The sequence below is a fragment of the Centruroides sculpturatus genome, unplaced genomic scaffold, assembly GCF_000671375.1.
Source record: "Centruroides sculpturatus isolate CEXI.00-Female unplaced genomic scaffold, Cexi_2.0 scaffold45, whole genome shotgun sequence".
Classification (NCBI taxonomy): domain Eukaryota; kingdom Metazoa; phylum Arthropoda; class Arachnida; order Scorpiones; family Buthidae; genus Centruroides; species Centruroides sculpturatus.
Window position 1 is genome coordinate 864779 of NW_019384310.1, and position 288358 is coordinate 1153136.

The 288358-nt window shown below is 33.1% G+C and overlaps 9 protein-coding genes across 13 annotated transcripts in view; 5 read left to right on the forward strand and 4 right to left on the reverse strand.

Annotated features, from left to right (window-relative positions):
• Positions 1-34074, forward strand: part of LOC111621429 (NADH dehydrogenase [ubiquinone] 1 alpha subcomplex subunit 10, mitochondrial-like) — a 63257-nt gene extending 29183 nt beyond the window's left edge. Inside the window, exons 5-8 of one of the 2 annotated variants that reach the window (XM_023363583.1) lie at positions 1300-1354; positions 10234-10340; positions 10419-10533; positions 33855-34074. In XM_023363583.1, the coding sequence (XP_023219351.1) occupies positions 1300-1354; positions 10234-10340; positions 10419-10533; positions 33855-33968 (391 nt within the window). In that variant the 3' untranslated portion in view covers positions 33969-34074. The remainder of the gene's footprint in view (positions 1-1299; positions 1355-10233; positions 10341-10418; positions 10534-33854) is intronic. The other variant, XM_023363576.1, reaches the window with a different exon arrangement.
• A 9801-nt stretch (positions 34075-43875) lies between these two features.
• LOC111621444 (ecdysone receptor-like) lies at positions 43876-146528 on the reverse strand. Of its 3 annotated transcripts, none has more exons than XM_023363605.1 (8): positions 146354-146528; positions 86697-87192; positions 73841-74017; positions 51713-51853; positions 50142-50371; positions 48988-49143; positions 48674-48896; positions 43876-48120 (listed from the first exon to the last, which is right to left on the reverse strand). In XM_023363605.1, the coding sequence occupies exons 2-8, from the start codon at positions 87145-87147 to the stop codon at positions 47879-47881; spliced, it is 1620 nt and encodes a 539-aa protein (XP_023219373.1). In that variant the 5' UTR covers positions 87148-87192; positions 146354-146528; the 3' UTR covers positions 43876-47878. The 3 variants fall into 3 exon arrangements, with proteins under 3 accessions (XP_023219373.1, XP_023219364.1, XP_023219379.1); XM_023363596.1 differs by lacking the exon at positions 146354-146528 and adding an exon at positions 102279-102496; XM_023363611.1 differs by lacking the exons at positions 86697-87192; positions 146354-146528 and adding an exon at positions 74094-74959.
• A 3540-nt stretch (positions 146529-150068) lies between these two features.
• LOC111621465 (prostatic acid phosphatase-like) lies at positions 150069-188594 on the forward strand. Its single transcript, XM_023363618.1, has 10 exons — positions 150069-150186; positions 158983-159078; positions 159186-159266; positions 168726-168878; positions 168970-169065; positions 178880-178969; positions 185593-185713; positions 186143-186231; positions 186335-186641; positions 186716-188594. Exons 1-10 carry the CDS (start codon positions 150079-150081, stop codon positions 186841-186843), a joined length of 1269 nt encoding a protein of 422 aa, XP_023219386.1. The 5' UTR covers positions 150069-150078; the 3' UTR covers positions 186844-188594.
• A 7566-nt stretch (positions 188595-196160) lies between these two features.
• On the forward strand, positions 196161-213121 carry LOC111621575 (lysosomal acid phosphatase-like). The gene is made up of 20 exons (XM_023363759.1): positions 196161-196325; positions 197196-197291; positions 197365-197445; positions 197536-197688; positions 198219-198314; positions 198387-198476; positions 199606-199729; positions 199807-199895; positions 199975-200269; positions 201555-201565; positions 206542-206637; positions 206705-206785; positions 206859-207011; positions 208818-208913; positions 208993-209082; positions 210658-210781; positions 210857-210945; positions 211014-211308; positions 212738-212912; positions 213008-213121. The coding sequence occupies exons 1-19, from the start codon at positions 196224-196226 to the stop codon at positions 212812-212814; spliced, it is 2238 nt and encodes a 745-aa protein (XP_023219527.1). The 5' UTR covers positions 196161-196223; the 3' UTR covers positions 212815-212912; positions 213008-213121.
• A 9758-nt stretch (positions 213122-222879) lies between these two features.
• Positions 222880-227366, reverse strand: LOC111621040 (testicular acid phosphatase homolog). Of its 2 annotated transcripts, XM_023363090.1 has the most exons (10): positions 227093-227363; positions 225828-225923; positions 225680-225760; positions 225454-225606; positions 225239-225334; positions 225072-225161; positions 223813-223933; positions 223653-223741; positions 223284-223581; positions 222883-223102 (listed from the first exon to the last, which is right to left on the reverse strand). In XM_023363090.1, exons 1-10 carry the CDS (start codon positions 227168-227170, stop codon positions 223020-223022), a joined length of 1185 nt encoding a protein of 394 aa, XP_023218858.1. In that variant the 5' UTR covers positions 227171-227363; the 3' UTR covers positions 222883-223019. The 2 variants fall into 2 exon arrangements, with proteins under 2 accessions (XP_023218865.1, XP_023218858.1); XM_023363097.1 differs by lacking the exons at positions 225239-225334; positions 225454-225606 and having other exon boundaries at positions 222880-223102; positions 227093-227366.
• Positions 227367-254006: 26640 nt separating this feature from the next.
• On the forward strand, positions 254007-257431 carry LOC111621052 (pancreas transcription factor 1 subunit alpha-like). Its single transcript, XM_023363109.1, has 2 exons — positions 254007-254658; positions 257130-257431. The coding sequence occupies exons 1-2, from the start codon at positions 254238-254240 to the stop codon at positions 257282-257284; spliced, it is 576 nt and encodes a 191-aa protein (XP_023218877.1). The 5' UTR covers positions 254007-254237; the 3' UTR covers positions 257285-257431.
• Positions 257432-265644: 8213 nt separating this feature from the next.
• Positions 265645-267388, forward strand: LOC111621471. Its single transcript, XM_023363629.1, has 4 exons — positions 265645-266829; positions 266896-266964; positions 267044-267133; positions 267232-267388. Exons 1-4 carry the CDS (start codon positions 265795-265797, stop codon positions 267301-267303), a joined length of 1266 nt encoding a protein of 421 aa, XP_023219397.1. The 5' UTR covers positions 265645-265794; the 3' UTR covers positions 267304-267388.
• A 1800-nt stretch (positions 267389-269188) lies between these two features.
• On the reverse strand, positions 269189-278939 carry LOC111621586 (MATH and LRR domain-containing protein PFE0570w-like). Its single transcript, XM_023363769.1, has 4 exons — positions 278934-278939; positions 277135-277254; positions 274459-274591; positions 269189-274372 (listed from the first exon to the last, which is right to left on the reverse strand). Exons 1-4 carry the CDS (start codon positions 278937-278939, stop codon positions 269787-269789), a joined length of 4845 nt encoding a protein of 1614 aa, XP_023219537.1. The 3' UTR covers positions 269189-269786.
• A 3345-nt stretch (positions 278940-282284) lies between these two features.
• LOC111621480 (serine/threonine-protein kinase GIN4-like) overlaps positions 282285-288358 on the reverse strand; it is a 74024-nt gene continuing 67950 nt past the window's right edge. The window contains exons 6-7 of the mRNA XM_023363640.1: positions 287552-287684; positions 282285-287465 (exon numbers count right to left, since the gene is read on the reverse strand). Of these exons, the coding sequence (XP_023219408.1) occupies positions 282883-287465; positions 287552-287684 (4716 nt within the window). The 3' untranslated portion in view covers positions 282285-282882. The remainder of the gene's footprint in view (positions 287466-287551; positions 287685-288358) is intronic.

Below are 288358 nucleotides of genomic sequence, written 5' to 3' on the forward strand. Positions count from 1 at the left end.
CATTAAATTTCAAATCTGAATCTATCTTACCAAGTTTGTGAAAACAGAATGAAAATGTAAAATGATTTTGGGACTCTAGGACAATAATGGTTAACATTTCAGGAAAGTTTTACTATGAGTTGAAAATCAAGATATTTAATATTCAACTATCAAAGTTACTTTGCCCAAGTCAGCTGTTTTACATCATGGGTATGGAAGTATAAGTGGCAGTGGCATGCCATCCTTGGAAGCAGTGGAAGTGCCACTTCCTTGTATTTTCTAAAATATAAAAACATATTGTGCAATTATTTTCATATTTTAACATACTTTGAATTAATTAAAATTAATACAGTAGTCTCGAAAACTCGGCCTAATGTGGACCGAAGGGTGACCGAGTTTGTGAAAATGCTGGGTTATCGGGAATGGGGTTAAAAAAAATAAGTATGAGTGTTTNACTTAGCCTCAAAATCAGCTTTTTCCTTTCCTAGTATGCCAGTATGGCCAGGAACATATATAAAAGTTACCTTATAAATAATAGTACATATTAATTAACTAATTAATAATTATATATTTTGAACCTAAGGTTTTTAGGGTTTCATAAAAAAAATTTTTTTTGTTAAAATTTTTCTATGAAATCATGCCAAAATATTACATAAGATAGGGAAGGGGGATCAAAGAAAGTATTACGGTTTCTTACACGGTGGTGGGTGAGGGTCTAGAATGGCTGAAATCGCCCTTACTTAATTTAAGGATGGCCCCTAATGAATTTATTAAGAGGACTTACATATTATTTAAAATTTGTTTATGACAAGATTGAGATATTTGTCTAATATGTAACATAAATGAATTTTGAAAACTGTTAAATAATTTTACCATTAATTTGGCAAATCTTAATGTATTTAAATGAATAGGATTTTATCAACCTGAGAATTAATCTTCTTGAGTTATTGCTTGTTATATACTTGATCGTAAGTTTAATTTTTGTTTCAATTATAAATGTTTCTATTTGTTAATTTTGGTTAGGGTTGCTGTATGGGGAATATATTTAAGAGATTTGTTAAACAGTTTTTAATTTTTCCTTCCCTGTGGGCACTAAGAGGGACTTTTGAATTTGACCAGGCTTGCAATGGTGATGCAAATAATATTTTGTTTTTAAATATTGTATCAACAAATGATTAGAATTATAATAATTGAAAACTTTTCTGAATTTCAAAGATAGACTAATTAATTATTATATTAAATAATGGATTTATTATTATTTAAATTTAACTATGAATTATGATTTCCTTCATGATTAAGAATCTAAATTTTATTTTTCAGTATTCATTCAGAATTATTAATATATGATTGGAGTAATTTTGGAGATGTGGAAGTAGTAAGCAATTTTGATTATGTTAATTAAATTAATAAACTATATTTTAATGTTAATATTTTTAAGCAATGCAAACACATTTTGTTTTATGTCAATGAAAAATTAATCTTGAAACGTTCACATTTTAAAAATAAATTTTAGTATAATTTTCATCTATTTTTTATTAATAAAAAGATGTTGCATAAAAGATTGTTGATAAAAATAGTAAATATATAATAGAATTTGTAGTAATGAAATCTGATGTATTATATTTATTACATATGATTACAGCCATTATTGCCAAAATTCCTGCATTATTATACATATGTTTTCACAAAGATTCTTTGAGTTGTTTTGTCATTATCATTAAAAAATAGTAAAAAATTTAATTTAATATTACATTTAATATTATTTATCAAAATTATTATAAGTAACAAATTAATGTTAACTATAACTTAAAATCATAAATAGTTTTATTTCCCGGAAAACAGAGAATACTATGTATATATTATTCAGCTTACTAATACTTAGAATGAAAAATTCTAAGATAGGAAAATAGTAATTAAGTATTATCTTTTCCAAAAAATATAAAAATGAATAATTTGACATTGAATGTCAAACATGCTTAACAGATATTTTTTAAATATCTTTATGGCTTATCATCAGACATACAGAATAGCCCAAAAGTCGGTTAACCAAAATATATCTTAGTTAATAATTAAAATTGATTTCAAACTACTGCATGTTGTTATTTGTGGCTCAGTTATTTCATTGGAAGTAATAACATGCAGCTATTCAAACCAGTTTTCACATCCATAAAATAATCTTAAAAGTATGTCTTTGTTAACTGGCTTTTGGACCACTCTGTATTTGATATCAGTTTTCTAAAAAAAACAAACAAGTAAAAACAGAAAGAAAAGAAAGTATATATAGTCATTGTATAGGATTAAATGAAAATTAAACTTTGAATACGTTAAATTTGTCATAAATTTAATAAAATCTGTGAAAACTGATATAGTAAATATTTATATAATTTTAAAATTAGATTATTTGACATATTTACAAATTTAGAAATTTTACATATTTACAAATTTATCAACAGGTATATAAAAATTTATTAGTGTTATAATGAATCATTTAAAATAAAACAATTTTAATGCTTACAATTGCTTAAACATAAATGACTGAAATAGTAGCATATTATTAGAAAGCAAATTCACTGAAACTCTTATTAATTTGAATTCCAAGAGACTCGGGAAAAAAATTTAAGTTATCAGAAATGTTTAATAAAGTAATAAAAATAACAATATAATTTTTACAAAGGGAAAACTATCATATTTATTGAATCATAAAAATTAAGCTTAAAAAAAATCATTAAATTTCAAATCTGAATCTATCTTACCAAGTTTGTGAAAACAGAATGAAAATGTAAAATGATTTTGGGACTCTAGGACAATAATGGTTAACATTTCAGGAAAGTTTTACTATGAGTTGAAAATCAAGATATTTAATATTCAACTATCAAAGTTACTTTGCCCAAGTCAGCTGTTTTACATCATGGGTATGGAAGTATAAGTGGCAGTGGCATGCCATCCTTGGAAGCAGTGGAAGTGCCACTTCCTTGTATTTTCTAAAATATAAAAACATATTGTGCAATTATTTTCATATTTTAACATACTTTGAATTAATTAAAATTAATACAGTAGTCTCGAAAACTCGGCCTAATGTGGACCGAAGGGTGACCGAGTTTGTGAAAATGCTGGGTTATCGGGAATGGGGTTAAAAAAAATAAGTATGAGTGTTTCCTCAGAAAATACTGTACTGTACTTGTATGTATTGTTTACTTGAGAATACAACAGAGAATAAACTGCCCAAATACCCTTAAACAAAGGAAAAGTACGTCCTTTATGAAGGCATAGAGCCTTTACTACATGAAAATGAAAATTAATGAATACACTGTGTACAGTAATTTACCTGATAAGACAGACCTCAGAAAAATACTTTATGAGGCATAAAGCTGTCTATAATGAAAATTAATTAACTAAGGATTTTTTTGCCCTGCCAGGGTGTGGCCGAGTTATCTGGACTACCGGGTTATCGAGTGCCGAGTTTTCGAGACTCTACTGTATTTAATTATAACTCTATTAACTTATAACTTATGTATCTTATTACAAATTTATGTATCTTATTACAAATTTCTATACTACATGTGAAAAAAATGATAAGATTGCTATTGTATATTCGAATATCAGTAGTCGAATGAAAGTGCTGTATTGTCAAATACGGGACAGCTTCCACAGTGAAAATATCTGAATGGTGTAAAGCAGCCAAATTATATGCATTTGCTCATGCACTTTACAGAGCACCAACATCACATGGTTTAGCTGGTGGAAGGTACAGTACACACCAAAATATCATATAATGCTTCCAATGATTATATCCAGGACCGGCTCTGGGCTGTTAGCTGCCTATCTGCTAGATATCTGGTCACCTTCGCCCATTATGTGAATCGCGAATAGATTTATAACTTAACCCAACCAATAGGAGTTTACTGGTACCAATAGTTCTGTATAGTTGACAGGAGTTTTAAAAAATCCATTAAAATATTTGATATTTTTATTCTGCTCTCCCATCTTGCATTACTTACAGATTTCAATGTTAAACTAGTGATATTACGATTTAGTACTGTATGTCCCATCTGTAAGGGGATGCAGAAAAAACGTGCACAATTCTTGTACAATGCTAAAAAAATGAACTGTTACTTTGGCGGCATCATTTACAACTAAATTTAATGAATGAGATGCACAAGGTCTGTACAGAAAAAGCTCTAGAATTTATTTTCCTTAAATTTATGATTTATGTATCATTCAACTATTTATTAAAAAGTGAATTATTTTTAATCAAGTAAACTTCAATCAAATTTTTTATTTTGAATTAATACATTGGAGAAATTTTACATTTGTGAAATTTTGCCAGTGGGTATTGGATCTTATTTCTGCATAAGCTCTTTCTATTATTTGCCTTTTTTTTTAGTTTTTATTTTGGCTGTCTCTGTCCACTACAAAGACCTTTTACTATGGATTTGGTCAGACCATCTTCCCAATGAATGGTGATGGTGGAGCCAAATATATTCAGAATAGACTACTACCATAAAATTCCTGAAATTTTTCAGTTCTCTGAATTTGATGCTGCATCCCAAAGCAATAGGTTGATGCATTAACTTCCTTGGGCATCCTTCCATCTCATTATGCCATTAATAATTATGTCAGAAGACAAAATGTTTTTTACATTTATATTATTAAATAAAATCATTACTCTTATAATAGTTTATAGATTGATTTTTAATTATACCTCATCCAGCGGTGAGAAGTGGGTTTGACACATCCTTTACAGTTGCTGCTGATTATATAATCTTCACAGATGGATCAAAGAATGCAGAGGGCACGGGCTCGGCCTTCGTCGTTTTTGCCAATGAGGAGGAAATATATCAAAATTCTGGCACTCTTCATCCTAACTGCTCTATATTCCAGGCAGAACTCTGTGCCATTTACATGGCTGTTCAATGGTGTGAAGCCAATCTTACTGGAAGTAGAGTTACAATTTGCTCTGATAGTGCTTCAGCAATCAACGCACTTAGGAATCTCAACAACCTACACCCTCTGGTTAGGAAGATTCTAAACTATATACCTTGTGCTCAGAACTCCTATTCCCTCGAATGGGTGAGAGGTCATCAGGGTGTCCTAGGTAATGAACGTGCAGATCTACTTGCCAGGGAGGCTGCAACGATCGGTACCTCTGGCCCTTTCAATTATTCAGTGCTACCTGCTTCTTTTCTTAAGCTCCAGCATTGGAACTACAGCTTGGATCTCTGGCAGCAGAGATGGGATAGTTACAATGGCCTTGCCAGGAACTTTTTTCCATCTATTCATGACCACCTTTCTAACCACTGGGTTAGTCCGGACTATGAAACCACGCAATTCTTCACTGGGCATGGGAGATTCCGGGCCTACTTACAGAGGTTCGGCAAATCTACAACGGACATCTGTACCATCTGTAATTGCCGTGATGGGGTTGAGCACTATGTATACATGTGTCCAATGACCGAGGATGCTAGGCATGAGCTTGCCCTTGCTCTTAGCCACAGGGGAATTAACTGGCCATGTGAACTTCATGTCCTTCTTAAGGATAGTGACACCTACAAAGCATTCAAAAAATTGATTCATATGTATCACATACGCTCTGTCATTCACTAAGTTAGTCAAGTCAGTCATCAGGCATTATTTTCATTTGCTTCTTGCACATTATTGTATATACATATCATTATTGTTCTGCTGCAGCATATATCTGTATAATATTTATTATTACTATTAGTATTGTCTATTTTAATTTACCGTACATGTTATTCTACTCTCACGTTTTGTATAATATCGGTTGATTTATATTGGTCATCTTACCATCTGTTCATACTTTTCAATTGTCATACTGTTTGTACGTTATCTGTCTGTTATTATGTATGTATTTACCTGTGCTTTGACATATCTCTGTATTTAACCCGATTATGCTCTTTCGGTATCGGGAATAAATAAAGATAAAGATAAAGATTTATGTATCTGTTGTCATAAAAATTTGTCTTTCCACTTCTTCCCTAGACTACAAATATTCAGGTACAAAGTAACCAATTTCAACTTATTTCTACTTAAGAAGTAGTTAAATAATTAAGAGATTAGGGAATTTGGGACATAAATAAAATCCTGCTGAAAGAGCCAGAATTTTACTTAAACAAAAGCTTAGACAAGTACAGTGTGAACTGATTTCTTTGTAATATTAGATGTTATAAAGACAAATTTTTCCAGTTCAATGAAAGTGACTAAAAGTTGTAAATTTTGGAAATTTCTGTGGCCACCTGGTCTTAAGACGAATTAGTTAGAAAACAAATGACTATTAAATTTAACAAATTTAGATTGTTACAGCTATGGTGAGAAATGTTTAAAATGTACAACCCTGTCACATCCTTTGAGATATACTAGTGATGCGACAAAAGAGGTATTTGACATTAACCAGTATTGACACCCTCGGGATTTGGCATGCGTGCACGCACTGCACACCTACCAAGATCATCTCTGATTCCATCCATGAGCCACTGGTAGGGAGCCATTTTAACTAGGTGGATTGTTTTAATATTTAAAAAGTAAAGAATATTTTGTCATTTTTATGTATGTTTCTATACAAAACTATATTTAATTATAATTTTCTTTAAAAGTATATTCATACAATTGAATATTTTGTACCTGGTATGTATAATTGTACATCCACCACACATATTATTTCACCAATTAAGTTTTTATTATTTTATTTTTAATTGTAGCCCTTATATCATGGCTAGCGATTTAGAATGTAATTGTGATATTAAAAATACATTTAGAGAAGTCTACGGTTTTTACTTGCTTATTGAACAAACGAATACGAATGGACCCTAGACCATCATTGATGCGCAATTAACTGATTGCCCCTGGAAGTCAGCTTCTTACAGAAACACAGCTTCCCTATCATTAAATGTCACGGCACGCCACTGGTGGCTAACTCTAAATTTTGCAGTTTTTCATTAATAGAGTATTCTTATTATGTTTATATTATGGGACTATGAGTAGATGTGTAAAATTCAAAAGGATTACATAAAATACCAAATTTTTGGTTGGTCCAATTTTTAAATTCTGTTTTCTGAAAATGATGGTTTCATAGTTAGTCATGCTTCTATAGTCACAATATTTATATAATAAACATCATAGGTGGTTTATTCTTGTTTAAATTATTTGAAGGTCTTAAAATTTGGAATCTTGAATTTTCAATTCAGGCATACTGAAAAACTGTATAATTGAAAACATAGACAGTTTATAATCTGATGTATATTATGATGTAAATAAAACTATCTTAGATTAAAAATAAAAATCTGTTAGCTTCTCAGTACTTCCTTAGATTATTGGATTAGTTTTCTAAAGATTGGTAACTTGAATCTATAACGTTTGTGAATTTTTTGTCTCTTTAATCCTTTTGAATCTATAATAAGACTATTGCTATTTTTTATTTGTGTCAGTTTAACTCTGATTTGTAATATATATTTCAAAATAAAGTTTGCTGAGATAGTGAATATGGAATCACTGTATGCTGAGAGAATCTTTGAGACCAGAATTTGTTTTATCAATAACAGGATTCAAAATAGATGATGTTATTGTGTAAAGCTGTTTTTCTTTATTGTTGCACTGAATATCTTAAGTACCTATATATAATTCAAACATTTTAGATGGATAGAAAGCATTATCCAAATGCTATCTGTTATGATGTATATATTATATTATATTATAACAGATCCTAAATAGAATATACAAATATTTGAAAGAAATAATAAGGAATCTTCTTCCTTGAATTCAAATATTTGTGGAGTAGATTTGAATATCTATGAATTTAAAATAATGAATAAATTTTGCTATTTTGTAGAAGAATAAAATGCTATTCTAGCTCCAATCTATCAGTCACTTGTGAAAAAGCCATCTAGGAGAACAGTGTGTCCATAAATAGCAAAGAATGGAAACTTTCCATTAATTTAGAGATAATGCTGTCAATTTGAAGTTAAAACACTTTATAGAATAGAACACAGTTAAGAAAAATAAACAAAAATGAAAAAGCTTACATGTTATTTTAATGAATTAAATAGTTATTTAAATAAATAAGTGAATATTTCTCGATTACTTTAGTTAAAAATTGATATTGTAAAGTATTTAGTAGTTTAATCTTTTAAATCCACATTAAAATTTTAATGTGGATTTAAAAGATTAAACTACTAAAAATTGAATTAGAGTATTTAACTGATAGGCATAACATTTTTTCATAAACAAAGTGAAAATACATAATTTGAAGAGAAAAACTAAATCAATCTTAAAACTTTCAGAAAGGTTATTTATACTTTTACAACAGTTTAATAATTAAATTTACTATTTTTTCCTATTTCAAAAATTTATTATTCTCATAATTACCTATTCACTTTGTCAATGTAATGCATTTGTATATCAAGATAGTATATGCCAGACATAATTTTGCCCATTACATGTGTACCCAAACCTCAATAGTATCAGTCAGTTTAGATGAGATGACACCTCAACTCATTTTCCTTGATAAATTTTTGGAATCTGGATTAGATCCAAACCCAGATCCCCACTGCAGTAGGTTGTGATCTTATCATTTCATAATTTTTAATTTTATTAAACAAATTGTCAAATGATCATATCAAATTCTTATGACAAAAAAATTGAGACTATATAAAATAGTTATTGTTATTGTAAAATTGGAAGCCAACAAATCCAAACACATCTTAATCTAAAAGGTCCATTGTGTACTCTATAAGAAATTACTTTATAACTAATCTTTTTAAAAAAGACAGGAGACTTCTGAAGGAAAGCTGAGGATGATGTAATGGCTTAAAGAAAGGAGAACCCAGATTATCAAGTTTGCTCAAGAAAAGATCAGTACACTCACAAATTACATGCAGAGGAGTTTCTTCAGCAGATTCACAAAAGCAGCAAAAGGTTAAGGAAGAAAGTTTTGATTGGTACAAATGTTCACAAAAGTGACCAAAACCAGACAGAATACTGACCAAAAAGTGAACAATATAATATAGTGAACATGTTAATATCAAACTTATCAATTGAATATTAAAATACCTAAAATAACAAATTATAAAATATAACAACTAATTAATGAATTAATGTATTAAACAAATGTCATAAACTTATAATACAGTAGCCCATTGTTATATTGTGCTTGTCAGGAGATAAAGAAAAAGTACGATATGTCTGGTTATGCAATATTATATAGCTGAATACTAAAAATTCTGGTCTTTTAGTAAACATATTATACTTGCCATGGGATCTCTATCCTCTATTCTTTCATTGGCAAGTGTTTCTGGTATAAAGTAAGCTTACTTTTTCACTACTAAATTTTATTCTTGGTTATCTGGTATTAGTTGATGTTTATGTAAACATGGATACCAGGATCATTCATTTAGCATTATTATTTCATTAACAATGACATTTAAAGACAAATACTGCCGATATAAAAACAAAATATGAGTTATGATTTTATTATACAGTATTATATTTCATAATAAATCGCTCTTTGAAAATTTGTGTCATTTGTATTTTCCAATAAAAATTATAAATACAGTAATTGAAAATTTAAAAAAATAAATATTGAACATATAATAGAACATCAAAACTGTATAAAAATTTTAGAACTTTCTCTTCAAAAATAAATCTTTTCCTTACACATTCCACAGTGAAGTAGAAATTTCACAGAAACTTGTAAATGAGAGACAGTAGGCCTACTTAAAACCAATAAATAATAAATAAACAACTTTTATTATCAAAAGGAAACAAATAATAAGTGATCTGTTCACCTGTTTTGCTTATTTAGATCTTGACAAATTTATTGTTTTACCTGCAGTGGTAGTTTCAAGAACAATGATAGGAATAAAATACCATATTTCTTTGAAAAAAGAAATTCAATGGCAATTGATAATTTAAAATTTATTGACTTGAGTACTTTTAAAATTTGGGGACCAAAAAAAGGTGCAATATATCCAAATCAGCATATGACAAGGGGCTACTGTAATAATAATTCAACAGATAATAAATATTTAATATTAGTTTTAACGCATAGTTTCAGGTTATGAATTCATGCACTCTTCCACATTGTTTTATTGTTTTTGTGTTTACATATTCAAGCTTGGACTTTATTTGAATTTGGATACAACAAACTCTTTAGTTCATGAACAAAAAAAACAATTGAAAATAGACAGAGAAAATGCAAAATATTAATGTAATAACTTTATATTATTATTTTTTTTATTGTAGATTGTAGAAGACATTGAACGAATTGATTTTGATTCACTCCGTGAGGATAAAAAGTTTAAAGATTGGAGAGTATCAGAGAAATGGGAATGGAATAACTTACGTAGAAGGTAATCCTAAAGAACTTTGTTTTAATTAAAATATTTACTCTTTGTTATAAAAATTAAAAATTGCTTTCATATATTCAGAGTGACGAATCAAAAACGAAAGCTGTTCTTTCTTTTAAATAATCCTAAATTGGATTGTCCAGAATTATTTTTAACTGCGGAAGAAACAAGTGCAATGAAAGATGTGATGAGAACTGTAAGTCTGTTAAAGAAAATTTCTAAACTTTTAGATTTTGTTACATAACTACACACAATAAATATACAGGTAACCCCCGTATAACACGGTAGTTACGTTCCAAAAAATTGTCGTGTTATGCGAATCCGTGTTATACGAAACAAAGAACTAATACGAAAAGGAGGGTTAGGTTCCAAAAATTAAAAAACATGCTAGTATATTTTCATAATTAAGATAAATATCTTCATTAAAATTTTTTTAAGTGATACATATTAATATAAATTAAACAATGTTTTCTTCGTCATCACTAAAAACACTATTAATTAACCGAGAGCGTTTTCTTTTTGGCAAGTTATCCTTATCCTCTGAGCATTTTTCTGCATTATCTTCAGATCCATGCTTTACCTTTTGCAAAATGTATGTAATTTTAGATTGCTTGCTTCTAGTTAAAAGGTCTTTATAAATTTCCTTATATGGTGCTAAGCACTTATGAAGAATAAAGCAAGTATGGAATAAGGGAAAAACATTCGGCAACATCAGAAGCAGAAGCGTTGCGATCTGGCAACATTGAAACAAGTTTCGAGAAGGACCACGTGTATCAACAGAAGGCGAGAAGAGAAAATTTACATACTTAATAGTTCACGAAAATAATAATTTTCGTGAACTATTATTACTTAAGTATGTAAAAATTTATTACATTTCCTGTTGTACGAGGGTTTTACCCAATTCTTGAACGGTGTCTGAGTGAATCCGTGCTATAAAAGTACCGTGTTATATGGGGGATGGTACCAATTCTCGAACCATGTTAGAGCGAATCCGTGCTATAGAAGTGCCGTGTTATACGGGGGTTACCTGTACACATATACTCACACTCTATGTATACACATATGATTTGAAATATGCTTTATATCACAGATGAAAACATTTCAAATCTTCTATAGGCAATTTCCAAATTTCAGATGTAATACATTCCTAAAAATATGTACAAAAGTCAAATGTCTGAAAGTTTGACAGTAGAGTTGCATGTTATAAAGGGAGTTCAGTTTCTATACAGTTAATAAGAAATTATATGTTTTTCTTCTTAAGACAGGAAACTGTTTTTTATGATAATACATTATAATGCATAAAACGTTATTGACAAGACTATGTCTTGTTTATAAAATCATACTGCCTGTGGTGTTACCAGCTTAGAGGTATGAAGGAGTACATGTCAGGTGTTGCAATTTGGCACAGTATTAGGTGCCCAAATCATGCATGCATAAAAAGAAATCAGACTTGTAGGTTGTCAGGGGACCGAGAACTGAGTCAAAATAAAATACAAAATGGTGACACTCTCTACAAATAGGCAGTAGTGTGAGATTTGCGCATGCATTGCTCGTTGGGAAGTTGGAAATACGAATATTGTGAAATCAAATTTTGACAAACACGTGTGTTGGGAAGTTCGAAAAGCGAATGTTGCTAAATCGAATTTTGACAAACGAATCTTTGAAAAAACTCATTTGCCTGTCTCATGTTATTCCTCACATATTTCTGGTCGCCACGTGCTAACCTGGACCAATTGACTGGAGATACCTCGTTTCATCATCAGAACATTTTTGAAACTAGATAGCGCATCATTATAATTTTATATTAAAACTAACTTCTGAAATATAATTTGTTTTCTTTTTACATTTATCAATATATATTATTGTTTGTACAAAAGAATAAAATAATTTTGGATGATACAATAGCCATGATTATTTTTTTCAAAAATGGGAAATTTTCGTTAGGCATCGGCAAAAATTCAACCCGGAGCGACACACAACAGAGAGAAATTTGAAATTGGATAGGTTAATTTCACTGAAAATGGCTTATGGATAACCTTGTGATCATTGTTGTGGCCTAGGCCAGCAAAGTTTCAAAGATTGCACTCAAAACCAGCAATATCAAAGAAGATTGGAGAATGAGACTCACTGTGAGTGTTGGACTGATCCCACTTAGCAGTGAGTCTTTGAGACATAGTCTTGTCTCAAATATGGCTTTGCCATTTTATTTGTTTTAAACTTTAAATTAATAGATTATACAGAAAATAAAGAAGAAAAATCAGTTTTTACAAAGGATTTTGATGTTTCCAAACACAACACTGGCAGAAAGAATGATGGTTTTGGAAATATCAAAATCATTGTAGTAAGAGAGACACTAATTATTGCAATCAGAACAGGCATTGTACATTAGAATAAATAAATAAAGATGCTTGCATTGTTTAATTTTTGTGTTTAGTGTGAATTTTACAATTATTAAACTATCAATAGTAATAATTCAAAGATGCATGACATACAGCCCAGTATATGTTTCAATATAGCCTACTGTCTGATTTGTAAAAATGTTTTTATGATAGTAAGTATATGTTAATTAGTGCATTAGTACTATTTTAAATTCATATAATGCATTTGAGTTTGATATAGTTTTGTATTATTGAATTTGCACAAATATTGCACAAAAAGACAACAATGTAGGAACTATCATTGACAATTATTCTTGAGGGATGAATTCTTGCAAAAAAAAAAAAATTCATGGTTGTCAACAAAAGGGATCAACATTGACTTCATATTGCTCCTGACTTGCCGTATTTCTTAGGATAAAGCAACATTTAGATTTTTTACTGGAAAGACTTGTTTCATTTTTGGGTTATATGCATAAACCCATGTTTTGTCCTCAATAATCTCATGATTTAAAAAGTAATTATTAGCATACACAGTTTCTCTGACTTTTTTGACAGATCTGCAAGAAATGTTTCCTTCAATCAGCTGTCAGGATATGTGGTACATTAGGTGCAGTTTTTCAGTCAGAATTGTCTGAATGGAATAAAAAATAATTCCCACTCATTTCTGCTATGTTCCATATTGTCATTTTTCAATTTTTGTGGATTAATGTGGCATTCTTTGCATATCTTTTAGGTGTGTGCTGGTTAAAAGGCATCTGGAGTGTTCATTGCCTTCCAATGATTCTTTACTATGTTTGAAATGTTCATGTCAATCACAAGTTTGGGTTTTTCCAAGCTTTACACAAGTACAATGTTCTAGTTTTTAATTTATTGTACATTGTAAGAAAGAAACTTGATACATTTGATACAAAAGGATACAGAAAAAGTCAAGTGAACACAGAACAATAATGGCATGTCATTGACTGACTTACTTACTACAGTGGAACCTCGGTATACGACCTTAATCCGTTCTTGGTGTTTGGACTTATACCGAATAGGACGTATACCGAACCAAGCTTTTCCATAAGAAGTAATGTAAAAATGATTAATCCGTTCTCATGTAAAAAAATGGCTGGCTTTAAGCACTTCGCTTTCCTGGCTAGTTTCTGCTTGATTTTTCACGAGATCAGCATGTTTCTTTTTAGCTTTCTCGCAAATAATTTTTTCCGATACACTGTCGCCAGCACACGGTTTTTCAGTTATCCAAAGCAAAAGCAATTTCTCGACACGATCTAATGTCTTTGATCTCTGTTTAGAAATTGATTTAACCCCTTTCGCAACGTTAGGAGATTTAATAATGTCTTTATTTTTCGCGATTGTCGATATCGTCGTTCTCGGAATACGGTACGCAACAGTTAAATCTCGAACACACGTGCCACCTTTATATTTCTCAACAATCTCTTTTTTCAGTTCCATTGTGATTCTAGTCATTTTTTTTTATTTTTCTTTTGCCTTTTTGCAATTCGTGATTAATAAAAATAATAAAATTTTACTTACAAATTAAAATCAGAAGAAATTTAACAAAGTTATAAACCGTGGCATCGCAAACGTCTAGTCTGGTCTAATACATCGATAGTGCTACTTGCTCATAGATGGCGCGTATAATTGAATTAAGTCGTATACCGAACAAAATTTGTTTTGTCCAAACAGGACGTATTCCGAATTGGACGTATTCTAAAGCAGACGTATACTGAGGTACCACTGTACTACTAGTAGCATTTTGCTATAGATTGTACTGTTCACTAACAGTGGGAGTAGTTTGGAAACTTTTTATTGCACTTTGTGTCTATTAATATTGTGTTATATGTTTGATTGTTTATATAATGATCTTTATTAAAACCCTATTATAAGATTTTTCCTATTTGATGCAGCAATACTTTGATTTAACTATTTTACTTTCAATCTATATGATGGGTGGGCAAGCAAGAGTTCAGTGGGAGCCAAAATGTAGGATTTGCAAAATGAATGGGAGCCGCTGTTCTGTNAGATTTTCTTGGTATTCGCTGATACGTTTCCTATACTCTTTCTTCTTTCGTGGAGCTTGTCGATGTCCTTTTTATCCGAAACGCTTCTCGTTAACATTCTAAAGAGTTTCATCGACTTCAAAGTTATCTCTAATTCGAGTGATGGTAAGTCGCATTGATGTTTTGAAACTGTTTAAAACTCCCTCCTAAACTGTCTTTGCACTTTAACTGTGTTTCCACACTTCCAGTAGCATTTTAGAATGCATTTCCTTTGTTGAAAGCTTAATCTAACTTCTATTATTAATTATAATGGCTGCAAACTGGAAATTAAAAAACATAAATTGATCTATAACCTGTTAAGGTGTGTATATGTCAGTTGTGGGAAAGCAAAATTTCAGTGAGAGACGAAACGTAGGTTTTGCAAAATTCATGGGAGCCGCAGTTCTGTAATTTTTTATCCTGTACCGCAGTTCTGTACCGAGATTTTATTATAGAATAGAAAACAAATATTGAATTTATTTAATAAACATATTTTCGCAAAATTGTGGAAATAAAATTGTAAAAATAATAATAAAAAGCAGAAATTAACACTTTCAGCAAGAGCCGCATGTAACTCAAAAAGGGCCGCATTTGCCGATGTCTGCTATATGATATGTTTTTGCTTCAGAGTATTCTGTGAGAATAAAATACTGAAAGTAAAACAAATTCATTATAAATAAATTATATAGCAAAATGTTCATCAAATTTATAAAATGTTTGAAGCAATCTTTTTGTGCAAATTATTGATTTGAATACAAAATATTCATTCATTCTGTGCTTTAAGTATGTCCATCATATTTAATAAACATTTTTATAAATATGACAAACCATTCAAGTATACAGTTGTATCAATATAATAATTTATTAATTAATAAATAACTAAATTATAGTGATATATAAAGTCTATTATTCAATAAATTTCTCATTAATTCATTGTTGAAACAGCCTTACAAATATATACCAAATAAGTAATTATTTGGTATATAGTTGTATAGTTATATTATAAAACATCATTTTCTACTTTAAATGTAGTAACTTTTTGCAAACAACTAACAAATATCTGTAATCAAAATAGCTTCATTAACAATAAATAAGATGTAGAGGTTGTAATTATTTTGTAATATAACTCTCAATTAACTCTAGTCTTAGTACTTCAACAAGGAATTTGATAAAACCTTTGTAGAGGATTTTAGGCTTATTTTTGCCTCTAGAATCTATCCTTAAATAATTGACACCAAGTTCTGTATAAATTTATACATTGTAATCTAATGTCTGTTACTCATAAATTCATATAATTATTCTATGAATAACAACAAATTAGTATCAATAACTTACACCTGAATTACCTATATTCTATATAGCTGTGATTATAATTGGGCTGCAATTGAAAAAGTTGTAGACCTATAAATTCCCACTGTTGTCCATCTGTCATTCCTTAATCTCGAGAACGGAGTTAAATAGATGAAAGCTGAGGCCATATATGGAAAGATTAGGGGCAGGAGGCCCCAATTAACAATATATGAACTTCCAGTTCAAACTGGAAGTCACATTATTTTAATTCAAAAATATCCCCTGGAAAGAGATGTCTGGCGTGACTCTGTTGCTAATGGAAAAGTATGATGTACAGGGGCAAGACACTACTAATTTGAGTGCATATATTTTAAATTAAATAAATTAAAAATATGATTAAAAATTGCAGCCCAGTGTTGTGATGGTATCACAATAAATAATTGCTCATTTTTTCATAGATACTAGTTTCATGTTACTGTGCACTATTATAAAATTTTCCTATGCCATAACACTAACAGACATTCTACAAAAAATATATATCAACTTTATTAACTCCTGTTATTTAAGAAATAAACACATATTCATATTTACTTTTTGCTTATTTATCTACTAAGATATATTTAACAGATTTGGTTTGTTCTTACAATCTAATTTGAACCAAATATTATCAAAAAACAACAAAATACCATTATAATTCCAGCAAATATTTAATTATGTAAAAGAAATGTTTTCAGTTCACTTAATAAATCATTCTCACATTGACATTCAAAAGAATATTAAACATATAATCAAAAGTAATTGAATTTGAATTAAAAAAGAATAAACAGAAAAAGATAGTGTTTAATAATTAAAATTTTAAAAATTAAATTTATATGTATTTTATATTATATTGTATTAATAAAGAAAATTATTTGCTTATTTTTCACTTATGTAGAACCTAACCCTATACCTCACTACAAATATGGGTTCATTTTATGCCGATTCGATTTATGCCGGCTTTTGTAGGAACGGAACTGCGGTGTAAACCAAGGGCTACCTTTATTTTAAAATGAAACTTCTGTGTCAGCACATACATAAAATTCTTACATGACTAAAACTAAAGCTTAATGATGATAAAACTTCAACCTATTTCCATATACATTACAGTATTTCATAACATGATCTCCAAATGAAATGGTTCCTGCATCTTTTTAATTTATGGATTTACCCTTGAGAAACAACTTATAAATCTCTAATTCCTCTAATGGTTTAAGAAGTCTAACATTGCATATTGATCTGATGAGCTTTGCCTTCTTCATATTTACTTCCACCAACTGTTCTAGTTCTAACGCACAAGCAGCTAGTATGGTTATTCCATAATTTTGCCTACTGACAAAAATATGGCTCTTCAAGAACAAGTAGTGATGTAATGTTATGTAAATTACTGTTGAAAATTATTGTGACATCATCACAATGCTGGGTTGCAATTTTTAATCATATTTTTAAATTTATTTAATTTAAAATATATTCTTCCCATTAATAATTTGAGCTCTACATCATACTTTTCCTTTAAAAATAGAGTTGTGCCAGTCATCTATTAATTGCTTTCAGGGGAAAAGTTTTGAATTGAAATAACACGACTTCCAGTTTTCATTGGAAGTTCACATATAGTTAATCAGGATCTTCTATCCCTAAGGTTTCCATATCAAGTCTTGGATTTCATCTATATAACTCAGTTCTCAAGATTAAGGAAAGACAGATGGATGACAGTGGGAATTTATAGATCTACAATTTTTTCAAATTGGAGTCCAACAATGTGCCTGGACTATAACAGTCTCTGCCTAAGTTGAAAGCATCATATTGCCAAATTTCCAGTGAAATATTTCATGTAACAAGTGATTATACTTCTAACATGTAATTGATGAAGATGAATCACATAATAAACATGTAGTATAAAAATAACCTTTTGCTTTACAGTGTTATGGTTTTTGTTCTTGAAGAAACATATTTTCACCTAGTAGCAATAATTTGAAGAAATTTTTATTTTCCAGAAATCTATTCCCATTGATATGAATAGTATTTACAGTATACCAAGTTTCATCATCCATTAGAAGTGTACTCAATGAGTTCTGAGTAGAATTAGTTTAATTATAACTAGACTATATATGATACAGATTGCATTGAGAAGAGTGAATACAATGAATAATGCAATCCAGCTATAAACTATTTGCCAACTAATATTTTTGAGCTTAGAAATGAAAAAAACCTTACAGTGGGCAGAATAAATTTATTTTCATATTTTGGACTTTCAGTTTACACACACTTAATACAAGATGGCTACATTTAGTCCAAATTACATGGTATCTCTATTAGCCAAATTCTAGCCCACTAGTTAATTAAATTGTATTATTTGTTTATTACTTAAATAAGAGATTTAATAATTTCTTTTTTTAACTCTCTGGAAATAGAATTTCTGTTTATAACATATAATTCTAGTGTTTAACTTTGGACATTCAACTTTCATGTACATTTTTAGGAATGCATTATGTCTGAAAATTAGATTGTTCAATGTAAGTTTCATACAAATAATCATAAAGTTTAATTTAATTAAAATCTCAAAAGTATTTTTACCTACTTATTTAGGGTTCATCAATTAATTTTAATTGAATATTAGAAGGAAGAATTTCAAAGAACTGCTTTTTAAATTTGGAAATCAAATCTAAACAATCTAAAGATTACAACAATTCTATGAGAGCAGTTGTAATAAAATAAATATAAAAACTGCTTAGATTTTTATATTTATTTTGTCCTAGAGTTTTTGTAATCTTTAAAATCTTTTGAATTCATTATTATGTATATTCTTGTTTGAAGTGTTTTTACTTACTTAATGCCATAATCAAATTAGAGCCAATTTCAGGAGTGAATAAATGTTGGAGCTTAATTGAAGTTTGACTATATATAAGAAATGTCCTGCACATTGCATGGGTGTATGTATGTGTGTAACTTATGTGTATGGTACGTATATACATACACACAGTAAAAACAACCTCTCTGAAATGGAAACCACCTAAATATAGATAGATAAATATTTGAAACAGCGGGTTTTTTTTTTAATGTTAAATTTTACTATAAGCCAGAAACTGTCCAATGCAGAAATGGAAGAGGTTTTCAGATACAAAGAATGTAATTTAATCTGAATAAAATGGAAAATATTCCACTTATGGATGAATAAGTAAAATTGTCTCTAGATATAATAGTCATCACGTGACAAACTATATTCCAAGAACAATTTTTAACTTTTTCAGAGAAACAAAGATCATGTGATGAGGAGACATACTGACAAGGTTTTTGATAATATGGAATTAACCAGGGGTAGAATTGAGAACTTTCAAGAATTCAACAAGTTACTGAGAACAAAGTCCTCAAGAGCAAACAATGGAAGAAATTTATTTAAAAAAATGAGAAAAAAGTAACACTATTGCCAATTTACTTTATATGGAGTAATTAGTACACTCCACTACTACTCACTAATATAAATTATTTGAGAAAAAGTTGATTAACACTGTTGGTAATTACAGAGATTGAAGTTAACAAGAAATTTATGCTCAAGAACTCTTAATATTTGGATGTCTAGCACAAGTTCTCATGAGCAACAAAAACTTTTTAGAAGTGAATGGTTCTCAATTCTTGCATTTCAATTTTCCATGTTTAGTTGGAATCACTTTGGATTAAACATAGTAATAAAATTTTTTTTATGTATAAAAGCAATTTTACTATAAAAAAGAATGTAACTTTGTGACATTTATTCAGTATAGTGTAAAGATAAAGAAAAAAATACTAAAACCTATTCAAAATGGAAATTTTCCAATGAATTGGTCCACTTCAATTAAAGATGTTATAAAATTTTAATTTTCCGCATTATTATGAACAATAAAAAATGGATTATAACATAGAACTGAACAGCAAGTGATCAAAAGTAACAAATTAACCTATATATTTAGCAAGCAGGTTTGTAATTGTATGACAGTTAGAAATTTAAAATTGAATTTAGCTCATAAGGACAAAAATGAATTTTATTTTTGCTAAGATATTGTTATAAAACTTTCTTCAGTCAAAGAAGCTTTTCAAAGAAAATTCAAAGTAGAAAGTGAATATTTAAGGATCAAAGGAATGTGATTTATATAACCAAGAAACAAAATGTAATGTTTAAATACATATATGAAAATGTAATCATAATCCAGCAGAAGGAAGACATGCAGGGTAATGAAGGAGCAAATGACTGTCTAACTGAATATCTGTTTCAAAGATATGATGTTGTAAACACAAAACACCAACTTCAATAATAATTGACTGGATAGTCAAGGCAGCTAAAGTGAAATTTCTACTACTATAAAGAACCTGGATTTGAGTCCAACTTGAAATCAAGAGTTTCCTGGCTTAGATATGTTAGTCTCATCACTTTATTTCCTCACTGTAGATTTGATAAATATGTGTTGACTATGGTAAATTGCTTTGTTTGTGCTCTCAAAGCAGCAAAGGTTTAAAAAATAATAATTTTTAATAAGAATAAAGAAATGTTGGTATGGTTTGTTAATACAATCAACTTCTCTGATAAAGAAGAATTTATGTAAATTTTGAGATTGTAGATTTTTTTACAATTTCTTCTTTGTAGAATTGTAAATATAATGTAATATTCTTTGTAAATATAAAAAAACTACTTTATAGTTTTTTTATACTATAAAAAAACTTCTGTAAAATAGTACTTGCATTACTGTACCTATACAGAATGCAGGTCCTCATTCATTTTTTAAGTTTGATATTCGAATGTTTCGTTGTTGTTGATGTTTTGTTTGATTTTTGAAGTCTAGTTATTTAAGAGAAATTATTCACTGTTAAAGATAACTCAGAAATTTTGAAAAGATGACGAAAGTGATGCTTCCAGCTTAACCTAGAAATCAAGAGACAAAACATGAAATAGTGTGTGCCATAAATATCCATGCATAAGAAAATTTGTCTCAGGCCAAGACAATACTGATAATATTTTTCAGAAGCTTATTCACCCCAAATTTATGCCTCAAGGGATATCAGTTATCAGCACATATCATGTTGAGGTCATGATACATCCCTGTGAACAAATGTGTCATGTGAGAAGGGATTTGGTGGATAAAAATAACTAGATGCTGTAGCATAGCAATGTGCCATTGTAATCTGCTTTCATTATAAAGGAATTTCTCATCAAAAAAAGAGTAACCAATATTAAACATTCTCTATATTCTCCCAATTTAGTGTTGGCAGAGTATTTTCTATTTCCTGCTATTAAAAGTGTTAAAGGGAGAATGTTTCAATAACATTACCATTATCCAGAAAGAAATGACACATCAGTTGAATGGTACAGTCAAACCTTGTTTATCTGGATCCCATTTATCTGGATTTCTGAAATATTCAAATTGGTTTGAATAGTCATTTCTATTTAAATTTCTATACATTTTGTGGAATAATTATTATTTTTTTGCAATGTTTGTGAGATCATTGAAACATTATTTATGATCTTAATATATGTAATTATGTAGTGATCTCATGTTTGCAAGGATAAAAGTATACTCTTTGTACTTACTGAGCAACTTTTATGTTTTTGTGTGTGTAATTTTAATGATCTTATTGTTTTCAATCATTAAATAAGTTTGTTGCTTAAACACTTTGTAGTATAATAAATTCAAACACTTGGCATTCTTTAGTCAACTAAGTTAAAGTAAAGATGAAAGAATGCCAAATGTTCAAATTTATTACACTACATAGTGTTTAAGCAACAAAGAAGACTTACGACACAGTTTCAATTTATCAAACCATTAAAAAAAGTATTTTCAGTATGGAATTTTAGATATTAATTGTGGTTTATCCAGATCGTATCCCATTTGTTCTGGATAAACAGGGTTTAATTGTATTACTTCATTACAATATTAATGATTATTCAATGATTTAATTACACAATGTGAGCAGTGCATACAGTTTCAAGATTACTTCAAAAATAAATATGCATTTCAAGACTGTAGATGTGTTCCTTTACTGTTTTAAAAATTTTGTGTATACAGATGGTCCATTTTAATCAATCCACTGGAATAATTTGAAAAATATGCATCCCATAATAAAAAAAAAAGTCATGAAAAATGTTACACTTCAATGGGGTCACAAAATTGGGGTTATCATTTTCATAACAGATGGCACTACAATTGATAAAAATGGGATCAACTTTGTTTTCTTAAATAGGAACCCTCACTTTTTTATTGCATACTAGCAGATAGGCCCGGCGTTGCTCGGGCAAAAAGTAATGGTGAATATTAAGATTATTACATTATAGTCAATCTTACCCGTTTTCAAAAGATACAAGAATTAGGTCCCCCTGTTTCCAGACTAATTAGAGAATTTTTAGATGGGTTAAAAAATGTTCAATTTTCCACAAAAACGAAAAAACTATATCTGCACCTGTAAATCTTGCATGTTGCTTTCTCTTAACACTTCCATTGTTGACACTTCCCTGCGGGGGAATTGTTAACAACTTCACCCACACTGGTGGAATTTCAAAAAATTCCTTCTTAGTGTATATTCTTGTGACATACCCTATTAAAACGCAATCAAAAACGCAAACAACCACATCTGCGCCCAGGGCCAGATCATCACATAGACAAATGAGACAAATGTCTAGGGCCCGATCAAACTGTCTATTTTGAAAAGATTTGTAAATAAGATAGTTTACTTTTCTGTTGGACAACAGCATATAATAAACAAAAATATATTGCTTTTTATATAGTTATTGTGAATTCTAAAATCTAAAGAAAATGTATGTGGGTTGTTCAAAAAGTTCCTGAACCTTTTGAATAGCGCGTTTCCAGTTTATTATTTTTTAATCCACTTGGAGGCATTGTGTCCGCGGAAACCCCCGAGTAACCTCCTTCAACCCGTTTGTTGATATCTTGTTTTGGTGATTAGCTACGGCCGTTTATGTGAAGTGGTGTTTGTGGGGTTCGGCGAAAATCAGCTCTTTGAAAGAACAGCGTTGTTCTGTGAAATTCTGTGTGAAACTTGGAAAATTCTTTACGAAAACTTTCCATGGATGGGTGAAACAGCTTGACAAGTTCGCTCAAATATTAAGGTGATGTTGACTGTTTTTTTGATGAAAAGGGGGTTGTGCATCATGAATACCTACCTACAGGCCAGACAGTCAACATGGAGTACTACTTGGTGTTATGAAACGCCTAAGAGACAAAATCAGGTGAAAACAGTCCGAACTTTGGAGGAGCGGCGAGTGGTTTTTTTCACCACGACAATGTGCCGACTCATTTGTCCCTCAGAGCACAAGTTTTTGGACAAAAACAAGACTGCCGTGCTTCCCCACCCACCCACCCTACTCGCCTGGCCTGGCCTGGCCTGGCCTGGCCTGGCCTGGCCTGGCCTGGCCCGGCCCCATGTGGCTTTTTCCTGTTCTCCAACAAACTAAAAAACACGCTCAAAGAAAAAAGATTTGCCACCATTCCAGAGATAGAAAAAAACAACGGAGGAGCTTATGAGCATTCCGGAAAAAGCGTTCCAAGATGTTTCAAAAAGTGGAAACACCGTTGAAATAAGTGTATATGTTCGGAGGAGGCTACTTTGAAGGGGACCCTGACAAATAAATTGTATGTGAAGTATTTTTTTTTTGTAATAAATAAAGTTCGGGAACTTTTTGAACAACCCTCATATTCTTATGTTTTTTTTTATTGAAAGTAAAACTCTCAATAATTTAGAATATTCTTTATAGCGATAAGAATAATATTAACTATATGTATTTTTAAATCCTGTGAAATATTGTTAAATAATTTTGCTTTTATTTTTTATAAAGCAGCTGCAATGTCTGTATGAAATTTAATAAAAATAATAGTAATAAGATTTATTAATTGAAGAGAAGAAAATGTCTAGGGCCCTAAAGTGGGTTAATCTGGCCCTGTCTGCACCTGTAAATCTTGCACGTCTCTTTCTCTTAACACTTCCATTGTCAGTCTTAATCCTGTCTCTCCCCGGGGGGAATTTCGAAAAATGCCTTCTTAATGTGCGTTCTTGTGACGTACCCTAACTGTGTACCAAATTTCAACTTTCAACTCTTAACCGTTTGGGCTCTGTGCTTATTATTATTATTATTATTATTATCAACCCGGTCTTGATTATATATATAGATTATGATTCTACATCAAAAATGAACAAACTTATCTATGGGTCTTACTATGCACAAATTGCAGTAAATTATTTAAACAGGCACTTTAACAAAAGGTAATAAACACACTCAAATAACTTTGAATAAACAACAAAAATTTAATAACTAAAATGTTTTTGGACATTTTTAACAACCTTCCAGTAGAATATATAATTTTTTTTTTAAATATTTTTGAACTTATACATATATTCATTTTATATATTAACATTCAAATGATAAAAATTTGAATTTATATTTTGGAATATTTTTATCCAAATTGTAATCGACATTGTGGCATTCCATTATATATTCTACTGGAAGAAGGTCATTAAAAATGTCCAAAAACGTTTTAGTTATTAAATTTTTGCTCTTTATTCAAGATTATTTTAGTGTGTTTATTATCTTTGCAAGGCAGCTCTCATTTAGTTAATGAATCAAGATAATCCACCTTTCATTAAAGTGGATAACATGGCTCAGTACAGTGGTTGAAAATCATTGGACTTGATTTTGTCTGACTTTTATTTGTGGAAATATTTAAAGAATATTGTATACGAGAAGGAATCAATGACTAGAGACAATATGGTTGGGAGAATTTGTACAGCTTGTGCAAACATACCACAAAACATTTTGTTAAAATCAAGACATTTCCAACGGAGCATGCAGTCAGCAAAATAGAGATGTCTTTGAACATTATTTGCCATGAGAGAAACTGTAAAAACACTCATGTTAATTAAACATTCCATTAAAATTTTTAATTAAAATGAAAAATGTATTAAGTAAATTTAAAATGATCACGAGCTATGACATAAGTTTTTGTATCAGTTCATTATTTGAGGAAAAAGAATTATTCCATCAAATAATAATAATAGTTTCATAATGACTTTTTTTTAGTGTTTTTCTTCTTTTTTTTCAATTGAACTACATATGCATGGACACACTATGTAGTGGCCACATAAAAGTTTAAACACTGATAACCTCTTTTCAAATCAAACACTACTTTTACCTAAAGATGTGGTTAAATATCTGGTCAGACTCAAATGAATTGTGTTGATAGAAGTGTTTAAGATATATAAGTATTGATAGTGTTACTATAATTGGCTAACCTTGTTTCCTGTTTGTTATTTATAGATTTAAAAAATTGTCAGTATAATTTTCTGTTAACCTGTTGTTCTATATTTTAATCTCTAAATTATTTTTTTCGTTTTATAATTGTATAGTATTTTTATTTTTTTAAAGTATTATTTTTTTTACTAAAAGTTTATTTTTTAATATTGTTCTTGAATTCTTTGAACATTTACATCTTATAAAGATTTAATTAATTAATATTGTATGATTTCAACAGATAAAAATTTTGTTTATCTGAAGATTTTGTAGTTGCGATATAGTAAGAAAAGTACTTTTAATATTTTATAGTGTATTATGTAATGTTTATTAAATAATTATTTAAATAGCACTAAGATTAGCACTAAGATTTTAAATTGTATAAATGATGTTAAAAATCATATTGATTTAATAATTGTGTGTGTATGTATATTGGTGGTGTCATATTTGAATTATCCCTAAGGTGGGTAATCGACTCTCCAATCCATACCATTGGATATTGTGGACATTAAAATTATTTTTTGTTTAATTTTTTTGAATTTATTTGAACGTTTATTATTATACATTATATTATTGTTTTACTTTTCTGAAAGTTATAACAGAGGGAAAGTATGGCAATCCTTTGATCACCTGGAAAAAAATGACCCCCTCCAGATTTTTACATTTTTGGACTTAGCACACCTTGTGAAATATCGAGAAACAGAAAAATTTGGGTGTTATTTCTGTATGTGTGGATGTTAGTGTGTGTGTGGGGGGGGCACAATTTTGTTTACCCTGTTTGAAGCTTAATAACTCCTGTGTTTTTGTCAAAAATTTCTGAAATTTTGCAGGTAGGTTTGTTTATTAGGGGATTGGTGCTATTAAATTTTGGTGAATAAAGGTTGAGGAGGTGGGGAAATAACGTGGGTCACTGAATAATATATATATATGATGAACTGAAAGATTAAATCAGTGCATTCTAAACTGAAATTATTTATTGAGTTATTTACAGATATCTTAACTTTCTCAAATGAAAAAATTATATAAAGAAAAATCATAATGACTAAACTCTCAAAGTCCTTCCACATTAATTTTAAAATTTTCATTTAACTGGGTTGAATATGTTAGCATTTCTCCATCTCAATGTTAAAGTTGTATCACTTCCTTCACTAAATTAACTGTAGTGGTTAGTATAACTTTTTCATTTAACACTAAATCTTCTAATTTTCTTATCAATAAAATTGATATCATCTACTTTGTATATTCCTTCTGCATAACTCATCTCTATTATTAACTAAAAGATAAGTACTCTCCAATATTGGAATATATTACTACTGTTTAGTTCTGTGTTATGTATACCTAAAGATATCTGTTATAAACAGATGAAAAAGATGAAAACATCCATAAAGGTGCTAATTTGAGGTAATATATGCTGGTTTAGGTATTGTGTTTGTGTTAAACTAAAAGATATCTTGATGCATCTATACTTTTACACAAGTGCAAAATTTTACACAGTACTATCTAATATTATGTAATAACAGTACTTGTAAGATATGTAACAAAACATTTTTCAAGCAATGAAACTACCAAAGAAAAGAACATACTCTTTTAAAAATAAAATTTGAATTGTGTGTGTGTGATTGTTTTAGCATAGTCACTACATAAGCTTATGTTAAATTCAAATTCCAGCAATTTTATTGGACTTCAATTTTCAAATTGTAGACCTATAAAAATTCCCATTTCCCATCTGTCCTTCCCTAATCTTGAGAACAATGTTAGATAGATGAAAGTCAAGACTAGATATGGAAAGCTTAGGAGCAGGAGGCCCCAATTAACTATATATGAACTTCCAACACAAACCAGAAGTCATGTTATTTCAATTAAAAAATTCTCCTCTGAATAGAGTTATATAAAAGATCGGCATGACTGTTGTTATTAGGAAAAGTATGATATACAGAGGCAAGACACTACTAATTTGAGATGGAAAACATATTTTAAATTAAATAAATTAAGAATATGATTAAAAATTAAAGCTTGGCCTTATGACACTGTCACACTAAATAATTGTTCATTGTATTATTAATTTTTTTACAATTAACACAAGATTTATTAGAATAATCAAACAATCTGCCAGATTTTCATTTGGCTATTTTGTTTTTAATTATTAATTAGATTTAAAAATAGCCCAATAAATATCTGGCAGATTGTTTGCTTATTCTACAATTTATCCATTTTTAATCAGGTAATTCTAATATTTTTAATAACTTTATTTTCACTAATTCTGTCTTATTTTATTTTTTTTATCAACAAAAATAAAATTTCAATTCTATATTTATTTCTGAGAAAGTTATTTTTGTAATAACACAAATCCTTGAACATCCAAATTGTTTATACTGCAGATTTATTACTTAACGTTGGAAAAACAGTCTATACTAATAATAAACTTTGACTATTTATCTTAAAATGCTTTTTGTTTGTACAGAACAAACATTTTTGGTAGATTTTTGTAATCTTCAGCTTTCAGATGTTTAATTAGAAATGCTCTAAAATAGTTCAAAAATCAGTTCTAGAATGAACTGTCCACTAGATTATGAATTTTCTACAATTGATGTTTTTAAAGCATTTGTAATTTAAAATTTATGCACTAATGAAGAGATAAAGTTGAGAAAAACTTTGTTATGTATAAAAATATCTTAAGATAAATTACCAGTTTATTTTATTATTATACATAATTAATAAATTACAGTCTAATATTTAATATCCAAACAAATCTAAAATCCATATTATTTTTAATCTAGAATTTGAATGATTGGTTAAATTTCATTAATTAATAATTAGATTCTGGCTCCTATTAGAATAATTCTGGCTCCTATTTAAACACTTGGCGTTTTTTCATCTTTATTCAGTTGATACAAGTATTACTACACGTTTCGGGCATTGCCCCTCATCAGCCAACCAAATAGTTTAGTTTAGTTGGCTGATGAGGGGCAGTATCAACTCGTATCAACTGAATAAAGATGAAAAAATGCCAAGTGTTTAAATAGTAGCACGGTCTTTTGTTTGAGAATCAAACAATAAATAAAATATTCTTTAGGAAACCTTATAAACTGGAAGTGATGATTTAAACCAATGTGTCTCACAAGTCAAAGTTTCAATGTTTGTATGCTCCTTATTAAATTTTTCTAAGTATCAGCACACTTTGTCAAAAAACAAAACTTTTGCAAACTGTGCAAAAGCAATGTTTATCACAACTCGAGTTAAAGAATTTGTACTACAAAATATATACATTTAAAATAATTCGTTACTATGGTATTTTTTCTTAATGATTCTATACATCAGTGGTAACTTACATAGCCAAAAATGACTGTATAACTCTTAAGACCTTTTGAATACTTTGAGGGTACATGAAAGGTCTTTGGGACCACATTTTGGCAAACATTGATGTAAACCATAACTGAACAATCATATTTAGTTGGCTACAGGAAAAAATTCTTTACTTTGAACCATATTACTGCTAATTTTAGCTAATTAAGATTGAAATTTGGCCTAAAGATAGTGGTGCCATAATTTTGTTTAAACAATAATAAATTTTAGTTTAATTTAATTCAAAACTTTAATTAAATTATTCAGAAGCCAAGGTCTGAATCAAACTTAAACTCACAACTCATCTAGATGATCATGCACATTACCCATACCTGAAACTTTTTTGTCAGAATTTTACTATAAAATTCAAAAGAAAATGACTTTTTGATCTTTTTAAATATTCAAGTTAAAATTTGAAATTCTGAAATATAAAAGGAACAAAAATTCTCTGATTGTAATTTGTGTACATTTTTATTTAAACTGTTTCTGAGTAATTGAATTTGATTTTATAATGAGTTTTATAACAAAAGAAAATGAAATGATAACTCTTACAAAAAAAAAAATTTGTATATTTTAAAATAATTTATGAATATTTTATATTTATAATAATTTTTAACCCAATAATTCAATGAAAAATAAAACTTTTACTGTTATAATCCATTCAAGTAACTTTCCTAGACAGAAAATTATATATAATTTTTTGTTTATTGTTGTTATTAATGCATATATACATTAGAAATCAACAAAGGAATAAACAAACAGAAAGCAGTGATAAAATTATACATTGTAACAATTATACAGTCACTTTAGCTATCTAGGAACATGCATCCAGATGGACAACTGATTCATGTTTGGTTGATTGGAAGTACATATTCTGTACCTTCATTTTTTTCAGAAGTGTTGTAAATCAGAGATAGGTGCACCCCCATAATCCAAAACTTCTATAACCATGTTGCTCCATGCTATTGGCTATATATATTTGGAAGCACATGCAGTCAGTTATATTTTGGATAAAATGAATGGATCTAATATATCTAATTACACCCAAGTTGAATGCACATTTTCCTGTATCATTTGTTTAATTACATGAATTGGGCTAGGTGTATTGGATCATTAGTGTTGAGTTTCACAGAAGTGCAGAATATGTTTTTCCAGCCAGCCAACTCCTTTCAGTTGCTCATTCAGATGCAAGTTCCTACATAGTTAAGATTCCTGACTATGAGCTAGACCTGAACTTTAAAGAAGGTAAGCCACTGGACACTTCCTGAGAACTTCTAGTCTCAGACTTTTACATCTTTAGATCTTTTTCACAAAAACATATTCTCCTTTTTTCATTTACACAAATTTGATTGGCCCACTGTGGTCTGCAAACTTTTTCTGAATGTTTTAAATTTACAAAATTTAAGAAAATTCTTAAGTAAGCAATACATGCAAATGTGTCTTTTCACTTAGTCCTTTCACATGCACATGAGGAAAATAACAATTCTATGGCAGAGTCAACCTTTTATTTGATGCTACTCATCTGCTTGATATGTAAAAATTTCTGAATGTTTTGCTTTAATCAGATAAAATAACTTTAATAAAGTTAATGATTCTAGCAAAGAATTTTGTGTTTCTAAATGAGTTATATTGTAGCTTAAGATAATTTATATTTGCTCAACAGTGATTCAATCATGTATTTTTCCAAATATGACTGTTTTCATATTAAAGCCTGCAACTAAATGAACCAAGATTAATATCAAAAAGCAAAAAAAATCTCCTAGGAAAGCATTATTCTACAAAATTTTATCACTATTGCATCAATACTTTACCCTAGGGTCTAAAGTAAATTTTCTGATTTTTGACTAAACAAATGCTTATAACTTGCAACCACTAAACCAGAAGGCTTCAGTAAATATACATGAAGGATGTTTCAAGATAGTTAGAATGACATATATCCTGTTATTGCCCAATTATCAGTTACCAAGCTATAAGCCCCAAGTTGTGTCAAAAAGGACATATCTGACATTTTGGGGTCTAGCTCAACAGTTGTTAAAGATATGACCACCAAAATCAGGTAGTCTCATAAAATTTGCGTAAAGATTTGATTGATTCAGTATATGTGCAAATACAGTGGGTGATCGGGTAACGAACATTTTCACAAAAGATTTTTATGATCGGACAACGAACACGTGATCGGATAACGAACACTTCACTGAACAAACATAAAAAGAAGTGACGAAAATAGCAAATACCGACTGATTTTCCTTTGTTTTCAGGTAACTTTTTGGAGCGCGGAAGACCTCAACATCGATGCTTAACCTGATATATACTGATTAGATAGTATCCCTCAAACTTTGAAATACTCCCTTGTAATTCCAACCTTTTATTTTTGACAAACAATTCTTTTATAGTATTCGCGAGACTGTCGGGCGGGCACTCATTAAGTTTTGTGTCGGTTCTTATTTTCAAAAGGTGAGAGTATAATAGCAAAGGTAGAGAGTGGGCAGAAGATGTCTAATGTTGCTGGGCAGTATAGCTTAAACAAATCTACAGTAGGGCACAGTTCAATCTTATCTAAGAAAGATACAGTATAATCAAGAAGATTCAAGCAGCTAAAGGAGTAACAAAAATTACATCTGAGAAATAAAGAACATTGAAGAGCTCATAATGGAACATGAAATGGATCTTATGACAGAAGAACTCCAAGAATTCTTGAATGAAGAACACCAAGAAACTCGGCGAGATATGTTTTATTATGAAAAAGAGGATTAATGCCAATATCTGCTATTAATTAAAGATCTTTTGAAGAAGTGGGGGATGTCAGATCGATGGTCTTAGAATGGCATACAAACCAGGTTGAGGTTAATAGGCTTGGGGATCTCTATAATTACAATGCTATTAATTACTTCTGAAAATCCTGGAGAAGAGAGAAAAGCAATTGACATTAGACAGATTATTTAACCCCNCTTAAAGTTTTTTTAGCACTTTATATATAAATTATACGTGCTACCATTCGAGTATCCTCTGGCTGAGTGGAAACGATCCTGACTTGTATGCTTCAGTTTCTGGTTCGATTTTCGTGTGTATATATATATTTTTATTATTACATATAAATAAACGTAAATAAAAAGTATATATTTTTTATTTTGAGGTGTCTCCAGAACGAATTAATCAAATTCCCATACAAACCTATGGTAAATTCGTAATCAGATAACAACAATTCGGATAGCGAACAAAGTCAAGGAACGGATTATGTTCGTTAACCAATCACCCACTGTATCTCAAGAACTGTTGAAGACATTCAAAATATGAGGAATGACATTATTTGATTTAATTTTTTGTGCATCTTTTGAAACTAGTCCCATTAACATTGAACCAGTGGTTTGAACTGTACCCCCTAATGGCATTTTCTATTTTTTTTTTTAAATGAAAATTTTGTGAAAATTAAAAAGCTACAGTATGTCCAAGTACATTTTTTTAATCCTGGAGTTGTGTAGATCTTGGAATAGTGATTTCAACAAAAAATTAATCAAAATTAGATTACTGGGACCTCAATAATTTAGATTTGAAGTATTTGTTAGTGTGCTATGTGAAGTTCTACATCACTGCCATTTATAATAGTAATTTATACTAGTAAAATGTAATGTGTTTCTTTATGATGATGATATATTTAAAAATATAGTTTATTGATAAATAATCATTGCTTTGCAATGGTAACTACAATGGAGCCAAGTAATCAAGATTACAATGAAAAGAGACTTATTGGTGGAATGCATTTCGACCCTCAATGGAATGCATTTCGGCCCTCAGCCACAACAATATAAATATAAATACCTACAATAGTTGTAAAATTCCATATATAACATTCTGCTTAATTATTACATAAAAATTTTTTACAGATGGAAAAAACAAACCTGCAATATTTAACACAAGTAAAATGTTACTATTGTATTAAATATTGCATGTTTGTTTTTTCCATCTGTAAAAATTTTTAATGTAATAATTAAGCAGAATGTTATATATGGAATTTTACAACTATTGTAGGTATTTATATTTATATTGTTGTGGCTGAGGAGGGTCCATTGATGACCAAAATGCATTCCATCAATAAAAGTCTATTTTTGTTGTAATCTTGATTATGTGGCTCCAATGCAGTTTGATAATCTTACATCTCTACCAACTGGCTATTTGAGATAATTATTAAATTAATGTTTTAGAAGAAGCTTACAATTATGATAAAACTAGTTTGAAACTTTTGCATGTTGCTTTCCATAATTCAGTTATTTCCAACAAGATGAATGAATCACATGTAACTACAAATAGCCATTCTCTATTATTCTGAAAATAATCTTAAAACTTTGAGGGCTGTTTCTTTTTCAACTTCCGATGGTCCATGAAACAAAGACAAGTATAAGTAACAAAATGAATTTATTACCAAAAGTTGGGTACAAACATGGTTACTTTTTGACATAATCACCGTGAAGATTGAGGCATTTATCATATCTGTGGACGAACTTTTCCATCCCCTTTTTATAGAATGTTGCCGCCAGTGAATTGAGATGGCCTTAATGACATTATTTTGAAGATCGTCATTAGTCTCAAACCTCTGCCCTCATAGCCACGTTTTCAATTCAGGAAACAGATAGTTTATATTAAAAAGTTCCAAGCTGGGTGGAAGTCTTCACTACCTTTAAACACCCAGCGTATAGCCCCGATTTAGTGCCGAGCAATTTCCACCTCTTTCCTGAACTGAAAATATGTGTAGGAGAGCAGAGGTTTGAGACTAATGATGAACTTCAAAACAGCGTTAGGGCCCATCTCAAGTCATTGGTGGCAACATTCTACGAAGAGAGGATTTAAAAGCTCGTCTACAGATAGACAAATGCCTCAATTGTCACAGTGATTATATCAAAAAGTAACCGTGTTTGTACCTAACTTTTTGTAATAAATTCATTTTGTTATTTACGTTTGTCTTTGTTTTTACGGACCATCAGAGGTTGAAAAAGAAACAGCCTAAGTATGTGTTAGTTAACTGAGTTAATTATATTTTATATATTTATACAGCATTAACATAAGAAATAAATTTTATTTGAATATTCTTAATATTATTTGTAACAATATTCAAGAAAATAAATAAAATGAAAACAATCAATTTTACAAATGATTTTTATTGTCTTTCTAGGCACCTGGAGAAAAGTATGAGCCAGGATTCAATGCCAGTCAAGGAGACAAAGGAATCTGGTTTAAGAGTTCGAAAAATTACAGAGATGTGAAACTAACATATTGGCATGATTAATTTCATTTCTCTTTACAAATTATAAAAGTATAAATGTCAGAGAGGAAAAATAGAACTGTATTAGTTAATTTATATGGAAAAAAAATAAAAAAAAGTGTTACATATACATTTTACAGTGCTTATTTAAAAGAGGGAGGATACTATTTAAATATCTTTTATCGGAACAAGAGAGAGATTTAAAAATACAGATTTTGTAAGAAAATAAAAAGATACTTTTGTTATAAAGTTACTTTGTACTTTAATCTACAGATTAATTTATCAAAGCTGATATTAATATTTTTTAAAAGAAGAAAAATATATTTTTTAGATTTGACATATTATAATTATTATGCAATGTCTGCTTATACTTTGGTGTAAACAAATCCGATGATATCACCCGAATGACAAATGTATACATTTATGTTATGAAACATTGAACAACTTAATTTGATCTCTTTTTTTATTTAAGGTCACGCAGGAAATTTATTATGTCTGTAAATTAACAACTCATTCAAAATCTAATTCTTAAATTTATCAGAAAAGGGAGTGATATATTAGTAATTTTATATTAAACAATTATTTATTTGATTTCTAAGTAGCCTCATATAATGTAAACAAAATATATTCTGATTTATTAAGCTATAGATATGTTTGACATCTACAAAAATAAATTGTTTATAGACTAGTTTTTAATTAGTTTAACAAGTTTTCTTTTATTTTTCAGATAGAAAATTGTTTCAAAATATTTTTATGTGAGTAAATAAGTTGTTTAATTTTGAAAGTTTTTAGCTGTTAATCAAGATTCGTAATGAAGTTTGGAATAATTTTACAAGTAAAAAAGTAATAAATGTAAATATTTTAATTATTTTAATTTTGTTTCATTGTCATTCTGTTTATTGTACTGCAATTTTCACATTGCAGACTTCTGTACATTCCCACTAGTCCATCTGTCTTTCCTTCTGTTTGTCTGTCCGTCCTTTGTTAATCTTGAAAACAGAATTAGGTAGATGAATATTGAGATCAGATATGGAAAACTAAGGGCCGAAGGCCCCAATTAACTATATGCAAACTTATGGTTGGGACCAAAAGTCATAATTTTAAAAAATTTTTAACTACAAAAATTTAACTGTTGCTGCAGGTTTAGCAAAAATATTATTTTTCAAATAAAAATATCTTGGCGTTATGTGTGGTAAGGACTTGTAGTGGAAGGAGTGCTGAGTAGATCATAAAAAGTAAAATTAAAGTAGGCAAATTCGAATCTAGCACTGTTAGCATAGTTACTACAAATGCATCATTGCAGCACACCTAAATTAGATAATGTTACACAGTTGGAAGAAGGTTTGTCTCTGTATGCCTGTTTGCTCCAAACAGATATATTCATGTAACTATGAAGACCACTTGCAGAAGTGATCTAAAGACCTATAATTTTTATTCTCTGGATAGTTACATATATATATATATACATTTTTGAAAAATAAAAATAATTTAAAATAACATTTTATTAAACTGTATTCTTAAACTATTCAATTTATTATCATTTACAGTCATGTTAATTTGTGTACATTTTTACTACATGTTAATTTTTTTATATAACTCATTTTAAGTGTTGAAAGTGTTCTATGTTAAAAGCATTGATATTGCAATTAATAACTAATGAGATAATTCAAAAACCATTTCAAAATAAATAATAAAGCCTTTATTCTTGTTTGATTTTAATTCTATGTTAAAAAGTCACTACTTTATAGTAGAGAAGTGAAGTATTTTAAGATTCATTCTTGTTTTCTTAAATTATCTTTAAGTTGTATTTACTTTTTTCTTTTTAAATTTTAATTAATTCTAAAATAAGTTATAACCTAATTTAAGTTATAAAACTCTTTTTATAAGTTAAAAATTATAAACCATATAATTTATATTATAAGAAAATTAATTTTCAATTTATATAAATTATAAAATTTTTATATTTATATTTAATGTTAATTTTAATTACTTAATTTTGTGTTGTTTAATGTTAATTTTAAAACTTCAGCAAATTTTATTTTGTATATTTAATTATTCTGCATCTTTAATTTACTTTTCCAGTCTTTTTTATCTTTTTTTTTTAATTAAAAAGATTTTATGTTTAGATTACAAAGGTCATTCAGATGAGTGTTCTGAAAGTTCATTATTTTATCAGTATAAATATTATGTTTTACTAACATTAATTATTGTACTATTAATAAATTCCATTAGACAAAAACTCTCATTAAAACTATGCATTAATTTACTCTTTATAAATATAATATAACACTTTAAATAAATATAACACTGGTTTATTCTTTAAAAACATCATTTAAACTCATTTTTATCATATTTATCCAATGATTTATTAAACAGCAGTATGTTGAAAAGAAATCTGAAAAAGTAATCAATATTACTTAGCATTCTTTATAATACACAAGACTCCACAATTTAAGAAAACATAAAAAATATTTGCTTTAATGGATTGTATAACAAAATAGAACATAAAAAGAACATCAAGCTTTAGTGCTTTTGGACTAATTCTGTAATCCTCTAAATGTTCCTGAAAATGGATGCAAATTAAAAGTGTTAGAACTTGTTTTTTATACTTGGGACTGTTAAATGCTTGGTCTGGGGCTTGGTGGTAGAGCGGACTCTTGTTTTGAAGAAATGAAATACATAGATTGTTTCTTTAATAGTAAATGATAATCTTAATGATTTTATTTTGTTTGTTAACATGACATGATTTATACGGGTAGAAACTACTATGGGCTCTTAAGTTTTCTCCAGGTCCAAAATCCACAGCTCCCTCTCTTTTCAGAAAAAAATCTCTTTGAACAACAAAATCTCATTTGTACTCCATTAAGCCACATATTTTTTTTTTATTTAATATTATTTATCTTGTTTATGTTTAAATATTATTATAAAGTTACTTTATAATTTTATTTTTTACTTATTTAAAATTAAAACAGCTCTGACAATAAAGAAATCAAGGTTTATCTGTTGTGTAAATATTCTTGAATCTCTCCATTTTCAAGTGTGCTCAATGTAATTTTTAATAATCTGTTGCATTAATTTTTGATAAATTTCTATAATAAATTATTAAAATGTTTATTGAACACATTTGAAAATGGAGATCGAAGAATGTTTGTGCAGCAAGTAATGCACAAAAAATACAGAATCTTCCAAATAGCACCACTCTTGCATATAGTAAGGAGAACTAGAGCATTTAGTTAACTACTAAGCAAGAGGAGTTAACTACTCTCCTCATATGTAGAATTGTAGTTATTTCAGTGTACATAAATTTTCTTACAAAATACCATTGATTATTATTTTAAAAGAAAATATATAGGAACAGGAAGGCATTAGGTGGGACACCTAACTCTCTTGGTGTCTTTCTATGGATGCTGTTGTTTAGAATATAAATTCTGACAATATTTCTTGGGCACACTACAGAAATATGAATGTGATGAGAAATTAAACAGCATTATTTTAAAGAGGGTGAAGTTATGTAGAATGAAATTACATATTTAATAAGAAGATTTTCCAAAAAGTTAAAATTATTTTCTATTTCCATTTTGCACTATTGCAATTAACAAATTGCAGTAGTGCAGATATATACTGATATATGATTTGCTTTTGTGTATATCATAACAATACATTGCACAATTCTCAAAAATACAGTAATGTTTCAATATCCTTTTCAGAAAAAAATCTATTTGAACGACAAAAATATCTTTTGGTTTGTTTATAAACATTCATTATAAATTACTTTAACTTACCATACTTGATGTTATTAAACACTGTTGCATTCACACAATAGTGATGAATAAGGGATTATGATAGATGTTGAGATATAAAAATTTCAGTTACAAGAAAGAAATTGGACAAATGTTTAAGCAATCCAAATAGATTGAAATCTGGTAAAAATAAATTTAAATTTTTTATTTAAGCTGAGAAAGGACTCCACACACACACACACTTTATGGGAAATGGAACCTGATAGATTGGGCTGAATCTTTGACATTTTATAGTTCTAATGTTACTAGAATCACAAAATCAATTACCCTAAGCCCAAAGTCAAAAATGCAGTTTTTGAGTTAAGTATCCAATATACAAAAACAGCATAATTCATGCACATATTGTGAAGCTCTGAATCTTTTTCATTTTCAAAATATAAAGTGATATGCCCCAACAAAGTTCCTTTTGATCATTATCAAGTCTTGATGGAGTGAGTCTATCACACAATGGAGAATACTGTATCTACTAGTTGGTATAAACCCAAACAGTGCAAAAATCAAACTTGCATATATCACAATGAATGAATTCCCCACAATGAAATTCAATGTGCCAATTATCAATAATGTTTGAAAATACATAATTTTATATTTTGAAAAAAAAAAAAAAAGATTTAAAACTTCACTATCCACTCATGAATTATACTATTCTTGCATCTTGGATGCTTGATAACTCAAAAACTGCATTTTTGGATGCCTATGGAGACTTTTGATTGGGATCATTAGAACTATAAAATAAAGATTTGGCTACATCCACCAGGAGCCATTTCCCACAAAGGTTTGTGTGAGTCCTTTTAAAGCATAAAATCTACATAAATACAGGGAATTATATAAAGTTACATTGTGATATAACAGAGTAATTCTACTCAAGAGTTGTGACATAATTTTTATCTACAATATAACTTGATAAGAAAAGTACACAGTGAAATTTGTTAATCTTTTCATTGAATTATTTAAAAGTGAATAACAGAATGCACTTCCACTTGGCATTATACATTCATAGTTTTATTGATGAAACAATTTAATTGAATAGATTGCGGATGCAAACCTTTGTGAGTTCACATGCCATATAGTGAGCATAATTATCTTTAAAAATATTTATGCATCCAAAGTTTTGGACTTCGAATAACGATATTTAAAGGTATGAAATGAACATACCTTACTTGGAGTAAATGTAAAGAAGCTGATTGAAAAAAGGATGATCAGATGATAAACCAAAAGGATTATTGAAAAAGATGGGTGATAAACCATAATTGTATGACATGCTACGTGCCAGTTGATTCTCCCAATGTGCAACTTTGAGCATGCATACCATAGGTTTGTCACACCTGGTATAAATAATGAGTAAGATTTGCTTATATTTACACTTGTACTCAAGTGCATGCCTTTATACAATTACTCTTCGAAAAGTGAAAAGTAAATGAAGACTAACACCTGAAACCAGCACAAATTCACTCAAAATAGAATTTCTTGTCTGAACTGAATTTGTTTAATAAATTTTGATAAAACTTACTTAAAATTATTAAAAATTAATAAATGTTTAAAAAAATTTTTAAATAATCTTCTAAATCTAAATTGCACTTAAACAAGCCATAAGCATTTCTTTAATGAATAATCTCTAGCTTTACAAGATGACATTTATTACTTTTGGATTCATTAATTTATCATCAGCCAAAAATGGAAATTTAAAAAAATCTTTAAAAATACATAGGCTGGTTTTTTCAAGCTCCGATGGTCCATAAATAAAAAAAAGTAAATAATAAAATGAATTTATTACCAAAAGTTAGGTACAAACATGGTTACTTTTTGACATAATCACTGTGAAGATTGAGGCATTTATCATATCTGTGGATGAGCTTTTCCATAGAATGTTGCCACCAATAACTTGAGATGGCCCTAATGTTTTTTTGAAGATCATCATTAGTCTCAAACCTCTGCCCTCCTAGCCACTTTTCCTGTTCAGGAAAGAGGTGGAAGTCGCTCGGGGCTATATGCTGGGTGTTTAAAGGTGTAAAGGTGGTAAAGGCTTCCACCTTTCAGACTTCCACTTAGCTTAAAACTTTTTAATGTGTGAAGACTTCCACCTCTTTCCTGAACTGAAAATGTGGCTAGCAGGGCAGAGATTTGAGACTAATGAACTAATGATGATCTTCAAAACAACTTTGTTAAAGCCATCTCAATTCACTGGCGAAATTCTATGACAAAGGGGATGGAAAAGCTCATCCACAGATATGACAAATTCCTCAATCTTCACAGTAATAATGTTGAAAAGTAACCATGTTTGTACCTAACTTTTGGTAATAAATTCATTTTGTTACTTACACTTGTCTTTGTTTCATGGACCATCAGAAGTTGAAAAAGAAACAGTTCTCGTATCTGTATAATAAATCATTAAAACATCTAGTTTGAGAATTATATTATTATTATTTTAATTATTTTATAGTAAGTAATTTTTCTTCTATTTATGTAATGTTTAATAATCAATAAAATATATAATTACAGTCAAACCTCAATATAATGATAAATTGATATTATACTGACCCTTTTGCATGTTTCTAGCAGTGTCGATATATATGTAAAGCAGACGTCTTCAGCCTTTTTCAGTGGTCGGCATCAGGCTTTTTATCGAAGTGTTTCCAATTAAAAGTTTGGCTAATAAATCTTCGATAAAAAGCCCTATGCTGGCCTCTGAAAGAGGTTAAAAACATTTGCTTTACATGTATATTGACATTGCTGGAAACATGGTAAATGGTCAAATAGTACCAATTTATACAGCAGTTCCATCTAGAAGGAAAAAATTTTTTATGTCTCAATATAGTGTACTAATAATTAGTATCAACCCTTTAAAGTGCCAAAAAATGCTTGCAAATGGATCTTTCTCATAAATATTAGAGAATCTTCAGTATCTGAATTACTACATGTATGATTTTACATTGCAAACCTTACATTCATATGTAGATTTCATTATTATGTATAATTCTTATTGCTCAGAGTTCTTCAGTCTAGTACCAATTTCAGAGATGAACAAATGGCAACAATAAATTGAGGTTTGACTATATGAAGCGTGCAATGCCATAATGTTGTAAATGCCAAATAACCAACAAACTTTTCAGCAGGAGAGGTGTAAAACATTTTTTCTAGTGAATGAATAATTTCAATTTTACAATAAAATAGTAAAAAACTCACTAGGTTACAAATTCTCTGGAATATCAAAATGATGTAAATATAAGCTGTAACATTTTAAGTGCCAAAAGTCTCACAACTTGCACTTTGGCACTTTAAACGTTATGGCGTCACATAAATTCAACTTCATAATATAACCACTTACAGTGCCACTGTTGCCACAATATTTTTGTGCACCAGAAAACATTGCATTTAGTATTCAATTCTTCAATAAAACATATTTAGAGAAAAATGACATTTAAAACATTATGGCATTGCACACGTCATATATAGTTATGAATTAGTTATAAATAGAACACAAGTTTTTCTTTAAAGAATGCATTTAGAAACATTTTCAAATAAAATTATAAATCGTGAATGTATATTTTCTGGAAACAGAATGGGTCCAAATTGCAAATATGGATATGAAAATATTGAAAAAATTCAGACCTAAAACTGTTAATAAAAAAAATCCAAAGACAAGATTGAAGGACTTTGAAAGTTAATTGAGTAAGTAAGTTCTATTTAACTTCTTAAAAACTAAAAATAGTTTGTAATTATAAATTAATTATACGTTGAGTTGAAAATATGATGAAATATCTATGAAAAAGAATCAAAGAGTAATTCTCCATATTTCATTTTGATATAAAATTGTACTCTTTGGTTTCTGCCACTACTAAAATATTAGAAAACTTTATATAATAATATTGCATTTTAAATGTATTTTTGGTTTCACAATTTATTGTTAAGCAGTAGTACATAATGTTGCAAGATAATTAAACCAAGTATTTTCTTATACAGATGATTATCATTTTAAAATTTGTAAATTTAGAATAAGACAATTAAAGAATTAATATAACATGCAAACTTTTATGATTTCCAACATTTAAATTAGCTTAGTCAAATTGCTAATTTCTAATTAGACAGTTACTTACAATCATTTGTTTAGTGCAAAAACAGATTCATTAAATGTAATAGTTACTGATGCAAAAAATGTAACACTTTTAACCCTTCCTGATATTTATCAGGCAGATCATTTAGTGTCTACTTGGGAAGTTGCCATGCAGTGTGATTTATTGTTGTTTGCTTACGTCAGTAATGTTAACGTGCCGTCGAACGTGAACATCAGATGCATCTAGCTAAGAAATGAAGCCAACTATATAATCTGTTTAATGTGAAACTGACTTTTGTTTGAAATTTCTCAGTTCTGTTTGAATCAATGGAAGAAACCTATCAATCTAGAGTACAATGTTTTGGTCTAATGGTAGAAGCTCAACCACCTGCAATGCTTAGCAATGCCAAATTCCACAATTTATTCATAATTAGCTTAATTCTTGCCCAAGATAATCCAGATTTTAAATGTTTGTACCTTGTTTTTTTATTAAATTTATCCTTTTTAATACTGTATTTAGTTATTATTTTACATACAGGGTGGCTATAAAGTCTGGAAATGTAGGCAAATATACACAATTAGTGGTTATCATTATTACATTAAGATACATAAAACATTCAGTTGCTGTCCCTTAGTAAAGCGTAGCAGCCATGTAAAATCACAAGTACATTTATGATATAAGTAATAATTTTTTCCCAGATTTCATAACCCTTCTGTATTACTGTATTATTTTAAACGTTTCTCTTAGCAATGAATATAATCATTTTTGTTAGAACTACAGTAAAGCAAATAGCACAACCCATAAGATGAATGTAATTATTATTCTGCAATGCAATACTTAATATATAAACAGTAATACATTATCTCTGCTTGTTTTGAATCTATAAATCTATTATTGCATAACTTTAATGTGAAATTAAAGTTATTTATTAAAACACATAAATTAGAAAGTTATTCAATGTTGTTTTATGTTTTTAAGTAGTAACTGCAAAGCTATACAAGGTTAGTATGACGTATCTGTAACTTTCTAATTGAAAAAACAACTAAACAAATTAAAATTTCTAAATTTTTAAAAATTAAATTGTTATTATTACATTTTGCACATTTTTGTTGTAATCCAAGTCTCTAGATCAAGAAATATAAATAATGTCTTTTGTAGATCTAAAAATTACACAAAGAAATGCTCAGTTATATTATCTTGCAATATTTTACTGTTCATTAAAAAATTTAATTTATATATAAAGCTGAGAATCCAACTGCTGTATTGGAATTATCAATAAAAAAAAGTTGGATTGATCTTTTGAGCAGAATTCTTATTTGAAAGCTACTCAATGAGACAAAGCTACCTTACAAAATGATTAGTTTATGCTTTAATGAAACATGAACTAATTAAAATTTTATGAGTTTAGTTCAGTGTTTCTCAACGGGGGTGATATCGCCTCCATGTGGGTGTTTTTCCATATTGAGGGGACGATTAGTAACAATTTATATTTTGGGGGCAAAAAAACAATTTTCTGGGCAATGTAGTAAAACATTATATTAACAATAATTAGATATTTTAGTTGTTTTATCGTACAATAATTAAACAAATAACATTATACTAGTCACTAGGCTATTCAATGCAGTACGAATTTGGCGTTAGCCTTGTCCCTCGAAATCAGAATTTTGTAGTGAATGGGGTGATGATTTGTTATAGGTTGAGAAATACTGGTTTAGTTCAAATGTTTTCATGTTACTGAAGATTAAGGCAAATCTGAAAGTGTTTGAACTGAATTCTTCTGTAAGATTTTTAGTTTATACTTCATTAAAATACCTATATTGTTTTATATAGATTAAATTTATGGAGTTATCTTTACAAAAATAAAGGATGCCTAACACTTTAAAAAAGCTACACACTCTTAAAAGGAAAAATGAACAAAATACTTAGTTTTTGTTTTCAAAAACATTAAGATGTATCCATTTTTTATATAGATAACTCCAATAAATGAATTGAATTATTGGTTTTTTCCTATGATGTCACTATTTTTTGTTTAATTTTGTTTTTTTAAACGTATGTTTAATTTAAAAAAAGACAGCTGACTCCAGTTAGTAAATCTGGCCAGTTTTAATTTGAAAAATATAGAACATCGCAAAAAGATACAGTCAATATCTGTACAACAGTACACCTGTCCAAAGATCTTTCTCCATAGGTGGGTGCCTCTATCCCAGGCTATTTATTTTTAAAGATCTTTACCGCCGATTGCGGTAAGTTTAATTAGAACCCATATCTGTTTATGTGCACGTACATTTGGGTTCGTATAATCTCATACTTGATGTGTTTTATTTCTATTTAATTGAAAAACAAAAAAAAAATGGGAGGAAACATATGTAGCAACAAGTGTGAACTGTGAACAAAACTCATTTCCAAAAATGGACATATTCTTGAAATGAATAGTTTCTCACCAGAGTCAAAATGTTTTCTCGATAAAATGAATGATTATTTTTACAGTAATAACGATGAGAAACTGATCACACAGAACTATGTTCACTTCTGGATTACAGATAAGGATTATCAATGGTGGCTTCCCTCCTCCAATTCTAATTAAAGATTATCTTTTTATTATTATTATTATTATTTACAAGTGTGGAAAATGTGCAAAGTGATAAAATCTCTAGCTTAACGCACAGACTCGAGCAGATGCGCCAGTCGTTGGAAACTGAGCGAGCGCCACTCGAGCTGCACACGTAATAAAACAATTATACAAAGGCACTCGCCAGTTGCCAAAACCACAACTGTACATTTAGTAACTATAATTTTAATATTGCCCATTGTCCACTGTTTCACTCGTACTAGTTATGCCACTGTTTGCAAATCTTATCACCTTAACCGACAGCAAGCACGGCGACAATTTTAAGTACAGTTAAACCCATACAAAGAAGCATGTGGGAAGTGTGCCAGACTAATTTCTAAAAAAGTCAGTCCCAATTCTCCCTCTTTCACCGTAATAAATTTTGAGCAATCGACTCGTACTTTGTGTTTTGGATCTAAATTATTCATTTTAACCGGTTATATACAAAAATGTTTGTTTAGATTTTACGAATCAGAAATGCGTACATATATATCATGGATAGTGTGGCTAACTTCCCACAATTTCTAACAAATTGACTGCAATTTCTGCAATAACTTTGATTGAGACAAATCATTTAGCAATCTTTGCTACATCATCAAACATAACTTTTATTACACACGTTTAAATATTTAATTGCACTCTTTAATTCACAATATGCACTTCAACTCTCTTCTAGCACAGCTGAGAAGAGAAAAATAATAACAATAGGTAATTATTTCAGTAAACAAACAGTAATTACAAAAGTTCTACCTTATTAAACAGTAAACAGCAATTAAAATAATAATATATTTATATATATTTATATATATATATATAATATTTATCCTTCACCTATAATTCAATAATTCCTCTATTTGCGGAGGAGGGAAGCCTCGTAAACATACATTTTTATATACCTTTCACTCACACTTTTCCATTGTACACTATATTGTTAGTACTAACTCTAAAAGGTACACATATATTACAACGACAACCTGTTACCCGAAACATTCTCGAATTTTAAGGCATTTGTCTTTTTTTTTTTTTTTTTTTAATTATAGTCGTTTTTCTTTTTGTACCCAAAGATTATCTTTTATCACAATTTATTATCCGTCATCAGAATAAATACACAACTTATACACTCACTTTGCCTGAGACAGCTAAACCCTGCCATTTATTATTTTTTACAACGAAAGATCAGTTATAGCAAAGCTCACCGTGAAAATTTCTAGCGGCTGGTCTGAGAAATGAAACAAAAAAATAATAATAAAACAAAAATAAAACAAAAAATAAGTCCATGTGATGATAATGGTTGGCATATATATATATCTCGATATACACACACAGAACATGATGGTATCTACAGAAGATGAATTTGTAGCAGGTACTTTGCAAGTGATATTCTATCATAGATACCCGGTCATGCCGTAGGAAGGAGAGAGAACCCCAATATTGTCGCTGCAGAGGAAATAAAAGACCAGAAGTAATATAATGCTTTATATAACGGTAATATTCAACAATATTTTTTGTAACAAGTACGAGTAATTGGAACAATAGTATATGGTTGATCTTCAGCACAGATAACATATGAGTACTGTGATTAATATTCTCTCTATAATTCTATTACATAAATTTCTATGAAAGAACCACAAAAATGAGTACTTTACAATTTGATTTCTCCATTTGGAAAATAAGCTTTTTTTTTTAATCTTCTTTTTATCACATCATAAAATTAAAAAATTTTTAATAACTGGATTTGTGCTCGATTGTGATAATGTATCCCTCTTATATATATAATACATACTTTTTTTAATTCTTGAGAAGAGAAAATTATACGATACCTCAGCTATAGAATAAGATATAAAATACGATCTTGAAGTTTAAATGCGGCATGATCTTGAAGATAGATATATAGAGATAGAATAGATTAATTGATGTGTCGAGGGAGGATTTTCTAACGTGTGGTTTCCGAACGAGACTTTGGCCAGTGGAATTTTAATCTATTTTGTATCTTTTGAATTTTTTTTTTTTGTTGGTAATTGCAGAGCCCATCCATATTTTGCAATAAACTTTAGTACAACAGAAGGAAGAAACAACAGTGACCACATGACACTAAAGACATTGTGTTTACAATTTTATGGGATATAGGCTAGTGGGTTTTTCCTTTAAATCAAATACTCCAGACTACTAAACTACTGCTACATCTAAATCTGAGGTTTATGTATAAATCTCTAGAAATTTCATCCCCAGTAATATATATTTATATATAATATATATATATATATATATATATGTCGTATTGTATGTGTATGTGTGTTATGTGTATGTATGTGTTTAAATGTTCCATGTTTGTGTGTTTCATTTCAAATATAATGATCAACCCAACAGGGGCATACCACATTTTTCTCCCAATTTCATGTTCAACAAATTAAAACATACACAGATCAACAACTTTTTAACGAAACAATGCTTCCTGGGAAGTTGGCTGGATGAATACACGAGACTGCTCACAGAGCTAAAATATACTTTCTCTTTCCCTATAAGACAAAAAATGAAGGACCCATTTGTGTATAAACTTCAGAAGCATGTAACAAAAGAAAAAAAAAAACACATGTGATACTGAGGTACCATATACAAACATATCACATGACTTTAAAGAAAGACACGCACACCTTTATAATAAATCAGAAATAACATTGTTTCCCATCCCAAGACCCTTGGGTTCAATTAGCAATAGTTATAGAGCAATTTTTTAAGCTGCACATTTTCTGCACATGCAGATCCATTTTTCTTTCCGGTGTTTGGACACAGTCTAAATATGTACTATCCACAGCGTTCCGATTACTCTCGTAATAATCGCATTCGTATGATAAGTGGGCAAATTGCCAAAGTCTTTTTTGATTGGTGATTCCGTAACACAGACCAATATTATTTTCACTTTGTGGGATGACAAGCACCATTCGTTTTCAAATGTTCTTCCTCCTCTTCCTCGAAAGGGCGGGAGAATATTTCTTTCAGATCGTTGGCGGTAATCCATTAAATGGTGATATCGCCGCCATTGGCCGATCGCTGTCAGGTGCCATCACAGGTACAGTTTATAATAATCTTGTGCGTTGCCTACCACATGCAACCTGTCTAAACTTGATGGAAAGGTTAATATTAAGTGACACTCCCAGAACAATATGTGAGAATGAAGACATCACAACCATTGGAGCAAGAGACACCTGAAGGATCGGCCATGAGCCAAATGTGCAAAGACTGTGATGGCACCCTTTTGCATATTTTGACAGTTGTACTGTCAACCATCTTATAACACAAATACTGCAGCACCAAAATGTAAAACTTGGAGAATTTGACATTAACACTGTTATGCAGATGTCGTGTACACTTTGGTTACAGCAATTGCGGTGGCGCTGATGACTGACGACGGAATGAGGATGAGAGCTGGAGACAAGAAAGTCGATGGAATGATACTATTTGTTACATAGCTTTTTCTTATCCTTGAATGTCCCAAATTTCTGCCAAGAAAGGTGGTAATTTCTTGTTTTGAACTTTTAACGAAAAGCATAGTTCAGAGTTCATATTACCAAGGGTACGTAGTTCTGTCAAGATGGAAAGGAGACGTGCAAAATAATTTTTTCCGGGGAGCCTATGATTGTCAACATAAGCCCTAAGAGTATCAATATAGAATTCTTGTATACCTTCCACTTTAGACGGTTCCATGAGACATGGTCTCTCTGTAATAAAAGACATTTCAATTTATCAATAACAATCAAATTAAAATACTGATAAATAATTATTTACAATTTTCTAAAAAGACAAGGAAAAAAAGGAATCCCAAAGTGTGCTACAAATGCACATGGGGAAAGAGGCTTATAGCTCTCCCTATTCATGGTACAGCCAGAGAAGTTAGTGTTATTTTATCCCAAGATCACCCTCCAAGTATCCATTTGAAAGGAGACCAAGACAGACCTTGGACCCATATAGATTGTAATGGACAGAAGCCAATCACTACTGAGATTTGATCCTAACTTGTCTTTTCAGTAGTCCAGTGCTGTATCACTAGACCACAACAGGGCCAATTCTTGTATAGAAAAAAGAATAGTTTCAATATTGAATATTCATGTGTCTCTGAAGAAATTGGTATCATTTAACTAGTCAAGAAATATTAACAGCTCAACAGGTATTTTTAGTAAAAATGCTTTAAACTCACTTTCATAATTAATTGTCTTCTTAATCATAAGAGAATTAACATTATATAAATACTTAAATAACAAAATAATTTCTTACCGGAAAAAATAACAATAGCCGTCAACAGTGCATATTCCGCATTGTCAACTTTCATGAGACACATTTTCCTACAGAAATGGAAGATGGCATCTGCAGATTCTCCCATACTGGCACTTCGATAATTCTCTCTGGTATATGGCTGGTTATTGGCAAAAACAATGGAATCTGTTTTAATGTCATATTTTCTTGCTGTTCTTAACATCATGACTTCACTGGAACATGCCTAAAATATCAAAACAATTCTCACAATTGTCAAAAAGCAAACAATTTGTAAACATTTGTTTATGTTTACAAATTGCAAAGGGTCAACAAACCTTTAACAACGTGATTTGATCTTCCCTTAAAAGGGTATCAAATCCTGGCACTCGTTTTGAAAATTCGACAATAAGTTGGACTGTGAGAATGGTTATTTCTGTTATGTGCTGAAACCTTTTTAGGCTGTCTTCTTCCGTATCTCCCAGAGGAAATGCCTAGAAGATAGAAAATTTATAACTATATTTATAACAAACAAGAATATTATTCACTGTTTTTCTGTTAAAGTGTGATTATAACATAATTAAAAAATAAATAATACATGTTAATTGTTATAACAGTGCAATATACCAGTAATGGTTTTTGTTCACTCTTTATAATCTAATACATTTTCAATTCTTAGAATAAAGTCTCAAACACTAAATAAGAATACATTTGATTAACTAAAGAAATTTCAATTTAACACTACATGAAATTTAAAGTTTTGAAAACATTTGTCCTTACACATAATTGAACTCTGTTCAAATGAAACTTCATGCTCAGCTGTGACATTTGAGTATAGTTAATCAAAAATGTCTCTAAAGCTCCAAGAAAAACAGAAACTATAAAAATGCTTTCAAACAGACATTATATTGCTTCTGGCCAAGAGTTTCTCATCATTACTTGCACTGAATCACTCTAAGGAAGTTAAAACAAATTTCCTAATTCTTGATACTGCATTGTCAGAATTGACATTTGCTGCTCTAATAAAAATCATCTTTTTAAATAAATTTATCAAACAAGTTTGATAACTTTATTTAAAAAGATGATTTTTAGTATAATACATCTATCCATAGATTTGCTAGAAAATTTTCCAATGTTATATCACAATTAAGTGTAATCAANCCAAACAGTGCAAAAATCAAACTTGCATATATCACAATGAATGAATTCCCCACAATGAAATTCAATGTGCCAATTATCAATAATGTTTGAAAGTTTATCATATAACTGGTAATAAAAAAGTATGTAAATTTCTAAAATTCTTATAATAGAATATTAATTTCCTCCAAACAATGACTGAACTTAATACGTAAATAATTTTCCTATTTATCACATTTATACAAATACCAAACTAGATTTTATGTTGATTTAATGAGAGTCAGAGTATTACTTTCAATTTCAAATCATATTCTTTTAGCATTTTTTAAATTCCCTTAGAAAGTTACAAACTAACTGTGATTTTTCTGAAGTCATCTTCAGATGGTGATTCAAATTCCTCTTGAAAGAAGACTAGTTTTTGGATAACTTCTTCTTGATCTGATCTCAGAGGATTTAAATCTGATGGTTTCTCCTCCTTGATTTCAATACAAGGACTGTCCTTAGTTGTACTGTTGGGTCTGTCCTTTTCCTTTTGAACCCTTTTTGATTCTCTTTTGATGGCACATTGATATTCTGGTACAACACCTATTAATAAAATTATATATTTTAGAAATTAAGCATAATTTAAGCAAGACATTAATATATAATTATAAATACTTTGAGTAAATCACAAAATATGAGAAAAATTATATAATTGTGTCATGCAAAAACTAACTCATTTTCTACTTAAATAGGGCAAATATTTCTTGCAAAATTTTCTAAAGACAATTATTTCATATTTGGCAAATTCTTTTGGAAGTGAGTGTAGTAATTTCAAAATAGATACAAAATTCTAATTAATAAACTGTTAAACCACAATCAGTTTATAACTCCCAAAGTACAACCTTGTTATATAGGTATATTCTATTGTTATACTATAGCAGTTTTAGGTTTAAGCAACTTGGGTTTCACTGAAGTTATTCAAACACATTAACTGATGTTTGGGCCACCTTATATTTGCATGTCGATATTTGGTCTTAGTACTTTCCTTAGATCCTAGACTTTGTGCTGTAATGAGTATCGTGCAATAAATAGAACTACCTCGTACATATTTGATTCCTCTGAACCAATTTCCTTAGAGGAATGGAGTTCTGTGGTTTGTAATGCACGGGATCCATAGAAATTATGTGCAAATATAGACTCAGAATAAAAATATTAGTAATGAGCAAAGATGCATTCTCAAAGGAGTTCAAGGCCCCCATGATACATAAGTTATATAAAAGGACCTTGCAAATTGTACTTGCCTAGCCAATAAAACCATTACTAGTTATAACATGTGAGATTCATGCTTAAGTTCATTTTTCAATTAAAAATTTTGAAAAAGTTAAAATATAGACTTTACCAAATGATAGTGATAATGTTCTGCTCCAGTCAAAATGAATATAGATATAATTTAAAAGATTGTTCCAATGTTCCAAACAAACACTGCATAACTTGTAGATTTTTTCATATATTAAATAGGATTTGTAGTTCTGCTGACATTAAAGAAAAAATCACATCTCTGGTATTGAATCTTTAATAATATCTTGTCATATAAATCATTCTCTATGATGATTGTAAACAAGCATGATTTAGAAACTAAAATAATTGCTGTTTATATCAATGGTCTATTAAGATAATTACTTTTGAGATTTTTAATGGATTTAATGTGTTATGTATCACTTTCCTCATATATCTGTTTAGTAAATGGGCCTTGAGATTGGCAAGTCATTCTATTTGCAAGCAGAATTGTAAATAGCTTAAAATACTTCTAATACTTATTAAGTTTATCAAAATAATTTTTTAAACATTAATTTTTACAGTTAGTTTCCAAAATGTAGAAGGTCCTATACCGATTAGTGACAATAACTAAGATTGCTAAAAGTAAATAGGTGTACTAATACTTACATTCTGGCCGCATTCCGACACTGAGACACTTTTTGAGCCTACATTCTTGGCACTTTCTACGCATGTACATATCGATCTCGCAATTATTCCCATATTTGCATTGATATACGGCATTTTTGGTTATACTCCTTCGGAAGAAACCTAAATCACAGAAAAAAATAAAATACAAATGAGTGCGACTTCTTTTAAATTGGTCAACGTAAATTATCCGAAAGCATTTTGTTGCAAAACTATATATTTAATATGCCTCGTAAGTGAGAATTTTTTAAAAATTAATTTTAAGTAAAAGAAGAATAAGGTTTTAGAAGAATTCTTAAATATGATATTTATAATCATAAATTCATATGTATATATATAAATATTTTTAATGGGAGTTTGCCAAAATCATCCAAGTGCCAAAATTTTTAACTTATTTCTCATCAGCTTTACTATTTCTAAATTTAAACAAATATTTGAATAGTTTTATAAAAATCCTTTCCTATTGTTCTGAACAATATTTTTAAAACTTTCTAACATAGAAATATTTTTATATAAATAATGCAAAATTCAACATTTTGAAAAAGTTTCCCATTAATCAGAAATGAACTTACAATTAAAAAACCAAAATTATTTAAACATTTAATTAATTTAATTATGATAAGCTAATAAAAATGTATTTTTTTTTTAATTGCTTATTTTGAAATTTTAACGTTTACAGGTAACCCCCCGTATAACACGGCACGTCTAATAGCACGGATTCGCTTTAACACGGTTCGAGAATTGGATAAAACCCTTGTACAACATGAAATGTACAGTAATAAAAACTATTAAAACCAAAATTAGGGAAATTCTCGTACAACAGTTCAATAAACGTGATAAAGCTTTTAAGTGCAAAAGATACCTCATTTGGTATTTTTCATTCGAGCGCGTACATACTATCAGTTTACGAAAATTATGCAGAAAAATCGATTAGTACTTAAGTATGTAAATTTTCTTTTCCTGCCTTCTGTTGATATGTGTGGTCCTTCTCGAAACTTGTTTCAGTATTGCCAGAACTCGACGCTTCTACTTTTGGTGTTGCTAGATGTTTTCCCTTGTTCCATACTTGCTTAGCACCATATAAGGAAATTTATAAAGATCTTTTAACTAAAAGTAAGCAATCTAAAATAACATATTTTTTGCAAAAGGTAGAGCATGGATCTGAAAATAATGCAGAAAATGCTCAGAGGATAAGGATATCTTGCCAAAAGAAAACGCCCTCGGTTAATAGTGCTTAGTGATGACGAAGAAAACATTGTTTAATTTATATTAATATGTATTGCTTAAGAAAATTTTAATAAAGATATTTATCTTAATTATGAAAATATAATAGCATGTTTTTTAATTTTTGGAACCTAACCCCCCTTTTCGTACTAGTTCTTTGTTTCGTATAACATGGATTTGCATAACACGGCAATTTTTTGGAACGTAACTCCCGTGTTATACGGGGGTTACCTGTATTTAAAAACATTAAATAATATTCTTATGTCAGTTAATATAACTGAAGTAGTGTTCTGCAGAGCAGTTACTAATCAGTAAAAGATAGATTCTATACTTTCATACTTCAGAGGAAAATAACACCATTTTTATAATATGCAGTTTCATATATAATTATCACTTTCAAAATTTATAAATTGGCCATTTATGCTCGTAACAACAGCATGTGACATTTACATATTTATAATAATAATAATAATACAGACAAAAATTGAAAATAATTACACAAAAGCAAATCAAATTCAGTTTTAGTTATTAAGAAATAGGGATATAACAATTTTATATCATCATTTCATTGAATTAAATCATCATATATGCACATAATACTGAAAGCAAAATGTTTTATTTTGTGTGCTTGGGGAACAAAAGAATGAATCTAAGAAAAATTAGACTTAATTTAAATGTAGAATTCTTTCCAATTTTAGCAGAAGAACAAGTGAAAGCCAATTTTAAAAAACTTTAATAAATTATTGGTACTTCTCACTATATAGCATTAGTTAATAATAATTGCCAGTGTTTTCATTTGCACAAAAGCATCATCAAAGTGTAAATCAAACATGTAATTCTGTAGGAAAAAAAATTTGTTTTCTTACAAGATTTTTTTTATTGAACAAATAGTGAAGATATAATTAGTTTTATCATTTCTATTTGACTTCATCAAATCTGTAGCACAAATCAGAATAATTCATCTGATATGCAACTTGTCATATAATTAATAAAACTTAAATCCATTGATAAGTAATATAATAAAATACTACAACAATTGAAATATTCTAACACTTTGATATGAAATATTCCAAAATCATTCTGGCAAAGTAAATATCACATAAATGACATTAAAATTAAAAACTTTGCTTTTTTCATAACACTATTCAAGTCCTAATTTTTTAAAATTAAATGTGTGTACTGTGGCACAAAAACTCAAAAAGTTTTGCCAGATCTACTATAGATCATAAGGAACTATACTATTTTCACTTTAATTTATCATTATTATGTCAAGTAGTAATAAAATTTATTTATAAGAATATTTAAATGTAATTGTTAGCATGTTAAATTTTTATTTAAATTAACCATTACTGTTTAAAATGTTTCTTTCTACAGCATCGTGTATATAGCCTTTGCCCAATGATGCTTCCACCAAATAGCAATTTAAACATATTAATTTAAAAATTTTTAAAATTTCTGCATAAATACATGCATTTCCATGTTTACTAACAATTATTTGAATAATTTGTGACAATTTCTGATGCTGTTTTAACTGAATAGTATATTTGATCTGCATGTTTTTTCAATAAACTCATTAATCATATTTATTTAATTCTATTCATGTATGAATAGAAATTCATAATTTAAATTTAAATATAACATATGTTTGTACAAAAAACAATAATATTACGTTGCAAATGATAAATGGCCTATAAATCTTACCTAAAGGGAACAATACAGCTTTTATAACTCAAAACCATCTCATATATCTTTATTACTAGAATTCTGTATCTTATGATAGAAAATATATAGTTTCTAAAATAGAATATATATTATAATTTATGGATTTTCAAACTTCTGAGCCCAAACTTTGGTTTATAAGATCATCATTGCATATCTTCCATCTTTAATTATATTGTTCCATAATATTTGTCATTCAATACAAATAAATAAGATCTAAAATTACCGGTTGAAAGAAGAAAAAACAGAAATTTGCTAATTTCAAAGCTATTTCCAGAAAATTCAAAGAAAATCTGATTAGCCAGCAACCAATTACAAAATTTAAACCTTTTTAAGAATATTTATTTTTTGAGCTAACCAGTACTTACAATAAATGTAAAATTTTGAAAATTAAAAACTGAAAGAATCATTACAGAAATAAAGAAGTGGCATTTGATGAGATATCTCTGATTTCTTTGTCATATGACAGAAATTTGCTAATGGATAGCATCTACTATGACTTGATGTCTATAAATGACAATGATATTAAAAGATGTCATTTGATCATTATTTTATTTTCAAAAAAGACAGTGTGGCCAGATAGGCGTTTTTCAAGCATCTTAGAACAAGAACAAACAAAACAAAAAAAAAGAGAGTTAGTTAAACAATAAACAAGATGCAAGCTGAAAAAAAAATTATATATATATATGTCGTATTGTATGTGTATGTGTGTTATGTGTATGTATGTGTTTAAATGTTCCATGTTTGTGTGTTTCATTTCAAATATAATGATCAACCCAACAGGNTATCGCTTAAGAAAATTTTAATAAAGATATTTATCTTAATTATGAAAATATAATAGCATGTTTTTTAATTTTTGGAACCTAACCCCCCTTTTCGTACTAGTTCTTTGTTTCGTATAACATGGATTTGCATAACACGGCAATTTTTTGGAACGTAACTCCCGTGTTATACGGGGGTTACCTGTATTTAAAAACATTAAATAATATTCTTATGTCAGTTAATATAACTGAAGTAGTGTTCTGCAGAGCAGTTACTAATCAGTAAAAGATAGATTCTATACTTTCATACTTCAGAGGAAAATAACACCATTTTTATAATATGCAGTTTCATATATAATTATCACTTTCAAAATTTATAAATTGGCCATTTATGCTCGTAACAACAGCATGTGACATTTACATATTTATAATAATAATAATAATACAGACAAAAATTGAAAATAATTACACAAAAGCAAATCAAATTCAGTTTTAGTTATTAAGAAATAGGGATATAACAATTTTATATCATCATTTCATTGAATTAAATCATCATATATGCACATAATACTGAAAGCAAAATGTTTTATTTTGTGTGCTTGGGGAACAAAAGAATGAATCTAAGAAAAATTAGACTTAATTTAAATGTAGAATTCTTTCCAATTTTAGCAGAAGAACAAGTGAAAGCCAATTTTAAAAAACTTTAATAAATTATTGGTACTTCTCACTATATAGCATTAGTTAATAATAATTGCCAGTGTTTTCATTTGCACAAAAGCATCATCAAAGTGTAAATCAAACATGTAATTCTGTAGGAAAAAAAATTTGTTTTCTTACAAGATTTTTTTTATTGAACAAATAGTGAAGATATAATTAGTTTTATCATTTCTATTTGACTTCATCAAATCTGTAGCACAAATCAGAATAATTCATCTGATATGCAACTTGTCATATAATTAATAAAACTTAAATCCATTAATAAGTAATATAATAAAATACTACAACAATTGAAATATTCTAACACTTTGATATGAAATATTCCAAAATCATTCTGGCAAAGTAAATATCACATAAATGACATTAAAATTAAAAACTTTGCTTTTTTCATAACACTATTCAAGTCCTAATTTTTTAAAATTAAATGTGTGTACTGTGGCACAAAGACTCAAAAAGTTTTGCCAGATCTACTATAGATCATAAGGAACTATACTATTTTTACTTTAATTTATCATTATTATGTCAAGTAGTAATAAAATTTATTTATAAGAATATTTAAATGTAATTGTTAGCATGTTAAATTTTTATTTAAATTAACCATTACTGTTTAAAATGTTTCTTTCTACAGCATCGTGTATATAGCCTTTGCCCAATGATGCTTCCACCAAATAGCAATTTAAACATATTAATTTAAAAATTTTTAAAATTTCTGCATAAATACATGCATTTCCATGTTTACTAACAATTATTTGAATAATTTGTGACAATTTCTGATGCTGTTTTAACTGAATAGTATATTTGATCTGCATGTTTTTTCAATAAACTCATTAATCATATTTATTTAATTCTATTCATGTATGAATAGAAATTCATAATTTAAATTTAAATATAACATATGTTTGTACAAAAAACAATAATATTACGTTGCAAATGATAAATGGCCTATAAATCTTACCTAAAGGGAACAATACAGCTTTTATAACTCAAAACCATCTCATATATCTTTATTACTAGAATTCTGTATCTTATGATAGAAAATATATAGTTTCTAAAATAGAATATATATTATAATTTATGGATTTTCAAACTTCTGAGCCCAAACTTTGGTTTATAAGATCATCATTGCATATCTTCCATCTTTAATTATATTGTTCCATAATATTTGTCATTCAATACAAATAAATAAGATCTAAAATTACCGGTTGAAAGAAGAAAAAACAGAAATTTGCTAATTTCAAAGCTATTTCCAGAAAATTCAAAGAAAATCTGATTAGCCAGCAACCAATTACAAAATTTAAACCTTTTTAAGAATATTTATTTTTTGAGCTAACCAGTACTTACAATAAATGTAAAATTTTGAAAATTAAAAACTGAAAGAATCATTACAGAAATAAAGAAGTGGCATTTGATGAGATATCTCTGATTTCTTTGTCATATGACAGAAATTTGCTAATGGATAGCATCTACTATGACTTGATGTCTATAAATGACAATGATATTAAAAGATGTCATTTGATCATTATTTTATTTTCAAAAAAGACGATTTTAAAAAGCTCCATCAATTTTATTAAATTTAATAAAACCTAAATTTGAAATGTATATATAGTCTTCAAAACTTTTTGTATTATACTATACATTATTATTAAAGTTTTACATAAGTATAGTATCAAAAATGTAAATATAAAACTTGCTGTTTATTCTAGTAAATTAGTAATTTTTTCTTTAATAAAATATATATATTTACTAGAATAAAGTAATAAAAAATACATAAATTAGTGATATATATACGGATACCAGTAATAACATATATGATGATATAATTGAATAAATATATGTAATTTTTTAACCTACTGCAATATTGAATTCTTTGGATATAAGTATTATAATTCACTAGAGTTTATGGTATTATGGAATTTGAAGAGAATAATTTACAGATTCCATGTAAACTGAAAACATGCTTTAAAAACCTGTCTCTAGGTTCTAACCTCCAATTAAATATAACTATGAATTTTATAAGAAAATATAAAATCTTACTTTTAATATTTAATTAAATCTTACTTTTAATATTTCACGCTATTTTGTTTCTTCTTTACAAGAAAAGAAAACATTTTAAAATTAAAATCTTTTCAACTTAAAAAACTGAATTTATGATGATGATCATCATCATAAATTCGGTTTTTTTGAAAACAACCAAAAATTCAGATAAAAATATTTTTTTACACCAAAATATGTCTAAAGTGTTTTTATTTGATTGCCAAAAGACCCAAAACTACCATAAAGTAGGTCTTTCAGCAACTATTTCGCTTCTGTAAGAATGAATTTCACTTTGCGTTTTTAGCATCAGTTTGTATACTTTTTTTGTAATTGTAACAATATGTTTGCAACATTTACAAACTTATAAAAGACAATATCAAGAATATATAAATTTAATCCAGTATTTAGGTATTAAGTTCATTTATCAAAAGCCACTTTCTTTAGACCTTGAAAATCCATTCCTTTCTACTCATTAGTCAGTCTCAGACAAAGAAACAACTTAGACAAGATGAGATAATGCATTTTTTAAGGCCTTAGAAGATTAATTGACTATCAGCATATCTTTCTCTTTATTTTAAAGATTAATTTACAAATTAATGTGTATTTGTCTACTTAAATTTCATTCCATCATGTATTCTAGTTAACTAGTGTTTAAATATAAACAAATCAAAATTATTTTTATATTTACATTTTATGTATACATGCAAACTAAATGCTGATTCAAGGGACAATATTGTGGCACCCAGGGCCAATTCAGTTGTCAGCATTCCCATACTTTTGATAAACCAAACTCATTTTAAAAATTATTCATTTGTACTTTCCCAGCTGTTATAAGAACAGAGGGTAAGTATTGCAATCAATCAAAAAATGATTCCCCAAGATTTTTACATTTTTGGACTCAGAACCTTGAAACATCAAGAAATATAAAAAAGTCATGGGGTTTTTTCTGTATGTACGGGATGTTTTTTTTTGTGTGTGTGTGTGTGTGTGTGTGTGTGTCTCTCATTTATTGAATGGGATTGGATTTAATGAAGATTTTACTCATTATTAGCATTTAAAATTTTTTATAAAACTCATCTCTACCCTCTACCCTCAAATAGTACAAAATTTATATAAAGATTTTATAATAATAATACAAAGGTTTTTTAATAAAATGTACTAACAAATGGCACACCACACAATTTTAAATTTTTTTGCCAGAAAACTTACACAACTCATTGCTAGATTTTTAAATTTACAAACGTAATTTGTTAATTTAAAAAAGTTAAAATTATAGTTTTGTTAAAAATAAATTTTTTTTATAGCAAGTTTTTTACTTCTACATCCTGAACCAATGCCTACTTGGCTCATACTTAAAGCAGCACCTGGATATATGTATATACACAGGTACATTTACATGTAGAATCTTGCCAAAATTATTTCCAAGTTATATTCAAATCTTTCAGGAAAAATTCTGTCATTTCCAGCCAACCAAATTTTAACATAGTGTTTAACTTTCTCACAAAAGTTGTAACATCTTATGCATAATGATGCACCTTTTGTAGTGCTAAAAGAATGGAAATCAGAAAGAGTAGGTTGGGACTATATGATGTGAGTGAGCACCTCCCATCCATAATATTAAAACCACTACCGGGTGTGCCTAAATGTGTGGGTGGTTGCATATTCACATAACAGAATTATCTCTTATCTTGAGGAAGCATCCAGGACTTCTTTGATGACCATTTTTAGTTTTCATATTGTGATATTAGAGCATATCCAAATATAAGAATAAATTTTGTAAATCAATTGATGATGATGATACCAAATTTTATTTCTGACATAAATTATATTTGTATCAGGATAATTACCTGTCAAATTTATGTCTTATTTCAAAAATTAAAGAACTCGTTTACCTTCCACTTTGATATGTTTTCATTTTACTCTAACTGTCATTCAAATAAAATATGGTATCTTGTATGAATATACAAGATTTTTGAGAAGTGGAAAAAAAATGTACAATGAAGTGATAAACACAGCACACTGGAAAATGAAATATAATTTGCACATAGTTTAATGAACTACTTGAAACAAATGGCATAAACTATTTGTCATGTTGGGGTGTGGTAACAAATGTACAATCTATAAAACCTATCAATTCAGTTGAGTAAAGATTTAATCTGCATGCATACATGTTTATTATATATGACTGAGTGTATAAGTTTAATACAGTTATAGCCAAATGATAACAAATATTTTTACACTATAAAGATAACTGCACAACTATTCTGCCCAATTTGTTTATCTTGCAATAATAAAAATAAAGCTATTATGGAATGGTAAACAAATTAATATCTTAAGAATGACATTCTCAATCTTTAACAGTCTAAAAAATAATTTATATGATAGCAGATAAAAGATTATGTAGGAAAAAAGGTATTTTCTATTGTATATTCTTATTAAGATGATATTTTAAATCAATACAGAAATGAATATATATTCATATTTACAGTGGAACTGTTCTATAAGACAATGTCACACACAAAGAAGCATTGCTCATTAAGCAGTTTCAAATAGTGCCTTTGACAAAAGTTCTCATTAGTTAAATATAATATTCATTCATAAACAACATTATTTTCATTTTATTAAATTCTTTTGATATTAGAAATGAATAATTAAAAATCATAACTTAATATATATTTACAATATTTATAGCAACAGTTACTTTTTGCTTTACAATAACATATAGCTATTATAAACACCTTTCTTATTTTGTATTATTTGCCCAAAGCTATTTTGTAAAATGATAGCAACTTATGACAGTTATCATATGAAATGGAACTTCAACCTACTAAGTTATTTATAGATTTTATGCATATGTAATTTAAATTTAAAATAAGTTTTTAAATCTAAATTACATGATATATTTTAAATTTAAATGACAGCATATACTTATTTGGGAATGGAGAAGGAACAAAAACCTTGAAATTGTTTTTCATTTTAATAAAACTCAGACATTAATGTAATCAGCCATTTTATTTTGCTGGTGGCTAATTAATATATAAATTCTATAAAATTTAACTAAATTTTTAAGTGAGAATAAAACAGACAAGATTGGGTCCTTTCACATCCATAGCTGTGAGAAATGGGGGGTCCCACCTTTCTTTGAAAGTCATTGAAATATATGAATAAAATTCAATAAAGAATTTTATTCATATATTTCAATGACTTTCATACAATCTATACAACAAATAACATTTTTTACCATTTTATATTACTTTTGTATCACAAAATTTAGAGGTTCTTCTATGTTCAGAACCTGGCCAAATGGTTCTTTTGGATCCCTTCTATCTCAGCCTGTACATGAATATGTATATGTATTCAACCTAATTTGTTACATAAAATTAGAAGTTTTAATTTTGTTATCTCCAGTTTCCTATTGAAGAAACAGACTGAATTGACAGAATAATATCTTAGAAGAAAAGTTCTCATATAGCAAGATATACCAAATATCAATATAAAAGACAAGAAAACAACTAAAATTTGATAAAACCATTGCCATTATGTGATTCAAACCTAATCCCATCAGAAGTCTGCATTTTTACAAACCGAAAGGAAAAATTCATTGTTGTATCATTGTAAGTATCAACAAAAATCAAAAAAATTATGTTATAAGCATAATATTACATAAATCTTGATAAAAATGTAAAATATTATCCAGTAGTCAAGAATTATAGTTTAAAGAAAATGTTTTAAAAAATTAAAGATTTATGCTAAATTAAAAGACTTCCAGAAATGAATGTAATAATTTTTTCAACCAAAAATAAATAACAGCATTTAAAAAAATAGTAATTTTAACTATTTATTAATGGTTATCAAGCGATTGTAAAAATGCCAAGAAAAGTAGGACAACTTTACAATTTGTTGAATTAAAAATAGGACAAATATAAAGAGCTCAAAAAGAAAAAGCTATTTATTAGAGAGTCAAAATTGCAGATTTTGAGACTGAAGTCTGCAGATGGAACAAAATCTACTGCCAAAACTCAAAATAACTACAATGAATGACAGCTAAAAGTCTGATGAATGAAGGATGATTTTTTTATATCAAAAGTCTTTTTAAATGGTGCCATTTAGTATCAAAGATAAAAACCCAATGGATAGGATAAAATATTTCCATAAATCAGATAGTTCATACAAACATTAAAATTCATAATGAACATCTGAGATCATTTTAAAAAGGAATTTTTAACAAACATCAGACATTCAGTAATCTTAACTTATGCTAATGCACTGTAACAGTTTTCTATTCTGTTTAATAAATCAATATAGTAAATTGATATATTTATTATAATGAAACACTATGCATAAAACCAATATCCAGCAGGAACTACAAAAATCTACAAAAGCAAATGTTTTCACCCACTTTGAATTGTCATTGTCAGGCTAAAAGACTTTTGCAGTTCAAATGCAATTCGAACCGCAAACATCTTTTAGCTCTGTACCTAGTTTGAATTGTTGAATTTAATTATTATGTTTACTAATTAAATACTTAATTATTGTAAAATTTAAAATATAGAAGCATCAAAACTTTGTATTGAAACAAGCATTGAATTAAAAACAAAAATTAATTACATTTATTAATAAAATTATTTAGATAAACAGTAAAAAATTTAATATAAAAAATTTGGTTTTAATTTATAAATAACATAATTCAAACTATTAAAAGCATTAATTGAACAGCAAAATCCTAATTAAAAAAAAAATGAAAAACTTGAAGTATCAAAATGTTACTTAAAATATTTTAATTTTAAAAAAATATAATTAATTTTGTTTTTAATTAATGTCCATTAAACTCTTAGAATTTAAATATTTCTAACATTGAGGTCCTAAAAATTCTAATTCAAATATGAAAAATATTCCAAAAATATTTTAACAAATATGTGAATTTCAAAATTTCTTTTGTTTTTTAAAAATCTATAAAGTCTCATTTAATCAAATATAAATCAGATTAACCATCATATATAGAAAGAAAAGGCAAATAAGACTTTTTTCAGATGTTTCCCTTCTTTTTTTTCCTATGTTCTTTAGGCATTTAAGCAAGGATGATCAATGGATACTGATACTATCTATTGTTCACTTTGCATTAATAATAATTAATAAAGTTAATTGCAATTCCACAATTCTTTCTTTATCCTCTTTGTCTATTATGCAAGTTTTATCTATATTTTTCTTTGAGAGAATTAAAAAATCTCAGAATATATCATCCCAAAAATAATTTTTAATAATAATAATAGTGTGTGCATGTAGGTGTATGAGTATTCATATGTACAGTACATACACATTGGGTATTTGAAAATTAAAAATCCTTACAGACTTTGTAATAATGCAAATAATTTAAGTCATTTGCAAAAGTTATGCTAGATTCTTTGACTTTTATATTGATATAATGTCTAATAGATTCTTGCATTATATAAATAATTTAGAAATACCTCAATTCTTAATCTAATTCAAAAACAAATATGAAACTCTGCTCACAAATTATCAATGGCAAATTATATCAAATTTGTCAAAGATACAGGAAAAAAAGAAAATATATTGATACAAAATGATTACTTTAAATGTTACATTTACTTATATAATTTTTAGCAGCCATTATGTTTTAATATGAAACAAAAAAAAAAAAAAACAGAGTTAATAAAATGAGTAATCCTTCTAATTAATTAAAAATTTCATAAAACTTATATATTTTGTGATAATTTAGAAGATAAAATCAATTTCTAATCTGAGATTTCTAGTTTTTTTTACCAGTGAAGACAAATTTATCAATTATAAGCTAGGCTCAATTTGCAATGGAGTTGTGTCAATATAGATGAAAGGACAATAAACAATGCCCTTTCCAAAACTATCCACAAAATATAATTTTTCATGGATTATTATGCCAATTTAAAACTAGATTCTTTAAGGCAGCAAAAGATTCTTTTAAGCAATCATTCAAATCAACTCCCAGTTCAGAATTATATACTTTTGGCTAATAAGTGTTTTACCATTATATAATCAAATATGTCTGTAAAATTACAATTATGAAATCACTCATATGTATATCTCATTTACTATCATCTATGTAACTATATAAAAAAATTGGAATAATTTTAATGCACAGGCTCTTCTATTAATCTAATAATTATTTGATTCAAAACTGCTTTTTTGAAAAGATAAAATAATGATTTAGATATAATGTAATGAAAATGCTTGATTTATTGTTACATAGTACTTAATTAAATGTTAAAAAATACATACTAATTTCAGAGTAATTATGATCATCAAATATATTAATTATCAAATTATTAATTATAATTTACCAATATGCATATTTATGTTACCACCAAAATATTACATCAATATTTAATTTATTTTTAAACTTTTGTTAATATATTCTTCTGTAATTGAGATGTAACTTTATATTAATTTTCTTCTAAATCATAAAAATCATATATTTGTTGTTTATTAGAGTACTGGAAGGCCTTGGGTACAAATAAATTTTGAGACCTTTATTTAAAGCATTAGTAGAAATTTTAAAAATTGAAAAATTATGTCATAATGATGAAAATGTAGCACTGAATGTTGGGGTTATGACTTTTTGAGTTTTAAGGCCTATGCAAGACTATACCAAATGGATACTTTATACACCTGTGCAATAATCTATCACTACTAACAATGCAATATTTGTCAATTTAGAAAAATCTAATAAAAATCTATATCATCTTATCTAATAAATCTATATCATCTTAAATCTTTCTCTTCCTGTCAGAAGTATCTGCACACTTTGTTAAATTGATTCCTAATGAGTTTTTCTTCACAGATCCAAATCAATGTCTACTTAATCTTCTTAAATGAGATTCAATAAGATATTATTTACCTAAAACTACAATTATAGATGCAATATTCATTAATAAACTTATTTATGACAAGAATATCTGAATGCCAAGATCAGTATAATAAATATTGGGATAACAATTTGTGCATTCAATAATTTTACTCTATGTTTAACACCTCTCCACATTACTTCACTTTTCTTTTCTAGACAACAGACTTCATCAATATTAAAATAATTTTTATTTATTGATTTATTAAATCTAACCTTTTTAAGAGATTCAAACCTATCAATTTTGCTTCTAGAAAAGTTCAATTTTTCTTTTTTAATCAAGGGATAAATAGCTGCTCTATCATGTATCAGTTTTATGACTCCAAACTTAGTGACAAAAAACAAAAGGAAAATTTTAACAACATTTAGATTACTATGATTATTTGCAATTCTGACATCTCATATCTCCAGGAATTATTTTCCACATTGTTAGACACTAAAAATATGCCAAAATTAACTAGTTATTTGTCCCTCAGTAGAACAAGTTTTACAGTTACTCTCAAAAAGAATTTAAAGAAATAATTCATCTTTGGAAAAGTAAAAGTTCTAAAAATCCAAGACAGAGCTGACTGTCTTCCAACAGTTGGAATGGACATGTAGAAGACATCAAAATATTTCTATATTAGTCTTAATAGGAAATGAAAAAACCAGTTGTTATTTTTGAATTAAAATTCAAATAATAATTTATTTGTTTTTATACATAATGAAGTTGTTTAATTATGATTATGCAGTAAGTGACAATGATGTAAAATATATAATAAAAATTCTGTATTTATCATAATTAATACATATTAAATTCTAGTTTATAGTAATGAATTCAAAATTTTCAGTACCCAGACACCTTAGCAAACACATTAATAAACTAAAAATAACTCTAGAGAGTTATATTTGTTTAGAATAATTCTCCTGACTTTATTTTACATTAAGTTCATGTAATGCATAAAAATATGAGACACTGTATATATGTGTATAGCATTCTTTTTCAAAATTTGCAATCATGGCACTGAGCAAAAGTAAATGCATTTTAATTAGTAAATGACTTATTACAGTGTAGAAAAAAATTGCCAAAGTAATTTTTGAGAACATACATGAGTTACTTGATCTGTTTAACAAATTTTTAATTGTCGTACCATCAAAATGTAAAAGACAATTCTTCAAGAAGCATTCTATTTTTGGAGTGGTCCAAGTCAATTAACCATGCTTTTTATTATATATTCCAAATACACTTGTGGATATGAATCATTAATTAACTAAATTTGTTAAAGCATACATAATCTGTATATTGAACAGAAAGAATCTAATTTTGAATAAAATTTGTTAAGTGATAAAGTATTTGAGTAAGACAACATTTTAGTCTTTACAATGGCTAACTTTTATCCCATCTCATAGGAAGAAAAAGTGGCAAATTCTATTTCTGAATTCACTAGTATTTCTGAAAATAATTGCTTTTAACAAAGAAATATTTAAAAATTTTATTTAAATGTTAGAATAAATAATATTTAAGATTTCTATTCAACTCAAGCTGTAATAAATTCTGTAAATTGTTTATTGATTTTATGTTTGTCTCCTGTCTTGTTCCATTGTGTTTTTTTGATGTATGAGTGCATAAAATTTTTAAAATGACAAGAATTCTTTTGGACAGTTTAACTAATCACTAAATTCTCTTTAGAAGAGTTTTATCTTATATAATAACTGAAATATGTAGTACTGATCTGCTAGATTTTTATCAAGCTAAAATGTGTAGTAATTTTATATATGAAATCAATAAATAAAGTATTGGATGGTCAATACAACTATATGTTTTTATTTATAACCCTTAAAACATCTCATTAATTAATTATTGAAAGCTATCTTGCATTTCTTAATGACCTTAATCTTATGCTTGTAATATATTACAATTTACCAGTTAAATTATGTAGCCATGTCAATGATCTTATTTCACCAAGTAACAATTAGATCTTGTAAAATTAATTTAAATGGTTAATTTATAAACCTAATTTATATATTTATTTAAAAATGTTAAAAATTAATGAATAAATAAATAAGGAAAAATTAAGATTATAAAACTTTTATAATTTTTAATGTTTTATTCAAGGTTTATGGCTCTTAGAGTACTGTCATATTTTAAAGTTCTAAATATTGAAGTGAAATTGTAGTGTTTCACTTCATGCCTTAAAATAAAATAAAGTCTGCTATTTTTTAAATATTAATCTTTTGTATTTATTTCAAATTTAATTCAAAATTTCCAGTAACAAAATATAGATCTGATCTTTATGATTATTCTGTTTCACTTTCCAAAGATCCATCAGAGATTAATTATTCTTGTCTGTCAGATATTTGACCAACAGTTTTTTTATGAAGAATTTACAATATAGCAAAGATATAAGCTTATTGAATTCAAATGAAACAATTTCTATATGCTGATATTCAATAATAAATTTCAGAATGCAACTCTTGATTGAAATTAATAAATTATAAATTTTTGATATATATTATTATTATTTTGTAATGGACATTCCATTACAAAAATAAATATATATCACAATAAAGGATGGTTTAAACTTGTTATGACCCTAAGCTATAACAGATAAGAGACACTTCTCTATCAAATAATAAATTTATAAGTGTAAAATCTTAAGTTGTAACTCATTTAGCTTACATATAAATTCAACCTTGATTATAATACTCAGAAGGTTTCAACCATTCCTGAGCAATATCAATGTTTGCATTAAAAATTGTAAAGTAAGGCTAATACATTCAATATTTACAACATTCTCAAGTATTTCAAGATTCAATTAATGTTAACTTCTCAATCACTTTTAATTGTCAGCCATTTTCTTTTTAATTTTTATAAAGCAATTCAAACAAATATGAAAGATCAACACAATTACTAATATGTATAAATGAATAGATAATATAAAAATATTTAATTAAAAAGTTCAATTTTTTCACAGTTTTATAAAGTAAGAAAAATAACTTTATACAAAAACACTGATTTGTGGATAAATAAGAATGTTCAACTATTAAATGAAGGCAAAAGAATTTAACATAATTTGCATTATCATTATTTTATATGTTAAAATTTACTTATATTCTGGATTCTGTAACAAACTAAATATACAATTTTATTTTATCAACTTATATAGAGAATTTTCAATTAATTTTAATTAAATGCCAAATTTAGTTATGCCAATGGCTTAAAAGCACTAATATTGATACAATGAGCCATTGTTAACTTGTTCCTATCCTCCAGAATGTTTTAGTCCTCCAAAATTTATCTAATTTGGTCCACTGCCTAAAAATGTAGGCTACCCTGAGGTAAAGAAAGCAAGACATTCCATTACAAAATAACAATGAGCATTGTCACTGCCTGTTACATTAATCATAATTTTCTGAAGAGAAAATTATCAAATGCAAAAAAGAAAAAAACTTTTGTATGCATTTTAATTTCCAAAATTTAAATTTTGTTTTGCTACAAGAAAATAAACATAAATACAAAATAATTCAAATATTAAAAGTATTTAACTATTTGATAACCTCAATTATTATTATTTTTTGTCCTCTTTCAACTCAGTTTTATCTGATTTTAAATTCAAAATGTTCTGCATAAATAATGAGAAAAACAATAAAATTGTACATTCTAAATTATTTAGACCTATACTAATTTTTTCTGTTTCAAATTTTTTTTTACAAATTTTTTATGAATTATGTACTAAATTGCATGTATGAAAAGACCGTTATTAAAATTTTCTCACATATATCTCACTAAGATAATTAAAAAATACATTTATATAATTAAGGTTTTCATCCTTTCAATACATGGTAAAAAGTTTCCATAGATGAATAATTAATATATGGAATGATTATGGTCTGAAAAATGATAAAAACTAGTGATACTTTAAAATTCTTGCTAATTACAGAAAATAGAGAGTATGGCTGTAGTTGTAGGACTTACTAAACAACAGAATATAAAATGATGAGATAATTGAGAATTTTTCTTTTTTTCTATTTAGTTTACAGAAATGATTACTATATTTGATAATACAATATTGATTACTAGCATTAATACAAATTAAGTTAATTAACTTATTTAGAACATGAGATAAATCAGCACTTCTATCTGTGTCAGCAATTGAATTCAAACAATATTAAAAATCATATTGAATGGCATTTTATAGCAATATGGGTAGTATTAGTGGCAGATATAACAACTTTTAGTAACAGTCAAGGCAATAGTATGTGAATTATTTTATGTGAATTAGTAACAGGTATTAATAGTAATCATGGTAATATATTAGATAACAGCAACAGTTAGTAATAATCAATATAATATCAGGCTAATATTAGAAGCAGTTATAACAACAATTATTATTCAGCAACACAATTTTTGACTAAGAGAAAACTTTTCAGTCAACAAACAACAAATTCTTGTTAATGAATATCCTCAAATGATAATTTATTCTGAATTTTAACTTTCTTAACTTCATTTTATTAAAAAATTTATGTTAACAACAAAGTAAAATGATTATCATTTAAAAATACTGGGAACTGTCAATTATCTTGAAGACATATCCTGTTCTTAATATTAATTGTTTTTATACTGTTCTTAATTGACACTAGAGGAAATTGGATAACAGAAATTTATATACTTTTTTCCCCACTTTGTAATCTCAAAATTATGAGTTAGAAAAAAAAATCTAAAAGCATTAATTATTTATTTTTTAATTTAAAATATTGATAATTTATTCAATGGGACAACTCAAATGTCATTAATTTTATTAAGGTTGTTCTGTTGTAAGTTGTTAGTAGAAGGCAAGACTGTCATATTTTAAAGTTCTAAATATTGAAGTGAAATTGTAGTGTTTCACTTCATGCCTTAAAATAAAATAAAGTCTGCTATTTTTTAAATATTAATCTTTTGTATTTATTTCAAATTTAATTCAAAATTTCCAGTAACAAAATATAGATCTGATCTTTATGATTATTCTGTTNCTAAATAAACTGTGCATGAACTTATTTACTTAGTGAAATTAATAAAGGTTTTGCCTTCTTATCAGAAATAAAAATATTTAAATAAATTATTAATTAAAATATAAATTAAACATATAAACTGGATATGTATGTCTCAATTAGTGTATGTTACAAAATAATATAAAGTTATATTTCATATAATAAATTCTTGGCATATATTCCATTTAACAAAAGCAAACTTTTCAATTCTTTTGATCCTAATTAATTTACTTAAAAAAATAGCTTCAATATTAAATTTACAATTCTAAATGTGAATTAACAGAAATGCATTTGTCGTTAAAAATAACTAAAGTAAAATTTTGAGATATTTTTATATATGTGAGAAATTCTGCAAAATTAATTTGCTGAATTATCAGAATTTAGAATTGTTAACTTAATAAATAAGCAATTTTATTAAGTAAATTAATTAGGATAGAAAGAATTGAAAAGTTTGCTTTTGTTAAGTGGGATATTTATCAAGACTTTACTTTGTTTGTCAACAAGTAGCCTCTTTGAAAGGAAGCTCTGATATAAAGGGATAGGACTATTAAATTATTTACGAAGTTTACAATATTCAATTTGGCAGAATTAAATGCTTCTAAACAATTTCAATATTTGACAAGACTTTTGTTTTAATGCAAAGAATTCAATAACTAAATCATTACATTAATTTTAATTATTTAAAATTTGCACATATAAAAAATAAACTCTAACTTTCCTAATAAAATCCAAAGTTTCTTTACTGGGTTTTAATTAAAAATTGGACAGATATACATATGTCAATATGTTAAATATATAAGTATAAATTCATCAATGTAAACTTTAACGAAACAAACTAAAATTAAAAAGTTTTAATTCGTCTCATTAAAGTTTACATTTTTTGGATTCATTAAACTAGAGAAAATTTTCTTTCAAGTCTTGTCATATCTATCAGTATTCACTAACTATTTGTCAAATATGTATTCTGAATTCAAGTGTATTCAAGCTTTTAGTCTAATCTAATCTAGTCTAAACAAATTTAGTTTGAATAAATATAATAGAAATTTCAAAATCACTCCCTTTACAGAGCAACTAATGGACACAAATTAAGTTCTGGCAATATGTGATACAAGAGTCAAATCTCCCTCCAACATTTCAATTTTGCTTAAGATAGACAGGCAAGAAATCGAGTCCCGTGTATAGTAACCCTTTGTTTGTATCATTTCCCTATTCACAAATGCAATAAATAAAATATATCATAAATCATAAAAATTTCAATATTTGAGATANCAAGAGTCAAATCTCCCTCCAACATTTCAATTTTGCTTAAGATAGACAGGCAAGAAATCGAGTCCCGTGTATAGTAACCCTTTGTTTGTATCATTTCCCTATTCACAAATGCAATAAATAAAATATATCATAAATCATAAAAATTTCAATATTTGAGATATCAAATATAAATGTACAAAGTTGTTTTTAACGATTAAAAACTGTTACGTGGCAAACTTTTTCACACACAAAAAGTTTATCGTATTCCTCTACAGAACCATCTTTGACTTAAACAATACTACAGAGATCAGACGAACTAGTAGCAAGATACCTCTATTATCACGAGAAATTCAAATTTGAATCCAATGAAAGTTTTTGAACTTTGACGAATAGTTTATATTACAGCTCTCTGTGCCATTTAACAATATAGAAGATTAGGCCAACCAATTACAGGTGAAAACTAAGGATAACATGAATCCAACCAACTTCTTATTAAAGCCATATACAAATTGATATGAAAATCATAAGAAAAATCTTCAATTTTGATATTAATATATTTGTAATTAATTCCTAAGTTTAATTATTTTTAAAATATAGATAAAGATTTAGAAAAGCATTCCCTAAAGAATTATTATTTTATATATTTAAAAAACTTATCTGATTAAAATAAATAAAAATTTTCTGTCAAACTTCAGCAGTTTTCTTCTATGATTCATTATTTAAATCATAGAAGGAAAATATTAATTAAAAACCAAATTCACAAAGAACATATTACAGAATCTTCCATCCCAGACCTCCAAAACTGTCAATTTTGAAAGAAAGGAAGGAAAAAAAAACAATTTTTGTTCCTAACGCCAAAGAACCCAAAAACAAATTCGTCACGCGATTCTACAGTTCATATTAATACCTAAAGCGATTTATTTTTCTATATAAAACCGAATTTAAATAATCAATATGCAAATTATAAATCATAGATTCATCAATGTAAGCTTTAATGAGACGAATTGAAACTTTTTAAATATTTATTGCATTTATTAAACTAAAGGAAATTTTCGTTCAGTCTTCTTGTATCTATCATACTATTTATTAATTATTTATTCATCCGGGATCAAACATATTTCAAGATAGAGAAATGTGAGCTATGACTCAAAATATACGGTTTTGGATCAAAAAAATTCTAAGCTGGAATATAATAATTTGGCATTTTTGGTATCGACTTTGTAAAAAGTTGCATCTTTACAATTCGCTAACTCGTAGAACCATTAATAGAGTTTTTGTATTTTTATCATTTTTTTAAATAATATTAAATTCAAAAGTGTGTAATTTTAATAAATTGGAAAATTCGAGTCAAATTCTAAGTTTTCTATAAAAAAATCCACTTAAAAAACTGTTTATTAAACCGATTAAAACATCAATCAACCCGAAGCCAACGATATAAAATATGGCATCGACGATTGATTCGAAAACGTCTGAGAAGCGAAATAAGTCTAGTCACATAGGCGAACCAGACATTTTGATCACCAAAAAACTTTACTTTTATATATTTTATTTTTTCGTCTCCAAGGAATCTTACAGTCATTTCACACGCGCCTCTCACCTCCAATCTATTTTGCGGCAAGAAACCCTAATTTTTCATCATTTAAATCTTTATTTTTGTTAACTCTAACTTAATAAATGTTTTATTCATTTTATTAACGAATTCTACGTTTTATTTACTCCTTATTTAATCGTGTAATAATCTGTTCGCATTTGATTTATTCGTGTATCAATCGTTAAATGGCGTTAAAAGTCGACACTTTATCATTGAGTAAATAGCCTACATCCGACAAATAGGTTGGAGGTTCGCTATGGTGTTCCTCCTATATACATTTATATTGATAAACTTTTCAATTATTTAAATATTCTTTCAATAAACTTATCGTTTGTTTGTTCAGTTTTCTTTCATCGGAGTGATTATTTGTTCAAATAAAAAAATCAAGCAGACCTCTAAACGCCTAAAAATATATAACACATAATTGAATACTTAAGGCCAGCAATCCTAAGCAAATAAACGCGAATTTCTATGATTAAAAAACTAGTAAAAAATGTTTTTAAGTAAATTAAGTTAAAATTTTCGATTTTCACTAAAAAAAAGTGATTTTGAAATAAAAAATCGTATTAAAATCTATGTACAGTATAAGACGCTTTCTAGACCGAAAACTCTTAAAGTTTAACAATAAAATGACTAAATCACAGAAAATGTGGATTTAAGTTTCTTAAATGTAGGACTAAAGTCCTTACGATTTCGCAAAAACCTTCGCGAGTCAATTTTTTGGCAAAAAATTCCTGAATGTAGAACAGAAAAATCGGTATTAAATTACAAAGATGTCTAAAAACATGAAGGAAGAAACATTCGTAACAGTAAAGAGGAGAATTTGATCCGTTAAGCGAAGCCCTAACTTGGCTATTTACAGAATAGACTTATTACAAAGAAAAAATGACGATAAAGATTCCACTTACCTTTACATCCTTCGCACGTCAAAGCATTGTAATGATACCCCGATGCTCTGTCCCCACAAACTAAACATAATTCTTCTTGCTGCCTCGGTGTTGGACCTTTTTTCTTCTTTGCTTCAAAACTATCCACTCCATAACATCCATTTATACCGCTACTGGGAGGACTCATATCTTCCTTACCTAAAATCAATGAGACAAACACATAAAACTCCCACACAAATATACGAAAAAATTATATAAAAAATATATAATTTACCCCAGATAGTCATGTTTTTAGGTTTTTATAGTTCGTTTTTTAGCTTTAGAAGCGAGAGAAGTTTGAATAGGTTTTGAAATACTCCTAAGCCATCTGGTTATGTCTGGACTAATGGCTGCTGCTTGGTCAGATACTTTTACCTGCTTAATTATGTCACATGTGGGTACAACAGTATTTCAAACGTAACCGACATAGGATTAAGATCTGGCTTTCTAGGACACTGTCCTAGAAACCAGTAGAACACCAACAAAGGAAATTATTACGGGACTTTTGTTTGCTGTAAGAGGTTTCGGTTAGTGCTACTAGAAAAACTGTGAGAACTCGACTAAAAATAATCTTAATAATTCCCCCTTTATGACTCATCTAGAGTTGTAGTTTTTTTTTTCTAAAAGCATCCATTTGTAATTTTAGCTTTAAAATTACGTAAGAATTTTCAAGCGTAAGATATAATTATACTTTAAAAATATACATTAAAAAAGGCGCGGTTTTCACGTGTTCAGTGCATTGTATTTATTGTTAATTCTTGAAAATACATGGGAAAAGTTGGAAGATTTGTCTAACCACTGGCAACAGTAGTCAATAACCTTATTGCGAAAAAGATTCTACGAAAGTTAACTGAGACAAGTACAAAACTTCAACCATGCAAACAGAATTACTTGGCCCGAGGGTGAAATGCCTTTCAAACAGCGAGTCCTGCAATTTGCACAACTGGTCATGCAACAGGTTTGTGTGTAGGGTATATTAGGGTGGGGTGATGATTGGATAGGCTATGCCCATGTTACGAAATAGGGGTGAGGGCTACTCGGATACATTCGGATATAAACAATCCGAAAAGCTATTAATTAACAAATAAAATAAAATAAATTAGTAAACAAGTGCCCAACGCTCACTAAATATTTACTTTTGTCGGTTTACGAGTCGTTATATATATATATATATATAAATGATTAATTAATTCAGATGAGGATTATATATAAATTACGCCCCGCACTTATAAGTGAAAACGTAGCAATGGGGAGATGTTTTGTTTAATAGAGAAGGGAGGGGAATGAATTATGTGACGCAGACAAGTCAAGGGCAAAACACGATAGACACATACACACACCACACAACTGTCAACGAATTGATGGGTGGTATTTTCGAATTTGTAATTCTGTACGCAAACTATACGAAGAAAGTGTTTTTATTTCGCTCCGATAATGTAGATTTTTATCGCGCATTAATTAAATTGCACGTAGCGAAGCGAACGTTCTTGAAAAATAAATTGTTTTTACATCCGCTTTCATTTTATTTTTTAAAAGGCCAAAATTATTTCTGTTTTAAATAAATAAAACCAATGTTAATGCAATTTAAAATATTACATCTTTTCTTCGAAGATGGAAGCTACGTTAAATAAATTATTAATTACATTAATTGTTATTTAACAATTTAATCGATATATTTTATGTTTTATGTAAAAAATAATTGTTAAAATGATACATTCCAAGTTAATTAAAGATCGTTTAAATTAATCGTTTATGTGTTGAATGTGATTTAATCGATTAAGGACATTTTCTAACGCAACGAGCGCCACTTCACTTTTATTACACATACACACATACACTCAAAATGAACCTAACACGGCGTGAAATATAGGTCACAAGGCCAAACATACGAAAAAATACATTTTTGAATGAATCGATTTATTCTCTCTTTCTTCGCTCTCTTCGCTTCGATCGTAACAAAATTTAGTTATTTTTTAATAATTTTGTGACCAAATCAATCCTTTTTATTATATGTAACGTTAGTAAAATTTTTGGTTAAATTACATCCACCGGATTTTAACTTTAAAATAATAAAATAATTCGGTCACTGACGCGTGCGTGTTATGTTATACGTTACATCCTGTTTCGTAAATATCCCCGATATTGTGTAAATTAGAATACATAATCGATTATTTAAAATTAATTTTTTAAGCATTTCGCCATTATAACGCTGCCATAAATTACCATTAATATAGAATCTATCACAGTTATGGAGAGAAATAAAATCAAGTCTTTTCTTAGAACTATAAATATATACTGTGTATATATATAATAGGTACTTCAATCATAAACGATTTGTTTCATAGAAATGAAAAAAGAATGTATTCGTTATCCTATAAATCAATATAACTGGAAAAATACTCTGCCATTATAATACAGCTATCCATTCATTTCTTTCATCCATTCTTTGCTCTATTTGATGATGCAACAGTCTTGAATTATGTTTAAAAACTCATAGATATACGGTATAGTATTCAATAATTTCAAACTTAGCATAAATTAAAATTACAACTATACAAACATCGGATCGTAAAAAATCTATCAGAAAGAACCTCTCATTTTCCTAAAAAACCATGGGTGATAAGATGATAAATTAGAAATATTTGGGTAGAACGACCATATCGTGCATCCATGCATTTCTTTTATCCATTCTTTACTCCATTTGATGATGCAACAATCTTCAATTATATTTTTAAAAATCACATCTACATCGCATAATATTCAATGAAAATATTCATTAAAATTACGCATCGCATAATTTTAATCTATAATAATTGGATCTAAGAATAAGAAGATATTAGAAAGGAGGATCTTCATCGTCTTACTTTTCCAAAGAAACATGGAAGATCGGAATAATAAATCAACAACATTTGGGGAAGTACTCATTGATAAAATAATAAATTTAATATTTTTATGTTGCTGTGGATCATACAAATAGTTAAATATGATGGATGATACTATTGAATCAACACTCACCTATCCGTTTCAAAGGATATTTAAGCTCTGCAACACTCAATTAGTTAACGAAATAACGAAACAAAATTTATCATCATTCGTTAACTTTAATTGAAAACCATAGTTTCGAGTATATTCAAACGTAGCATCATGATAGAACCTTTTTTAGAAAGAACAAGAACTTAATAACTAGTTTGAATTATAAATACTTAATCCGAATCCTTTTTCGTTTTTTATATTTCACTTCGCCAGTAGGCATTGTCTGGCATAAATGATACGCTCTACGTATCTTCTTTACAGGTGACATCAAAACAAACAATATGGCATTATAAACCAGGCTACTGTACTGCGAAGTAGGCGAGGGTCGTTACAAATACAGGTTCATCCCTGTTTCTTTTTTTGCTTAAATTTAGGCTCATCGATTCGCGTGATAAAAACCACTCTTTCGAACGTGTAATCTCACTTTGTCCGTGGCAAATAAAAAAATCGAATACAATCTTCAAAAAATAACAATAAATCGGAAACTCGGTTCATATGGATCCTATAAAATTTATTGGAAGAAAGCAAAACAAAGAAATAGAAGTATGTTTTAAATCTACGCCCCGAATCGATTGTTTCTTAAGCCCATCTTTTTTTGATTTAGTTAAAAGATTTAGAAATTCCAATTTTCTTCCAAATATATATATATATATATATATAAGTAACAATTTAGTCGAAAGACTTCATAAAGGATTCGTGTTTTTAGATATCCGTGCCAAGAAATAAAAATTAATGCAAGAAACTCACGAGGGAGGAAGAAAGTGAACGAGTTTTGTAGTTCAAGTCACGTGCCGTGAGAATATGCAAATTAATTTTTTAAAAGAAACGAATAATTATTCCGACTTTCTACCTTTAGACATTTATATATAACGCATCGCAACAACCGGAGTATGGTTTGAAAAAACGTTCACGTTTCGTAAGCCAACGTACTGTACATTTTACACAATTAAACCCGATTTCGGACATAGAAAATTAGTTAATGCAGAACTTTAGGAGTTACGTATCAATAAAGCGATAATTAATGATATTAACTTAGCATAACTTGTAGTTAATTTAAGCGTATAGACCGTGTGCAGCGGAGCAGGATCTCGGCAAAAGGTAAGAATCGGTGCCATTCCGTACCATCGCGATGTCTGGCTCGGAGCTACAGGTGACCTTCACAGGTGCGTAGAGGGCACGAAGGCTAGCAAAGCGGGAAAAGTTACTGGGCGATAAAAAAAAGATCCTGTCATTACGTGTACAGGGTGAAAGACACTGGCTTGTTATGCATCGTCGGCCGGATATAACAAAAGATAACTTCTCCCCCGCTCTTCGTTCCATACTTTCGCTAATTGTAAATAATTCCAATTTTCTCATAAATACGCTACAATATTGATTAAAAAAGACGCGAAATTTTTCTAAAAGAAAATAAAAATGACGTAAAAGATTTCGAAACATTTCTTTTTATATTTTGTTTTTTCTAATACGTAATATTTATCAATGGACTTTGACCTTATTTATATATAAAAGTTTAATTCTTTATTTATCGGTTGATATATTTTTGTCGTGTTTACATAAGAATATTTTATTTTTATTAATAATAATAAAATTATATAAATATTATATACGACAGTTACATTATTATTATTATTTTAATTATTGTTTCGGGCGACGATAATCTCATTTCGATTTATAGCACATAATTCGCCCAACTGGTTAAAAGAAACGTTCGCCCTTACGGCACAAGAATCAGGTCAGTTTAGCGGTTGTCTTGGTAACGAGGATAATCGTTTGGTCTTCGCCGCGCAAAACGAGGTCAAATTCGCCAAAAGTTGGTCTTGGAAAAAAACAAGAAAAATAATAATGCTTTAATATTTTGCACATTTCCATTCCATTCTAACCTTCGATATTCAGGATGTTTAAGATTAAGGTAATGCGGATGAAGTATTATTATTTCTTTTTAATCTATAGATATGCTGCGTCAATCCAGTCGCCATATTGATTTTAATTCTCTCGATGCGCTTCTTTCCTTTTAAGGCATTCACACATATCAACTTGTACGGTATATGGCATCATATAACATAATAATTAATATATGAAACGGAATTGAGGTTTAGTTCTTTTGTTTCTTTTAAAAGATTGACTAATATAATAAGTATTGATATATTCAAGTTTTTAATATGGAGGAAATTTGAAATTCTTTCCTCTATAAATATTTTGATGTTTAGATGAAAGAGGAATGGTAATATTAAATCATAGAAGCCGTATACAGTGACATTTTCAGGGTTTCTGATTAAAAACAACTATCGCCGATATTTTAAAAAATCTTGTATGTAGGCCCGTATAAAATGTGTGCGTACAGGTATATATACATTTTCCATATACTGATACATAAACAAAGGTATATATATATATACGTACACGTTCTGTACATGGCGTAATTATATTCATTTATACACACGCATATATACATTATAAATATAATACGAATGTCTAAAGATTTCGATTTAGCTTTAAATAGATTCATTTATTCAGTTTTTTGATTAAAAAGCGATTACTTTTAATGGGAATTTAGAAAGAGGTCGAGGTCTATTGCGAATTCTTAAAAGCAAAAAAGCGGGTTTAAAGTATTTTTCTATCATAACTTACAGAGGGCGTTGTAAAATGTACTGCATCCTCTTGTGTAGCACGTAAATGATCGGACAGCGACCTTGAAATGTCCTGGATGGATGGTTGGAAGAGAGCCAAAAGAGACAATTCTGCATTATCCTTGAAAGCGGGCGGCCCGATAACAGATGCTGCCGCAACCAACAACTACGAAGTTTATCCCCAGTTAAATTCTGACATCATAATGACATATTATATCGAATATCAAAATAACTCGCTTAAAACCGAGATAGCTTAAATAGCTGCTGGATGACAATCGAATTTAACTTGGTTTTTTTATACAAAGTATGCTGAAAAAATATACGAAAGAGATCTATTTCAATTTCGACTCGAGTGTTGGTTTTTTTCCTTTTTTCTTTTTGCCTCCAGTCAAGAGTTTCGGATGGGTTGATCTCTTCCAAGATCTCGGGCATACCGATCGATTCATTAAGAGTTAACTACTGCATTGACATTGTTAGGGGACGAGAAATAAAATACCTCATTAAAAAAGGATTTTTATGCACCTGAGCATGCGTGAAACATATCATCCTAGTGGAACACTGACATACAGTGCGACTGTGCAGTGGGAAATTTGCCACGCGATCAGCCAACGACCCTGGCCATCAAGTGAGCGTGACCCGTTCTGCAGGAACCAGTTAGAGATGGACAAAAATGGACGCTTGTGTTATGTTAGTGCGTGGGTCGTTCACACACCGTCACACAATGACCGGATGTGTAAACACTGGAACAGGTGACAGTGACCTCGTGCTGGCTCGATTACTATCATCCCATGATCGGTTGCATGGTAACGAGGGGAATGTATCCCCTCCCCTGTCAAGGTTAGTGGGTTGGCGTGCCGCCGAGTCATTTACCGCACTCTCGCACGAGTTATAAAAAAAATCTAGAGGGGAAATTTTTTGCCTATCCCCATAGTTATTGTCACGCTGTTACTGTATTGATAATTGTAAACACGGGCATCGCTCACAGCCCCTAGTACGTCCCGATCGTCACCTAAACAAAGCGAGTAATGTCACGAAAGTAAAAAAGTACTAGTAAGGAACTAAATGCATAAGTATACACAAAACAGGTTTTTGAGGCAATTGTACATAATGTCCAGGTCATAGAACCGCAGGTGTTCTATTTATGTTGACGTCATTGGTGGCGCAAATATATGTTGTGGTTTCGTCAATTTTTATTTCCGAACAAAATTTTGCAATAAAACTTCCTCGAAATCACTCTTAAGGTCATTAAATCAGCTCAATAGGTCATGTACTAGGTAGGTTAAAACGGCAGGGGAAATTTGAATATGCTGTTCGAAAAAACTCTCGGTTTTAAACAAGAAAAAATTAACGATCCTACCTGGTACGACAGACAATTATCAATGGCAACACAAATCCCGATATTAATAAAGCATGTCAGCGATAATTATAAAAAAAAAAGAAACTATCGAGTATTTAAAAAAGCAAGAAAGCATATAATGATAAAAGTTGACATGGTGCAATAGACTTCATTCGAAAGTAAGTAGTTCATTACTAGAGTAACCTATTACATCTATTAACCATAAAACTAATTCAAAAATCTCAGGCGATTCTCTAATTAAATAATAAGCACGCAAAAGTTAGGAAAAAGATTTAGAGTTCATTCCATTGGAGTAACAAAAACAAGAAAAAAATTAACAAGGGTTTGTCTGTCATGCAATCTCCTCGCAATTATGGATTCTGAGATCGTTTATCAGATTATCTAAACTTTTCTTTAGATAATTATATAATACGAAACGATATTTTCACTTGGATTGCTAAAGATTGTGCCAAACCGAATATTAAGTTCAAACGAAAAATAAATTTAACGCAGTATCGAGTAATTAAGGTCATCGTTGGAAGTTCACAGCTTACAAGGGAATTTCAAAATTTATATTTTGCTTTCCGCCGGTTGAGTAATAATTTCACGTCACTAACTATAACGTCAGCCAGTAGGTCGCTGGGCTTTCATGTTTGCTCACCTGCAAAAGAGGTCTATAACCTTACTATACTTAAGAGAATAATATTTTTGCTTTTTTTAGCATCATCTCAGGATAGATGATTCATTAGGGTGGGGCACAACTACGCACAAATGAGTTCTTTTCGTCTATGGTTCCTTTTTCGGATCGCAACTATTGATGAATATCCTGTTTATTACAAATAATAATGAGCCTTAGAGGAAGAATCATGCTTCAGTTGCGGTGCTTTTCGAGCAAAATCGAATTTGGATTCAACTAACTGATTATGGACATCCACGTAAAAACAATCGTAAATGCAAATTATAACTAAGCATCCGAATTTTTCCGAATAAAGTGGTGCCACTAATTTATACATTCTTGACGAATTAATTTACAAGGAAAACGGGATACCTGAGGAAGAGCTATGAGCAACGGATGATTCGTTATTGATGTCCAGTTCCCAAAAATCCAAATCCACTTCTCCTATATCTGAAGGTGTTAGACTAGGCACGGGACTTATTCCACTCACAGTTTGATGAGTACGTTCGGGACTTATGTTACTGGAAGACACTTCCGAAGAGCTGCCATCACCCAAAGATCTTTTCCTGGTAAGAGATGATGATGTTGACATGGATGGTGTGGTCGAAGTTGCAACTACTTTGGTGGCTTTCTTCTTGTTTTTATCGGGCGTATTGTCGACCCTATCGGCACGGGTCTGACTCAGCCACAACAATACCAAGGGATCCAGGTTGAATGTCAACAGTTTTCCAATATCATTCGAATATAATCAAAAATCCCAGACATGGTCAACGAAGAAATTCCCATCAAAATCTCCAGACATCGTAAGCACATGGTAAAACACGAAGCATCGTCGGTAGTTATCCGTGTATTCGCATGCTAGTGCGGAACTCGTCGCAGCCATCCAAAAAGTGAAAGTGTAGGTTTGGCCCACGGGTTCCGTTCACCCCGACTTCTACCCGAGTCACGTGACACCGCGCACGAGTTGTCTGCGGGGGGGAAGAACCGGTCCGCAAAAGCAAGCAATGTCAGGTGTACAACGTACAAGTGTTCTAGTGGCCGATTGGCATTTGAAGAGGCAATTTTAAAAGCGGGACCGACGGGCGAGTGCTAATTCCGACTTTCCCCCACTTCATAATGTTTTCCTGTAAATATTGTTATCATTTTTTCAGCGTTTCAATTTTGCGCAGCTGTGGCGAAAGCTGCCATTCGCGGAAAGCGATGGTACCGAATGAAAGAGGGAAATTATAAATTGCAAAAATCCATCTGCGAAGTCGAGTTGTAGCATTTTGGTGGATCACCCCGTTGAGCCAATGCGAAATTTTAAAATTTGGCATGTTCTAGTCAGAAAAAAAACTATAAAAGATTGTTACGGTTCCGCGTGTTGGTAGTGCCCTATCTAACGACCTAAACGGTTCAGTGTTCACTAAGTGATAAGTGTAAATCGTTTATCTGTAAACATTTTAAATACAGAATGTGCTCAGATTAATCGACTTAGCAAAGCATTTCTTCGGGACAAATATTTCTGCTGCGCAACCGATAAAAAGGCCATCGACGTCCTCTAAAAGAATCGCGATTACATCACACCGTCCGACAATGGGAAGTGCTGGAAAAGGGCTCCCCTACCAATGACCTTTTGTACAAGTTCAAGGTTGCTCGGATCGTTCGAGGAGGAAGAAGCTGGGGAGCGCAGAAGAGAATTTCTCCAGACTGTTAGGAAAAGTGGACATGGAAAAACCTGTTCTTGATTACTTGATCACTTTGCTGTTTTTCCCTTCGTGCAGCGTCTTCTTATTGGCCTTTCGCACGTTGCGCATTCGCCATTGGTCGAAATTCGTTGGTGAGATCAACGGGGTCGCTGAACCTTTTTACCTTGGCATAGATTTTTTTAATGTTAATCAATCGTAAATGTCGATACAATTTTTGACCAAGATAATTGTGCATGGCTTATGTTTTCTTCCAACAACTTCAAACGCGTACCCGCGTTTTGAGGAAAGTTTCAAAGGATCCGGGTTGAAGGGCGTGCCGTCAAAGTGCGACAGTAATTCCTAGAATGCGTCGGTGGTACGAGAAACAATCTCGCGCCATCCACCGCAATCGTCCGTTTATCCTTTCCCCCTCCAGCGCGTGTAGTGCCACCTGTCTGCCCCAAACCTTCGGCTATGAAGACCTCACAAGGTGATTATGAATGAAAACCAATTGAGATACTGTTGTGAAAGATGAGATCGTATACCCCCGTCGGCGCCCCAAAACTGGGAATGGGGTTCGTTAGGGGACGAAAACATCCCCTTAACGGGCACGGGGATCACATGGTAGCCTCTAGCGCTACCGACGGCATACGGTGCGGTAGTGTATAGGGAATAATTACTTTACAAAGTATCATACAGTAACGGATTTATTCGATAAATCTTCAATCCTTTCCACCAAGTAACATTTGAAAAAAAAATATCCTAAAATATATATTTCTGTAATGTCTGTCTAATGGAATTTTTATTCCAGTTTTCCAATCATGAATGCCGAGTTCAAAGGTCAGTTGCGGAGGGGGGAGAAAAAATTAAAAAAAAACAAACGTAACCGGTTTTTGGATAATTTTTACTTTCAGCTTTAAGTCCTAGCCGACTTGCCGGATCTCCCTAAGGCTGATCGAATTAACCGGTCGCAACTTCAGACTTAAAACTAAACTCCATAGGGCGACCGGTTTTTCTTTTTTTTTTAACTCTTAACCAAAACTCGCCATCAAGTTTTTCTCTTTAAGCTCCAGCTGTGCCTCGATACCGTCAAAGTAGCAACAGTAGTAGTAGTAGTAGAAGTTGTGCCAGCATTAAGGGTTAGGTGTTTTTTAAATCCTCCTTTCCTCCTTCCTATTAGCGAACGAGTGCGACGTTACGACAATTGCCTTAATTATTCGAGACGATCGGCATCCGACCTTACGGTAGTGCTTCCGTCTGATTGGCCAACAGGTTATCCTACGCCGCGACCGCCCCCTGGTGTCAGAAATAGGGCGTTTGTCGAAAGGACGTCGACTAGTTTTTCGCTTAGGGGTATTGTTTTTTTATTCTCGAAAAGGACAGAGGAAAGCCACACATACCTTGGCTGCTGTCAGAGTCCTCCCCCACAGGGGACGGCTTATTAGTTATGGTGTCGCACAGCCTGTACTCGGTAGCCTGTAACGCGGGACAGATATTACGGAGCGCCCTGTAGGTGCTCGGATGGAGAGAAAACAGCAGAATGTAATCGGAATGGACATCCAAACCGCCGAGTGGCTCCCTCTGTCGATAAAAGACAGACTTATTCGATTTTCAGCCCGAAAAGGTCAGCAGACGGTTAGGTTGCTATAGCAACACGTGCACACCGTATCGTTGCTATAGCAGTGGCACCGTCAACAAATGAGAAGCCGATGGGCGTGACCTGGTAGCACGTGTGATCGACTACCGAACCGAACCGATCGTTTGCTGAAAAATCCTCCCGGTTTAAAGTGCTCTCCAGACCGTTTAGCGCGATGAAAGACTTCATCTATTTTTAGTGTTTTCTTATATATACTCTCGATGAAGGAAGAGCAAAAAATAAAAATTACGAAAAAAATCTGCAGATGTGACGGAAACCCGTACAAGCGCGCCTTCGCCAAGCTCCAACACGAAACCATTCCTCCGACTCGTGCCACGCTATCGACAAGACGCGTACGGTCTCCTATTTTAAAAAATAATGCAAATAACTGCCAATTCGTCAACTAAGAATTTCTTATTCGAGAAATTTACAAGTAGAAACAAAGAAAGTCGCGGGTTACAATCGGTTGGCAATCGTCCAGTTCGCCATCTTTCGTATGTATGTATGTGTGTGTTGTGACATCATAGGTACACACGTTTAATTTCTGAGAACGCATGCTCGGGAACAACTCACCAGAAGCCGATAATATTAACAGTAGAAATGGGGGAGGCGAAAGAGTGCATTGGCCGTCTATGATTGGCTGTTAATAAATTAGAAAGCATCGCCACGATCTTTTCGTCTTGTGCAATACGCTCGAGTTCCATCAGGTTTCTAAAACAGTGAAAGTATAGAAAGCGACACTCTTAACTTTCACCATTTCTTTTACTTGTTTCCCATGTAAATAGCGGACAAAATATATATAATTTTTTTGCTTTTATTTTTTTACATTCTGGTTTTTGCCAAAACCAGTTTTGGTATATATATATCCGCTTTTATTATTATTCTTTTTTTAAATGAAAGAAGGCTTTTACAATAGGATGCACAAAGGACGGAGCCGTCGAGATAATAATATGAAGGTGCAATTATGCAATCCGCTATTCTTCCAACGTTAAAATTGTGATCCAAAGATTCGGATGTGGAAAATAATAATAATAATAATAATAAACAAATAACAACACCAGACTAATATGGGAAAAATTTGTTGCGATTTTCGCGTGATAGGAATGCATCGTATGGCACGTTATTTTCTTGGAAGAATCTCGTCATTTTTCTATATTTACCTTTTATTATTATTATTATTATTAAATGTCAGTAAAGAAACGTTCGTCTCGACTCTATTTTGTCTAGGCTTAATTAATTACGCTCCTTCCATCCCTCCCTCGTTTACAGTAGCCCTTCCGATACATATTTAGCGATTTGTTTAAGAAACGTGTCAAACAAAAGGGAAACGCTGACGTCACTCTCACGTGACTCGGACGGTGACCTCGGAGTTGGCCTTGACACGATGAGGAGGACAACGGACGACACCGGAACGCACAGTCGACCATGTGTAAAAAATGACCGACCACGAGACCCATAGCGAGTCCGGGAACGTCGTGGGAACCCCTCTAACGATATTTACATCATTAATTTACTTGCCCCCACCTCGTTTTCGGGTAGTAATGAAAGGTGTGTGTGTGTGTGTGTGTGTGTGTGTACTGCTAACCTGAAAAAATATGGATCGCTCCGATAAATCGGGGAGTATTAAAACACGATTTCCTTTTTTTTTTCATTTTGAACTTCGAAAAATTTTTTAAGTTGTGGCCCACGTGACTAGGGATGCCGTCTGAAAATTAGCGTAAACACGGCAGCGTCAGACGACTTTTAAAAATAGAATTCTGCGATGGCATTTAAGAAAGATAATTATCGCAAATAAACGAGGAAGGCTTTCGGCGGTTTACCGACTAAAGGCGAAGAGAAAGATCGTTTATTTTTAGTTTTTACCTTTCGGGCTGTAAGGATCGTAGCTGCTGACCATAGATACGGGAGATAATCCATTAGTGGTCATCATAGAATGCCCATTAACCATAGGAGGTGGAGATAACGATCCCATAGACATTTGGGACGGTGAAGGAATCCATGTTCCATCTTCTTGCCTCAGTCTTTTGCTCGGAGAAAACGTTGTTCCGTTACTGACCGTACTAACATTTCCACCATTACCGATATTTTGGTCGAGATTGTTGAGACACGGGCTAGGTAGCCTAGGTTCCATTTTCACTATACTTGGTAGATTTGGAGAAAGGGCGGGAGGCGAGGCATGTCCAGCCACTGCACCCCCACCAGAATTAGCGTCGCTTATACGTAATGAGCTTGACAACATCACAGGTTTCATACCGTAGCTGCTAATATTTGTATATGTGGTGAGGTGGGCCAAGGGTTCCCTGGCATTATCCATCCCACTTTTATCGTCCTCGAAAGGACCGTTTTCTCGTCATGGCGCCTAGAAATAAAGAATTTCAATTAATGAATTTGCTTAAATAGTTCATAAGTATTTTAATTACAAACTATTTCGTTTTTTAACTAAAAATAGGACAAATTCGCTTTCGTGTTTCGTGTACTTTTTTAAGCCAAGTTCTTTCGTACTCACACACCCACTCAATGGCATTAAACGCATAAATAAAACATTTGGTAGGAAAAAATTAAACAACTAAAAAGTAAGATTATATAGTAGCATAGTACGGCACGTTAACTTAATCTCGCTGTTTATTATTATTATTTATAAACCAGGATGTTTCTGAAAGTTGACGCCATTGCCTGTTTATTTTTTTTCTCGTTCCCTCTCGCTCTCTTCTACTTACATCTTGCAACCGTGTTACTGAAATTTTATAAAACTTGTTTGGCGTATGCAAGCACAAAATTAATTTATTATAAGAAAGATAATTTTTCTGAAAATCCAAAAGAGGATAGAGAGAATCTTACTTTAATTAATTCTATTGAGACTGACACGAAAGAGGATTATCATTCATAAGGTCAATAAATCAATTTCCATTTTTGTACAGTAAGCGATGTTTGTGAATACAATTAAGGGTTCGAATTCCACTTAAAAGAAACCTTAGTCTAATTTTTCCCCCTTCCTCCTCCTTTTTTTCTATTTCTCAAAAGTCTAAATGAGTTACTTTTTGACTTTTCTATTTTTAAAAGCTTAAAAACAGTTGGTAAGATATCAACAGGAGGTAGCATTGAAGCTATGAACGAGGCCATTGTATGCTCTAAGACAAAAGACTGCTTTGCAACATGGCAAACCTCAGAATTTTCTCCAACATATTTTTATATATAAGTCAGTTAAAGTAGAATTTATATATAATACATTCCTATTCGCTTTGTAAATAGATCCAAAAATAATCGTGCATCCAGTAAATAAAGACACATACACATTCAAAAAATGATTTAAAATGGATAAATAAGATATATAACTCGAAATGAATTTAGTGCCTTATGGCTAATAGTTCGCTTCGAATCATTTCAAATTTTCGAAAATTAAATTTCATCACTGTGACGTCATCTCCTATTTGTAGGATAATTGGTCATCAACCCGAGACTACGGGCCAATTGCTACAAATAGAGTAGCTACGAAGTCAAGGTCACAAAAGCCACTCCATCGGAGGATATGTAAACAATTTAAAGGCCGCCAGAAAGTATTTTATTCCGTAGAGACCAACGAAATTTTTGTTTTTGAAAGTAACGCATCGATTTGTATTTTGTATATATCATATATACGCTCTACACATAAGATAAAAATCTATAAATAAATAACCAGACGAACACAGCTTTTACACGTTATCGCATATACGTAACGCGTAAAACTGTGTCCACACACAATACAGTGTGCCGTGTGTATATTGCGCGTAACGTTTGTGTGTACTGTATTGTGTCTGCGTCCGTATACGGTACACAAAACAACGATTTCTAACTAAACGGGATGTTCTTTTACCAGATTCAAGGTGAGACCGAAAGCATATTAAATTTGTCTTTAAATAAATATATTTGGCCATTTTTAAGAATTTGTTAATCAAATTGCCCAAAAACTTGTCATATCTTAGCATTGTTTAAGCAACGCTAAAATTACATTATTATATACGTAAGCTTTCTCCGAGGGAAAATGTTTTTATGATAATTATGTGCTTTTATGTTATATCAATATATATATTGATAAGAATCAGATCGGTTGATAAAAGTAACCAAGTTTTAATCGTAAGATAAATTTTTAAAATATATATAAAAAAGCTGGAGACACAAGAATTCGATAAGCTTAAAACGATGTTTTATATAAAAATTACAGAATAATATATACTACATTAGATACATATATATATATATATGAAATAATTGCTCGCTGCTGCCATCTGTCGAGAAGGAAATTTAAAATTTTCGAGAATAATAAGATATTTTTTTTTTAAATAGAGTAAATTCTATTCCTGTTTTGTAAACTTATTTATTATTAAATTTATAAAATTATAAATTTGGTCAATTTTTTATTCGTTAAAATAAAGGGAAATTAAATAAAACATAAATTAAGGTTTTGCGAATACAGAAAATAAATAAATTTGTAAATGATTTTAATTATATTTAATCATAATTTAATAATAATTATTTCATTAAATAAATTTATAAAATGCTATAGAAACTTTTTAAAAAAGATGAATTTAGATTAAGAAATGTGTGTCTAGTGCAAATATTTTTATATTAATTAAAAGCGAGAGAAAAAAACACACACGTACACACTCATTTAAAAAATAATTTGTGCTTTAAAATATTTACTTCGTCATCCTACAAAAAATAATTAATTTAGATAATTATAAAATTATTTATTTATTTTTTTTAATTTTAATTACGTCTCCGAAATTTGATACACGCGTGGAATTAAATTTTATTTCGTTTTATTTTTGAATTATTTATTTATTTCTTCCTTTTTCTTTTAATAGAATTACTATTTCTTTATTCGATTCATTCATATCGGAATTATGTGAACGGGCCGAATTCTGAAACCACACCGGAAATGACGTCACGCCGCGCGCACAATCCAAGGTGATTGTCACACGGCGACGTTACGTAACCGGCAAGGCGCATGCGTTACGAAACACCGATGACGCGAGAGCCACATGACACGCGCGCGCCGAGCCCTAACCTCTCCGTCAGAAATTCCGGGAACGAGACGGTCACGTGTTCGGCACGCCCACTGGGTTGCCATAGCAACGTAACTCCTCCCACCTCGGCCGTTTACTAGCCCGTGCGAAAATAATTACTGATAAAAACGCTCCTTCTAATGAATTGATTGATGATTGGATGGAAAAAGATCAATTCCGTCGAACTTCTCAAATTTATTAGTTCATATTCAGAAGATCCGACCATCGTTCATAACGAAGCTATTTTTATAAGCCAAAGTTCCATTTTTAAACTATCCGATCGACGATTAATTGCATTAAATGGAGTTTCGCTTTTCGCCGCCGGTGTAAATAACCGACCGAGACGCCAATCGGTGTCAATTTTTGGAACTAATTTTTTCATTTCAATAGCGCGAACGGTCGACATTAATCGGCGAAAGTAGCATTTGAATCGCTGTTACGTTCGCTGTAAACAAACGAATTGTACGAAGTTAACAAATCCTTTTCGAATCAATTTTACGATCGATCGGCATTGTAATTCGAATTTTCCTCATACGGGTTGGTTATTAACTACGAACGGACACTGTTCCGAGTTAATAACCAACACCGTTTTATTAGTGTGGTTTTCTTTTTTAATTTAAGTAATAGAGATGATCGGATCGTATGATCGAACATCTTATAAATAAACATTCGTTGACTGACATCTCAATTTTTGGCACACCTTAAATCAACAAAAACGTTACACAAACTTTCTTTTTAACTATAAATAAACCGAGGATTACCATTGCCAAAATCTTTCGAAGAGAAGAAGAAGGCACTAAGCCCGCTGCTCTTCCCTAACTTTAAATTCGATTACCTCTTTCCCTCTCGGAAAATTAAAAAAAAAAAGCTCCTTTTTTTAATATACGTGTAACAATTTTAAAGATTAGATAATATGAAAATATATATATATATATATTAAGTTAAGGCTAAGATAACTTATCTGACATAATTTCGAACGGCAATAATGCTACTGTCGTCAGGGCGGACGATCAGAATATTCCCATTATCACGTGAGAGGATATATTCTATAATAAAATGCCCGCGCGCAAGTCAGCATCGATCGAAATATTTCCAAGGTCGCTAAAATATAATGTCAGCAACCCGAGAATGCGAAAAATCCGCGGTGGCAGAAGTTTCGCCTAGCACACGTACGTAACAAACACGTTTTAAACGGCGATTAATCGAAAAGCTTCGTTTACGGAGAGGAGACGACGTTTTCGATGATAACCGCTCTGATAAAGGTCATGAGGTGTGTGGAACCAAGGACAACGTTCAAGGTCCTGATGATGCGGTTGCCATGACAACCGCCGGCACCAAAGCGGGATCGAATGAGGAGCGCGCGCGCGCGCGTTTGGGTGCAGACGGGATCTCGATTTTCGTTCGGAAACGTTTCGGGCCAACCCAATGGACGCGGAACTGTTTACGTGTAGCGTTTCGTCCCTCTCCCCTCCCCTGGCCGAGGTCAAGGACGCAGACGAGACCGTCTCCCCGGATGGGTCTAGCGGTGGGTCCCCATGTCTGGGGTTGAGTGGAGGTGTGTGTAGTCTACGAAAACAGGAAATTGTATACGGTCTCCCCCCTCTAACTGCAGTTTCCGTAATCGCCGCTTTATTTTATTTTCTTTTTTCGGAACCGAAAAGTTTTGATATTTACTAAACATTCGCTTCGACAAATGAAGAGAAATTGTTACGAATTTAAGTCGAAAAGTAATAAATAAATAAATAAATAAATCAAATTTTAAAACGGATTGCGATAATATTTTTGTCACACTTACTCAGGAAACTGTTTACAAAACCAATCGGAAATACTGATTTTAAGTAGTGATTCGTTAGAAAACAGTTTACATATCTGGATAGAATAATAAATATATAAAAATTTACATTTAAATTTAATTTATTCTCTTTCTAATAAATGTGTACAATTTCTAAACAATTTTTTAAAATATATTTTTGTAAATTTATTCGATAATTTTTATACTTGTAGAAGTGACAAGCTGTGTACAAAAGAGAAAGAAGGCAAGTTCGCATTGTGACGCCCCCTCACCTGTTTCAGGTGTGTGTATGAGGCAAGTCAGCCCCTCACTTTCTATGACTAGTTTCATCAGTCAGCTGTTTATTTCGCTTTCTTATTATTTTTTAATTATTAAAAAATATATATAAACCAGACGTACAATTATAAAATATGAGGAATATGAACTTGTTTTCGAGTTAACAGCAATTTACTAATGGGTTTTTAAGTGTAAATATAGAGAAAAATCTTCATAAAATACCCTAAAATCAATGTATTATAATAATAGTCGATTATAAATAAATTCTGGAAATTAATCGAGTTTACATATTTTAAAAAAATTGCTGTTTTTTAAATAAGTAGAGCAATCTTTTCGTAGGAACTGTACACGTTAGANAAAAAATTTCCCAGAAATTTCCTGAAAATTTTCTGAAATAAATACCCCAAAAATCCCTCAAATTCACGATGAGAGCGCGAATTGATATATACATATAATCATTAAAAACACACACATATATACATTTTATTATACAAAATCGAATAATAACAAATTAGATATATTTTTTTACATTAAAAAACAGTAGAGAAAGCTGATTCAGCTACTTTTAAAAACCAATTTATCCATATATTTTTTCTCATTTGCTTAATAATAAAATCTTACGGTTTGATTGAATCCGTCGATTCGACTGAAATAATATCATTTCCACAGAATATTAATCGATTTTTAGTTGTTTAAATAATCGATTATGTTTCGTTCAACGAAGCAAATTTATAAAACACAGACACTCGCACATATATAAATTCTTCCTTTAAAGTAATGTTTGCGCAGCTTGATTTGATTTCTGTTTGCGTAATTTAAGCTTTAGTCTTTGTTAAATTTTTATTATTTATTTTTAAAATAAAAATAACCTTTCGAAGTTTCAAATTATAGACGTCATTTAAGTTTGAAGTACGAGAGAAAATCTTAGAGGTGAAGCTTTATGCTTAAATAAATGCAACCAAACATGAATTATTGAAATTAACCGGGTCAAAACTAAATATCAAAACCATATAAAATGTGCATTCCCTATACGTGGCTCATACTACTTTACATATTAATATGGATGTTAATGATACAGTGAACCCTAGCCATGTATGGATAATTATGAGCAGTTCACAACATTGTTCAATTAACTTTTAATTTATTCTTTATTTTAGTGCATTCGACGACTAATACGCAGCATAAACTGTAAATATAATTTTTAAATTTTTACATTTATTTAATAGAAAATTTATTAATAGTAAGCTATTTCAGTTCTAAGAAATCTGATTGATTTTTATTATTTTTTTTTAGTCTGTTACATTTCCATGAATTATAACTTTCTTTTTCAGGCAGTTTCCCCCATTATTCAGCATTAAGTCCGGTTAATCGAAAAACTGTCTGAACGTGTACTTTTTTTTAAACTTATGTCATTGAACAGAAAACAAATCAATTGTTTTAACCGTATATCGATTTCGTATTATAACTAACGTACACTATTCTTTCTCCCTTTTAAAATATTCATCGCAAACAGACCCGAATTATACGTATATAGAATTCGATAAATATTCCTATAATTTTCCTAGAAACCTTCAAAATAATAATTATTATTTTATATAAATGCTCGCTTAATGCCGAATGATTTAGAATATATTTTTCTATATGAATTATCATAGGAAAAAAATATAAACACATTTATTTTACTGTAGTGTATCAAAAATACGGAGAATAAAATTTTGTACACAATACGAGGCGCATTTTAGTCTAAATCACAAGTTACCATATGACTAATCTAAAACTTTTATACGCAACATAGAAATATCTGAGTCATTATGTGACTCTATGCTACAGGTAAAAGTTATAAACATGTAAAATATGGAGAAGGGAAATTCATATAAATTAAATTCATGTATTCATAACTATTAATATCCTAAAAATTTTGCATTAGCATAGTATCATCTTAATCATTATATAACTATGCTCATGAAAAATTCAAATAAACTAAATTCATATAAACGTGAATTTCGTTTACAATTTTTCACATTTTTAAAATTCATTTTCTAAATTAAAATTTTTGATTTATTCGAAGCTATATATTTTGTTTCGATCAGCAAATCCGAAACAGAATTGCGATGAATTTCACTTACACGTTCCTTTCTCCTCTACCCGAAATCTCTTAACCATCGGTTACGAGCAAAATATTTGCCAATTATATAGCAACACAACAACCCCACCAAAATGTTATTTTACACAATATAATTTCGAAGAAACTGCAAATATTATTGAAACGATTGACCCTAAACCCCTAAACTCACTGAATGATTTCTATTTACATCTTAAAGATATTCAAAACCATTAAGATATGCTAATCAGATGGAAAAATTCTTTACGAATAAAAAATAATCCTTAATACTCTATTCTTTTTTTTTTAAAGTATTCAAAACTATTGGACTCGTTGTCTGTTATATACACATAAATATATAAGAACATATTCCTTGTACCTCGAGACACAGATTAGTAAATAATAAACGATCATTAAGAGATATAAATAATCCCAACAGACTGATAACAACTGATTGAACCTATGTGGACCGAAATAATCTGCTCTATTAGTCGAATAATACAAAGAATATAATAAAGAGCATTATACCGAAGTTATATTAATGCATAAATTTATATTTTCAGTTCAATTAACTTGTATAATCTTCGACGAAAGTATTCAGAAGAAGCAAAACAAGTAAAAACTAATCAATTCGTTATCAATGAAACACAACTACAAGGATTAACTGTAAGAATATTTTTAATTTTCTTAGCTAAATGCGCAATTGTTAAGCAATTCACGGCATAATATCAAGCGTTTAGTTTAAGTTATTAGTCCTTTAATTACCATTATAACAATGCTTCAATGCTGCTTTAATTATCAGTTCTTTAATAAGATGCCAATCAGTCTTGCCATTATGCTTCTATTAAACAATTGAATGTATTTTGTCCTTATCTACGTACATAGAAAACCTATATATATAAAGAAGTTGTCGAAAGGCAATGCATTATAACAATATCATAAGTAATATATAAAAACAAAATTGATTAAAAATTGCCCCACCTTTCGACTTTCAATAAGAATAATTTTGAAAAAGTCTGTAGATAATTAATTTTATCGATTATATTTAAAAAATAAGAAATTAGACGTAAATTTTAAAATTGGCTTTATCTGATTGTGCTACCTACATTAAGCTATTCTAAATGGCAACTACTGCTAATTTTAGCAATGGTATCTACAGACAGATTCCTTAGGCTACATTCTTATAAAAGTTTTGTAAATTAACTCGATTAAAATTATACCGTTTTATTTTTTAAAGGAAGATAATTCAATTTTTATGCATTTTAATTAATAAATTTATATTATAGGTAATAATTTTATTTTTAAATTAATAATCCAAAACGTCTAGTCAGAAGAGAGTATTTCAACGGTTGGAATAATGTGAATTTTTATTTGATAGTCTATAACCAACGAAAGTTAGTTTTAGTTTTACAATTCATATCAATGAAATCAATTAGAAAGAGAATCCTATTTTTAAAAAATAAAATAAAAATACCATTTACTCCAGAGATTTTTTCGACTTTCAATTCATTCATAGAATAACCAAAATAGAAGAGAATATAAGAAAAGTTTTTCGAAAACTTAATTGCTTCGACTTTATTTTCAATTCTAGTCCTTTTCCCCATCGATATAACATTAATAATAATAATTATTATTATTTTTTTAGTCAACAATTAATGTTTTCTTGGGCATTTTCTCGAGCAGAAACATTGTCAGTCATTTGGAAACCTTATAAAAGTAGAGGTTTGCTTTTCTGACCCACATGTTTCCTCCAAAATAAATCGAGTCAGGAAAATGTCTTGGGAAAATCTTTTTATTAATGTGAAAATGGACCGATACAGATACACGATACTTTAAATTTTGCAGGAAGAAATGGAAACCATCAATTTTCATATATATAATATATAATATTTAACATTTAAAGGAAAAATTCGACAATATTCAGTTTTTCCTCTATTAAGAACGAAATCAGCCTGGCAAAATCGTAGAAAATTTCATAGAATTTCTAGGATATAATTGTGAGCTTTTCGTCGGCCCTCGTGTGGCTAAAAGGGTGAAGTTTGCGAGAAAAGTCGGAGGAAATTTCCAAGGTGTAGAAGAGAATGACGACGTTGGAAAGTAAAAGAGACAGACATTGGCCTCGACAATTATAGTTTATAAAGATGGCGTCCTGTTTTGGGAACAAACAAGAGAAAAGAGGTTTTCAACTACCATCGCTCACGCAAAACTAGCCAGAAAATGCATCAAACACGCGACCGACTATCTCCTATTTCAGATCAATGTCCCTAAACCACCTTTGGAAATATTCTCTAAGTCAATTAGCGATTTAGTTATTTAAAAGTAGAAATTTCTAGAAATATATGTCTCGCCTTCGATAAATTAAAGTGAAAAAAGAAAAAAATGTGTGTACAACAAATCACGCCAGTCCTCTACACAAATACAACAGCTGCGAACATTACAAGGGAATAGGGTATGAGAAGCATTATATGTGTGACAAACGGACGGGTTCATTATTAAACAAACGAAGGAAGACCATCGGGAGAGTTAAAACAAAAATAAAAAAAAGCCAGCGGAGAAAAAATAATGTTTAAACGTTGATTACAGCATACGGCATCCGGTTAAGAGTAATTAAAAACTTCGGCAGTTGTTAAGTCATCGGACATGCTCTCGACGGACGTTTTAAAAGATTGTCGTCTGGGGTCCAACCCTTCTTTACATCGGTCTCTCCCATCCGACGAAAATCGACTCTTCTGTCCTCCAATTTGACCTTTATACGGTCACGGAATGCGAGTCGAGTCGATTATACATTAAAGGTGACTAGAACTCCGTCTGACCTACAAAATTCTCACTGGCATTTTCGATTCCGAGCTCGGGGGAAAAGCCTTTCGAAAAACAATCCGCCATCTTTCAATTTTTTTTAACTATACTACGTCACGGGCACTTTTTACGTCATAACCTTTACTCTGGCTTATTTATTTATAATAAACATCGTTTTATTATTTTAATCACACCATTTTTTTAAAATAATAATAATATATATATAAGTGTTATCGATTTATTACTAGGAGTTCATTACCATTTTTAACAATTGCCGACTGGAGATGAATCTTAACATAAGGTCGTGACGCCATCAGTGTTTTCACTGGTTGCCCTAGAAACGACAGAGTGCAGACACCTTTTGGGCTACGTTGAAACTCGGGCAATGTACATGCGTATTGATTGTGCCGCTTTCGTGCAATAATTCCAACCGGTTTTTCCATTACTATCCCAATAGAAAATTACTATTTAAAACGATACAATTAATGAAAATCCGATCGAAAAATCCGTCTCGGCACGTGCCCAATACCGAGCGATGACGAAACTCCTACGGGAGGGAAAGGAATCTTTCCTCGACCAAGACAAGCATTTTAAAATAAGCCTTTAAAAAAAAGTACGTCACTTACGCAGTTAGTTTACGTATTAATACTATACTAAATATCGAACGAATTAATATAGGATTTTCCAAAAACGGAAAGAAAAAAAATCGTGGAAGTTTGGAGCGCTTCGACATTTTTAACCCACATAATCTCCACTACGAGACTTGACCTCTGAGCCAAGGTCAGTCAGGATACGATCAGGTAGGGGTGGAAGACCGGTTTTCGAATCACGTGATCTCTGCAGGAATCAATGCGGCATTGGAGACGTGTGCAAGCTAGTCACGTGACAACTGCCCCAGTTATGTAGAAGCGAAGCTTTTTGATGTCGTTCCGATTTCGGATGGCATTTTTTTTTTTTTAAATATTTAAATGAACAATACGGAGGTGTTGGATTTCTTAAATAAAATGTATCCTTATCGGCGCATAATTTATCATTAAAGATTATTAGCGTTATTTTTTTAATTTTATGTGGTAAAAGAAAAAAAGTGGAAGAATATTTTAATATTTTATTAACATATAAGTGTAATGTAATTTATTAATAAGAGGAAAAACATGTAGGAGAATGCACCTCCCAGCTAACAGCCATAGCTTGCCGAGCTGTGTGTGTGTCAAGGACACGCAGTAAACGCCATCTTATCGATTGAACGTCTGGTCGTCCAACTTGCATCCAGAGCAGCTTACGTTTATACATTTTTATTTATAAAATGGCGTTTGCCAAGCCTTAATCCCAATCAAATTCATTTCCACCAATTACGTCTTCTCTTTAAATGCATCCTTATCCTATTTTTAAAAATCGGGCCAGAGTAAAAGGGAAAATTATCGTAAAAAGTAATATATATATATTGTGGTAATTATTTTAATACGTTTAAAAACGATTACAGATTTTGTAATCGTCGTTAATAAAGATAATTTTCTAGTTTCGAGAGGAATAAAAAGGAGTATATTTTATATTTATTTTTGTCCTCGAACTCTGCCACATAAGAGGAACACGCTAAAGCGGTTGTTGTAGATATCCTCGTTCAAGGTCGTTTTAGTGGCGCGTGCGTCAACCGACCAATCGCCCGTCGTTTTACAGAATTATAACGGAAGCGGAGGATGTTTAAAAAAAACGAATAAAAAAGGTGAATATTAATAATAACAATACCAAATCACGGCTAATTAAAAATAAATAAATAAGTAAGGATTAACGTATTACCACTACTTTCCGAGCTGAGGTTTTATTTTAAAAAGTAAAAAAATACCCAGCCACGTAAGGCAACGTCACACCGTATTTATATACGTACGTACGATATAGGAGTAATATTATTTATTTAAATTTTTTCTCTTTTATTTTGGTATTCCGTTAACAATAAAACATTGACCACTGCCAAGATTGAAATGTGAATGGCAGAAAGCCAAAGAAAGCGTTCGGAGATTGCGCATTCGATGTTGGAAACTGGGGCATTTTACGATCAATAATGTCCCGACGGGATGTTCGTTGCTCGAGCATATTCTTCGCTTTCTCTCCCTTCATCCACGTGTTCCATATACTCGACTTTTACAATATTTGCCGTTAAAAAACCGGATCCGATGCACTCCGAAAAAATAAATAATTTACATACGAATCCCAACTAAACCAAAATTGATTTTTTTCCTTTTAAATTACAAAATGGCGGCGGCATTTTACTTCTTGTAAAATAGGGGAAGGCTCGTAAATAAATTAATCGATATAATCTAAACTGGAAGATCCGCCGATTTTCCCCCATTTCTCTACGTTTTATACACAAAGCCAGGCTTCTGAAAATTATACTTAAGAAATGTTTCCGAAAAGGGAAATCAGATTGAATTGATAAATTCTCTTCTAACATTTTAAAAATCTCTACAAATTAACAGAAACTTTAGTTTTTCTGGAACCGAAATTGAGCGAGTTTTTGAGAAATTTTCCTATCAAAAGTCAAAATAATTATTAATTAATAGAAACGTTTAAACATTTTATTTTTTAATTATAAAACTAATTACTTTTAATATTTTTGGATAAAATAAATTTTTAAGAATTACTTTGCCTTTTCTAAAAACAAATAAAAACTTTATAATATTTGAAGAAACTTAAATTATTCTTTTTTAATTTATTTGTTAAAAACTTGATTCAAATTACTTTTAAACAAAGTAACAATAAGCAATCCTTAAGTATGTGACTTAAATAACTTGTTTAATTTTTATCTCGTTTCTTTTATATATATTTATAAAATGTTTTTAATCAAGTTTAGATTAAATAATTTAGTAAATATATAGATTTAACCGCTTAAAAAACTGTTTAAAAAATGAATATCTACAGTCATCGCTCTTTTATAGATTTGAAGGTTTGATTATATATAAAATCAAACAATAAAAATATTTATTATTTAATAATTTCATTTATATAGGTCAATGAATGTCAATAGCAAAACTTCTAACTTTTACCTCATTTTTTCAACTCTCGCTCCGTTATTTTTAATTAATATTTTAAGAATCCGATTGGGAATCGAGCCAACCTATCAAAAATAAGGGCGTAGAATGACCAAGTTAGGAATTCTTTTATAATAATTAATGTTACGTTAGAAGGTCTATAGAGCTACAAGAAGGTCCCTTTACTTAGCACAGTAGCCTAACATGAAAGCAATCTTTAAAGGGGTCATTACGTCCCGTCCCTCTGTAAGGTCAAGGTGCGTTAAAAACGTGCTTTAAAAATATAGAAAATAATTTTTTAAATTTAATTTCATTTTAATTGTAGATTAAAATTAATTAAAATCGATTATCGATAATTTGCCATCCGCGGTGAAATTGATATTATAGCGCTGTAATAGAAAAGAGGGAAATTTACGTATGGTTCCGAGTTCGAAATACATTTTATAGAGTTTTAATCGGCTTCAACTTGACAAAATAACGAGATTTTGCGTATGATTCCGAGTTCGATTTTATATCTTCGTAATTAAACTGCGCCCAAGCGGGTTCGAATAGGATTTTATAGAACCGATCGGCTTGCAGTGTGCAAAATCGTTCGAAACATAATTAATTACGTACGAATCCTATAAATAACAGTTTGAACCTATTTATTACGGCTAAATATATAACGATAACCCGATCGAAATGACAAAATCTAACATGGATAATCAAAAGTTCGACGTCATCTAGGTTCATTATAGGTCAATAATGTATTTTTGAAATTCAATATTTAGAAAAAAAGCATTGCACAACTATAGTAAAACGACTAAAATGTATATAACGTCATTCTATTGCAAACCTTCTTATATTTCTCAATAGTATACCTCGTATTTTGATATTCAAAAACATAATAATACATATTTAATATAATTTCATCATCTTATTTTAAAGTTTTATTTTATTTTTAATTTTCCCTATTTAAAATATGAACTTCGGGTTACTATTTTTAGTTAAGTCTACCGAATAATTAGCCTATAAAAATGCTACTTTTATACATTTTGGCATGAGGACGACGAGTCTACGATCGAGAGAAACTAATTTTATACCCCCAAAAAAATTATATACAGTATTTATATTTGTATTTTATAAGGGGGCCTCCGACGCTTTTTTTTAGATTTGAGAAATATTTTATCGTATAAAATAATATTTGATAAGTACTTTTATAACAGACCCTATCGTTTTTATCGCAAGGTCAAGGTAAGCGCTCCGAGTTAAGATAGGAATATTTTGGGTAAGTAACCAGTGGCCATATTGGCATTTACCGTTTCTTAATAATATAAGGCTCTCGCTGGCAAATTTGCATACTTTAGCGCCGATTACGGCTTAAATATTATATTATATAAATCGACCGAATCGTTGGACAGCAGAAGCGTCAATTGCCAGTAACGAACTCGTATTTTGATTGTGTATTGGCTACTGTATATTTATAAGAAACGCAGGGGGAGGGTGGAGAAAAAAAAGAAAATGAAACACCTTCGGTTTCGTGTTCATCTTAACGACGCGGTCAACGTTGTTACCATGACGACCGTCTACAGTCACGTGATGTATCAAGGGAAAGGTCGGGTGTGGAAACCATTGAAGTGTCTTTTACCTTCGTGTTCTAGTATTAAGTATAATGTCTTTCTATTGACACTTACTTTCGTTACTTTTTATACCAATTTCGACAACACAACGCAGAAAAGCGTCTGGAAAAATCAATCGAGCCTTTTATTGAATTTTCCTCCCTCCGCTACCCACATAATATTTTAATTTTCTTAGCTAACTCGTCTCCATTTTACGCAACGTAAATGTATTCTAACACGCAGAATTTGTGTTATATGATTTAATAATAAGAATAAATGAAATTCTATGTCGGTTCGTCAATTAATTCTGACCTAGAACTGTTCGATTGTAGCACACAACTGGATTTATAGTTTAAGTGTAGGTTGAGGGTGGAAGATGACCCTTTAATGATTTTTTTACTGTATCAATCGACACGCTAACGTTTTTCTGTCCACAATTAATTTCTCATCCTTCAGTCTACGGTATATAGGTCAACGCCGCTTCGACCACAAACTACCCGCAGGTTGAGTTTCACATACGTTCGTACGACTACCAGAAGGATAAACAGTGATAGCAGTAATACATAAGAAGTGATCGACTAAATAACGTAACCCAGTTACACCAGATGAAGTAACCCCTATACGTAACACACTACCTAGGGTCTAAAGTATGGTAAACAATAACAGATAAGGGGTAAGTTTATCCGACTTATGATGTAAGTACATTGCTTTGTGAGTGTGCCCTTGACTCGGTCGCAAGTAGCCTGGGAACGCCCACGTCAAACGGGATTTGGCGGGCATACACGAGGACTACAAACAAAAATTTAACACTACTCACCTCCTCCTTACTCTCTGTCGCAAGCCGGTAACGTGTTATCCTTAATAAATATATCCAAAAATACGTAGTTAGTACACAATAACGTTGTGCCGTATAACAAAGTATGTCCTTAGAGAGAGAGCATCACGCAGAATACACCTCACGTGCTGAAGCTGGGACAGTCACAACTCGGATGCTATGTAGGCCAACCGGACCAAGTCGCTCCGTCAACCAATGGCGTGTTGCTAGACTACAGCAAAGTGCTGCCCTCTAGACAGTTTGTATACACGTACATTAACGTCTAGTGATTCGTTTTACGACTACATTGTTTCCGAGTGTTGACGAACTTTGCCGAATACTTGCGAAACTCTGCGCTCCTATAGCCAATACACTTGTCTATTTATTGTTTTTCCTACACCTTTTACAACTGTGCTCGCGCTTTATATGCCAAGCCATTTTTTTTCCACCGAAATACTCCTACTTCTTTAAGACTTACATCCCCTTTTATATCAACCGAGCAAAATTAACTTATATGTCATTATAATTCGGGACCTTATATGTTTAATTATACTATTTCTATGTGAAAATTCGGGATTTACACACAAGCACGGTCCTGGGACCTCACTCTAAGAGAATATGGGCGTTTTAAACTTATTATTACAGTATTTGGTAGAGGAAAAAGGCCTCTTATATTTTATCACTTACGAGTTAGAGCTACAATTAAGTTTAAACCTGTACTAAAAAACGAATTAACTCGCGCTTGGATCTATTGTTATGATTTTCAGAATAACGCCTAATTAATAGAGTAACTGTACATTTCCTAGCCCGATAAACTTATTTTAAAATATATGGTATTTTCCATATACTGTATTATAGATTATCATATCGTTTTCAATTTTTATCCTCTAATCAAAGAGACATTAACAGATTTTACTTGATATTGGAAATTCTCCTTTCTAACTATTTAAAACTTTATGCTTAGACTTAAAAATACAGACTAAAAGCCTTCCGAGAGCCTTGCTTTTTAAATTATAAAGCCTTTAAATTGCTAATTAACCTACGTAAAGCCTCATATTTAAGATATGCGAATGTTAAAGCGCATTAAAATTCTATATGAAAGTAGGAAAATTAAAATTGAAAAAATAAAGATAAATGCTTAAAGGCTCAATGGATCAGTTCTAAAGCTAGTCATTTAAGTAAATATCTTTATTAGACATATCATTTCTGACGTCAATCCAATGGCTATCAGTCGTTAACTTAAATGTAATAAAAATCGTATTTTAATATTTATTTTAGGATGAAACTAAATGAATTTTGCTATAGGCTACATTTTCCTTCGCTTAAAATATAAAATCTAATATCATTTTGCTTTCCTTGAACTTACAGGCTTCGTCTTAAAGGTTATTTATTTGCTTACTGTATTGATTTCTACCGCCGTAAGGCCTATTACACTATAGTAGTGCAATGAAAGGCCTTATTATATTTAATAGCTGCCAAATATTGTGTATTATTAAGTTATTAATAGTACGAGCTACTACGTAGAAGTAATTAGTACAAATAGCAATAGTTTTTTAGTATAATAGAAGCCTACTGTTTGTCTTAATCGCTATTATTGTACTACTGTTACTGTTACTCTTAGTGTAACAATTATAGGCCTAAATTTTTTACTATTGTCTGTACTAATTGCTACTGTTATCGAGCTGTTACTACCACTAAACTGTAGTAGAAATAGGAAATAGTAAATTAGTACAAACAGTAAACTCTAACATGGTATTATAGTAATTGCTGTATAGCCTACTAATACTATATAGAACTCTACTGCAATAGTATAATGGTAGAATTAATACAAGCAACAACTTTTAGTTTACAGTACTCTAATATAAGTATTGATTACTATAACAGTACAGTTTAAACTGCTATTAGTAATCGCTACTACTAATCACTACTATTATGCCACTTTCTGGCCTTTTTGCGCTCTCTGAGCGGTAAAGAGCCTAAACCCACAAAAAAAAAATAAAAAACTATTATGCCACCGTTATTATAGTAGTGGTATAAAAGCGTATTTTTGTACTAATTACCTCTGTTACGCTCGTACGCAACCCTCCACTATCACAACATCCAATAGAACTTACTACAGTTAGTATTTAACACAGTAGAAACTCGGTTAGTACAAACGATCGGTAGGACCTAGTATCAATATATTATAACAGCGGCTAGAATGTAGAAATCGAGATCTTACTCCAAACGGTATAATAGTAAAAACAATCAGCAAAGTTCATTGTTTAAATAATAAATTTTATAGAAAGAAATTAGTTTTGCATTTAAAGATACTCGTGACATTACCTAGTCCGAGATCTAGGCATGTAGTACGTACATTATTACAAGGTACTAGTACTAAAGATCCGGTGCACTTTTACTATCGTAAGCCCTCTTGATATATTTCAAATGTGATTTACGAGGTCGAGGAGGACAGAAATTATTTAAAAACCTCGAAAAAATAAAAACAAGCGTTCGATACGATAAACAACTTGACTAAAGCGGAAAAAACTGATCATTTTTAAAGCTATATTTCATTATCGGGTCCGGGTTTAGACGCGTCACTGCTCTAAAGTATAGCGTAAGAGAGGCCCTTTCGATAATAATAAATTTAAAAGCGCGAGGCCCTAAATCGTAGCTGGTGTGTTTTACGCGTAAATCCGCCCCCGATCGTTATCTTTGATAATTTCCAGCTCGGGCCAGATTTAGTTGTGATTGTAAGCTATAACATATTGATATAAGAGGTCCTTCTACACCAAATAGTAATAAATTTAAAGGCTCCAGGCCCTATAGGTTAACTTACGTGCCAATCCAATCTCGCTCGTTATCCTTTGATAATTTCCATAGGTGCGACGCAGATATTACGTAATTAATTGTTTATTTTGAGAAAAATCATTATTTATTCTTGATTTTTGTAGGAATTTTAGTGATAAGACTCCATAAAATATCATTTTTCCACATCTCGGCTTCTTAAATTACAAGCTGGTTTTAGGTAATGTTAACTTTTAGCGATAACGCTACATTTTTTGTGAATTTATCGAAATTTAATTCATACATTTTAAGAAAATGATTACAGTGTGAATTCTTATTAAAGATATAATAAGAATTTTACATAGTTTAATTTGTAGATTATTATAGACGAGAAGAAAATCCTACGAAAAGTAGGAATGCGGTAAAGAAATCGCCTTCTCGTGGAGTCATATCCTATAGAAAGTGGTGAAAAAAACGTCTCATTCTTTCTTACCGAAATCTTTATTCGTCAAGAATTATTATAAGTAAATGATCTATCAATATTTATAAATAATATAAAAAGAGTTTTATCGCAGGAAGGTTAACATTAAGAAAAGGATAAAGTAAGAAAGATGTGTCTTATCTTCTAATGCCAGTCTTAAATAGTCCATTGCGCCAGACGTGGGTTCGGTCCCGTTTACCATCCGATATTGTTTTTCTATCGATTCTTATTTATTTTTTTAATGGACGTTCGATTTACATATTATGTTTCATATATTGAATCACGTTATTACGTTTCATAAAAATTGTTATTTACTAGAACAAAAGGTAATTCTGAAAAAGAAACATTATTTTATAATGAAAATTTCACCATCTCACGCTGAAGAGTTCCATTAAACGAAGACGTAGAAAACTTATCTTCTAATTGGATTCTTAATTAAAAAATATAACATTAGTAATGGCGTGGGTTCGGTTACCATTAGGAAACAAACATTTCTTTTTCTATACAAGTCTCGGTTATTGCGGTTTAAGAAATGCGGCTTACGCATCAAAATTTAGATATTGAGTAGGTTTATGTTTGATAAAATTATTATTTATTAGGAAATTTTCAAGAAATTCCTAATTATTAATAGGTTGTAATGGAAACGTCAATCATTAAGCAGACATTCCCGTGATAAAGTTGGGTGTCAATTCGTACAAGAAATGGGAGGATTTAAACCATAACACGCCCGTTCTTTCTTCTATCGAGACACTCGATTAGTAAATAAAGCATTCGATATGTTGTATAAAGCGTGGATTCGGTTCTCATTTACGATGAAAACTGATTTTCTACCGACAAGCGAGTCTTGATATCTTTCTATGGTCGAATACGTCATTTATACAATAAAACGAGTAGGCGCGGCGTGTTTCGTGTTGTTTACTAGAAATTTTTCATTAAAAAATTCCAAATAATAACTTCTAGCGAAAACCTCAAATCGTAGGTAGGCAACAGACGAAGTAATAAGTGACTTTAAAAGTATGCTCTTTATTTAGACTGGGTTTATTGAGCTTCGATGAAGTATTATTTATAAGAAAACCTTCAAAAAATTGGTAATTAGTAAAGCTTTAACGATAAAAAATCTCATACGTCGGGTGCGTTCTTACGGAATGACTCGTTTTTAGAACGTTAAAGGAGAAAATAAGTATATCCTACCTTCTAACAGAACTCTTAATATATAAATAGTATAGGCTGTAAATTGACATTTTATGTAAGTTGCGGGTTCGGGTACTTTCTTTGCGGTTTTATACAATAAGCGTTGAGTAAGCTTATTATGTTTCATAATGTTATAAAGAGAAGAAATGCAATTAATAATATCTTCTAGTGAAAACCACAAACTATATCCAAATGACGTCATTACATCGGTGTTAAAATTTTTCATTCATTTATGTGACGTCAGCAATGATAAAACCAAACACTCGACACTGCCTAAGGTTTGTATGTATATAAATAACCACCCGCGTTAAGATATTCGAAGCCGCCCGTTTTAAATTTCACACTTTATAATCTAAAAACCTAATTTTAATAATTTGTAAGATATTAAATTATTTAAGGAAGATAAAATTCTATTTTAAATGTCGAATAAATTCTTAACCAGGGCCCGATTTAGCTCTATTTTGGCCGGTTAGAACGTATAAGAGGCCCTCCTCCCGTATTAAGTAGTAATAAAAGTGAAATTATACTCGCTCTCTGTAGCCTCTTCACTCCAGGCGCTAAGCTGTAGCTTATGTATAAATCTGATCCCGGATACAAATTAATATTCGTTTAAAAAATGGGAATAATTACTTCGAGTTTAATTATAATTGAGAAAATACGAATAAAATTTGAAATTTCTCCGGAAGAAGTCGAAAGTTCATCTTGTTAGAGAGGAGGATGAGAGGTAAAAGATCACATTTCTATGCGAATGATGGTTTAACTAACCTAAGTTATAACTAAAGTTAAGGTATCTACTTTATATAAAAGTTATAATTTAAGATGTAGAATGATTCACGAAGGTCTTTTTTATATGTCAGCGTCGCAACACCCCCACCTGCCCTGGCGAGGCCCAGAAAACGAGGGATGAAAGAAGTAACGATCACGATCCTTCTTCATTTTCTAAGGGCGTCGAGTAAGATACTACATTAATTTAAACTCGTTAATAGAGGGTCGGAAGACGTATTTCGAAGTCCTATTTTACAATCCATAAAAGTAACCGTTTTAATTGCGTACGTAACGATAACATAAATATAAATCGTATGATTTGATGACTTTGAGAGCATTTATTAACCTTTAAACTATTTCAAAATCGAATTTTTCTTATTAAAAACATAATAAAAATGTGTTAAACAATAACATTTTGCGTAACTTTAAGTCGGAAATTTGATATTTTTGTATGTTTACGTATCGTAACATAAAATCAAAACACGCATTGACTAAGTAAGGTACGTGATTTATTAATAAACAACATAATGGAATTTGATTTTATGACTCGTTATTTTCTACGAAATTCTTAAAAAATAATTAATTAATCGACTTTAAAAGACTAATTTTAGAGTTTTTTAAAGTTTAAATTGTGTGTTTTTTAGAAATGCCCTTTATTTATTATCGATCGAAGTAGCGAATTTCTGTCCTTTTTCCACTAAAGATTGCTGCTCTTGTCACATCTTTAGTAAACTATCCCCTGATTAAATGGACTTATCTTCTTTCATCATCGAATTGTCGTATTCGATTTTCACTTAACTCCATATTTCTCCTCCCTTTATATTGGCAAGAAAACGGCAAAAAGTGCAAGCAGAAAACAGCAATCACTTCTTAAAAAACCTCTGATTAACGCCGCTCTTTAAATTTGTACGGGAGAAACGTTTAATTTGTAAGAACATTTCCATTCTTATTACAGTTTTTTAGTTAAATAATACAAATAAAAGTAGGACGACAAAGATTTACAGGAGGCATACAATACAAGTAAAATCCTTTGATTGATAAAAGTAGGCCTACTTAATAAAAATGATACAAAAAATAAGGAAAGAAAATATTATCTAATAATCAAATTTCCTTAAAGATCAAGGGCAGAATTTTTCTACAAAGTGCAATTTTTGTTTGTAGTAAGCCAAGTAAAACTGGTTCTAAATCGAGAACTGGGAGGAAGTTAAATGACCTTATTTCACAATGAAATTCGATGAATAAAAAGTGAATATATTAAAATAAGTAGATATAAACAAATGGTAAGAAAAATAGAGAGATTGGTTTGATAATTTAGCATAGAGAGCGAGGGAGGGAGATAGAGGAAGAGCATCATTATGACTTTGAAACGTTGATGTCATAACGGATGGGTGTGACGCTCCTGATGACAGGAAAGAATTCCGAGTAAATATAACTGTACAAGGTAATGTTTGTAAATGTTATTGTATGATATTTTATCAAAACGAGAAAGTAAAGCTTGAAATTTCTAGAACGTACGCTCCAATTAATAGTACAAAGAGAAGATATGTAGAGACCTACTGGCCTTGTATTCTACTTTCATGGCCAATGCTATATTGACCCATTATGTTCTTGACACACTTTTCTTCCTATATTTTGTCTTTCTAACGTTTGAAAGTATTCTTAGAAATGCAATTTTGTAATGTCCTATTTTTAATTAAGCGGGGATCGAAATTAGCATCTGTTCTTTTATTAAATAAACCTAAAACAATTATTATTATTATTAAATTTATTCTATAATTTAATTAAAATTTATATAAATTACATTTCTTTTTCCTTCTAAATAATCTTCGTATTAATTAACAAATTAAGATTTATATAATGAATTAATTAGGGGAGGCTTTTGTTTGTTTCTCCTCCATGCCAGTTTCTTTATTATTAAAATTTATAATTTATTAATTAAATTATGCCAATTAATTATATTCTTAGAGCATTTATAAATATTATACAACACAAATTTCCTTTTAATTTTAAGCTTTAAACGAAATTAAACAGCTCACCTACTTCCGATCACGTGACTTTCTTATATCCGAAAATTACGTATTTCTATCCATATTATTAATGAGTTTATACAATAATTATGATTTCAGTGTATTTATGGAATTTATAATATAAAATATTGTAAAAATCCACAAATCTTAGGCTCTAAACTAGCTTAAACAGTTCCACCCCAGTTCTTACCACGTGACCCTCTCATACCACAAAATTAGGCATCGGAGATTAAATTGTTAAAATATTAATATAGTAATTATGACTTCCAAACATTTTAAAGAGTTATATAATAGAAAACATTACGCACCAAAAACAAAAACAACGCGTAACAAGATTTAAACAAGCCTAAACAGTTCCACCCCAGTTCCGACCACGTGACTCTCATACCCAAAATTTATACACTCGGATCGAAATTATAATGATTTTTTTTCTTTAATATTATTATTTTCCGGATGGTCGAAGATTAAATTAACAATATTAGCCTTTTAAGCGAGTAATTTTTAATTACATTGTTCTCAATGTTATGATGTCATGCTGTAGGAGGGCATATCACGCGCATTACAATCTACCTAGTCACCCTTTAAGAGAGGAAAAACTAAAAGAAATGATTTGTTTGAAAGTTGCAAAATCAATATATAAATATATATACATATAATCGAATTATGTTCATTCATGCTGTTAATTAACCCAATTAGTTTTGCAACAATTGAATTGTGCTTAAATTCAGTTACAAATGTGGGTCAGATTGTTTAGAAATCAATTGTTCGACTGTAATTCAGTTTGGTTCATTTAGCCAATTTTTCGATTTATCTATACCTTTTCCTGTATATGCGATAATTCTAAGGGGTTGAGAAATTTGTGTTCTACATTTAAACCCCTTGGGCCCTAAGCTATAACGTAAGGCCCTTTCTTCCAGCAAATTATAATAACTTTTCAAAAACGCCGAGGCCCTAGGCCTTAGCTTGTTTGGCCGACGTATAAACAAGTCCCCGTTTACAGTATTCTGTTTGAAACGGGACTCGAACCCGTAATCGTAAGTTAAAATGTTTACTAATTGCAATTCTTTACGATACTGTTGAAAAAAATCTAAATTTATCAGACCTTATTGGATATTAAGGCTCTATATAACCCCTCTCTAGCCTTATTATAACACAATTATTCGCGTTTTTCTTCTCTATATCTCGACTTTAACCTTGATTAAGTATATTTATATACTTAATTAGCATCTTCTTTTATTAATGGTAATCATTTTTTACACTTTGCAACGAGGTCAGCGATGTTTAGCATTACTAATCGACGATATTATTCCTGTAAAGTTACTAAATTATGGCGAAAATGTTGCGTTTAATAAAAAAATCATAAAGTAGCCTACATTATTTAAAGACTGGCAAAGGATTTAAATATGCAAAATACATTAAAATCTTATCAATTTTTACATCTAAAGAGATTAAGAATCTAAACAATCGCTAACCTAAATTGTTAACGCACGATCCAGTTAAAGAAAAATAGGATAAGGATAGAAAATTTCCTATTTTCCTTTTCCTTATAGGACTTGTAAACAAATATATTAATTAATGAAGATTTTTGTTTTTTAACGTTAATATAAGTGCGAGAAGTGGTAAATTAATGTAAAATGAATTGTTTAAGTGGGAATTTAAATGATTTTTAAGCAATCGGAGGCTAATTAATTGCTAAATGTTTAAAACTTATGAAAAAAATAAAAATTTCGTTCAAAAATTGCCCAATTTATACAATTATTAAGCAGAAAAATATGTAGGAAAGCAATCGCTTCGAATTGAGCAATCACCTTTTAAATCATTGTTTTAATTTCGTTTATTTACGACCGAAGGTCGCCGCCGCCATTCCTTGTTCAAAAGCTTCCTGAAAAGACATTCATTTTTCCTGTCGTAACGATTAAATATCCAGTTAAAGTTGGTTTTTTGTAAAAAAAAAATACAATGCCGAAGGGTTATATTGTCGAGCCACTTCATCGTTCCGTTGCGTGGTCAAGCCAGGTGCACGGGTGTCTCGCCCACCTTGACCTTGTGCCACTGTCGAAGTTACTCGCTAGCTGCGTTCAAGGACACAACCGGGTAGACTCGAGTGAAAGTGTTTCCAAGTAGTTTCTATTTCTAATAGAAAAAAATCTGCTTTTTTTACCACTTACGGCTCGCGCGTGGCACGGGTTTTCGGTTAAATAAACGTTAATATACCCCTCACCCCGGGAGGAAAATGGCGGAATTATACCTAACCGTACGCCATCTTAACAGACGAAACAGGTTTACGAATGCTTAAAAAAAAAAGAAATAAATAAGTAAGTAAAAAATCTTCGCGTGGTTATATGACGGCGACCTTGACTCTGTCTAAGGTTAGAACGATAGAAGGCCAATCTGGTCGAAGATACGAGGACTCGTTACACAATTTCCACTCCGACTATTATAGGAACGCTACTTTACCTTACCCCTTAACAGGTGGAGATATATAAAGGGTTGCCAATATCCGTTGGTGTTACGGAAGAGGTTGTCAAGGTGGTCCCATTCTTTGTCGATCAAGTGCCTTCTATATTTGGAGCCGGGATAACCTTGAAACGTTGCCACGATCCTTCCACGACGTGGTTAATAGGAAACAATACTCAGCGTCCTATTCCCCCTAACAAATTTCACATATTTTTATAATGAAATACGCTGGTAAAAGGATAAATCGTAATATTTATTCCGCCATTGTTTTAATGAGTATATAACAACACCTGCTTTAACACCTCGCTCTGGCGTTACGTCGGCTTTTCCTGTCTATTTATCTTTTCGTTCGTTTATTCTAGTCTTTTCCTATTCTCATATAATTTATACAAATACGCCCGAGAGTTTGTAAAATTTACTCCCTTCTAATCTGCGTTTTAAAATTTAATATACTTAAAAATCGCTCTTTCCCCATGGATTTATCAATATATAACGCGTAAATTCTAGAATTCTAGAGGCGTTTATCTGTAAACGGGCAATTTCTAGAATTTAAAATACATTAACCCTTAAATATTAAAGTAATTCGTAGCTAAATTCTATAAATTTCTGGAGATATTTACTCTTAAACATTACGGTTGGCGTAAACTCTTAGTTCTACGGACATTTATCCGTAAATATTACAGTTCACGGTTAACAAAAGTCCAGTTACGCTTGGCAGAGACGGCATTTAAAATTTATTACCTGTTAATGCAAATTTGTAAAACAGTTAAAAGATACATTTCCTTTTTTTTTTTAACGAATAAGTACGTAACGACTACGTTACGTACCCTTGAAACTTTCAAGGCAACCGCGTGTAAATCGATACAGTGACACTCCATACCGATACAATGACTTGATTTAAACAAGTTTTCTGTTATAAAATTATATTTATAAAGTCTTTTGTAATAAAACATTCAAAAATTTAGTTACGAAATTGTTCGTCTTTTTATTTAGTACGTCAGTTTGTTGACTCGAAGTCTAAATATTTCTTCTCGAAAGTTGGAAAGTGGAAAAAGTACGGTACATTTTTCTCTTTTTGGCTGCGAGAAGAAGTAAATCCGAATGAAAGAACTTAATATAAATTGATTTAATTAAAATCCTTTATTAATTAATGCGAAGTAACGAGGAATCGCGCATTTAAAAAGTGCAATTTTATATTTTAAGTTTATAAAACAATGTTTCTAATTATCTTCGACACAAGAGTATATTAAATTTATATTGTTTAAATATATATTTTGTAATTTGTCGACATTTTAAAATATAAAAAATAATTAAAACGAAGAATTGTTACGGTGAAGTAGATCGACTGTTTGATCGGCGATCGCTTCCTTCGCTCCTTACAGAATTTATTCCATGTTATTTAACTCGCTCCATCTTCTTCCCGTTAATGTTTTAAAATTCCGCTAATGAATTGAATAATAATGACGATGCGACCGATGATAATGAATTTCGGTGAATTGCCTTGGCCGAAAAATTCATTATCAAAGCACGTATTGTTCGTACCGTGTCTAACGAATGACCTTTAACTCGTACAAAGTTTTCCCGTAATTTTTGGCCGTTTTCGTACATTCGAGGCTATTTTTAACGTTAATTCGGCAATATGCTCGAATTTCCAATATTCCAGCAAATTCCGTTTCCACGCGGCGCCATTTTAACGCGAGTTACGCGTTACAGAATATTCAAATAATCGACATTTAAACGTTTTAAAATAACTTAAATCGTTACATTTAACGCTCCGTAACTATATTTTATTATTTTAAATCGATTTTTCGGAAAAAATCGCCAATTTACTCTTCGTTAAACTTTTGTATTACGGTGCGATTGACTGGACAAAGCAACCATTGTGAATAAGTAAAAAAAAAAAGATTTTAAAGAGATACTTTCGTCATTAAAACAAGGAATGACTGAACAGATTTGGCCTTGGACTCGCCTTTAATAACTCAACATAACGATGGTCTCGAATGGCCACATTTTAATGTTTGCCAAAAGCCGCGAGCAAAACTCGGTTATGACGTCAAATCAGAAAGCCACCTGCGTGTCGACACACACACACACACACACACGTGTTGTCAACCTGAGGACAAGAAACAGGAATTTGTAATGGATAAAATCCTGTATACGAAAATTAAATTATATCATAGAAAAAAAAATATATATATAACAACTTTTTGGAAACTTGTATGGAAATGTTAAAGATTTTAAACGTTTAACAGGTTTTATTTAATGAGGATGATAAAAGATTATCATCGTTATCAAATCAAGTTTAATGGAAGATTTTAAACTCGAAATTGGAATTTTTTTAGAAGCGATAAAAAGAAGGAAAATACATAAAATTTTAAGCTTAAAACACGAAAGATTCGCGCATAAAATTGAAAAATTTAGAATTATTTAGAAGAGAAAAATGGGAAAAAATGTAAGAAATTTTAATCTTAAAAAACGCGAAGAATTTTAGCCATAAAAACAGAAAATTTTAAGTTTAAAATATATATTATTTTAGGAGAAAAAGTGGAAAAATGCATCAAATTTTCAGTCCAAGATTTTACGCTCACGAGTCGAATTTTTAGGAGAAAAACGTGGGGGTAGATATAAGATTATAAGTTTAAAGTATTGCGTATTTTAAACTTAAAACTCGAATTTCTTAGGGAAAAAAAATGCATAAAATTTCGAGCTTAGAATTTGCACTTTTAGAAAAGAAAAAGGAAGAAAGTCGCAACAAATTTTACGCATAAAATCATTCACGTTCGAGCTTAAAGTCCGTAGAATTTTACGTATAAAACACATTTTCCCCTTTTTTTTTAAGAAAAGAAGGAGCGAAATACGCGTGAAAAAACAATCGGTAAATTTCATAAATCTCGAAAGTCACTTTAACGAATGGCGTATTATTACGGATAATTATTTACGCGCGAGCTTTAACTAGGAATCTTAAAGCAATTTTTAACGTAAATTTTCTAAAAATTGGGCAAACGACGTAAGAAAATTTCGAAGGGAATGTTTAAGGAGTTTTTAAGAAAACGCGAAAGGATTTTTTAACAGCGGAATCGGGCGTAAAAAAGTACGAAATGAGTTTTCGTGGTGGCCCAAATGTAGTGGCAAAAGGCGAGTTAAAAATCAAGGTCATTGTTTTCTTAACTCGGTTGTTTAAGAACAAAAGCCCAAACACACCGAAAAGGCGTCAGTGAATTAACCTTGACTGATGTTACAGTGACCTAGAAAGGAAAACATCGGCTATTTCTGTACGCGAAAGCAAACTGGCAGACTACCTTCCCTTCCTCCGTCCATTTTGGAATGGCCCGACCGTCAACATATTCCCCGCCTCGGGCGCACGCTCGCTATTTCCATTGATCGTCTTTTTGTTTCGATACCCCATTCGAGGTGAAGGATGAGTCCAAATATTACGCTTTAAATTTAATCTAAATGCGCCGCTTTAAATATATCCAATCCAATAATGCTTTTGACAAAATATAACCCCATCCAATTTTATATACATTTTGTAAAACTACCGATACAATTTAAATAATAAATTTAATAATATTTTGGCCTTTAAAAATAATAAAAGTTTAAGTAAATAATTCCAAATGTCTTTTTTTCTTTACTAATGGCGGCGCTTTTAGTATTTAAATAACGCGCGCGCTTGGTTTCATCGTTTTTCGAAATCGTTTAACCAATTAAAAACATTATTATAAAATTTAATTTTCCAAACGAACTTTTCGTTTTTATTGGCGTATTTAATAAATTTTTGCAATTTTCGCTTTAATTTACGAAACGAAAAATAAAAGATTGGCCGATGTATCTCGACACAGATCTGGCGAAAAATTACCTCCGACAAATCGAATGACCTAAATAAAAAGCGTTTGTTAGATTTTATTTGCGGATGAAACAAATGAGACTCGATGTTCTACATATTTCGATTTTTCTGCCGACAGGGTGGAGTTTTTTACGCATAAAAATCGCGCCACGTGATGCGCTCGTTGTACTAAACAAAAATCGGGACACGCGAAGGGTTACGGGAACCAGATCGCAATCGATATTTATCGGAGAGACCAGTTTTAAAAACCAGACCGTGACGTAACGTTTTATAAGCAACACACAAACACACACGCCGATCCACTATTGCTTAAAATTCTATTTATAGAATTATGAATTTTTTTAAATTCAAATTTAGGTCTACTTTAGTTTTTGAAATTAAAAATAAACTAGTACGAGAAACAAACAATTGTGTCAAGATTAATAATTATTTCAAATAAATAATACTAGGAAAATTATCGTTAGTATTATTATTATTATACGGCGGTAATAGAGCGTAAAAACGCGCTACCATGTCGGAAAAGTATCAAAATTTTACGACTTTTGCTTACGTTCTTCCGTTATTATAATTGAATTCGTAACGCTAATTGTATCGCTAATTTACATATAAACAAGAAATTATCGATAATATTAAGTGTTCGGCACGCTTACGCCATACGTTTAATCGGTACTGGACTGGTTAGTACCGCCGCGACGAAATCCTCTATACCGGCCATATTTAAAGTTTCGCCGGCGAATCCGGTACATTATCGGTCCGGCTGCTTTTTTGTTTCCAGGAAAATCTCGAATCGACTCGTCGGATGGTCGGGAATCCCCGTTCCTCGCCTCCTTAGTCGACTGCCTACCCGGTATGTCATTCATCCACGGTTATTCCATTAATTTAACCGTCGGAAAGTGAGGAATGAAAGAAGAGGAATTCGGACTTGGCCGAAAAAATGTCATTTATTTTAAATACAAACCTTTCGGATTATATAAAATTATTATAGATAATTAATTAATGTATGAACTAATACCGAGTTGTGTAAGGGAGAATGCGATGCGCGACCCACTTTTATTGTACCGGTGCCTTAAAGAAAAGCGAATAATCGAGGATGATAATGACATCTTACGGAATTACCGTCGCAATTCCATCGCGTCTGGTTCTTCCTCTATTTTAACATTAAAGTAGCTAGAAATTCCTGGCAGCGATATTGTTAAATAATCGATAGAGGCAGATGTTAAGAGAGAGATTTAAAAGAAAAATTTCCTTCGTGTTAATAAACTACCCGAGGTACGTATATGTAGGTCAAGTTCTCCGAGCTTTAGACAGAGGTTCCCTCTCTCGCGAGCTGGCCAAACAACATTTGGCAGCTGGTTTTCACGCGGCCCAAAATAGTTGCCAAATGTTATAGGATTTCTTATCTTCTACATTTGTCAACGTTAAACGAGTTATGGATCAATGGTATAATGCCAGAGTATCCGTCCAAATTAAAAATTCAAACCGCCGCGTTTAGCGCTAAGAAATATTTAAAATTTGCAAAAGTAATTTTCGTATTTCGCACGCGCGCCGTATTACACGTGACGCATCCACACAAACAGTAAACAAACATGGCCGATCAATCATCGAGGTCAGTGGTACAACGGCGAATACGGTTTTCCTGGTGGCTTCGTTGGCATCGCGAGTTGTCACTGACCTCTTTTTCATTTTATGTCCCAATTAAAAGAAATACAGAATAAGTTATCTAAAAATGATTTTACGTAACGGACGGAGAATAAACTAGATTCGAGCGAAGATGTCGGATTCGGGCGCCATATTTGATCGCGGATTATAAATCGCTCGCTTCGATTAATTAACGGTTAAAGTTTAAGTATACGTGTCGATTTATCAAAAAACTTAAATGTTTTCTTTGGAGAAACGCGTAAGAGTTGTAAAATTGGAATTTAAAAGTATTGTCAGGGTTAGTAGGTTAGCGTTAGTTTAAGCCCATCAACTTCACGATTTTCGTTCTTTTATATTTCTGGGTCATACCCTTCGGTGATTATAGAGGTTGCCTACATCGAAGGTCGTCTCTTTCTCACAGCCGCCATTTTTGTAGACGGTACACCATTTTGAAAAATTCTTTTTTAAAGATGTCTACCAATTTTAAAGAAACACGTGACATCCTGTATAAAATCGTTCGACCAATAAATAACCTTGACTTTTATCTATTGTTTTGTACGGTCAATTCCGTACTTAATAATATTCTATTGTATATAACTTAGTTCAAAATATCTTCGTAGAAGACAAAAGCAAGAAAAATAAATTATCCAGTTTTAGAATGTTGAAGCATTAGTCATATTTTTTTAAGTGTTTTGTATAATTGGAAACGATTTTAAAAGACAATGAATCGTAAAAAAATATTATATTTTATTCGTAGAAATAACTTGTTTTGTTAGATTAAAGTTTAATAGGTTCGGATGGATGTTTTCGCCAGAGTTAATGACTTGTGGTTTCGGTTCGAGCACCAATTTCAAGTAATTTATATAATTAAATTAGTGGGTTTATTAATCCGCGCTTATCTTTATATCAACGGCGACTATAAAACTTTTAACACTCGAAAATTACAAACGGCATTCATTCGATAAACAAAGAACACCCAAAAAGTAAACCTCGATGCGTAAACACGTCCACCCAAAGAAAGAAATCGAGGATCCGGACGGCAAAAACACGTTTGGTCCTGGGTGGGAGCCGAACCCACGTCTTTTGATAGCGTGCCGAATATTCTAACCATTTAACAATTCAGTTACCGAGACACTCTTTTATTAATGGGATATCTTAATTTTACAACCGTGGCAATTAATTACAAGCGTGCCACACGTTCGCGAATCTGGTACTCTCGTAGTAAAACTTTCTTATTTGTATTGTTTTGATTTTATGCCTTAACGGCACGCTATGGGCTTTGATTTTGCCTATTAAAGGCGATCGTAAGGATCGAGGGTCGGTTGAAATGGATAAGAATTGGGTTACTCGTTAAGGGTAAATCCGACTGGTGCGGGTTAGGCCAATACGGATAAAGGAGATACTCATAAATTGCATCGTCTATACAAAATCAGACGTATAGAATTCGAACCCGGATCCCTGGAGACGAAAATTACTATTACGATTCAACCATCCGGCCGACAATTTTATATTTTTATAGCGCTTTGCAGTCAAAATTTAGCAGGAAACACGAGTAAAAAAATTAAAAAATATATATTAAAAATGATCATCGAAATACAAAGGCGTAAGAAAATGATGGAAAATGAATGAATTTTTTAAATGAAATTTTACACTTACATCCTTAAAAATATGTTAAACTTTATTCTCTTGTATAAGTCTTACATGACGTTACTGAAAACTCTATTATAAACTACAGGTATATTCACTCCATATTTAAAACTGTAGGGATTCTACAACCTAAAGAAAATTAACTGAGAAATCCCACAGAGAATTTCCAACTGAGATGTTTTAAAAGCCATTTTCATGTAAACTAGACGATTAAAGACAAGCTTTTATCATATACGGAGCACAAAACTTCTACAGCATCGGGTGGTCACTGTATAGTGCAAAGTAACTGTGGGGCATTGATTCACGCTGATTTTTCCTGATATTTTATTAACTATTAATCTACACGAAAACATTATTTTAACCATTTTTCTAATATTAAACTTTCTAAATTCTAAAGTAAAATAAAGAAATAAAATATTATTTACAAGACTTTCCTATGAATATATTTACTATATATATTTTTCAATATCTCAAAGAACAAAATTAATATTTTATATTACTCGGTATAAATTTAAAAACGAAAACAAAATGGCCGAATTTAAATTCGTAAAATGTTATTGGTCCGTTATAAATCAGTTTCATGCGTTATCGATTTTGAAATTTTTGAATATTTTTTAATCAGATAAAAAATCTCGATGCTTTCTGCATGAGAAAATTTCACGAATTTAGTCTTATCGTAAGACTAAATTCGTGTGTTTCGAAGTGATTCCGTTATTTTAGAAAGATATACGACTTATTAAAAACCTTATATCTTTATAAATATAATATATTTTATACCAGTTTTCTATAGTATAAGTTTTTATAAGCCCTCTAAGTTTCTAAAAGTCTTTTCGTTATTTTAGAAAGATTTAGGGCCTATTAAAATCCCTATATCTTATATACTGATATATTAAATTTGTAAGGTTCTTATAACGCCTTCATTAAGGCGTTATAAGAACCTTACTTATAATATGAATTTTTAAAAATACTTTCATTATTTAAGAAAGGTTTAAGATCTATTTAAATATAGGTTAATATTTCGTATAAATTGTTAAAGTATATTCGTCGTATCGAAAAGGTTTATGGTCTATTAAGGGTCCTAAACCTTTCTAAATATTATTTAATATTTTAAAAAAGCTTCCTACAATATAAATTCTTAATAAGCCCTATAAGTTCTTAAAAGCCTTCCCGTTCTTTTAGGAAGATTAAAGGCCTGGCATTTATTTAAATAATAAATAAATCTCTAGGCCTACACGACTAGAGATTAATTAAATCTAGAAATTAAAATAAAAATTGGCATTTCCAAAAAAATTCTAGAGATTCTAGCGAGATTTTTAGATATACTTTTTTTAATTATTAATATATTCATTAAAAGCAATAAACGTTTTTCACTAAATTATTAATATTTCGTTAATTTAAATCATTTTTAACAATAATTTAACATTTACATTTAATTAGAATTATTCTATAAGAGACAACGTTTAAAGAAACTAGATTATCATTAAGAGACATTTATTTGAAAAAAAATACATCGCACTCGTTTAATTAATTATACAAGATTATATAAAGAGTAGTCCAAAAGTCAGTTAACCACGAATATCCAGTTCAAAATTTTTTCTTTTATAAAATACCGCGCGAGTGGTTAAAGGTAAAGCAAAACTTAGCCATTGCAATTGTTTTGTTTTGCGCGTGTCGTTAAGTTCCTTTCGGCAGTGGAATAATTTGAAATTTCGTAATACAACGGTTAACCGTCTTGCGGACCATTCCGCATTTAAAAAAGAAAGCGAATTGCGAGAATAATCCGAAATTTCCGTTTTTGTTTTCTTCAACCAATTGGAATTTCTTAATTTATCTACAGACATAAATTTCAAAGTTTCGCCGCGACTTAAATAAACCGCCTACAACCGAAAAAAATCATTAAGAAACCTATACACAATTTCTACGCATTTTATCTTTTAGATTATCTGATTCTCTCCGAGTCAAGGATATTCCATATATGACATCTTCATGGTGACAGCATTCCCCGGAGGAACGTTACTTGTGTATCTTCTAGTGGATAAAGTTATTCCTTGATTGATGTATCGATAACAGTAGCATATAGATTATACTCTTGAAAAATTTACTGAAAGTCTAAATTGATAGAGGGTAATGTATATCTCTTTTTTTTTCTTGTTGCACTATCTTCAGACTATAAATGGCTTCTAGTATAAAGACACGAGAGATTCTCGTATATATCTTTTAATTTTAGAGGAGAAAACTGTTGAAAGATATAGCAAACGATTAATGGAATTTTATATAAAAATTTTTGATTTATTAAAGTTCGTTTAACTTGTATTTTTTTTTTTTTTAATCTTTAGAAGTTGGAAAGAAACAAATAAAATTACATTAAAGATTAATTTAGAAGAAGAAAGTGAAAATGGAGATGGGAACTACGCTCTTTGAAAACCTTCGAAAGAACTTCGAACTTTGCATTTTGCATCCCGTTTGTCGGACACGTGCAGATTCGTTTTCAAGGTTGGCCGCCATCACGTGGCGCAGAAATTTTTGAACGGTTCGTTGTAATAAAGCGAGTAGCCATCGCTTAATTTAGTATTCATGTATATAAAAAAGGAAAGTTTTATTTCTGTTACGTAATAATCTGGCGCGATAATTTATGTGTAACGTCAGTGGCACCCGTAGCAACATTATTAATAAACCCAACCCACGTGTATGGAAGTACGAAAAAATAAAAGTGTGTTGAAGATTTTAATATATGCGTAACGGAGATAAAGTTTAAAGCCGGCGTTGCTCTTCCGAATAGAATTTTATCGAGGTTTTTTCTTTCTGTTTTTGTTAAACGAAAATGAGAAAGACGTTTTACTTTTTTAAAGATTATACTGTACTGTTAGATGCGACGCCGTAATCAACGGGTATCTGTCAGCATTAAATCACGTGTAGATAAAAAGCGTGAACTTGTGACCGAATAGATTTAACCTTTGACCTTCCACACAGTTTGGTTGCCTTCGATAAAGTCGTTGTCCTTCTTATGTTAAGATCAAAGAACGCTGAATAAGCTGACGATTTTTGTATGTCAGCAAATAGAAAATGGGAAAAACATTTTTAAAAGTTATTTAAAACTGGATTTTTATAAACCATCCTCTTTTTATTTTTATGTTTTAAAGTCCAAAAATTAGTTCCGAAGTTCGCTATTCCCCCTATTAAATCGCCTTGTAAATAAATGATGCAACGGCGCGCTTAAATAATTAAAGAGCCGGGGAAAAAACACGTATATATAACAACGGGTTTTTCAACTTGGAAAAGTGCAATTAAACTCGATACATTAAAAATATCCGAGTCATTAACGGTATTGCAAATATAAAGACTATAAAAAAAATGGCGGCTTATAATTAAAAACTCCGTTTCCCGCCATCTAGCGTTTAATTTAAGAACTAGAGTTTAAACGAATTTTAAAAAAAATTTCATTATTAGTTATTTTCTAAACGCGAATGCAGTAAAATATTTAAAAATATCGACGTTAGAGTAAATTAAAATGAAATATTTTTAATAAGAAGTGTTTCTCAAAGCAACGCGTATACAAACAATGTTGTATTTTTGTAATGACGCAATCATCCCTCGGCGACGACCTCAAACTTATTTATCGGACATCTAAGAAGATTAAAGAGCCGTTCAAGGTCACAAAAACGAAAGTCAGGTGGCGCTATATCCCGAATCATACATATATATAGAAATGACACGAATTTAGGAAAAAAAGGGGAAGAGAGTTGGTTAACGAATTTCTCACGCTACAATTATTCATAGTTCCGCTCGATTAACGCTCTTATGTAATCCTTCTTTAATTCATTTCGGCCACATTACGCCGGTTAACCGCATTGTACGAGCTCGTATAGAAAAACTGGATATTCGATTGGGCGGAGCGTACAATTTCGGGCGGAGTAAAGAGACAGTTAACTTCCTTTTCTCTAACTTGTCCGTTTTATGGGTCGATTCGTGGTGTTTTCGGAGAGGACACTTTTTTTTTGAGAATCGACATCGGAATTTTTTTTTACCTTAGGTCGTAACGGTTTGGTGTTTGGTGAAAGTTCGGGCGTTGTTTAAAGTTAGATGGGTTAAATGGATTTTAAATAAAGGAAAGTTGATTGTTTTGTAGAGCGAGAGCAAAGCAAATCCACGTTTTATGTTAACAAACAATGTTTGTTTTACACGTCTGGAGCGAATTATCCTTTGTTGTTTACAGTAATGATCGGCGTTATTTCCATACGGGTAAAGGAAATTTACAATTTAAAAATGAATCATTTTTTCCAGAATGGCCAATCGGGTCGCGGCTAATAGAGAGAAACCTGTTTGGCCGTTGTTTTCAAAGCCACCATTCGCCGGTTTAAGAAGATGTTTGAAAACTGGCAGAAGAACACTTTTGGGTGATATCGCAGTGGGAGAGTGCAGATTGCTCATTTCTTGCACAATGCATCCTGGATGTTAGGAAAGATCCCCGTAGCGACTCCCTATGGGGTTCTAATTTCAATCGCTGCAGGTCACTTACCTGTATTCCATGCAACGAAACCATCTAAATATTCTCCGAACCATATTTACACATGACGTGTATACAATAAAAATCTTTCGATACCTTCCGTGCACGAAACAATCCGAGTATCTCGATAAACTCTTTCTGCCATCTATCGGTTGCGCGTTACATTAATAGATAAAGGCATTAAAGGCAATTTAAATCGTGCGTAAAATAATAGACTTATAATAATAATAATGAATTTACACCGAAAGACGGGGAGAAAGAGAGGAAGAGAGGAAAATAAATTTACCGAAGCTATCCAACACCTGTTTTAGACAGGTGAAGTTTGCATCTCCGGTGCACCTGCCCCCAATGGTATTCCTCTTCAATCAAGTCTGTCTCGGCCCGGGGTGGTCATTAAAAAAGAAGTGTTACAGATTACTAGATTAGTAAGAAAACGGGCCTCATACCACAATGAAAGCGGCCCGGAGGAAAGTTTCGGAGCTACAATTACGCCAAACCGACCCTTTCGGGATGTTCTTTTATTGGTTTTATAAAGAGAAAATTCGGTTAGATGACGTAAAGCTGCGCAGCGTCTTTGTGTATACCGTATTAGCTGGCAGTGGGTCATAAGGTCAATCGATGATCGCGCGTCGGATCGATGAGTTTCAAGGACAGTGAGAAAATCCTCGCCTCGTGTTTCCAGTACACTCGATCGGGAATTTGTAAGAATATTTTCCACGCTTCGTCATATTTATTATTGTATGATACTTTTTATAGTTAGGTGGAAAGTCTGGTTTATTTATGGTTCCAGGGGGATTCTTCTCCTGGCGCAAACTTTGTCGCCATCTATCGAGGTTTAACGCAACTTCGCCTTTTAGGGTTATTTTTCAACGCATTAAATGGGAAGGTAATTAACAGAAATCTACGAGCTTAACAATAAAGTTTGGAATTTCTGAGAATGTAAGTGATCGTTTTAAAAATATTCTATTTACTACGCCCTTAACAGTCCTGTTTATAAACGGCGTGGGGTAGTACGAAAAATAAAGAAAAAACAAGAGTAAATGGCAAGTTTGTGTACACGGCTACAATGTTACAAGTTTACTTCATTCTCATCTTAATCTCTTAATCAAATTCAAGGATAATGCACTTGATAGTTTTAATGACTTTAAAAAACATCGGTACTGTACAGTACATTATAGTTACGTAACTGCAATATACAGTAACAACGTTTTCATTCTTTAAATTATAACTCCTTTTATTATACAATACGTGGTTTTATTTATATATAAATAAAAGGTTCTATATACATCGACGGCTTAACTCTCGATTATTGATGTATTCGAAGCACCCGAAAGCGCCGGGCCTCGAACCAGCGTAAAAATATACTCGTCGATATCCAGTGTCCTAGACCTTGCAAGAATATCGAGTATCGTTCGATAAGGACATTATATAAGCTTATATCAAAGAGGCTTCCTCTCTAAGGCCTCGCGCTGTTAGCGTCTTTAAATAAGCCTTAATAAGGCTATAGATACTGGGAATCTAGTACTAGCTAGGACAGATCTTATCGATCGATACGAACTTAAATAAAAGGGGCCTCGCCTCGCCGGTCAAAAGGCCCGGAGTCCGGCTCGTCAATCTTCGGAATCTATTATCACCTAATATTTGATAAGGATTTATACAGAAGGGGCCTACTCATCGAATGCAACTTAAACACTGTATAACTTTTTAATTAATAAACTACATCTTCCATAGAAAATTAAATTCCTAAATTATTTCCTTCCTTTCTTATTATTATTTTTTTGCTTTTTAGTAGGGCCTATTTCCGCAGGAAATACGCTTTTTGTCCCCGCGTAAGCTTAATAATATGGTAAATTTTGAAATAATTTTTAAAAGATTAGGTTCATTTAACGGTTTGGATTCATAATATTTGAAGGACATTCGCGTGTTTAATGAAGGTAGGAGCTACCATTACGACCAACGTGACTAAACGTGGGATGGAATGTAGTTCGGCTGCGTTTTAGATTAGATTAAATCCCGTTCCTTTACATAAAAAACCAGATTAAAACGAGAAACTATTAGACATAATCAATGATAAGACGGTCTGGAAATTTTTTCTTTTAAAAGAATTACGATCAAATTTAAGTTCCGAAAATAAAATAAATAAGATTGTCTCTGTTCTTTTCGTAAAGTCTGCATTGTTTTTACGAGTCTCTACATACTCTTAACTTCCTTTTTTATTGCCTTTCGGATTGCGGAGAGGCCCGAGACGCCTCCGGTACACGCACGCATATATAATATGCACTGGGGCCGCAAATAACGCTTATAATAGTTTATTTTTAAGGCCCGGCCGGTAATGGATAGTTTGACAGTTTCTAGAAGGGGGATCGACGATTACGCGCAGTTACGAAACACTTCTAGAGTAACTGTAATAAGAAAAAACGTAATTTTTTTTATTGTAATTAATTTCCTCTACACTAGTTTTAATTTACACGTTAACTATAATTTGTAAACTAAAACTTGTCTAGTAAAACTATAACATAATTTAATTCATACGTTAGATAATCATCAAGATTTCTCACGAAAATCTTTTTTAATCTACGAGAATGTCGTGTGAGAAAAATGTAAATTATTATTTAAGGTTTTAAAATGTCAATTTTTATCTGTAAAAAGAAGAAAAGATATAGAGCTTAGAGAATGAATGAAGCGAGCAACGACTTTAAAATATTTATATTATTTGAAACATGACAGACGTTCTAAATTACTTAAAATATCGTACATTTATGTAAATTAAGCAACATTGATCCTTATTTATTACTTCGAACTTACGCTGCCTTTTTATCATGATGAAACTTGCAGCCTGTTCAAAACTCTTTGTCTTATTTCTTTACAGTGTATCTACGGGGATTATTTATTACGTTTATGAGGAATCCTATCTATATATGAGCTATAGACATTACTTCACTATATACTATCTACGGATAGTATTTAGTAAAGTAGTATCTACGGCTCGTATGCATTATACAAAAATACGTACTGTAGCCTCGTAGTATATCGTCTGTATATATCTTAAGCTAAACGAGTTAAGGTTAGGATCTCGGCTACGCACTATTATTTAAGGCATCGCGCTTTTAAATTTATTATTAATTAATAGGGAGGAATGGACTTTTATACATTATAGCTCGGAAATAGGAGTAAAAGTCCTGCTCCGATAGGGTCCCACCACTTTCCGAAAGTCATAAAAGTATACTAGTCACGTTTTTAATTGTGTTTTCTATACAAACGACTAAATTTTGGAGAGAAACATAGTAGACTAAATGGTAGTAATAGCAGATGGTTTGAGGGATGTCCTCGCAGGACTCTCTGCGAGGACATCCTCAAATGATCTCGTGGCTTCTCTCTATTTGGGCCTACTAGTATAGTATATACTGTATATGTTATAATTATTGGATAGGGTTTAGTTCCTTTGAAATCCACACACACACACATATATATATAATGTGTGTGTATTTCAAAAGCAACTAATGCATTTTCAAGAATTATCTAATGAAATTAGACACGGTTGCTGTAGATCTTATAGAGTAAATACAGAAGATAAGACCTATGAAAGATACATAAGTTATAGATTACGTGTACTGTACATATTCTATAGAAGACAAGATCTATACAAACCCTTTATATATATACAAATATAGAATATCTTTTATACATAAACCATTTAAGATTTTATAGAGACGAGTGGATAAAGAAGATAGCATTCGTCCTACAGGACTTGTGCAGATCCTCTACATAAAAATTTAAACATTCAATCACCCTTCAAGATCAAATACTACAAATTTATACAGTTTTACCCCATAAATTATATAAAAGACTTAATCTCTTTAACTAAGCTTATAATTAATGAAGAAGAAGAAGAAAATTATAAAATTATAATTAAAGTGTCGGAGGTCGAGGCATCCCATTCAAATTTATAGCACGAAAAGAGCCTGTAATTATTGGATGCCGGAGGCGATTTCCTTATTATTTAGACAATAAAATTAGAAAAATGAAGATTTAAATAGCTTATTTATTAAAGTAAAGAAGATTTTAAGGAATAAATTAAATAGAGATTTATATTCACGAGGTATTCAACCGGTTCGAAAGCTCAATATGGTAGAAAACAAGATGTATACCTATCAACGGAACGAAAGTAATGTATATTCTCCAGAGAATGGAAGAGAATAAAGATAGATTGCATTGTCACACTTACCATTCTGTCAATATAGAAGCGATTCTCGAGAGACTATCAAGCTACAAAAGTAGAATTTGTGTCACAATATTCTCCTCCCTCCATTGGGATTAATGTTTCGCTAATGTAATGGATTCCGAATTTGGAAAGTGTTAAGTGAGTGACACAAACGAATACGTTTCGGACGTAATCATTACTTGTTTGTTAAGTGATTTAGCGGCAGCGGGCTCGTTTCGGGCCAGAAAAATTTTTATCTTTTATGTTTCTCTCGGTTTCGTTGGCTCGGGCCTTATCCTTCTCCGAATACGTTTCGTACGTAATAGTCTTTTGTTCAGTGATTTTACCCGAGTCTAGATAGAAGGTAGTTTGGATCCAGCCCGATGTCCAAGCGAAAAGAATTTATATAAATTGGCGAATAAACCGTTTTTATTTGTATATCGAGGCCGGGCCTCAAATAATCGGGTTTGAGCCGGTGTCTCATTCCTCTCGGCCCCTAGACTTACCGAAGAGATTTATACCGCGCAATGACAGATTTACGAGGCTTTTTAAGTAAAGTAGCGCTTATTAAACCAGGCTCGATAAATAGGGTCTAAGATTCTCGCTACGTGCCCGAGGAACAGATAGAACTTATATAAAACATTAATATAATTTCTGATAAATTCTCGCATTACGAGCGAATTTTAATGCGGAATCTTTAATTTCCGCATCTCGATAGACCCATAAGTTATATTTATAGATGTAGATCAACGATCCGATACGGCGAACGGAAAGAACCCGCGTACGAGTGCATAAAACAAGGATCTACAGCCCGAAGCGTTGATAAAACTACTTTAAGAGCGCGACAACGAAGATATTGCAACTGTAATTAATGAAACGAAAGTAACTTTTTATAAATTATGTATTTTTTTCAAAAAGTCCTTCTACAGGTTACCTAGTCGGGTTGTTTTTATGCTTTCTCGATAGTAATAACCGAGAGTTATGACGATCGTGTCTCTCGGTCATCTCCAATTTTCTCGTCCATTTTCTCTTACCCTGTTGCACACGTTACGTAACCTTTAATGGAGTCACCCATGCTACGGAAACGATAACATTTTATTTAGTTTCAAAATAGATTTTGCCCCGATATTAACGATTTCTAAGTAGTTTCGTATATAAAGAACGAGACGATTAATAAAAATGTCCGATCTCCAACACCGAGTTTCATTGGCTCTTTACGCCATGAACTATTTAAAATGCTGCTCGAATCTTTAATTTAAGCAATTTTTTACACAGTGTCGCTGCGTATAAACTCGCGTACAATATTAAAATCAATGTAGGAATCCGCATAAGCGCGAAACGATCACTTTTACCTGTGATAAAATGGCTAATTTTACGCTCGACTTTTGCACTTTTCGCATAAAAATCCGACGAATATTCTTGCATAAATTGATATTTAAATCGAATTCATTCGATAATAGTAATAATAAAGTTACGCAACGAAAGAAGAATTGCAAATTTCGTATAAGTAAAAGGTTAACAAAGGATGACTCACGAGTCATGACTACTATCTCCTGTTACACGCCCGTAAACAATTACCTGTAAAATTTTATTGTATATTTTTTTTTTTGCAGTATTTGGCCTTGAAGATTCTCATTGTCGTAGGCCTATGTCAAGGATAAATATTTTAATAAAAAAACGCCAGAAAACTGCCTGCCGATACACCAGAAACTTTAGGTTTTTGAAACCTTTACGTGTGTCTACCGTGTTTTAAAACTTAACTTATCGTAGACTGTTCGAGGGGTTAAAGGTCAGATAGGATGATATTCTAAGAAGGAGGTGCATGCGCACTTAACTTTATTCGAATGTACGGGTTTTTGGTGGCACCCACAACTTCTGAGAATCGCCTGCACTGCTGATTTCGTTCCAAGGTCGTCGTTCCTTTTTGTAATATTATATCTGACTCGACTGCAAATATCCGTTTCCAAATAGTACAAAATATATATTTTTACACCCATAAATATTTATAAACGCCATTTTGGTTTATTTATCTACGCGCACGGCGCCATTTCGTGGGTGTTTAGACGCGTACACTTCATTGTTATAACCCCGTTCGCTTATGAATTTTAAATAAATTTAATTATTTTTTATTGGCGAATTCTTAAATATTCTTGTTTTAAAATTAATTTGGAATATTTTTAAAAACATTAATTACATCTTTTAAGCGTTATCTATGCGGCGAATAATTAACGAGTAAATTTCTTTTTTACCTTGTTAAACATGGGTGAAAGTTAAGTAAATACCCATTAACGAGCTACTTTTATGTTTATTTTGGAAGTTTTTAAGGCTCCTTAAGTCTTGGGAACATTATAATTTCTTTCTTTGACAAGTAAAGGCATTATAAGGCACCTAATGCCTTAGGTCTTAGAGACGTTATAAGACGAACTTTTATTACACATTAGAGGCATTATAAAGTTTCTAAAGCCACCCTAAAACTTGATATTTCTAAACTTTAAAGTAAGGCATAGTAACACTAATGCATAATAAAGGCTGTAGAAGTTTATAAAACATTATAGAATCGAATATATACGCGCGAACTTTATCGCGCGTATATATTCGATTCTATAATGTTTTTTTCTTTTAAAAAATGACTTAAAAAGTCTTCCAAAAGGGCCTTAAATTTAAAAGGCGTTATAAGGCTATCCAAACTTTTATTCCCGCAAAGTGCAATATACTCGGTGTTTATATATAATTAAGGCACTCGTATATACGACTTTTAATGAAGTTGTCATCCGAGGTAAAGGACATTTAATCAAAATATATTTACACCATTTCATAGAAGTGCTGGGGTGAAGACGGGTGCATTGACATTCACTCGATGCTAACAAGAACGAATTATCGGTACAAATTAGTACAAATTTCTCCAAACTCAAACGTATATAAATTTATATATACATTCTCGGAGTAGATAACAAGAATTTCCGACGACAATCCGTATATAACCCGCACGTCCATACTTCCGGCACGTGAGTGACGGATGAGTGTCCCGCAATAAATACTACGTTACGCCCTTTCCATCAATATAGTATAGATTATATATACGAGGTTAAGTTCGATAGGACACGAGGCTTTTTGAGGAAAATATGGGGCCTCGATTCCCCATTTAGGCGTATTGTTTTTGTATAGGACTGCGATCTATTGTGGGAAAATTATGGAGTGGCATCGATGACAGACAAAAGAGCTGGATAAATGATTAAATAACAATAATTAAAGATTATCATTTAAAATGTCAAAATGTCAGATTTTAAATAAAGAAAAGGCCTACTTGGTGTCAAATTTTAGGATAAAGACCTTTAAGTTGGCTGCGACTGCAATTTTCTTGGATTTGATCCATTCTAGATAAGTTACTTTGGACTTTTAAGAAAATAAATCCAAAAATAGACCTTAAATATAATTTTTAAGCGTATTATCTTACAATGAAAATTCAATTAGGGCCTCTCGGATATCGAAGGAGGCCCTATAATACTAATAGACGTTCTATTATATTTTATGTATATTATCAATAAAATCTATTAATGTTTTAATTAATACCTCTCAAAAGTTGACAGAGGTCTTAGAAAAAATACTAATAGCACCTTCCTATTTTTAATGTTTTAAAAATTCACCAGCTTGCACTTTTTAAAAGTTTAAAGGTTAATATCTATAAAAGGGTATTTTTTACTTTGTACGGTATTTTTATGTTTTTACATCTTGTACACGTCCCATCCCGTACTGCTTTGCATTTGGTCTATTATTTGCGGAACGTGCAATTCGGAGTGGCCCCGCACTCCTTACAATTGAAGAGGGCCTTAGGAAAATGTTTTTTGGCCTAATGCTAAGGGTCCCAAAATAAATTTCTTCCATTCGTTGCCCTACTTCGTGCCGCCCGACGTGCGTGACGCATTATTAGCCCCTTATAAGGGTAAAAATTAATAATATTTAATTTTTTAAATGCGGGATATGATAATGCATTTAACATAAAGCACACCACACAACACTTTCTTCGTGTCTTTTATGTATATTTACATAAAAGACACGAAGAAAGTGTTGTGTGGTGTGCTTTATGTAAAATGTTACAGTGCGAGCTTTACTAAATGTCGGTAGCCAGGTAAAACGTATTCTAATTGGGCCCGCCCTTATACACATTAACTCGTACAGATATTTGATAAATCTTTATCTGCCTTGTAGTGTTTACTTGACATCGAGTAAATATTGTGTATACAAGTGTTATACGAGTGTTTATCGAGATATCTATCTACTGTATATAATATTTACTCACTTTCTATCACGCAAAGCTTCTTTTATAAACTGTTTACTACTGTTTAACTCATACACATTATACTGGTAAGCTACCAAGTGTTTACTCGTTGCAGTAGATTTAAATGCACTATAATTTTATGTACTGTACGCTTACTTGTAACGTAACGTCTATAGGCCTATAGGAATTTAGTCGCTTATTAACAGATGCCATTTACATATTTTATATCATCTATCTACGCGCAACTACGTTCACACCTAGTTTATATGCTTCGTAATACCTGTACGCGCTTGCTTTATCCTGTAACATAGATATTTCTAATTTACGTGCTCGATAACATCTGTACGCGTTTACTCGCCTCGTAGTTTATACAGCGTTTACACGCATCGTTGTATAATTTAAATCCTCTTAATAATTGTTATAGCCTACAGGCCCACGCCTTCCTTCGAGAGCGCATCCACGTAAACACGTACATAAATACTGCATTGTTTACCTTCAAATACAGACGTACCGTAATTTATCTTAACGCGAATTACTGTATTCAATGTGGTGTATTTTGCTGTATAAATGAATTCCGAATTGACAGAACACCTTTCGCGGGATAAGTATCGCTTCCTCCCTCTCTACTGTCAACAAAACAGCGGGCAGAAATGTATTATTATTGCTTTATTTATTGGACCAAATATAAAAGTTTTGCGTAAAACTTATTTATGACTCCACTGCAAAAATTGCCCATTAAAAACACATAATAATTTATATCAATCCAGTAAATTTCTTCAGTTTTAACAAATAAAATGTCAGAATACTGCATATAAAAATATAAAGATTTATATTTTTATATGTTGCTGTATATATTTACGATATATATGTTTTATATCGTTTATATACGATTAACTACGTTTATACAACTCAACATCAAAGTTCTATTTATAAATAAAAAATAAACCAACGGCGAGTTGCTCAACTTTCCCGGCAACGTTTAAAAGTTGGTGGCGCCATCTCTTATCATATTTTATTTAAAAACTTTTTATATTTTTAACTATTATAAAATGAGAAAAAGTTTAATTTTCAGGGTAGGGACAGGTTTTATAAAAAAAATTGTAAATGCTAATAACGAGTAAAATCGTCACTAAGCCCTAACCTACTGGAGATACACACGGTTCCCTTTAGTTCCCCACCCCTTCGACCTTTAATTAATCGGCAAAATTTAATAGCATCGATCTCCCTAATAAACAAACCTCCCCGCCAAACCTACCAAATTTCAGAAATTTTCGACAAAAAGCGCGGGAGTTATTAAGCTTCGAACAGGATGAAGAAAATCGTGCCCCACACACTAACATTCGTACAGAAATTACCCTCGATTTCTTTGCATTTCTCGACGTTTCGAGGTGTCCCGAGCCCAAAAATGTAAAAATCTGGGGGCATACTTTGTTACCCTTTGTTATATATAACAGCCTGGAAAGTAAAAATGAAACTTTTACATATTTGTTAACGATTTCGTTTAAGTATTTCTAATTAAACTAATATAAATAGGTTTGAAATCGTTAAAAATAACGTCATCGTTAACCTATTTATAATTTAATATAAACATACAAAGCTGTAAATTTTTGCTCGTAGATCACGTGTTTTTCCTAAGTAAGAGATAGTGTTTTATGAGAACGGAACCCACCCATATCGTTCGATAAACCTTAGCGAGAGATCCACGTCTAAGATCTTTTTCCCTTTCTTCCCTTTCTGCCTTTCTTCTGTTTCTCCGTCTCCTCCGCTTCTCCTTTCTCTCCTACTTTTTCTATTCTCCGTCTTTTCTCGTTGCTTTTCCTACTTCTCACCATTACTTCCTTCTCCTTCACTTTCTCTGCCATTCCTATTCTCCCCTACAACTTTCCCCCTCTTTCTCCTCTTCTTCCTCCTGCTCCCGCGTAACTTTCTTCGCCTCAATTTCCTTCTTTGGTAGAATGTGGTCCGCGCACAGTTTGTATTTATTTACTACTAAATTAATCACTGCTCATTCATTTGTTTAGTATTAGTAACATTGTTAAATTAATAACGATGTTTATTAATATTCAGTGTTATTGACCTATTCTCTACAACAATATTTCAGCATCGATTGCGAAAATAAGCGCTAAATCAATTTTTGATAGGAGGAAAAGATATTGGATCTTAATGATAATATAATTTCATTAAATATCTCAGTTAATGAAAACAATGTTAATTAAGCCTTAATTAACGAGTTTTCAGTTAATTATCCTTATTTCTCGATATTCCCGAATTTATTCAGAGAAGAAAATATAAATTTAAATAGATACGGTCAGGCATATCTAGGCTTTTGCGTAGGGCCTGCCGTTTTCGGAAAGCGGCAAACCAGTACTGAAGGAGAAGCCGAGAAAAGAGAAGATATCGTTCCTCCTCTTCCTTCTCGCCAAACGGGGTTACATTATATAACTGTATAGAAAACGAGCTTGGTGAGTCTGCGTAATGTTATAGGGCCTGACGTAACCTAAAACTGCCAATGATATAGCTACGTCAGGCTCAACAATCGATACTTTTCGTGCGACGAATTAAACGTTGGCATCCACACATTCGATAGAAAATCTCCCTTCGGTTTTTATAATTATACATCCAAGTTATAGGCAATGTTATAATATTAATAAAACGTCAGCTAAGTTTACATTTAGTATTATTTATTTTTCAAATGCCTACCAATTGGATGGCGATTATCAGAGTAAGAATACAAAAGAATGACCTTCTAACGACTTAAAATTGGCAGTTTCGGTATTTATAAAGGAACAAAAGTCTTTAGAAAGCTATTAAACATACAATTATCTTAAAAGTAAACTTATCTAAAACACATTAGTACTATTGAAACGTATGTTAAAACCATTACAAACGATCACGGGTAGGCCATTCTATAAAAAAAGGCCTCGATTGATAGAAATTTAAATACTGTACAATTAAACTAAGACTGCCAGCAGGACTGTGTTTATATGAACCTCTGCTGGGTCCCGCGAGCTTAGGACCTCTTTCTCTTCTCCGAGGCAGTTTACGCAAATTGTCCGTATGGTCAGCCAGGAAAAGCCTCTCGTACGTTGTAGACGAGTCCGTATTCGGTTCCGCGTATGGTATAATATTGTCACGTTTCTATAAATATAATTACAAATAAAACATGGCATAACGCTCGCTTCGAGTATAAGAAAGTGTTTACAACCGGCGTGGCTCGATATAACCTCGATGGCTGTTGTCATAAAACGACAATCATCTATCTAAGAGGGAGGATAAGTGGTACAAACCTATATCTACTAAGTTACTTTTATACTTATTATAACATGTAATAAACAATAACATTTTTTAATGATTCATTTTAAAAAATCACATTTATAACACTTTATTACTTATATAGGCCTACAGAGTGGTCCGTAAGTCAGTTAACAGTTATAAAAGTAAAGGCGTGTGTCACTCGTTACCAAGTATTTTTCATAAAAGACTAAATTCTGGGGCATCGCTTACATTAATAAAAAATATTTACAATTTTATTTAACTTAATTGAATATATTTATCACTAAGAATGGGTCTATAGCGATAAGTTACCGGAATCCCGGTAACCCAACGATGATATTGTTACGCCATTGCTTATAGACCCGCACTTATTTTCGTCAATAACAACTGTTAACCTAGTTTCCAAATATCATAGGTGGATAGGATCCGTTTACTCTTCGGGTTCGTGTCATTTGATCTATAATTAGACTACTTTCTTATAGTCTTGTTTATAGTCACCGTAAAGGTCCAGAAGCTAAATTTTCGGTCCCCAAAGTTATTTAGGAACCTCCAAATAACTACAAGCGAAATTTTAAAAATTTTATAACCCATTAATGATAATATGAATATATAAGTGTTTTGGTAATGTAAACACTCGTGTGTGTGTTATAAACGTGATTATTAAGATTATTTTTGGTAGAAAATAGAAAAAAGATTGGAAGTAAATGTATTTCTAACGAAGTAAAAGGCAACAAACTCTTTCATAAATCCTTTTGCTTTTTATTGGTAAAACATAGAATTTGCTATATTCTGTTTATTGTGTAAGATACGTGTTTCCGATGAGGTTAGGTTCTACTTTCTAATTATAGTCGACGTTTCCACTTGTTTATTTTCTTGGTATCCAATTAGGAGCGAGCTTTGATTGGTATTATCGTAACAATTGCTACTTTCCACTTCTCTCCGATGACGTAAAGAGATATATTATACGTTTTTAAACATTTAAATAATGATTACATCGGTACTTTCGCTTTAATTAAACAGTAAAAGAGTTCTGATCGTTTTCTCCGTCTCGCGCTTCTTCCGATTCATCGATCTTTCCACAATCCTCGATCATTATTCTCCACAATTCGGCGATGACGTAACGAAGTGTACTACACATTTTTAAACGCGTAAATAACCATTTCGTCAATATCTCCGCGTTAATTAAACGGTAAAGAAGCGATAAAAGCCCTAATCAACCTCTTCCTCTCGCGTTTCTTCCACTTCGGCAATCCTTTCGGAACCTTCGATCGGTATTATCGTAACAACTATCACTTTCTAGTATACATTTGTCATCTAGCCAGGTGTATTACGCGTCTCTAAACATTTAAATACTCATTATATCGATACTTCCGTATTAATTAAACGGTAGGAAAGGGATAAAATGCACCGACTACCCTTCCTCCCACGCTTCTTCCAATTCATCGATCCCGTCCGAACCTTTCACTTATATTATCGTAACAACGATTGCTTTCCAATACTCATTGATGACGTAACTGAGCGTAAGACACATTTCTAAACACCTAAATAACCATTACCTCAGCATTAAGAGGTGTTAAAAAGCACTCTTCCTACTCATTAATTCAAAAAACCTAATTATGGTAAATTCTACATATATGTGTATATAAACAACGAAACCGCGATGTATCTTAAACGTAATTAATTGTGTATCGGATTAAGGTTTATAAAAATACACGCGCGTATAAAGGATAGCAATTTATATCGGAGCGGGAATCTGCGAAATTAGATTAGTTGGCATCTTTGGACGACGTGTTTGCTACAAAATTCTCTTCATAACGAGATATATGGAACGACGTACCTTCGGCGAGGTTGCCGATTCGTTTTATGTCGAGTTTCATCGTCCCACACATCTCGTATTTTGGAAATTTAATCAAATAAACGTGTGGGTTGCAACGACGAGACGCGGCTTTCGAGTTTCAAAAATCATTTTTCAAATATACATCCACTTCTTATTCTTCTTCCTCCGAATCGCCGCAACTCTTAATTCTTCTTCTTTATCGTCATTAAGATGAAATATTCCATCGAAAACGTACCGACAGACAGTCGGACTGCCGCTCATATAAACCCCTTTTTCAATGGCTAAAATTGATTGTTTGTAAACTTCACGACCAATCCGCACGCATTTCGTCACGTGCAGGATACAAATGTTCTAATTTTATCTTTCTTTTCTTTCTTTCTATCTTATTAATATGGAGACTCTAGTTCTAATTTTATCAAAAATACTCACTTATTTTAAATTCAAATTTGAATTTGGACAATGGCCAATCACCGAATTGTGTTATACAATTATAAGTAACGAAAGGAAAGTTAATTTAAATCGTTTATAAACGAAAATTTAATAATATTTGGAAGAAAATTCCACGTTCTTTAACAAAAATAGCATCGAATTTTCTTCAAAATGTAAAATGTAAAAAAAATTACGTCACTCGGTGGTTTAAATTTAAAAAAAAATCCACGCGCCACCTCATTTTTAATTGGCTTAAATTAAAAACATGAAATAAAAAATAATAAAGAAGCCGATGGCGATGGAAAATTGTGACTATTCTTAAAACAAATCGTCTTAAATAACGTTAAATAATAATACGGGATCAAAGGAAAGAAACGTGATCTATAAGAATTCCTAAAACACATCAACTAGTAAATTCCGATGCACGCGCGACACCCCGATCTCGACGTTAGAATCTACGTGACGATGGGGATATATAGAGATTCGGCATTTATTGAATTAAGCATAAGTAGAAAATATATAAATCTAAACCTTGACAACCAGAAAAGAAATAAAAAAAATCGGACGAAAATATACGAGGATCTCCGCACGATTAACACCACGTAATGATAAACGCGGCATAACGCCCCGTTCGTGTAACGTCTTTTTCGTGACGTGTTGTGACATGTTTCGAGAAATATCGAAACGAGAGGCTAGGTTAGAACTTCCCTAAAATTACCTCGATAAGATTGTGAGCGAGAGATCAAAAGATTTGTTTGGCGTGAGTAGCCAACTTATATTTAGTAAGCTCATGATTTGAACACAGCGAAAGTATTGTTTCCCACATGTTTAGCTTTTTTTTCTTTCTTTAACCTCGCTTTTGGATCGAGAAAAATTGCTCGGTATATTTTTTTAAAGATCGAAATCAGTTGCGAAAATAAGGGTAAACGACTCCTTTCGGTTGACTTCTATAGCGTATCTTACGCTATCGGTATTAATTTCATTCGTGAAATCGAAAATTTCTTCGAAATTTCTTCACAGTTTATATATATAAATGCTTTTAATCTTTTAAAATAATATTTAAAAAATAAGTATACGAATCAATAATCAATAATTAATGGCGTCGTTTGCTATCAGATGGAGCCACTATTACTCCATCGTATATATTTTTTAAATCTTCTTTTACGCATTATTTTCTTTCTCGTTTCGACGACGACTCGATTCACCGATTAATAAAATTAATAATAATTGAATAATTAATACGTTTAATTTATAGATTTATTTTTGCTCTTATCATCTTATAAATTATATTAATTTGAAAAATTGATACTAAAATTGCCATCTGGCGGCAAAAACAGAAAATTATTAATAAAGTATACAGATGTATTATACACTTATTTAGAAGGTTTAAAACTTAGAAAAATTACGTATTATCGTTCTTTCGGAAATATTAAAAGAATATTTTATTTTTTGACTCGTTATTATAAAATTCTCGCGTAGAAGAGTGTACTGCATAATATAAACACTTCCTGACTTTCATACAGATGGATAATCAACTGGTTATTACTCCAACTGTATCAAATAAATGGCTTAGAATTACAAATGACCTTCTACGTTTGTCTTTCGGCCGCCTCGTTCTAAATCGAGGACAATGTTAGAAAGTCAAGGTCATTACAAGAAAGAGTCAATTTATATAAAATGGCGCTGTCGTTGTTACTCTTTTTTCCACGGAGATAAAATAACGCCGTTTGTGTTTATTTCCGATGTTTATGGCTCCCGATTTAAACGGAAAAGAAATTTTTATAGGGCAAATAATTAATGTCTTGCAGAATAAAAAAAGTACGTCCAGCACGTCGATTGTCCAGAAGAGAAATTGGAAGAGAAAAGGATTTAACGTAATGGATCTCGTGTCCTTGGCATCAATGTTCTATCAAAAAAAGATTTACCGGAGGATTTTTTTAATACCAACCATCCCCATTCTATTTTTTATTCATTTATTTTTTGTATAAAGATTCGAAAACTTTGACCGATACGTTATTCTACCGAATATTTATTGTTGCCGGGTCTTGAAAAAGGAATTTCCCTACACTTTTAAAAATTCCCTAAATTTATACAACGGCGCTTTAAATATTCCCTATAATTGACATTAATATAATTACAAATTTATAACTTACAAGTTTTATTATATATATAATAGAAAAATAAATATTTCATTATTATATTTTATAATTTTTAAAAATTTCCCTTTTACATATTTTAACAGAACGTAGGGAAATTTCCCTCCACATAAAACAAGCCAGGCAATGGTCGTTGCAAACTGCGCGGGGAGAACTTCGCACCTTAATCTATCGATTTCCGATGATTTAGTTTTAGAAAGAGTATCGAAGATTATATAAATGGCTGCAGAAGAAGCGTAAAATTTTCCCGGATTGTTACTGTACGATTTTTGTTTTTCTCGTTTTTATTTAAAGCATACAAACATCTTGATAACTTTGACAGGTCAACTGGTAATCTCAAGGATGGAATTTCATTCTTTTCTTCTAAAGTTATACAGTTTGTCTGGATGTATGCCAAATCGTTCTCGCCTCATCACCCTGACCTTGAATACAATCGGATGTAAACGTGATAAAAACTACCATCAAAATCGTAGAAAGCAATACCATCTGTTATCAACGAACGGAACTAAAACACTTTAAAACATTAATAAAATTCGTTTTTAATATTTTGTTATTTTGTCGTTTGAATTAAGATCTAAACCATACGTTAAATTAATTTCTTATCCATTAATTTAATAACACGGGATGGTATGGCACGTCCGATTTACCATTGGCTATACAAGTTTGGGTTTAGAGCCCCACACTGCCGGGCTCTAAACCGAAGCTGGTATAGTCCAGGCTACAGTTTAGGGCCTTATTCTACGAGATTACAGATTAGTAGCATATTTTACAGCTTCGGGCCTCGATCTACTAGACTAGAAACGCGAGACTTTAAGCTGTAAATTTATTTATTTGCCGAAAGGAAAGGGCCTTTTATAATTTATAGCTTAGGGTCGGAACCGGCCTAAATCCGGCCTAGTAGCGTTCCAAGAGGTAAATATGCGTAACGAGCTTCTTTTTTATCAAGAAAAATCCATTGTTTAAGCTCTAACAATTCATTTTACAACGTATTAAATAAATATATCAAATTAGAATGAACTTAATTACATTTCCCCGTCCAACTTCGCGTTAAATGGCTTACGAAAAATTTTGCCGTGCCGAAATCCTAAAAAAAAACTCGTTTGGAACGATCTTTACATCGTAAATTTATCTGGAAACTTCCTGCTGCGAAAGCGCAGCGTATACAATAAGTATATTGATAAGGTGACCTATTTGGTTGAATAATTTATCAAATTCCAAAGATAAATATCCATAATAAGCTAAAAAACCTTGATAATACGTAGACTTTAGACAAATAAATATATAAAATATCCAGACGAAATTATTTTCTTGCTTAATATTTGCATCGTAAATATATAAAATATTAAAAACCGTCGAGGAACGGGAAGTAAATCTTTTATGTATTGTTTCGCATTATGTTTGCATATAAAATTAAAAAACTCGCGAATAATTTTCTTTTTATAAGTCTATAAAACAAGATGGATTTAATAGGAAAGATAATTTCTTAAGATAAAACCAGAGCAAAGCGCAAAAACCAACTCGCTACGTCATTAAACGAACGTGACGATTTTTAAAAATTAGCGGGCTTTTCCCCCACCAAAGCCGTTTTGCCGGATAGCAAATGTGCAAAAAATTGCTTTCTCGCGGGAAAGCGAATATCGTAGAAAAATATTAAGTTTTAAAATTTGATTATCTAGCTCGATACACGATATAGGAACTCGCTTCTTGCACCGTTGCTCTCGTTTTATCGCATCCATCTTTTTTTGTATTGACCTCTGGAGTTCTTATCGATTTTTAAAGTTAAAAAAAGAAGAAAAATATAACAACAAACAAATAAATTATTCTAGTTACGTCAATTTTTCGTCCAACGTAATTCAAATTTTAAAACGGCTCGTCCGCGCGGAACTCTCGCCTGGCCCATATAAAAAGATTATCGCCGAGCTGTAGGCAGAATACAATTTAAAAGGTTAATTATAAAAAATACTCTTTAAATGATTAATAATCTTTGGTGTTTTCTGCGGTAAAATCGCCATACGATGCCGTTTAAATGCGCTCGAGATGGCAAAATGAGCCCATTCGCCATTTCGAAACGGGTGGTGCCGCGTAATAGAATTATATTTTATTTAAAAGTCACCGATTTAAAATTTTCAAGAGTTCTTTCCCACGAATAAAAGCTAGGAAATGAAAGACGGGAACGACGAGTAGATTACGAAAGGAACCGATATCGATATCGATAGATCACTCGGTATCAATTAGATGTAGGTCGGATGGCAAATGTTATCGCTTACTTCTTCAATCTGTACATTCTCACAAGAGAATAATTCTTCCAGCGAGTGGCAATTTATTTATTTCTATATTTAAGCCTTTTATCTATCGACAAGAATCGCCCACCGTTTTCTTCTTTTATATTGGTTGCGGGTTTTCGAAAGGTTTGTAAAAAGAAATTTAATTCGAGGGGGAAAAAAGATGTCGACGCACTATTTTCGGACGAAAACTAAACACTAAGTAAGCCAACCGCCGTAATTAGATATTTTTAGCTGTACCGATTTCCGGTTGTCTTAAAAGAACTTTTGCTAGTTAAAAACATTTTTAACTCGTAGAGAAAATGAACACGCTCCAAAAATCGTACTAAAAATACTAAACTAGTTTATTATTCTTAATATTTTAATTGTTTCTTTTCATTTTAACGAGTTTAAAAACCGAATTATGACACGAATTGTCGAAGGGAACGTGTTTAGTTACAATCCAACTGTATACCCTCCTCGCAATTAAAAAGATATTTTAGTCACCGAAATCATCCAATGTGATTGTGTCTCGAAGAACAGAAACATTGCGAATTAATTTTCTAAATTTAATTATGTTTTATTAATTAAATGGGCTAATAAAATTATATTTCCGCACACGTTACGTATACATTTACAAATTAAAGGATGTTGCGTTAATTTTAACAATCGCGATACTCAGTTGGATTTGACGCCTACACCGGTCAAAAATGTATTTCGAAAGCCATACAAATATATGAATAAAATCGATAAAACAAATATAAAGCATTAAGAGATCCACTCGCAAGGTTTTAGAATTTGAAAGTCACTCGATTCGAAGATAACGATATCGTTTGCAATGGAGAACAACCCTCTTATAAGACGATTGGCAGATATTGCAGGATTTCTAATACGTATGGAGGAGATACATTCGTAAGTATTCGTCGATGCTTTACCAGCGTGTCACTTCTTAGGAGGGCGTTATATTGAATCATCATCATCATCTTATTCGGTTTAATTGGGATCAGAGTTTGTCATTGTTTTAGTCTATTCGTCTATTAGGTAGTCTTTATCCCTACTCTAACACATCTTTCCTAAGATTTTTCAGCTCACTTCTACTTCTTAAATCTCGAAACTAATTTCTCCATTTTCTTCATCAATCCTATTTCGTCTCCTAACCATCTAAGCTTATTTTTCCTCGGTTTATCGTCTATAACCGTTATACACGAACTAATATTAATCAGACTATTCCTAATGTTATTCCACTCGTTCACCTAAGCATTCTCGCGAATTAAAACGAATTATTTACAGATAAAATTGAAGATGCCAAAATTGCACGAGGAAAAGGAAAAGAGAAGATTATATTCTTGAATAGCAGTTTATAAAATATCCAATTTTCTTTAACATAATCCACGAAATTGCTATATATAAGAGGAATTGGCATTCTTGATCATCTTTACAAGTTAGCAGTTTTGATCAATGCCCTCCGCAGCCTCCGAGTACTTCTATATTCAGCGAATTTTGAATTTATTGAACCATTTATCTATCGTCCAATTTAATAAAAGGCTTTCGAATGGGGTAAAATTTATCTTATAAAAGTTTACCATGACAAAATTTATCATCGAAACTCGATTATTTATCCTTATAAATTATTTATAACGTAATATAAAAGAAAGAGCCGTAGATTCGCTCGTTACCACCACTTAAATTGGTTAAATTTCCATCGAAAGTTATATAAGAAAAAATAATAGAAAATAATTAATTAAATATTTTCTATTAAAAAACAATTCATTTGCGCGGATTTATATAAATTATGATTATAAATTTCAGTTAAACCTCCATTTAACAGACTAATTTGGGCTTTAAAGCCCAAAGTCCGTTACGCAGTAAAGAAGGTTTTCCGAATGCTTGTGAAAATCCAGCAACGAGTTGCGTAACTTTCCGGGCAACAATATTTATAACTGCGTGTGGCGCCATCCGTTACGATATTTTAAAAACATTTTTACATAATTAATTATTATAAAATGTCAAAAAGGTTAATTTTGAGAGTAGTAAATTCTTCATTAAGTCCGATTCCACTCGAAATACGACACACGACACCCTCTATCTCTCCACTTCATTGACTTTAACCACCAAAATTTAAGAGCATAAATCCCCTAATAGATAAACCTCCCTGCAAAATTCCAGAAATTTTCGACAAAAGACACAGAAGTTATTAAGCTTCGAACTGGGTGAACAAAACCCTGCCTTTCGCGCACACAAAATCTGTATGTATGGATGTTTCGCATTTCTCGACATTTCGAGGCCCTTAAAAAGTCCAAGTCCGTTAAATCGAGGTTTTACTCTAATTGAATTGGATCGAAGAAGAGCGTAAGAAAAATCCGAAATTTGTACAAAAAACGAATGCCACTTACCTTATTGCAAAGGATCTTTGCAATAATATTGAAATATTTAAGTTTTTATAATAAACCTGGTTAAATATAATTTTAAAAAAGGAAAATTTTAATTCACCCGCAATAAATTCGATCGGGACATCCGCAAATCTTCATTTAATTTTCGAGAACGAAATTTTAAACAAATTCTTCCGGAATTTAAATTGAACCGAAAGAAAGGATAAATGCCTAAAATATGTATTACTGGAGGATTACGGAATCAAGTAAATAAATAGGCTACAATCCAAATCCTTTTTCTCTCTTTTCCTGGGATATCTTTTTGGCTGCGCATCGACCATCGAATTATAATTTAATTTCTGAAATATTTCACATATTTTTAGAAATTTACCAACATACGAGACGTCGGCTGGCTGCTCCGCAGTCGTGGATTAAAGTTCGGACGAGGAACTTCGGGAATTCACGAATACGTCGGGGTCCAAGACCCCCAGTGTGGGATTAGCCCAACCCGGCATGGTAAAAAAGGGCCTTTTAGCGCTTACGTATGTAGTATAGACCCGGACGAAGTCGTAATGGACCATTTCGTACCAAATATGCCCGTTAATAAACTCGACAATTTTACCAAACCATCGAGTGTCAGTGTAATCTGTTTTAATTAAACAAGATTTCCTGGCTTTATTAAATATCAGTCTATGCGACGTTTTACACATTATTAAACATTTAATTATTATTAATTAAATTCGTAATAATCCATGAATTTGCATCTTTAATTTGGTATAACGCTTTTCCATTGACCGCCACAAATTTCGCGAATATTCATATAACAACCGAAATTATATTCGATTCTCGGATATTCTGGAATAATGCGATTGGCCTTTCGAGAAGAAAACTTTCCATAGCAATTCCGAGCCTTTATTAGAAATCTGGAATATTTATCAATAAAATGGACGACGGGGTCGGCTTCGATGGAATAAGACAACGCGTAGGCGGTCTGCCAAGGGATGGCTTCCGAGAAGGATTTTCTACGGAAAATTGAACCCCGTTTAGGTGTTAGACTCGCGAAGAACACGCGGAATCCCCCATCGACAACGCTTTATCCGCTGCGCGTTTGTCGATACTCGATCTTGGTCCAGCACTTAGAATCCGGTACCTAAACCTTATACAATATAAATAGCGTACGACACGCGCTTTATACTATGTAAACTAACGTATGCCTGGAAAGTCCGCGAATTCCCTATATAACTTATAACTTTAAGAAGTCTCCTTGCCCTTAAACTTATATAGCAATAAAACCCCTTAAAAACCAAACTGCGCTTCTCTTATCTGTATATAGAATTTAATCTGTTAGAAATATGTATTATATTCGCTATACATCTTTATCGATAATGTGCTGAATTATAACCACTCGCAATCCGTATATCATAAATATAACGTAAACGCAACAACAAACGCCAATAAGTTCCGTTTCCTGTATTTAATCTTGACAAAAATCAATATATATCATCGCTCGTATTCCGATATCAAAATATTTTGGTTTCGTTCGAACCATTTGAAATTAAAATAAGATTATTAAGTTACCTGCCGATAGACACACAGACATACTCTAATTTCCCGTTACCCGGAAATGTGTAGGATAATCAAAAAGAATATCTTTCTTTGCACGAAAAGTAATGCGTTGTCAGCGTATGTTCATCGTAAAACCGGATATATAATATTAATTCATTTTAATTAAATTAGAAAACTAGTTTAAATATAATTAAAAATTGTCTCAGATAATCACGACTATTACAATTCCCTTTGCAGGGTCGATGCGTAAACAACTCGACTAAATTAAATTCTAATTATTTCGAATATTTTAATGGAGCCTTATTAATTGTCGGGACAATTTAATTAAATATTAAACTAGATTTTAAAATGGTTTTTAGTTAATTAATTACGGAAACCTTCGCTTACCACACTCAAAACCGTGAGGAAATCGTGCGTTTGGCGTGGTGTAAACAAATCCCAAATGAGGAAGGAAGGCGCGAATTATCTCGGTATCCATCGACGATAAATATCCAAATAAATTCATCATTTACTAAAATAAAATTAACGAAGCTTGGCCAAGTACGAAGCAAAAAAAGTCCCAAATAATCCATGTGTTACGCAGATACACTACCCTATTCTACAACGTAGTACGAAACGTAGTCGGGAGAAGCATCTTTTATCGATTTTTCCGACTGTACACGATAACCTTTTAGTAGACTATTCTACTAATGCAAATACATATTTTTTTAAATTATTAAAGCAGTAGCCAAGCTCGGATTTTGATTTTTCCTGGTTATAAGTTATCGTATAAAAGAGGCCCTTCTCCTTTGTTTAAAAGCGCCGGGCTCCGAGTTCGACTCACACATCCCGAATGTTGCGAAGTATAAGAATTATTATTTCGGAGATGGTACGAGCGAATACCGTGAAAATCGTTTATATCTGAAAGAATGCACTAAAAAATAAAAATACTTAAGTATCAAATTCTTCCATTAAAGAGAATGTCGCTAGAATTAATTTATAAATAACTTGTATATATTTTTACGATGGGATGGAGTGAGATGAGACAGATCCAGTCACAAATGTCGTCTTACCATCATGTATAATATATGGTATATATAATGTATCAAAGATAATCGAGGCAGGAAAGTACAATATGTACTGTACGATGTACATATATACTACACATATAAATTAGTTATGTGCCGGATGGTTAAAAGTGTATATCCGCGGATACAGATACAAATACGGATCATTAGTGTCTAGATCCGCGGATACGGATACGGATCTCAAGTTTCGCACTCAGTCGGCGCCGGCGCTTGCGACCTTGGACCGATAGTCGACGTTTTGCGTTAGTAACGCGACGTGTTTTGACTCGCACTGCGCGTTTTTGTTTATAGTTTAGTGTGACACGGGATAGCGTAGATTACGTTCGTATCTTTGGAGAGTGTCGAGTTAAATTAGAATAAAAACAATGTCGACAAAAAAGTTTAGTAGTATAATATGGAAATATTTTACGATAGTAAATGAATTTTGAGTGATAAAATTTTTGCAATACGAATGCGCCAAATATGTGATTTTAAGAAATAAAAAGTCATTTGAATTGAAGTTATTAGTATTTTATTGCTACCTATCTTTAAAATTTCATATAAATAATGAAATTCATTAAGGTAAAAGATCCGTTAAACATCCGCTAAAAAGTAACGGATACGGGTCTTTTTTTTTCTCTCGGATATCCGCGGATACGGATACGGATATCCGACACATCACTAATATAAATACAATAAAACCCGTCCAAGACGGAACCCGAGGATACAGGCCGTCCGTTTTGATGAGTTTACATTTTATGTAGAGTCGTGTTTTTAAGCAATCGGCACCCAAAAAGTCTTCTATTGTCGCGTTAGACAGGTTTCTGGCATTTGATAGTATTTTATACAGAAGATCGTTTGTTTTGTACAAGTTTTGTTTTAGATTTTACTAAAAAGAAATAAAAATTAGGTTAATAATTTATATTATTATCTACAAAATTAAAAAGTTTTTCTCTTTGAACATTTATTTTAGACCGAGCCTTCTCATATTGAGCGTAATTGTCATCGACCGCGTAGTCTACTACGCGACAGTTAATTAATAAACCAATAAATTATTATTAATAATGTTTACTTTTCTTAAGTCCTGATTAATAAAATCAAGCCTGGTAAGGCCTGGCTAACTACAAATACCTGGTCTCGGCCTTCTTCGGAAGCCATATAAATACAGTATATAAATCAAATAGATAAAGTAAACAGGATTTTTTTCCTAAATAAAAGACCAAATTTGTAAGGCCCGACCCGTATGGTTCTCCCGGCCTTATTCTCTGTGTGCTTTTACATCTGTAGAATTTTTAGTCGTATACAAGTACCACCGATTTTTCACTTTTTCTTAATTTAAGAATTTTAGGACCACGCGTAACAAGAAACTGCTTTGAATAATTTCAATCCAGATTATTTGTTTTTAATTTTCATTTAATTAAGATTTAATGATCTCAAGTAAAAGAACGTTATTTAATGTTTACATTCGAAGAAACTGGATGCAAGAAATATCTTAAATCTTTTAAAAAATAGTATAAAGATTTAAGTACGAAACTTTATGTAAGAAGATTACCCGAGTCTTAAATCGAGGGTCTACTGTATTACATATTTTATAATTAAATTAGTATTCAATTTAAAAAAATAATAATAATAACGATTAAAGATACATAAATTTAATTCTAAAATTTTATTTACTTTATCTTTATTATGAGATCGTTTGGAATGGACGAATGGCGGAAACAATAAGGTTAGTAGCTCGCTGCTCCGGAGGAATTTGGATCAGAAATCTTTACGAGTGCTTCTACCCGGATATGTAGGGCCCCGTTCCTCGCTACTCGAACTCCATATATTAGATTTGTGGAAAACCCCTCGTGGACGGCCCACCACGAGGAGCGAACCCACCATCGACGGATGTTCTGTGGATCCCGAAACAGGTCCTATGACGGAGAATGTCAGTAGGGTCATTTGGATCGTCTTCAAATTTATGCAGGCCTTAAAAGCACTTGTTACAAAGTATCTATTCCGGCACATTTCTTACATAAAATTTGACAAGAAATAAATGTATATTTTTCAGAAACTAAAATATAATTTTTAAATGCTTTTCTTTTATGATTTAGTTTAGTTTAGTGGGAGTTTAAAAAAAGTGGCCCGGGTTACTGTCGACCTCCGAAGGGCCCTGTTCATAAATATATATTTATATAAAACACTTTGGATTTAATTTGGAAGAATTTCAGAAACGACATTCATTTACATTTATTCCATTTCGTAACGCATTATCAATGTAATCGTTTATTACATTTTGTCAGATATCTGATGCAGTAAAGTAATTTTACAATGACATAAAACGACAATTAATTGGCACAATATCGTTTTATCCAGCAGTAAATGACTATTTTAATGGGCTAACGTTTCTCGTTAAAATTCACCATCTTGTTCGGTATTTCGATATTTTCTCTTACAGCCATAGCGATTCTTTATAAGCAAACGTTTATATACCATTCTTTTGTAAGCTCGAATCGTTCCGCAGTTGGAGGCCTACATCAGTTTGACTGGGTTAAAAGTTTTAAGCCTCAAACCAACCGAATAAACATTAAGTAGCGTGTCTCACGAAACAATAACCGTCTTCTAAGTTTCTTATTGTATTTTGCGAATTAATTATAAACGGACAAAGAGGCGGTTTGCCGCTCCGAGGGATCCGAGATCGAATCCAGGCAGGTGACTCCCAGGAATTTTTCGGGGTGGTCCGTCCCAAATATCTCGGACCCCGTCTCTCGCCATCCACCAAACCGGCGACAGACCCCAAAAAACCCCTTTTAGCGTTCACCGGGAGGAAAGAGCTAAAGATAAAAAGGCACAATCAATGGCAATGAGCTAGAATATTCGTCGATCGATCATACTTATTAATAATTTTATCGTTGATAAAAATACTAAATATCTCATTATATGAGTAAATAGCGTAATTATTAAAATAATATTTCACTCGAAAACATTTGGATAATTTATCGTTTATAAAAAAAATAATAAAGAGAAAAGTTTTGTTTATAATCAACTGAACGTGGCGCTACATTCGAGTGGAAGGTGGCGAAGATGGTGGAGGTGTTTGGAATATGTTTGTTTTTATGCCATTTAATTTCTGCCATTAGCGGCGAAATTTTTAAATCGGACGATCTTAAATCGCTTCAGCTTCTGCATGTCGTAAGAATAGATTTTATTTTATTTTCATTGTAAATTTAAGATGGATTTTTATGAAAATAGATTTGAACACAACTTTGTGGACTGCGCCTGCCCTAGTCTTTTCGGTTATTCTGTTCGTATTTGCTTTAAATTGTACGTTTTACAGAGTAATGCAGTTTGTGCTGCCCGATTGTTGTTTTATGCCAAGTGATTGGCTCTTATAAATTGTATCGCGTCACAGGTACCTTGTGTGCTTTGTTCCTTCAATTCTTTTCATATTTATCTATAAAACTTTGCAAATTTTAAATAATTACATATATGTTTTTAAACATATATCTAATTACTGTATTTCGATTGAAAACCTTACTTAATAACAATTTATTTGAGATTTGAGGCATTTCGACACAGATATACAATTTAATAAATACAAATAGCATTATATTTTCTTTTATTATCATTCGAGTACAGAATACCTAATAATATTTATTACATATATATATATATATATGTAATAAACATATATATAAACTGTATTGACAAAGTGTATGCGAGTTTAATTTCGTAACAAATACGTAACGATACGTTAAAAAAAATTCAAAATTGTCGTTTTCTCGCTTTTTTGTTCGTAAATCGGTCGATTGCTTTCTCCGGATCGAGTTGAATAGCTATTGTTTTTTCAATTGATATAACGGCCAAAGAACTAAGATGGTATTGTGACGCGCTGTTTCTTAAATAAGTTTTGATTAATTTTAGTTTTGAAAAACTTTCTAACTTGGCATCCTTGTGTACCCAACTATGCCACTGCTTTGAGCACTAAGAGGTTTTTTTTAATGCCCGTCGTCGTTTTTGTTTAGCCTACCTTTGGGGTGGCCGGACGGCAACGGATGGAACCTATGCAATTTGTGTTGACCCCTTGCGAAAATTAGTGAGCTAACTTTCGCTCGAACCGGATTTTCCGGAGCGGTGGGCTAGCATTTTTGATTCTTTGACCGTCCGACGATCTCAAACTGAAGATTAAAACATTTTGAAATAATTAATCAAGTCGGTTTATTAAAAAATTATAAGTTAATTTCTTACGTTGTCGAGAATTAATAATGATAGAAATCGAGTTTCGATTGAGATAACTTTGTATAGAACTAAAAGTATAATTATCTACGCGGTGCGGCGCCAAAATCCGAATGAAATTCGATTTCGAATTCCCGCCGTTCTATACCGCCGGTAGATGTTTGGCATTCAAATAGCTTGAGGCGCGTACTAAACCGTCGTAACCTCGAAACGGTCGCAATGTCTAAACCGAGCGTGGAGTGTAACCGAAGAGCCGCGATTATCGAAAGTGTTCGCACCGGGCGCTCGGCGACGGAAATCGTTCGGTTCTTCGGGTACCCGAGATCGATTGCGTACGATGTCGTCGCAAAGTACGTCGGAGAAGTCCGACAAAGGTTTTACAATACCGGCGAGTTGCGGGAGCGTGTTGTTGGGACGCCCAAAATCATTCGACGTTCTCGGGAGCCGATTTTTGAGGATCCGGGTCGGTCAATTCAAAAATTGTCGTCGGTTGTTGGTGCGAGTGAGAAAACCGTGTGTAGAATTGCCGAGTAGGACCTCTGCTACAAGTCTTACACAATTAAAGTGAAAAAGCTTTCCGAAGCCACCGAGACAAAGTGAGTTGAATGCTGTGACCTGCTTTTGTGTTCCTTAAGAAACAATGCTGCCGAACAACTCAGATTTTTTCCCGACGAGGAAATTTTTACTGTTGATGCGAAAATCAATTGAAGGAATGACTGCTGGCTCGCCACGACCCTGAAGATGTCCCCATTATTGCAAGAATGAAATTTCTGGCAAATGTTCACGTGCTACGTGTTCTGTCCAGTGAGGGTGATGTCCTGTCACCGTATTTCTTTAACAAAGGGGAAAATGTCACAAAAGAAGTTTATTTGCGTGTTCTGACAAATGTAGTGAAGCCGAGGACGGAAACTGTGTCGTCTGGAAAGCCGTATGTTTTCCAGCAGGACGGTGCGCCCGCCCACACAAGTCATTTGGTGCAAAATTGGTTGTGGGACAATGTTGACATATTTTGGCTGAAAGAATTCTGGCCTTCCAACAGCCCAGATTTGAATCTTTTGGACTTCTATGTATGGAGCGTAGTTGAAAGGGTCACGAACAAATCCAGACATCCAAATGTTGCATCATTGAGAGCTGCTATTGATGCGGCATTCGCCGATATGGACCGTGACACAATTAAAGCGTGCCTTCAGACCAAGCAATGCATGCTTCAGACCAAGAATGGAGGCAGCCATTCAAGCAGGAGGGGATATATTGAGTACAGGTAACCCCCGTAGAACACGGTACTTTTATAGCACGGATTCACTCTGACACGGTTCGAGAATTGGGTAAAACCCTCGTACAACAGGAAATGTAATAAATTTTTACATACTTAAGTAATAATAGTTCACGAAAATTATTATTTTCGTGAACTATTAGTACTTAAGTATGTAAATTTTCTCTTCTCGCCTTCTGTCGATACACGTGGTCCTTCTCGAAACTTGTTTCAATGTTGCCAGATCGCGACGCTTCTGCTTCTGATGTTGCCGAATGTTTTTCCCTTATTCCATACTTGCTTTATTCTTCATAAGTGCTTAGCACCATATAAGGAAATTTATAAAGACCTTTTAACTAGAAGCAAGCAATCTAAAATTACATACATTTTGCAAAAGGTAAAGCATGGATCTGAAGATAATGCAGAAAAATGCTCAGAGGATAAGGATAACTTGCCAAAAAGAAAACGCTCTCGGTTAATTAATAGTGTTTTTAGTGATGACGAAGAAAACATTGTTTAATTTATATTAATATGTATCACTTAAAAAAATTTTAATGAAGATATTTATCTTAATTATGAAAATATAGTAGCATGTTTTTTTAATTTTGCAACCTAACCTTCCTTTTCGTACTAGTTCTTTGTTTTGCATAACACGGCAATTTTTTGGAACGTAACTACCGTGTTATACGGGGGTTACCTGTATTCATTTTGGGGCATGGTGTGCCTATTATTTAACCTGTGGTTGCTTGGACGCTTGGGAGACTATCCGAATTTTTTTGAAAGAGTGATATAAACTGTTGTTTTTTATTTTTCTATGTAAGTTTTAACCTAGTTGGTTGTTAATTTGTTTCGGATAGTTCTCCCATGTAGTTCTTTAAGTTTTTTTGTTGAATTTGGTTTAGAATGATTTATGAAATGTGTAATTTTTTATAAATATTATATTATGTTACTGCAATTGATGGATATATCTGTGAAATATGTTTATATTATTTTGTAAGGTTATGTCTACTTTTGTTTTGTTCTATCCCCTGCATCAGGATCTTTGTACCAGAATGCTAAATAAATAAATATTGAGTAAATGTATTCTTTATGGCCTTACAAACATTGTGGTTAAAAAATTTGTAAACTTTTTCATTTTTGCAATAAAAAATATGTTTGGAAAAAATGTGTAATTTGTCCAGATTTTGGTGCCTGCACCCTTTAAATACAGAAAAAATTTCATTAACCAAATGTAAATTGTGAATCAGATCTGTAGAGATAGATTAGATATATTGATTGTGTTTAATGTGGATATATTGGAAACAGATAATTTTTTTTCCAATATGTATATATTGACATATTCTGGTAAGAATATGCATTATATCCCTTTTAATGTATTAACTAGGTTGAGTCATTTGAAATATATCAATAACTATTGAGTTTGTTCATTCAACAGGATAATGAATCAGCTTAGATAATGGAACAAAGAAGTTTTGATACTAAATACTCACTCTTTTTATCATTTTGAACTATTGGAATTACAAATTTTACCATTCATTTACATTATTTATATCCTAAAACTTCTTACAGAATATTTTGTCTATTTTTAAAATCTAACAAGATGCTTAATTTTCAAAATGTATAGAAATGCGTTTTATTATAATTATGCAAAATTTAGTTTAAGTATATCAAAAATTTTATTTTTCACTCACATTTCTTATGTTGTTTGATTCAGTTCCCTTTGTAAGTTTCTTAAAACAAAGAATATATAAGAATATTTCTGTTTAGTTTTTGTTAACTAACTACCTGTATATAAAAATTTATTAAATTAATTTAAGATGTTTTTAAAATATTGGAGGAAAGAGTGACTCAAAAAGTCAATTAACTTTAGTATATAGAGGTAGGCAAGTACAGTGGAACTCTGCTTAATGAGCACCTTGCATGAGCAAAAAAAATTATAACATAATGACTCCCTTAACAAGTGATGTTTTGCATAACTAGTGACGAGGAGAGAAGTCCTGGATTGTGCACTTGCTACGTCAGTCTGTGTTTAGCACTCATTCTGTCGCTTGTGATCACACATTTTTCCAAACTTGTGTTCACACATACTATGTATAAACATCGACAACCACAGTCTATTATATAATAAACATGCCAAACGATATGCCAAATTCTTGGGGTATCTAAAGGCTATAATTAAATAGTAGAAATTAATTAATTTGACTAGTGGTAGGCAGTTATGCTGCCATCTTGTAATAAATTTAATGACCAATTCCAAACTAAATTTTAGAAATGTCTAAATTAAAAATTATTTATTTATAATTATTAAATTTAATACAAGATGGAATCAACTGCCTACCTCTAGTCAAATTAATTAATTTCTAATATTTAATTATAACCTTTATGTAGCACAAGATTTTGGCATATCGTTTGGTGTGTTTATCTGACATATTATCTATGATTTTTTTTGTTTTCTGCAAATTGAATTTACATTTCAGGTTAGTTAATTCTGTGCTAGAAGAAATGATGATTCACACTCTTTAACTATGTATATTGTATAATTTTCTTTGAATAAATGTTATACATAAAATATTTGAGTATTTTTTTTTGGCATGGAATGCATTATCGTATTTTATATTAATTTATATGGGAAAAATTATTTCGCTTAATCAGTATTTCATATTACGAGTAAGATTCTGGAATGAATTATGCTCATTAAGCAAGGTTCCACTGTACTACCTGTGAATATTCAAATACTAAAAGGTATTCGAGATTCAAATCTCGAATGTTATGTTGATAAAAAATAAATCAAATACTATGAATATCCGTGATATTGCACCAGACATAGTCACACTGAAGGATCAAGAAGTACCCAAAGAGGGCTAACTCAAAAATTAAAAATATTCGAACAATTAATAATTACCCAACTTCACTGCCTGTACACCGGTTACAGGCAGTGAAAGTTGGGTAATTTATCTACTCCAGCGTTAAATTTCTTTATAGTTTAATTAATAATTACCTTTTATGAACACACGCATGATGATTGTATTGCAGACAGTCCGATAAATCATATTTGTTGTCATAAATACTTTTTAAAAGAACATTTCAAAGTTCAAAATATTAAATTAAAAAAATTTTTTGTGTCAATTGTATTCACCACTGTGTACAGACAGTGCATCTTTAGTGTATCTCTGGTTTAACTTGTAACAAGAAAAGTAGTAGTTTAAATCCTGAATGTTTTTTTAATTCTTGTTTGTTGTATATTGTTGTTGTTTTCTTAAATAAAACAAGTAATAAGTGATAATGGGAACAATTACTTGTTAGCGTATTGTACTTGAGATAAGAGTACTTAAAATGCTATTTTAATTTAAAATCAAAATTAAAAGTTTGAAGTTTCATTTCTTAAAATTTAGTAAATTGTTTTTATTTTAATTTTTTGTTGTACTTTATTACTATATTGAAAAAAATAAAACAAGTTTAATAATAAATATTAAATAAATTATTAACTAAATAAGTTATATAAGGTAATTAAGTTCACTAAGTATTTGAGATATTCAAGTATTCAAGATTTGGTTAATATTCAAATTCAAGAAAAGTGATATTTACCCGTCTCTAGAAATATATTTTAAGAATAGTTAAAACCAATTTGGAACAGTATGTTGTTATTTATGATTCATCACATTCAGCAACATATATCTGACACAAACCAGTTTTGACTATCGTTAAAATAATCTTAAAATATATCTTATGCAACACACCTACTCTACTCCCAATATATGGATCGCCCTATAAAATGTTAATTGATTTTTGCTCATCCTTATCTTATTCCAAGTGATAAACTGTAAAGTAAAATATCTACATGATTATTTTATTATACTGTGTTTAAAATCTTGCAATAAATCATTGTAAACAAAAACTTCTCACTTTCTTTGAAATAAGTGAAAATATGTTGATGTGTTATCTAAATATTCTTATTGAATCAGCAAATATTTTGGAGTTAAACTGCGCCACATTTTTAGTAATAAAATTAAACTCTAGATGAAAGATGTTAATTGTTTTAAAGATTTGATGTAGATGAAGTTATGAAACTTTTAATGTAATACAAATATTTTTGTTATTCTGTTCTCTGGAAATGAGTTTAGCACTACAGTATTTATTATGTGGATTTAATAGTAGTAATTTGACAACAAAGGAATTAACAAAATGATGCAAAATATAATAAGGAATTATGTGTAATATAAAATATACTGTTTCCTTAATTGATTCTTTAACAAAACAATATTTAATTAGAAAGTATTGATTATCTTTTAGTGTACAAAAATACAAATGCATAAAAAATTATTGAGCATTTTTGTGACAGAACTATAATACTGTATTATTTATGATGCATTCTATAATACAATATTAGACATACTATTTGTAAACATATAATTTATGTTTAAATTGTTGTCTTTAAATTGTCACAAGCAGCTGCAACTTAATTTTGCAGCTGCTTTGTGACAGTTTAAAAACAATATGACTTTATTATAATATATTAATTACATAATAAAAGAAAATAATATATACATAAAAATAATGCATAAGCTAAAATAACTTGAACTGTAACTTTTCTTAAAGAATCATTATATTATACTCTATATGTGTAATACACTCACTGCCAAAAGTTAAGCACGGAGCAGAAAATATTCATGTCCGGAAAGAAATCGGCATTTGAGAGGCTGCAATTTGCTACAGAGGTAGGTGGAAATATGCAAATATGTTAAATTACTATAAATTACGGTTATGTGTTGCAAAATATGCAAAACTGGCAGTTATATAAGAAGCCAGCCTTCTGAAGTGTGAGAGGAGTTGCATGTAAGTGACGAGAAAAAATGTGAGAACTGTTGTACAATTAGTGTGCATGACTGACGTGTTTCAATGACTTCCAGAAGACGAATGACATACAGTGCTCTTTTCTTCGGCATTCATCATTCTGTCATTTCACGGTTATGGAAACAATTCCAAACAAGCCAAACAGTTGTCTGGAGACCTGTGGCTGGTCACCCAAGAATTATGACCCCTGCAGAAGATGCTATATTGCTGTTGTAGCCAAGCAGAATCGAAGAGCAACCTCTACACGTGTGACAGCAATAGTTGCAGCAGCCATTGGTAAAACAATATCTGCTACTACTGTGTGCCGAAGGCTACACATGAACGGACTGTACGCCTGGGTACCATGAGTTTGTGTTCCACTATCCATCCAATCCAGAGGCACACGATTAAAGTGGTGTCGGAAAGATGTGAATTGGACTGTGTCTGATTGGTGGAACATTATGTTCACAGATGAGTCACGATTTTTCCTGGAGTCAGATGACAAACTTATAAGAGTATGGAAAGAAAAAGGCACACGCAATCAACCCCAGAACATCATCGAGCATCACGCATTCCAAGGTGGAAGCATTATGGTGTGGGCAGCCATTTCGTTGGGATATCACACTTACCTGCACAACTATCAAGGGGGTTCTGTGATGGCTGTCCGGTATCGGGATGAAGTCCTTGAACCCATTGTGAAATTATATGCTGCAGCAGTTGGTCCTGCTTTTGTTTTAATGGATGATAATGCATGGCCCATAGAGCTGCCCTCGTCGACGACTACCTTGAGAATGAGGGAATAGCACGTATGGCTCGGCAGGCGTATTCGCCAGACCTCAATCCCATTGAGAATCTTTGGGATGCCCTCGGCTGTGCTGTGTGTGCACGTTTCCCACCCCCTGCCACTCTCAGAGTTGCAAACTGCTCTACAGGAGGAATGGCACTTATTTGACTCTGGTGTGGTTGATCATCTCATGGAAAGCATGATTACATGCTGTAAACTTTGTGTAAGGATAAGGGGTGAACATTTACCCTATTAATGTTGGTTTTGTTTGTTTGTTTTGGATTTAAACATCTTTTTGTTAATAATTCCAATATGATTTCATCTTATACTTTATGAAAATTCAATATTGTTTTCATTTTTCTATGTAATTCTTTGTGTTGTTTCATGCATAAACATATTTTTTACTGTCCTTCTGCATTTCATGTCAATCACAGCTGTATTTGTCGGTTTTTTTGCAGTTTACCACTCCGTGCTTAACTTTTGGTAGTGAGTGTATAATGGTTCTTTCATAAAGATGCTCAGTATTATGCTTTATACAAATGCATGAATATCATGCATTTGTATAAAGCATAATATAATATTGTATAGTATAAAGCATAATATAATATTGTATAGTATAAAGCATAATATAAAAGATTTTTTTAACAAAAGATAAATTCAAGTTTTCTTTAGCTTATGCATTAGTTTGTTATGTAATTAATAAATTACAGTCAAAACACATTGCTGTTTTTAAAATGTCACAAAACAGCTGCAAAAGTAAGTTATATATAATAGTAATATGTCTACAAACATGACTACATATAATGATTTATTTTTCTGATAATTAATAAAATTATTACATGGTAGACATCAATAATCTATGTTCTCATTAAGTAAATATTTTTAGGTGTTTCGACACGGTGATCGAACTCCCATTTCTCTCTATCCAAATGATCCTAACCTGCATTATAAATGGCCAGTAGCATTAGGAGAATTGACAGTTGTAAGTCATAATATTATATATTAAAAAATTTTAAATATTTATTTTGTAATAATATTTTAAAAAATCTTAATTATTATTTTCATAATTTTCTATTTGTTTATTTTCAGTTGGGAAAATATCAACATTACAGATTAGGAATGTTTTTGAGGGAAAGGTATAAAAACTTTCTGACTGAAAATCCAGAAGAGGTTTATCGCGTCACAGGTACCTTGTGTGCTTTGTTCCTTCAATTCTTTTCATATTTATCTATAAAACTTTGCAAATTTTAAATAATTACATATATGTTTTTAAACATATATCTAATTACTGTATTTCGATTGAAAACCTTACTTAATAACAATTTATTTGAGATTTGAGGCATTTCGACACAGATATACAATTTAATAAATACAAATAGCATTATATTTTCTTTTATTATCATTCGAGTACAGAATACCTAATAATATTTATTACATATATATATATATATATGTAATAAACATATATATAAACTGTATTGACAAAGTGTATGCGAGTTTAATTTCGTAACAAATACGTAACGATACGTTAAAAAAAATTCAAAATTGTCGTTTTCTCGCTTTTTTGTTCGTAAATCGGTCGATTGCTTTCTCCGGATCGAGTTGAATAGCTATTGTTTTTTCAATTGATATAACGGCCAAAGAACTAAGATGGTATTGTGACGCGCTGTTTCTTAAATAAGTTTTGATTAATTTTAGTTTTGAAAAACTTTCTAACTTGGCATCCTTGTGTACCCAACTATGCCACTGCTTTGAGCACTAAGAGGTTTTTTTTAATGCCCGTCGTCGTTTTTGTTTAGCCTACCTTTGGGGTGGCCGGACGGCAACGGATGGAACCTATGCAATTTGTGTTGACCCCTTGCGAAAATTAGTGAGCTAACTTTCGCTCGAACCGGATTTTCCGGAGCGGTGGGCTAGCATTTTTGATTCTTTGACCGTCCGACGATCTCAAACTGAAGATTAAAACATTTTGAAATAATTAATCAAGTCGGTTTATTAAAAAATTATAAGTTAATTTCTTACGTTGTCGAGAATTAATAATGATAGAAATCGAGTTTCGATTGAGATAACTTTGTATAGAACTAAAAGTATAATTATCTACGCGGTGCGGCGCCAAAATCCGAATGAAATTCGATTTCGAATTCCCGCCGTTCTATACCGCCGGTAGATGTTTGGCATTCAAATAGCTTGAGGCGCGTACTAAACCGTCGTAACCTCGAAACGGTCGCAATGTCTAAACCGAGCGTGGAGTGTAACCGAAGAGCTGCGATTATCGAAAGTGTTCGCACCGGGCGCTCGGCGACGGAAATCGTTCGGTTCTTCGGGTACCCGAGATCGATTGCGTACGATGTCGTCGCAAAGTACGTCGGAGAAGTCCGACANCGTGAATCGAACAAAATAGCGTCGGCATGGAAAGCGGCAACTTTAAAATTATAAAATTATATTTATGAGCATGCGCAATCGAGAAGAACGTGCAGTTTGGAATCTCCGTTATGCAAATTTGAAATATATTTCGATTGATAATTCGATCCTGATGAAGGTTTGTGAATCAGACCGAAAACGTTCGACAGATGTAAACTAGACTGCATTTTAAAGGTATAGTGAATTTTTGTTAAATATGAAATCTTAACCCCCTTTCTCTGTTACCTAACTTGCGCAGACTTGCAATGACCGAGAGAAGTTCTCCATCTTTGAGAAATCAGGAATTTATGTGGTTCCATTAAAAAAAGTAATAGGGAATAGTACGAGATACATTGGGGCCACAGCAAGAATGTTGGCTACCCACTTGACCGAACACCAGGATGATATAGCAAAAGAAAGGTGAAGCACTGAACTTGCAAGAAGAGTATGCAACATGAATTATAACCCGTTATGGGCCCACTCTACTATACTCAGGACATGCAATGACCGAAGACTACTCTTTATATGGAATTGCTATATATAACAATGTTAGAAACATGCAACACACCTACTCTGGAACTGCCCAATATATGGATTGCCCTATACAAACGATTAAATGGCAATTTACACTATATGTCACATCACTGATTTAAGGACTCGTACAACATGAATTTCGTAAAACGCGGGACATATATATACAGTAGATCCCCCTATAACACGGTAGATATGTTATTTATTTTTCAGCTGTAAAAATCTCATTTTAATTGAATCTCATTTGAATGTCAAGTTATGAAGGTGATTTACTATCCACTTCAAGGTGTGGGAAATATATTCAGATTTGTTAAATTTATAATGTTATTCAAAGTAAAAGTTTAAAGGTCATGTCACAAAGGCAATTTGCCGACCATTTTAAAGTGTGGGAAGATATTCGGTTTTCTCACATTTGTTTGACTTTTTATAACCTTTCCTCCTCTCCTATTCCTATTTTAATCTGGTCTTTATTTGATGCCTATGGTCAAAATTCCTTGTCTGAAAGAATATTTGAACCAATTCTTTGTTTTTGTTTAAAATATTTCTTACATAATTAATTCTTTCAGAATATTGAAGGTGGGGTATTGCATTTTTGTAAGTTGGTTATAGATGACGGTGTCTATTATTTGGAGTGTTTGCTGTTTAGAGATGTCCTATTTGAAGGGTCTGAGGATTGTAAAAGTGTCCATTAATGTTTCAGAAAATAATGCATGTTGTTTCATTTTGAATTTACTATTACTCACAGTTATTGTTTGAAAAAAGTTGCAATTATTATGATTTTTTTTGAAGCAAATTATTATATTTTGACATAATCTTGTTTTCAGTTCTGTGTGAACTTAAGGAAAAGTGCAATTTAATTTATATTTAGTAGATAATACTGTGTCTGCAATTATTTTAAAGTACAGTGGTACCTCAGGTTACGAACGCCCCAGGATACGAAATTTTCAGGATACGACATGAAATTCGAACATATTTTTGCTCCACGATACGAACAAAAACTCACCATACGACGTTACATTAGTTCGCATTTTTCATTTGTTTTTCTTACTACAGTTATTTTTTTAAATGTATTACTTGGCTTTAATTTGAGTATGTTTTTCGCGTTGGAACGAATTATTTGGTTTTACATGTAATCGTATGGGAAAAGATGAACCACCTTACGACATTTTCATGATACGATCTCAGTTTCGGAACGGATTAATTTCGTATCCTGAGGTACCACTGTATGTTGTAATCAGTTTAGTGTATATAAATATTTTTACCTTTTTCTCAGCACTGTAGTGCTAGTCCTCGAACTATTATACTTTTTTAAACTGGGTATAAATAAATGTTGTATAATTTTAATTTTAAGTTGAAAGTAGAATTGCATTGTTAAATATTTTTTAGTGTAATAATGCATTTATTTCAAATTAAAGTTTGTCTTTGACTGTTTCAGACATAAATACATTAAACAAATTAACCAATCTGATTATTTTAACATATCAAGATATAAATTCAAAGTATAAAATTAATAGAATTTTGTCCTTTTTAGAGTTAACAATGAACAATAATTGCCATTTTAACTAATTCTATCATATTACAAGGTTGAATAGTTCCTGTCATACTTTATGATTTTATTAATGAATGTTTTTCAGGATAAAAACAATCTAAAATTAACTGCTGATTAATTGACGATGACTAATCAGTGATAAGTGATAAATAGTTCAATACAATGCTAGAAATTTTTTATTTCAATTTTATTATTTTTTAAATAAATGTGAAAGGTTTCATGAAGTACAGTACATCATAATACAAAATATAATTGGAACAAAATTAATATTAAAATGTAACTTCAGTTTTTTATATTTTTGTATTTCTGACGCAAATGACATTTTTTGCTGTATGATAAACTATCGGCATTCCAGTTTTTTTTTCTACAGATGCTTAATGTGGTTTCCATAAAAGATACTATTTATTCCTATCTGAGTACAAATTTACTCCATATTTGATATAACATATCTTGAGTAGTTATGGATAGGGTTGCCAACTGTTCTTCATTGAATTGTAATCCTCCAGTTTTTTTTTTATCAATAATATCTTCCTTTTGAGTACAATTTTAACTGTTTATATTGTTTAATTTTACTTTATTATTTCCAAAATATTATCATTACTGGCAGATGACATTCCAATATTTTATTTTCTTATTATAAAGTAATAGTTTTGTCTTTATCACTTGTTACAGTAACAGAAAGACACTACTATTGATTGGAGTTAGATTACAAATAAAATTTAGGAACTAATAGTGGCATTATGCAACATTTGGTAATTATTCTAATATTCAGTTTAAAACCCTTTTGTTGTTTAATGTTTCATAATTTACAGTTAGTCAACAAATATTTATGGTAAACTACTTCATTATAAATATCCTCTTTTATATAAGAAAGTTGCTAATCCTAGTCATATCTTGGGGACCTAATGACTGCGGTTGGAGAGGAGCACACATTTGATATATTTTCAGAAATAAACTTTGGAATCATTAAATCTGTAGCGTCCCCAAAGGAATCCACATGGCCAATCTATCTTAGATTTGAGTGATACATATGCTGCATCTCTTGTGCAAACCACACTGAACATTTAGAAAGAAAAAGTTGACGATGCAAAACCTTAAATGCTTCAACTTATTCTACAGTAAAAATTTTATCAGTTCATACTTTAAATAGAAGTAAGTGATACATGATTTTAAATTCAATATGAATGATTGATGTTACATCTTAATTTGAATACATCCTGTATACTAAAAAGGATAATTTGAAAAAGAATATAGTTGACATTGATAAATGATGAGATAACATAATTGGAATGAGAAATAAATGAAATTTTAAAAATTTATTTCACTATGTTCAATATNGCAACAAGTCCACCTAAAGAGTTAATTTTATTAGAATTATTGGTTCAATCATGTTCATAAGCTTTAAAAAAAAGTAAAATAATAGGTTTATACAATAATGAAAGGATAGTGTTGGAATATTTCTTCCAAAAAGTAGAAAAATATCATAATTTAATAGTTATCAAAAATTAGCAAAGAATTAAACACCTTTAATTACAGCGGTGTTTGATTTTCCAGATCTTCAATTTGCATTTATACTATAGAGCTTTGTGTTGTTTCACAACATTAACAATGGTAAATGATTTGGATTTTTTTGAAGAAATAATCTCTTATCACAGGTCAGTAAATGAAAATAGCTGTCTCATACTTGGTTTTTCACTCTTCTATACAAACAAAACGATTTCCTTCTATCTCGCAAGGTAGGAGCTATAACATTTCTTTCGAAAATACCCCATAATAATTGCACTAGTGTGTGTTTTTAGAGAGCAATAATACATAAGGTTAAAATGAGACATCCTAAATAACCCTACATAGAATTTGGTCTTCTTGCCAAATATTAAATCAATTTGGCATATTCATAAGGTTAAAGCATACTTAAGCATCACTTATGATCTTTGAATTGAAAGGTGCTCCTGCGTTTCTTCAGAAAAATCTAAATATGCACAGGACTTGCATGCCATGGAAAGTATGGCATCTTTGACTGAAACGTCTCTAAGAGAGACCAAAGTTACACCACAGAAACATTTTCATGAAAAAATTACATAAGCTACATAAGTATATACAATGAGCATACATTACTACAAAATAGTTTACAATATATTGTACTTTGTTTCTTGGTTTGCCATATACATTTCCTTTGGTAATTTATTTTGGCTTGATTTCCATTTCCACCTGTTTCATTACTTCGTTGTAACTGGGTGGCAGTTCATCCACTGAAGAATGCATCTGATTCTCTCTGATAATCATTTCGTAAGGGGGAAGAGCATCATCGTAACGAGATGGAACTTCCCTCTCATTTTTGTTTGTAGTGTTTTCCTGTCTGTTTCTTCTGAATCTTAAAAATCTGTTATCTTCTCGAGACTGACAACTGAGATAAAACTGACACAGGGCCAGGCAACAACACATGATGCAGGCCGCTGCCAGTGAAATTCCTAGTATCGTCAGCAGGATGAGACTCTGCTGGTCTTCCCTGGTAGAGATTACTTTTACACATATTTCTTTTTCTTTGTTATAAATATAATCATTTAGACATTCACAGATGCTGCGGTAGGGCCAATGCATACAATAAGAATTCTTGTTGTGGTAGCTACACTCCTCTGGAAACTCACACTTGGCACATATTTGAGAGGTTTTCTACAGTTGTGTGGCGAAACTAGGACCGGAAAGTCCGGAAGACAGCGACAGATACTGTCGTTATCGCAATATGTATTTTCCCCCTACAAAAGTTGCTTAGAAAACACTTCTGTCCGACATTATCAAACACGGTTTCAAAAACAACATAGAAAAATTTCAATTATAGAAATGGTGATCTCCATCTAAAGAATAATGTGTCCAGCCCATCGGATTGATATCATCGAGAAAATACAAGATTAGATCCAAAAAATCTTAATCGATTTAAACTTTCTCAAAATACACCTTAGAGAAAATAGACCATTAAGAACACTTTCCCTTCCCAAATGTATAACTGAAACAATACCAACAAGAGATAATATTTTTAGATTAAAATATTTCCTAAGATCTGCTATTAAGTACAAATATATTAAATTAAGAAGACTAAAACATAACCTTAAAAGATTTAAAGATAAGAATACTAAACACCAGCAAAAAATTGAGAATTGCCAAATACAGGAGCTGAGATCTTATGAACTTAATAAACATAAAAAACTCAAAAAGGTGTGATTATCCAACTAATATTGAAATAAATGAATGGAAGCAATCTCTAGTAATAAACAAAACTCAAGTAACAATTCCTGATGATATATTAGAAGTTATAAATAAGGGTCTGGACTATAATGGCCCTAATAGATGGGAAGTGTTAACAATAATCTCAAATTTAGATTGAGTCTGTAATCATTTACTTGAAATGGAAGCACAGGTAGCAAAAGTGACTTTGAGTAACACAATTAAGAGATATATAACAAAAGAAAAAACTGTTATAAAAGATAAAGAATATTATAAATATAGAGATAAAATTAATAGAACAGAAAACTTTTTAACTAATAACAACTTACAAATAATTAGAGCCGATAAATCAAAGCAGATAATAATTGGGTAAAAACCAAGAAATAAGAACTGGTAAAAAATGGTTGCTTTTGAAAACTCCCAGTAGCCTCAAAAGAAATTATAACTAAAGAACTAAAAAGTAGAATCACTCTCTTACAAAAGTTAAAAAAATTGACTAAAAGAGAGACAGAATTTATTTTGAATAATGATAATGATTGCCTAAAATTAACATCCAGCTCAAAACTCACAAACCAAATGAAAAGTTAAGACCTATTATAGACTTTAAATTCACTCCACTATACCTTGAAAAATTCTTAAAACAGAAATTGAAAGCAAACCAAAATTCAAGATTTGCAATATATAGTACAGAGGAACTTTTAACTGATATTAAAATATAACAATAAAAGATACCTATAGAATAGCAAGTTTAGACATTACTAATATGTACCCTTCAATGGTATGGGATATTGTAGATAAGAAACTAAAGAAACTTAATGTAGAACAAGAAATAATAGACTTAATAAACTTTTCGTATAGCAGTAACTATTTTGAAATGGAAGGTGAACACTATACTCAAAATGATGGGATTAGTATGGGTTCTGTAGTAGGACCAAAATTGGCATAGATAGTGATGATCGACATAGATGAGAAGATACACAAAATGCAAGGGATAAAATTTTATAGGCATATGCTGATGATGTTTTAATAATGTAAGATGAAAATGAAACTACAATCAATAATACAGAAGTAACCATAAACAGCATAAACAAAGAAATACAGTTTACTGTAGAAGAAGAGAATAAAGCCAATAAAAGTATAAATTATTTAGATGTTACAATAAAAAGGAACAACAACAACTTAGAATTTAAACCCTATAAAAAAACCGTGCTCTATAGATGTAACAATTTGATATGACTAATATTCCTTTATGTATAAAATATAATACTTTAAAATGGAATACATAAAAATTATGACAAGAACTAGCAATCTTACAGATATAAATGTTTACATAAAAAAACTAAAAAAGAAATTTGTTCTCAACGGATATCCTAACAGTATAATCAATCGCTGGGAAAACAAGATAAATAGTAAAATGAATAATAAAAAATCAAAAAAGCTAAATATAGATACAAAATATATCAGTTTTCCATATATAAAAGGACTATATGAGAATATCAACAAAGACTTACAAAAAACAAACGCAAAACTAGCCCCGAAATACGAAAAATTAGAAAATAGATTAAGACTGGTAAAACCTAATAAAGTAGATAATAAAGAACAAGAAACAAAGTACGTAGCATATAAGATACCATGTACCTGTAATACAACTAACTACTATATAGGAGAAACTAAATGCAAACTGAGTATATGAGTAAACGAACATATTGCAGATCTCAAATATAATCGACTAAACTCTGTTTTCATGACCATTGTTTAATAAATGACTGTAATATAGATAAAAGTAATGTTAAAATCCTATACAAAGAGAAAAATATGTATAATAGAAAATTTAAAGAAAGGGTCTCAATTTTAACAGCAAAAAATTGTATCAATAAAAATTTAAGTGTAAATGAGAACTGGATTAAAATATTATAATATACACAATATACATTAATGTTGATTGTAATTATCTATAAAGGTTATGCTGCTGTTAATATTAATATCATCTTTCTTTGTAATATGCAAATCAGTACAAAACTGCAATGCAGTATGTAACGCAGGTACGGTTAAAAAACAATAATGTAAAAAATTGTCTATTTCTATTTTGAGATACACATGTGATTATGTCTATGATTCCTGGATATTGTGAAATAAGTAAAAGATCATTTATAGCAGATTTTAATGGAATTACTCCACTTATTGTAAAATAAGTTGTGTGCACCTATTGGGTTAAGACCTTGTATGTATAACAGATTAAAAATGGATATGGTAAGAAATATACATTATTTTAATTCTGTTTTGTTAGATATTTTATGTAATATTTTAAATATTGTATCTTTTAGTTGACTGATGAGGGGCTTTATGCCCGAAACGTGCAGTTGCCACGTATCAACTAAAAAGTGATGGAAATAAAATCAAGTGTTTATTTAAAATTCACATTTGAGTTCAAAGTCCAATTTAATAGTTATTAAGCTTCCATATTGGTATCTAATCATACTTATCATACCTTTTGGGTTTTCACTTAGACACCAAGAGGTATTTTTTTGTGTGTAAGGTAGTTGTAAAAGTATTGTAACTCAAAAAGGTTCTACTTTAAATCAAAAAGGGACATAACAGCCCAAAATGCATATTTAATAAAGTAGAACAGCAAAAAACAGTCTCTTGGTGTCTAAGTGAAAATGTTTTCTGAAAGGTGTGATAAGTTCTCAGAATAGAAACCACTATAGAGACTTAATAACTATTAAATTATGATACTTTTTTACTTTTTGGGAGAAATATTACAACACTATTCTTTCATTATTGTATAAACCTATTATTTTACTTTTTTAAACCATATGAATACGATTGAACCAATAATTCTAATAAAATTAATTGTTTAAGGGGAACTTGTTACTTGTTTTTAAAGTTTTGTCCAGCACTATACTTAAAATTACATTATTATTATTTAGGTGATAGTAAGAAGTTCTGGAAAAAATCGATGTCTGGAGAGTGCCGAATGTAATCTAGCAGCTATGTATCTCCCTAAATCAAAATGGGTGTGGAATAAAGATTTGAACTGGCAACCAGTACCAATTCAAACAGTTCCATTATCTGATGATAATGTACTTAAAGTTTAAAGTTATTTTCAGTTTTAATATTAATATTTTAAAATTTCTTTTATTTTTAATTTAAAAATGAAATTCTCCATTTCAGCTTTTGTATACTGATTCTCCTTGTCCCGAAGCTGAGAAAGAAGAAGAGCGAATAAAAGGGTCTCCAAACGGACAGAAATATATTAATGAGCATAAAGTAAATATTTAGAGTTGTGATATTGATAAAATAATTTTAAAACATAGAAACAAATTTCTTTCTTTCTAGAAGTCAAAATAAATAATAAGTTACACTGTCCATGATATTTCCAACAAAACAGTTTAATGAAATGAACATTTTTGGCTATATTAAATGGCCTGCTTCAGGTTTTAAGTCTGAAATTGAATGTATAAATCTGACATTCAGTTTCATCCTTAAATCAAACAATCTAAATCCAACGTTTGACTTAAAACTGGAAGCAGGCCACTTAATGTAGCTGTAAACATTCATTTCATTAAATTTTATTAAACTGTTTTGTTGGAAATACTGTGGAAGGTGTGACTTATGATGTGAAGATGTGACTTTGGTATCCATATGATAATAAATCATATGGATACAAAAAAATCTTTATTAAAAAAAAACACTTTTGACTCTTGTTGAACCATCTCAATTCTTACTATTCAAATGAAATAGAATGCTATTTTTAATTGTTGCTACATGGAACATAATGTTTGAATGGAAAAGTTTAAAAATAGCTTATAAAAGAAAAGTAACAATATTAAAATACACACAATAAAATAAATATTATGCCTAGGGTTGTTCAATTTTCCAGCAGTTATCATTCTGGGAAAGCAGGAAATACAGTAATAAATCTGGGATTGCTGGGATCAAACTGCATTTCTATTTTTAATAAAATTTTAAAGTATTTTAAAGAAAACTGACCACTGATCAGTAGAATGTTAGAAACAAAGAAATTTAGTTTTAGCTATTTACTAATTTTCATAGGAAAAATATAATAAAACTTTTTTATTATTTTAAAAAATATTAATGAGAGCCTTACTTTATTTAAGAACTTGTTACATCAAGGAGGAGGAGTGCACAAAAACTAGAGTACACAATTGTTTTTCAGATATTCATTGTAACACAAATGTGCTTAGTTATATAGCCTATTAGACTACTATCCCTCTTCAGCAAAAGGTTACAAAAATTTCCTCAAAAAATTGATTTATAATTATTTTACAAAAATTACAAAAAGAAATTTTCTTTAATTATCTTATTCATTTTACAAATTATCACTTACTCAAGAGATCCAATATAGTTGCTTTGTACATAAGCACATAAAAAGGCCAGCATAAATTTGTGAACAGCAAGGCAGTGCTCTTTTTGGTCAGGTCTGGCATTACCTGTGACTTTTTGCCTCATAGGATTCTTCAAATCATGCAAGTGGCCCTCGTATGTAAGACTTGTGGAATAAGGGATGAAGGAGAGAAATTTTTGAGAGGCAGGGAAGCCTGGAAGTAATGCACTCTGCTATTCATTTTTCCAGAAAAAACCAATATTTATTTTCCCGAGTCAAAAGGTACAAAAAAAAGTGAAGATAAGGATTTTCTAAATCCTTACGCATACCTATATGAGAGAGTGAGTGTTTACAACCGTGCATGGGTTGATAAATACCTGGATTGGTATTATTTGATGATCATCCTGAAGCAGGCCTGTCCTGAAAAGAGGAAGACTTGTAAACAATAAACAACATACCAGGAACCTGTTGCCGGTGTGCTTCTCGGTAAACAGAGCATTACGAACATTTTTGAACTTGACAGTTCTTCTTCAGGTAACATACGACTGTTAATCAAATGCAATTCAAATTCAATTCAATTCATATTAGAATACCATTAAGAATTCTATCACATGGATTCATGTCGTCATTCACGCATGCCTTTATTGTTTACTTTAACCCAGTGTAGTATATTTCCGATAGGAAGACTTGTATATGATGAATCTTGACCCACAAAATACTGCAATGGTAATGTTCATAACAGGTCTAGTAAATTGTTCATTAGTTGGAGAGATGAAGGTCCAGTGGGAAAGTGGTAAGATCAGCGGTGGAGTATGGCCAAAGTAATCACACACTTCAAAAACAGGCAGGCAACCTCTCTTATGAACTTTTCCCTTGCTTTTTATTCTGAGTCTTCTCCTCTGCTATTCTGATGCCCAGATTTGGTAAGGTTGTATAGGGAGCTGGTGGTTAATCCAATCCTTGACTTTTTTGATATTTCTTTCGACGAGTAGTTTTCTATCTGAAGATGTGTCACCTACGAAGGAAGTGTTATCAGTGGGTAAATCTCTCAAACTTCCTCTATGGTATTTGTCAATACAGATTTAGTTAGAATAATTTTAGAACAAAAATTAAGTAATGAGATTGCCAAAATTACAAAACTACTAGTCTGGGTTCTCACAAATTATTACATCCAATAGTACATAAAACTAGTGATTACAATTATTCTAAAAAATATTTTGCAACAATTTTACTTTGGTAAAACTATTAAAAACCAGCTATTAAAAATATCTTACCAAAAATGATTCACCATACACTGGCCTTTTTATGTGTTCACATATAAAACAACTAATGGATCTCATGGCTAAGAGATAATTTGGGAAATGAGTAAGACACTTTAAAAAAAATTTTTTTTGTAATTTTTAAGACAATGAAAACTTTATTTTTTCAGATGCATAAACAAAACAAATAAATAAAATATAAGATCTTTTACAAAATTTCCAAAAAAAATTAACTAGATTTATAGTATTGCTTCAAGAATCATATATTGTTGATGGTATCATACTATCAACAATGTACGATTCTTGAGATTGTAATTTTGATGATAAAATGTCGCTGCAGAAAAAGCTCTCAGACTCAGTTGAAGTTAGTGGGATAAAACTGAGGGAAAGAAAAAGTTGGTTCAAATTCTATGTTGAAGAACTTTTTAAAGAAATGAACTTGTTTGAAATAATTGTCCTTAAGGTCAGTTATTTTGAACAAGTTGATTTTTGATGTAAATGTCTTTAAATTTGCTTCGGTAATGGGAGGCAATTCAGAAAACTGATTATAACAAAATCGGGGGGATACAGTTTGGCATTGCAGCTACATATCTATCATCTACATCTAAAATTTAATTACACCACTCTATAGTTAAAGGATCAAAGAATTTATTACGTTGAGTGGAGACTGATACATTGCGCGTGGCAGAAGGGAAAGTGTTGCTATTTTGAGGTCGTTTCGTCACGTCACATACTTTCCGATTAGTATACATTTTGACTCGGAGAAGCTACGACACTTGTTTGAGTTTCAATTTACAGTTCTCATCAATATTTATCTATTGCATACACAAAACATTAGTGTGGAATAGTTATGGTAAATATATATGGTGTTAAAGTTAAAAATTAAGAAAACTTAATACAGTGCCGGCCTATACTCGTCAAAAAGCCAAATCAAAATATAAAAATCGTATACTGTTGGAAAGGGCTTCTCAAGAGCAATCCAGTGATACCCATAAAACACCATATGATAGAGTGAAGTGGTGCCGAGAACGTAAAAATATTATCCGTTAACGTACACGTATTCATGTAAAACACACGGCTGTGTCCCCGACATAGCCACACCCCACTTTTTTTAACAATATTTTTATATCATAAGATGACTGAACAATCTCTTGATGATAGCTTTTAATAGCCTTATTTACAGGTTTTAGAAGGGATTTTTTTCTGATATGGTGGGGAATATTTATGAGGTATGGCTAGAAAATAATGAGACAGTGATTGCCTGCATGCAATGGTTGCACACGGACCAAAGTGAGTGGGTAAATGACCTTGAACTAGTAAGAAAAATTACAGTGAGTCTCAACTTGCTACCACTATTAGATTGCTGTGAATGCCTGCTGCAAGTGGATGTGTTTTTTAGCACATGTCAGAAAAATGGCCAGCTTGAAAGAGGAGCATCACATCAATCTGAAAATTTTGGTGAAATTGAAAAAACTGCCACTGAATCTTTGAACCTGCTACGTAATAAAGTATACGGAGATGCATGTCTGTCTTGCACATGTGTGTTCGAATGGCACAGAAAATTTTCTGAGAACCAAGAGGATGTGAAAGATGAATGTGCTAGATGGCCCAGCAAGTCAAAAACTGAGGAAAACATGCAAAAAGTGGAACAAATTGTTTGAAATGATTGAAGACAGTATAAGAATGATTGCAGACATGGCACACGTGGATAAGGAGAATATGCAGCAGATTTTGCACAAAAAACTGAATACAATGAAGGCATATGTTAAGGTTTTCCATGGCTGCTGTTCCCAGAGCAGAAAGAGAATCACAAGTGAATTTGTTCTGATATTTTGGCTCAAATTGAAAAGACGCCGGACCTTCTGGACTATGTCATAATTTGTGATAAAACTTGGATATTCCAGTACAATTCTGAAACAAAGTGTCAATCCATGCATTGGAAGACACCACAGTCAACAAGGATGAAAAAAGTGTGACAAAGCAAGTCCAAGTTTGAGGCCATGCTCATTGTGTTCTTCAACATTAAGGGTGTAATTTTGGAGCACTAGGTTCCAGAAGGCACAACAGTGAACCAATAATACTACAAAGAAGTTCTGGAATCTTTGTGGAAAAGGGTCAGAAGAAAGTGGCAACATTGTGACAAAATGGTTTCATCTTCCATCAGGCAATGCACCATTCCTCTCTGTCAGTGAAGCAGTTTTTGGCCAAGAAGTGAGTCACACTACTTGAACACTCACCATATTTGCCTGATCTAGCTTTGTGTGTATTTTACCTTTTCCCTAAAGTCAAGTCTGCTTTGAAGGGACACCGTTCCATTTTGATACGGTTTCTGCTGTCAAGAAAAAAACAACAGAGCTTCTACATAGCTTTACAGAAGATTTACCTGCAACACTGTTATAATCAGTGGAAGTTACAAATGCAGCATTGTATGGAAGCAAAGGATCATACATTGAAGGGGAATGCAACTAAAGCACGTATACTACTTAAAGTTTAAAGTTCCAGCTTCAGTCTTGTTATTTTATAGCCACACCATGTACTCTTGTTGAAAATTCAGAATGAAGACAAAGTGGAAGATGGAGCAAACAAAAAAAAAAAACAAATTTCTTTCAAACAATTTCTTTACAGCCATATGGAGATGAAGTTAGAAATGGATCAGACTTTTCTGAAATTGAATTAGGGACAACTTATTCATGTATTTCATCAAGTTGATCAGGCTTACATTTTTCCATTGTCCAACTCTTTTCGTGACAGATTCTTTAAGAAGAATGAATTGAGTATTTTATGAAGATAATTCTTTTAGAATAAAAGCAAATGTTCCTTCTGCTGATACTAGAGTGGCATCTCTACATTCTAGCTGTTCAACTTCCAATCTTAAATGGTTTTAATGCTGAAGTAATAGTGCTGTTGTATTGTTTCTTAAGCTCTTTTTCTGAGAGATTTCATGGGTTTTTCACATCTACCATTGCCTTTGCAATGCTTCCTACATTTCATATTTTATCCCAAAGCCAACCAGACTAAAACTGCCAAGTCTGACAAATCTGTTGAAAGACTTTAATATCATTTTAGAGACTGAGTTTCCAACTTTTCAAATATATAAAAATGCTTTTGTGAGAAATTGGGGGTAAAGGATATTATCTTATACCACTTATTCGGTAATGAGTCTGTAAGATTCGCTAACTTTGTCAATGGATGATTCAAAAGATATTTATTAAATATAGGATATGTCAGGCAAATATGGTATCGAGCTAGTTTTCTGTGATTATTATTAGAGCTGGCACCGCCATCTAGAACAAATTATTTAGAAATTAATTAAATATAATTGCAGAAAAGTAGTCTGATGTTATCTGGTAGTTGTTTGGTCTGTTTTGTCTAGCAAAAGCTTCCAATTATTTTGCTTATTTGCATCATTAGCATTTATCATTTTTAAGTGCTGTGATAAACCATTAATACATGTATCTGTTTTAAAAGCCTTATATGAAATCCTACTCTACTATAATAAAAAATAATGAGCAGTTAATTATTGCAATGATGTCACAATGCTGGGCTGCAATTTTTCATCACAATGCACTTAAGCTTATTAGTGTCTTGCCCCTGCACTTCATACTTTTCCTATTAACAATGAAGTCATGCTGGTCATGTATTTAACTCTGTTCAGGAAAAAATTTTTGACTTGAAATAACATGACTTCCAGTCCAAAACAGAAGTTTGTGCAGAGTTAATTGGAACCTTCTGCCCCTAAGCTTTCCATATCTATAGTCTTAACTTTCATCTATCTACCACAGTTCTCAAGACAGACGAATGGATGGATGGATGACAGTGGGAATTGAAAAGTAAGCAATTTTTACAGAGGGGAAGTATGGTTGACCTGGATCTGGATGACCCCCAGATTTTTACATTTTTGAACTTAGGACACCTTGAAGCATCAAGAAATGCAAAAAAAATTTGGGGGTAATTTCTGTCTGTGTGTGTGTGGGGGGGCATAATTTTGTTTACCCTGTTTGAAGCTTAATAACTCCTGTGCTTTTTGTTGAAAATTTCTGAAATTTTGCAGGGAGGTTTGTTTATTAGGGAATTGATGCAATTAAATTATTCTTTCAATCACTATATCAGTGTATTTGTATTTCTATTAATAGGACTTATCATACTGGTGTATAAGATTACAACCTCACAGTTATACAGATTAAAATTAAAACAATTTTAATCTGTGTAACTGTGAGGCTGTAATCTTATACACCAGTATGATAAGTCCTATTAATAGAAATACACTGATATAGTGATTGAAAGAATAATTTTGATTAAATTAAGGACATAGATGCATATTAATTAACGAAGGATGCAATTAAATTTTTGTGGTTAGAAGTTGAGGGGGTTGTGTATATCTCCAGTAGGGTTGGACTTAATGATGATTTTACTCATTATTAGCATTTAAAATTTTTTATAAAACCCATCCTTACCCTGAAAATTAAGCTTTTTGCCATTTTATAATAGTTAAAAATAAAATATGATAACAGATGGCACCACCAAAATTTTAAATGTTGCTGGGAAAGTTAAGCAACCCATTGTTGGTTTATTTCAAATTGCAGCCCAACAAAAACTGGAAATAGTTGTATTACAACCAACAACCTTTACTTTTCTAGTAAAAATTTGATTTAATTTTTGCTGAGAAAGTAAAAATAAAGTTGTTGGTTGTGATAGATGCTGCTCTACATTCTTTAATTAATGCCAGAGTGTTCTAATAAATTTCCACTTTTTTCTATGTCCAAATTACTAAATGAGTAGCTGTTTTGTGAAGTCCTTTGGCTACCAATCTATAATGCTCTTTGATCTTTGTGTCAATTGACTTAGAAGTTTAGACTATATAAAAATAAATTTCATTTAGCTAGAAATTTTTATTGCGTACATGTTACTGTGAATGACCGATATCTGGTGATTGTCAGTATTCACACAGTCATTTTGTGTATGTAAGAAATATTTGTTAAATATCATTATTTCTCACTTACACCGGCAAATGTCGAATAAAAATATTTTTATTACGTTAAGAAAAAATGCAAATTTTTAATATGTCAAAATAGGAGAAAGTTTAAGTAACAGCACATGTAAATAAACTGTCGAACCTAAAACGAACAGTATATTCTAAATCATTAAAGAAAATAATACAATAATAAACTTACACATAAATTATGTGATTAACGTTATACAGTCTTACAATATACATATACAATATACAGTTTCTAAGTCCCAAACTCCTGGTAGTTACTCCAATTGGGCATTAAAAAAGACTATATCGGAGTAACCACCAGGAGTTTGGGACTTAGAATCAAGGAACAGTTATAATATCAAAAAGGAGTCTAATGCAGCAATTTTGTCCCAAATGGCGCAAACACTGGGATCTGTAGTCAAATGGAATGAGGCAGCCATCATAAAACCTTTATCTTCCCCATTTTTGGCGTTGACAGCTGAAAAGTTGCAGATTTATGGGAGTAAAATACAGGAAGGTTGTTTAAATGCGAGGGATGCAGAAAGTCTTCCCTCTGCATTGAAGTTTATAGTTAAGAAATTTAATGAGCTCTAACCAGTCAAAATAGTAATTTTATTGGATGTGTTAGTAATTGTATTTCTTAATACTTCTATGCACATTTTTTACATTTTTATATTTTTATTTTATCTTATTCTGTTGGTTATTTAATTTTTAATTTTGTATTCCATTAATGGAATCCTTTAATTCTAATTTGGTTCTCAACCTGAGGATGGCCTGTGAATCAGGCTGAAAACATTTGTTTGAAATAAATTATATTTCTCGGCAAGGATAAGGTGTTAGTTATATGTATAGTGATTTGCTGAGTACTTTATGATATTACCAGTGCATTAATGAATTCTTTGGTTTGTGTTTACGGTATTCTGGTACCTATGTTAGTTCTTGTTTTGTAAATAGTAAAGTCCAGAAAGTTGACATCTTTTGTATTTTTATCTGCTAGTTTAATAGATACTCCCACAGAATTTTTATTTATGGAATTTATGAATTCTTGGATGCTACCTTTACCCTTTCATATGATTAACATATTGTCCATGTATTTTAAGACTAATTTAATGTCATTATTGAAGTTCTTGATATACCAGTCTTCTATTATTTTACTATTGTTTTAGCAATGTCTCCAGAAATAAAAAAGGCTATTGTTTTTAAATAATATACTCTATTTAGGCATAATGTATATTTTCTTATGCATATTTTAATATTGTTTTGTATGCTTTTTTCCTTTTTAAAGTAATTTTTCAATTTTGTATTCAAATGTTATATTCCATACATATATACTTGTATAAACTATTGTTAAATTTAATATGAAATTAAAAACTAAATAAAAGAAAGATCAATAGGTTTCATTAAAACAGACTTGTGGATTATCCATATTTCTGCATTATCTGTTCCTCCATTACTGGCGATTAGCCTGGATAATCTGAAGTATACCATATTTGTCTCCGAGCTTTGCCCTCCTTGGAAAACTTTGTGCATGTCCATGCCCATGCCCATGCTTTGTCTATAAAATAAAAATAATTAATAAAAAAATAATAATGTGTTTTAAACCTCACAGTTATACAGATTAAAATTAAAACAATTTTAATCTGTGTAACTGTGAGGCTGTAATCTTATACACCAGTATGATAAGTCCTATTAATAGAAATACACTGATATAGTGATTGAAAGAATAATTTTGATTAAATTAAGGACATAGATGCATATTAATTAACGAAGGATGCAATTAAATTTTTGTGGTTAGAAGTTGAGGGGGTTGTGTATATCTCCAGTAGGGTTGGACTTAATGATGATTTTACTCATTATTAGCATTTAAAATTTTTTATAAAACCCATCCTTACCCTGAAAATTAAGCTTTTTGCCATTTTATAATAGTTAAAAATAAAATATGATAACAGATGGCACCACCAAAATTTTAAATGTTGCTGGGAAAGTTAAGCAACCCATTGTTGGTTTATTTCAAATTGCAGCCCAACAAAAACTGGAAATAGTTGTATTACAACCAACAACCTTTACTTTTCTAGTAAAAATTTGATTTAATTTTTGCTGAGAAAGTAAAAATAAAGTTGTNAAGAAGAATTCACATTTATTATTGAACAAAAAAATTCCGAAGTCGAACTTAGACGAGAGTGACATATATCCGGTGTGTCGAACTGTCGCCTTTTTATAGCGTCAACATCGAACTCGCTGACCAATTAGTGCTTACAGACCGTAGCACTATGCAAATGTCATGTGGCGTGATTCCCGGCCGACCAATTAGCCATCACCAACCTTCTTGGCCCCCGAAATGTTTGGTGAAGAAAATATGGCCCGCGGGCTATGATAAGTTGGACAGCGCTGCTTTAGATGTATCTTTTTAAGTTGAAATTTAATTGAGTTAATGTTAGTTTTAAATTAATCTCGCTTATGTACGTAAATAAAATAATTTTTTTATCTTTGTTGTTTCAGGAGTTATTTGAATATCTTTCCAATTACAGTGGCACAAAAGTTTCATTTTGGAAGGATGTTGATTATCTTTATAACACAATATGGATAGAGGTAAGAATTGTTACTAAGTTTCTCATATAAAATTATTTTTTTTAATTTTAATTATAGCATTTATTGCTGCTATATTTATCATTTTAACAAGACAAAATATTCCAACTATCTAAATTGTTTATAACCATATTCAAAAAACATTTGTATTTTGGTTTCATGTATTTATATATGTATGTATGTAGTTCTTGGTTAACACACATTTCAGTTTATGCATTAGTTCATTAATTACAGATGTTATTTGTACTGTATAGTACTTTATTGATGTAATTGCTTCCAAAGGAGGTTGTGATAGTTGCTATATGTGAGTTTTCTTTTCATTCATTCATTTTTAACATGTTACTTTTGAGGAAGGTATCTACTGCATTAACCAAGGAGTACCTGTGTGTATAGCAAATCCTCATAAATTAAACTGTAATTTTCCATAGATTCAGTGGCATAAATTGAGTTTCCATTCCTGAAAATAAACTGAACTATACATTAAACAGGCTTAAAAAGCTATTTTAATATGATATATCTGGCATATCACACTATCGAGAGGTGGCGCTGTCTTCAAAGAGATAAGAAATGGAATTTTTCTGCTCCTGCATTTTTAAAGTTTTTTCCTATAATTCTTATTATTTGTTATAAGTGTTATACATTTTTTGAAAGCGTTATTTATAACGAACAAGAATATGTTAAGTTTGTACAATTTGGATACTCCTCTCTGAAATTACACGTTTTTGAAACTTCCGGTTATTCGGGGTTGATTTTCCGGACTATCTCAACCATTCAACCGGAACCTGATCTAGTGGCTTACTCGCACTACTTAAGTGAGTACATGTTTCAAATTTTGGGGTTCCAGGCCCGGTATTTAAGGAGTTATTAACCACTTCCTGTTATTTTTCGGCAAGCCGTAACTCGTTTCCGGTGGGCTATATCAGAATAATTTCCAGTCGCTTCTTAGAAGACATCAAATGTGAATTTATCCCAAAATTTCACAAGTATAGCTTTAATAGTTTTTAAATTATTGATGTTCTATGAAATCTTTAATTTTCAACATTGACCTCTACTACTAGAATTTTCTAGAACATTTCACGGAAGTTGTATTTTCTCTGTTTCTATTAATAATTTCCTATACATATCATTTATTTCTAGATTCGTCTGGAGTAGAGGAAGACGTTGCACATAATTATAAGCTAACAAAATTAATATATTAGACGATATTAATATTTTAAGATAAAATTTATTATTTTCTTCAGTATGGAATCTGAAATACAAATATTCCATGATACTGCTTATGGTATTTATGACGAGATTAAGAGATATTCCCTGCAAAATCGAAATGCTAAATTTGGGGTAGAGTGTCATTTAACATATATATTGACACAATTCACCAGAATTATAGAATTAGCAGAATCTACTCTTAAGAATAATAATTTAGTTGAACGAACACTTTCAAAGTTAGTTACTAAAGAGGATTTGCAAGACTTTAAAGATGCTCAATTTGATGAATCTAAAGAAATTCTAATGGATATTCAATCCGCAGTACATAACCAAAGGAAAACTACTTCTGACAGTGTTGCTGGCGAAAAAGTTCCTAGCACCCTTAGTTATAGAGATACCCTACTAAAAGGAATAAAACCAACCTTACCTGCAAATGAACCACCTCCACCAGAATACACAGTTTTGGTATATAGTGATAAAGTCGGTGCCACTTGTGATGAAACTAAACGTAATCTAACTAATAACGTGCAACCTGATAAACTTGGCATAGGGATACGTAGAATAAGGAAGATTAGGAATGGAGGACTTGCAATTGATTTAAGCCATAAGAATGAGGTAGGCTATTTTAAAGAGAATGTTGAACAAGTTCCTGGCTTGGTTTCCAGACTGCCGAAAAAGCGACTTCCACTAATCAAAATTGCTTCCGTTCCTAAAGGTATCAATAAAGACGATCTCATATTAGATATCTTTGAGCAAAACGTGTACCTTCTAGAAACTTTTACTGATCGCACTTTTGCTGAACATGCTACTATTAGATTTCCGCTTAAAGAAAAGAATGAAAATTATCTTTCATGGATTCTAGAGGTATCTCCACAGGTTAGGGAGAAATTAGTAAAGGCAGGGAAAATTCATCTTCTTTGGTCGACGTGTCAAGTTTTTGACTTTTTTCCTATTACTCAATGTTATCGTTGCTTATCTTTTGGTCACATAGCAAAAAATTGTACCTCAACAGACAATGTGTGTAGTCATTGTAATGAGAATCATCTATATAAAAACTGCCAGAACAAACATAATTCACCAAAGTGTGCCAATTGTTTACGAGAAAACAGAGCACATAACTGTCATAATACAATGGATAAAACTTGTCCAGTATATCTTAAGGAAAAAACCAAATTCCAACAAAGGATTAATTATCATATATAGATATTTGCATAGACTACTTCACGTCTTTATACAGTACATCGTCAAGTTTACTGTTGTATTCTGCATACTTTGATTTATTTATAATCGTCTTTTTTTTTTCTAAAAATCAAAGGACACATTACTCAACGTTAGTGTTGGCCTCAACTTTGGAGAGTTGCTGATTTCTGTGTATTTTTATTGTGATTTGTGGACACGTGTTTCATGACTATGATAAAATTTGTTTACTCTTCTCTAATAATAGCAACTCACCGAGTATGTATGTAGTTGTATAGTAGTATATAGTTATTAATAGTTAAGCCAACTTTGTTTTCTTACATATTGCTTTTTACATTTATGATATTGATATATCCTATGTATTTATTTCCTGTTATGTTATGTTAACAGTTATATATAATATGTATTTATAGTTTAGTATTTTATTGTATGTATATAGTTGTATATAGTATATATTTTAATTTATTTTATTTCTTCATCATTAGTCTATTGTGTATAACATGTACTTCTGAGCATTGCTATTGTATTGAGTTTAGCCGGTAATGCTTTCTGCGGGGCCGGCCTGTATATATATTTATTTATATGTACAATAAATAATGAAAAATAATGAATGAATATCACACTATCAGTAGTGGTTTTTAGTTATTCAAGCTCTTTAAATAAACATGAACTTTGAAGCCTTTTTATGCAAGAAAATCTAATGTACAATTTATATCACATTACACTTTGATATTACTGTATTATTCTAATAATGTCTGTAACTTTTTCATCTTACTATTAGAAGGTAGCTATTGTTTCTAATTTTTAGGAATTAGATACAACTATCAATGAAATAAATCTGGTAATTTTTCACTTTATTATTATTTGAACAACAATGAAGCACTTTACACTCACTCTTTACATTTACATTATACACTCACTTTATTTCAACATACAGTAAGAATGACAGTTGAATATGCTGTGCAGTTTTTCAATTTATCTTAAACTTTATCTTCTGTCAATAGATGGTACACTTAAAAGTTATAGACAGCATTATCTAATATTTTCATCTTTTAGTTGTACTGTGTTATTAAAGAGGGTGCTCTTTATTAGAATAAATATGGTATATCTATATAAATAAAAATGTAAATGTTTGTTTGTTCAAAATCTTAAATATCCAAAAATTCTTCACCAATTGCTTTGAAATTTTGAAACAATGTTGCATTCGAATACACATGTGTTTTTATATTATATAGATGTCGAAATCCCCCTCCCCCTGCGAGGGAGAGGGACAAAATTAAGGCTTACCGTGAAGAACTGGGCTTCTATTATACTATTTTAGATGCGTTTTTGATTGCGTTTTAATAGGAGAATGTACACTAAAGCCCTGGTCACACTATGCGATTTCTAGCAGCGCAGGCGACTGCAACTGCAACAAGCGCGAGTCGCGCGCGTCTTCTCGGGGTCACACATTGTTTGTTGACGTTGCAACTCGGAAACACGTGGCCCTATAATAAACCAATAAAATTACAGTAGCTTGTTTTTGACTACTTTCGTGAGTTTGCTGATATTTTACGTTCTACTTCAGAGTATTTACGGAATTTTAGCCACTTTTCTTATTAAAATAGCAAGCAGTTCCTTTTCTGGAATGAATAAAAGAAAAAAGGCGATTATTTTAATAGAGCTGGCGAAAATACATGAAAAGATAAAATCTTCGATAAAACGAAGAATTAAAATCCCACAGGTATTCGTGAATAAGCTCGATCAATCTCGATTCTGTAAAAGTATTAATCCTCTGACTATCCGCCATGATGATGAACTATTTTCAATGTTGTCACTGTATGACGTGGCATAAAGGCGTTTGTTGATTGGATGCGCGTTTGCAATCGTCGCGAGTAGAACAAACTTTTTGTTTCTAGTTGCGATTGCAGTCGCGCCGGTTTTCGAGGGGGGGATTACTAGTTAACGGGAACAGCCGTCGCGGTTGCAGTCGCCTGCATGGCTGGAAATCGCATAGTGTGACCAGGGCTTAAGCAGTTTTTTGCATTTTTGATTGCGTTCGTCAAGAGAATGTACACTAAGAAGGAATTTTTCGAATTCCCCCGCGGGGAGTGTTATACATTTTTGATAGATACATTTTGAGCCACAGCAAGTAAGATATAAAATCATAGTTAGTACTGGATACTGATTACTGACAGCTATGTGAGGAAGATCTTAAACTTTCTGGCCTAAATATCGAGTAGACTCAGAGGTTTTTTCAATGCAATAAAGATTATTTCTTGAATTTTTTGTTATTAATTTCAATATAGTATCTTTCAATTTTGATATTGGATTGAGCCTTAAGTAGTATAATTTTTTTTCTGTATTATTTTGTGTTATAGCAATCATAGCTTGCATAGTCAGTTCAAGTGTTAATTTGTTAATTACATAATGGTTTTAATAATGAAAAAATTATATAGATGCAACTGGAATAGGAAGCTTAGAATATAACTACACCAGTCAAAGAAATTAGGTTTTAATACCATATTTTACATGTTTTTGGCCATTTATCATTTAGCTTTCCTGTGGAATTAGCAAAAATGAAGAGAAAAGAACAAAACTTGAACATGTATACTTTCAAATAAATAATTTATTCTAAAATAAATTATTTATTTGAAATTCATTTTAATTTTTGTTCTTTTTTCCCTCTTTATTTTCACTAATATCAGAGGAAGGCCAAATGAAAAAAACATATGTAAAGCTTGGTTTTAAAACCTGATTTCTTTGCTGGAACTATAGAAAAAACCGTGGTTGTACTCTGTAGTTATAATTTTCTTAACAGATTTTGATTATTTTTAGTTTTTATTTTGATAATTTAAGTTGTTAGTGGCAATCAAACTGAGCTGTTCAGAACATTTAAGGCATGTAATATTATATGAATTTAGAAAAAGTAATACAGTGACAAATGATATATGAAGTTTGTTTAACTTTGACAATTAATTAAGGTTTCAATGCTAAAGTTGATTCAAAATATTTAAGGATGGTGATTTTGATCTTGAAGGTGTGCCTTCTTGTGAACAACCTTCAGGCTTAGAAAATGCTGGTATTGCTGCAGTAGTGGAAGCTGAACAAGAAATAATCATCTAGATAGATTATCCTGGTGTGTTTAATTTCTTAATAGATAAGAGGAAACCCCATTTCAGGATAGAATAGTAACTTGGGATAAGAAGTGGGTATTACATGTTAGTCTCATTCATAAAAGACAGTGGTTAGATCCAAAGGCTGCTCCAGCTCCAGAACCAAAGTATGGTCTTCATTCTCAAAAATCATTGCTGTGTGTGGGGTGTGATACGAGAGGAATACTGCATTTTGAGTTGTTGAATCCAAACGAAACAGTAAATGCTGCTTTATATTGTCAGCAATTGGAAAACTTTGTAGCAAACTTTAAAAAAATGTATATTTGATAAACAGGAAGGGCATTATTTTGTTACAAAATAATGCTTGATCCATGTTGCAATTGCTACCCAACAAAAATTATAAGAGCTTAATTGGGAAGTTCTCCCTCATTCCCCTTATAGCCCTGATTACCATCACTTTTGATCCCTTCAAAACAGTGCTAATGGAGAAAGTTTTAATTTAAATGGAACTATCCAAAAGTCTATCAAAGCATTTTTTTAATAAAAAATTTGAAGAATTTTTAAGAAAGGCATTGAAAAACTTGTACTTCTGTGGAAAAATGTCACATCTAATGAAGAGTACTATATATTCGATTAAATAAATATTTCTTTTTATGTCAATAAGATTATTTATAAGTTTTAACAGATGACTTAACAAAATCTATTTTTTAGATTTTTGAAGAAACATATATACAATACTATGTAATTCCATATTACAAAAAATGGTAGCCATCAATGTTTTGCTAGATGGTGAAATCTTTTTTGAGGGAACTTTGCCTGGATGACTGTATTATATTGATTCTCTTTTTGGCAAAGAATTGTAATACAAAACTATAGTTTCACCTTCAGTTATAATGGATATTTTATTACTTTTTCTTTCTGTGGGCATAAGAAGGCCTTTTTTGAAGTCTGTCATAAGTTTGTCTTGACCCACAGTATGGGATGGAGTCTGATATATTCAGAATGCATTACTCTCCAAAAAGTTCTCAATGTTTTTACTTAAAAAATAAATAGAAGTAAAAATATGTAAATTATTTACTTTTTTTTAATATTATGCATGACTATATAAGTATATTTATTAATTTTCAGAAAAAATACAATTTAACAATTCCTTCTTGGGCAATTCCAGTTTGGGATGAAATGAATCAAGTTACTTCCGATACATTTTATTGGGAATTCAGTACAAAGTTGATTCAGAGACTTCGTGCTGGTAAGTCTTATTTCTATTGTAACAAAATAGCTCAGAAAGAGTTTACTGATTTGTGGAAAGTTATATAACTTGTTATATATGAGGGGCTCCCCTCAACTGCATTTCGTAGTCCAAAGTGGCATTAACTATGTAGTGTTGTATTTTATAACAGTTCTCTGTAAACAATATTAGCTTTATATATTATTTGTAATTATTTAAATTCTATATCAAAAAAATATTTTATAGAAGTGATTAATAATAAGACAGAAAAAAATTTGACAAATGGTGCTTTAAGTTCCATTCCAGACAATTTTGTTAGTGAATTTCTGTTTTTAAAGTTAAATTTTAATGAAGAATCTGTACACCTACTCTTTATTGTCTCAATTGAATTAAATAACTTTTCAAGGATTTTTTTTAAATAAAAATAAATAAATTTAACTTTTTTTTCAGGTCCTCTCATAGGTGAAATAACTAACCAAATGCTTCAAAAAGCAAAAGGACAGTTATCAGATCAAATTAAAGTATACATGTACTCATCAGTGAGTAAGAATATACCTTATTAAAAAAAAATTTTGTTTTGTATAATTGGTTTGAATATTTGACATTATAGCATGTGTAATGTATACACTTTTTAATTTACAGCATGATACTCTAATTGCTGCCGTGTTAAATGCTCTAGGAGTGTTTAATGGAATTGCTCCTCCTTATTGCGCCACCATCGTCTTCGAACTACACTCGGACGGCTATCAGGATCACACGGTTAGGATTTTATATTTAAATACTTCCGATCCCACCGAGGAACCGCAACAAATACATCTCCTTAAATTATCGAGCTGTAGCAAGAGATGTCAGCTCGGGAAGTTTGTGCAACTCACGCGAGACATTGTACCTTTGGATTGGAAGAAGGAATGCGGTTTAGTCAAACAACCGCCTATTTTGTCACAACAAGGTTAGTCAATCGAATGGAATGTAAATATATCATCACAATTTAACAATTTGCTAATTTTTGATTTAATGTTTTAGCCATAATCATTATTGTCGTCCTGGGCATTCCGTTGCTCATTTTATTAATTGTGGTGAGCGTGCTGCTTTGGAGATACTGCTGTCAAGACGACGACGGATTTCCGTACCAATTAGTCCCTACGGTGTGAAATAACCGAATTGTTTTGGAAATATTTTACAATCATCTTAAATGACACTTTTGGTTCTGTTTGGGAGAACTATTAATGTACGAAAAGAAATAAGAATTCAAACATTCAGTTTTTATGTAAATATAGATTTAATAATTTTTAAATATTTTCCTAAATTTATGCTTGAAATGTAAATCACTTTAATTTGTAAATAGGTCCACTCAGAGAAAAAGAATAATTGCAGATACTAGTTGATTGCATAAGCCATTTCATTTTGCACACTGATCTTGAGCTTCTCTTCCAGTCTGATTATTTCATTTAATCAGTTGCTTTTCAGCATTGGATATATTTTGATGAAAATTAATTTTTCAAACATTTGAGCAAAATTTTATTTTAAATCACTTAGCAATAAGTGGAGAAAAATATCTTTTTTTGGTTGCTATTTAATGTTTAAGGAATAATCATTTCATTATCAGCAGTTTGTTTATTTAGCGGCTGCGATGTTCACTTTGATGCTACATTTATGGTGTTCTTCTCACGCTTCATTTGTTAATTTTTATAATTTTTATAAAATGACATAATTATATAATTTTATAAAAATATATTTATTGCATATTTTACTTCAAGCCATCACATTTATTATATTATTCTCATAAATTTTTGATTTCTTCCATTTTTGACGCAAAAGGCTCTGTGCCAATCTGGACTCCGAGCAGACGCCGACGGTTCACGCTCGAGCAAATCAAAGACTAAATCAAACTTCCGTAATTTCACTTCCCGCAGATCGAACATTCCACAGAAAAAAATATATAGTCTAATTTATTTTGCTAGCGATCTAGAAATGTAATTTACAATGCTGTCAGAGCACAACTATTATATGCAATTTGTTTCATTTTAAAAGAAATAGTTGAATGAAAGAAAACTATGTGATTGATCTTTTAATTATAAAAAGACAACTTTGAGTAAATTTTAATAAAATTTTGGCATTCTTAGATTATGTCATCCAAAAAACATCAATTGTGGCACAATGCTGATAAAATGTAGCAGTTAAAATAACCATTTTCTCAGAGCTTTACGTCCATTGAAAAAAAGGAACAGAGTTTCTTACAGTTGATTTACATTTTGGGCATTATTTTTTGTAAAAACACCATTTATTTACTTTTATTCTTTATAAAGTTTTAAAAAAATATCAAATTATACAAAATTAAAATTTGTATGATAAATTAACTTAGTGTTTGTACAGTACATTATAAAACAATAAACCAAGATAAAAATTTGAAAATATTTAGAGACTCAATAGATCTAGATTCTCGAATATTCATATTACGGAACCCAGAGTAAAGCGTATTAATTCCATCATTTAATCCGGATAAGTTTTACGCACGGAATTTATACGAATAACTAAACGGATAATATATGCTTATTCCAGAATGCGTCCGCCAAACATTCCATATACGGCCGAACTCCAGCGTATTTAATTATATTTACTGAAGTCAAACTGCAGTACACAGTTGGAGTTTAGTGACGTATGGAATATATAGCATTTCACAAACGCTTAATATGAATAATCGAGATTTACTGTGATAGTAATTGTAAATTAGAATGTTTGATCGTATTTATTTATTTCTTTGTTGTAAATTTGTTTTTCGACTAATCACTTAAATCTGTGATTACGTTGTATTCGAAGGACCAATGTGTGTATTATAGAAAAGAAATGATTTATTAACATTTTTGTACAAAAGTTATTATAAATAAACATTTATATTATTTTATTTTAATGTATTTTATGTAGAAAATTGCCTACAAAGCTCCTCAGATCGGGTCTTGGTCTTTTTTGAAACTGTTCTTTAAGGGTGTAAATACGTCTCGCGCGACCTGGCATCTCGAGAGCGAAGGATGGCAGACCCCCAAGACTACAATAAATGAAAATAAATGCAAAAGAGCGAGGAACAATAATGAGAACTTAGTGCAGTACTCTATAGAAGACGAGACTACAGTACTTAATATCGATTAGAAGGAAGCGCAGCGTAATGAAGCAGAGTACAGTGGAACCCCGGTTAACGAACGTCCTGGTTAACGACCAAATCGGTTAACGAACTTTTATTTTGCAAAAATTTTGTCTCGGATAACGAACGTAACGGTATTTTGTGTCAAATTTTACTTGGTGTTAGGCATGCGCGAGTTAAGCATTGCTTTTTCCAGTGTTTGTGCTATACTTCTTTTTTCAGTTTTGTGATTTATATGTTTAATTAATATGGCATCCAAGAAAGAAAAAAATCATAGTGGCAATAGAAAACGACAACGCGTTATCGCATTTGAGAAAAATTTTGATTAAAAGAGTAAGAAAATCAACTTTAGATCAATTTCTTGTTCCTTACGGAAAGAGTTTATTTGTTTGTTAAGTTATGGCAACGCAGCACTTGGACGATCTGCCTAGAGGGAATGTCTTCTGGGAGGTGTTTTTAAGGGAAACTGCTATTTAGGCGTTACAGACGTGGAGAAAACCCAGAAAACTCCACGTGGCCAGCCCGTCTGAGCGAGGTGCGAACCCACGAACGAACTCCCAGAGTTCAAGGTACGAAGACCACTTAGCCACTGGTGGGTTTTTTTACCGAAAGAGACTTCGACTCGAAGAATCTTCTGATGAAGTGCTACCCGTTATTTTTTTGGAAGGGATTTCCCTTCTAAGCATTAAGGTTCGTATATTTCCACTTTTCTGCCACCAACTACAACAAACGAAGATATGTACAGTGCTATTTTATTAAACAAAGTTTACATGTTTGTTGCTGTAATGATACATACTACGTTTTCCTACATTTTCATCAAAGAAAATTACTGTATATTACAAATCACAAAAATTTCGGAGATTAGAACGGATTAATTGCATTTGCATTAATTTCTATGGGAAAAATTGCTTCGGTTAACGAATAATTCAGTTAACGAACGGAGTCGCGGAACGAATTAAGTTCGTTAACCGGGGTTCCACTGGTATATGGGCCGGAGAGTACTTACCATCCGGATATCTACTACACAGGTAAAACTGAGAAGATTCTTGGTCCGAGCCGACGGCTTAGGTTTCCGAGCGACGAGCAAAGGGACTAAACGAGGTGCCAAACGCTCGAACATCATAAAATAGATGCCAAGTAGGACAATACGGAATAGGCGCAGATACACTCGTCCACTCCAACCCGGACCCCGTCGAATCCACAAGAAAGGCGTACCGGGCAGAAAGAGTTTTAAAAAAAATCGGGGTCCTCAAAGTGGTCGACGAACCGGGTGTCAAAAATTAGTCAGGGAGTCAATTCAAAACGGTTCATTTAGTCCGGATATTGTAAATTTCTACAATAAGGATTTTTTCTATGAAAATGATATTTGTATTAATACCAGCTTCCAAAATTAATTTATTATCGTTGTTATTAACTGTGTTAATAAAAAGAAGGTCGAGGAATCCTTAAAATGGTCGACAGTCTAAAAAATTTGGGGACTTCCGGTCTAAATGGAATTTGCAAATATATATATATACAGTATATATATATATATATATATATATATACACTTTCGGTATATATATATATATATTTTTTTTTGGTTGCCTGAATTAACCAAGCTTTTTAAATTGTTGGTCGGATCGCAGCTCAGGTACGAATAATTAGGATTTATAAATTCTATTAAACTCTAACAATCAAAGAAAATCGACTCGAGATGAACTATCGTAAGTTCTATCCGTAAAATGTTCGTTTTCCACAAAAAACAACAGTTTTAAATTGATCAGTCCCGATTAAATCTAAGAACTGGAGATATTTCGTGAGGCGAACCTACATTTAACACTTCATATATACTTTCCGGTATTTTATATGCCTGGAATTTATATTTTTACACGGGGATCCGCAAAATACGCGACTGGTTCCGAAAACCAATAGCATTTCTAGACGAATGTCGGATTAAATTAATTCCTAATAAAAATGATTATTATTTGAAAATCTGATGCGATTATTCACGAATAAACTTAAATGCGCCCACTAGTGGCCTAGTGAATAAAACCACTAAACACCGGTAGTGTTTAGAGGATTTTGTGAGTTGTCTTAACGTTAGTAACGTCTAAATAGGGGCCAGTTTCCCGTAAAAGACTTCCCGGAAGGCACTCCACTCGGACTGGCGTTGCCGTATACCAATAGAAAAAATTAAACTAAAATGCAATACCCCAATATTGATCGAACCGGGACCATCCAGAGCTTGTACGGGGCTTTTTTTAAACGAAAGAAATACTAGAATATTTCTTTATTAATAAAAGTCTTAAAGATTTTATTTTCTGTTAGTAAATATAAGGTTAATTTTACACGAATAGGAACTACTCCGATTTACGACCACTCATTTTAGTTCTCACGTTTTACCACCACCGTAAATTTTTCGTTTTGACCACCAAATGCCATATTTAAGCGCAGTATGTTTTATTGGTGTCTCTCCGTGGTATTATATAGCTAAAAAGTCGTATTTCCGGGAAGGAAGTCTAATTTATGACAACAACTTAAAGACAATAAGATGGTTTCCGGAACAATTAAGTGATAAAAGCGGGATTAGAGGATTCTGTCGTGTATATAATACATTTGTTACTAGGTTGTGAAATTTGACCGCTTCCATTGTGGACGTGGCCAAGTTGGCAACGGGCACGATTAAACATAAAAATCCTCTTAGTCCCACAGGGCGGAAAGAGCGAATAAATACACAAATAATAAAAGAATGTGTCTAGACGTAACCATTGATCCATCGTCGACGATTGCACCAAACCATCGATAATTTCGAAGCCGCGGCAGCGCGCTACACGGGGCCAACGGAACACGGCGTACGCGACTTAGATCACTAGCGTACGCGTGGAGGAAGGGTGACGTACGCGGACGCCTACCGGCCGCAATTCTTATTTGATTGTTTTTAATACAGATTAGGGTATACGGGCGCCTATTTAGAGCGGACGAAATTCCTCGTTGGTCGGCCGCGAACCCGCGACCGACGATTTACCCGCTGGGCTATCGGTGAGCGGAAGTTCATCAGAAGAAAGCGGTTGGTGAAAATGGCCGAATGTCTCCACTTCTATCGCTTCGTAATTACGATTAATCGCGTTTATAATATGGTAGACATTTACGCGATTTTAGCCGAAGGAAATCCTTCTTCTAATTCGTAAGGAGTTTGCCGCATTTATTTTTAAAAATTAAATCTTATACAATTATTAAAAGCGACAAATGCCAATTTATTGTTTAACGTTTTCAAACAGCGGCCAATCACCGCGCAGAAAGAAAGGCCGGGCCGTGGCCGAGTCACGCGCTATATCGAAGCGCCGTGGGAAAAAGAACAATAAACTTGGGACAAACGATTTATCAAAAGTGACGATTTTCAATTTCGTAGGCGAACATCGTCCGGGTAAGCTACTAGTACAGTTCTAATGGAATGTAACGGCCGCCATCCGAATCTGGCGTTTGTAAATTTCCAGAAAAACCAACGAATTCTCGGACTTTACACCAAATAAGTTGTAAGGATTTCCTCGACTTTTTCCGGTTTATTTCTCCGAAATATCTTAAGTACAGAAGATTTCGTTTCGGAGTACAATAGTTAATCGCTCATCAAAAGTGTCGACTTGGCGGTAGAAACATTAAACGTACTCGCCAATGTCCCCGCTCGCTCCACGTTTTTCAGTTAGTTCTTTTCTAACCGGCTCCAATTCTGACCAACATTTTCCGACAGCTTCGGTATCGGTGTTTGGCGACATCGGTCACGTCGTCACTTTTATCCGGAAGAAAAGAATCGGAAACTTTTCCTTTTCTTTTAGAACATTCCCCACGCCCTCTAATTTGTTAACCGGAACGATCAAAGCGGGTATACTAGCGGGTTGTAGCGAACCATTAAAGTCGATTCACCTATCGCGAAGAATAGGAACTCGTATTGGCTATCTCGTGTCATTTTTATAACTGCTTTTCTTCTCCGGCGGAAAGAACCGGATCGATTCTCTCCCTTTCTTTCGCCGGTTCGACCATACTTTCCGACTTTGATATAGCACTGTTCAAAACGCGCATTAAGTACGGCTTTACGAATCGTAGTTTTATCTTCGGTCATTTTTATAGTCTTACGCAGCATTACAGAATAATTAAATCAAATAGTTTGAACAAAAGTCGACTCGAAACTAAAGATACGACAAAGAAAGTTTCGAAAGCAAATTCTGTAGGACCAGAAATATTTTGAAAAAAAGAGGTGGAAAAAGACAAGAAACGTTTTGCACCGAAAAGACTTCGTAGGACAAAGTTTTGCCTACAAACAATAAAAACACAAAAGTACATAATACGATATTTTTAAAAAACTTACGAATGTCCCCGTGACGTTCGAGTTGTCGTGTCCGCGCCGTTTACAACAGTATACCATTCTGGTGACACATTTATACCCGTATTTAAATTTAGTAAATTTACATTTTTTCTTTTAATTTTGTCATAACAGTAAACTGTTCTTCTATTTTTCTTTTTTATTATTTCTCTCAAACGATATTGTTTTAACATTATTTCGATCTATCACGCATTTACATTTCTGTTGATTACAGAAATGTAATCAACGGGTCACAGTTACATTTCTATCCAATGGTGTTGTAGTCTTATACCGGATACGGAAACCTTAGGGGCGGCAGGTCCCGATTAACTATATACGTTATTTCGATTCGACTTCTTCCCAAAGCGTGACCGGCGCGACTCCTTCGCTAACGGAAAGTACGATGTACGGGGGCAAAACACTACAGTACTAAATTCGGGTAGAGAGCGCGTATTTTAAACGAAACAAATTAAAAATATGATTAAAAATTGCGACCCGGCATCGTGACCGCTCGTTCTTTATTATTGATTTTGTATTTTAACTTTCATTAGTTCTATTTGTTTTTAGTAGGAGGACGCAATCTCGTGCCAAACGGCATTACCTATAGAATAGATGAATACGGTACACGAGTTATCCCCGAAAGTACGCGTCATTAAAGCCCGGCCGGGTGGCCATCGTTGCAAAATCATTTAGTCTAGCTTATAAATATAATCACCGTAATCGATAGAGATTCGTTTTGTCATTAGAACCAAAATCCAAAGTAATACACGGCGTATCGATTAATAATGGTAACGGAACACTCGTGGCCAGAAATAAAAACCGTATTTTACCACCGGAACTGTTAGCGAGTGCTCTGTCGAGTCGTCGTTCGAGTAAGACTTAGGGCCTTCGTTAGAACATACAAACCTACATTCACCCTGTACCGTCACCAATGTAGCCACTACCGCCGTAGAACTTTTAGATATTGCATGGTATATANATTATAAAAAAATATTTTAAAAATTAAATTTATTTAAAAAAAAATATAGAGAAAATTAAATAATAATCATTCTTTTTGTCCGTATCTAGAACTAATTCCCAGAAGATTTATTATTATAATGACAAATCATAATATATATCTTTTATGTCATACGCTATTGTGGCGTTGATACGTGAAAAACTAATTTATTTATAAGGTAGCATTCATATTTTTTGACACAATAGTAGATAATATCTTATATTTTTCAATTGTATCCATAGTAACTTTATTTTGTAGATTTATAGAGAAATATTTTTTCTTTTATTGATTCCAACAAAACTATTAAAATTATCTTACGTATTGCACGTAGTGGTTTTTTGTCTCGAAAGTTGTATTTATTGTTTTAAATAGATGTATATAAGAGCCCCAAAATTTAGTAGGAAATATGATAAAGTATGAAAAAACTGGTGTATTTTTATGGCTTTTGGAAAGGGTCGGGTCCCTATTTGCTAATTTCCCTTTTCTCACGCCTCCATTTTAAGTAGTTCTGCTAAATTAATATTAGAGTTGCGCATTTTAAATGGAAAATTCACCTAATTTTAGCTCTAAATGTACAAATACATTACTTTAACCGTAAGAAAAGCCGTATTTAAGGTCATTCAATTTTCAACAATAGGAACCTGGTTTATAACATTAAGCCTATGGAAAATTAACTCTCGATCTTAATTATTCTTATCAAAAGTTAAAATATGAAATTCTAGATTATTAAGGATAAAAAAGGCACTTGTAGAATTTATTATTGATGTAAGACTTAGGGCCTTCGTTAGAACATACAAACCTACATTCACCCTGTACCGTCACCAATGTAGCCACTACCGCCGTAGAACTTTTAGATATTGCATGGTATATAAGCGCATTTGTCGCATTCAAATGTTTTTCATGTACTATCGGGCTTTTTTAAAGAAAAAATTAAATAGATAAAATATATTTTAAAAAAATAACATTGAAATATGTATATTTATCCATAAATAATGTTGTTATATAATTTCTAATCTTTATAACTTCTAAATCGACTTAAAAGGTAGGTGACCGTCAATGACGTATTTAATTGATACAAGGGGTTTTCACACATATATATTTTCCGAGTATTTTTAATCGGTTCCTGTACTATATAAGATTATCGAAGCAGTATGGATTACCCGTACTATGAACTTTTTAACATTAGGAAATAAATATTTATCATTATTCCATAATTTATAACACAATCTTCCGCATTACCAGCCTTTAAGGCTGTTACTGCAAACGAGATGGTCTTCCAATTCTTTCTGCCTCCCAACGTTATCCCTCTAATTTCCTCTCCATCCTAGCGCCGGTTTTAACTGGTGGCTCTAAACTATAATCTAGAAAGACTTCTTTCTTCATCAAACAACAAACTTTTAGTAGGCCATTCATTAAACTACTATATTTAGCTCCATACGTAAATTCGGCTCCCATCCATCGATAAGATCTTGCCGGTAAGATAAGAGACAATCTAAATTTTATCCTTTTATTTTTTCGTAACACGATTGGCTTACGCCAACTTCCATCCTAGCGGGCGGACAAAGGGACTACCAGTCACCTTATTCTAGACAACGTTACCCAACGTTTCCCACCGAGTACTGTTAGAAAGTATACTCGGAATTTTATCCCATGATAATTTATAATAATTTACAAATTACAGTTGCGAAAAANCATTGGTAAATTGTAGGGAGAAATGTAAGCCACGTCTATGTCAAGGTTAGTGCCTCTTGCGTGGGAAGAAGAGGGGCACGGAACAGGAATAATATACTTTATTTTATTAAAAAATATCATTTGAATTTCAGAAAATAATTATTTTTACGATTTATAATCGTTTTCTCCAACGAATTTACTAGTTTAATAAATAATATAAACTGATTGCAACCAGAAGTAACAGGTAGTTATATTATTATAAAAGTGCTTGGCAAGTTTCCAATTATGGTATTGGTGGCACGGACCAATCGTAAGGAGCCTTTCACTTATATAAAAGCCTAAGCGGCTAAGAAAATTAATAGAGAATATAATATTTTATCTGGTAGATGAAATGTTGCCATTTTATATTATCTTAACCTTATTCGGTTCCCTATTGTGCCAGGAAGATGTTCCTCCCGTTGACCACACGGCTTCTTTACAATTACTTCATATAGTGAGTTCCTTTTCGTTATTACTATTTTTCGATTATAAATATGTGTAATATTTGAATTTAATATATTAATTTATTTTTAAATTTTTATTCAATTTTTTATCTAATTATTCTGATTGTTTTATTCTCTAGTTATTGAAATTTTTCAAAAATTTAATTTGAAATAATTCGAGAAATTAAAATTTTTTTTATCAGAAATATATGCAAGGATATTTTGTCACCATTCTATTTTTCTTACTCTTAGCTGGCGCTACTTTCCAACAAATATATTACTGTATAATTGACTACCTAATACACGTTGGAAAATTTATTTCTGTTATAATGATATTTTATTTAGCGTATTGTTATTTAAATTATTATTATTCCTTAGGCATTGCTCCTACATCTACATTACTTTGATATAAACATAAAAGCATGCTCATACAATTGTTATTCCTCTAACAAAACATTCTTGCATAAAGAAGTCAAAATCTACAGCATAAATTTGTGATTGTTGATTAAGTGTTCGGTTTCACCAGTTTGAAAATATTCTTTCGTAATTCCAAGTAATACTTTAATATATATGTTGGACTGGCATCAACATAAACATTAAAGTTGGATCTTTGATTTTTCATCTCCTTTCTTTCTTCACTCTCCACAGTCTTGGAGTTAATTCCTCCTCTGCGTAGATTTAACTCAATCGTCCCTCTCCATCTTTTTCTCGGTCTTGATCTCGTTACCTATCTTCTCCACCATTCTTTTTGTATCTCCGAACTATTACAATTTACTCTACCAATTTGTTCCGGCAAGCCAAAGATTTCTCTATTATAAACCTTTTGTATATATTTTTTAATATTTAAATGTAAAATATTATTATTTTAATTTGCAAATTAGATAGTGCGCCACGGAGCCAGAACCCCTATTTCGCTATACCCCAATGATCCAAACGTAAATTACGAATATAAAGAAGGAAATGGACAACTAACAAACGTAATCTTAATAATATAAATTTAAATATTATTGTAAGTTATAAGACTTATGTTGTTGTAATTATATTTAACAGACAGGAAAGCTTCAACAGTATACACTGGGAAAATATTTCAGAGAGCGTTATGCCAATTACATATCGTCGAATCCCAGAGAAGTATGTATTCTGTAAGGCATTTATAACTTTAATAAACGATGCTATTATTATTTATTTATTTAACATTGCAAATATAAAATGATATTCTAGCTGGTGGCTAGAAGTTCCCAGAAGGATAGAACAATTATTAGCGGATTATGCCATTTGGCCGGACTCTACGCACCTAAGGAAGAGTGGCAATTTAGTGAGGAGTTAAATTGGCAGCCTATTAGAATACTGACATCACCGCCTAAGACGGATGGAGTAAGTTTAAGATAAACAAATTTTTATACAAGAAAATTTTATCAGTTTGTCTGTAAATCATCATTCTACAAAGAAGTATACGAACCCGCAACGCATTATCATTCACGCAGCTTTCACGCGTTTTTAATCAATGTTTAAGGTTTGCTTCAGCAGTAATTTTTTATGGAAAATTCAAATGATCCTTTCATTTACCAAATCGATTAACTCCCCAAAACAAAAGCAGAGAAATTCATAATATAAATTATTTTAAAACATTTTTAAACTTTAAATTTAAATAAAATAATAACGATTATACAAAGGATTTAAAAACAGTTAATCGATTTGCCCCGTGAAACGGCTCATATAATAAAAGCCAGAGTAGCCCAAAAGGTCAGTTAATCGCATTTTTGCATACAATTTAACAATTTTTTTAAGACAATCAACCCACGAAAGTGCTGTAATTTGCGCATGGAACAAGACTAATTTTTTAGCAAAGGTTGTAATCAATTAACTGTTCGATGTTGGCTAAATATAATTAATTTCTATTTTAGCTATTGTACGAAGGGGCCGTATGCCCAGAAGCCAAAGCCGAACAACATAGAATCAGAAACAGTCCGGAAGGAGAAGCTTACAGAAGTCAATTCACCGTAATTAATTATTTTTTCTCTTTAATTTTTTCAATAACCATCGACTAGTATTTTATTTATCTATTGTTTTAGGAGCTTTTCAATTATGTTACCAATCATAGTGGAATGACCGTCGATGATTGGGAAACTGCCGCCGACATTTTCTCCACACTGAAGATTGAGGTAAAGCCCTTCTTTTCTATTACGCGATTTAAAGTGTTTATTTTAAACCCGCCATAGGCAGGCGCCAGGCAGAATTCACGCGTACGTTTTTATAGTATTATCTGATGAAATATTACGGTGTTATGTATTTTCTTTCTGTGTTTGAACACTTTCACGAACATTTCATTGTTCGGGACTAAAATTTAGTTAACGGTTTGGTTTAGTGGGCTAAGGCAACGAAACACGCGAGCGATGTGTCGAGGGGCGATGCTTTCCGGAAGGACTTCCTACGGAGGAAATCCTGGAAAACTCAATATTCCATTCGCTGATAACAGAAATTCGAATCGTGTGCATTATCGATGACGATGAGACGTCGAAATAGATACATCGTTCCAAGATGGCAGTCGACTGCAAACTTTTCGCTAGTTATGACGTGATCAATCGATATATCCCGTGTTAAATCTGAATTTAGTCCCGTCTATTTAAGCCAAGGATAACTTTAGGGTCTTCTTTCTTAGTTCTCGTATGGCATTTAAGCGAGGGAATCTTTATTTATATATGTTATAAATGGAGTACGAATTAAATTTCCGCCAATTAAAATTGATTTGCAAATGAAAATTATTTACCATTAAATTACGTTATTGTTTTTTTTTTAATTTTTCAAATCAAATAAGTTTTTGAATCGGCGCGGACTCGAATCTTCCAAACCCTAAAACGGGATGAGGGGATTCGAGAAACACCAAATCTCGAGCATTTATTAGCTACAGCTCACATTTAAAATTCTAAATAAAGAAAATTTTACACCATTATAAGACAAAAATTTGGTAGCTGTACGAACGGAATAGCAAGATCGTTTTGTCTCTCGAAATAAATAGAATAAAGATTTTATGGTGCGGAACCCGCGACCGGTATCCAGTGGTTTTATCCATTGGATGACCGCCGCAAAAACCTGTCGAAAATGGCCATTCGGAAATTTGTGGGTAGACTGCCACCAATTACACGTTACGACGTTTTGACGGAATAACGTATTACTCCTATTAATCGACCTATCTGTCGATTATTAACTTCGTTAGTAGCAAAATTATACATCAAAATAATAAAAAGTCGAATATATAAGTTATAAAAACAATAATATATTATTTTCGTGCAGAAAAGCCACAATTTGATAATTCCCGATTGGGTTACGGATGAAGTTTATCAAAAACTACAGGAAATATTCCACGATTCGTTCTATTATAGTTATAAAACTACGAAAGTACAAAGACTTCGAGCAGGTAAATTCCCGAAAAACTCGATTAAAATTATTACATTGTTAATCACGAAATAAAAATTTTTAAAAACTTTTCTAAAGGCGTTTTAATTGGTGACATGACCAATCATATGCAAGAAAGAAACACGGGACAATTAAATAATCTTACCAAGGTTTATGCCTATTTTACCGTAAGTAGTTTATCATTTTATAATTATTCAGTAATTATACAGGACGGTGGTCCAAAACCCATAACAATTTTGTCCACAGCACGACGCTAACATCGCCGCCCTCCTGAATGCCTTGAAGATATTTAACGGGCGAGCCCCGCCCTTCTGCGCAGCCATTGTAGTAGAATTTCATAAAATCCAAGATACTTCTTGCGTTAAAGTATTTTATTCGAATGCTACCAATCCGGAAAGCGGGGAGCAACGCGTTCATTTAATGACGTTACCCGATTGCGGATTGGCGTGCTGCCCATTGGACACTTTCGTAGCTATTACTCGAGATCTCGTACCCGTCGATTGGGAGAAAGAATGTCAACTGCAGACAGAGGACGATTCAGGTAAGATCTTACGGTTAATGTTATCTACGGTTTCAAAATGGCGGAATTTCCGGTTGCTATTTTGAACTATAGTGGATATTGCGCGATAACCGATGTTTTGAACGGAGAGGACGCGCCTCCTAAACTAAAATAACTTATTCTAGTAAATTTATAAAAATATTACTCACGTTAGTGATCCTTTTTTTTCTTTCCTACGTTTCTTCCCGGACGTAGTCGATTCCTCCGCACTCGTTGACGTTCTTTTCTTTGTCTTATTAGTCAATTTCTTTGCCGTCTTCTCCTTTTTCCTCTTTCCCGCGTTTCCTTCTTTTTAATATTAGAAACTGGTGCGGCGGGAACACACTCTGGTTCCAGCCATTTCGGTATTCTTCCGGTACTTGGATATATCATACTCCAGTGTTTTACAAATATTTGAAGTCTTCTTTCTCCTGGTTCTCTAGCGAGCCGATTCGTGAACTTCTTATACATAAACAAATGTAGCAGTCCGACAGATCATTCGTGTAATGATTTGGCAGGTTTTCTTTATTTTTTAAATAACCCCATAACCTTTCGATGTTTTGAGTACGATCACCCGTTTTGGGGTTTACAAAGTTTTTTTTGAATGATCGACTGTTCTACGTTCAATATCGTCGATGCGATTATATCCCTTCCATTCATCGGTGATAATCAGACTACCACAATTTACAAATTTGGACACAACCCAATTTAGGGTGGTTTCGGATCCGTCATTCACTCGACAAACGAAGCAATTTCTGTCCATTAACTGGTAAAATTTGCGGGTGTACGACCGGACCAAAATTCGTCGGAATTGATGTCTACAAGACTCGTTATCGCTGTATTACCGTCAAACAAAAAATTAACAACAATTATCGTAATATTTAATAAAAAAAAAACTTTAAGAGTAGATTTTACCTAAATAACTTGTTTGCATAAAAATAGTACAGAGAAAACTATGGTAGAGTACGCAAAACACGCAACGACAAACCTTGGCAACGTCTCCCTAACTATTAATTTGCATATTTCCACGAGAAACATGCGTCCACGATGTCATATCTAATAATTTGCATATTTACGCGCAAACACATTTTACGGCTCGTTCAACGAATTTGCATATTTCGTCACGCGTTGTATCAGATACTCCCTCCGTCAACTATTCCACAAAATGCCCCGAATGGAGATTGCCGGAAGTTCCGCCATTTTGGAACCATAGGTAACATTAACCGATACGATTATTATATAAATTATATTATTATTTTGATTAAATTTAACACGGAGTTATTTTCAGGTAACACGGAGTAAAAAACTTTTGAATAATGAGGGCTGACAACGGTAGGTTTTGTTAAATTGTAGAAACTTTTGTTATATTGATATATCGACAAATAATTGATTTTTTAAAAAATTCTTAAACATTCTCTTTAATTATGAGTATTGGTAAGTGTTTGGAAATTTTCTGTAATCCGAATTTATTAATTTCCACAATTTTCGGTATATAAAACGCCGGTAAAATATGTTCTTTAAAAGTTTTAAAATTTCCCAAAATATATAAGCATAATTAATGTTTATATATCTTTTTTAGTGCCTGCATTATTAGTTTAAACTCTGTCGGCCATTTTGTTTTACTTTTTCCTTATTTTTATAGTATTTGTTTTTCAGGTTCCTCTAAATCGAGTTGGACGACGAAATGGATTTATTTTATATTCGTTTGCTTCGTAAATCAGTTTTACTTATTTTAGAGCAACGACACGCATTTTTTATTTTATCAGATAATTTTTGTGTAAATACTCATTAAATGGAATATATATTTTACTATTATTTCGTATTACTAATGTAAATTTTACAAATAAATTTTTGAAATTATTCGCTTATTTAAAGTTATTACTTTTTGTAAGACAGTCGAGAAATTCTCTTGTACAGTGTCCCGGCGACAATTATCACGGGTTATTAAGTCTCATACCGTATCCATTTTTCACTAAACGTGACGCGCATGCCGAGATTATGACTCGTTTGTAGGAAATTATGACCCCACTGTTTCTGAAGGTCGCGTCATTATAACTTAACACTAATTTAACTGTCCGAAAACACGATAAATAATCATTTTTTTTTATTCTAGCGCGATATTTCAAACCATTTTAGATGCGAAAATTACTGTTTAAAAGTCTATATTCACCATTAGATTAATTAAAAGGATTCTTTATTGGCTATATTAAATAATAGCGAGAAATTAACATATTCGAGGTTCTAGCGCTAATTAATATCGGGATCCCCGGGACATACTAATTAATATCTACAAAATTTACTACATAATTAAGCAATGGAGGGCTGGTAAATAAAACCGAAAAAACGTTTAGTAAAGATATTTAAATACCCCAGTGGTAAGGTGTTTTTTATATTTAGTTAAAGTAGAAGCTGGGTTAGAATGGATTATCATCATTTGTAATACGGCAAAACAACAGTATAGCGGCTGTCGTTGTCTTATTATCGTTTTAATAAACCGTTAACCAGTTGCTTAACTTTCCCGGCAACTTTTGGGGGCGCCATCTGTTACGATAGTTTATTTTAAAAACCGTTTATATAATTAATTATTATAAAACGTTAAAATGCTTAATTTTGACGATAGACAGGAGTTTTATTTAAACATTTATAAATACTAATAACAAGTAAAATCGTCATTAAGTCCTACCCTATTCGAGATACGACACTCTTTATCTCCCCAACCCTTCGACCTTTAACCACCAAAATTTAACAGCATCAACTTTTTTAATACACAAACCTCTCTGCAAAATTTCAAGAATTTTCGATAAAAGGCACAGAAGTTATTAAGCTTCAAAAAAGGTGAACAAAATCGTGCTCCGCATACATACACATACTAACATCCACAGATGCAGAAAAATACCCGAATTTATTTGCATTTTTCGACGTTTTAAGGTCGTCTGAATCCAAAATTGTAATAATGTTGAGAAGGGAGAGTCATTTTTTGAACCTATGGCCATACTTTTCCTCTGTTATAACAGTCGAGAGAGTAATATGCAAAAGAGCTCGCAGAAATGTAAGCAAAAATGTATAAAAATATTCTCATAAATTTATGTAAAGAAGTGTAAAACGTTTATAAAAACGTATACAAAAAAGTGTTAAAATTATAGAACAAAAAAATACGTTCATTAAAACGTTTAAAGAAATGTGTCGACGTTTTTTAAAGATAAAAAACCACATAAAATCTTTNCACGCACTAACATCTATACGTATAGAAATTACTCCTAAAGTTTCTTTTGCTTATCATTTCTCGACGTCTCGAGGCGTGCTAAGTCCAAAAATGTAAAAATCTGGCGATCATTTTTTGACCGATAGCCGTACTTTCCTTCTGTTATATATAACAGAGCAGGGAAAGTAGGCTAATAACTTCTTTTTTACGGTTTTAACACGTGTTACGCCGAATCCGAGAATATTGCTCGTTTCGTGAAATAAATTTGCGTAATTTGACAATACAAGTCGACCCCCGTATAAGATCATTGATTATTCCGTTTTATATGAATTCCATGTTGTACGAGTCACTTAAATTTTACAAATACGTGAGCCGTTCACAGCCCGGTACACATATTTGTAAAATTAAAGTGACTCGTACAACATGGAATTCATATAAAACGGAATAATCAATGATCTTATACGGGGGTCGACTGTATTCTTGCCAAATTCACGAAATAGTATCGGTTCTAAGCCAGGCTAGTACAGCATTATGGGAAATTTACAAACTTTCCTTCACGAAAGCATTTTCGTTTTCGTTTAAGCTCGCCGGTGGCGAAGTAAATAACACCACTGGTGGCGGATTCGCGCCCGGCCGACGGACTGGCCAGCGCTTTTCTTCATCTAAAAGGGGCCAGTTTCCCCAGCGGCGTAGCGTGGGTGTCAGCCGCCCGGGGCGCAGGAAAATTTCGCCCCCCTTATTTAGGTATCTCAATTTAAAAGACTAAAATTCAGTTTCGTCACAGAATAAGTAATGAAAAAATCCGTGCTAGTGTCGCCACCTTTTCAAAATCGCCGACCCGGACGACGGGTGAGGTTTGTTCGAACGGAAGTTCCTGACGCACGCGTATGTCATTTTGCGACGCGAAGAATAAGGCGCAGCGCATGGCGGTTCTAATGAGTTACACTTAGGGACTAGGGAGACTCGGGTAGGAGTAACGTAAGTAACTAAATTAAGAAAAAACAACTACAGATGACCTAGCCCTATCGAATATTGGAGACGTGTAGGAATACGAATCGTACAAGCAAAAAAAAATCGACAGGTTGCGCACGATATTCCCGGACAAAATTAATAGTTCGCCCGGACCGTGAGTCGATTCCCGGACTGTCCGGGCGAAAACCGGACTAGGTGCGACAAAAATATGAAATGAAATGGTTCAAATTTTTACAAGATATTATTATTATTTACGAAATTTCGCCGCCCCCACTACGCTACGCCACCGAGTTTCCCATAAAAGACGTCCCGGGAGGCATTTCTACCTCGGCAGATGGCCCGCGTAGCGCGTCGCCGCATACCGACTCTTTCCGTCAGATCATTCACGTATCGAATTCGCGACGCGTCGCTCCTCCAACGCGTTCAAAACGCGGGTGACGCGCGTTACGAGTGGCCGTGGGAAGTGTGGCAAAAGTCAGAATTTGTAGACGAGTGTCACCCAGCAAGGAACGAATACAGTATACGACATTATCATTGTTATTTATTCGATTAAAACTTTTTAAATCCTAGAATGCCTAAATGTTTTATACGTAAGTAAACTTGTTTAGATTTATGAACAAAAGAAACAATATGCGTAAACTTATTCTCCGCCGCCTCTAAAGATACATATAGAGCCAGTTGTATACGTATATAGAGTAAAACCTGTCTTAACGGAGCCTACACGCCAGCGTCGAATACATATACCGTGGTATTTATAACTTATAATGGCACTGGCGTTAATATATCATTATATTCGTGCGTATTTGATAATTTTAAACTCGTAGGTATTGATAAAAAAGAGAAATATTCGTTTCATCACTCTCACACGGTATGACGAAATGCATATTTTTCTGACAAAGCAAAAACGAAAAATAAAACAATTTTTCGTAAGAAAGAAATATTTCGCGTATAATGTCCTTTCGTAAAACATTTAAAATAATTTTGTACGTTTTTAAATAAATAAAAAATACTTCATTAAAACCTATGTATTTTCTATCTAGTATTTCCGCCTTTAAACCTTTAACTAAACAGTTAAAGGTCGATAAATAAATGTAATACACATTTATTTATCACCGTATTATTTTACATTATTAAGCGGTTTTTATATCAAAATCATTTGGCATATGTTTTATATCGTTGGAAAATATTAATTTACGCTTCCTCTCATTTTTTGTACCATAATTTAATCTATAAAAATAAATTAAAATGGCTTTCGATTGGCGCAAAAAATAAATAAATAAATAAAAAGCAGTTTTGAATTATCTACGTTTCTTACAGTGTTTTTTGGGATATCGTTTTAAAGGAATTAAAATTATATTTTCGAGATGGCATCTGTGATTAAAAATATAATTAACTACAGATAGTCGGCATTTGCGGCTATTATTAGTAATATATGCGCGAAACACTCGGCGGATCACCGATGACGCGGACCAATCGTAACGCGCCTTTCACCATTTAAATAGTTTGGAAATGAACGTAGAAAGTAGAATATCGTCCGGCGGAGAAAATGTCGTCATTTTATATTATCTTAACCTTATTCGGATCCCTATTGTGCCAGGAAAATGTTCCTCCTATCGACGATACGACTTTACAGTTACTTTACATAGTGAGTATCTTTTCGTTGTTGCTTCTCGATGAAACATTCGTACGGTATTTTCGTCTTATTTTATAAAATAATACATTGGAGAATCTTTTAACAAACGCATCAATTTAGTCGTATTAACGCGCGATGATATTTTTACACTTAAAAAGTAAGTGTAAAAATATCTAAATAAATAAATTTACATATTAATAATGTGTACTTTTTAAAATATATATTTAAAAGTTTATGCGAATTAAATTTAATATATGGTTTTATTAACTCGTAAGTTACTCGTCGCAGTTTAGTAGAGCGATAGATATTTTTTTACGAAACAATAAACAAGTTATGCAAAATATTCTACAGTTTTTATAACGTATATTTTAAAATAAAAGTTACTAAAGTTCCAGAACGATTTAATCACGAAATAATTGTTTGTAAAATTAAAATGTCGTCGTTACTTTACCATGCATTGTGTTTTAGATTTCGCGCCACGGAGCCAGAACCCCAATTATTCTTTATCCGAACGATCCGAATAAAAATCACCGATACAAAGAAGGACTCGGACAATTAACAAACGTAACCTTTTCATACGTCCTTTTAAACCAGGATAATTTAAATGATTTATAAAGATGCTTTCTAATAGACCGGCAAACTTCAACAGTACGCTCTGGGAAAGTATTTCAGGAAGCGTTACCATAATTTTATCACGTCCAACCCGAGAGAGGTAAGTGTTTCCAAGAGGTATTTCGCCGCCACTCCGCTGGATAAGGGTGATTTTCTTTAATTACGCCTCGTAGGTAGTGGCTAGAAGTTCCCAGACGGACAGAACAATCACCAGCGGGTTGTGCCATTTGTCCGGACTGTACGCGCCCTCCAAGGAATGGCGGTTTACCGAAGAAATAAACTGGCAACCGATTAAAATACTGACGTCGCCTCGGACAAAGGACAAAGTGAGTTTAATAAGACTTCTGTTATTAAGTTTATCGGTTATTAATAGAAAAGAGGATTTATTAGATTCTCAGAGCGAATTCTTCCAACTTTTTCCGACTACCATTTAACGCCGCGCATTAAACGGTAGTCCGAGTAGCGGCGTAATGCGTTATATTACTTCACGCGGCGCAATGTATTAAATAAATTCGAAAGAAACAATCTGTGACAAAAAGTTAAGCACGGAGACAGAATTACTTAATTAAAATAATTAGTTGCGGCCGATGGCGCACCGGGTGATGCTAGAGCGCCACCCTACCGTCTTTAAAAACGCCGGAAGAGGCTGGCGACCAACCCGCGTTTTCCAATTTCCGCGCGTGCCCGTTAAGAGTACGAGAGATCCGGCGCCGCAGTGGCAACGTCCGCGGCATTCGATCGTACCAAACCGTATCGCCTCGCGTATCCCGGCAAGAGGGTCCGGTGTGATACGGTCGAATACCGGAAGCGCGCGTTTATCCGTGTCTAAAACTGCGCTATTGTACGAAAAATAGTTTTCTTCGCTACGCTATCTTAGTCGACTATTTCCACTAATGAAATTTCGTTCTATTCCAATGCCTCCTGGTTAGCGCGTAGTTTTTTTTTATCAATAAATATTTGAAAATATTAGAGGAGAAGGTGGTATTATGGAATCCCAATTACATTTTAGTGAATTGTAAACAAGGTATCGTAACTACACCCACATTTTTTGTGCGAAAAGTACTGGTAACTATTAAACTAAATGTTCCTAATTGGAATTTTCGCTAGTGTAATTATAAGTATGGTTTTTGAAGGCTTTTGTACAAAAAGTCCGAAAGTAGGCTTAGAGAAAATCGGGTGGTAATATGGAACCTTACTGTATATTTCCAAAAAAGTGCTTTTATGTAGCCAAAACAAATAGGAAAGGACAAAAAATGTTAAATAATTACCAAATTATTTACTCCAATGTATTTTATCGCAAAAATGCTTTTATAATAGAAAAATATGACCTCCATCAACAATATGTATTCCAGCAGCTCTTTTTCGATATTCTCCGGAAGAATTAGCTTTCTACCTAGTGTCTTTTTCACAAATTGCTCCGGACGAATGTCTGATTGCAAATAGAAAGTTCGGAGGAGTCGAGTTCCATCTTACTGTAAAAGCACCGATGGGGTCCGTATTTCACGCATCGCCATCTCCAATTAACTTACGTCTGTCGAGACCAAAATTTAAAAAATGTGAACATCACACAGATTAATATGTACCCCTAAGTCTCTGGAACGGAATACATGCACCAGTGAACCTACAACTACACGATTTATATTTTAAAAATAATTAAATTCACTTAGCATTCAAAACTTTCGAATTTCGAAAAAAACAAATTTGCTGATTAAATGCGGATAACCGTTTAACTGAAGTAAAACGGGTTTTCTCCTCGCTATGGATGTCTGCCTAGTTCAGTTCAGCCACATTCCGCTACAGTTCGTAATCCGCTCTAAATTACAGTTTCGATATAATTAAAAAACACGAACGATTTCTGAATTATTTTCGACATTTAAACGCCGAAAATAATTCGGAAATCGTTGGTATTTTCGATAATCGTATAATCGAACTCGCCGAAGTAAATGCGAGAAATGCGACGGGATTTCGGTAGAAAGGTAAAAACCTTTGTTCGGCGTACGTCCATGCCGAAATTGTAGGATTTCATTTTACGTAACGCTTCTAGATATTTACCAGCCAAAGCTTTCTAGCGGAATATGTCGTATAAATCTTAAACAGTTATTAATACAACTGTTTTTGATTTCTTGCCTTAGTTGTTGTATGCGGGAGCCGAATGTCCGGAAGCCGATGCCGAACTGGCTAGAATTAAAAATAGTCCCCGTGTAAAAGTCTATAAAGAACAACATAAGGTAATTAATAATTATAAACGATATTTTGTGTGGAATATTCGACGACGACCATAAGAAACCGTTGGCTTTTTTATTTCAGGAACTTTTCCAGTACGTTAGCCACCGAAGCGGAATAATGGTCGACGATTGGCTGGGCGCTCTTTTGGTCTTCGACGCCATCAAAATCCACGTAAGATATTCTTCGTTATTCGGGCAAATTACTTATATCGCGTAATTTAGTGTTACCTATTCGCCAATTTCTTCAAATAATCAAATATACGCCAGCCTCGGTCAAATTTTATCGGCATTATTGTCCGTAGTATCAACCGCGGCCTGGGAGACCAATAATTACGTCAATAAATTTTGGGGCGTTTGTTTTCTTAAGTAGATTACAGTACAATATTGTATTAGTCCAACCAATCGAGATACGTAACCTTACGCTATCGGTCTCTTTTATGATTATAAATCGATTCCGGGTGGCGGGCCAGTGCCCTATTTGCCTCTTCTGTCGCTAATGTCGATAGAACGATTCGGATACTCGAGCGGTTATTATTGAGCGATTAGAAATCGATAGTTATTTCGATAATCGAATAATTGTTACTCGAGCGACGGCGCATTACGCAAAATAGGGGCGGACAATGGCGAGAAAAGCGATAAAGATTTTACGAATATTTTATAGTATATAAAAATGTCTCGGATAATAACCGTGTCGGCGACAGAACCAACGAATGCCGAGGATTTCTACTAATGTCGAAAAAGCTCGATTAAGCTGCAATTTTCCGAGTTTGTTTAGAAATTTATATGGAAAATTATCTAGTTTTATGTATGTTTGAACTTGCACAAAGTACAAATTATACGAGTATTAAAAAGACAATAACGAATGACGATATCCGATCAACGATTCGATATCCTTGAATATTATAATTAGGGAATGTTTTAGTGTTTTCAGTTATTCTTCTTATCGCTGTTAGTTAAGCGCATCTCGATCCCAGACTATTTTTCGACGAAATTACAAAAATTCAATTCGCAATTTTATTAACATGAAATCGGTCAAATTCCAATTTTATTAACTTACGCTTTAGGATATTTAATGAAACGTAAATCGGTAAATATGCCGACATATTTGCGTGTATAACCGGTTAAAATGGCGCCACGAGAGCGTTCGCGTTAGCCATCCAGCCGAATTAAATTACGCGAATCCAATTTTTCAAAATATTTCTCGGGAAATTTTGCATTTTTGACAAGTTTACTCGGAAGTAAGCGAAATTCGAGACCTCCGACTGCCGAGTTCGGAAGACAAAGTAGCCTACGCTTTCCACAATTTCACTTTTATCGTACTTACTCTTAAAACAAGAGGACTTCTAGACAATTATTTTTAACCTCCAAACCAGCTTCGGTCTATCGAAATTGCTACGTAACGCTTTTTTAATAATTAACTAATATTTTTCATTGTTTAACTAAAATTTTTGCAAGTAGTTGGTAATACAATGGAGTGAAATTTGATACAACTCGATTGTATCGCGAATTACGGCATTGAATTACGAATTACGGCACACGATCGTCAAACTTTTTTTAATTTCTGCGGAGGCGCAGTCCGAAGTAAAAGGTCGTCCGTAAGTGAAAATTATTTAGGACTATCGCTGGTGCGGTAAACGACGGAAAACCACGACGTATATTTCGTAGCTTCGACATATATAAACATTTTATATTTAAAAAAGTTAATGCGCGAAATTACCGTAATCGAGGTAATTTTATATTTCCGTAGGAGAGTAACGACGCCAGCGTGCCCCATTGGGTCACTCCCCGAGTTTATCGGCAATTAGAGAAAATAACGCAAGACTTCTTCTATTATCCTTTTAGAACCGTAAAAATGCAAAGACTCCGAGCAGGTAAAAATAAAATGATTTCATTATACGTTTTATTTTACGTAAAGAATAAACATTTTGTATCGTCGTCTTTTTAAGGTCCTTTAATAGGCGATATAGTGGATCGTATGCGGGAAAGAGACGAAGGGAAGTTAAATAATCTTACTAAAGTTTACGCCTATTTTACCGTAAGCAGTACGCATCTTGTATAAAAATTTAATCATAGAAAACATTTTGATACACTTTTTATTAACAGCACGACGCTAACATCGCCGTCCTCCTGAATGCCTTGAAGATATTTAACGGGCGAGCCCCGCCCTTCTGCGCCACCGTTTTAATAGAACTTCACAAAATGCCAGATGCTTCTTGCGTTAAAGTATTTTATTCGAACGCCACCGATCCGGAAAGCGGGGAGCAACGCGTTCATTTAATGACGTTACCCGATTGCGGATTGGACTGCTGCCCCTTGCCCACCTTTACAGATATTACTCGTCCTCTGGTACCCGTCGATTGGGAGAAAGAATGTCGACTGTCAAATTCCAGTAATTCAGGTATTAACGTAGATTATTTTAATAACGCCTAAAAAATAACTGTTTATATAAGTGTTTTTGGATCTTCGAGTAATTTATTAAAATTCCGAAATCTTAATTGTCGAATACCCGCGACGGAATTACTTAATGATTTCTATTTCGGTCGGAATGATTGGCAAAATTTTAACATCGCTCCACTCTTATCCATACGACAATTGTTTTAATTGAAATCCGCGCTGGCAATTTTGTCATTATATACGTATTGTCTCGTTGTTTTATAAATTCTCTTAGCTTTAATTACGGCATTTTTTTCTATTCTTTCGGCTCATCTATATATTTACTTTCTCGTAATAAATGTTTATACGAGATTTAAAATTAAACCTTTAAGATAAAAGTGTGCCGCCATGGCGTTAATTAATCTCAAAAATAACGGATGACAAGAAATAATGGACAAACTTTGATAAAACAAACGTAATTCAAAATATATCAAAAATATCCTTCTAATTATAAATAAGTATGGTGTACGATTTACATTTCACTAATATAGATTATCGCCCCCTATCCATATAATATACAATATGTTAGATTAAGTGGAAAATTTAAATATTGCGAGAAATAATTACAATATCTAAAATATATACAATATAGATCAGTGTTTCTCAACGGGGGCGATATCGCCCCCGTGTGGGCGTTTTTTCATGTTGAGGGGGCGATTAGTAACAATTTATATTTTGGGGGCGAAAAACAATTTTAATATATATATACAACTGTATACAAATATATAATTTTAATATATATATATAATGTTTTACTATATAAACAATATAGTAAAACATTATATTAAGAATAATTAGATATTTTATTGGTTATATCGTACAATAATCAAACAAATAACATTATACTAGTCACTAGTCTATTCGATGCAGTATGAATTTGGCGTTAGCCTTGGCCCTCGGCATCGGAATTTTGGAGTGAAGGGGACGATACTACGTAACGGTTTTATTGAAGGGGGCGATACTACGTTGAAGGGGGCGACGATTCGTTAGAGGTTGAGAAACGCTGATATACGTCTTAGATATTATAATTTCTTTATTCAGTATTTACTTATTAAAATATTTATACGTATAAATATACATTAAAATATATTTGTTTAAGGTAGCCCAAAAATCAGTTAACCATTATAAAGATTGCCTGGTCATATTTTTCACTTTTTATCAATTTTCTTTCGATTTTGTGCCGATATGAACTCAATTTACTCCGATTCGTATTGGCAAATATACCGGAACGGACAAAACACGATTAACGAAATTTTGAATTGCCTATAAATAATTAAATTTACATATAAAGTATTGTAAAGTACGCTTAGCGTTTAGTCGTTGTACACATTTAACGACCAGTCTTATTGTTTTTGGGCCGAAACTTGACAAAAATGTTTTTCTTTTATTTACAGGTTACACTAGCGCCTGGTGGATACGACTGGATTTATTATTTTATATATTTGCTTTGTACATCAACTTTTCGTCTTAGAACCTCTCTACTTTTACGCGTTCTGTACATATTAACATAAAATTTCTATTTCGATCCAACTGTTTGTTGTATCGTTACGTCGTTAAACGGAATCGTTGGTAATTTAAGCAATAAATTTAATTATACAAATGCTTTCATTTCTAAATTTTAAGCGTAGAAAGATTCTTTAAAAAATATTTTTATTTTTCCTTAGAGGACGAAGCAAATATACATAGAAATGCCTGAGAAACGAATAATAAGAGAAGGCGGTTCTTCTCCCATTAAAAATTAGACTTAGAAAACCAAAATTGCGCGAGAAAAAGGTTTAATCTAAAGTAAAAACTTGCGGTAGCCATCGACGTACGAGGTGTGTTCGAAAAATACGCGGACTGTTTGAATCGCGCGGCTCATTTGGCTCCGGGGGAATCGACTCGGTGTCGCTACATTTGTACACATCGTCCGGTGATAAAGCCGTTTCCCGATTAGCTAGGCGCTTTTGACTGAAGCGCGATTTTTTTCGTTTGTCGGATTTCGGAACGAATGACCCGATGGAGCAACGACTCTGTGAAATTTTGTGTTAAACCTGGAAAATCCGCCACCGAAACATTCGCTACGCTCGACACGGCTTACGGTGATGTGGCTACGAAGCGTACGGCGCGTTCGAAGCGGTCCCCCGCACCCAAAAAAGCTCGCCGAGTTCGATCCGATGCCGACAGTTTTCTTTGATGCTAAGGGTGTTGTTCGCCGCGAGTGTCTCCCCCAGGCTCCGCGGCCAACCAAACTTACTGCGTCGAAGTTCCGAAACGTCCGAGGGACGCCGTCCGTGGCAAAAGACCAGAAATGCGGGGGAGTGGCCACCGGTTTCTCCGTGGCGACAATGCTTCGACCCATTCGGCCGTCGGAACTGGCGAGTTTTTGGCCAAACACTCGATCGCCGTTCTTCCCCCACCCCTACTCGCCCGACCTGACTCCTCGCCACTTTTCGTTGTTCGAAAGACCCCGAAAGGAAGAAGATTCGAGACGATTCCCGAGATTAAGGCAAATGCGACGGAGGCGCCGAAGGACGTTACAAAAGAAGCGTATTAGGACTGTTTCGACGCGTGGAAACATTGTTGGGATAAGCGCGCGCGTTGGGAAGGACAGTACTTCGAAGGGGACCCAGACACGTAACTTCTACATAAGATACAGTACATTTTGTTTTACGACGTCGGTCCGCGTATTTTGTTGAACAGACCTGGTAAATTGACGACAGTCGTAAACTGGACCGACACGTGGCCATGGCCTTTCTACCCATCGAAGCGACTTACGCGGCAAACTTCGACCCTTAATATCTCGGTCCGTAGATCGAATATCAAAACTCCGGCTGGGTGGCGACATTAGCCCGGCCGAATTGTACGTATTTGCGGAAAGTCACGTTTTAGCGGTGGTTGGATTACAGACAAAACAATTTCTGATTTACGCGCAACTCGGTGCTCCGAAATTTTCCACCAAATATTCTCTACCTCTAAATTTGCAACGCTGGTTTCCATTTCCCACCAACTTTGTAACATCGATTTATAAGCGGGTTGTGTCGGGGCCGGAACGCCCTTCTTTCCGGGGACGGAATGCGTTTTCGGACGTTTTCGCCGATTTTGTGGTAAGAAACCAATGGCCAAATTTTTCGTAAATAATTGAATTACTTTAGTTACGTATTCAAAGATGGAATTTCTTTTTTTAAAGCGAAACACCACTGTTTATAGACGACGAAAGCCCGCTCGGAGGCTTCGATGGGTAGTTCGACTGGCCACTACATCATTAACAGTCGATTCTAAACTATCAAATTCGTTATTTTTTAATTTTCTTCCAAAATTAGAAAATAACGATCCAATTAACGGATAGGTCGGACTATCGTGGCGGGGATCAGGGACCATAAATTATCACGGGTATCGAGAAGGAGGAAACGGGGTACAATGCCGTACTCTATTCCTCGGTCGTGTGGAGGAACTCTATCGCCAATCGTCCATGTCGGTTCCTGGCTTCGACAACCCGGCAAATCTAACAACGAACATTTCCATTAGTTATCAATTTCTGTTACTTTCGCGACTGGGTTTAATATTAAAACACTAACTTCGGTTCTCGTAACCCTCAAACATATATTATTTACTTACGAACGGGCTAAGTTTTCCACGTTTTGTGGTAAGTAGAAAACTGTTCGTTCGGCTATGGCAACGCAACGCTCGGGCGATGCGCCTAGGGAATGCTTTTCGGGTGGTCTTTTTAAGGGACGCCGGCCCCTATTTAGGCGTTACGGACGCGGAGAAAACCCGAAAAACGCCACGCGGCCATCCCGTCCGAACCAGGCGCGAACCCACCATCGAACTCCCAGCGTTCGGGGAACGAAGATCGCTCGGCCACCGGTGGGCCCGTAAGTAATCCGTAAATTAATCCAGCGAGTACATTTGTACAGTACACAGAATGACAGAATTGCTAGCGTTCGATCCTTCGACGTAGGGGAAGGCGGGGCGAGACCAGAACGTTTTAAGGTTGGAAAAGCCGTAAGACGACAACCACTCGACAACGATCGTTTTTTTATTCTCGGCAACTACGACGTTCGATAATATATAATACAATATTTCATTTTTGAAAAACGTTTTTAAGAAAATTTAATATTTTAAAATTACGCGCAAAGGCGCCGTCTCGCCCCACCCGCGGGATAAGACGGGGATATTATTCTTATATACGGAAAGGAGAAATTAAAACGGTTAAAGCGTCTTTTCTTCAATATATCGCATTTAGCCCAACTCTCCGTAGACGCAAAGTATAACCCTCCGCCATAGAGGCATTCCGCGGTTAAAACACAACACATTAACTACAAGACCTATTGGAACATTAACGAGAAATATATCGAAGCCAAAGGGCGACGAATATTAATCTAAGACGCGTCGAAGCTGGGAGAAAAATTAATAAATAAATAAATACAAAAGTTTCGACTTACTCGCATTTACTGTCTGCGGCTGATTGAAAGGGTTTCTTCCATAAAATTAATGGATTCTAGACTAATCCGACTCAACATTTCCAAAATACGTATATATTTTTTGGAAATAATCCGTATAAACTACACTATAGACAAAAAATTGTAGGATTACTTACCGAGTGTGCGCCGTTCGACATCGCCGTTGCTCGAGCTTGTTTTCGTCGCGGAATAGCACACGAAACGGCGGCCGCGATTTCTGATAAGTTATTTTTCTGCGAAAACTTCGTTGAACTTTGGAGACATCATTAATATAAATAATTTTTATGGACGTTAAATAAGAAGTGTTTCTTTCACAAGAAATGTATAAAATTAGTGCTGTATTAGACTTACGGTACCTAATTTACATACTGTACANATACTAATATTATAAAGAGGTAATGTTTGTAAATTTGTATGTAGGGGTAATCTCCGAAACTACTCGTCCGATTTCAAAAATTCTTTCGCCAATATTTACAATGGAACTCGAGGGTGGACGTAGGCTGTATATTATTCCGGTAAACATTCGTATAAATTAAAAGATATCATCTAGGGTTAAGGCTTTTATGTCCAACAGATGGCGCTACGAGTACGACGCCCTAAGTTTGCTTTCTGCCAGGATGAACTAAAGCGGATCATCTTCTATCTGTCTATATAAATTAAAATGTAATGTTCGTTTGTTCCTGCCAATTCCTTTGAAATTTTGACACAACGCAGCATTCGAATACGCGCGTGCTTTTATATAATATACTGTACGTGTCGAAATTCAACCCCACCGAAGGGAGATGAACGGGATTAAGGCTTACCCTAAAAATTCTCTTTCTATTTATACTATTTTAGATGCGGTTTTTTGCGTTTTTGATCGCGTTTTAATATGGTACGTCGAGAGAATGTACACTAAGAAGGGATTTTTCGAAAAATTCCCTCCCCCACGGGAGAAATGTTATACATTTATAATAGATACATTTTGAGCCACAACAACGCGTGGCGGGGTCTGCTAGTATTTTATAATTTTTGAAATTAGTACAGCTAAGCTTACAGATTCGTTAGTGGGTGAAATAGCAGAAATATCGTTGGTAACGATGCGCAACGTCACGTTACGGATACTCGACTCGCACCTAATGACAAAAAACGTCGCTACGCCGGACATACGCGCGTACTTCGGCCAAATTCAAAGAAACATTATTATTAATGGCCGACACCGACGAAAGGACCGACGAGACGTGTCACTTACGTGCGAATCGATCTTTCGTCGTTATTCGCTGGCGTTACGCTACTTTAAACCGTCGGCACTTCTATAATCGGTATACTTTCTAGAAAAAAATCCAGCGAAAGAGCGACAAAAACGCAAATACGGGTATAAATTCTTTAAACTCTCGCGATTTTATGACACGTACTGTACATTGCATCGAATGGTCAAATTCAAGTATTTAACCTTATAAGGCCAAATGTTTTTAATAACAATTGTAAATTGTTATAAATATACCGTAATTTGCACAATTGTAGATTGTAAATACCAGATAAGTCGGGGTTTTGCGATGTTTAAACCTCTTTCAATCGATATCGAATCGTACATTCCAAAATTAAACAATTATCTACACGTAAAATAGAATATAGACTCTCGATTATCCGAAGAGCGGGTTAACCAAAAATTCTTACGAATAAGCCATTAAGTCTGGCGAATCTTTTTCTCCGTCATCCGCTTAGTAGAAGGGGGACGATGCGGATGGCTTAAGGGTCCGGTTTGTCACGAATAACAACGCCTTCCCGTTTCTTGGAAAATTTACTGGCTTCACCCGATATCGGACGAATCCGGATATTCGAGAGCCTACCGCTTAAAAGTATAATTACATAATTTAGTCACTGTTCTATCAATTACGTGAAATATAAATAATGTCTACGTTGAAGTTAATCGATCGATTCATCAATTGGACTCGATGAAATACATAAATATAAAATATTTGTCTCCGCATTTACGGTTTTCTGCTCAGAAAATCGAAATTCGACCGACGTCTCCGTTATACAGTAGCCTAATTACTTTAACCCTTTAAGACAATCGACGCGGCCGTTTCTTCCACATGGCTTAATTACGGGACGAATGAATAAGGCGTTAGCAACATTTCGAAACTTGTCCGTGTGTTAATTATTTAACAAAGTAGCTAAACACAATCGCGGTATTCGCGCAATACGATTAATATCCCATTTTTTTTGCTGGTTTCATTCAAAAAGTTATAAAATAATCGGTTGTATTGGGCAAGCTTATAAGAGTGTATATACACTCTTATATAATAAGCTCGCTCATTTTATAACTTTTTTTGGGAAATATTTCGTTTCATTACACGCGAATAAATAATTTCTACGTAAGACTTTTGAGGTAACGCGCTAATGAAATTTTGGCAGGGCCAGCGTAATAAAATAAATGATCGAATATCTAAGTATATTTCTGGCTCGTATGCGAACGAATCAAAAGACGGGATAAGATTAACGAGAACATTTATTAGCTTACATACATCCGACTTGGATTTTACACAAATTGCGAAATTACACCCCGACTTAGGCGGTAATCGCTCGGTCCCACCTATCGCCTAAGTTCGGGGTATTACTGTACTGTATTTATTTCTGCAGGAACGGCATTTGGAATTACGAAGGGTTTTTGTCTTTTTACATTTGCAGCGATTTGAGTTACAATCGACCGTACGGTGGCGATATCGAACTGTTCGACCACCTAAATTAGAATTCTTTTAGACTTATTTCCATATCCGGAGCTTCATTAAGCCAAATAAAAGTTTCCCGGTAGCGCCGGTTTCAAACGTCGCGTTTCGCCTCTAGTGGATAAGTTTTCATTTTCAATAAAAATTATACCAGCCGAATTATTCCGGTTAGCCCCATCTACCTCCGAAATCTTTATCCCAACGCTTTCCTCTACATTCGCCGTTGCAAATTTAAACTCGGAAAGCCGTAACATTTTCCCGCTAACTGATTTAGTGACCGTTTAAAATTCGAGCTTGTCGAATTTTTACAGAGATTTCGTTCGATGCGAAAGAAGACTCTTCCTAGGATTTTTCACTATTTTCCATTTCGACGCGGGTAATATCTTTTACTTCGTTCTTTTCGTTATCGACCTTCTCTATTTCGGGAGAGCACTCTTCGTCTTCTATGGATCTCCGGCGGTTATTAGCTCCGAGTCTTCGCTCCAATCACCTATTTCCGTTTTCGTAACGTTATTCGCCGTACGGACTGCCATCTATTTCGCCACCACGCTCTCTATTTTTCGTAAATCGAATGAATTTTATTCCTTCCGATCATTCCATTGTGTTAATCATTTCCAACCGGGTGGTTTCGTTTTCTCCGTGTCTCGGCTTTCCAACCATCGAATTCGTCTGGCATTCCGCAAACTTCTTCGACAATTTTGTTCGCCAATTCCCGGCGTTGTCGCTTGGCCAGAAGTACGGTATTTCGAGGTTTGCCGACCCCTCTTTTCGTCCTACGGGGTTATAATACGTGGCAAAGTCGGGCTCCGATGGAAGTTTATACCGTTTAACGACAAAAAAGCGATATTTTCCAGCTATTTGATGAAAATGAAATTTTTAGTACATTTTTAAAAATTGCGTCCAGTCCCGAGCCCGCGGAAGGCGCGATATTTCTACGGAAGCGCCGGATAGTAAAAACGCGGAGAGCGGTTCTAAATATATCGACCAAGTCGTAAATATATCGGCCATACCCCGGAAGATACGTGGCGGGCATCGGTCCTATGAACTTGCCCATATTAGTAACTTCGTATTCATTTTCATCGGAACGTATTCGCCGATTTTCTTTCCAGTTTTTATCCCTACTTCCCATTCCGTTTTTCTTATCGGGTCACTGGGAAATTTGTCCATTTCAAACCCGATCATTTTTATTCTCGGCATTGCGCCGAGATTCGACCAGACGGCATTTCCATAATATCGAAATAAGTAAAAAACGGCAATTTTAAGGCAGGCAAACGCGATACGACGGACGAAAGACTTTTCCGTAATTGGACCGCGATTCGAAAAAAATTGTAGACCTATAAATTACCGCCGTCGTCCGTCTTTCCTTAATCTAATCGAAATCGGATACGAAAATCTTAGGGGCGGGAGGCCCGATTAACTATATAAGAACTTCCGACGCCAACCCAAAGTCCCGTTATTTCCGTGGAAAAGTTTCCCCCCAAAGCGGTTAATAGACGACTCTATGGTCGAATGAAAGTACGATGTACGGGAGAAGCCGCGGACAGCGTATATTTTAAATTAAATGGATTAAAAATTGCGGCCCGGTATGGCCACCGCGTGGCAATAAATAATTACCGGTTATTTCTTTCGTACTATATAAGCGTTTAATTTTTATATTATTTCTACCTTCGACGCCTATAATTTTGTTTTTAAATTTATGACTTTAGAAATATAAATGCCGGGTTTCTTCCGTCTTTTTATAAAACGCGAATCTATTTCGTAGGTAATTAGGTCCGGGAATCGACTTTCTACCATTTTTTCCTCCGTATGCGTTTAATTCTAACGCCTTAATGTACTTTAACCTAATTAACTTAACACGAAAATATAAATTTACAATTTGATACCAGTTATTATTTCGGGAATTCTATTATCTTTTATTATTAAGAAACTAAATTATATCGAAACCGTAATTTAATAATTCTTATTAAATTACGGATCATTTAACGTATTACGTTTAATGAAATTAATTATTATTATAATTAAAAATCGTACTTTTTAATTTATAAGAAACGAAGGCTTAATTTTTAAACTTTAATTTGGCTTTTTTGAGTGGGAATAAAATTCCTATAGTTAGGCGGTCTTAATATAAGCGGAAATGCGCGGGACGTACGAGAAATGGATTGGACAGAGCCTCCGAATTCGCTGTTTAGCCAACGAATTCGATACGGATAAAGAGCAAACGCCACTTTTGACACCAGCGATTTCTTCGCATCCTGGCCAATCGCGCGGCTGCCACTTACAGCCTGTACACACTAGGCGTTTTTCAACGCGCGTTTTAAAGAACCAAGAGTTCTACGTAGGCGTACACACTCAAACGCGCGCTTTTGGCCAAGCGCGCGTTGATAGATTTTTGTTAAAACGCGCGTTTTGCGGGCGTCAGCCGAGCGCTTTGAGATATATGTGCTGCCATGTTACCGTACATTCGATCGCGCGTTTTGCGGGCGTCAGCCGAGCGCTTTGAGATATATGCGCTGAAACGGAGAACGATCATTTCGATACTGATCTATTTATTGATGAAATCTAAAAGAGACCAACCATGGTCAAAGGATTTTATAGATATTTTAAAAGAATTTATTTTGTCTTAGTTTTGGTCGCAAACATTTCATGCGTCAGTCTATCTCGCAATATTGGGTGCACCCAAAATTTTCTTTGCCTCCGCCGTCGTCTTTTATAGCGACGATAGAGGAGCCACACACAAGCAATCACTTCCACATCTATTTCCAAACCGAGCCAGTGCGCACGCTCTGCTAAACGCCTAGTGTGTACACAGCCTTAACGAGAATCGTTTCCAAGTTCGGCTACCTCGAACTCGAAACTCGTAGAGCTCCTCCGAAGCGTAGAAACACGCTAAGAGTTTTCTTCTACGACTTCGTCAGTTTATTTTTCGAGAATTAGTTTTGAATTTTGACGAAATCTTTTAAAGCCGATTCGTCGAAACGTTCAAATCGAACGTTTGACGAAATCAAAGTTCAGATATAATTACCGTCAAATTCGGTAAATATTTTATAATAATTCTTTTATAATTAGGTTTATGTCTGAGCGCGCGCTTTCTATAATAACAACAGATTGGTAATGATTCGACAAGTCAAATTGAGGCAACTAAAGGTAACCACGCCAAATCTTCTGGTACAAACCCAGTATCGACCTTCTCTATTTCGGGAGAGCACTCTTCGTCTTCTATGGATCTCCGGCGGTTATTAGCTCCGAGTCTTCGCTCCAATCACCTATTTCCGTTTTCGTAACGTTATTCGCCGTACGGACTGCCATCTATTTCGCCACCACGCTCTCTATTTTTCGTAAATCGAATGAATTTTATTCCTTCCGATCATTCCATTGTGTTAATCATTTCCAACCGGGTGGTTTCGTTTTCTCCGTGTCTCGGCTTTCCAACCATCGAATTCGTCTGGCATTCCGCAAACTTCTTCGACAATTTTGTTCGCCAATTCCCGGCGTTGTCGCTTGGCCAGAAGTACGGTATTTCGAGGTTTGCCGACCCCTCTTTTCGTCCTACGGGGTTATAATACGTGGCAAAGTCGGGCTCCGATGGAAGTTTATACCGTTTAACGACAAAAAAGCGATATTTTCCAGCTATTTGATGAAAATGAAATTTTTAGTACATTTTTAAAAATTGCGTCCAGTCCCGAGCCCGCGGAAGGCGCGATATTTCTACGGAAGCGCCGGATAGTAAAAACGCGGAGAGCGGTTCTAAATATATCGACCAAGTCGTAAATATATCGGCCATACCCCGGAAGATACGTGGCGGGCATCGGTCCTATGAACTTGCCCATATTAGTAACTTCGTATTCATTTTCATCGGAACGTATTCGCCGATTTTCTTTCCAGTTTTTATCCCTACTTCCCATTCCGTTTTTCTTATCGGGTCACTGGGAAATTTGTCCATTTCAAACCCGATCATTTTTATTCTCGGCATTGCGCCGAGATTCGACCAGACGGCATTTCCATAATATCGAAATAAGTAAAAAACGGCAATTTTAAGGCAGGCAAACGCGATACGACGGACGAAAGACTTTTCCGTAATTGGACCGCGATTCGAAAAAAATTGTAGACCTATAAATTACCGCCGTCGTCCGTCTTTCCTTAATCTAATCGAAATCGGATACGAAAATCTTAGGGGCGGGAGGCCCGATTAACTATATAAGAACTTCCGACGCCAACCCAAAGTCCCGTTATTTCCGTGGAAAAGTTTCCCCCCAAAGCGGTTAATAGACCACTCTATGGTCGAATGAAAGTACGATGTACGGGAGAACCGGCGGNAGATAATAAATCTTTCGAGATTAAGAAAAACGGATGGGCGCCCTCTTAATAGGCCTTTTCCAAGTAGAAACGCGTTCGTTTAGAGTATTGGTAAATTACGAACAATCGTTTTAATCCCAGCGTAAAATTTAAGAAATTTATTTAATCGCCACAGAATAGAAAATAATCTTTAAAAACTGTAAAAATAGAGATTCTTTCGCCCGAAATTTGCGCTAAAACGAATAAAGTCGATTTACCAGGCCAAACCACAGTAAATAATACGTCCATTTTCCGGAGCATAAAGATTCTTCGCAACCTAAAAAATAAGTTTAAAATATCAATATACCGTATTTGCAACTTTTGTAGGAAAAAGAAATAGTCAAAAACGTTTACATTTTTGTAATTAGTAAACGTTTTTCGTTTAAGATCGATTACCGTTCCGAGTTATTTACGGTTAATTTTCAGAATTCTATTAAAAAAAATAGAGTAGGCATTACCCGAGGTCCTTCCGGCCATCGGTAATTTACATTCGTTCTCCCAGTCGACGGGTACCAGAGGACGAGTAATGTTTATAAAAGCGCGTAACGGACAGCATTCCGACGGGCAATCGGGTAACTTCATGGAACGAACGTCCGGCTTGTCTCTTTCGGGACTAGAAGAATTGGAATAAAACACTTTAACGCAAGTAGAGTCTCCGAATTTGTGAAGTTCCACCAAAACGGTGGCGCCGAAGGGCGGCGCTTTCCCGTTAAATATCTTCAAGGCGCCGAGGAGAGCGGCGACGTTGGCGTCGTGCTGTTGGTAAAACGTTCCTACGATTAAAGGAAACAATCGCATTCTTACGGAACAAGTTAGGCGCCACTTACGGTAAAATAGGCGTAGACTTTAGTCAGGTTGTTTAATTTCCCTTCGTCTTTTTCCTTCATACGTTCCACTATATCGCCTATTAAAGGACCTAAAATACGGCGAGAGAAAAGTTTTAAAACGTTGGTAATTGGCCAAGAATAACCAAATCGATTATTTTACCCGCTCGAAGTCTCTGCATCTTTAGGCTTTTGTAAGAAAAATAGAAGAAATCGTCGAATATTTTCTCCAATCGTCGATAAACTCGAACGGCCCAATGGGGGACGACCGCGCCGTTCCTCCTCTGCGTGAAAACGAAATGGTAATTATTACGGCCACCGAATACCGTATTATCGTATTAATCCGTTCGACGTCCAACCCTCGCCGGTAGCCGAATACGTTACGTATTAATGAAAAATATCGGGGGAAATTGAAAAAACGCGGGCCTTACCGTAGGTTTTCTGGCGTTTTAGCGCGTCTTTAATCCGGACAAAGGGCGCTTAAAAGTTGGTACCGGCCAGGAACGGGTAAAGATGGTAGGGCGTTCGCTGTCGGGCGCCAATTTTAACTCGTCTTATTTATCGATAGGTTTAACTTTAACAAAAAATGCGTCGACGTCATCCCGTATTCGCGCTTAATTTAAGTTTCTCGTACGCGTCGTCCGTTTTCGTTTCGACTAAATTATATTTATGGCGTTTTATACTATTACGTATAGCCACACGTTCTACCTTCAAAGTAATCGGAGAATAGTAATTTTAATCCAGATAATATAATTACAATCCTAGTCCGGTATTCGAATTCCTCCTATCGAAATTCTCGCTACCACCAATAATGCCGCAGTTTTTGCCGGACCTAAAGCCAAAGGAACTGCCGACGCCTTACGGAGAAATGTAAAATGATAAAAACCCCGTCCCTCACCGGCCGAAACCGCCATGGGTCCGAAAATAAGACTTCTTACAGCTGGCGGAACGGAGAATTTAATACGCGTACGTTTATTTAAACTCGTTCCTATCCGTCGGCGTTAAGACCCTTCCCCGACCACGGAGATGACGGCGGTAAATAGTTTTTTTAAAAATAATTTTTAACGCCTAGAATCGCCTTTATTTTTTAAAGTACAAATACCGTTTAGTAATCCAAAAATGTCCAATTTGGACTTTTGCTTCAAAAGTCACGAGGAATGCATCCGTTTTAAAAAAAATCAATCGGCTGCCAATTGTTCTTAAAGTCCGTCGTATTTCGCCGATAAAGAGTTTTTCCGGGAGGCGGATCCCTTCTCGACACATATTCCGAGCATTGCCTTGTCTTGCCTTATCCCCTCCGTCGATTAAAATTTTACTGTCATTTTTAACTTTTTTAAATGTTAAATCGGTAAACGATTGCGTTTTAAATCAACGCCATTGTTTTACCCATTTAAATTAGATTTTAAATAACTAAAGCCTTACTTCGATTTTAATCGCGTCGATGACGTAAAGAGCGTCTTTCCAATCGTCGATGGTTTGTCCACTGTAATAGCTGACGTAATCGAGAAGGTCCTACGATAAACAAATACGACGTTACTCGATGTTTTATTTTAAAAATTATAACAATATATAACTTAAATATTTATTACGGGCTGTTGTTTTCGGTAGGCTTTTCCTTCCGGACTGTTAAAGATTCGATCGTATTCCGCATCCGATTCCGGACATTCGGATTTATAGTATAACAGCTAAAGCGCAAAATCAAAACACCTATAACGTGCCGTACTTACGGTACACTTAAGATACAGCGAAACGGTATAAGGTATCTAGCGTATAAACTTATTTATCTCGTCGTACATAAACTCACTTTGTCCTTTGTCCGAGGCGACGTCAGTATTTTAATCGGTTGCCAGTTTATTTCTTCGGTAAACCGCCATTCCTTGGAGGGCGCGTACAGTCCGGACAAATGGCACAACCCGCTCACCATCGTCCTGTCCGTCTCGGAACTTCTAGCCACCACCTACGAGGCATAATTAAAGAAAACCACCCTTATCCAGCGGAGTGACGGCAAAATACCTCTTGGAAACACTTACCTCTCTCGGGTTGGACGTGATAAAATTATGGTAACGCTTCCTGAAATACTTTCCCAAAGCGTACTGTTGAAGTTTGCCGGTCTGTTAGAAAGCATCTTTATAAATCATTTAAGTTATCCTGGTTTAAAAGGATGTATGAAAAGGTTACGTTTGTTAATTGTCCGAGTCCTTCCTTGTATCGGTGATTTTTATTCGGATCGTTCGGATAAAGAATAATTGGGGTCCTGGCTCCGTGGCGCGAAATCTAAAACACAATACATCGTTTGAAAATATTTTAAAATTAACACAAATCGCCGTAGAAATAAATTTCTGCCAATAATCTTATGGAATAATTACGAAGATTGTTTATTAATTTTTAGGTCCGTTCCCCTTATCTTGGGAATATAAATTACAAAGCGTCTAATCTTTAGTTGGCCTTCCTCTACAAATAAGATTTGAAAAGACTACGTCTAAAGTTAAAAATAAATAAACCACCTCCCGGACGAAGGTTTTGGAGGATTATTTATAACCTTCGTTATTTTAATATTTAAAAATTATATTATGACCAAAGCCGAAATTAGACTGTTGGGTCCAACGTTACGCTACCTACACTTTTCTCCGCCAAATCATAATGAACGACGCGTACAAACTGCCTTGGAGAATAGAACGAGGACGTAAGCTTAAGCTTATTTGGTTAATAAGTTCCGTATAAAACGTGTTTATATTCGAAACTGTGCAGTAAAAACTGATTTCCACTGGCACGGGCGTTTTTATCCAGTTTAGAAACATCGCACTACCCCACTGAAAAGTGTTTCTTGGCATTACGCCTCTTCCTACGGTAAACGATCGAGAATAGTTTTTAAATCGCTTCGACTATTTAATAATTTTATAAACGAAAATAGTAAATTATTTTTAATCGTATTCGACTATATTAATATAGAATTTATATTAATAATAATAACATTTTTTAAACGGTTGGAAGACTTTTGCCAAGGTGATTCGAGCCGAAATTGCTAGAATTTGAACCATCGATTTGAAGACCGGTTTAAAATTATTGGATTTATAAATATCACTCGAATGACTCATTATTAATTCTTTTATTCATTTTTCTAGTTATAAAATTAATTGTATAATTTTAAATTGTAAAAATTAAAATTTAGAAAAAGTTCTTCCAGCATAAAATAGTCAATCCGGATTGTTCCGTACAATTAATTTTATAATATAACCCATCCCGTAGCTTCGTTTCATTTTTATATTTTCCCACGGTTAAATATTCTCCTTACCAGAAAACTCGTAATATCTAATTTAAAAAACTTCCCGATTATATTATTTTACGCAATGTAGTTTAGTATAAAATATATACGAAAAACCTTAAAAAGTAGCAAAATACGGTATAAACCCGTAAACGAGAAGCAATAACTGTAAGGTACTCACTATATGTAGTAACTGTAAAGTCGTATGGGTACAAAGCACCGCGTACGGTAAGATTAATAAAATAAAAAATGGCGACATTTCCAGCACGAGATAATATTGTATTTTCTACTTCGATTTCCAAGTAATTTAGTCATTCTTCTCCTTCCGTTAGCGGGTTTATACGATTTCGGCCGGGACCGCTACGGGAAGCCACCGTCTGGCCGACCAAGGCCCGGAGAGCCGCCACGGGCGGCCCCTACGGGGGTAAGGTCACGTAGCCACCGGCTACCAATTAACGAAAAGAAGTTTCCGATTACGATTGTAACCGCGTAAATGATTGGTCCACGCGGTTACTATCGTAATGGGAAACTGGCCGAGCGAATTTACGTAATAGATACGACGCCACTGACCGTCCTGACGCCACGGACCACCGTAAGCGTCCGCGGATGGGCGGAACGAAAGTGACGTAGCCCGCGGAAAACTCGAGACAGAATAAATAAATCTGTCTTTCGATGGCGCGTCAAAACTCCTGTTTTTGGGGTTTCGGCACTCGATGGCCAGACTTTCGACCTTCGTCTTAAGCAATTTGAATAGATTTTGAAATCGACTGGCAGTAATTAAATCATCCGCACTTTGTAACTATACATTGCCATCGATGCTCCGCGTTTACGTAAAAACTTTTACAAAACATTCGATTGTAAAACCCAACAAATATTACTCGTTAGTTACTAATCAGATCAAAATGCATATTTGGTTCAAGTATCCGGCGTGAAACACGCGTAAAAAAAGTATTTTGGTACGCATTCCTCTTCATCCGCGCCCGAAACGCCTGCAATTCCGGTCGTCTTATCCGTCCGATTCATCTATTCGGTTGTGTTTACAATAGCTACTAAATACATCTGCCAAATCCGTACAATAATTAGTACGGAGTTGTTCGGATTAGCGGGGTTACGTATATAGAAAAACAGAAAACACGTATACAGGTATTTATACTAATATTATAAAGAGGTAATGTTTGTAAATTTGTATGTAGGGGTAATCTCCGAAACTACTCGTCCGATTTCAAAAATTCTTTCGCCAATATTTACAATGGAACTCGAGGGTGGACGTAGGCTGTATATTATTCCGGTAAACATTCGTATAAATTAAAAGATATCATCTAGGGTTAAGGCTTTTATGTCCAACAGATGGCGCTACGAGTACGACGCCCTAAGTTTGCTTTCTGCCAGGATGAACTAAAGCGGATCATCTTCTATCTGTCTATATAAATTAAAATGTAATGTTCGTTTGTTCCTGCCAATTCCTTTGAAATTTTGACACAACGCAGCATTCGAATACGCGCGTGCTTTTATATAATATACTGTACGTGTCGAAATTCAACCCCACCGAAGGGAGATGAACGGGATTAAGGCTTACCCTAAAAATTCTCTTTCTATTTATACTATTTTAGATGCGGTTTTTTGCGTTTTTGATCGCGTTTTAATATGGTACGTCGAGAGAATGTACACTAAGAAGGGATTTTTCGAAAAATTCCCTCCCCCACGGGGGAAATGTTATACATTTATAATAGATACATTTTGAGCCACAACAACGCGTGGCGGGGTCTGCTAGTATTTTATAATTTTTGAAATTAGTACAGCTAAGCTTACAGATTCGTTAGTGGGTGAAATAGCAGAAATATCGTTGGTAACGATGCGCAACGTCACGTTACGGATACTCGACTCGCACCTAATGACAAAAAACGTCGCTACGCCGGACATACGCGCGTACTTCGGCCAAATTCAAAGAAACATTATTATTAATGGCCGACACCGACGAAAGGACCGACGAGACGTGTCACTTACGTGCGAATCGATCTTTCGTCGTTATTCGCTGGCGTTACGCTACTTTAAACCGTCGGCACTTCTATAATCGGTATACTTTCTAGAAAAAAATCCAGCGAAAGAGCGACAAAAACGCAAATACGGGTATAAATTCTTTAAACTCTCGCGATTTTATGACACGTACTGTACATTGCATCGAATGGTCAAATTCAAGTATTTAACCTTATAAGGCCAAATGTTTTTAATAACAATTGTAAATTGTTATAAATATACCGTAATTTGCACAATTGTAGATTGTAAATACCAGATAAGTCGGGGTTTTGCGATGTTTAAACCTCTTTCAATCGATATCGAATCGTACATTCCAAAATTAAACAATTATCTACACGTAAAATAGAATATAGACTCTCGATTATCCGAAGAGCGGGTTAACCAAAAATTCTTACGAATAAGCCATTAAGTCTGGCGAATCTTTTTCTCCGTCATCCGCTTAGTAGAAGGGGGACGATGCGGATGGCTTAAGGGTCCGGTTTGTCACGAATAACAACGCCTTCCCGTTTCTTGGAAAATTTACTGGCTTCACCCGATATCGGACGAATCCGGATATTCGAGAGCCTACCGCTTAAAAGTATAATTACATAATTTAGTCACTGTTCTATCAATTACGTGAAATATAAATAATGTCTACGTTGAAGTTAATCGATCGATTCATCAATTGGACTCGATGAAATACATAAATATAAAATATTTGTCTCCGCATTTACGGTTTTCTGCTCAGAAAATCGAAATTCGACCGACGTCTCCGTTATACAGTAGCCTAATTACTTTAACCCTTTAAGACAATCGACGCGGCCGTTTCTTCCACATGGCTTAATTACGGGACGAATGAATAAGGCGTTAGCAACATTTCGAAACTTGTCCGTGTGTTAATTATTTAACAAAGTAGCTAAACACAATCGCGGTATTCGCGCAATACGATTAATATCCCATTTTTTTTGCTGGTTTCATTCAAAAAGTTATAAAATAATCGGTTGTATTGGGCAAGCTTGTAATGAAATCGGTTGTAATGAGCGAGCTTATTATATAAGAGTGTATATACACTCTTATATAATAAGCTCGCTCATTTTATAACTTTTTTTGGGAAATATTTCGTTTCATTACACGCGAATAAATAATTTCTACGTAAGACTTTTGAGGTAACGCGCTAATGAAATTTTGGCAGGGCCAGCGTAATAAAATAAATGATCGAATATCTAAGTATATTTCTGGCTCGTATGCGAACGAATCAAAAGACGGGATAAGATTAACGAGAACATTTATTAGCTTACATACATCCGACTTGGATTTTACACAAATTGCGAAATTACACCCCGACTTAGGCGGTAATCGCTCGGTCCCACCTATCGCCTAAGTTCGGGGTATTACTGTACTGTATTTATTTCTGCAGGAACGGCATTTGGAATTACGAAGGGTTTTTGTCTTTTTACATTTGCAGCGATTTGAGTTACAATCGACCGTACGGTGGCGATATCGAACTGTTCGACCACCTAAATTAGAATTCTTTTAGACTTATTTCCATATCCGGAGCTTCATTAAGCCAAATAAAAGTTTCCCGGTAGCGCCGGTTTCAAACGTCGCGTTTCGCCTCTAGTGGATAAGTTTTCATTTTCAATAAAAATTATACCAGCCGAATTATTCCGGTTAGCCCCATCTACCTCCGAAATCTTTATCCCAACGCTTTCCTCTACATTCGCCGTTGCAAATTTAAACTCGGAAAGCCGTAACATTTTCCCGCTAACTGATTTAGTGACCGTTTAAAATTCGAGCTTGTCGAATTTTTACAGAGATTTCGTTCGATGCGAAAGAAGACTCTTCCTAGGATTTTTCACTATTTTCCATTTCGACGCGGGTAATATCTTTTACTTCGTTCTTTTCGTTATCGACCTTCTCTATTTCGGGAGAGCACTCTTCGTCTTCTATGGATCTCCGGCGGTTATTAGCTCCGAGTCTTCGCTCCAATCACCTATTTCCGTTTTCGTAACGTTATTCGCCGTACGGACTGCCATCTATTTCGCCACCACGCTCTCTATTTTTCGTAAATCGAATGAATTTTATTCCTTCCGATCATTCCATTGTGTTAATCATTTCCAACCGGGTGGTTTCGTTTTCTCCGTGTCTCGGCTTTCCAACCATCGAATTCGTCTGGCATTCCGCAAACTTCTTCGACAATTTTGTTCGCCAATTCCCGGCGTTGTCGCTTGGCCAGAAGTACGGTATTTCGAGGTTTGCCGACCCCTCTTTTCGTCCTACGGGGTTATAATACGTGGCAAAGTCGGGCTCCGATGGAAGTTTATACCGTTTAACGACAAAAAAGCGATATTTTCCAGCTATTTGATGAAAATGAAATTTTTAGTACATTTTTAAAAATTGCGTCCAGTCCCGAGCCCGCGGAAGGCGCGATATTTCTACGGAAGCGCCGGATAGTAAAAACGCGGAGAGCGGTTCTAAATATATCGACCAAGTCGTAAATATATCGGCCATACCCCGGAAGATACGTGGCGGGCATCGGTCCTATGAACTTGCCCATATTAGTAACTTCGTATTCATTTTCATCGGAACGTATTCGCCGATTTTCTTTCCAGTTTTTATCCCTACTTCCCATTCCGTTTTTCTTATCGGGTCACTGGGAAATTTGTCCATTTCAAACCCGATCATTTTTATTCTCGGCATTGCGCCGAGATTCGACCAGACGGCATTTCCATAATATCGAAATAAGTAAAAAACGGCAATTTTAAGGCAGGCAAACGCGATACGACGGACGAAAGACTTTTCCGTAATTGGACCGCGATTCGAAAAAAATTGTAGACCTATAAATTACCGCCGTCGTCCGTCTTTCCTTAATCTAATCGAAATCGGATACGAAAATCTTAGGGGCGGGAGGCCCGATTAACTATATAAGAACTTCCGACGCCAACCCAAAGTCCCGTTATTTCCGTGGAAAAGTTTCCCCCCAAAGCGGTTAATAGACGACTCTATGGTCGAATGAAAGTACGATGTACGGGAGAAGCCGCGGACAGCGTATATTTTAAATTAAATGGATTAAAAATTGCGGCCCGGTATGGCCACCGCGTGGCAATAAATAATTACCGGTTATTTCTTTCGTACTATATAAGCGTTTAATTTTTATATTATTTCTACCTTCGACGCCTATAATTTTGTTTTTAAATTTATGACTTTAGAAATATAAATGCCGGGTTTCTTCCGTCTTTTTATAAAACGCGAATCTATTTCGTAGGTAATTAGGTCCGGGAATCGACTTTCTACCATTTTTTCCTCCGTATGCGTTTAATTCTAACGCCTTAATGTACTTTAACCTAATTAACTTAACACGAAAATATAAATTTACAATTTGATACCAGTTATTATTTCGGGAATTCTATTATCTTTTATTATTAAGAAACTAAATTATATCGAAACCGTAATTTAATAATTCTTATTAAATTACGGATCATTTAACGTATTACGTTTAATGAAATTAATTATTATTATAATTAAAAATCGTACTTTTTAATTTATAAGAAACGAAGGCTTAATTTTTAAACTTTAATTTGGCTTTTTTGAGTGGGAATAAAATTCCTATAGTTAGGCGGTCTTAATATAAGCGGAAATGCGCGGGACGTACGAGAAATGGATTGGACAGAGCCTCCGAATTCGCTGTTTAGCCAACGAATTCGATACGGATAAAGAGCAAACGCCACTTTTGACACCAGCGATTTCTTCGCATCCTGGCCAATCGCGCGGCTGCCACTTACAGCCTGTACACACTAGGCGTTTTTCAACGCGCGTTTTAAAGAACCAAGAGTTCTACGTAGGCGTACACACTCAAACGCGCGCTTTTGGCCAAGCGCGCGTTGATAGATTTTTGTTAAAACGCGCGTTTTGCGGGCGTCAGCCGAGCGCTTTGAGATATATGCGCTGAAACGGAGAACGATCATTTCGATACTGATCTATTTATTGATGAAATCTAAAAGAGACCAACCATGGTCAAAGGATTTTATAGATATTTTAAAAGAATTTATTTTGTCTTAGTTTTGGTCGCAAACATTTCATGCGTCAGTCTATCTCGCAATATTGGGTGCACCCAAAATTTTCTTTGCCTCCGCCGTCGTCTTTTATAGCGACGATAGAGGAGCCACACACAAGCAATCACTTCCACATCTATTTCCAAACCGAGCCAGTGCGCACGCTCTGCTAAACGCCTAGTGTGTACACAGCCTTAACGAGAATCGTTTCCAAGTTCGGCTACCTCGAACTCGAAACTCGTAGAGCTCCTCCGAAGCGTAGAAACACGCTAAGAGTTTTCTTCTACGACTTCGTCAGTTTATTTTTCGAGAATTAGTTTTGAATTTTGACGAAATCTTTTAAAGCCGATTCGTCGAAACGTTCAAATCGAACGTTTGACGAAATCAAAGTTCAGATATAATTACCGTCAAATTCGGTAAATATTTTATAATAATTCTTTTATAATTAGGTTTATGTCTGAGCGCGCGCTTTCTATAATAACAACAGATTGGTAATGATTCGACAAGTCAAATTGAGGCAACTAAAGGTAACCACGCCAAATCTTCTGGTACAAACCCAGTTCTTAGGCTAAATATCGAAAGAAACTTTATTCGAATATATGGTTCGAACCGTATATTTCGATGCTTTAGCGCGGTATACGGTTTCCGAGTAGCCCCTCGTTATATCGCGCTTGTCGGGAGACCAAGGGAAAGCCAGATACGTCCGGCGATATAACCCAGTACCGGCGGCCTACCCGGGATCCGAACTACGGGGGGACAACTCGTATTAGTTTCGAGAAAGTGGGGGGAGAGTGAGATTTCGCCACAAATGGCTCTAGTCCGGTCACAATATTCGTTATTCGAACCGATACGTCCGCGCGTCAATTACTACATTTTACTTTTTCTTCTAGGGAGGAGCGGCTGCCCTCTCCGCCCCTCGCCGAGTACTAAAAATTCTGGGTTTATAGTAAACAGATTATACAGGCTACGGAATCTCTACCCTCTATTCTTTCATCGACCAGCGCTTCTGATATAACTATTTTATATTGGTTCAGTTTTTAGATACTGAATTTTTATTCGTGATTTTATCTTATTAATTGACGTTTACGGAAAAATTAATACCACGAGTGCCCATTCGGCACTATTGTTTCTTTAACAATAACATTTAAAGACAAAATACTATATTTCATAATACATCGCTTATTAAAATATAAATTACGTGAATTTTTATTTGCGTAATTTATATTTTTCAATAAAAATTATAAATACAGTAATTGGCAATTTAGAAACTAAATATTGAACGTGAAAGCTTATAAAATTATAGAGTAAAAATTCTCTAAAACGCTATTGTATAAAAGTTTTACAAGTTTCCCTTCAAAAATAAAGAAATCTTTTCCTGGCGCATTCCGCGGTGAATTGGAAATTTCACACCTTTACGCGAGTTGACTCAATACCGTCGATTCAAACAAAGGTGTGACATTTCCGATTGGCAGAAACTTGTAAATGAGGCCTACTTAAAACCAATAAATAAACAACTTTTAATACCAAAAGGAAACATATTTGATAATTGATCCGCCCACCAGTTTTGCTTATTTACATCTCGACAAATTTATCGTTTCACCCGCAGTGGTAGTTTCGAGGACAGCGATAGGAACAAAATACCGTAGTTCCTCGCAAAAAAAAAATTCAATGGCGATTGATAATTTATTGACTCGAGTGCTTTTAAAATTTGGGAGACAAAAAAAGCGCGACGTATACGAAATAACGAAGGGCTACTGTATTAAATTTTTAAAAACCTTTCCCCTCCGCCAACACGGTCTTTCGACGGTAAAGACCGGATCCGAAACTTCATTCCGGATCGGGCGAACGTGGCGCGAGAATTTTTGAAATTCGAAATCGAACCCGGATCCTATAGACTAACAGTAATGCGCCTAATCGCTGGAGACGAGCGGTTGCCGATAGATTAAACCCGATTTATATGTTTAAAATGTAGTCGTATTATCGACTGGAATTTTGCCGAAATTACCATTGATTTTGTAAAATGAAAAAAATTTTATAAGCATTTTAACCGATAGTTTTCCGCGAGAAATATTTTAGAATAGTGAAAATTAATTACAAACAACAAACACCTCCGTCTTTAATAAGGACGTATGACGAAGGCCAGAAAACTAAAGAAGACGAATGCGGTAAGAGTTTATTTTTCTTTATAAATTTCGTTTCTTTATTAAAATGGCAATAAATAACCATTTTAATAACTGCGTTACGCGGAATGACATAGATTTATGTCGCTCTGGCGGTATAAAACGTCGATCGTTCTCGATTACGTAAAGACAATCTGGCGTAAAACAACGAAGAAACTGGTGTTACGCGCGGACTCTTAATTTAGTTTCGAACAATTGAAGAATATGTGGATTAATTCGATTTTAATTTTTCTAAGTTTTGCCGCTTACAAATGCGATTATTACCACTTAAAGTGCACGTATCCAAACGGATGTATCCGGACGGACGGTCCTATATATTACCGTCGAAATTTTCAACAGCGTCATCGAAATACACCGCTTCTTTCGAAGCAAAGAGCGACGGAATATCTTACCGGTAAATATATACTTTCATTTTTTCGCCATTGGTAATTAGAGTATACTCAATTATTATTATACAGTATATATTAATTTTAATAATGCATAGGTCACTAAGGGTTCTCGGTAAATAATCCGCAACAAACGCAGTAAATCTCTATCGATTTCCTTTTTCTTTCGCCGTCCATCGTTCTATTCCGCGCCATACTCGGGTCAAAATATTTAAACGAACCGACGCAACGCTTCAAAACTCGGTCCATCGGCGGCCGATGGATAAAATCCACCGAACGAATCGTGGGTCGGCCACGCGCAGTTTTGTGGGTTTTCTTGGCATCTTGAACGTCTAAATAGGGGCCGTTTCCGTAGAGAGTCGTCTTTGATGCGTGGCCAAAGTCGCTTCAAAAACTCAATACACGTTTAATATTTTTAATCTCGTTATACAAAAGTGTAAAACGGGCGCATTACCGGAACAGATTCGTAACGCGGAGCTACGGGAAATTATAGTTCGTACCACGGATGGCCGGTCCCGAGAACCGTTTAGTGTTAGAATATTATAAAAGTAAATTTTATACCTTCGGTCGAACTTGCCTATCTCAAACCTCTTTATCCGAAATTTATTATCTTTTTCTCCGCATTTCGGCCTAAATTCCATATATTTTCTACCCGTATCTTAACTAATTTCCCTCCAAAATCTCTATATATCGAATTACGGGCCCCGAGTGCCAATTGCAAATTCAAAACTCGGCCACTAAATTTCCACGGCGTAAACCGTAGTCGAGAAACACCCTGGCAATTAACGTGGCTTTTCTCCGGCTCTCTTCTTATCGGTTAAAGAAAGTCGGGCGTCGGAAACAATTGACAAACTATTTGTGTTAAAGTCAAAAATGTTTTATTTAACCTAATACGGGTATGTACCGCGCTGTACTCGCTATCGTATTAATACAATACCGTACTTCGATCGAATCTATTACCGTTTACTGCGTAGGAACAGGTTCGACCGTATTTAATATAAGTATAATAGAATATAAATTAAATTAACACTATTTTAAAATATCACTTTTAACCGTAAACAGAAATGGAGAGATTTAATTTCCGAGACGACCAAGATATTAATAAGAACCCTCATCCGTTCGAGGATTTAAATCTACTTGAAAAAAAGTCCGAAGGTTTGCCTTTCGAATACGACGAAGACGACGTAAAAAAGGGAATGCCTATACTCGACGTTTATAAGTCGCCGGACGAAATTTATAGGGGACAACCGGGACCAGCTTTCGACGTTTCCGATCATTTTAAAAGCCATCTTCGAAGTACCCCGAATATATTCTACGGCGGTAGGTCGAAAGAAGACGGAAAATCGCCTCCGACGTCTACCAGCGACGGGTGGCGAAAGAACGAATTTCGACTCGATAGTTCGACCCTCCGTGGGAATAAAGCCGAGTTAGACCGAGCGTCCTCTTTAAAACATTCGTTAAAATATTTAAAATCCTACAATCCGAATCGAATCGGAACTCTTCCGCCAAGAAGAACGAAAAGCACGCTTTCGATGGGGATAGTTCCAGTCTAGAATTTCCTTTAGGCAAATTACCTTTCGGTATATCGCCTAAGAATTACGTTCTTTCGTCCGTCGATACGTCGGAAAAAGCTACGAAAAACATTAAAAAACTGCCTCCGGCCACCTTAGAGAACGTTTCGGCTAACGCTGGTTTTTCGGGCTATTTATATAAAAAATTACTGGATGGAGCCGCGTTGGAATATTTCTTAAAATGGTACTTTAACGCGGCAAAAGGCGACGACGATATGGAAAAATTACCTTTCCGAATTAAGAATAAATTGCTATACGATCGTCGTGTAGACGAGGACGACCCGCTGGAAGTGGTCGAAAAGTCGATTGGCGTTCTCAAAAGTCTTTCGTATTTTCTTGGCCGTTTAAACGCCTTCGACGGTGGCAAAACGCAATATATTAACGTCGGGCGCGAGTTTCGGCTTTTACCTTACTTAAACATAATTAAGGATCGTTTAACGAAGGATAATTTTATAACTAGTCGGTCCATTCCCGACGACGACTACGACGTACGGCGCGGTATGGAAGAATCGTCTCGGCGTTTGCCTAAATTCCAGGACGACGGAGCGTCGAAAACGATGAAAGAACTATATATCGGCTTATTGAAAGACGCGTCTGTTCGTCTTCTATCTAACTTAAGATGGGGCGACGAACCCAACGGGATAAGCCACCGGTGGTCTCTGGGTAACGCGGATGGCAAATCGAATAAATACGACTTTCCGTCCGAAATTCGCCGGTGGAAAAATGGAGTATGGAATAGTTTGGATTCGGCTCCGAATATTAAAAATATTCTAAGTTTAAGTGAATTCGTAAACGATTTAAGCCGCGGTCTACCGACGGAAATAGCAAAACCTCGGGGCGGGCCAAGAAGTATTCGGCGCCAACTTTTGAAAGGTTTAGATTTAGAAAATTCGGCGTTACAAACGTCGTCCGGATTATCTCGGGCCATACCCGATTTTGAAGACGATGGCAATGGCGAGTGTTTTAGATAAATATAATGGATTGCTTGGTAGCCGCGGCGGTGTAGAAGGCTTTATAAACTTCATTTACGGTATCGTAGACGGCCTTTCGCCCGAATCTTACGAGAAACCCGATAACCACCGTAGTTTATTGGAATTATTACGAGAATGTCTGGCCCTTTTGCGAAGAATATTACGCGGAGAATGCCGATAAAAAACGCCACGTTGGTACAATTACCAATAAAACTCCACCGGGCCTAGCCAGGGAGGCGAAAATGCGCTAGAGCGGGATTGGCGGCGCTCGGAGTTCTGGCAACGTTTTATCTTTAAAATATTTACAAATAAAATTTATAAGCTTTTTATTTATAGTAAATATAAGATTACGTGGCGTTTTCTCGCGCGCCCTACTCGTCGTTACCGCNGAATAGACTCTCGATTATCCGAAGAGCGGGTTAACCAAAAATTCTTACGAATAAGCCATTAAGTCTGGCGAATCTTTTTCTCCGTCATCCGCTTAGTAGAAGGGGGACGATGCGGATGGCTTAAGGGTCCGGTTTGTCACGAATAACAACGCCTTCCCGTTTCTTGGAAAATTTACTGGCTTCACCCGATATCGGACGAATCCGGATATTCGAGAGCCTACCGCTTAAAAGTATAATTACATAATTTAGTCACTGTTCTATCAATTACGTGAAATATAAATAATGTCTACGTTGAAGTTAATCGATCGATTCATCAATTGGACTCGATGAAATACATAAATATAAAATATTTGTCTCCGCATTTACGGTTTTCTGCTCAGAAAATCGAAATTCGACCGACGTCTCCGTTATACAGTAGCCTAATTACTTTAACCCTTTAAGACAATCGACGCGGCCGTTTCTTCCACATGGCTTAATTACGGGACGAATGAATAAGGCGTTAGCAACATTTCGAAACTTGTCCGTGTGTTAATTATTTAACAAAGTAGCTAAACACAATCGCGGTATTCGCGCAATACGATTAATATCCCATTTTTTTTGCTGGTTTCATTCAAAAAGTTATAAAATAATCGGTTGTATTGGGCAAGCTTATAAGAGTGTATATACACTCTTATATAATAAGCTCGCTCATTTTATAACTTTTTTTGGGAAATATTTCGTTTCATTACACGCGAATAAATAATTTCTACGTAAGACTTTTGAGGTAACGCGCTAATGAAATTTTGGCAGGGCCAGCGTAATAAAATAAATGATCGAATATCTAAGTATATTTCTGGCTCGTATGCGAACGAATCAAAAGACGGGATAAGATTAACGAGAACATTTATTAGCTTACATACATCCGACTTGGATTTTACACAAATTGCGAAATTACACCCCGACTTAGGCGGTAATCGCTCGGTCCCACCTATCGCCTAAGTTCGGGGTATTACTGTACTGTATTTATTTCTGCAGGAACGGCATTTGGAATTACGAAGGGTTTTTGTCTTTTTACATTTGCAGCGATTTGAGTTACAATCGACCGTACGGTGGCGATATCGAACTCTTCGACCACCTAAATTAGAATTCTTTTAGACTTATTTCCATATCCGGAGCTTCATTAAGCCAAATAAAAGTTTCCCGGTAGCGCCGGTTTCAAACGTCGCGTTTCGCCTCTAGTGGATAAGTTTTCATTTTCAATAAAAATTATACCAGCCGAATTATTCCGGTTAGCCCCATCTACCTCCGAAATCTTTATCCCAACGCTTTCCTCTACATTCGCCGTTGCAAATTTAAACTCGGAAAGCCGTAACATTTTCCCGCTAACTGATTTAGTGACCGTTTAAAATTCGAGCTTGTCGAATTTTTACAGAGATTTCGTTCGATGCGAAAGAAGACTCTTCCTAGGATTTTTCACTATTTTCCATTTCGACGCGGGTAATATCTTTTACTTCGTTCTTTTCGTTATCGACCTTCTCTATTTCGGGAGAGCACTCTTCGTCTTCTATGGATCTCCGGCGGTTATTAGCTCCGAGTCTTCGCTCCAATCACCTATTTCCGTTTTCGTAACGTTATTCGCCGTACGGACTGCCATCTATTTCGCCACCACGCTCTCTATTTTTCGTAAATCGAATGAATTTTATTCCTTCCGATCATTCCATTGTGTTAATCATTTCCAACCGGGTGGTTTCGTTTTCTCCGTGTCTCGGCTTTCCAACCATCGAATTCGTCTGGCATTCCGCAAACTTCTTCGACAATTTTGTTCGCCAATTCCCGGCGTTGTCGCTTGGCCAGAAGTACGGTATTTCGAGGTTTGCCGACCCCTCTTTTCGTCCTACGGGGTTATAATACGTGGCAAAGTCGGGCTCCGATGGAAGTTTATACCGTTTAACGACAAAAAAGCGATATTTTCCAGCTATTTGATGAAAATGAAATTTTTAGTACATTTTTAAAAATTGCGTCCAGTCCCGAGCCCGCGGAAGGCGCGATATTTCTACGGAAGCGCCGGATAGTAAAAACGCGGAGAGCGGTTCTAAATATATCGACCAAGTCGTAAATATATCGGCCATACCCCGGAAGATACGTGGCGGGCATCGGTCCTATGAACTTGCCCATATTAGTAACTTCGTATTCATTTTCATCGGAACGTATTCGCCGATTTTCTTTCCAGTTTTTATCCCTACTTCCCATTCCGTTTTTCTTATCGGGTCACTGGGAAATTTGTCCATTTCAAACCCGATCATTTTTATTCTCGGCATTGCGCCGAGATTCGACCAGACGGCATTTCCATAATATCGAAATAAGTAAAAAACGGCAATTTTAAGGCAGGCAAACGCGATACGACGGACGAAAGACTTTTCCGTAATTGGACCGCGATTCGAAAAAAATTGTAGACCTATAAATTACCGCCGTCGTCCGTCTTTCCTTAATCTAATCGAAATCGGATACGAAAATCTTAGGGGCGGGAGGCCCGATTAACTATATAAGAACTTCCGACGCCAACCCAAAGTCCCGTTATTTCCGTGGAAAAGTTTCCCCCCAAAGCGGTTAATAGACGACTCTATGGTCGAATGAAAGTACGATGTACGGGAGAAGCCGCGGACAGCGTATATTTTAAATTAAATGGATTAAAAATTGCGGCCCGGTATGGCCACCGCGTGGCAATAAATAATTACCGGTTATTTCTTTCGTACTATATAAGCGTTTAATTTTTATATTATTTCTACCTTCGACGCCTATAATTTTGTTTTTAAATTTATGACTTTAGAAATATAAATGCCGGGTTTCTTCCGTCTTTTTATAAAACGCGAATCTATTTCGTAGGTAATTAGGTCCGGGAATCGACTTTCTACCATTTTTTCCTCCGTATGCGTTTAATTCTAACGCCTTAATGTACTTTAACCTAATTAACTTAACACGAAAATATAAATTTACAATTTGATACCAGTTATTATTTCGGGAATTCTATTATCTTTTATTATTAAGAAACTAAATTATATCGAAACCGTAATTTAATAATTCTTATTAAATTACGGATCATTTAACGTATTACGTTTAATGAAATTAATTATTATTATAATTAAAAATCGTACTTTTTAATTTATAAGAAACGAAGGCTTAATTTTTAAACTTTAATTTGGCTTTTTTGAGTGGGAATAAAATTCCTATAGTTAGGCGGTCTTAATATAAGCGGAAATGCGCGGGACGTACGAGAAATGGATTGGACAGAGCCTCCGAATTCGCTGTTTAGCCAACGAATTCGATACGGATAAAGAGCAAACGCCACTTTTGACACCAGCGATTTCTTCGCATCCTGGCCAATCGCGCGGCTGCCACTTACAGCCTGTACACACTAGGCGTTTTTCAACGCGCGTTTTAAAGAACCAAGAGTTCTACGTAGGCGTACACACTCAAACGCGCGCTTTTGGCCAAGCGCGCGTTGATAGATTTTTGTTAAAACGCGCGTTTTGCGGGCGTCAGCCGAGCGCTTTGAGATATATGCGCTGAAACGGAGAACGATCATTTCGATACTGATCTATTTATTGATGAAATCTAAAAGAGACCAACCATGGTCAAAGGATTTTATAGATATTTTAAAAGAATTTATTTTGTCTTAGTTTTGGTCGCAAACATTTCATGCGTCAGTCTATCTCGCAATATTGGGTGCACCCAAAATTTTCTTTGCCTCCGCCGTCGTCTTTTATAGCGACGATAGAGGAGCCACACACAAGCAATCACTTCCACATCTATTTCCAAACCGAGCCAGTGCGCACGCTCTGCTAAACGCCTAGTGTGTACACAGCCTTAACGAGAATCGTTTCCAAGTTCGGCTACCTCGAACTCGAAACTCGTAGAGCTCCTCCGAAGCGTAGAAACACGCTAAGAGTTTTCTTCTACGACTTCGTCAGTTTATTTTTCGAGAATTAGTTTTGAATTTTGACGAAATCTTTTAAAGCCGATTCGTCGAAACGTTCAAATCGAACGTTTGACGAAATCAAAGTTCAGATATAATTACCGTCAAATTCGGTAAATATTTTATAATAATTCTTTTATAATTAGGTTTATGTCTGAGCGCGCGCTTTCTATAATAACAACAGATTGGTAATGATTCGACAAGTCAAATTGAGGCAACTAAAGGTAACCACGCCAAATCTTCTGGTACAAACCCAGTTCTTAGGCTAAATATCGAAAGAAACTTTATTCGAATATATGGTTCGAACCGTATATTTCGATGCTTTAGCGCGGTATACGGTTTCCGAGTAGCCCCTCGTTATATCGCGCTTGTCGGGAGACCAAGGGAAAGCCAGATACGTCCGGCGATATAACCCAGTACCGGCGGCCTACCCGGGATCCGAACTACGGGGGGACAACTCGTATTAGTTTCGAGAAAGTGGGGGGAGAGTGAGATTTCGCCACAAATGGCTCTAGTCCGGTCACAATATTCGTTATTCGAACCGATACGTCCGCGCGTCAATTACTACATTTTACTTTTTCTTCTAGGGAGGAGCGGCTGCCCTCTCCGCCCCTCGCCGAGTACTAAAAATTCTGGGTTTATAGTAAACAGATTATACAGGCTACGGAATCTCTACCCTCTATTCTTTCATCGACCAGCGCTTCTGATATAACTATTTTATATTGGTTCAGTTTTTAGATACTGAATTTTTATTCGTGATTTTATCTTATTAATTGACGTTTACGGAAAAATTAATACCACGAGTGCCCATTCGGCACTATTGTTTCTTTAACAATAACATTTAAAGACAAAATACTATATTTCATAATACATCGCTTATTAAAATATAAATTACGTGAATTTTTATTTGCGTAATTTATATTTTTCAATAAAAATTATAAATACAGTAATTGGCAATTTAGAAACTAAATATTGAACGTGAAAGCTTATAAAATTATAGAGTAAAAATTCTCTAAAACGCTATTGTATAAAAGTTTTACAAGTTTCCCTTCAAAAATAAAGAAATCTTTTCCTGGCGCATTCCGCGGTGAATTGGAAATTTCACACCTTTACGCGAGTTGACTCAATACCGTCGATTCAAACAAAGGTGTGACATTTCCGATTGGCAGAAACTTGTAAATGAGGCCTACTTAAAACCAATAAATAAACAACTTTTAATACCAAAAGGAAACATATTTGATAATTGATCCGCCCACCAGTTTTGCTTATTTACATCTCGACAAATTTATCGTTTCACCCGCAGTGGTAGTTTCGAGGACAGCGATAGGAACAAAATACCGTAGTTCCTCGCAAAAAAAAAATTCAATGGCGATTGATAATTTATTGACTCGAGTGCTTTTAAAATTTGGGAGACAAAAAAAGCGCGACGTATACGAAATAACGAAGGGCTACTGTATTAAATTTTTAAAAACCTTTCCCCTCCGCCAACACGGTCTTTCGACGGTAAAGACCGGATCCGAAACTTCATTCCGGATCGGGCGAACGTGGCGCGAGAATTTTTGAAATTCGAAATCGAACCCGGATCCTATAGACTAACAGTAATGCGCCTAATCGCTGGAGACGAGCGGTTGTCGATAGATTAAACCCGATTTATATGTTTAAAATGTAGTCGTATTATCGACTGGAATTTTGCCGAAATTACCATTGATTTTGTAAAATGAAAAAAATTTTATAAGCATTTTAACCGATAGTTTTCCGCGAGAAATATTTTAGAATAGTGAAAATTAATTACAAACAACAAACACCTCCGTCTTTAATAAGGACGTATGACGAAGGCCAGAAAACTAAAGAAGACGAATGCGGTAAGAGTTTATTTTTCTTTATTAAAATGGCAATAAATAACCATTTTAATAACTACGTTACGCGGAATGACATAGATTTATGTCGCTCTGGCGGTATAAAACGTCGATCGTTCTCGATTACGTAAAGACAATCTGGCATAAAACAACGAAGAAACTGGTGTTACGCGCGGACTCTTAATTTAGTTTCGAACAATTGAAGAATATGTGGATTAATTCGATTTTAATTTTTCTAAGTTTTGCCGCTTACAAATGCGATTATTACCACTTAAAGTGCACGTATCCAAACGGATGTATCCGGACGGACGGTCCTATATATTACCGTCGAAATTTTCAACAGCGTCATCGAAATACACCGCTTCTTTCGAAGCAAAGAGCGACGGAATATCTTACCGGTAAATATATACTTTCATTTTTTCGCCATTGGTAATTAGAGTATACTCAATTATTATTATACAGTATATATTAATTTTAATAATGCATAGGTCACTAAGGGTTCTCGGTAAATAATCCGCAACAAACGCAGTAAATCTCTATCGATTTCCTTTTTCTTTCGCCGTCCATCGTTCTATTCCGCGCCATACTCGGGTCAAAATATTTAAACGAACCGACGCAACGCTTCAAAACTCGGTCCATCGGCGGCCGATGGATAAAATCCACCGAACGAATCGTGGGTCGGCCACGCGCAGTTTTGTGGGTTTTCTTGGCATCTTGAACGTCTAAATAGGGGCCGTTTCCGTAGAGAGTCGTCTTTGATGCGTGGCCAAAGTCGCTTCAAAAACTCAATACACGTTTAATATTTTTAATCTCGTTATACAAAAGTGTAAAACGGGCGCATTACCGGAACAGATTCGTAACGCGGAGCTACGGGAAATTATAGTTCGTACCACGGATGGCCGGTCCCGAGAACCGTTTAGTGTTAGAATATTATAAAAGTAAATTTTATACCTTCGGTCGAACTTGCCTATCTCAAACCTCTTTATCCGAAATTTATTATCTTTTTCTCCGCATTTCGGCCTAAATTCCATATATTTTCTACCCGTATCTTAACTAATTTCCCTCCAAAATCTCTATATATCGAATTACGGGCCCCGAGTGCCAATTGCAAATTCAAAACTCGGCCACTAAATTTCCACGGCGTAAACCGAAGTCGAGAAACACCCTGGCAATTAACGTGGCTTTTCTCCGGCTCTCTTCTTATCGGTTAAAGAAAGTCGGGCGTCGGAAACAATTGACAAACTATTTGTGTTAAAGTCAAAAATGTTTTATTTAACCTAATACGGGTATGTACCGCGCTGTACTCGCTATCGTATTAATACAATACCGTACTTCGATCGAATCTATTACCGTTTACTGCGTAGGAACAGGTTCGACCGTATTTAATATAAGTATAATAGAATATAAATTAAATTAACACTATTTTAAAATATCACTTTTAACCGTAAACAGAAATGGAGAGATTTAATTTCCGAGACGACCAAGATATTAATAAGAACCCTCATCCGTTCGAGGATTTAAATCTACTTGAAAAAAAGTCCGAAGGTTTGCCTTTCGAATACGACGAAGACGACGTAAAAAAGGGAATGCCTATACTCGACGTTTATAAGTCGCCGGACGAAATTTATAGGGGACAACCGGGACCAGCTTTCGACGTTTCCGATCATTTTAAAAGCCATCTTCGAAGTACCCCGAATATATTCTACGGCGGTAGGTCGAAAGAAGACGGAAAATCGCCTCCGACGTCTACCAGCGACGGGTGGCGAAAGAACGAATTTCGACTCGATAGTTCGACCCTCCGTGGGAATAAAGCCGAGTTAGACTGAGCGTCCTCTTTAAAACATTCGTTAAAATATTTAAAATCCTACAATCCGAATCGAATCGGAACTCTTCCGCCAAGAAGAACGAAAAGCACGCTTTCGATGGGGATAGTTCCAGTCTAGAATTTCCTTTAGGCAAATTACCTTTCGGTATATCGCCTAAGAATTACGTTCTTTCGTCCGTCGATACGTCGGAAAAAGCTACGAAAAACATTAAAAAACTGCCTCCGGCCACCTTAGAGAACGTTTCGGCTAACGCTGGTTTTTCGGGCTATTTATATAAAAAATTACTGGATGGAGCCGCGTTGGAATATTTCTTAAAATGGTACTTTAACGCGGCAAAAGGCGACGACGATATGGAAAAATTACCTTTCCGAATTAAGAATAAATTGCTATACGATCGTCGTGTAGACGAGGACGACCCGCTGGAAGTGGTCGAAAAGTCGATTGGCGTTCTCAAAAGTCTTTCGTATTTTCTTGGCCGTTTAAACGCCTTCGACGGTGGCAAAACGCAATATATTAACGTCGGGCGCGAGTTTCGGCTTTTACCTTACTTAAACATAATTAAGGATCGTTTAACGAAGGATAATTTTATAACTAGTCGGTCCATTCCCGACGACGACTACGACGTACGGCGCGGTATGGAAGAATCGTCTCGGCGTTTGCCTAAATTCCAGGACGACGGAGCGTCGAAAACGATGAAAGAACTATATATCGGCTTATTGAAAGACGCGTCTGTTCGTCTTCTATCTAACTTAAGATGGGGCGACGAACCCAACGGGATAAGCCACCGGTGGTCTCTGGGTAACGCGGATGGCAAATCGAATAAATACGACTTTCCGTCCGAAATTCGCCGGTGGAAAAATGGAGTATGGAATAGTTTGGATTCGGCTCCGAATATTAAAAATATTCTAAGTTTAAGTGAATTCGTAAACGATTTAAGCCGCGGTCTACCGACGGAAATAGCAAAACCTCGGGGCGGGCCAAGAAGTATTCGGCGCCAACTTTTGAAAGGTTTAGATTTAGAAAATTCGGCGTTACAAACGTCGTCCGGATTATCTCGGGCCATACCCGATTTTGAAGACGATGGCAATGGCGAGTGTTTTAGATAAATATAATGGATTGCTTGGTAGCCGCGGCGGTGTAGAAGGCTTTATAAACTTCATTTACGGTATCGTAGACGGCCTTTCGCCCGAATCTTACGAGAAACCCGATAACCACCGTAGTTTATTGGAATTATTACGAGAATGTCTGGCCCTTTTGCGAAGAATATTACGCGGAGAATGCCGATAAAAAACGCCACGTTGGTACAATTACCAATAAAACTCCACCGGGCCTAGCCAGGGAGGCGAAAATGCGCTAGAGCGGGATTGGCGGCGCTCGGAGTTCTGGCAACGTTTTATCTTTAAAATATTTACAAATAAAATTTATAAGCTTTTTATTTATAGTAAATATAAGATTACGTGGCGTTTTCTCGCGCGCCCTACTCGTCGTTACCGCGGTCGAATTTTTAGTATAATATTTTTTCGACAGATGGCGCGACTTTATTTATCGGTTAGGGAAAATAAATTTTTAATCTTATTTTTATTGCCTCGAGCGAAGTTTATCGTTTGCGCGTGAAATATGGAAAGTAATTTATTAGCTTTTAAAATTGATACTGGTTAAATACTCGTAGTAATTTACAGAAATACGCTTTATCGTGATTAAATATGAATTATATCGTTTATTTAATCGTAAATTAAAATTAATTTGGCTCTCTTTCGTTAAAAAACACTTTTTATTTTAATCGAATGTAAATTTTTAACCGCTTCTCCCCCGATGGTATTTTCATTTTAATTACGACGTCGAAGGCGACGGGTGGGAAAACGAATTGAAGAAAGCGCTTTCACTTAAAATAAAAATTTAATTCCATCGTATGAAAAATGAAATAATTTAAAAATAGGAAATTCTTTTTATTTCATTTTATCGGGAGTAATAAGTTGGAATCGAACTTAATGCGGTGGAAAAGTCGCTTCCCGGCGCGGCCGGTTCGGGTTTTTCTTCCATTTACCAACTTTATTTCGAATTATCGAACGGAAACTAATCTATAATGCGATTTGTTGATTTTTATCTTGGGACACCTGATATTTGGCACGGAACAGGTGGAGAACGATAAACACAAAAGAGTCGCCATTTCGACACCTGACCGTCCGGTCGCCATTTTGAACAAACAAAACACAGCTGGGTTGCCGTGGCGACCACCGACAGAGACCGGAGGATAACGTGGATTCGACGTCCGCGCCACCGAAATTTGCCCATTTTAACCGATTAACAAGTTTCGCGCCGACAAAGTTTTTAGCCCGAAAATGGCAAAATTCGAAGCCGACGAAATAAAATTAACTTTTTAAATTGTTAAATAATCGATTTTAATTGGTAATCGGAAGACAAAATTACGCTAATTTTCCAATTAGGGGTGACCTAAAGCCGGTTATCGGGTCCGAGACGGGTCCCATTTTACCCCCTCTTTTTTAACGAACGAAATTCGTAGAATAATAAGAAACTCGAGAATTGTTTTGTTAGAGAAAAATAAAATTAATTTATAGGGACAGAAACCCGAGTTTTCTCCGGACCTCGGGAAAAATCCCCGGCTCCGCCACTTCCCCGCGGCCTGGTACGCGAAAAATACGCGTTTTATAATTTTCCTGGTGATAAAACGTAAAATGTAGCTAATCCTTACGCATTCTTAGAAATTAATCTCCGTTTATCGGAATCGAACGGGACGGAAGCCCATTCGGATAAACCGAAATTAGAAGCGTAAAATCCCACACTGAAAATTCTTTTTAATCATCGAAAATAAAGTGGAAAGCGATAGGAAGATAAAAATTACTCGGCGCTTATAAACGGTATTGTTTTTATCCCCGCAAACTCGATAGGTAAATGTTTCGACGATTCGTACCGACCTGTCTGGATGACCGTACTTACGGCGCGTATATGAACGGACATACGTTAATCAATTAATTTATACGCCGAACTTATAACATCTTTATCCGCATAAGTTATAAATATTATAATGTAATCTATAAATTTGCAGTTTTATAAATTAATCTACTGTCTGAGATCATCCGTAGCTTAAATATTCTATAGCCTATATAAATCTTATCGATACTTTGGATGATATATATTAGAGTTACGGATATAAATTTGCCAGTATTTTTTAGGCAGATAGTAGGTGCAATTACGCCAAGATTCGGATAGATTTATACGTACGTAGGTCTAATCCAAATACAAAATTCGTAAGTTTATAGAAGCTCTGGCCGATTTATAAATTTATTAATTAAAAGAAAAGTGTCAAACGAGGTTTAATCTTAAATGCCGAGATAAAAGATTTTAATATTTTAGGCCAGAGGCTACGCAATTTAGATTATCGAACGGAATAAAACGGTCGGTACTTCGATATTATCATCAGTTATTCGAGCTCGATTCTTTTGTTCCGACAAACAAATATCTCGTCAAAATCCTAATTATCAAATATCTTCGTTATTTTAATTCTTTATTTCGTTATAAAATCCCTCTTAATAACGATATAAAGATTTTAAACTTAGGTTAATTAGAATAATAAATACACTAATGAAACTATATTAATAATGGCGTACAATCTTTCCTTACTAAATAATATTAATTTATTAATTAACGTAGCGTATAAACGTAATATATCCAGGCTTTTAATTGTCATTACAACTCGTATTTCTCCGCTTTGGGGATTTAATAATTTCTTTGTTAGAATAATATACACAAAAATTCTATAGCTTTATAGACAACGATGCGAGATAAACTACGAATACATTTTATTTACGGATCTAGTTACGATATATTTTTAATATTCCATGTTTTAAACCGTAGAAAACACACTTTTAGCTAGAGAATAGTTAGTATTTTTATCTCCGTTTGTCAATAAGTATAGGAGCGGGTAGGATAAAGTAGGATAATCGTAAACTCGTCTACCCCCGTGTAAAACAACGGAGACTTAAAATGGCTAATAAAACACGGCTTTATTATTAGCGTGGATTGCGAATTGAATTTGGCATGGGAGAAAAGACAATAGACGGACACGAAACGAATAATTGGTCAATATAGAATTTCGTAAAAGTTGAAAAGAAAAAAGAGAAACGTCGGATCGATTTATCTTTGCACGGTGTGAGAAACGAGCCAGGTGCGATTAAACCGAAAACGAGGTAGGAGGATCGATCAAATGAATACGTTTCGAATTGAATATTATCACTGGAGAAGTTTTAATAATGTCTAAATTAGCTTACGTTGCCGTTAATGAATCGCCATTGGAGTAAAGCAACTTTTTAATTACTCGGTTGCCGGCTGGCTTAATCTTAAGGAATCGCCCGTCGCTCTTTAAACGTCCGAAACCGACCGCTTCTAATGCCAATCCATAAAAGTGGCCGGTCGAATATCTAAATTTATATCCTTATCTTTTTAAACTAAAACTATTATTCGCGTTATTACGCTCGGTTTCTAAAGAAAAAACGCCCGAGTATTAAGATAGCTCTTCTAATTTACATAAATGCTTAAAAGTTTTAATTTAAGAACATAAAAGTAGATCGGTCCTACCAGATTTTCATCAACCAAGTGAAACGTTGGTTAACTGCGTTAAAACAAAATTTGCAGTCCTGGGTATTAAATAAGATAGAGCGTAGGGCCTGGCTGTATAAAATCTTAAATTGTTATTTTATTATTAGACCTACGTATAATTCTTATTTATAGTGTATTTATTTTATTTGTTTTCCTTATCTCGACGAAATGTTGTATTAGCTTCTATCCCAATCTGAAGTTACAATAAACCTACAGAACTTTAAAGTATATAATTAATTATATGAAAAAGCGTGACGGAATTAGATGTAAATTTAAATGATCGACTAGACTATTTACACATTTGTTCGGAATGAATCCTGTTTAGTGGACTCTTGGATTGTTTAAAGACCGATTTCTTGCATCTTTCGTGAATTTTCATAGCTTTAAAATGATTTTTATGCAAATTTTACGTCGAAGAGCGTAATCTTACAAGAGGAAACATAATAAAAACGTTGTAGGACAACTCGCCGAGCGAGTTATAAATGGCGTAGACAAACACGGTTTTAGAGTAGTGTCTGTACAGGTGGTCATTTTAATCTTTTCGGGTTAGCAGATTATGTTACCGCTGTCTGCCCGAGTAATGTCTCTATTCCAGTTTGCCTTTTGCATGCCTGCCGTACCGCACAATAAGGATTAGTGCATGGGTTACTGATACGGGAGAGCGTAACGGAGAAACAGTGGCCAAACACAAAAGGCCGGCGGCAGTTCGAAAATTGCTTTTCTTCGTGTCCTACGCGGATTGGTTACTAAATCTTTAAATTTTATTTATATAAATCTATGGGTTTAGACGCTGGATTGATTTAGATTTTAATTAATTTGCCTAATCTGGAATAAATAGCCCGCTTAGAGAGAACCGTCTCGCGCTCTGATTAGCCCTCTCTGGTTATCAATGGTGGTGATTAGTTTCTCATTGGATTCGAGTGAATATCGTATGGGCGGTTCAGACAATGGCTAGGTGGCCACACACGTGCAGTGTCTGTCTTTGTGGCCCCCATCGACGCACGTGCTGGGATCGCGTAACGTAAAGAGTGAAGTGACCTTAGTGTAAACATTAGAGCATTTGAATGAATAGCGCGAGTGTGAAACAATACGCTGGAAACTGACAGATTGACACGAGTGTGGCAGCTGAATATTTTCGTTTATTGAATTTAAAGTCACATTTTTCTTTGTTCGTAAATCAAACCCATTGTTTATTTTATAATAGTTAAAATGTGGACATTTTCAGCCCGATTCTCGAATTTCAATACGTATATATTTGTATTTTATTGTTTAATTAGGCGAACTTTATACATAAATTTAAGATTTATAATTATTTTTTCATTTTATAAAAGTAAAGTAGACCAAAAATCAAAATTAAACGCGTAATAAATCAGAGTTTCACGAAAACTACAATGATTTTCCAAGCTAATTATATCATTTCAAACTGTAGAATGGATTTAGGTCGTAACTTTAGTCTTTATTACCTATTATAAACACTAAAGAAGTCGATTTCTTACAATTTTTATTGAATATATCTATGGTTTCTAGGCCTAATTTTCTCAGTTATCGCATATACGCTTTGTCAACGTTACTTGTGTTTTTTATAATTAAAATGTTTAAAGTCCTCGCAGTCGAGAGCTGAAATTTGTATAAATTCTAAATTATTTATTTACATTAACATTAGTTTTAAACATACTTAAATGCTTTTCTCATTAAAAAAATAATAACAATTTCTTCTCGATGTTTAATCCCTAATTAATTAATAGGTGTATATGTATTTATATATATTTTATCAGTTTGCTCAGTAAAGCGTAGTCTAAATGCTGTTGAACATTCATTCGGTCGGTTTTTTTGTTCTGCGCTCAATGAGCCGTCTCCATACATCCCCAATGAGTTGGGTCCTCAATCAACACTTGTCAATCGATGAGAGGGAAAAAACAAAAGAGCCGGAAATCACAGCCGAAAATCAACGATCTGTAACTGGTGATTGTTACGCTGCGGTTAGTCAACACGTGTTCAAATTAATACAACATCCGCCTTTTTGTTGTCTGATGTCCTAAATCTTGCCTAAAACTGAATTTGAAATTCTGTTAAATGCGTGCATTTTACGGATCTCTGCACTTTCACTAAGTATGGAAAGAAAGAAAATAAGCGTGAAATCTGTTAAGGATTTTGGCTGTAAAATTTATAACTGCGATTGAATGGAATGCCGTCGATTGTTCCAATCTTGGTTAATGGAGCTCCGAGTTAAGGGAAATTAATTCGTGTCAGATAGGCTGCAAATATGAGTTAAGATCAAATTAATCCTCTATAAAAATTAAATTTATGAGGTTCTACGGCGATTAAATGTTCAGAATCATAAAAATCAAACAAATAGAAGACTACTCGTGGTGTACATTTCTATCCGAAGAAACAAGCGTAGATTCAGGATTCTCATCTGTAGCACACATTTATGCCGCAGGCGAGGATTGAACCCAAATCCTTCGAGGACGTATTGTCTCTCTGGAACTGGTAGGACACAAATGCTTTATGTAAGATAAGAGCTAAATCCTACTTAAAATGTTACGACCAAATTCGGGACTAAATGCTCTTTACAGCATTTGGTCCTGCAACTATAATTCGGTCCTAGCTTACTTTGTTACAGTATTAGGTAACGTTTGTTCTAACCGTTAAACCGGGATGCAAATCTTAGTTGTTGTCTCTCCTTCAAAGTAACTTAATTTACTCTAAATGACAGTTAACTCGTAGCTCTTCTTTACAGTAATATATAACAATTTAATTTTACCAAATCGTTAGTGTTTTAGTTAATTTACACGAATGATAAAATCATTTCAATGTGTTTTTAAATTAACACTAAAGATCTAGCCTAAAATCTATCTAAGGTTACTCCGACGTCGAGTTTGTTACGGTCGAAAGCCAAATTTAATAATTTCCTTCGCGTAAAACACGTTAATTATAGATTTTTACCATTTTTTTTGTCTCATCCCGAAGGCATTTCCGATCCGGAAATTCTTACCATCTGGACTATAGCGAATTTCCTCTCGTCGTGATTAAAAAAAAGCTTTACCGTAGCATCCTATACGCAAACATACACATCCAACACTAAACGATTGCATTTTTTAAAAGAATTTAACACCTCTTATAGCGATTTAAGCTGGATAAATAAACGGTAAGACTCCACCCAAACTCGTAGTTGGTCGGCATATCATAGACATAATATAGTAAACATTTTGCCGTTTTTCTCCAGAGCGAGATGCGAGATACTTAAAAAATACAGAGAAGCGAGTATATAAACTGTTAGTTAAGCAATAGGGCAATTAAGTAGAGCTCAATCATTCCGGGTCGCGGTGCCGATAACAGTTCCACTTGTCAAATACGTAAAGTGGCTTCCGATTGGTAGAAGGGTGGTACGGCACGTGCCGTTTATTGGTGCATCCCGTAAGGCACGCGCCATACACACGCGGACGACAGTCGTGGGTGCTTTCCATCGACAGAGGTGTTGGTTCCCTGGGGAGGCCAACCACATTGCGACACATTATGGAAAACATCGACCTGGCCAACGTTAATCGGCAGTTCCTCCAGCAACATCTTCACTTCGACACATTCCAAGGACAATCTAGTATAGGTTCGCCTTATAGCAGACATCAGGATCAAGAAAATCTACGTCAGAAGCGTAGGAAAAAGAGATGTATGCAACAACAGGTGCAGCAAAGATTGGCCGCTAATTTAAGGGAAAGAAGGAGGATGCAATCTATTAACGATGCCTTCGAAGGACTACGCGCTCACATACCGACTTTACCTTACGAAAAGAGACTATCTAAAGTCGATACTTTAAAACTGGCCATCGGATATATAAGTTTTTTGAGTGAGTTAGTGAATTCGGGAAGACATCCCGCCGATTCCTTGCAGAATCAGGCATCCGACCAACCTAAAAAAGTCATCATCCAATGTCATAGAGGTACGCCATTTCTACTCATTTCCTCTCCGCATTATAATTAATATTAACCCTTTCTAATAGCTGCTTTTAACATTTCTCCCATTTCTTTCTTAAGTTACGCCGCTAATCCAGCTAAATACGTTTAATAATCTTAATTTAGTTATCTCCTAAACGAAAACAAGAAGTAAATTTCATTAAAATTAACTTCTGATCTTATCATTTTAATTATTTAATAATAAATAATACCTCGAGGAGTTTTTATCATTTAAGATTGAATTTAACGCGCTAAGAATTTTCTAATCCCGCGGTAGGTTTTCTTATTATAATCCGGACTATATTTACACAATAGTTAAACAAAGCCATAGTTTAGAGCCTGGCTCTTTTCGATTTATTATTATTTAACCGGCCTTAGGCCACGGGTCTGATTATAAGTGAAACGGACTTGTTTTACGCTACTCTTTCCGATAGGCCTATCTTTATTTTTCCACCTGTCAATTATACGAAGATAAAGAAATTTAAATCAAAAGTGGAATAATTTCAGGCGCAGACACGCATGTATCGGGCAACGTTTATCTGGCGAATATCCTCATATTTATCTGTTAACAGTTACAAAATAACTAAAAAAACATTGATAGATCTGGTCGAGGAGCGATACGAGATAATGGATTAAGCAACGATTAATCCAGCTTTAGTTTCGGGCGCAAACATTTAAGTCGCAATTCTAACGTTTACTTCGTCCTTTAATCTTGGAAAATTTAGTTTTTATCGCGAGAAAACTCTATTAACCAGAAGAAACGTAATTAAAAGTAACCGAAAATGATCTCGATTATTATAGAAAGTAATTAATTTTTTAAAGAAAATTTAAGTATATGCTTTATACGAATCTATCAAAGATAATTTGACGTAGGAAACTTCTTTATCTTTCGATTAAACGACGTTTAAAGGTTTGAAGAGGCGAAAAATACTTTTAAAACGTGTCGAGCACCTTCAAATATTGATAAAAATTTCTGCATTTAAATCATTAAAAAATAACCTTATTTCCATTTATTTTAATTTACAAGAATCTTTAAAAAGTTTTATGACAAGTTAACAGAATTCTTCGTCCTTTTCACACCTCGGGAACAAACTTACTGCCGAGTCGACCTTTTATGGTAGGCTGTTATCCGCCTCAATACGTGAAATATTAAAGAAAAATTCCTTGGCCGTGGCTAAAATAGTAAATGTGTAGGTCTGTATAATAAGACTGTTGCCGAGGTGTGAAATCGACCGAGGATAAAGACGAATCCCTGTGTTCTTTTTCCCTATTAAATTCTTGCGAAAATCTTTTAAAATTATTAGTCCTAGCTATCGACTACTTTTATTAATATTATTGTATAAACTGCTCTAAACGATGTCCGAGACGTAAATTAATTCGGTAACGTTATTTTTTATCGTCATCGAGAGCATTTCTATTCATTTCTGTGGAAAGTTTGGAGTTAAAATGGATTAAACTTTATTGTTTTTATAAAGGCCTACTTAAATGATAACGCGTGTTAAACGTAGAAGTGTTGGATTATCCTTCGTAACCAATGTTTCTCTCGCATTTTGATTTTTTAGTTAACGCGAATTAAGACGATTCTCCCAATTTATAATTACAGTTTTAATTACATCCGTTAATAATAGATACTAATTTAAACTTAGATACTGCGATTATCGGCTATAAACTATCTAAATTTTGCATATTTTTCTATAAAAACGATTATTTCATTATTTTTCTTTAAGTGATTAGTTAATAATTTGAAATTTCCTTTCCATTCCAACGACAAAGTCCTATCTTATGTAAGGCAATTAGTTCTCAAAGTTTAACTAGACTCGAATAGGCAGACAGGCCCTTTCTCTACCAATCCCGGACACGGAGGGACCCCGAAATTTAGTCTTTTATGTAAAAAACGCCGTAAGAAAGCCATCGAGAAAGGTTTATCCGCGACTAGCCTTTACTTTGTACGTCGGGCGAAGAACCTTTAGACGCGGGCCTTAAACGTAATATAAAAGGCCCTAATTAAATGTGATAATTGGTCTTCGGTTCTCGCGTATAAAATAATAGCCTAATTACTGGGACTAATTTAAAAATCCAAGCTTTATCATACTTTCTTCCTTTCTCAAACTTTATTTATTTGTCTTCAAATTTAACAAAGTGTAGCATTTATAAGTACCGAATTGACTAAATTATCAATTTAGGAGCCGCTAAACACGTCTCGTTATATAGAAAATAACCTAGGCCTACTTCTCGAAAGCCTGTTTATTAATTAGGCTTTGGTACGGATCTAATCTCGAACGTTTACGAAAATTACGGACTTGGTATAGAAACGTTTCGTCTTTAAACAACCGCGCCAGACTCGACACTGGAAATTAAAATCGGTACTCCGGCACAGAATTCTAACGATAGTTTAGCCTTATTTTCACACTAGAGAACGATTTTCAGTCACCGTATTAAACGAATTTTGTTTTTTTAGGTGGGCCGAACGGTTTTTTGTCACTAGCCGGCCATTCCTTATCGTGGTCTAACGAAAAACAGCAGCTACAGAACGGTAACGTGATGGTTGCCAAAGTTTGGACTCCCGAAGATCCCAGGAAAGGAGGAGACCTTTCTAGTCCAGATCCACTATAGGCTATCGGACCCGGGTATAAATAGGCTATATATAAATAAATAAAAACAAAGACCTAGTCAAACATCGTGCCATCAAATTTTATCGTCTAGTCCTTCGCTGTATTCTGTAAGTAGCGTGAGAGAAATAAAATTTATTATTTATCTGTTTCAGTGTCTTCTTCTCTATTAACTCGGCTCGAATCAACTAAGCGCAGTGCATTCTCCATCGTTTCTTTCCAGTTTTAATTGGTGGAAAATCTTAACGAGGAAAAGCGCTACTCAAACACTTCGAAATACTTCCTTATAAGCTTATGGGTCTATGAAATTACCAGGCGCACATTTTTATTTTTATAGTGCGAATTATCAATACATTTAATCCTAATTATCTTTAAGATTTTACTGAACGATCTCCTCGTGCAATCGTCTAAAAGCAAAGCGACGCGTCCGGGCTTCGTCGCGGAATTTTGACGAAAATATAAGTTTGAAAATAGATTTACAGAATAATTGATAAGCTAGAAACCGACGTCGGCCATCTTGACTCGCGACGACACTCGGGATTGAACAAAATGGCGTCGGAGTACGCATTTTATAAAAAGACAGCTGTACGCGGGGATATTAAAATACACCACAATAACAAGTTGATAGTGTCATTAAGGGAGTGTGCACCCGTCGTTCGATTGTGTACGGTGCAGTCCAGTTGACAAAATCACGCACAACATTGTTCCCTTCGCGTGTCCCGGTAACCAAGAAGCATGTCGACCGTTCCACTAGTTTAACGCTTATGAAGTATACAGTCGAACACGTGTACCGACGATGACGTGGCAAAACATTTAAAGTCAAAAAAAATAGCGCCCGCTAATAAATTTTATATTCGCTTTTCGTTTCCTTAAGTTTTACGCTAACCTTTAAGCCATGATCATTTATCAATTAATTATTTTTGTGCGTATTTTTTCGGCAAAATGAAAGATTTGCGGCGTGTTCCGCCGTGGCAAACCCAGTATAAACACATCATTCTTAAATAGTACATTAACTCTATCGAGAAGCGCCGTTAAATTTGTCTCTCTCGTTTTTTTATTTTACTTTATTTTATTATTCATAGGCGAGTAGCCGCGGCCATATGTAACAATGTAATGAAGTGTTCTTCCATTATTTCCATATTCGCCGATGTTGTTGGGGTTGGGTCTGGCCAAAAGGACATTGTTTGATCGATCCACGAAATGCTGGTGTGGGAACGAGTCAGGTGCAAACGGCAAGAAACAACTTCCAATCTTCGTACGAGCAACTCCCTTTCTATCCGAAGATACAACCGTCTGGAAAATTGGATCCCACTCTGCATTTTCCCCCTCCCGTCTGTCTTTTTTAAAATGTATTTTTACCATTGTTAGTAACGAAATCGTTCTTTTTAAAAGCAGAATTTACATAAAATCGTTGGAGATTTCGATAGCGGAGTTTATTTTTGCGTAGATTATTTCGGTAAGGATTTATCGATCCGTAATCTACTTATTAATTTTAATTTCGAGTCGTATTTTTAAATAACTTAGCTTCTTTAGGATTCCAACTTAATTAACTGCCGAGATTTTACGGGATTATACACCTATATCCGCATTTATAAAATATAAATAAGCGTAAACCTCTAGCTCCGCCGTTTAATCGGTATATAACACAACAGGCTTGTGTGTAAAATGATCAATTATACTCTCTTATTCTCGATCGATACGTATTATAGAATATTATATCGAGTACAGCATTCTACGCCACGTAATGTTCGAAGAATAATACAGGAAGGATAGAATACCCTATAAAAAGACTAAAAAATATTAAGCTACGAAGAGTATTCTACGATCTTTTCGCGTGTACAGTACGTAGAGAAGAATACTCTGGCTGCGCCCTATACCGTAGAATGACTGGTTAGAGGACAATAGACTTAAGCGCAAATAGGGCTCAAATAACAGTTTAACAGCTTTGGAAGAACCGGACAGGTGCACGGGAGCCGCGATTCAACTTCGTAGCTCGGACGACGAATAGTTATCCCGTATTGGATCCCGATATCGGGATTATTTTCTTTACCGCGGACCGACAGCTTCCGATATTCCCACGAGTCTGAACTTAATACTAAGTTGTACCGGTACGCTCCGTCTTTATCTCGCTTCGGATAAACATCCACCTGCCCGCCAGTTGACCGATGCACAAATATAATAATCTAAACATACAAAGAAACGGTAGCTTTACTCCATTTCTTTTATCTCCAATAATTACGTACAGAATAACAATATAAAGTTATCTGGCAGTTTACAAACGGCAGAGGCTAAGATTAAGTTACGAATTTTGTTAATAACGATAATTATGGCGCATTTCCGCGCTGGAAATTATCTATCGTTATCTTCCCGATAATTTCTTACCGCATCTGGTTTCGGGTAAATAACAACTTTTAAAGAAACGTGGCACCTGTCGATGGTCAAACCGTTCTCCGTCCGTTATTTTACATATCTAACTACACCTAAACATATTTAATAGAACATTTCTCAACAGACGACAGTTAATTGGTTATCGAGTTAAAATTTGTTTAAACATAAAAACATTAAGGCTGGTTAATTAATTATTTCGAGTTAGCCCGCTAACGTAAGTTACTATGGAAAAATTTATTAATCGCTTTATTTGTAGAAGCGAACACTTTTCCGAGCGGGAATTCGGTAGTACAGTATTACATTTTACGCAACCGTTGCATTTTTACGTAAATCGGAAGAACGATTTATAACATTCTTCGTTTAAATTTACCGAAGGAGAATTTCCATCGACGGCTTAGGGCCAATAAATTGTCCCGTAACGTCGTTCCTTTCTTCTTCGTCATGGATAAAATAGAATTAGAAGAATGCCAATCCCAGAAAGACATTCCTCCTTTTAATCGTTCGTCTTTCGTCAACGAAAACTCTACGTAAATGTAAACGTCTTCACTCGGTAAACCTTTTTTACATACAAATTGTATTTCTTTTTACAGCTTTTTCGTATTCTTCGCATAGTTTTCTTCCTCGAGATTCCATTTTACTTTTCTAATAATTTCGTTCCAATTTTTCGAGCGTTAAATTGGAAATTCTGGAAAAATTTTTTCCTCTAAATCATTGCCCCTTCTTCACCGTTTTACGTCGAATAACAATCGGGGGAAAGCGGGCGAGACGAGAACGTTAAGGTTGGAAAAGCCGTAAGACGACAACCACTCGACAACGATCGTTTTTTTATTCTCGGCAACTACGACGTTCGATAATATATAATACAATATTTCATTTTTGAAAAACGTTTTTAAGAAAATTTAATATTTTAAAATTACGCGTAAAGGCGCCGTCTCGCCCCACCCGCGGGATAAGACGGGGATATTATTCTTATATACGGCAAGGAGAAATTAAAACGGTTAAAGCGTCTTTTCTTCAATATATGGCATTTAGCCCAACTCTCCGTAGACGCAAAGTATAACCCTCCGCCATAGAGGCATTCCGCGGTTAAAACACAATACATTAACTACAAGACCTATTTACGAACGACAAATGTATCGAAGCGAAAGGACGACGAATATTAATGGCGAAACGCGTGGAAGCTGGGAGAAAAATTAATAAATACTGTAAATACAAAAGTTTCGACTTACTGGCGTTTACTTTGCCAGACGATACCGTCGCTCGGCGCGCCCTCGGTTTCGCTATTTTCTTAGCTGACGATATTCTTTTTTGGTGGGAAAAAAGTTTATGTCGATGGTCGTCTGGCGTTTTATTTCTCGTTCAGACGGTATTTAAATTAAAAAAATGTTTTCGCCAATAAAACAAAGCCCGTAGCCGGCGGCGGAATTCGTATGGGCGGCCGCCGTCTGGCCAACGCGGGTCGACTTTATTTCGAAACTAAACCATTGCGGCCTTAAAGGCTACTTGGAATACCGCAATGTCTTCGTCTAAATGGTAATGTAAAAGTTGGCGACGACGCTTACTTCGTACAAACTTTGTAGCGGGCGTAAAATTAGACCGAGTATTGGCGAAACGTCTCGCTTCCGAACGGAGAGAGCGATTCGGACGTTGTCTCGTCCCGTTGTACCTTTCCAGATCGACGTTTCGTTTCCCGAATAACGGCTAGACCAAAGCGCGTTAACCGCCAATAAACAGACCTCCCCGTCTTACCCCGCTTTCCCCTACGTAGATAAACGCCATGAAAATAATACTAAAAATAGAATGCTACGGGTTACGCTAAGATTGCGTTGTCTCGTTCAATTTTGCTTCGATAGAAACATTCTAATTATTATAATAGAATTTTAATTTTATGACGACGTATTGATTATTTTATAATCATTCGGTTGTTTTATTTAGAATAATCCTTAAAAACCCAACAGTCTGAAACCGTACTTAATGTTTAGTACAGTTCCGACCGTCGGTGGCCCAGCGGTCTTCGTACTCCGAACTCCGGGAGTTGGCGCCCGGCTCGGACGGGGTGGCCTACCTGGAGTATTCCGGTTTTTCTTCGCCTAACGCTTAAATAGGGGCCAGTTTCCCGGAAGGCGTCCCTCCTAGGCGGATGGCCTAAGTGTCGCGTTGCCATAACTTAACCGCCACGATAGTTCCGGATGGTTATATTCGTATAACTTAATACTGTACGTAACTACGTGCCAGATATAACGCCCAACTTAACCAAATGATACTATATAGTTACGTAGCCCTTCGAAATAATTATAGGCCTTTCTTTGGTTTTACACGCGGTACTGGCCTCGAATTACTACATTTTTTGTTACGAAATTAAACAAATCGCGCGATATTTCGTAATACGCGCTAATATTCGAATTAGTCTTCGATTTCGGCATTCGTGTCCGAGGATTTGTGTCCGTTCTCGTTTCGGAGTAAAGGACGAAGATCGCAGAAGAATGTGCCCGAGTCGGCAGTCGATGTTCCCGTAAGGCGCGTTACATTCTTGCATAAAAAGGTAACTAAACGAAGCGTTAAAGTCATTTAAACGGTCATTAGTATTAAATAATATAAAACTCTAAGACAGCGTTTCTCAAAGTGGGCGATGAGTAAATCTAGGGGGCGCTGGAGGCGGGGTATCGAACGGTGACCAAAGGCAAAATTGGTGTTACCGAAAGCCGTTCCCTTTCTTCTGTTAAAGTGATAAGAGGAAACATCGCGTTTAATGGTTTCCAGATGTCGAGAACAATGTACGGTAAGGGCACAGACTGTGAGATTCGTAGAAAACTTTTCCTAAGAATATTTCCAATCCCTCCTCGCACCAGAGAAAATGGGTTGGGGGCGTTGGGTATAACTTTATGGAACAAAGGGGGCGGTGGATCGAAAAAGTTTGAAAATCACTGCTCTAAGACGTACGCGAGCGTTTACAGTAATGTATCAGTCATGGACAAAAGTATTGGCTCGGTTGAAAATAATATTAATAGATATTACGATTAATATTTTGTAGTTATCCCTGGGTTTTAATGACAACTCTTAGTCTCCATGGCATCGAATGCATTAATTTTGCACGATTTCCATGGAAAATTTTTCCCATTCTTCGAGAATAAATCTTTTCAAATGATCCGTGCGCAATATCTCGTGCTTTCTCGCTATATTGTCGAGTTCGCTCCGTAAATGTTCGATAGGATTCAAATCCAGAGTTGCGGGTCTGCATCGGAGTGCCAGGCTTACGACAAAGTAGCCATAGGCCAGGGGTCGGAATTAACGGCTCGCGAGCCGCATGCGGCTCTTTGCATAGACGTTTGCGGCTCTTGGGAAATAAACTCCAATTTCATCTCACCTCTTTTCACCGCAGCCTTATAACTTATGAGTTAGAGACGCCGAACAAACTTCGACTTGTTCTCCTTCCGCACATGACCACACTCGCGTTGATCAATATGAGTCGCATAAGAGTGGTAGCATTTGAAGCATATCTATATATATAACCCATTGAACGCGAACGCGTGTCCGTCCATCCGTGTAACGTTATGCCGAAAACGGCCACTAGAGGCGCCTTTATCGTGTGTCATATTTCGCACATTTAAATTAATATGCGACTCTCTGGTACTTTTGTTATCCTGTTTTCATGACAATTTGGCTCTTCTCACTTGACAAACTGCTTACCCCTGCCATAGGCGGACAATACGAGCCGAATGTTTAGGGTCGATGTCCTACTGAAAGTAAAAGTCACCGTGCAAATTTAGTTTATCTATAGTTTGCCGAATATTTTCCTTGAAAATATTTAAATACATTATTTTGTCCATTGTACCGTATGGATAAAAATTTTCCCACATCAGCAGTCGACGTGCAACTCCGTTCTATCACGCTACGATTCCCCATATTGTACATTTTTTTTTTCTTGTAACTCTGTTCTAGGCTTTCCTCAAACTGAATTTTTTGCATTACTACGAATCAGAGTTAATTTACTTTCAACCGAAACAATACTTTAGATCAAAGTGAATTACTTTTGTTTACGCCATCGTGTGCAAAGGCGAGCCTTCTCTTTCCATTAATTTTACTTATATACGGTTTTCTTCTGGCTACTCCTGTTCCGAACCAGCGCGATAAAAGATTCCGCGGATCGTTTTTGGAGGAACCACCTTTCCAAATCGTTCTTTAGCATTATTGCAACTTCGGTGGAAGGCATCTCCTCGACTTCCGCTCGTCTCTGGGGCTCAACTCCCGGGGTGACCAAATCTTGGTTTATTTTCCAAGCTACGAGTCGATTTAAAATGCTCAATTACATTTCTTACAGTAAATCTATTCTTTTAAACTATTTTCTCGATTTCTGAATATGATTTGTTAACATTCTGCGAATATAATTTTTTTTTTTCTGCTGTTGTTTCGGTGCCTGCGCTATTCATTTTGGTAATAACAGCGAGTAGATTGAAATAACAATAATTTTCATGGCCGATAAGAATAAAAGAAACAGGATTTCAAACATTTACCATATCGAGCATAAAAAGACATAAACGGAGCTAATTTGCTCAAATACTTTTGTCCGTTCAAATTATATACATTAGCCTATATGCAAATACTTTTCTAAGTTTTCAAAAGCTAAAAGTATGTAAATAATATTTTTATTTAGCGTTATTACGCGATGAATAACACGTAATTATTATGTGAAAAGTTCATCGGGATACGGGTTTTTTACTGTTAAATGTATACAGTACTATTGCCTTCGTCCCGATACTTTTGTTCCACCGCTGTACTCGTATATACTGTATTTCATTCTGATATTGCTTACATTCGAGTTAGTTACGTCCTACGAACACAGCTATGAAAAATTAAATTCGTATTTAGGGAAAATATTTCTTTTCGTATTATTTTGAAACAAAATAACATTACAACGCGCAATTTGCCAGCGAAGAATTATTATAAAACTCGCTTGTTGGAGCTGATTAACATATAGCGAAAGTTGTCTGTTGTAACGACTTTCAATTTCTCTAACTATAGACTGCACTTTACCACCTCTCTCTTTACAAAGCCCGCTTTTACCTGGCCTAGATTTTTTATTATAATTGCACGAGATGCTGTATTTTTTGCTCTCGTCGCCGCGCGATATTTTATAATTAAAACTGCCAATTCCGGGTACGTAATCTTGATTTATGACAATGAGCTTAGGAGAATTTAGAGTTCGATTTGCAACGGTTTATCGTAAAGCGGAGTATATCTCTGTATATTTACAGTAAATAATGATAACGCGCTTTGTATAATTTAATTTATAAGCTAATTAGACTAATTTACAGTATATATACAATAAATTTATCGTCATTTGTTGAAAAAAGTAAGTCTTAGATAATGATAAAATAGCGTACTTCACATTTAAACGTGTGCCGTGCCTATTTACCAAGGCGTAAACTTGTTACGCTTATACAATTGGGCATATAGGGCCCAACTGCGTGGGAACATTTTAAATTCGTCCATCCACAAATTCAGTTTACGATGGAAGGATTTTATACCCATCGAGATTTTGAGCAAAGACCCGCCATTCTTGTAATCTTCCAATCAAATGGCTTTCTCCTCCCTAAAAATGCTAATAATTGCGATAAATAAATCGAATTCCTTCCTTTAAAAATGTATTAAATTCGGGTAAACGTTTTTACGAGAATAAAATAATTATAAAATGATAAAACCCAAACTCATTTAACATAATTGATTAGGGGTTAATTATAATAAAAATACTGCTAGCGCCATCTGAAGTCGTGAAACGGAAACAATCCATATTATTATTTTGAATATAATTAAGCTAAATTGTTTTTTTAATTACATCTACACTATCATTAAATTAGTGATAATTTCGCATGAAATGCGAAAAAAATATTCAAATGGTAATCGATAAATGCGAAACGATCGAGCGATTAGATCATTAAGAAATCGATAATCGTAGTTAATAGAATTAATAAGGGCGTGGATAATTTGTAGGACGTAAAGAAAATTTAGTCACGGGATCTTCGAAATTGGGAGGCATTTATGCAAAGCCAGGTTTTTCTTTTTATGATTTCTATAGGCTATGTTAGGAAATAGGCGATTGTTAAGCAACGGAATAGTTATTTTAATGGTATGATACACCATTACAAACAAAGGCAACTGCAACGTTCTATGGGTGGCATGGCCGCAGAAAAGGTCTTTCTGGCGGTCGAATGTAACCGCTGCATCAATTGCTATCTGAAACCGATTTTCAAATTTCTTCGTTGTTTTGGCCTCTCCGGCGTGGTTCCCACCTCCTCTTGCGGAACCCCTACCCTTTCCGGTTCCTGGAGGGATATCGGTTTGGTCTTCGCCCTATGGGCTTGGTTTTCCTATCTCTTGACTTTGTGGCTAGTTGCATACTTCTATTCCGTGGGTGACGATTTCTTAATTATCGTCGTCATCAGAGAGATATTCCACGAGGAATATTTGACTATTCTTTTAATGATTACGGTCATTGTATTCTTTGCATCCCTCTTAACGTCCCTATTCAATTATTCGGGAAGTAGAGATGCCGTAACTGCTAAATTTTGCCAGTTATGGAAGGACGCCAACCAATCGATGTACTACAGTAACATAGGGGAGAATATTATACATACCCAAAAATGGCTCCTGTATTTTTGGTTGCCTTCGTTTATCTGTTTTGAACTTTCCGTATACTTGAATTCGGTCTTCGAAACATATTTGAAACTATGGCCGAAAATTACTTTCGTCGACAGATTGAATTTGCTGGTTATCAGTGTGTTCGCCCTGTTAGTGTTCCTCGTTTACCTGAACACTTTCTTGTATTTTTACTTAACGTGCAAATTACTGAAACTGAAATTTAACGAAGTCGTCGAAGAACTTCGTTCCATGTCGGAAAAACCCGAAGGATCCGTACACATCAAAAAAGTACACGCTAAACATCATAAAATATGCAAAATCGTCGAAGCGGTCGATAAATTCCATTGCAAGTATATCTTTCTGGTGTACCTCATCTCTCTCCCGTCTTTGTGCATCATTTTGCATCAGTTATACCTGGCCATTCAGAAGAACTACAGTTCGGCGGGTACGCACGCTGGAATTTGCGTAACTCTTGTATTATCCATACTCTCAGTTACGCTGGCATCCGGTTCCGTTTCATCGGCAGTCAGTTGAATTTTTTAGAGTTTTTTTTTAATTTTCCGTAAAATGAATAACCCTAATTTCTTGCAGGCACTCAGACCGAAGGAAATTCTGCATAACTTTTCCATCTTATCCTTACCGAGTACAGCGAGACTGGAGGTAAAAATAGTTTAATTACTTACTTGAAATGGATTTTTCGTGTAATGATCATAGTTAAAAATCTAATAATTGAATTTAGTTGAATATATTTTTGGAAAGACTCAACGGTCCCACAATTGGATTCACGTGTTTAGACTTCTTTGTCGTTACCAAAGGGACTCTTTCTAGTGTGAGTATAATTAAATATTTTGTTATAAAATTTAACATTTAATTAGAATTATTAAACATAATTAAATTAATATTAAATTGTTTTAAACGTTAATTTAGATCGCAAGTGTCCTGGTTACTTACCTCTTGATGTATTTGCAATTTAACCAGTCGAGAAAATCTCAGAATTAGTTTTTCAAATTCTTAATTATTGATTGAATTTTGCTTTTTTAGAACCTCGATTTGTGAAAAACGAAATTAAAAATTACGATTTTTTTAAATTAAATTTGAAATAATTTTTAATTAAATAACTAATAAATATTCAATGTTTTAGTTGAAGTAAATACCTTTTTCGTAGATAATTAAACCACGAATAAAATACAAAGGCACCAATTAATTAATTACAATTAAATAATCCTGCAAAAATGCATAATGCGATTTATTATTAAATAACATTTTTATAATCGTTTGCTTCTCTCAAGTATAAAAAAAATACAAAAGTAATTAAATAGAATTCGGTTAAATAATAATCACTTTTAAACTAAATAAGATTTTTAACCCCATATTCGATTTTTAAAAAATGCAATTAGTAATTGGAGGGGGAACCTCATTTAAATATCTCTCTTGCTATTTTTAGGTTAATGTAATTATTATTGAGATAATAATTTTTGGCAATTCTTTTGAAATTTTCACGTGCGAGCGTATAAATTTGCGCATTCAAGGACATTTCTTGTCTTTACCAGCGGGTAAATATCTTTAAACACCGTGTAGTGGTAAGATCGATTGCCATCATTTTATCGTCATTGGATCAATTAATTAACATCCTTGACCAATAAATTGATGATTTCGACCTGTTGTTTTCAAAATATTAAACCCGCCACAATTGTTTCGCTATTATAATTGGAAATAAAATCCTTCATTTCGTCGGATTTTCATAGAATTTAATACGAATTTCACGAAATATTACAATTGCGCAAAAATAGCAGTTTTAGGACTTAATTTAAAAAATAATTATTTAAACATATTTCTACAAGCGTCATTATTACAGTATCGCAATCAAATTGTTTTTCCTCTGTTAAAAATAAGCTCTGGACTCTCAATCGCTAGTTTTGAAAATTTGAATTCTTTTTAATGCTATTTATTGTCAAAAATTTAAAGGAATTAATATTGTCGTTTCAGAACTTTATTTATGATCATATTTAATTTTTTATCTAATTAATGATAGATTTTCAAATGTATTTTTATCACTTTACTGTTAAAAGTTCAATTTTAGGAGAATTTAATTCTCATTTAAAATCATTGTTAACTGTAATTGAAAATCGACACTTACCTTATTTAAATTATAACTAAGTGATTACTGTATTTCTTTTTCTGTGACTGAAAATAAAATTCAAACAAATTTGTATATTAACAAATGTATTTATTTTTCTTTATATTAATTTTTCCTTACACAAAACTGCAACATTAACATCAACAATAAAACAGATTTTTTCTTCTTTTTGATTAGAACAATAAAATTTCTTTTACAAAAAGAACATAAAACTAAAATCGCAATTAAACACAATCGTTATCTAAAAGATTAATGATAATTAAATGACTAGAATATAAGAAGGACGACAAAGAAAAATTTAAATATAATTAAATTATTGCACGCTTAATTATGTACATTCGAATACACGACTGTCATTCAGATAAATTATTTTTCTTTACCCAAGATACATTCAAATGATTCATGCGAGACAATGGGAAAAAGTATTAAGATCTAATCGAAAGCAAATTTGTATTTTTACAGTAAAAAAAGAGGAGAGATTACTGCACTTTAAAAATAGCGAAAGTGCATTTATATATTTAAAAGGATTGGGACTCTATTTATAAAAGTGGAAGATTAAAATTGCAGTTTCCTGAATTTCTAAAATGAATTTTTTTGCATCATAAAAATATATATATTTAGGCACTATCATTTATATAATAAGTATATATATATTTGTACATCATTTAAACATTACTTTGGTCCTTAAAATTGATTTCCGTTTTAGAATATTCGTTTACGTGGCGTTAATAAATATTGATATGTTCTTACGAGATATTTACACGACTCGACATTGGAACTGCAAATTTATCCCAAGATGCTTTGACAAAGTGTATAAATACTGTACTGTATTTCGATAACTCTCTTCCCACATTTTTTTCTTGGCCACGCAAAGCGTAGCATTTAAATGTCTAAGGTCTTGGACAGCAGTTTGCAGTTCCATTGTCGAGAACTGTGAATTTTATTAAACGTTTTAATAAAATTTCAAAAAGTTGTCACCAACTTAAAGTACAATATTTAGTGTCTTCTCGTTTTTGTATTTAAACATTGTACTTAAGTTCTGGACTCTGTATATAAATTTATAAACAACAAATATATTAAGCTAATAATTTAACAATCTTTGGTATTATAAATGAGTTAAGAATGAAATTTTTGGAAACCGCACGTTTAACGACATTCGATTTTAAAATTTATAAATGAAAACACAATAAGTCTATTGCATTATGTATACGAACGGTACAGTTAATGAAATTTTCTGTTTCGTTTGTCACGTGTACAGTGCATTAGCGTGTATATTTACAAATATAATGTTTAAAAGTACAAATTTTTAAAGAGTTTATGTTCTTTGGCCAGACGGGAGCAAATTTCAGCTGATTTCTTCGTTTTCTGGCTTGTCGCTGTCGTTGAGAGAGGCGATAGAATCCGATAACGATGGAGATTTCGAAGCGAATAAGTAACCGTCCAGGGCGGAGAAACGCCTACGCGATAATTTACCCTGCGAACTAATTCTTGTTTTAAAGTTCTCTTCCGATAAATAGTCTTCTTTATAAGTGGGAAGGGCTCTTATCGTTCCGTATAATTTATTAATATTGGAAGCGACCGGCGCAGAATACGGTAGGTTGTAGTCCAGTAGAATACTGTGATGGGGCTGTTGCGTGGCGTTGGGGTAAGGGACGACGGAGCACGTATTGGCGTCCGAAACGTCCTCGACCATACCCAACGAGGAAGATCTCTTAGACATTTTCTGGCACCTGTGCTTGGTAGAATTTCCCAGGAGATCGCCCAACTGTAAGACGGGATCCGGACCCTCGTAAGAATGATGTTTCACCAGAGGTTTTGTGGTGGGACGAGGAAGACTAGACCAGTGATTGTTCCCTACGGTTAGCGAACTCCTTCTGGGACGCGCCAAGTCGTCTCTCAGGTTTTCTTCAATTAATACGTTCCAATTACTTGCGGAGAGAGATTGCGCTTTCGGGTCGCCTTCTCTGTACGCTTTTCTTTTTTTCATACGACTGTCGTTAAACCTGGAATAGAAGCTCTTCCTCCAGATTCGTTCGCTGACGCTTTCCTCTTGATCCGAATCGATTTTGCAAATAGAAAGTTCGTTCGTTTCGCACACGGGCATTAATTTTTCTTTGGCATTGTTATCCGCTTCCGCCAGCGGCTGCAAATCGGGATGACTAACGGGCGGAGCTTCCTCTCTTACCTTTTCGTCTTCCATTAAATGTTCTAACTGATTGGTCGTTTTATATCCGTAGTTATAATTTTCTAGCAGACCGCTTTCTTCGGCAATAAAATTCGGTTTTACGTTATACGTATTCTGCTGAGCGATTAAATTTCGATAGCCCTTTAGTTTGAGAGCGTCCAACAAAGAAAGTGTCGGCGGTTTATTATCGTTAGCCTGAGATTGAAACGAACTGGCTACTCGAGGCTGGTAAGTGTGTGACGCCTCTTTCTTTAAATTATCCAAATCCTGTTCAGTCTTTAATTTATCCTCCTCGTTGTTACTATTATTATTATTATTATCGTCGCTCGGATTACCCGACGGTCGTTCGTTATTTTGAAATTTAATACTGGAATTTTCCAACGCTTGGTTTTCCCGTGAAACTTTCCCATCCGATTTAATCGACGATATCTTATTTTTATCGTAATTATTTAAGTAGGCGGAATATTTATTTTCCAAATTGATATTTCTACATTCGTGAATGTTAAAAGAATCGTTTTCTTGCTGCGAATAGTTTTGTATTTTGGGTTCGTAAATAATTGGATTTTGAGGAATATCCACCGACAGCGATCTTCCGTAATCGTGTTTGGATCTCCTGATCGTGCCGTAAATGTCTCTGGTCAAGGTAGGAGGCATAAAATTGGACGTATTACGAGGTTCGTTGATGAGAGAACTGGCATAAAGTCTGTCCCTCTGCTGCTGAAGCATTTTATGACTCGAATGACAGGACGGTCTTCGTTGCCAAGTTCCGTAAAGTTCCGCCGCGTTGGTCATTCTGTTCAACTGGTCGTTGTCTTGAATTCCGTACAAAGAAGGTGGTTTAAAGGCCGAATTTTGTAAATACAACGAAGACGTGTTTAAATGAAGCGAATCTTTATAAATTGTAGTGTAACTGTTTCTTCTAGTGAATTTCTTCTGTCTGTTACAAGTTTCCATCGAGGTATCTATTTCTTCGTTGGATAACGAATTGGTAGAATTGTATTCTTTCGGAGCTACGTCTACCGAATTATAGTCAATTTGGCTAATGGATCGCATCGTTTTCGGATACTTGTTGACCGGATTAGCGGAATTATCCTCTATTTTACGAGCTCGAGACGACACGTTAGAATTGGTGGACGAAGGATAATTATAATCGAAATGAATATCAAAATCTTCGTCGTTATCGGAAGAATCCTTATCGGTCGAATGTCCGTTTACTTGTTCGGATTTAAGCCAATTACGAATTCTATTTTGATGATCCGTATTTAGCGAGTGTTTAGTTTGCTTTTGTCTAGAAATGAAAGACGTGGCGTATCTGTTACGACTGGGACTTCTGGAATGAAGAAACTGAAGCATGTCGTTATAGCAGCTTTCCGGAAGATCGTGGATGTCTCGTAATCCGAGCGTATTGTATTTTTCGGAAGAATGAGATAACGACGAGAAATCTGAATTTCTTCTTTTTGAATGCGATGCGCTTTTACTTTCTTTCGGCGCGCAAGTTTCTATTTTACTTTCCACCTGATGCGATTCTTTACTGGCAAGCTGTTTCTGTGCAAGAGACGTTAATTCTAACGATTTTTCACGTTTATTTTCTTCAACCGACACTTTTTCAGTTTTTCCAGCCATCGATTTTAATCCCACGTCAATTTTTGTCTTTTCCTTGTCGTTACAATTATTTCCTGAGCTGATGTTGGAGACAAATTTGTTGGTTTTTACTTTATCGTCATTTTCTTTAGTGCTCTTTACTTGCGGTTTTTCTTGATCCCCATTACAATTTGTATCGAGAATTTTGTCCGACGTGTTAGTTTTTTCTGAATTTGTGTTTGGAATATTGGAATCAAATTCAGATGTCGATGAAGGTGCTTCGAGAACGGGAGAAGATATCGGAAGAACGGGATCGTTTGGAGTTTTCTTTACATCAGACGATAATTTATCATCATCATGTTCATTTGATACATTATCAAATTTTTGATCTTGGGTAGCAGAAGAATTTTCTGAAACAACAGATTCGGCAGTTAACTTACTCGAACGGTTTTCTTTTTTTAAACTTTCCGAAGACAGATTAGGATTTAAGTTTAAAGTTTCCAAATTTTCATTTTTCAAAATTACGGTGGAATTCTCCTGATTTTCAATGCACGTCTTACGATTACTTTCAGTTTTTATATCGTCGTCATTTTCTGAATTTGAAGTTTTTTTTATTCCATTTTCTGAATTTTCTTGAACGTCAGATTTTATTTCTTCGGTTTCTTTCGAAATGCAATCGTTAGTATCGCTTCTTCGTCTCTGTTCGTTTATTTCCTCCCTTAAACCGGCGCCTTGTTTGGATGCTCTTCTCGGCAGGGTCGTGTACGCATTCGATTCGATTTTCTGCTCGAACTTACTTCTGGCGTCGGACACCCTGCGAGTTGGAATAAACACCGGTTTCTTCTCCTGAGTTTTAGTTTCGAAAGTTTTCTTTACGTCCGATACGGCCCAACTTGGTATATTTACTTTCTTTGTATCCGCTCCTTTCGTCGACTGTGAAGATTCAAAGAATTTTGGAATAACAAGTTTACCGGGACCTTTCTTCGCGGGTGCCTTTTTACTATCTTCTGAATCTTTTGTTTTTGAATCTTGACTAATTTCTCCTTCCATTTTTTCGACGGCATTCTGTATGAAATTTTTCTTTTGTGAAATATTATTTTCCACGCTATCTTCAGTTTTTATGCTATCTGAAGATCTTTCATTTTCTGAAGAATTATTCTTTTCCTTGTTTTTTACGTCATTACTTTCGTTTTTACTATCGGTAGTTGATTCTGTTTTTACTTCCAAACATTTTGAATTATCACATTCTTTCGTTACGTCCTTTGCATTTTTATTATCTAATAATATAGTCACACACTCGTTTACATCTCTACTTTGCTCTTTGTTATTCTCATTAGCAGTGGGCAATTCTTGTAATTTGTTATTTTCCTTATTTTTAGCATCCGTCTGTTCGTCTGACTTTTCGGGGATCTTGTAATCCAAACTTGGTTTTCTCGGTCTCAGTTTAATGCAGAAAGTTGTAACTACTTCTTCTTTTGATTCGTAAGAAATGACGTCGTCTTTAGTCGAATCGTTTTTATTGCTTGCATTTTCGTTGAGAGAACTTTCCGCATTTATTCGTCTTCTCCTGTTAATGGTATCTGTCACAATTGGTTTATTTTGAGTTAAATTATCTTGTACCGAATTAATACTCGTTTCTTTTGATTTTCTAATTACGGTTAAATTATTTTCTGTAGTTTTTCCAACCTGCTTCCTCACGTTACTTCCAGAAAACAGAAAACTTTTATCGGCCGATGAACGGGAGCATTCGTCGGGAGTGATCACATTAGGAGATTCTAAATCATTTAGCATTAGACTATCGTCGGAACACGATATACTGTTACTGTTTATTAAATTACCAGATCTTTCTGCCTTATTTTTATTTGGAAGGGTTTCATTTTTTCCGTCTTTTTCTCCTTCGATAGCTTTATTTTGGTTAGAACAACACAGTTTTAAATTATTTGGTATCTTTCTCGTCTCCGACTTACTTTCTTCGGAAGTTTTTAAATATGGCACGTTTAAAAGAGCATCCATATTTACCGGTGAAAAATTAGCCATGTCTTCTGCTACTTGCAATAACGAATGTTCGTAACCTAAATTAACCCACCAATGATTACACGTGTCGAGTATAGTGGCACGTTTTGTTGACTGAACTGTCAAGAGATCACGTATTAACCCAGATGCATCTGAAAGCGCGTAGGAAAAATAAAATTTGTAAATTTGACATTAGTTTATTAATAAATTAAACTACAGCAAAATTAAAGTAGCTTACCAGATTTCTTCTTGGGCTCGTAATAATCTCCTTCTGAAATTTGCTTAACTAATCCTCTAAAATTACTTCCGTCGAATGGCATTGCTCCGTATATAAATGTATACAAAAGAACTCCCAGACTCCAACAATCAACCTGTAAATAAGTTAGGTCAAATTATATTTGAATTTTCTTTGTTTAATAGAAATTTAGAAGCTATTAGTTGTAAATTAATGTGTCTTCTAATATTGAACACACTGTATGTTTTCAACACAGTTAAAGTTTGTTAATCTAGCATCCTCTGAAAAGTAATAGATAATCTGGAATTGTCTCATGATATTCCAGCATATTAATATTTTGTAAATCCGAATTTAGTGCACCATGTGTCTAAACAAAGACCCCAGGTGGAAACTGAGTTGATGCTACATGTCCGGTCAACTTTAGGATTAAACATAGAGTATTATGATCTCCACATCATGCCAAACAACTTCTATGCAAAGAAAACATAGAACTATAAGCAATTATATGTCATAGACTTGTTTGAAAGGATTCAAAAACAACTGTCAGGCTACCATCTTATGGGGGTAGAAGAAAATATTCATATCCAATCCTACTGCCATCTCAAAAACAGACAGGAAGACCTAAAATTCTATGCAGGTAGTTAAGTAAACTAGACATAGTCTACATTGCATTATGTCAAATGAACACTGCTTTGTTAGAATTAGCATATGTGTTTTATCTATATCTATACTACTATATAAAGAGAGAACGTAGTTTTCGTTTGTGACTACTGTACTAACCATGAAAACTACTGAACCAATTGTTACCAAATTTTAAATGTAGCATCTTTATGATCCCTGGAATGTTTACCATTAATCAAACCTACAGATTTTTTATTAATTAAATAAAACTGCAATGGATTTAGTGAAGAGAGAGAGAAATGTGTATTTCTCTCTCTCTTCACTAGATGGCGACACATGAATTAGTACTTTCCGTCTATAAGGAAAGTCTATTATTGAAGTTTACTATTATTTTTGAAGAACTGACATTAAATTATAATTAGCAAAATCTTCAAGAAATTAAAAAAGTGACGTCATCATGCTAGATGGCAGTATGTGCACTTATGGAAGATTTTCAAATCGTTACGCATTAATTACTGCAGGTAATTGTACAAAATATTCGAAACAGTTATTGGATTTATCTCAAATGAATATTTTTGAGATTGATTGATAAACAATGCCGAGAGCTACGAGAGCATGAACAAAAAAAAAAAGTTCTAGAGCTATTATTGTTCATATAGATAACGTGAATCTACAGCAGAGCAGTCTCAAAGATTGGAAGAGAAATGAATTCGTTCGGCTCAGAATCGAATGCGTATAGCGAGGAATTTTTAAGATTCCAAATCAGCTTTTGATTATCATCCTAAAAATGACTATTTGGATATGAAAGAAGTAAAATGATCAAAATATGTGATCATTGTTTTGCCAAAAAACTGAAATAATGAAACTTTTGGACTTTGCTGTGCTGCCGAGAAAATTGTCTTGAACAACTTGAAGAACCTCCTGATTTCATTGAAAATTTGATTTTAACAACAGATTCTCTTTCTATACATTTCTTAGACAATTCTAGATAGTACAGCACTCTATTTCAAATGACATCATTTGGAGCGAAAGAAATAAGAAAAAGGAATTTTGTGCCTACATTTAAAATCCAGGGTAAAGTTTATCATTTGATTGACAGTTTACTTCCTGATCCAGAAGATACTTCTAAATTTTTACAGATCTATTTCATGTCTGAATCTGACCAGATATTAGCCTGATCGAATATAAACCCAACTTTGAATAGGGAACTCATTAAAAGATTGCAGAAAACCATGCAAGATAATGATAATCTTATTCGGAGTTTCAAAATTACAGCGGGTTTTCACATACAATGTGGATTATCCACAAATAATTAATGAACGATTTGTTCAAATTTTCAAAGTTCTATATGCATGTAAGAGCGGGCAAAGCTGCAATGGGGGATGCTAGTATTCAATAATATGCATGATTGATGTACTGTATCTTCTTTCTTTCCACAGGCCAATGCAACAACATGTGAAATTTTTTTAGGTCAATGTTTGGAGCATATGTAGCTTTTGCAAATCATATGTATAGTATATATATCTGAAAAATAAATGAATATTTCATTGCACAAAATAACATTTTTGCAGGTTTTTCAACCAATCTTAGTCCTGCATTGTGTTATCTTTATACAGGAAGCAATGTTTACAACATTCAAATCCCATAACTTACCAACTTTTGTGAAATACTAAAACATCCAGCAGTCTGGCACCACATTGGTCCCATAGATGCCAAATTGATGAAATCCTTCCAAACTTTTATTTGACATTTTATTTTTTAAAAATAAATGAAAAAATATCTCACTATTATATGAAATACCACATATACAAAGTATAAAAAATATCTTAAGCTTACTTAATGTTGTAAGATTAGATATAAATTTTAATTATTAATTAGCTAATGTTAGAGTTTGTTTCAAACCTTAGAAGAACAAGCATAAATTCTAATTAAAAATTTTAACATTGTACATTTAAAAAATTATGAAAATGCACATATGAAATAAAAATGAAAATGGGTAAAAAATTTAAGAGATATTTATATAATAATCAAGTGTAAGATATAAAATATATGCAATACCTCAGGACCGTAGTATGGTTTCCCTCTGACAATTTCAGGAGACGCATAAAGAGGACTTCCACAAAACGTATGTAGAAAATTGTTTTCAGAAAATATATTTGATAAACCAAAATCTGCAATCTGAAATAAAACAATAATAATTTATAATTTAATTGACAAGTACTATTAATCTAATTTTGTTGATTTAAAATGGTAGCTTTTATTTTATTACTACTCTATTAAAAAAAAGTTTTACAAAATACATGATGATGTAAAAGAAATGATTAGTTTATTAAAATAACTTGTAGTAAAATTCCTTTATTCTGCCAGAACTGTTGATAAATTTAGAATGACTTAATAACAAACTCTGAAGAACAGATTCTGTTCTTTAACTTTTTAATATAAATTATAAGATATTTTTAAATTATGGAGATCCCTCATATTTGCAAATATACAACTTTAAACAAGAATAAATTTGAAAATTTTCAAAAAGCATTCATTGACAAAAATTAATGCACAGTGAGACAGCATTGAAATTAAGGAAAACTTTAATATTAGTGTGAATACAATGATAATATTAGTAAGTGATTATTTACATCTTCATAGCAAAGGAATGTGAGGGCCCAGATGGAATTCAAACTTTAAGGTCCGAATGTCGACCGTCTGGCGAGCTTGCAGAGCTCTCACTTTTCAGAAACAAACGAAGAAAGACTTAAAACGGCTATAAACAAAGAGGGTTTCTTTTGATAAAACATAAAACAAAAGATGAAATGAGGAGAGTGACAAAGTCTAGGGAAATGTAATTAGAATGGAATCGAGTTTGGTCATGAAGCTGACCTCTCCTGCACCCCCCCGAAAGGTTTCGAATTGTCACCAGGTGATGAGGGGAGGACAATCAAAAAGCAGAATCAGAGGTAAAATGTATAAAAATGTGTGATTCAAGGACGCGACATTCTTGGTTTGTAGTTCTCCCATCTTGAACTTTTGTGATTCTGTGGAAGAACAATGAAAGAATTCCTGACATCATTAGAATGAACCTCCCTCTACCGTGCCCCGTTCCCCCCAGGTTCACCTGTTTGCCAGAGAATGTCGCTGAAAGCCTTGCCATGCACCCCAGGCCATCGATCATAATGCTGTCATCACAGGACCAAAGAAAAATGATGACCAGAACATTCAGACTTTGCTCGGACTTGCTTCTCACTCCTTGAGCTGTGTTACAACTTAATTTAAAGATCTGCTATAAGTAATAGATATGTATATATCCATGGTGCGGTTTACTTTATATTACTTTTAAAAAATCAATTTTTCAAAAATATTTCCTCAAAATTGATGAAAAAACTTTATGGGTTAATGTCAGTGAAGTGAGATTTTTAAGTCCCCAATCTTCACCCTGTTGGCAAACCTTACAGGAACAGTTCCCTGTGAAACATCTGTACAATTTAAAATAGGGGTCCCCAAACTTTTCATCCCGTCGACCCCTTTATAGAATATTTGCAGCCTTATTGACCCCCAGATTATTAAGTATTTAACAAAAACAGTAAATCATTTTTTGCATTTCTAATGTTAAGCAATAAGGAGACCTGTATAACAACCCAATGAAAGAATTTATAGTTCCCATATCTTATAAAATCCACCCAATAACATTAACAGAAAAAGGAGATATTTTCCACTGATTTATAATCTTAAAAAATAATAGGAAAATTATGGATAGATGGAAATTTGCCTATAGTTCTTAAACCGTATGTGTCATAATACATAAAATACACAATTATCTTTGAAAACATAACGTAAGTTATATTGGATGAAAAAAAACCTCTTACTGTCATTTTGCGACTACTACTGAATACCTTAATAATGATTTTCGATATATTACGATATTTTCTCTGTAAAGGACAAAATATCTACATTTAGATATAAAATACTTAGAGTGACAACTCTACTAGAGTGTAACAGTGCAATGTATGTCTGTGTATAATGAACTACCAGTGTTCATAACATGTTTGCAACACTAGTACAGTTGCCAGATGCGTAAAAACAGTAACACATGCTTAAAGTGGCATAGGCTAAGGCAAAACTCAAGTTATAACATAGGGTAATGTCAGTAATGTTGATCATATCCGTATTTCAAATTTTTATTGGAATATTCTATTTTTTTCCTAGACAGTTTAATTGATCCTTTTCAGTATTAATCGACCCCCTTTCGACCCTCGTGTATTAATTGACCCCTGGAGACAGGGCCAGATAATCACATAGACAAATTAGACAAATGTCTAGGGCCCTATTTTTAGAAGGGCTGGTCAAACTGTCTATTTTGAAAAGATTTGTAAATAAGATAGTTTACTTTTCTGTTGGACAACTGTATAATATTGGTAAAACTGGTAAAATATTATATTATTTAAATATTAACCAAACAAGTTAAATTAAACAAGTAAAATAGTAAAACCATATTTGGGACATGACTATGTCTCGAAGACACTACTAAGTGGAATCACTTTGATGTCAAAGCGGATCTAGTTCTCATTCTCCAATCTTCTTTGGTATCGTTGCTTTTGGGTGCGATCATTCAAACTTTGCCGGCCATGATCACGTAGTCGTCCACGATGCATTTTCGATGAAATTAATCTAACCAATTTCGAAATTTCTCTCCGTTGTGTGTTGGCCCAAGTTGAATTTTTGTCGATGCGTAACGAAAATTTCCCATTTTTGAAAAAAAAAAAAAATCGTGGCTATTGTACTGTCCGAAATTATTATTTTTATTTTGCACAAACAATATACAGTTTAACCCGATAATAACGTCATCGGATGTAACAACCCAATATATAATGTCAAATTTTTATCGGTCCCACGATTTTACTATACTAGATAGTATTAAAAAAAACCCACTTGTAACGACATAAAACCATTTTAACATCATATTTGAAGCACTCCCAAATTTACAAAATTAGATTACAAATTTTATTTAACAAAGAAAATACTGTATGTCCAGTCCTAGGGTCAGAGTCCACTTCCTAGAACGACTGTGGGTGGTACTCTCACCACCTGACTTCGGTTTGCCTGTTTGTAGAAAGAGTCTCCATTTTGTATTTTACTTTGACTTGGTTCTTGGTCCCCTGAGTACCTACAAGTCTGTTTTTTTTTTTTTATGCGCGCATGATTTGGGCACTTAACACTCTGTGCCAAATTGCAACTCCTGACATGTACGCCTTCATACCTCTAAGCTGGTAACACAGCAGGCTGTACGATTTTATAAACAAGACATAGTCTTCTTATTTTAAGGTAATATTGTTATTGTATAACAACTTTTGTTAGACATTTAATAAAATAAATTTCAATTTTTTAAATTTATAAACAAACTGTTCAAACTTTTCTAGAAAANAAATTTGAAATAATTTTTAATTAAATAACTAATAAATATTCAATGTTTTAGTTGAAGTAAATACCTTTTTCGTAGATAATTAAACCACGAATAAAATACAAAGGCACCAATTAATTAATTACAATTAAATAATCCTGCAAAAATGCATAATGCGATTTATTATTAAATAACATTTTTATAATCGTTTGCTTCTCTCAAGTATAAAAAAAATACAAAAGTAATTAAATAGAATTCGGTTAAATAATAATCACTTTTAAACTAAATAAGATTTTTAACCCCATATTCGATTTTTAAAAAATGCAATTAGTAATTGGAGGGGGAACCTCATTTAAATATCTCTCTTGCTATTTTTAGGTTAATGTAATTATTATTGAGATAATAATTTTTGGCAATTCTTTTGAAATTTTCACGTGCGAGCGTATAAATTTGCGCATTCAAGGACATTTCTTGTCTTTACCAGCGGGTAAATATCTTTAAACACCGTGTAGTGGTAAGATCGATTGCCATCATTTTATCGTCATTGGATCAATTAATTAACATCCTTGACCAATAAATTGATGATTTCGACCTGTTGTTTTCAAAATATTAAACCCGCCACAATTGTTTCGCTATTATAATTGGAAATAAAATCCTTCATTTCGTCGGATTTTCATAGAATTTAATACGAATTTCACGAAATATTACAATTGCGCAAAAATAGCAGTTTTAGGACTTAATTTAAAAAATAATTATTTAAACATATTTCTACAAGCGTCATTATTACAGTATCGCAATCAAATTGTTTTTCCTCTGTTAAAAATAAGCTCTGGACTCTCAATCGCTAGTTTTGAAAATTTGAATTCTTTTTAATGCTATTTATTGTCAAAAATTTAAAGGAATTAATATTGTCGTTTCAGAACTTTATTTATGATCATATTTAATTTTTATATCTAATTAATGATAGAATTTCAAATGTATTTTTATCACTTTACTGTTAAAAGTTCAATTTTAGGAGAATTTAATTCTCATTTAAAATCATTGTTAACTGTAATTGAAAATCGACACTTACCTTATTTAAATTATAACTAAGTGATTACTGTATTTCTTTTTCTGTGACTGAAAATAAAATTCAAACAAATTTGTATATTAACAAATGTATTTATTTTTCTTTATATTAATTTTTCCTTACACAAAACTGCAACATTAACATCAACAATAAAACAGATTTTTTCTTCTTTTTGATTAGAACAATAAAATTTCTTTTACAAAAAGAACATAAAACTAAAATCGCAATTAAACACAATCGTTATCTAAAAGATTAATGATAATTAAATGACTAGAATATAAGAAGGACGACAAAGAAAAATTTAAATATAATTAAATTATTGCACGCTTAATTATGTACATTCGAATACACGACTGTCATTCAGATAAATTATTTTTCTTTACCCAAGATACATTCAAATGATTCATGCGAGACAATGGGAAAAAGTATTAAGATCTAATCGAAAGCAAATTTGTATTTTTACAGTAAAAAAAGAGGAGAGATTACTGCACTTTAAAAATAGCGAAAGTGCATTTATATATTTAAAAGGATTGGGACTCTATTTATAAAAGTGGAAGATTAAAATTGCAGTTTCCTGAATTTCTAAAATGAATTTTTTTGCATCATAAAAATATATATATTTAGGCACTATCATTTATATAATAAGTATATATATATTTGTACATCATTTAAACATTACTTTGGTCCTTAAAATTGATTTCCGTTTTAGAATATTCGTTTACGTGGCGTTAATAAATATTGATATGTTCTTACGAGATATTTACACGACTCGACATTGGAACTGCAAATTTATCCCAAGATGCTTTGACAAAGTGTATAAATACTGTACTGTATTTCGATAACTCTCTTCCCACATTTTTTTCTTGGCCACGCAAAGCGTAGCATTTAAATGTCTAAGGTCTTGGACAGCAGTTTGCAGTTCCATTGTCGAGAACTGTGAATTTTATTAAACGTTTTAATAAAATTTCAAAAAGTTGTCACCAACTTAAAGTACAATATTTAGTGTCTTCTCGTTTTTGTATTTAAACATTGTACTTAAGTTCTGGACTCTGTATATAAATTTATAAACAACAAATATATTAAGCTAATAATTTAACAATCTTTGGTATTATAAATGAGTTAAGAATGAAATTTTTGGAAACCGCACGTTTAACGACATTCGATTTTAAAATTTATAAATGAAAACACAATAAGTCTATTGCATTATGTATACGAACGGTACAGTTAATGAAATTTTCTGTTTCGTTTGTCACGTGTACAGTGCATTAGCGTGTATATTTACAAATATAATGTTTAAAAGTACAAATTTTTAAAGAGTTTATGTTCTTTGGCCAGACGGGAGCAAATTTCAGCTGATTTCTTCGTTTTCTGGCTTGTCGCTGTCGTTGAGAGAGGCGATAGAATCCGATAACGATGGAGATTTCGAAGCGAATAAGTAACCGTCCAGGGCGGAGAAACGCCTACGCGATAATTTACCCTGCGAACTAATTCTTGTTTTAAAGTTCTCTTCCGATAAATAGTCTTCTTTATAAGTGGGAAGGGCTCTTATCGTTCCGTATAATTTATTAATATTGGAAGCGACCGGCGCAGAATACGGTAGGTTGTAGTCCAGTAGAATACTGTGATGGGGCTGTTGCGTGGCGTTGGGGTAAGGGACGACGGAGCACGTATTGGCGTCCGAAACGTCCTCGACCATACCCAACGAGGAAGATCTCTTAGACATTTTCTGGCACCTGTGCTTGGTAGAATTTCCCAGGAGATCGCCCAACTGTAAGACGGGATCCGGACCCTCGTAAGAATGATGTTTCACCAGAGGTTTTGTGGTGGGACGAGGAAGACTAGACCAGTGATTGTTCCCTACGGTTAGCGAACTCCTTCTGGGACGCGCCAAGTCGTCTCTCAGGTTTTCTTCAATTAATACGTTCCAATTACTTGCGGAGAGAGATTGCGCTTTCGGGTCGCCTTCTCTGTACGCTTTTCTTTTTTTCATACGACTGTCGTTAAACCTGGAATAGAAGCTCTTCCTCCAGATTCGTTCGCTGACGCTTTCCTCTTGATCCGAATCGATTTTGCAAATAGAAAGTTCGTTCGTTTCGCACACGGGCATTAATTTTTCTTTGGCATTGTTATCCGCTTCCGCCAGCGGCTGCAAATCGGGATGACTAACGGGCGGAGCTTCCTCTCTTACCTTTTCGTCTTCCATTAAATGTTCTAACTGATTGGTCGTTTTATATCCGTAGTTATAATTTTCTAGCAGACCGCTTTCTTCGGCAATAAAATTCGGTTTTACGTTATACGTATTCTGCTGAGCGATTAAATTTCGATAGCCCTTTAGTTTGAGAGCGTCCAACAAAGAAAGTGTCGGCGGTTTATTATCGTTAGCCTGAGATTGAAACGAACTGGCTACTCGAGGCTGGTAAGTGTGTGACGCCTCTTTCTTTAAATTATCCAAATCCTGTTCAGTCTTTAATTTATCCTCCTCGTTGTTACTATTATTATTATTATCGTCGCTCGGATTACCCGACGGTCGTTCGTTATTTTGAAATTTAATACTGGAATTTTCCAACGCTTGGTTTTCCCGTGAAACTTTCCCATCCGATTTAATCGACGATATCTTATTTTTATCGTAATTATTTAAGTAGGCGGAATATTTATTTTCCAAATTGATATTTCTACATTCGTGAATGTTAAAAGAATCGTTTTCTTGCTGCGAATAGTTTTGTATTTTGGGTTCGTAAATAATTGGATTTTGAGGAATATCCACCGACAGCGATCTTCCGTAATCGTGTTTGGATCTCCTGATCGTGCCGTAAATGTCTCTGGTCAAGGTAGGAGGCATAAAATTGGACGTATTACGAGGTTCGTTGATGAGAGAACTGGCATAAAGTCTGTCCCTCTGCTGCTGAAGCATTTTATGACTCGAATGACAGGACGGTCTTCGTTGCCAAGTTCCGTAAAGTTCCGCCGCGTTGGTCATTCTGTTCAACTGGTCGTTGTCTTGAATTCCGTACAAAGAAGGTGGTTTAAAGGCCGAATTTTGTAAATACAACGAAGACGTGTTTAAATGAAGCGAATCTTTATAAATTGTAGTGTAACTGTTTCTTCTAGTGAATTTCTTCTGTCTGTTACAAGTTTCCATCGAGGTATCTATTTCTTCGTTGGATAACGAATTGGTAGAATTGTATTCTTTCGGAGCTACGTCTACCGAATTATAGTCAATTTGGCTAATGGATCGCATCGTTTTCGGATACTTGTTGACCGGATTAGCGGAATTATCCTCTATTTTACGAGCTCGAGACGACACGTTAGAATTGGTGGACGAAGGATAATTATAATCGAAATGAATATCAAAATCTTCGTCGTTATCGGAAGAATCCTTATCGGTCGAATGTCCGTTTACTTGTTCGGATTTAAGCCAATTACGAATTCTATTTTGATGATCCGTATTTAGCGAGTGTTTAGTTTGCTTTTGTCTAGAAATGAAAGACGTGGCGTATCTGTTACGACTGGGACTTCTGGAATGAAGAAACTGAAGCATGTCGTTATAGCAGCTTTCCGGAAGATCGTGGATGTCTCGTAATCCGAGCGTATTGTATTTTTCGGAAGAATGAGATAACGACGAGAAATCTGAATTTCTTCTTTTTGAATGCGATGCGCTTTTACTTTCTTTCGGCGCGCAAGTTTCTATTTTACTTTCCACCTGATGCGATTCTTTACTGGCAAGCTGTTTCTGTGCAAGAGACGTTAATTCTAACGATTTTTCACGTTTATTTTCTTCAACCGACACTTTTTCAGTTTTTCCAGCCATCGATTTTAATCCCACGTCAATTTTTGTCTTTTCCTTGTCGTTACAATTATTTCCTGAGCTGATGTTGGAGACAAATTTGTTGGTTTTTACTTTATCGTCATTTTCTTTAGTGCTCTTTACTTGCGGTTTTTCTTGATCCCCATTACAATTTGTATCGAGAATTTTGTCCGACGTGTTAGTTTTTTCTGAATTTGTGTTTGGAATATTGGAATCAAATTCAGATGTCGATGAAGGTGCTTCGAGAACGGGAGAAGATATCGGAAGAACGGGATCGTTTGGAGTTTTCTTTACATCAGACGATAATTTATCATCATCATGTTCATTTGATACATTATCAAATTTTTGATCTTGGGTAGCAGAAGAATTTTCTGAAACAACAGATTCGGCAGTTAACTTACTCGAACGGTTTTCTTTTTTTAAACTTTCCGAAGACAGATTAGGATTTAAGTTTAAAGTTTCCAAATTTTCATTTTTCAAAATTACGGTGGAATTCTCCTGATTTTCAATGCACGTCTTACGATTACTTTCAGTTTTTATATCGTCGTCATTTTCTGAATTTGAAGTTTTTTTTATTCCATTTTCTGAATTTTCTTGAACGTCAGATTTTATTTCTTCGGTTTCTTTCGAAATGCAATCGTTAGTATCGCTTCTTCGTCTCTGTTCGTTTATTTCCTCCCTTAAACCGGCGCCTTGTTTGGATGCTCTTCTCGGCAGGGTCGTGTACGCATTCGATTCGATTTTCTGCTCGAACTTACTTCTGGCGTCGGACACCCTGCGAGTTGGAATAAACACCGGTTTCTTCTCCTGAGTTTTAGTTTCGAAAGTTTTCTTTACGTCCGATACGGCCCAACTTGGTATATTTACTTTCTTTGTATCCGCTCCTTTCGTCGACTGTGAAGATTCAAAGAATTTTGGAATAACAAGTTTACCGGGACCTTTCTTCGCGGGTGCCTTTTTACTATCTTCTGAATCTTTTGTTTTTGAATCTTGACTAATTTCTCCTTCCATTTTTTCGACGGCATTCTGTATGAAATTTTTCTTTTGTGAAATATTATTTTCCACGCTATCTTCAGTTTTTATGCTATCTGAAGATCTTTCATTTTCTGAAGAATTATTCTTTTCCTTGTTTTTTACGTCATTACTTTCGTTTTTACTATCGGTAGTTGATTCTGTTTTTACTTCCAAACATTTTGAATTATCACATTCTTTCGTTACGTCCTTTGCATTTTTATTATCTAATAATATAGTCACACACTCGTTTACATCTCTACTTTGCTCTTTGTTATTCTCATTAGCAGTGGGCAATTCTTGTAATTTGTTATTTTCCTTATTTTTAGCATCCGTCTGTTCGTCTGACTTTTCGGGGATCTTGTAATCCAAACTTGGTTTTCTCGGTCTCAGTTTAATGCAGAAAGTTGTAACTACTTCTTCTTTTGATTCGTAAGAAATGACGTCGTCTTTAGTCGAATCGTTTTTATTGCTTGCATTTTCGTTGAGAGAACTTTCCGCATTTATTCGTCTTCTCCTGTTAATGGTATCTGTCACAATTGGTTTATTTTGAGTTAAATTATCTTGTACCGAATTAATACTCGTTTCTTTTGATTTTCTAATTACGGTTAAATTATTTTCTGTAGTTTTTCCAACCTGCTTCCTCACGTTACTTCCAGAAAACAGAAAACTTTTATCGGCCGATGAACGGGAGCATTCGTCGGGAGTGATCACATTAGGAGATTCTAAATCATTTAGCATTAGACTATCGTCGGAACACGATATACTGTTACTGTTTATTAAATTACCAGATCTTTCTGCCTTATTTTTATTTGGAAGGGTTTCATTTTTTCCGTCTTTTTCTCCTTCGATAGCTTTATTTTGGTTAGAACAACACAGTTTTAAATTATTTGGTATCTTTCTCGTCTCCGACTTACTTTCTTCGGAAGTTTTTAAATATGGCACGTTTAAAAGAGCATCCATATTTACCGGTGAAAAATTAGCCATGTCTTCTGCTACTTGCAATAACGAATGTTCGTAACCTAAATTAACCCACCAATGATTACACGTGTCGAGTATAGTGGCACGTTTTGTTGACTGAACTGTCAAGAGATCACGTATTAACCCAGATGCATCTGAAAGCGCGTAGGAAAAATAAAATTTGTAAATTTGACATTAGTTTATTAATAAATTAAACTACAGCAAAATTAAAGTAGCTTACCAGATTTCTTCTTGGGCTCGTAATAATCTCCTTCTGAAATTTGCTTAACTAATCCTCTAAAATTACTTCCGTCGAATGGCATTGCTCCGTATATAAATGTATACAAAAGAACTCCCAGACTCCAACAATCAACCTGTAAATAAGTTAGGTCAAATTATATTTGAATTTTCTTTGTTTAATAGAAATTTAGAAGCTATTAGTTGTAAATTAATGTGTCTTCTAATATTGAACACACTGTATGTTTTCAACACAGTTAAAGTTTGTTAATCTAGCATCCTCTGAAAAGTAATAGATAATCTGGAATTGTCTCATGATATTCCAGCATATTAATATTTTGTAAATCCGAATTTAGTGCACCATGTGTCTAAACAAAGACCCCAGGTGGAAACTGAGTTGATGCTACATGTCCGGTCAACTTTAGGATTAAACATACAGTATTATGATCTCCACATCATGCCAAACAACTTCTATGCAAAGAAAACATAGAACTATAAGCAATTATATGTCATAGACTTGTTTGAAAGGATTCAAAAACAACTGTCAGGCTACCATCTTATGGGGGTAGAAGAAAATATTCATATCCAATCCTACTGCCATCTCAAAAACAGACAGGAAGACCTAAAATTCTATGCAGGTAGTTAAGTAAACTAGACATAGTCTACATTGCATTATGTCAAATGAACACTGCTTTGTTAGAATTAGCATATGTGTTTTATCTATATCTATACTACTATATAAAGAGAGAACGTAGTTTTCGTTTGTGACTACTGTACTAACCATGAAAACTACTGAACCAATTGTTACCAA

Coding starts and splice junctions, on each gene's coding strand:
- LOC111621040 (XM_023363090.1), bottom strand. CDS start 227,170: ATGTCGCCATTTTTTATTTTATTAATCTTACCGTACGCGGTGCTTTGT. Junction 225,335..225,453: donor CGCCTCGGACAAAGGACAAA/GTGAGTTTATGT, acceptor TTTGCGCTTTAG/CTGTTATACTATAAATCCGA. Junction 223,934..225,071: donor TCGACGCGATTAAAATCGAA/GTAAGGCTTTAG, acceptor GTTTTCACGCAG/AGGAGGAACGGCGCGGTCGT.
- LOC111621052 (XM_023363109.1), top strand. CDS start 254,238: ATGGAAAACATCGACCTGGCCAACGTTAATCGGCAGTTCCTCCAGCAA. Junction 254,659..257,129: donor CATCATCCAATGTCATAGAG/GTACGCCATTTC, acceptor TTGTTTTTTTAG/GTGGGCCGAACGGTTTTTTG.
- LOC111621465 (XM_023363618.1), top strand. CDS start 150,079: ATGGTGGAGGTGTTTGGAATATGTTTGTTTTTATGCCATTTAATTTCT. Junction 185,714..186,142: donor GATTCAGAGACTTCGTGCTG/GTAAGTCTTATT, acceptor CTTTTTTTTCAG/GTCCTCTCATAGGTGAAATA. Junction 186,232..186,334: donor AAGTATACATGTACTCATCA/GTGAGTAAGAAT, acceptor TTTAATTTACAG/CATGATACTCTAATTGCTGC.
- LOC111621586 (XM_023363769.1), bottom strand. Junction 274,592..277,134: donor AACCATACTACGGTCCTGAG/GTATTGCATATA, acceptor ACTTATTTACAG/GTTGATTGTTGGAGTCTGGG. Junction 274,373..274,458: donor CGAGCCCAAGAAGAAATCTG/GTAAGCTACTTT, acceptor ACGCGCTTTCAG/ATGCATCTGGGTTAATACGT.
- LOC111621471 (XM_023363629.1), top strand. CDS start 265,795: ATGATACACCATTACAAACAAAGGCAACTGCAACGTTCTATGGGTGGC. Junction 266,830..266,895: donor CCGGTTCCGTTTCATCGGCA/GTCAGTTGAATT, acceptor AATTTCTTGCAG/GCACTCAGACCGAAGGAAAT. Junction 267,134..267,231: donor CCAAAGGGACTCTTTCTAGT/GTGAGTATAATT, acceptor ACGTTAATTTAG/ATCGCAAGTGTCCTGGTTAC.
- LOC111621575 (XM_023363759.1), top strand. CDS start 196,224: ATGTTGCCATTTTATATTATCTTAACCTTATTCGGTTCCCTATTGTGC. Junction 196,326..197,195: donor CTTTACAATTACTTCATATA/GTGAGTTCCTTT, acceptor TTTGCAAATTAG/ATAGTGCGCCACGGAGCCAG. Junction 197,446..197,535: donor TATCGTCGAATCCCAGAGAA/GTATGTATTCTG, acceptor ATGATATTCTAG/CTGGTGGCTAGAAGTTCCCA.
- LOC111621444 (XM_023363605.1), bottom strand. CDS start 87,147: ATGGATAATGCCAGGGAACCCTTGGCCCACCTCACCACATATACAAAT. Junction 74,018..86,696: donor CGATCCTTACAGCCCGAAAG/GTAAAAACTAAA, acceptor CATTGATTTTAG/GTAAGGAAGATATGAGTCCT. Junction 51,854..73,840: donor GACGTGCGAAGGATGTAAAG/GTAAGTGGAATC, acceptor TCTGTGATTTAG/GTTTCTTCCGAAGGAGTATA.